Source organism: Pelophylax lessonae (genome assembly GCF_965119305.1).
Source record: "Pelophylax lessonae genome assembly, chromosome: 5".
NCBI classification, from domain to species: Eukaryota; Metazoa; Chordata; class Amphibia; order Anura; family Ranidae; genus Pelophylax; species Pelophylax lessonae.
In genome coordinates, this window is record NC_138772.1 from 90,645,634 (window position 1) to 90,933,991 (window position 288,358).

Genomic DNA, 288,358 nt, shown 5'->3' on the forward strand with positions numbered 1-288,358 from the left:
TTAACCCATCAGTCCCTGGGGGTGAGTGTATCAGCGCTTTTAAGAAGATGGTAGAGGAGGACTTGAGGAAGATAAAGAAACCACATAAAAAATTCAATAAAGTAAAAGCAGCTATCAAACAATTGGAAGACAGAAAGGGAATCATAATCCGACCCGCAGACAAGGGAGGAGGATTAGTAATTCTGAACAAAACTGATTACGAACAGGAAATGAATAATTTATTAAGTGTGGAAGATACCTATAAAAAACTGAAAAGCAACCCAACCACGACATATAGGAAGAAGCTAAAAGATTTCATCAATAAGGGTAAAGAATTGGGGATTTTGAACAAGAAGGAAGCACAATATTTATTACCCAATTCAAGTAAAATTCCAGTACTGTATTATTTACCCAAAATACATAAAGATCCCGTTAAACCCCCAGGAAGGCCCATCGTGAGTGGTGTGGACTCACTATTTTCCAGACTGGGGGAGTATCTGGATGGATACTTACAGCCGGCTGTAAAAATGGGAAAATCATACCTTAAAGACAGCTCAGAGCTGATAAAAGCACTAAAAGAAGTACAATTACCAGAAGGATGTATCCTGGCGACAATAGATGCTAACTCTCTTTATACCAGCATCAACCAGACGGAGGGATTAGAAGCAGTAGATATTGCTTTACATGAACGCACTAAGTTAAAACAAACGCAAATAAAATACATATTGGATGGTCTAAAACTCACTATGAGTAGTAATTTCTTCTGGCATAAAAACAAATATTATTTACAAACAAAAGGGGTCGCAATGGGAGCACGCTACGCACCCAGCGTAGCGAACCTGTTTATGGACCTTTTAGAAGAGAACATCATTTATAGCCAAAATATACCAGAATTGATATTTTACAGACGATATATAGATGATATCATCATTTTATGGGAGGGGACTGAAGAAACTTTGAACAATTTCTTTTTAAAGATGAATGAGAATCCATATGGCATTAAGTTTACAGGAGATTGGAGTTTTAACCAGATAAATTATTTGGATCTTAACATTTTTAAAGAAAATAATATACTTAAAAGTAGGACTTATTTTAAACCTACAGACAGGAACGGATATATACCCAGTACCAGTTGTCACCATCCTAGATGGAAAGAAGGAATCCCAAAAAGCCAATTCGTCAGGATCAGAAGAAATTGTGACAATTTGGAAGACTACATACTACAAACGGATATTTTAATAAACAGATTTGAAGAAAAGGGATATGACAGACAGAAGCTAATTACGGCCAGAAATAAAATATTGAGAACGGATAGAGAAGAATTACTACATAAAACTAACGTGCCGGAACAAAAATCGAATGAGCTAGCTTTTATTACCGGTTTTCATCAAAACTTCAGACAAACAGAGAAAATTGTGAAGAAATACTGGCCTATTCTGAAGTCTGATAAAACTTTGTCCAAAATGCTACCCAGACAACCGAGATTTATATACAGAAAAGCCCCTAACCTACGCAACCAACTGGTTCACAATGCAGTTGATCCCCCCAAACCAGTAAAATTGTTCCCTGATTTAAAAGGGTTTTTTCGATGTAATAGATGTTTACCCTGTAGATCAACCAGCAAACAACCTAGAAAGACACTACATTTCAAATCCAGATGGAGTGGGGAAGAGTTCAAGATTAACAAACTAATAACTTGTCAGACCACCCATGTGACTTATCTAGTAGAGTGCCCTTGTCGGCTCCAATATGTGGGCAGGACCACCAGGCCTTTGTTTGTACGCATCAGAGAGCATGTTAAGAACATAAAAAAGGGGTTTACGAAACATAGTCTCTCCAGACACTTCGCAGAGGTACATAATAAGGACCCAAGGTGCCTTACTTTTGTGGGAATCGATTCCATTACTGGACACTGGAGAGGCGAAAATAAAAGAATCAAAATCTCTAAAAACGAAACTAGCTGGATTTACCGGCTTAATACACTTCAGCCTAGGGGACTCAATTTGGACATAGACCTCAACTGTTTTATTTCCAATTTTTAATTCCCCTTTTTTATCTTAATTTTTTCCATTATCCCAATATTTTTATCTTTTATTTTTTATATTCATATTCCTCATTATCCTATTTTATCACTATAAAATGTATTTTAATTTACATAACCTCCACTCCTATATCTTATCTAATGCCATTAATCTACATCCCATATACATCTATATTTATTAGTCTAATCATATCATCTGAATATATTACACTCAATCCTTTTTTACTTCATCCATTTAGCATCTTATATATATACTCTCGGTGTAGTATATTGACCATCCACTAGATGTCCTCCTCCGTAGTATTCCACCTTACTTTGTCTTTCATAATATACTACATATTTATTTTATATTTTAATCCACATTACTTTTCACCAATTATCACATTTTTATATATTTATTTTTATATATATATATATATTTTTATTTTATATCACATCTTCATGTTATATAAGCACTTAAAATTACTGATATTCAATATTATCAATTGTATAATTTTTATACCTTTATTCACATTGCCTTTCACCAATTACCACATATTAATTTTATAATAATTTTTATAAATCACTATCATGCTTTATAATTATTTTAATTATTTAAATTATATTATATACACACTTTTAGTATATACATCATATAGTTAATACCATATATATGTCCGTCCACCAGATGGCGCATTATATATGATCACATTCCTTGTCTCCTCTATATACTTTCTTCCACCAGACGACATACTATATAAGATTCTATATTTTACACTCATCCTCTGTTTTTATAATATTTGTTAATAAATAAAATGTTTAGTATTTTTTATTATTATATATATATATGTTGTATACCTCCCTGTATGTATATATGGTGGTTCAACCAAGCGGGCGTGGGTTATTGGATTTAATATAGGATATTGATTGAAATATACACACACTTGGTTTGCAATTGCCAAGAAGAAAGCCATGGTCGTATTTTCTTATTAGTTGCACCACACGTTTTCGCAATTGACCTACGGCATCAGTCTATATTGAACACCTGTTATTTCTCGTTGTATTTCACAAACGAGCCCCGTCGCTTAGCAACCACCATATACAAAAGGGCTTATGCTGGAAGTGACTGGACGCTGCAGAAGACGTCACATGACGAAACGCGTACAGCGCCGTCACGTCACTTCCGGTTCCGGTCTCCAGTTGGAACGCATTGCGTTCCGGGACGCCACTACCTCGCTGTTTACTGATTTTATCTATGTGAGTACCCATTTTTATGTTACTGCTGGAAGGAATAAACTTTAAAACGGTATTACACTATCGAGTTCTTTTCCATTTATATGATCCCTCCATCCACATACCTTTGAGTGGCCATATCAGTTCACCCCACGGATCGTTGGATATCCTACTATCGGATAGGATCTCACTTTAGGATATCCCTGCGGACCCTATACTACATCTCCCCCAGGAAGGGAACCACTACCCAGAGCCAGGACCAACAGGATATTACTACAGTACCTGCCCTATACCCCTGTGTGGGGTGGGTACATCTGGTGAGTAGGTTTTTCTACTAGAGGTTTCCCCGCCACTCGCCAGTCACCCACCTTGGGGGTCACCGCTGGATACTTATCCATTCACCACTCCTCGGGGCACAACCATCTATATATGGACTTATCTTAATAGCTGATCTGATCTAATACCATTTCTTATTTCTACCTTGGAGTTCATATTTCTTTGCACATTGAGCTTGCCCATAATATTGTTTGCACCTTTATTATTATACGGACTATTTATCACATGAATTTAGATCACATCACTTCTTGTTGCACTTTGTAAAAATAGTTTCCCGCACTTTATTCATTTTTTCTGGAAAAGTTTCCCGCACACCCAATTTAATTGTTGCACTTTTTGCACACTTTTTATATTATACCATTGCCTATGTATTTTTATTGCAACATGCTGATATTATTATTTTAGGTATATACTAAGAGATATATATATTTTAGTACTTTGCTCTTTATACTACGCACTCTGGTGGTTATTTATATTTTACTTCATTTTATTATTATATTTTTATATTTTTTCATATATTTCATATTAACTCATTCCCAATACCATTTTATGTTGGAATTTCACTATATTGTGGTATTATTTACATATCCACCATTTATATTTATATTTTTATTCCTCAATCACATCTGTGTTTCTACATTATATTTGTTTCATTTTATATATTTATATATACCTGTTTGCACTTTATAAGCAGCGCCACCACTTCATATTTACATACATATACAGCAAAATGTCCAAAGAGATCCAAGAAAAGTGCTTAAGTGCCAAGAGAAAGGTGCCAAATCATGCCATCAATCCAGTGCTGTGGAATGTGCCAATCCTCCCCCTTTGGATATTCAACTTACCAGACTAAAATGACCCCTAAGCTATATAGCTAAAGAGGGTCAAAAAAGCTTGTGTCCCAGTAAGGAACTTGATTAGAAATTCTTGGAGGTCTGGAATCTGTTGCCCTCAATGGACCGATACATGTGTAGGGAAAAGAGGCTCACAATAGTGTAACTCCGTATTAAAAACTTTTATTTGCAATAACCAAGAGTAACACTCACATTTAGTAGATAAAAATCAGGCTAATAATAGGTAATCGGCAGGTCCAATGGTTCTTCCTAGCCGCGGTGTGTGCTCGGGATGTCCCCTTGGTCCCGGCGTGCGTTCCACCGTCCCGGAAGTGACGTACCGTAGACCGGAAATTGCGTCTATGTGTGGCGAAAAAGAGGCACAGCACACCAACATCAAAACCTCATCCCAACTGTGAAGTATGGTGGTGGGGGCATGATGGTTTGGGGCTGCTTTGCTGCGTCAGGGAATGGACGGATTGCTATCATCGAAGAAAAAATGAATTCCTAAGTTTATCAAGACATTTTGCAGGAGAACTTAAGGCCATCTGTCTACCAGCTAAAGCTCAACAGAAGATGGGTGTTGTAACAGGACAATGACCCAAAGCATAGAAGTAAATCAACAACAGAATGGCTTAAACAGAAGAAAATACACCTTCTGAAGTGGCCCAGTCAGAGTCCTGACCTCAGCCCGATTGAGATGCTGTGGCATGACCTCAAGAAAGCGATTCACACCAGACATCCCAAGAATATTGCTGAACTGAAACAGTTCTGTAAAGAGGAATGGTCAGGAATTACTTCTGACCATTGTGCACGTCTGATCTGCAACTACAGGAAACGTTTGGTTGGAGTTATTGCTGCCAAAGGAGGTTCAACCAGTTATTAAATCCAAGGGTTCACATACTTTTTCCACCTTCACTGAGAATGTTCAATAAAAACATGGCAACATTTCATTCTTGTGTGTTATTAGTTTAAGCAGACTGATTGTTTATTGTTGTGACTTAGATGATGATCAGATCACATTTTATGACCAATTTGTGCAGAAATCCATATTATTCCAAAGGGTTCACATACTTTTTCTTGCAGCTGTATAGTATTTCATGCGAGCTGGACCTAGTAATGAAGGATTCACCCAGCTATATCAGAATAGTAGCTGTATATGTGTGTATGTAGCTGTATGTATGTGTGTGCTACTAGACAAAGTTACAGACATTAGTTTGGTCAATTATTTAACTTTAATGGTCCCGCATTCTGTGCAGCAAATATTGCAAACAGCCAATCTAAATATTTATCTAATGAAAGGCTCACAAAATATGAATTTGTATAGTTTTTTATGTACAAATCTAACAATGAAAAATGCATACATTTAAACCCAGTCACCTTATTACTTGTATTGGAGGCTGGAGACAAAGAATACAACAAGTGTTAAATTGATGACATAGGAATCAGTTGCTTTGAGCCCAGTGCAGGACACACTCCTTGAAGACCCAGATATTACATTTTTTTGTAGATTTGATCCCGGTTTATTACAGAGGATGGCAATACCCATACTAAGTGTACAGTTAACACCCAGAAGGACGCTCTGTATTCAGAGTAATTGGATCCATTTTCCCATACTTAAAGTGGTAGTATACTCCACTTTTTACCTTTTACCTACAGGTAAGCCTATAATAAGGCTTACCTGTAGGTATAATTAGTATCTCCTAAACCTGCAAGGTTTAGGAGATATTCGTCCTGCATGCAGCCGCTGAAACCAGTGGTGCAAGCGCTCTGAAAGTCAGGCGGACCTTCAGAGCTCTTTTCCGGATCCTTGCCTGAAAGTTACTCCCGCACTCATGTGCGGGAGTGACGTCATTGTGCCTCCGGCCACACACAGCGCCAGAGCCGCCGAACCAGGAAGAGACGCTGAGGGAACATGACGGCTCCCTCAGCGGTGATCGGGTGACTGTGTCGGGGCTTCGTTCTAAGGTAAGTATTGCATAATGAGCTAGTATGCGATGCATACTAGCTCATTATACCTTTGTCCTGTAGGGTTTTTTTTTTTTAGGTGAGTATACAACCGCTTTAACCGCTTGCCGACCGCTGCAAGTACATTTACTGCGGCAGTCAGCCCCTCCTGGGCAAAGCGACGTAGTACTACATCGCTCGCCCAGGAGCCTGTAGGGGGCGAGCGCGCGCCGCCGGAGGCGCGCTTCCATCCCCGCTCGTTCACGGCCATCCCCGCGCGAGTGACCGGCAGCTCCGATGTCCGCGATCTCCCACTGGAGAGGGAGAAAGGCTGGCGGCTGATGTAAACAAAGCCGCCTGTCATTCTCCCTGGTGTAAAAGCAGAGACTATACGATCCTGCTATGTAGGATCATATGTGTCTGTGGTTACATCAAAAGCCACACCCCTTGACAGTTAGAAGCACACCCCTAGGGACACACTTAACCCCTTGATCACTAATAAAGTTAACCCCTTCCCTGCCAGTGTAATTTTTACAGTAACAGTGCATATGTATAGCACTGATTATTGTAGTAATGTCACTGGTACCCCCAAAAGTGTCAAAAATGTTAGTCAGGGGTCCGATCTGTCAGCCGCAATGTCGCAGTCCCACAAAAAAAAAAAATCACAGATCGCCGCCATTACTAGTTAGAAAAAAACCCCAATAAAAATGACATAAATCTTTCCCTTAGTTAGTAAATGCAATGACTTTTGCGCAAACCATTAAAAATACACTTATTGCATTTTTTTTTACCAAAAATATGTAGCAGAAAACAAATTGGCCTAAAATGTTAAAAAATTTAGATTTTTACATTTTTTATTTTGGAATTTCATATAAAAAAATTTGAAAAATATTGTTATTTTTTCAAAATTGACGCTCTTTTTACGTTTATAGCGCAAAAAATAAAAATTGCACGGGTGATCAAATACCACCAAAAGAAAGCCCTGTTTGTGGGAAAAAAAGGACATCAATTTAATTTGGGTACAGCATCGCACGACCACGCAATTGTCCGTTAAAGTCACGCAGTGCCGAATCGCAAAATAGGCCCTGGTCTTTGAGCAGCCAAATCCTCCGGGGCTTAAGTGGTTAAGAAGCAGAGCTCCATGCTTTAGCAAAGCCTTTGAGTATACATTTATATAGATAGTACAGATTTAGAGAGCGTTTGGGGTGGTGCATGATTTTAGTTCCAATTGAATGGCTAGAAGGTTTTTTACATTGGCAGGTAAACCAATCAAGCATGCTAAATTAATTGATTGGCTTTCTTTAGCCTTCCAGCTTCTTAAAGAGGTAGCCATACTAACAACTAAATGCACACATAGAAGCAGACCAAGGGACTAAGGATGCTGCATTAGTTTCTGGGTCTGTGCAAGTCACAGATTCCACCCTAGTTCTGGCCCAGTAGAGCTGGGAATTATAATTAAACATTGAGGACCCCAGGATGAGCAGAACAAGTGGTTCACAGGAGGCAATTTCTTATGAAACAGGACTTTGGAAAAATGTGATCTTATATGTCTGCCAGTCACTTTTTTCCTTCCAGCTTAGTAAATTAGCATGAGATAGCACCAGGGTTCACCACATTGTTTTTATAATATACTGCTTCTTGTTTTTCTTGTTGCCAAAGGTGTTATCAAAAGCTGAACATCCCTTCCAGAGATTAGAAAAAGATGGATCCAGATGCCAAGTTAGGATCTTACAAGTATGCATTTTGTCTATATGGACACATTTTCTGGATAGCCTGAAGTTTGGCCAGTGGCAAATGCTACTGCAAAGGCCACAGTAATAAGTGTTATCAGAAGTAGTTTGTAAGTACAGAGTCCCAGAAACTAGAGAGAGTGACAGAGGAACTCGGAGAGTTCATACAAGACGTTTTGGAGGTTTTATTTGACATCCCCGCCATCTACAATATAGTGGAAAAAGTAAAGTAACTAAAGGGATGTCAGAAACTAGAAAACTATGGCCTGAATGTCTTCACATATAAGCCCCTAATTGCATATTTCACTCTCTCCCTATGAGATTTTGTTTGGAAGTGTGTTGCTCACTTGCTTATATTTTTCTCAGCAGCTGAAGGCCTCCACTTGGATCTCACAGAGAGTGTTGCTGATCTTTTAAGGTGTTTGACAAACTTTATGTGTTTTCTCCCCAATTCCAGATCCTAACAGTTTTGAAGGATCTCATAAACTAAAGCCAGGTGACTTGTGGGCTGTTAAGAGACATTTATATATAAGGAAATGTTTGGAGACACAATACAGTCATTTTCCCTTATTAGGCCTGAATTTAGACATTTTGACTTAGAGGTGTACTCACTTTTGTTGCCAGCAGTTTAGACATTATTGGCTGTGTGTTGAGTTATTTTGAGGGGACAGCAAATATACACTGTTATACAAGCTGTACTCTCACTACTTTACATTGTAGCAAAGGGTAATTTCTTCTAAGAAAAGATATAATAAAATATTTACAAAAATGTGAGGGGTGTACTCACTTTTGTAAGATAGTGTATATTTCGGCTCGGTTCACACATATGGAAATCCACTGCAGGTTCCCGCATCGCATTCAAATCGCAGGCAGTTCACACTGCCATATGCGAATCACTGGGGGTGTCAATACAAAGTTAACTACACCCCCAGATCAGTTTGGATATCGCAGTGAACCACCATGCGATCCGATTCTGCTGCGGACCCAAAAAAGAGTCCTGTGCGTGTTCAGTCCGAATCAGATGTGAATTCAGCCATACAATCTGTATGGCTGAATTTGCATCGCACAGACATCGCATGTGATTTCAGAGCAGTGCCCTCCAAATCACATGCAATGTCTATCATCGCTATAGTGTGAACCGGGGCTTCATGTGATTTGAAAAGCAGTTCAGCCATGCTGAAGTCATATTGTCTTTTATACATTATCCATTTTATGTAGATTTGTCTGTGTTTAGTTATGCTGATAAGTCAGCATGTCCACAATTAAACTACAAGGCCATTTTGGCCACAGGAGTGTACAGACAATTACTCTGTAAATATTTCTTATCAATAATTTGTTTTTATGTAAGTTTTAGTCACAATAAAAATACATTTTGTAATTATAAAACTGATCGTAGCTAATAAATTCTCCTCTAGAGCAGTGGTCCTCAACCCTGGCCTACAGGGCCCACTAACAGGCCAGATTTTAAGTATTACCTTGGGGAGATGCAGACTAGAGTACTGCAATCACTGAGCAGCAAATGATATCACCTGGGATGTATTTCAGTTATCTTGCAAATCTGGCCTGTTAGTGGGCCCTGTAGGCCAGGGTTGAGGACCACTGCTCTAGAGGAGTTTGCCCCTTGGCCAGGACTACCTCCACCTGTGTGGATGTGGGATGTGTGTGGATGTTCCAGGTTAAGGGTGATAGCAGGAATGGTAAGTGATCAAAATATTGATCAAAAGAGAGGAGATTGTTAAGGAAATTGTAAATTCTGTAAATAACTGTATTATATTTTGTATGCTTTGCCTATGTTTTGCACACTGCACTCACTGTGCACACGGCACTAATAATGTTTTGATTACATGTTGCATTCATTCAAGTCCTGATTAGAATTTAACTTGCCTATGTTACACCCCTTGTTACCTTACAAGTACAATTGTAATATTAATGCGATACCTATGTAATTATGTGTATAAAAGAACTTCAATTGCGTCAAGTGCTGAGTGCATCTTTTGTGTCTATTCCCTACTTCAGTAGTTATTCATTTGGGACCACTAACACATCAATATGAGGATAGAAATTGCCTATCTATAACATTTCCAGAACAGTAGTATAGTCTAATTTCTCATTTTACTAGCAGAAATCAGCTGTCAAATGCTTGAGTAACTATATTCCCAAGAACGTGCATGTCCTAGCATCAGAAAATTATACATTCGTGCTCTGCTTAATCTACACATAGCTACAATCACTCAACAAACCATGCTTCTTGTGGTTGGGGTGTATTATTATAGTTAAGATGGATATACTGCCCCAACTACTGTATGATTTCCAAACTATCCCCATTTTGCCACCCACAGACTTCTCTCTCAAGTCAGCAATCTTTTACGGGTCTAGAATACATACACATACACTCATTCTGCCTAACCAAAGAGAAAGGGCTTCTTTACTAAGGATGATCGAACTTTTGAACATCCAAACTTCCCGAAAGTTCGGCCCGGATTTCAGAACCCCATTGAAATCAATGGGACCCGAACTTCGGTAATCAAAAAACACAATTTAAGCCCTAAAACCCAATAAATGCCCCTAAAAAGTGCCTAGGGTTCTGGGTCATTCCCCATTAACTATTAATCACACAAAAAAAAGTTCTTAAAAATTGTCATTTTTGATAAAAAAGCCAATTATTGAAAAAAAAAGAGAGATTTTTTTATTTTGACTTTGGATTTAGTATCTGGGGGGTCTAAAAAGTGTACATGTGAAGTTTCAGCTCTGTAGCATGTCCAGAACCATGAAAAAAAAAAAGATAATTTTTCAGTAGAACAGGGATGTGGGACCCTCCTTTAACACCTATATGATATTTTTTTCTGGATCTGGACATGCTACAGAGCTGAAACTTCACAGGTACACCTTTTAGACCCCCCAGACACAAAATCACACAAAAAAGTTCTTAAAAATTGTCATTTTTGATAAAAAAGCCAATTATTGAAAAAAAAAAAAGATTTTTTGATTTTACTTTTCACACCTATATATGGCTAGGTGTCTATAAACATATAATTATGTTTGTATATATACCACTATACACAAGTTCAGATGTTTTGCCTACCTCAAAAGAACCCCAAAAAATGCCCAAAAAAACGCTAGCGTCAAAAAAAAAATGCCCAGGTGTGTTTTTGCTGGCATTTTTTGGGGGTTTTTGGAGGCAGGCAAAACATTAGAACTTGTGCACAGTACCACTATACACAAGTTCAGATGTTTTTCCTGACTGCAAAGAACCCAAAAAAATGCCTTCTATTAAACCGGCAAGGTGTGAAAACCGAGAAACCATATTGGTGATCTGAAAGTTTTCTAATACAAACGATCTTTTTTTTTATGGTTCTGGACATGCTACAGAGCTGAAACTTCACATGTACACTTTTTAGACCCCCCCAGATCTGAAATCTAAAAATCAAAAAATCTCTTTTTTTTTTGTAGCATGTCCAGAACCAGAAAAAAAAAAAAAAAAGGATTGTATGTATTAGAAAACTTTCAGCTCAGGGGGTTAGCTTCTCTCCTCGGTTTTCACACCTTGCCGGTTTCAAAGCAGGCATTTTTTTGTGTTCTTTGCAGTCAGGAAAAACATCTGAACTTGTGTATAGTGGTACTGTGCACAAGTTCAGATGTTTTGCCTGCCTCCAAAACCCCCCAAAAAATGCCAGCAAAAACACACCTGGGCATTTTTTTTTGACGCTAGCGTTTTTTTGGCATTTTTTTGGGTTCTTTTTAGGTAGGCAAAACATCTGAACTTGTGTATAGTGGTATATATACACACATACATATATTTATATACACACCTAGACATATATAGGTGTGATAGTAGCAGAAATATATTACTGTAAATGATTTCATTAGTGCAAGCATATATTTCTGCTACTATCACACGTATATATGTCTAGGTGTGTATATAAATATATGGATGTGTGTATATACACCACTATACACAAGTTAAGATGTTTTGCCTGCCTCCAAAACCCCCCAAAAAATGCCAGCAAAAACACACCTGGGCATTTTTTTTTTGACGCTAGCGTTTTTTTGGCATTTTTTTGGGTTCTTTTGAGGCAGGCAAAACATCTGAACATGTGTATAGGGGGTATATATACACATATATGTCTGAATATATACCCCTAGACATATATAGGTGTGATAGTAGCAGAAATATATTACTGTAAATGATTTCATTAGCGCAAGCATTTATTTCTGCTTCTATCACACCTATATATGTCTAGGGGTATATATTCAGACATACATGTGTATATATACCCCCTATACACATGTTCAGATGTCATGTCTGACATCAAACATGTCCTCAAAAAAGCACTGGCAGTGGCAGTCCCTGCAGCATAAAAAATGCTTGGCTGGTGAGAAGCCATATGGGTGTGCCGAAGCAATTCAGAGAAATGATAATTTCTCTATAGCGGTCACCCTGCTATGGAAGGGTTTTGTCACCCTGCCATAGCAGTCACTGCCAGTTAACCCTACACTACACTACGGTCCCCTTACACTTAACACTTTCCCTACAGAAACTAAATTTTTGAAGCTAACTTAAGTGTAAAGGAGCACTCTAACTACACTAGATATCCCTTTCCTCACACTAAACATAGCTAAATGACACTTTTAAAGTAAAATTAACAGAACTGCTTCCACTCTCTTCCATGTCCAGTATAACAATGCTAGGAATATGGTGGGGGCGATCTTATATACTGGGGGGCGTATTCACTAATGATTGGTCTAGGGACCCCCTAGTCACTCCAATCACATTCCTAGCATTCTCCTGCCCCCTCAATTGGCTTTTGCTAATGGTTCTGGTCCAATCACGGGCTCTTAAAGCCGATTTCCTGAAGCATTGCATTTTGGGCGGTTCTGGTTGGCGAATTCCGAACTTTTTGGGCAAAAAGTTCTAAATTCGGTCGAACCTCGAACACCCAATGTTCGGGCCAAACCGATGGTCGACCCGAACCGTTTGATCATCCCTATTCTTTACCAGATCTTTCTTTCTATTCCCACACTGTCTCCCACATCACAATCATAGATTGGCTCTACAAGGGAAATGCTAATTTCTGGGTCAAATCGAAGGACGATCTTACAATTCTAACTCTAGTCTCCATTTTGGTTCACTCTACCTTACACATTTAGGACAGGTATACAGCCAAGGTCCTCCTTTCTTCCTACTCTAACCCTCTGAGTACCTTGTTTGGGAATTCTGCATTTCTGCCAGCTATGCATCAATTCCACTTTCTAACATGGCATAGAATTGACAATACCACAATTGCCCAAATTTTCACCTTTTTGTTCTGTCATGCCACACCGACTGGGTGGTATACTCCCAATCAGGGCTTTTTTTCTCAGAAAAAAGGTGCAGAAACTTAACCATGAACCCCCCCCCCCCAAAAAAACCCTCCCCAAACTGGTCAAAATTTCACTAACAGTGAGAGGGTCTTAACCGGTTGCCGACCGCCGCACGACTATATACTGCGGCGGTCAGCCCCGGCCAGGCAGAGTGACGTATGGATACGTCACTAGCCTGTCACTGACTTGCGAGCCAATTGCTGGCGCGCGCGCGCCCGCCGCGGCTCGTTCACAGTCAGGTCAGTGCGTGTGACCGGCGGACTCGATGTCCGCCGGTCACACTACGATCGCTCCTGTGAAGGGAGAAAGGCGGAGCGGCTTATGTAAACAAGCCGCCCGTCATTCTCCCTGTGTAAAAATGAAGATCAGACGGTTCTACTATGTAGAACCGTTGATCTTTGTTTTTACACCAATAGCAATGTCCCTGCACAGTTAGAAGCACGCCCCTAGGACACACTTAACCCCTCCCTGTCCAATAAAGTTAACCCCTTCCCTGCCAGTGTCATTTTTGCAGTAACAGTGCATATATATAGCACTGATTACTGCAGTAATGTCACTGGTACCCCCAAAAGTGTCAAAAATGTCAGTCAAGGGTCCGATCTGTCCGCCGCAATGTCGCAGTACCGAAAAAAAATCTCAGATCGCCGCCATTACGCGTTAAAAAAAAAAACACAAAAAATGACAAAAATCTTTCCCTTTGTTAGTAAACGCGATAACTTTTGCGCAAACCAATCAAAATACGCTTTTTGCGATTTTTTTTACCAAACATATGTAGCATAAAACAAATTGGCCGAAAATGTTAAAAAATTTTGATTTTTACATTTTTTTTTGGGGAATTTCATATAAAAAAATGTGAAAAATATTGTTATTTTTGCAAAATTGACGCTCTTTTTTTTGTTTATAGCGCATGATCAAAAAATCGCACAGGTGATCAAATACCACCAAAAGAAAGCTCTGTTTGTGGGAAAAATAGGAAGTCAAATTCGTTTAGGTACAGCGTCGCACGACCGCGCAATTGTCCGTTAAAATCACGCAGTAAAAAATCGCAAAAAAAACCCTGGTCTTTTAACAGCCAAATCCTTCGGGGTTTAAGTGGTTAAAGGGGCATCAAATCCCAGGAGTGCACTATGTACAGAGTGCAGAGTTTGGTGGGGTGTGCTACGTATACAGTGCAGAGTTCAGCCTTCTTCCACAGCTGCTTAATTGTGCATCCCCCATCCACATCTCACTTTTACACCTCTTCTTCTCTAGTACCTCCACCCACACTGTAGATGGCTTTGCCTATCTCACTTGCAGGGAGATCATTCAGTGGGGGTGTCAGCATTCACACTGCACCCCAGGCACCAGCATCTCCTTTGTCCCTATACTGCGCTTGGAAAACACAGGGAGCCAGACCTCTGTGTTTACAAGTGATAGTAGTGAGCATGGAGCAGAGGGCCTGAGCCAAAGGTGGTGGAGCTGAGTTCCACCAAGTTCCAGCTGAAAAAAAGCCCTGCTCCCAATTATCCCATTATGTTAACTTGTTAACTCTATGGAACTCACTAGATACAGCTTTTAAAACACTACAGAGCCGATCCCATAAAACTGATCACCCATTCTCCACTGTATACAGTCCACTGTTCACTGAAAACAACCCACACATTGCTCATCTGTGCTTGATAAAAGGGACTCCTCCTGACCCAATACCTGATGGCGCTAGTATTATTCCTAATATTCCCCAGAATACTTTGTTGTCCATGATACCAGGCTTCCATAAACAAACTATAAATTAACCACGTTACTTCTTGCCTGTGGTTTGTACCATTATTGCTTCACACTGGCAAGGCTCCACTGCTCCTAAGCTAGCAGAATGAATTAATCCTATTGCATTCATGTTCAACAGTGATGTGGACCCCCCACTCCTCGTAGATTGCTGCCCTACCCCACATTCAGGTGGCTTAGTTGACCAATATTTAACCAGAATACAGTACATACAATTGTAGGATATCTCATAGGTGTGCTCTGCTGGGCTTATGGTGTGTCTCTGCCCCATTAAGGAGGAATGGGCTCCTTCCAGGCACAACCACTGTTACGTTTTCCATTGCTATATATGAAAACTCTTAAATACTATAACTTGGACCGAACTACACAGTGTGGTGTATACATGTATATAACGGAAAATTGTTATCAAATACTTACCGTAATTTTCCTTTCCTGATAGACTCCATGGCAGCATACGTTCGGGAAATAACTCGCAATACACTCCCGGGCGGGAAGATGCTGAACAAAAATAAACTTTAATTGGTACCATCAACCGATAGTACTTGAATACCAAATTTTACAGAAGATAAGGCAGCTGGTTCAATACAATAGTGAGACATAAACATATTGATGGAGGACCAGGACGCCGCCCTGCAGACTACTTCGGGGGCGACATGCCTGAAAGCTGCCCAAGATGTTGAGACACTCCGGGTTGAGTGTGCGGTCACTTCTGGAGGATCCAAGCCCCTGGATTTGTATGCCCACTGAATGGCTTGAACGATCCATGCAGCAATAGCCCTGGAAGAGGCCCGCATTCCTTTCTTTTTTCCGTGAAGAAGGACAAAAAGGAAGTCTGACAAACTAGCTGTGGCTGTCAGGTATTGTTGTAAAGAATTGCCTACATCAAGCGGATGATGTTGAGAATCTTCATCTGTTCTAAGGATGGGAAGGACAATCTCCTGATTTTCGTGGAATACTGAAGTCACTTTCGGGTTTGATCACAACATGGGTATAAGAACCACTCGGTCAGGGAAAAAGGTTAGGAATGGCTCTTTTACCCACAGACTTTGTAGCTCGGAGACTCGTTTTGCTGACGTAATTGCCACCAGGAACACAGTTTTAAGTGTAAGCTCTCTAACTGAGAGAGGTCTACCTAGAGATGATTCTAGTGAAGAGAAGAAATCCAAGACTAACGAAAGATCCCACTTTGGGAATCTCGGCTTCCTCTGGGGTTTTAGCCTCATAGCACCTCTGAAAAATTGGCAAATTAATGTGTGTCTTGCCCAGGAAACTCCTGTGAAGGCTAAGATTGCCGAAACCTGAACCCGCAATGAACTGACAGATAAGGATAGGTCTAGGCCTGATTGTAGGAACCCCAGCACATCTTGTATGGTAGGAATCACATCAGGATCACTTCTAGGAGACAAAAAACTGGAGAACTTTGCCCAGATCCTTTCGTAAACCCTATTGGTGCTGCTTCGTCTAGCACTCAAAAGGGTAGGGATAGCTTCTGCCAGACATCCTAATGCCTCCAATCTCCCCCTCTCAAGAACCAGACCTTGAGGTGTAGTCGAGCCGGGCATGGATGAAAGGTAGGGCCTTTTGACAGAAGATCCGGCCTGAGAGGTAGAGCTACGGGTGTCTGGTAACTGAGTAGTGTTAACAGGGGAAACCATGGCCTGTTGGGCCAGTATGGGATCACTGCTAAGACTTCCACCGCCTCTGTTCTGAGTCTCCGCAGGAGCTGGAGAATGATCGGAGTTGGAGGGAAGGCGTAGGCTCTGTGAAACTTCCAACGGTCCGTGAGAGTGTCGACCCCGATGGCTCGGGGGTCTTGGAACCTTGTGTAGTATTTTGCAAGTTTCTTGTTGCCTGGAGCTGCAAATAGGTTGACCTCCGGAAGAAAGTCTAGGGACTGAATCCACCTGAAAACTTCCATGTTGAGGGACCACTCATTGTTGTCAAGTGTCACTCGAGAAAGAAAATCTGCCTGTAGGTTCTGTATCCCCGGAACATACACCGCTGACAGGTTGGTTAGATACCTCTGAGCCCAGAGCATAATTGGCTTTACTTCTTGCAGGAGAGACCAACTGCGTGTTCCGCCCTGCCTCTTCACGTAGGCCACCGCTGTAGTGTTGTCTAACCTGAGGATTACAGATGCACCCTGAATCAGATGTTGAAAGGCCTGGAGCGCTTTGAAGGCTGCCCTGAGTTCCAGGATGTTGGAGACAATCCCGTCGGTAGAAAAGCCAAACTTGCCTTGCGCTGTTTCGGATAGGCAATGGGCTCCCCAACCCGTTGAGCTGGCATCCGAAGTCACCGTGATCCAGGAGATGGGGGCTATGGAGTGACAGTTCAGAAGGTTTTCTCTTACCAACCACCATGGAAGACACCTCTTCATGACAGCTGTCAATACAATCCGCTGGGCCAGATCGTCTGACTGCCACTGCTGGAGAAAGCCTCTCTGGAATGGTCTCAATTTCCAGAGGGCCCACTTTACCATGGGAACTGTCGCTACCAGAGTCCCAATCACTTTAAGACATTGATGAGCCGTGAGATGAGAGGAGGAGAGAGCCAGAGAGATCCTCTCCCTGATCACTGGAATTTTCTCCACTGGAAGAGAAATAGTATTCTTCTCTGTGTTGAACAGAGCTCCCAGAAAGATGAGAGACTGGGTGGGAACCAGATGACTTTTTTCGAGGTTCAGGATCCATCCGAACTCTTGAAGGACCTCGATGACACGGTCTCTGTGTCTGAGGAGCTGCGACTTGTCCTGAGATAAGAGGAGCAGATCGTCCAGGTAATGATATAATCTGATGCCTTCCACTCTGATCAATGCCACTACTGCCAGCAAGACTTTTGAGAATGTGCGAGGCGACGTGCAGAGTCCAAAGGGAAGACAAACAAACTGGAAGTGACTTTCTCCTATGGCGAAGCGAAGGAATTGCTGGAGATTTTCTGCGATGGGAACATGAAAGTATGCGTCTTTCAGGTCTATAGATACACAGCCAGTCTTTCGGCTGTACTGAGAGTTGGATTGTTTGGAGAGACTCCATCTTGAACCTTTCTCTGAGAATATACTGATTTAAATGTGTTAAGTCTATAACGGGTCTCCAAGAGTCGTTCTTCTTCCGCACCATAAACAGAGGGGAGTAGATTCCTTGACCCCTTTCGATGTCTGGAACGGGAATCACTGCACCTTGAAGTAGCAGGGACTCTATGTAGGAGAACAGAATCCGTTTCTTTTCTTCTGAGGCAGGGATGGAGGTTGGGACAAACCTGAGCCTCGGGGTGCGATTGAAAGTCCAAGAGTGACCGACCGAAAATGTGTCGACCACCCAAGCGTCTCGAACCGAGGCCGCCCAGACATGCCGAAAGTGGAACAGACAGGCCCCTACCTGGCATGCCTGAGCGGGCCCACCCTCAAAACGACTTAGTGGCCTCCCGGTCACCAAACGAATCACTCTTGAATGACTTCTGAAAGGAGGACTGCCTAGACTTCCAGCCTCTATTATAGCTTTTGCCTGACTTATAGCTGCGTGCGTCCCTGGAACGGCCAGCGCTTTGCTTTCTAGGAGGAGCTCTCTTGAAATTACTTTGGCGCCTTTCCTGAGGGAGGAACCCCGACCTACCGCCAGTGGTCTTAGAGATGGCACTCTCCAACTTATTGCCAAAGAGGGAAGATCCCTCAAATGGTATCCGACACCATATTTGTTTTGAAGCGGCATCAGCTACCCAAGGCCGAAGCCAAAGCGCCCGTTTGGCGGTGACAGAAGATAGCATCACATGGGCCAAAAGACGGATCATGTCAATAGAGGCCTCCCCCAGGAAGGCGGATGCCATCTTTAACTCCTGAATAGGAGAGCTCTTGGCGACATCTTCAGAGACATTCTTGAGAGTCTCCTCAATATCTTCAGACCAGATCTCCATAGCTTTAGATGTAGCAGCTAGAGCCAAGGCTGGCTTGCAGGCCATGCCTGCTATGAGATAGACTCGCTTCAAGTCAGAGTCAATTCTCCTTTCCAATGGATCCTTAAAGGAGGCTGTATCCTCCAGAGGGAGAGTCACGTGTTTTACGAGTCTCATCACTGCTGCATCAACGAGTGGAGGAGATTCAAGATGTTTAACCTCTTCTTGTTTGAAAGGATATAATTTTGCCATCTTGGAAAACATAGAATTTTTCCTTTCCACCTTGCTCCACTCCTCAGTGATTATTTCCCCTAGTTCTCCTAGGAATGGAAAATTGAGACGTTCTTTATTAAATTGTTTAAAAAACTTTTTCTGTTTAGGAGGGGGAACTGTTGACTCCTCCCACTCAAGGGCCTCCCTTACAGGCTTCACCGAAGGGGGAACCAGCCCAAAGTTAAAGCCTACACAGGGATCATCCGAATCAGAACCACTGTCTGATAAAAGAAGGGAAGGACGACTTGGTTGGGAAGAATCCAGGTAGTCCTGGCTTTGCGACTCCAAATCTGGAGAACGTGGCTGTGCACAAGTTGCATTTTGGTGAGAGACTCCTAAACCTTTTAAAGAGTCCTTCAGAACCAGTTTTACCACTGACTCCAGATGCTGGTCTGAGTTCTGTCTTTCCCCTGTGGCTTGAGCATAGCAATGGTCGCAGAGAGACTTTCCATCTGGGACCCGCCGACCACACCCCCAGCATTTATTTCTACGGGTTTGACCCGAGCAACCGTGGCCTTTGGAAGGGGAGGACCTATCTTCATCACGGTGCCTAGAGCTGGAAGGGGATTTGCGCCTCGATCTGGATGAGGAATGCCGGTGCTGGGACTTGCATTGATGATCTTCCTTGCGGGCGATATGCTGCGGATCGCATCTGGAAGAACTAAAAACACAAATGATAAGAAGATAGCAAGGGAAACATAAGATCTGTGATACCTCCCACCAAAATTACCCCACTAAAGTACCTGCCATGAGCGGGCTGATCACTCAGGGGCGGTGATGACTCCATACTGGCTGAAGCGATTCGCTGGAGACAGAAGGAGATAGAAATAGGTATTTGTGCTCAAGCTGCCAAGGAGGGGGGGGGGGGGAAGGAAAATATTCAGTCACTAACCTGTTAGTATAGGAATCCGGACTCCGGGAAAGCCTGCTGCCAACCGAAATGACATTCCCAGTTTGCAGAGGCAATTTCCCGTTTAAATCTAGCGCCAAAATGACGTAATCGCCAAACGCGGCAACTGCAAATGGCCGCTAAGTATGGTACTGCGCATGCGCTAACCAAGCCTCGCTTTCGGACCTGTCAGCGCATGCGCAGAAGACCAAAACACCGACGATCGTGACACAGGAAGCGCCGAAAACGGACAGGAAGGACACCCGACCCCCTCAGCAGCAATATGAGGCACAAGGTACAAAACACACTAGCACCAGGGAAAAACAATACATTTGGAAATAATCTGCAAAGTGTACTTGCGGTTTCAGTTCAGACACGGTCAGGCGCAGTACACCGGGCTTCGGGCAACACAGGACCACCCGCAGCAGCATGGGCTTTTGGTCACCAGATGAATCTTCAGTTTCCCCCTCCATACCCGGCTAATAGCAAGGGCTTATCGGAGGCAGGACCATGTTGAACCAAATCCACAATCTATAACGTCCAGACGAAGGATAGGAAACACACAGGTATGTGCAACCTGAGGAGGACAAAAAAGGAACATGGATGCTGAAAAGGAGCAAAGATTTATGGGAGTGGGGTCCTATAGGGTAGGAGAGGAGGCGGGGCCTACCCGAACGTATGCTGCCATGGAGTCTGTCAGGAAATTCAAATTTGTGCAGCTAAGACCTCTGCTGTTTAAGATTTTTTTTAGACAGTGTTAATTGTTTTTTTTTCTGACTAGCTGGTACGTGTGCAGGGAAATACATATTGTTTTATCTGCTGTGTACAAAGTCCTTCCTTGTGCACCTCGGTTTAAAAGCTGGTTATAAATTGGGGCATTTTTGTTTATCCCATAGGTAAACCCTATTATGTCTCTCCTGTACATCTTGTTATCTCTTGAACCTCCATATTAATACATATATTGTCTTTCTTTCTATGGACGCATTAATGTTTCTTCTTATACAGCCAAGAATGCAAACTGAATGTACGCAATTTGCATTTTCTGTATTGTGTGATATCACTTCGCCTAACCTAATAAAAAGAGATTAAAGAGCAAGTCCACTTGTGTTGCGAAAAAAACATTTTCCTCAGGGTAATCTATGTACATTGCAGCGATTTTACCAAACTTTGTTGATCCTTACCTTTTGTTATTCTGAAGAAATAGCTGTTTTTTTGTGTTCTTGTGCGAAGTGAATGTGAAGGGGAGTGACTTTATCATTATAACTCAGCTGCTGTACTTTATAACGAAAAAAGTGGTAGTGTCTAAATCCCCTAAGACATGTTTTCCCTTTGGGAGTATCTCACCAAAAATGACATTTTTGTTGCAGAGGATGCCCAAAATCTGATTTGTATCTTAGAGTAGACTTCTAGGAAAATCAGTGAGTCAATCACACAAGCAGGAAATGAAATTTCTGGGGGGTATTCTGTTCACAATCTGTGTATAGAATATCTCCAGGTTGCCATATTGCATTGCATTTTACAGAAAATTATAGCAGCTGCAGACTGAAATGTAAAGATAGTTTTTAATAAAATTCAGTTACAATATTACTTGTGTAACTATATTAATATTTTTTGCGATTTTTTTTTCTCCAAGAAAAGTGGAGTTACCCTTGTTAATATAAATTGCTTTGAGTGTAAGTAGAATGTGATATATAAGGAAATTCCAGAAGTGTGATGCCTTTGAATGACTTGAGTAATGGAGATGTCTCACCACCAAAGACTCCTAAAAATATGTCAGCTGGGGGTTAAACTTCATGTCAAGTTAAAAAATTACGGGACTAGGACGCTGGACATTACCGCGTATGCTCGATTCGCTCTCGTGGCTTGGATGGTGACAGCCAGAGGCGAAGAACATATTAAAAAACAAATACACACGCTGGAACCCTTAGTGTTGGGTAGACACTTATCAAATGTGAGTTTTACCTTTATCTTTTAATAAACTGATGAATTGTTTTATGGAATCACGCTATGTGGATTCATCTTTCCTCCCAATATATGATATATCCCTACTTGTTCCTATGAGGGTATCTGTATAATGTAGATCATATAGAGCAGATTGGGGACCTGCATGCTGGACATATTATACCTATAACAAAGGCACATTAGCTGGTTTATAACTTTACCAGCCAATCCATCTGGTGAGTCAGTTTGGGGTTATGGTGTAAGGGTGCTTTTTTGGCACGTACAGTACCTTTCACAGAAGATTTGTTGCACAGAATTTATGCACTTTTCTGCACTTTGTTGGATTTTCTTTTTGGACTTTCAGGAACATTAATGAATGGATATTGTTTATACATTTTTTTTTTGACTTTTTTAACACCTATTTATTTCACTGCATTTTTGCAATAATATGAATTGTTTTTTTTTTTTTTTTTTTTATATATGATATATTTTTTATACTGTATATGAGATTCTTTCACTTTTATATATATTTTTTTAATATTACCTTTATTACCACATTTTTTTAATTGATTTTCAGGAATTTTTGATCGATAATAGTATTTAATAGGATTTGCACTTGCACTTGCACTTTTTGGATGGAAGATCTTAGGATACTATAATACTAAAGGGTAGATTTGCGATGATTTTATAGTTTGTTGATTCACTTCATACTGCGCATCCCTGCAGTTAATTAGCAGCAATTACACATTATAGCATTCCTTTTAAATAGCCTATAGCCATTGATTGTTTTTGGCACCAGATCATTTTTTTATTACACAAAGTTAAAAAATGACCCTTGCAGAGCCCCTTCACACAGCAAGGGGTTAAATGCTCATTTTTTTTTCTAGATATAGAGGAATAAGCCCCTCTTTCCTACAGTCTTACCAAACACGGAAGTACCGGCCCTGAATGACTACTCCCTTTGTCACTCTGCTGGTCACAGGCACTTTGACATTATCACATAGAATGCAGGACCAGCAGTCCTGCATTGTACATGAGGACACAGAGCGTCTGCCCACTACCCAGAGTATTGGAGAGCGGAGGAGTGCAAAGTGTCAGTTACCAGGGGAGAGAGGAATAAGGTAAGTATAGCTGCTTATTCTCCTACCCCTTTACAAATAGAGCATTAAACCCTTGCATTACTGGGATACCCACTGCAATGGTAAGTGTTTCGCTCAGCTTTCAATTGGCAGTGTTCATAGAATAAAAAAATAATTCTGGTTGGATTTCCAAATAACATAGTACAAAATTATAATAAACACCACATACTGATTATATGTATGTCCGATCAGAATAACGATCATCAATAAACTTGCAATCACATCATTTTCATTTGTGTAAGCAGCAGTGATATCTGCAGGGCTTTTTTTCCCAGCGGGAACGTGGGGGAACACAGTTCCAGCACCTCCAGCACTGAATGTATGTAATGTCCAGAGATGCTGGGGTGTGCTGAAGGGTCATTGATGCTGGGGGATCTATTGTTCCTGAATATCTCTTTTTGCATGGTGGTCTAATATTGCTGGGGAGGTCTATTATTGTTGCTGGTGGGGGATATATTGTTGCTGGGGGGGGCTTATGTTGCGGGGGGGGGGGGGGTCAATTGTTGCTGGACTACATCTACTGTTTTGTTGCTAGCTGCTGGGGGAATCTATTGTTGCTGGAGGGCATCTAGTTTTGCGTGGCAGTCTATTGTTGCTAGGGAGTTCTATTGTTGCTTGTGAGAAATCTATTGTTGCTGGTTGGGCTTATGTTGCTGGGGGGTCAATTGTTGCTGTAAGGGATCTACAGTTGAGGGCTGCTGGAGAGTCTTTTGATGCTGGGATGGCTGCTCTGAAATTTGTTGTTGCTGCTGGGATCTATTGTTGTTAGGGTCCATTGTTGCTGGGGGAACCAAGAAATGGTGCTCGGAGGTGGTTAGTGGGCAGAGGGGGGGGGGGGGGGTTCCTGAACCTATTCTCTGAGAAAAAAGCCCTGGATATCTGTAAATGAAATTGTAGAGTCTAAAAGCTGAATATTCATGGGAGTGTTCATTTGTCTACGAGTCTATGAGTGTACAGACTGCTTAAGGATATTCTCTGACACACACACACACTTGCTCCTGACAACAGCACTCCACAAATGTACAATAATGAGATTTGATCACACTAAGGCTGGCCATACACTATATAATTTTCTTATTCAATTTCCTTTAGATTTACCTTTAACTATGTAGTGCAAGTGACTGCCTGATTGCATACAAATTGAAAGTGTTTAGGTTTGACCCTATATTACATGGTTTTGGTAAATCTAAAGGAAAGTTGAACAAGAAAATTGTATAGTGTATGGCCAGCCTTAGAGTTCTTTCCACAATGTTTTAAAATATATCTGTGACTAAGGCTACATTTAGATGTGTGGCAAAATGACAGCGCCACTAAAGAGAGATCTGCATTCAGATCACTTTTCAGAGGAGTTTGACAGGCTTTGAGGAGGTTATACAGTATGTCACCTCCTCACTGCCCATTTTAACCCCATAAATGCTGCACTACGTTGTGCTTGAATGGGTCATGCTTGGCGGGGCATGACAATTTTTGATATGTTTGTGGCATTTGAACACCTCTGTCCACTGCCCTTACAGCTTACTAAACCCACAACAGTAAAATCAGTCTGTATATGCTGTAAAGAATGCTTGTTATACTCACTGATACTTAACATGAGGGGTTAATCCTCTGCATTGTGTAAAAAAAGCTGTTTGATCCTGTCTTCTCTGATCCTCCCCTTCTTTCATAATCCCCAAACCATCTTCTGATAGTACAGAGGCTAAGGTACAGGATGCACATGCCCATTTTGGTGTGTATTGCTATAGAGTTTTTTTTATTTTACTTGCATGTGATCAGCACAGGGCCAATCAGCACTGTCCAGACAGAGGGTCAGGGGTCCTGCATCAATAATAATTATGTAATGCAAGGCTAGGTTCACATCTATCATAACTGTCTTTATTATTGCATTTGCAGATTTGCAGAAACACACAACAATCCATTTAACATTACCTCCTATGGGTCCCATTCACATCTATGCAGTTTCCTGCAGTGCATTTTTTGGAAAAGGTGCAGGGACTTTTTTACACACAGCACGGTGCGATTTTTCGTTCTTAGACTTAAAATAGAAATGCATCAAAAATGCAATAAAAATCGCATGTATGTGTGTTATCGGTAGGGTTTTGTGTTTAACAACTAGTCTCCTCCTCCTACAGAAAAAAGCATAAAGCATGAAAACACATCAAAAACACATAAAAAATGCCTACATTCTTGTCCAATAAGCAACAGTAAAAGCTGGACTCCTGGGAGACATAAAAGATACAAATATATAATTACATGTATGTTTTATGTATCTAGTGTAATTATCGGAATTTGATTTATGCCAACCATAGATGGATCAGAAGATATGGGCAGGCTGGTTGTACTGAGGTCGTTCCATCGACATCTGACAATCACCTATACAGAAACACTCAGACTGGAATAGGTAGGGGCAGGAATGGTAAGGTTTGTAAATGTCTTGACAAGGAATATGCTGATAGGTGTACAAAGCAGAGGGAGCACACCTCATCAGTCAGCTGCTACTCTTATACCGTCCAATCAACTGATTTGGGAACGGAGGGGAGAAGGCGAGAAGACACCACTGCAATCCCTATCTAATAAGTAGTGTCATCCATCTGACCAGTGGCGACTGGTGCATTGGGGGCGCAAGGGCGCCATCCCCTCTTATCCATGCGTCCGACTCCCTATTCAACATGCAGGGGGCCGGATGCATGGATTCCAATGGGTTTTTTTTTTTTTTTTAAGCACGAGATTAGAGCCAGAGGCTCTAATAGGCTTCAAAAAAGGGTGGGCTCGGGGCCCAGAGCACTGCACTCCGAGCCCACCCAGTTGAGTGACAATAGCGAATAATTATTCGCTATTGGCTCACTGATTTTCCTCCTGGCCAATCCGGAAGCGGGTCCTGATACCTGTTTCCCGATTGGCCGAAAGAAAAAGCCATCCTATTGGCCAAGGAGCGGAGGAGGAGGAGGGAGGAGACTGAGGGGAAAGCCGCTGCCCAAGGTGAGCGAGCCAGCGACCGGGGGGAGGGACAGTGCAGGCTGGAGGTGGTGGGGGACCGGGGACCGGGGACAGGGGCGGTGCGGGCTGGAACTGGTGTGGTCGGGGGGTGGGTATGGTGTGGTCCATCTGCCGCCCCCCCCCCCGGCCCATGGAGCACCAGTTGCCACTGCATCTGACTGCTGTGGGGGAGGGCTGTGTAAGTTTAACTGAACTGAAATACAACAGCTCCGACATCTGTATGTCACATGTCTGTTTGTCTGGAGTTCATTTTTAAAGGTTAACTCCACTTTCATGGGGATAAAAGTAGCAAATAAAGAAGAAATATTTTAGCGTATACAATTGGGACACAAGTCATATTGTAATTGAATGTTATGAAAAAATTACCTTTCCTTTTCAATAATCTTTCTGAAAATGCAATGCAATATGAGAACTTGGAGGGGTTCTGTACACAGAATGCCCCCCAGAAACATCATTGTCTGCTTGTGTGATTGGCTCACTGATTTTCCCAGAAGTCTGCACTAAGATACAAGTCAGATTTCAGGCATCCCCTGCGACAATATTTTCATTTTTTGGTGAGATACTCCCAATAGGAAATCACTGCCAAAGGAATGCAAGCCCAGCAGCTTTCCTCATTAGTGCCCTGCCGGTGCACAGCTGATTGATAATTATGAAACCACTCCCATTAGATTTAATTTCCTGCATGGATACAGAGGAACACACAGGGGATTCTTCAGAATAACTAAAGTAGGAATCTGCTACAAAGTTTGTTATAATCCCAGCAATGTACAGAGATCACCCAGAGGGGAATGTTTTTTTCTCAACACAAGTGGAGTTACTCTTTAAGGGATGATTATTTCCATCACCTTACAGTGTGTCTAAAGTGCAGACACAGGTAGGTCAGCCATTCCTATTGGGTTTGTATAGATTAATATAGAGTTTGCTTGATGTTTTCTTTACCATAAAACTCAGTGGATGGAGGCCCTCCTGCCTCTATCCATGTTCCATGTGAGAACATGTTCCTGTTATGCTGTACCGGATGTTAGGATTATAGCAATGCAAAGAAGACTGATAGTCTTAGTGAGAGAAAAGTTCTGCTCCGTCCTTCCACACATAACACAACAAGCAGGCACATGAAAATGAGTGGGACATTGTTTCGGTAACCATTGCGACTGAAAGCACAGGACAGAATTAGGCTTCTTGCACACGGTGCCTGAGCCTGTGTAATGTACATTCCAGTATAGATCTCCTGCCTGGAAAGCCCAGGGACTGCGTACAGCCGCCCACAGACAATACAACTCAGATGGTACTTTTTCATTTTTTTACATACCCCCGTATGGTATACAAGTGTTAAATAAGTGGCGTATACCCAAGTACAGCCGCTCACAGTCATTCATGTCTATGAATGATTGTAGGCAGAACCTGGGTTGGAAAAATACGCCAGAGGGCATGGGCCCAGGAGTGCAGGCGGTCCTATGCAGTGCCAGGACTGGGAAAAAATGTGGCAATATTGTATAAACTTACTATAGCACCAGAGCCTGGCAAAGGGAAGAGCAATGCTGCCAACTTTTATATGGGATGTCAGAGCCTAGTGGGATACAAAGTTTATTATCCACAAGTGTATTGCTGAAATGTGTAGTGCCTAGCTGGTCATTAGTCAGGACTATAAAACGAGACAGTAAGCACAACAAAAGGCAAAGTTTTTTTTTTTTTTTTTCAAAGCAGCCCTACATGAAGTAACCAAGTGGTGAATTTATCTACGCACTAACATACTTGTTAGGGGTTGGGTGTTGCTTCTAGGTATTTTTATAAATTGGATGTGGGACCAGATAGTAATGCCAATGTGACATAGGGGGACTGTGCTGCATTGGAATCACTATCTGGATCCACATCAGGCACAAGAAGAACATGCAAACTCCAGACAGGTAATGCCGTGGTTGGGATTCAAACCGATGGCCTTGCTACTAGGCAGAAGAGCTAACCACTTAGCCACTGTGGAAGTGTTAAAAGAGGGGAAAAACCCACTGTGCCCAGACTCATATCACCTTATATCACTGCCTAACACAGATGTTAAAATATTTGTTAAAGTTCTAGCAAAAAGACTAAAGAAAGTCATAAGGACCCTAGTACATCCAGACCAAACAGAATTTATCCCCACTAGTGTGGTCTACAGTAACTAATTTACATTGACTTTTACCTAAAGTGGTTGAATACCCTCACATATACTGAGTGAAGTGATCAGCCTCAGATGATACACAGAGATTAAACAAATCCTCCTACATACGTTTTACTTGTTTATCTGCAGTCTTCCCCTCTCTACACCAGTGGCGGCTGGTGCTCCATTGGTCGGGGGGGCGTCATAAGGACCTGACCACGTACCCCCCCATCACTTCAGAGTCCAGTCCACACCATATCCCCCCTGGGCGCCAGTTTACTTACCTTGTTCCTCAGGACGGAGACGCTTCCCCCTCAGTCTCCTCCATGTCCCCTCTTAGCGGCCATCTCCTTCTTCCTCCTCCGCCAATAGGATGCCTTCTCCTTTGGCCAATTGGGAAAAAGGTCTCAGGACCTACTTCCTGATTGGCGAGGAGGAGAATCAGTGTGGCAAATATTAATTCGCTATTGTCACACAACTGGGTGGGCTCAGGGTGCAGTGCTCTGCGCCCCGAGCCCACCCTTTTTTGAAGCCTATAAGAGCCTCTGGCTCTAATGACGTGCTTCAAAAAAAAAAAAAAGAAAAAACCCTTTATTGCAATCCATGCATCTGGCGCCCTGCATGTAGATTAGGGGGCTGGACGCATGGATGGGGGGGGGGGGTGCCCCTAATGGACAGGTAGCCACTGCTCTACACCCTTGGAAGTGCAGATCGTGTTAAAAATCTTTCTTCATCTGTCAGCAGCACAGAGAAGAGGGTGGAGAGACTGCAGTTACACTGTGTGAGAGCTCATTGGAGGAAAGGAACACACCCCCCTCCACACAGTAGAAGAAAGGTGTTGTGAATAGACAAGCTCCATTCTGAGCTCTCCCCCCTCCCTTCTCAGAAGTGACTGATGCTGATAATAGAAGAACAAAGCACCAGAGTGAAACAACACTTAGAGCTTTGGAGAGAGATAAGTAAACACTGCAGATACATGTGTTTTGCTCAGATTCCATGACAGATGTTTTCAACCACTTTAATATGCATAATAATATCATGTTAGGCTCTGATAAGGTGTTTGACAGTGTAGAGTGGCCCTACCTTTGGGAGGTTTTATGCTTATTTGTTTTCTGATTAAATTTGCTAAGATGTGGTCAATTGTTATATTCTGCACCTAGGGTTTACATTCAGGTTAAGAGAAGATGTGCAAAGAACAAAGATGTATGAAGCCCTTTATGGGAAGTGATCTAGAAGCTTTTACCACCCCTAGTAGAAAAGGACCTGGGACACTGCTGGAAGAGTCTTGGCAGCATATCCTGGAACAGGTTGAAACTAATGTATATATTTATCTCCCACACAGAGACTATCCCAGTTTTTTTATAATCTCTAGAATATATTATACTGCACTGAAATTATTTAAATGGGTTGGAGGGAAAGCCCTATTTGCTTGAGATGCCATGGAGACTCCGCAGATTTTATACACATGGTTTGGCGGTGCTCAAAATGATTTAGGTACTGGCAGTCTATTCTAGACCCTTGAGTGTGAATCCTAGGGAATGTACATGGGGAATTGTATCCTAATGAGATAAGGGTGCCAAAATCCAGGCTTCTGTTTCATGCTTGAAAAATAATTTGATTGAAGTGAGCATCTCCATATCCACCTATATTAGAGGACTGGTGAGCCCATGTAAATATGACCCTTCTTCAGGAGCGTTTGATATACCAACACAGGGATACTCTAAATAAATGTAAAAAGCTTTGGGAACCCTGGCTCTCTGTCGCTCTTCCAGCGCCTACTTCTTTGACGATGCAAAATATGATGAGGTGTTAACGTCTCCTTGACCACTATTAGCTCTGTGGATGAGCAGTAGCAAGAATTAATGACTTGCAATGAATGTCTTATGGCCTAGCAAGATGAGGTACAGAAAGATAACGAAAGAGGGGTATTTCTTTTTTTTTTATTTAGGGGTTCGTATGTGAATAAAAGTTATACTGTAATACAATAGGGGATCCTTTGAGCAACTATGCCTAAAAGACTGCAGCTTGCACTAATCACTCCCTAATCACTGAGTGTGAAAAACTAAATATAATCTAAAAAGTGCTGCGCAGTGTGCTAAAAGGTGTACATGAAATAGTGAACTTAGAGCCGGTTCACATAGGCGCGACCCGACTTGCCGGGGCGACCTGTGAAGCGGAGCGGCATGCACGGACTTCATATCATTGAAGTCAATGCAGGTCGCCCCAAAGTAGCTCAGGACCCTTTTTCTAAGTCGAAGCGACTTGTGTCGCTCCTATTAGAACGGGTCCTGTGCTAATCTATGGCAGGCGACCCGCGGCGACTTGTCAGGCGACCAGGTCGCCTGACAAGTCGCCCCAGTGTGAACCGGCTCTAAGTGAGATATATAAATATTATATAAAGTTCACAATTTCATGTACACCTTTTAGCTCCCTGCGTAGCACTTTTTAGATTAAGGTCCGGTTCACACTTATGCGATGCGGGAAAGCTGCGAATCCGCAGCCTGTTCCCGCATCGCACACGCACCCCCGGCAGTTCACACTGCCATATGCGATACGCTGGGGGTGTCAATGTAATCTTAACGACACCCCCAGTTTGATCGCATATCGCAGTGCGATCGTGCAGTTCGCACAGGATCGGATCGCACAAGTGTGAACCGCTGTGCTGTCCGATCCTGATGCGGCTGCCAAAAAGGGTCCTGTGCGTGTTTGGTGCGGCTGCGGTGCGAATTTAGCCATACAAACTGTATGGCTAAACTCGCACCGCACAGCCGATCGCATGTAATGTCAGAGCAGTGCGCTCCGACATTACATGCGAACCCCGCACATGCACAAGTGTGAACCGGAGCTAAAAGTTATGCTGTGCCTTACTTTGTGTATTTAGCGTACTTTGATTTTTTGCGTTGATTCATTTATTTGCTGAAATATAACATATAGTTGTGCACGTTTTATTTGTTTAAAAAATAAAAGATATGGAAAAAAATATTACCTAGAAAAAAAAATAATAATGGGAAGCAATAAAACAAAACATAAAAGAGAAAAGCTATAAAAGACCAGGTATAGTCCAAATAAAGGAAGCTTGCGTGGAGAAGAAGTTAAAGTCTTCCATTGATGACCCCCTTTTATAAATGCTCGTTGCCTGTCTGTCTTTGAGTCATGGCAGAATGTGAAGGCAGAATTCCTCATTAACATCCCTGTTAAGGCTCAAAAAGCATTGAAGTCAGAGGATCAATATGACAGCCAGAGAACTTTCTAGATACAGGTCAGCAAATGGTAACCTTGGTAGGTTTTTTTTTTTTTTTTTTTTTAATTTCATGTACTTTGGTTGATTTATTTATTTTTTTTAATGTGAAAATGCATTTAACAATGATAGTGGCAGAAACATTTGGTCAATGAAACAATTAGGAATGACAATGTACACTTTGTTAATACAGTTTGATAATAAACCAGTAGTGCTGGATCTAGAGATGAGTCCAATTAAAACGGAGTTCCAGCCGTTTTGTGTTGCTGCTGACTTTTAACCACTTTACCACCGGAGGATTTTGCTGTCTTACGTCTGGGCCACTTTTTGCGATTTGGCACTGCGCGACTTTAATTGACAATTGCGCTGTTATGCAACGCCATACCCAAACTAAATGTATGTCCTTTTTTTCCCACAAACAGAGCTTTCTTTTGGTGGTATTTGATCACCTGTGCGATTTTTACTTTTTGCGCTATAAACAAAAAAATAGTGACAATTTTGAAAAAATAACAATATTTTTCACATTTTTTTATATGAAATTCCCCCCCAAAAAATGTAAAAATCTAAATTTTTTATCATTTTAGGCCAATTTGTTTTCTGCTGCATATTTTTGGTAAAAAAAAATCGCAATAAGCGTATTTTGATTGGTTTGCGCAAAAGTTATTGTGTTTACTAACTAAGGGAAAGATTTCTGTCATTTTTGGTGTTTTTTTTTTTAACGAGTAATGGCGGCGATCTGCGATTTTCTTTTGCGGGACTGCGACATTGCGGCGGACAGATCGGACCCTTGACTGACATTTTTGACACTTTTGGGGGTACCAGTGACATTACTACAGTAATCAGTGCTATAAATATGCACTGTTACTGTAAAAATGACACTGGCAGGGAAGGGGTTAATTTTTATTGGTGATCAAGGGGTTAATGTATGCCTGGTGCTTACTAACGTGTGTGGGGGGAGGGGACTATGTGACACAGGGACAGATTGCAGGTTCAGCTATGCTGAACCCTGCAATCTGACCCTGCCTGTCACTTAGGAGATTCTCCAGACTCGATTCCCCGACGATCGGGGAAGAGCAGCGGTGATCACCGCCGCTCCTCCCCTGGCCCGACTCCCGCTGCGACTGAACACAGCGGGAGCGAGCCTCCGGTGGCGCGCGCACCGCCGAGAGAGGGGAATGTCTGGCGACGTAGGTCTACGTCGCCAGACGTTATCGAGCCACTTTGCCGCAGTAGAGCTCTAGTGAGCAGCGGTAAAGTAGTTAATAAACACACACTCCCCATCCCACGATCCAGCGATGCGGCCGGTGGGAGCCTCGGTTCCCTCCCTTCCTCTTCTCCACGCAGCGCCGGGATTACAAGTGTGCGCACCCAGCTGTGACAGCTTGCAGCTTCACAGCCAGGTGCGCACTGCATATGCACAAGTCTCGCTGTGCTTCCTTTCCTTAGTGACCGGGCAATCTTCTGGGATCTGTGATGTGTCCCACAAGATTGCAGGGAGGGAGGGGGAGCGGAGAACTTCCGCTCAAGTCGCCCCCCCCCCCCCCAAAAAAAAATAACATGCCAAATGTGGCATGTCAGGGGTCAGCACCCCTCAGCCTTGGTTCACATTTATGCGATGCGGGAAGGCTGCGAATCCGCAGCCTGTTCCCGCATCGCACACGCACCCCCGGCAGTTCACACTGCCATATGCGATACGCTGGGGGTGTCAATGTAATCTTAACGACACCCCCAGTTTGATCGCATATCGCAGTGCGATCGTGCAGTTCGCACAGGATCGGATCGCACAAGTGTGAACCGCTGTGCGATCCGATCCTGATGCGGCTAGAAAAAAGGGTCCCTGAGCGTGTTTGGTGCGGCTGCGGTGCGAATTTAGCCATACAAACTGTATGGCTAAACTCGCACCGCACAGCCGATCGTATGTAATGTCGGAGCAGTGCGCTCCGATATTACATGCGAACCCCGCACACGCACAAGTGTGAACCGGGGCTTAAGCTGAAGTTCCACTTTTGGGTAGAACTCCGCATTAAGTACCAGGATGGATGGCGGCAGGTCAAACAATCAGCAGATAGGGATGGAAGGAGGGGAGGCCTCGATTACTAGGTTTTAAAGCTTATTTAGAGTTAACTGGAGGATAACCTCGTCTTTTTTAGGAGAGCTTTTCTTTATATTGAGCCATATTTCAAAAAATATAATTTCAGCACATACACAACACCCCTGGCACACATAAGGACATCACTCAGCGTGAGCTTCATAGGCATTGTATAATGCAAATTGTTTACCTGTACAGAGATATTTTCGTCTTTGTAAAACCTGTGATGTTGAATTTGATATTAAAGGACATGTAATAACAGGTTCCATCTCTTCTACTTTTTGTGACACATTGCTCAATCAGTTTACATAAAGTCCCAGGGTGAGTTGCAGATTTCATAGGTTAATGCGGGGCATCAGAAGCACTTATGTTACATTTTTTTTTTTTTTTATGTATGGTTTTTTTATGTATGGTGGAGAAACAGAACCTAAAAGATCATAATTCCAGCAGGTAAAAAATGGGGGGAAAAAAGACAGAAAAAAAAGAAAATGAATGCAAACCATCTAAAAGGACTAGATAGCTGCAATATGCTTCAATTTATTATAGGCTAAGTTCACTTTTTGGGAAAAAATAATAAATGCACATATTTCTGCATTTATTATTTTTCCCACAGGAGCCTGGAACGCATTGCACCCATGATCAGTAGATAACAGGTGAAATGCCAGGCTCCTGCAGACTCTCAGTATAACTGTCTGCCCATACCTCCCATCTGGGCAGACACTTACTGAAGAGCAGGAAGATCAATGAACTGTGAGAGCACTAAACGGTGCCCTCGCAGTTTATTGAGAACTAAAAGCCGTCTGCCACAATGGAAGATGGTAGTTGTAGTTCATCCATTCGCTGAACTCTGTGAACGAATGACAGGGCTGTGCGGGAGGTGGGGATCGTTACTGCTGGAACATTTTACACGTTACACCCTAAATATGGGTGTAACATGTAACATGTGCCCAAAGATGAACTTATCCTTTAATACTGCTTTACCTCTAGTACATGTACTGTACAGTATATGAACCCTAACAATGAATTTCTCTCTTTTTCTCCATTTGGGTCTAGCAAATTTAAGATTGAAAGCATTTTGTTATATCTGTTCAGGAAGTGCAACAAATACCTGAATACTTTCAGAAATCTTGTCAGCTGAATTCTTCCTGCTTGTGCTGTACTATTGGGTAAATTTTCCTATGCACAGGCATGCACATAGGGTGTGCCGGATGTGCCTGGGCACACCCTAATCACCCCATGCACATTAGCATTACTGCTCTGTGTGCTGGCAGGAAGATAGGAAAGATCTCCCTCTTACCGGCTCTGCCAGCAGAGAAGCATTTACACACTTCTCTTTAACTGTGCTGGCAGAGAGATCAATGTCCCTGGGTCATATATATGTGGACACACACACACACGTGTTTGAGCTTTAGGGTGCACACTCTAATGCATGGGTGTCCAACCTTTTGGCTTCTCTGGGCCACATTGAGTGTAGAGAAATTTTCTCGGGCCGCATATAAAATATATACTATAGTTAAGGTATATAAGTAATAAAATGCCGCCGTGCCCTTTCCACGCCGCCGTACCCCCCGCACTAATTTAACACAACTAGAGGATGATCAAATGAAATGGAATCAGTATGCAGAGGTTTACTTCTTCTGAGAGATATTAAAGGAACACTCTAACCACCATGACCCCTTCAGTGACTTGAAGTGGTCATGGTGGTAAGAGTCAGAAACACTGCACATGCTTGCCTCCCCCTCCCTCCCCTCCAAAGCAGCCTCTGCCTACCGTTAGTTGGAAGCCGCTGTGGCCATGCCCCCGACCCGACTTCCTTCCTCCCCAGCAAAAAAAATATTGGCAGGGGGCAGTGGGCCACATTGCCTGGGGTTCCGGGCCGCATGTGGCCCCCGGGCCGTAGGTTGGACATGCCTGCTCTAATGCAAAAGGCTGTGCACACCTATGGTCCATTATATGGTCAAACATTAAAACATTCCCGGAGTTCGTTTGTAAGTCCAACTTGTTCATAAGTCAAACAAAGTCAGTGCTTGCAGACAAAGGTTGTGAGCGCTGATCAATGTGTTCTGGGCAAATTGAAGGTTCGTATGAAGGAGACTCACTGTACCTTTCTTTTCTTTTTTATAAGTGATTACATTTTCAATGTTCTCAGCTTTGCATAAGAGCTGGGGGGGGGGGTAGGAGCAGCACACTGATCTTCCCAGTGTAAGGCTGTGTAGGGGAGGGGCTTGTCAGGATAAGTCTGATTATTGGAAGAGAGCAGGCTAAGTACCCAGCAAAGCCAGGAAACTGACCACACTGTGTTTTAATGCCTAGTGTGATCAGTTTTTAGTAGGAAAGCAGAGGAAGCAATACAATGAGAACAGGATACTTTTTCATATAAGTACATAGTACAGCAGGCACATATCTGGAATATGAAATGTTGTGTACATACTCTTTAAGTTGATAAAATCCTTGCATGTATAAATTATTTCCTTTCTGATAACTATGTGACATCTGACTTTCATATCTGAGGTTTGAATTGCACAATACATTCATTCACTCTGCTGACACTCATAAGGACAGCAATTAGCGTTAAGATGCTTTCTCGCATCTAAAATAATATATCTATTGTGTGGAAACCTCGGAACATTTCTCATGTTTAAGTATGTGAAAAAACAACTCCATCAATAGGGAATTTATAGTTCTACTCCATCTTATTATTGTATTATTCAGTGTCAGTTCAGCTCCATCAGACAGGGAAGATGATTAGAGCTGTCACAAGCTGCATGTACGGCCTAAAATACATTAACAGAGTGTCAGGCGCAGGACCCCGGGGATTAGAACACCTTCAGAAGAATCTTTTCTATTCTAACCTGTTACAAGGACCGAACATTTTATACCGAATCATATTCATGTCTTCAGCTGGAGAATACTGAAGAGGAAAACATTTATCCCGCTTCCGCTGTGATTTTATAATGCCATCTTCATAGGGGGAGTTTATAATAAAATAGGGATTATGACAGCACAATGGGGATGCTTGTCATCTATTAATAAGACTTGACTTCCATGCGCCAGTCTGTCTTCCACTCACAGCTAGGATACACTGGGGTCTACACATCAATGTCTTATCTCTTATCACATCGAAATTAGAACCGACGGTGATTTTTCCTATTCCTGATGTGTGGCGGTGTATGAGGCTAATTTATGAATAAGGCCTAATGCACACAGGGCGTTTTCCTCCAACTTTTCAAAGTGAGAGGCTTTTTTTTTTTGCAGCTTCAAAAAGCCTCACCGTGTTATTTAGTCCATGTACGCTATGGCTATTAGAAGGGTTTCCTCTACCAACCAATCAGGGCTCAGCTTTGGTTTTATGTTCTGTGAACAAAGCGAACTGACCAAAACTAAATTTCAACCCCAACATATACAGGGAGTATAGAAAAGAATCACCCCCCTTTAAAATAATCACATTTTGTTACTTTGCAGTCTGAAATAAAGACAGACACCATTTTTGTTTTATCCAGCTGTATTTACTTAGTGCAGCTTATAACATGCAAGTGAAAGATATAGTACCAGGGCTTTTTTTTAGCTGGAACTTGGTGGAACTCCGCTCTACTACCTTTGGCTCAGGCCCTTTGCTCCCTGCTCACCACTATCACTCATAAACACAGAGGTCTGACTTCTTGTGTTTTCCAAGGGCAGTATGGGGACAAAGGAGATGCCCGGGTGCAGTGCGAATGCTGACACCCCCACTGTAAGATATCCCTGCAAGTGAGAGAGGTAAAGCCTTCTACAGTGTGAGGGGAGGTAGTAGAGAAGAAGAGGGGTAAAAGTGAGATGTGGATGGCAGATGCCGAGCTAAGCAGCTGTGGAAGAAGGCTGAACTCTGTGTGTAGTGCACCCCTAAACCTTGCACTGTATACGCAGCACACTCCCAAACTCTGCACGTAGCACAACCCTGCACTCTGTGTGTAGTGCACCCCTAAACCCTGCACTGTATACGCAGCACACTCCCAAACTCTGCACGTAGCACAACCCTGAACTCTGCACTCTGTGTGTAACCCCACAAAACTCTGCACTGTATACGTAGCACACTCCTGAACTCTGCACTGCGCGAACCGACATAGGTATACGTCGGTCGCGCGCCTGCAGCTAGGGGGCGAGCGCGTTCCGCCACTAGCGCACTTCCACTCGTCAGCGGGGAATCCGATCCAGGGGTCAGACGGCACTGATTGCCGCCTGACACCCGCGATCGCTCCCCGCTGAGAGAGAAGAACGGTCGATTGTTGTAAACACAGCTGACCATTCTTCTGTCTGGAATGATCACAGAGCTCATGTGATCCTTCTATATAAGAACACAGGTCTCTATGGTCATTTCACAAGCCACGCCCCCATACAGTTAGAAAAACGCCCCTAAGTATACATTTAACCCCTTGATCACTGTGTTAATCCCTTCCCTGCCAGTGTCTTTATTACAGTAACAGTGCATACTTTTTAGTACCGATTACTGTAGTAATGTCTCTGGTCCCCCCAAAAGTGTCAAAAATGTCAGTTGAGGTCCGATCTGTCCGCCGCAATGTCGCAGTCCCGCAAAAGAAATCGCAGATCACCGCCATTACTAATAAAAAAAAAAACAACAAAAATTACATAAATCTTTTCCGTAGTTTGTAGACGGATTAACTTCTGCGTAAACCAATCAAAATACGCTTATTGCGTTTTTTTTACCAAAAATATGTAGCAGAAAACAAATTGGCCTAAAATGTTAAAAAATTTTGATTTTTAAATTTTTTTTTGGGAATGTTATATAGCAGAATGTGAAAAATATTGTTTTTTTTTGTTTATAGCGCAAAAAATAAAAATCGCAGAGGTGATCAAATACCACCAAAAGAAAGCTCTATTTGTGGGGAAAAAAAGGACATCAATTTTGATTGGGTGCAGCATCGCACGACAAAATAGGGCCTGGTCATTAAGCAGCAAAATCTTCCGGTCTTAAAGTGGTTAGGGAGTTGTTAAATGATATTTAATCCCTAATAAAGGAACGTTTCTTATTTGCTACATTTATTTGCTAAATGTAAAAATCTAAATTTTTTAACATTTTAGGCCAATTTGTTTTCTGCTACATATTTTTGGTAAAAAAAAAAATCGCAATAAGCATATTTTGATTGGTTTGCGCAAAAGTTATTGCGTTTACTAACTACGGGAAAGATTTATTTCATTTTTATTGTTTTTTTTACTAGTAATGGCAGCGATCTGCGATTTTTTGCGGGACTGCGAAATTGCGGCGGACAGATCGGACCCCTAACTGACATTTTTGACACTTTTGGGGGTACCACTGACATTACTACAGCAATCAGTGCTATAAATATGCACTGTTACTGTAATAATGCCATTGGCAGGGAAGGTGTTAATACTATGGGTGATCAAGGGTTTAAATGTAAGCCTAGGGGAGTGATTCTAACTGTGGGAGGGGGCTGGGCTTCTGAGATTACCATAGAGATATGTGATCCTATATAGCAGGATCGCATGGTCTCTGTGATCATCTCAGGGAGAAGGACAGATGGCTGTGTTTACATCAGCCGTCTGTCCTTCTCTGTCAGCGGGGAGAGATAGTGGGTGGCCGTCGGCCATCGGAGCCACCTGACACTCGCGCCAGCTTCCCCGCTGAGGAGCGGAGGGCGGGAGCGCGCCGCCGGCGGAGCATGCTCGCCCCCTAGCTCCTCCCAGGCAAGCGCCGTACATGTACGGGACTTTGCCTGGGAGAGCCAGCCTGCTGCAGTACATCTGCGGTGGCTGGTCGTTATGTGGTTAAAGGAAACCCATGCAGAGCAAAGGATCAGGTTCACTTTAACACCCCCTACCCAGCTGTACATACTTACCTTTCCCTTACCCCATGGTCAGTCTATTCTGCTATCAAGAGCAGAAGGTGGCGCCAGGTGTAAATGACAAGTTGCTAAGATTGTAGCTAAGTGTGACAGCTCTGGTGTGTGATCATTGTCACATTGCCACATGGAGTGAGTCTCATGTTCCTCCATAGTCAGGTTATCTTTTGGCTGACAACACAATGTCTCTGCTGCACTGAAATTCCAAGCAGCATTGTCAGCCCTGCCTGCTGGACTACAAAATTACCCACCCCGCTCTGGAGATACAATGATTTCTTTCCTAGTAAAACAATGCTGCTGCCTTGACTCCAAAGTGCCTGACCACATATTGTGTGTAGAGTAAGGGCTCTTGGGAGATGTAGTTCCAGAGGCCTGCCTACATCAGTAGGAACCTACTTTTCAGCGTCTGCCCCTGTAAGAATTTTAGAATTTTGGTGATAACATCTCAGGGACTTATAAAAGCGGTTTACAGCAGCAAGGTAAAAAAGTAATGCTGTGACATACTGGGGTTGATTTACTTTAGCTGTGCATGGTAGCCAATCAGCTTCTAACTGTAACTTGTTTAATTGAAGCAGAAGTCCACCTTAAAGAGTTTGTTACCCCAAATAAACAAAAATAAAAATCCTGTTCCTTAAAGCATGTTATACAGCACAGTGTTTGTGCTGTGTAATCACCTGAAATACCTGGCTGATCCTGCCAGTTTCTGCCCTCCCCCCTGTAAAGTGACCACAGTGTATCATGGCTGCTGAGCCCTGACACCGTGGTCAGTGTACGTGCCTTCGTGATCCGCAGCCCTCCTGTCCCCCTGTGTCTCCCTCTGTCCTCCTCCCCCTCCCCTCCCTGCTTTATGCTCCTGTGTCAGGTGCCCGCCCCTCCCACTCCCCTTCTGCTGCTGCAAAACCTTTTAATATATCTTATATAATCCTTTTTTTCCCCCCCAATAATAGGTGCTCCTGTCACTGTGTTTTATAAAAAAAAAAGCAGTTTCTACCTGTTTTCAGAGCGTCTACAGATATCCACAATCTAACACTAACCTATCTAGCCCTGTAAAGAAGAAATCAGTATACATACCTTTTTTGATGCCAATCTGATCTGATCCGATCCCACGCTGAGCTGTCAGCCGCGGCTTCGCTGTGGAGGCGGGTGCAGAGGACACAGCCAACAACAGGAGCCCCATAGTAAGTCTATGGGTGGCATCACTCCCCATTCATTTCACAGCCATTGTCGGCTGTGTCCTCTGCAGAACTTCCGCCGCTGGAGATTGCGTCGGATCGGCTTCAAAAAAAGGTATGTACACATGTACACAGATTTCTTCTTTACAGGGCTAGATAGGTTAGTGTTAGATCATGGAGGCCTATAGATGCAGCGATTTTTGTTTTAGGGTGGACTAACACTTTAAGCTTTGACAAAAAAAAAATACTGGAAGCGGATTGGTTTCTTGGTTTCTATGTAGAACAGCACCAGATTTTCACTCTCCACTTTTAGTAAATCAACCCCACTGTAAGTAAGGGGTTTGGGGGTAAAGTTGGGTTTTACAATTTAGAAAATGTATAATTGTTTTAAAAAAATTTAAAAATGTTTACAGTTATTTTATTTTACATTTTTTTAAATTATTTACTACAATGTTTAATTATTTTTTTTTAATTTGTTATTTTTTCCAGTGCAGAAAAGCACTGCGGGGGAGGGGGGGGTGTCTGGCAGGAGGGGGAGAAACTGGTTTTCAGCTGCTGCAGAGAGCCGCACAGGGCTTCCTTCTGTAATTGCCCCTCTGACTGACAGCACTCATTCCCTATGCTGTTGGGGCCCCCTGTGGGCCTGGGCCCCCTACAGGAGGACTGGTGGTCCCACCCTATAAGCAGCCCTAAGAGGGAGATAACACATGTGGCGATGTTACCCAAAGTTACATAAAGGGATGCCGGAGATGTACGGACTTTGTGCTCACCTATGGAGGCCACAACTGAGTAAGCTTGGAACATCTTCCTCTAAAAGCATGTCTGGAAAGCTTTCCTAGGTAAAGGTCTAAGTGCCGGTTCACATTAGTGCGATCACAGAGATCGCATGTAATTCGGAGCGCACTGCTCCTAAAATTACATGCAATCTCTGTGCGGTGCAAATTCAGCCATATAGTTTGTATGGCTGAATTTGCACCGATATCGCACTAAACACGCACATGACCCTTTTTTTTATCCGCAGCATAGTCGGATCGCATGGTGGTTCACACTAGTGCGATCCGATTCTGTGCAAACTTGCAGATAGCACTGCGATATGCGATTTCCACTGGGGGTGTCGATAACTTTTAATTGACACCCCCTGCGTATGGCATATGGCAGTGTGAACTTCCAGGGGTGCAGACGCGATGCGGGAACACACTGCATATTCGCAGCGTTCCCGCATCGCACAAGTGGGAACCGGGACTGAATGCAAATAGATCTGAGAATGAAGATTGAGTTATCAAACACCAAAAAGAAACTTGTGCCAGCGGGACAGCTGATGATCTGGCTTGAAGGACACAAAGAGCAAATAAGAAACTGAAAATTCGAATTGCAAACGTTTAAGTTTTATTGTATTTATGCAGGCACTTTTTGGGTACCCAAGTTCCAGACATGGAACCATCCTCAATATGAAACAATTCATTTTTATACAAAAAAAAAAAAAATCCAGACACCCCTGTAAAAATTCTATAGCAGGGTAGAAGAGTAATAGCTCAAGTCACTCCAAGGCTACTAATAAAAAAATCGATATAAATATGCTGGACACGATTCAAGGTGAATGCTTTGTTCCCGTAGTTATGGTTTTATGCAGGAATATATATAATAAACATTATCCGGCTGGATTGGAATAAAGCCAAAACACTAATAGTGAGAGTAGAGCTGTGCCTGGTGCAGGTGTACAGGTCCCTGGGGACCGACGCGGTTCCTGGACTCGCACCAAAACCTTTTGTTTTTCATTTACTGCTTTCCGTCTATTATTTCAATGAAGATATGGCCAGCTGAAGACATGGTATCATAGGAATAGAGAGCAGACAATGCAGACTATTACATATCCATGTTCTATGTGCTGCAGCTGAGCCAAAGGCCAACACTTCCAATAGAAAGAGTGTGATTACAAATCTCTGGGATTCCGTTTAAGGAATTACCTGCAAACACTGCCTATTGTTCATCTTATAACTATGCTCTGTCTGAAGTCTGTAGGTAAACTTTCATTCCATTGAATACAAATTAAAACACTTGGCCAGCGATATACAACAATCAACATTTTGAACTCTTCCTGCCCAGGCCAGCTCAATGCTGCGATAGTTTGACTAACAATTACTTGCATAAGGTTAGGTTCGCATCTATGCGAATGCAGTTGATGAAGTTTTCCGGGGCTTTTTGCGATGCTTTTTGTGTTTTTGTTACCACACATTTTGATCCATTTTTTTTCTTTTCTGCTTAACAAACTATGAATAGCCAGTTGTTAAAGCGGAGTTCCGGCCACAAAAACATTTTTTAGATAAAAATACCCCCCTAATCCTAAGCGAACGCCAATTACACTAACACTAACCCCATATTGCAGTACAGGACAGTAATTGAATTTAGATAAAATCTTACCTTTAAAATTGATTGCAGAGCGCGGTCATCTCTGGTGTAGGCGTCTGAAGCCGCTGTGTCCCCCGCTGTGTCCCTCTTCCTGGTTCCTGGCTCCCAGAATGCCGATCGCAATCTCGCGCATGCGCTGTATTGGCAATCAGAGTAGCGGCCGGCCATTCCCATTGCATCCTGGGATTGATGACTCACATCTCCCAGGACGCAATGCGAAACCGGAAGTGATGTCCGGGCTGCGGCTGCAGAAAGAGGAAACCAGACAGAGATGCCCCTAAAATAAGGTAAGTGACCCCCCAAAGAAAAAAAATGTCCAATTCTTTTTTAACATGCTTTTCCCCACAGGAATCCGGAAAGAAGAAAAAGAGGGTGGAACTTCGCTTTAAGGAGCGAGCGGCCGCTGCTTGCCCCTCCCTTTCCTCACCTGCCAGGCTGCATGTTTAGATAAGAGTCTGGTATGGATTTTTGGGGGGACGCCACGCCATTTTTAAAAAAAGATTGGCGTGGGGTTCCACTTAGGACCTGGTATGCCTTGGGGGTGGGGGGGGGGGGGGCCCACGCCATTTTTTTCTCCAATTTTTTTTATTGCCAGCAATTTTTTTTTTTTTTTTTACATTCTACGGTCAGCGGGGAACCCTCATCAGTTGTTAAAGACGTGGCAGCCATCTGCTCCTTAACAACCGGCTATTCACAGGTTCGTATGGAGAAAAAAATAAAAAGGGCATGTAAAAACGCATCAAAAACAAAACACAAAATGCAATCTGCTGCGGTGAAAAAAGTCCCTGAACCTTTCCAAAAACACAGGGGCTGAAAAAATGCATAGATGTGAACGTGTAGCATAGGAAACCATGTTAAATGGACTAACCTAACCTAACTGTGATTTCATCCACCAGCCTTAATGTCACCTCCTTGTACTTTTTCTTGATTTATACCTACAGACAAGCCTATTAAAAGTAAATATATAAACACAGTGCTAAACAGTGATATAAAATTAATAGCTTAAATAAACCAGTGATTTATATAAGATTAGATAAATAAATAAAGTGTCAAAAAAAAAAATTATATATATATATATATATATATACACATAAATTCCGTGTTATAAAACACAAATGTCCATTGTGAAACTTCTTTGGCGCAAAAGGTGAAAAATATATATAAATAAAGGTGCTTCCCAAGTGCTTTACGGATAAATTCCACAATGGTTATTTATAACCACTAATTTCCGATTCTCTGTATTTATATTTATAATTTATATATATATATATATTTTTTTTTTGGACACTTTATTTATTTATCTAATCTTGTATAAGTCACTGGTTTATTTAAGCTATTAATTTTGTATCACTGTTTAGCGCTGTGTTTATATATTTACTTATTTTTTCACTTGTTGATGAGCATCAGCTACAGTATTTAAGGATTTTTTTCATATATATTTTTTATATAATTTTTTACTTATTTAAATACACCTATTAATCTATCTCACATATGCGCAGGGTGGACCTTTTTGGTCTATTTATTTTTTCTTTTTTAAGCCTATTAAAAGGCTTACCTGTTGGTACAGTAAATATCTCGTAAACATGCATCGTTTAGAAGATATTTACTTTAGAAGCGCCAGTGATGTCATCAGTGCATGCACACTGCGCTCTTAGTGGATGGCATGCCATTGATTGAGAGATCCATGCCGTGACTCTGACGTCATCATGATGATTTCATTATCATTTTTTTTTTTTTTGGACCAGAGAAGCGAATTGTTCATGAAACCTGTTGAGATCCTTCAAAGTTCTAGTCTTTGTTGAACAATTGCAACCTTAGGATAATGTAAGTAATTCATGCATGTTAAATGATAAATATAAGTGTTGGATTAGGCTTGAGAGGCATTGAACCATTATACGTCTAGATCAGTGGTCTCCAAACTGCGGCGGGGGGCTGGATGAAGCCTTTGCTTGCCTATATCTGGCCCTTGGGGCACTAGTCCTCCCACTGACATTAGCTATAGGGCTGAATTTCTGCCAATGACACCAACAGTGGGGCACTATTCCTCCAACTGTCACCAATGATAAAGGATGATTAGTCCCACTGACACAAATGATGGGACAAAATTCCTCCTACTGACAGCAATAATGGGGTATTATTCTTCTTATGGACACCGATGATAGGTCGGTGAACATTTTCTACTCGCACTGGCCACAGTCCAGCCCCTCTAAAGTCTGAAGGATAGTAAATTGGACCTTTGTTCAGAAGGTTTAGAGACCCCTGATCTAGAATATGTTCATAGAGCATTTAAGGGTGGTTTTAAAGCTGTAGTAAAGTCCACTTTTTCATCTGTACCTACAGCTAAGCCTATAATAAGGCTTACTTGTAGGCAAAGTAAATATCTCCAAAATGTGCAGCATTTTCTACAGCTTTCAAGAGCATCAATACATTTTTTCTTTTTAACAGGGACAAGATTGAATTTATGATTTTTTTGCACCTAAAAAATCTTATAGGGCATTATTTGCATGCAAGAAATTTGTTTTGTGGTTTTTCTAGTCATTTTAGACTGCATAGCTCAGAAGCTAAGATCCACAACAGGACAGGAATTAAATACAGTATACTGTGGGGAAAAAAATTTGATCCCCTGCAGATTTTGTAAGTATGTCAACTTACAAAGAAATGAAGGGTCTATATTTTTATCATAGGTGTATTTTAAATGATATGACAATGATGACAGAATATCAACCAAACATACAGAAAAAACACATAAAACAAATGCTATAAATTGAGTTGCAGTTCAGTGAGTAAAAATAAGTATTTGATCCCCAAGCATTACCAAAGCTCCGTACACACACGTCGAAATTCGGACGGGAATTTTCGTCCAACGACCGATCCGACGATTTTCGGCTTGTTAGTATGATGCTTCCGACAACCGACTCCCAACTTTTCGGCCGAAAAAAATCCTGGTGTGCAGGCTATAAAATTTTTGTCCTCCGTCAAAACACGTCCCATTTTCGAGCAGTCAGTACAGATTTCGACAGGGAAAAATCTTATGAGCAAGACTGGGCATGCTCAGAGAAGAAAGAACACAAAGAAAGCAAACCAACACATGACATCACTTCTGAAGTAGAATTTTGTCGTGCGGGAAAATTCATGTGCAGTCTAGGCACATTCCAACCAACAAAACACCACTCTGGACAAAAGACGGACGGTCGGCGGAAATTCGTTGCGTGTATACGAGGCTTTAGTACCTGGTGGAGAAACTCTTGTTCGCAAGCACAGAGGTAAGACATTTCTTGTAGTTGGTGACCAGGTTTTCACACATCTCAGGTGGGATTTCGGTTCACTCTTCTCTACAGATCTTCCCTAAATCCTTAAGGTTTCTTGGCTGTCTCTTGGAAACTCGAAGTTTCAGTTCCCTCCATAAATTTTCTATAGGATTAAGGTCTGGAGACTGACTAGGCCACTCCATGACCTTAACTACTTGCCTACTGGGCACTTTCACCCGGCCAAATTTCAGCTTTCAGCACGGTCACACTTTGATTGACAATTGTGCGGTCATGCAACACTGTACCCAAACAAAATCTTTATCATTTTTTTTTTGCACACAAATAGAGATTTCTTTTAGTGGTATTTAATCACCGCTGGGATTTTCTGAAAAGTTTTTCTTAGTTTCTGTCAGTAAATTTTGTAAATAAGTAATTTTTATCCTTCACTGATGTGCGCTGATGAGGTGGCACTGATGGACACTGATAGACTGCACTGATGAGGCGGGACTGAAGGGCACTGATTAGGCAGCACTAATATGTGGCACTGATAGGCACTTATAGGTTACATTGGTATGTGGCACTGATGGGCAGCACAGATGAATAGGCACTGACTGGCTTCACTGATGGGCACTGAGAGGAAGAGCTGCTGATTGGCTTTCCTCGCCACACACACTGACAGTGTGGGACGAGGAGCGCCGATAAACGGCACTTCCGCATATACATGTGACCGGCTGTGATTGAACACAGTCGATCACATGGGTAAAGGGGCTCCTTACCAAGATCTGTGTCACACCATATTCGTGTTTGCGTGCGAGAGCGGCCCTTCTGGTGCGCCATTATATGATGTCATCCCAGAATGAGAGCCACACCACTCCGCTGTTATTTGCCACTGGGCGGGCGGCAAGTGGTTAATCTGCTTCTTCTTAAGCCACTCCTTTGTTGCCTTGGTGGTATGTTTTGGGTCATTGTCATGCTGGAAGACCCATCCATGACCCATCTTCAGTGTTCTGGCTAAGGGAAGAAGGTTCTCATCCAAGATTTTACAATACATGGCCCCGTCGATTGGCCCCTCAATGAAGCAAAGTTGGCCTGTACCTTTAGCAGAGAAACTGCCCCAAAGCATCATGTTTCCACCTTCATGCTTTACTGTATGGATGGTGTTCTTAGGGTCAGAGTCAGCATTTTTCTTCCTCCAAACACCACTAGTCCCCCTCCTCAAAAAGGCACATGTATAGTCATGCCAATGAACATCTAAATGATTCAAAGTCAAGTCGAGTTAATGCCAAAGAGCTCAATTTTGGTCTCATCTGACCACAGCACTTTCTTTTAATCCTTCTCTGAATCATTTAGATGTTCATTGGCATGACTGTACATGCGCCTTTTTGAGAAGGGGGACTCGCCCTGTTTGGAGGAACAAAAATGCTGACTTTGACCCTAAGAACACCATCCCACAGTCAGGCACAGAGGTGGAAACATGATGCTTTGGGGCGGTTTCTCTGCTAAAGGTACAGACTGACTTTGCAGCATTGATGGACCAATGGATGAGGCACATATTGTAAAATCTTGGATGAGAACCTTCTTCCCTTAGCCAGAACACTGAAGATGGGTCATGGATGGGCCTTTCAGCATGACAATGACTCAAAATATACTGACAAGGCAACAAAGGAGTGGTCAAGAAGCAGCACATTAAGGTCATGGAGTGGCCTAGCCAGTGTCCAGACCTTAATCCTATAGGACATGGTGGGAGGAGGGAGCTGAAACTTCAAGTTGCCAAGCTACAGCAAAGAAACATTAAGAGCCTTTTCACACTGAGGTGCATTTCAAGCGCTTTGGCGATAAAAAAGGCGCCTAAAAAGCTCACGAAAACCTCCACACCTCTGGACCCTTTAACATTACACAGCCCCCCACACCTCTGGAACCCTTTTGCATTACACAGCCCCCCCACACCTCTGGACCCCTTTTGCATTACACAGCCCCCCTCCCCCCATAGCTCTGCCCCTTCCTACCTGATTCAGGCATGCAGAGGGGGAGACACAGGAGATCGGAGCAGACAAGAGGCAAAACCTGGAGACAGAAACACCAGCACTGAATAGACAGCAGGAGTTGCCAGAGTTAACTTTCCAAGTTACTCAGCAGGTGATTGGTTGCTAGGTGGTCCTAGCAACCAATCACCTGCTGGGTAACTCTGAAAGGTAACTCCGGCAGCTCCCGCTCTCTATTCAGCGCTGGTGTGCAAACTGCATACTATAGCCCCATACCTCCCAACTTTTGAACTTCAGAATAAGGGACACTTGAGAGAGAAAATGACCTGTGGCGTGCGTAGCTTGGAAAAATGGGTGTGGCCATATGCTTAAAAAAAAAAAACACACTTCATTGTACTTACAAAAAATCTTTGATTGCTGTGCCGTAAGCTGGAGACTTTAGGACACAAACCCTAGTACAATAATTTAAAAAAATGCATTGTACAGAGTGCAAGGTTCAGGAGTGCATTGTACAGACTGCAAGGTTCAGGACTGCATGTACAGGGTGCAAGGTTCAGGAATGCGTTATACAGAGTGCAGGGTTCAGGAGTGCGTTGTACAGAGTGCAAGGTTCAGGAGTGCGTTGCACAGACTGCAAGGTTCAGGAGTGCGTTTCCTACAGAGTGCAAGGTTTAGCATTGCGTTGTACGGAGAACAAGGTTCCGGAATTAGTTAAATATAGCACACTAAACCTAAAATCTTGATTAGCAGTATAAAGGAGCCGAGGGAAGAATGGTGGCATCACATGGAACATAAATGAGTGCAGCCTATAGCAGGACATGCAGCATTGTAACATCTATCCAGCAGAGCCAGTGATTGGTGGGAAAGCCGGGGGGGGGGGGGTGGCCACAATGAGCGTGATGGGAGCTGTCAAATTAAAGCTCTGATGTCGGGGATGGACGGGGCCGATATGCGGGGCTCTGCCCCTTTGTCCCATACATAGAGAAACAGCCGCTGGCCAGGGAGGAAGGCGGCAGGGGGCGGGACCAATTGTAACTACTGCATGTGCACCCACAGTGGTGTATAATTCAGGTTTATTACACACTGCTATGGGTGCACATACAGCAGTTACAATTGGTCCCGCCCCCTGCCACCTTCCTCCCCGGCCAGTGGCTGTTTGTCTACACGAGACAAAGGAGCAGAGCCCCGCCCACCCCCGACATCAATTTGACAGCTCCACTCACACTCATTGCGGCCACCCCCAGCTTGCCCACCAATCACTGAATGCGCTGGATAGATGTTACACTGCTGAGGTATGTAGCCCCAAGTTCCCGGCCAACCACAGGCATTGGGGCTAATAATTTTAAATAAGCAAAACGAGAACCGGGGCTTTTTGGGGCCCACTCAGGGCTATAGCCCCAGTGAGCCCCCCCATTCTGATGCCACTGGTGAAGGGGGTGTGTCCTTTAACTCCAATCAGCTCTGGAGTTTAAACGGATGAAGAGAAGAGAAGTTTGCAGATAAACAGGTGCAACTTTTATAGGGATAGTAAGGGTTTACAACCACTTTAATAGGAGTAGGCTAGAAATAATTAAAAAACAGCATAGAAATGAATACATCATTTTACATTATGATCATAGGTATACTTTAAAACACACAAATGTAGCAGATATTTTTCCCTGAAAACCATTTTAAAATGTTGGCAGTAATGCGCCAACAGGGACAATACAAAATCCACCAGAACAGCCAACATGGCTTTTCCAATGATTCATCACCGGGAAGGTTGTCATGTTTAGTTTTATGAATCAGCTCATACATCCATGTAATTCACTATCATACTGGGAATACCATTTACAGCTTGTATCCATGTGTAGTGACATCATCGATTTATGATAAGCACATGCTGGAAACGAATGATGTCACTGGTAAAAGAGCAGAAACATCATGAATGTATTATCTGGCATTAGCTGCTTCTTCGCCTCATCTTGAGCCATGTAGATTTAACAGAACCTGTGCTGACGAAGGCAGAGGCTGTCACTGCTGGCCTATTTCTGAAAATGCTGGTTGCCTGGCTGCTTAAGGCTTCAATGCAGTGACCTGGACAAGCATTCTGCTAGCCAAGTCAAACCTCCTTATCTACTACTTGTGCCAGGTTAGCAACTCAAAGTTTTGAAGTTGCAGGATCAGTCAGGGCCATATTTAACGCAGGGCAAAAGGGACAGCTGCCCCAGGCCCAGTCATTGTTGGGGGGCCCAAAGCAGCTGCCCCTTCAGCTCACCCTGCCTGCAAATAGTTGTTAAGTAAATTTGGGTGAGCCAAAGAAAATGTCTGCCCAGGGTCCAATCACTGTTAAAGACGGCCCTGGGAGCAGTGATCGTCATTCAACCAGCATTTTCAGGAGAGGTCAGCCATTGCAGCTTTTAGGTTTCTCTAGTTTGTTAAATAAATATGTACTTCGGGTGTATGTACCTAGATGTAAAGGTCCAAGGTAAGACCTACTCTTCTGCACTGATGAAGTGCTGCCTGCGGTCATCTGTGGGCCCCTTCTCATCTCTGCATTGAATGGAGGTTATCGTAGAGCACAGGTCTGTATATCAGAGGTTCAGGAATGCAGTCTTTTACCGTTTCGATCAGCGGATTTGCAGTACAGTGGCAACAGACACTGTGCCCTGCAGTAGACTCTATTCATATAGTATAATATATACCAAGGTTATCAGCCCTGCTCCATTATTCTCTGCTGGACTACAGAGCACCTCCCCCTCTCCATAACATAGGCAGAAGAGCTCAGGTGGTATGGAAACATTTTTTTGGAATTTCAGTGCAGGAAAAGTAGCATCCTTAACTCACTACATATGATACATATTTAAAGTGTAACACTAAAATCCCTGCATCTACAGAAATCTACGATCTAACACTAACCTGCCTAGCCCTGTAAAGAAGAAATCAGTACACATACCTTTTTTGAAGCCGATCTGATCCGGTCTCCAGCGGGTGGAAGCTCTGCAGAGGACACAGCTGACAACAGCTGTGAATTGGATGGGCAGTGACGTCACCCACAGACTTACTATGGGGCTTCCATTGTCAGCTGTGTCCTCTGCACCAGTTAATTTAGTCGACTAAAACCGACTAAAACGTTTTCGTCGACTAAATTAACACAATTTTAGTAGACTAAAATACGACTAGAACTAAAACAATTCAGATGACTAAAATACGACTAAAACTAAAATGGCATTTTAGTCAAAAGACTATAACTAAAACTAAATCGAAATTTCCTGCCAAAATTAACACTGGTGCATGCTCAAAGCTTAATACCATAAATAATAACATATTAGATTTTTCATTCCAGGACCAGCAGTAGTATATAATGAGTTTGGAAATTGTAGTGAAATGCTTAAATAATGCATTACAAATTACAATTGAAATACACCCATTCGAATATAGATGACTAAAATTAGTTTTAGTCGACTAAAATGTACTGGAGTTTTAGTCGACTAAAACTAAAACACTTGCAGAAGACTAAAATGGGACTAAAATTAAAATGCCATTTTAGTCCTAAGACTAAGAATAAAACTAAATTGAAATTTGCTGCCAAAATTAACACTGCTCTGCACGCGCCTCCACAGCAAAGCCGCCGCTGACAGCTCAGCATGGGATCGGCTTCAATAAAGGTATGTATACTGATTTTTCTTCTTTACAGGGCTAGATAGGTTAGTGTTAGATCGTGGATGTCTGTAGATGCAGGGGTTTTAGTATTAGGGTGGACTTCTACTTTAATATTTTTTTATAGGTAGTTTTTGGCTAGATGTGCCATCACCAATTCACACATTTTATGGATCCGTCCCTGCTGGAAACTTTGTCTGCCTTCTAGTTGCCCCTGTGGTCTGTGTGGGTCACTTTGCCACAGCCCCCGGGTTAGATGTCCCCTAGCACCCTCTGCTCATAGTTCTGCTGGGCCTACTTTTGAGCTGACCTGTAAGTATTTGGCCTATCTTCCAAAATAACCTTACCCCCCCCCCTTTTTTTTTGGGGAGCCATCTACTCTGTATACAAGATCATTATTCTGGCATCTTCTTGCTCTTTTCGACAATTGTCTTACATCTACTCCTGAGGAAGTGGACGTTGATCCTTGAATCGCATAGATTCATAGGATATTAAGAATCTTTTGATTGCCATATACTTTGTAATTATGCATTTCTATATGCCATATAACATCATGTATACGAATACCAAGTTAATTTATAAATTTATATTATTTTTATGGTAATTTATTGTGGATCAGCTCATTATCCTTTTTATATTTGGAATTTTTTTGTGTTTAACCACACAAGGATCACTTACGTTGCTGCTACTGCAGCAAGGTGGCAGCCCTGGGTCTAGCGATCTAGATCTACGACACTGGACTCCTCCCTATCTCGGCGGCGCACACGCACGCGCCGCCAGGTGCTTTCTCTCGCTGTGTTTAGACACAGCGGGAGTCGGGCCAGAGGAGGAGAGACGGCGATCACCGTCTCTCTTCCCCGATCGTCGAGGAAACAGTGAGAAAATTTGTTTACACAAGCGGGCGGATCTTCTCTGTGACAGATCACAGGATTCAGCATAGCTGAACTTGCGATCTGTGTCACACAACCCCCTCCCCCCACACAGGTCATTAAGCATGAGGCACACATTTAACCCCTCGATCACCAACCCCTTCCCTGCCAGTGTCATTATTACAGTAACAGTGCATATTTTTAGCACTGATTACTGTAGTAATGTCACTGGTCCCCCCAAAAGTGTCAAAAATGTCAGTTAGGGGTCCGATCTGTCCACCGCAATGTCATAATCCCGCAAAAAATCGCAGATCGCCGCCATTACTAGTAAAAAAAAAAAAAAAAAAAAAAAAAAAAAAAAAAATTACATATCTTTCCTGTAATTAGTAACTTTTGCGCAAACCAATCAAAATACGCCTATTGCGATTTCTTTTTTTACCAAAAATATGTAGCAGAAAACAAATTGGCCTAAAATGTTAAAAAATTTTGATTTGTAACATTTTTTTGAGGAATGTTATATATCAGAATGTGAAAAATATTTTTTCTTTCAAAATTGTCGCCATTTTTTTCAAAATCTAAAAATCGCACAGGTGATCAAATACCACCAAAACAAAGCTCTATTTGCGGGGGAAAAAAAAGGACGTAAATTTTAATTTGGGTATAGCTTGTTGGAAAGTCAGGTAAAGCTGGATATACACTACCAGATTTTCAGACAAACATTTGTATGAATATTCGTCCACATTTTCTCATCCTATTCGATGACTCGTTCGAAAGTACTTTAAAAAACGATTGCTTTTAACAAACGATTTTTGGGTGATAGGACTTTCCAAGTGAAAAATTGTTGATTTCCTCTTTAAAATAAAACTATAGGAAATTTTTTTTTCAATTTTGGATAGAGCAGGGGAGGGCTAAAACCCCTGTCAGATTTTTTTTTTCTGCCATATGTGCCCTATTGCAGAGAATTCTCTTTACTTCCTGTCCCATAGCCAAACAGGAAGTTAGATTAAATCCCTGCAAATCAAGGGAATCCCTTGGGGACCCACAGGTCACCAGAACTAGTCTCCCCATTGGAATATTTCCCTTCTATTACTTTTTGTTTACATTCAACGATAATGATAAACAGTAACTATAGAGGATGAATCTCCTTAATGAAGGCACAGACAACAATAAAAACTGACAAATGTTCCAATCCCTCTCCAAAATTAAGTAAAAAAAAAGAAATGTTGCCTTTAGTTATACTTTAAGCAAGCTGCTAGCAAGCTTTTGACATGCTTCAAGATGTGCTGAAACCTGCTAGCAGCTTGTTTAAAGTGACAATATGCTCCCCTATTAGGATTTTTTTCCAACACTTACAAACTGGAGCTGAATGGTAATAAAGCTAATATTAGAACACCTGCACAATGGTAATTACCAACACAGGGCAGCTTTTCTCTTTCAATACAAACACATTGACTAGAAGGTTGAAATGATGGAAGTGCGCTACTACTGGAGCTGAATGATCCTTAAAAGGGATTGTAAAGTCTAATTTTTTTTTTTTTTTCAAATAACAAACATGTTATACTTACCTCCTCTGTGCAGTTGGTTTTGTACAGAGCAGCCCAGATCCTCCCCCTTTAGTCCCTTGCTGCTGCTCCTGGCCCCTCCCTCCCGTCGAGTGCCCCCACAGCAAGCAGATTGCTCTGGGGGGCACCTGAGCTGCAGCTCCCTGTGTCCATTCAGACACAGCTGTGGTTCGGCCCCACCTACTCTCTCTCCTTATTGGTTAACTGACTTTGATTGATAGCCATGGGAGCCAAAAGTGTCTCAGCCAATCAGGAGAGAAAGTCCCAAGTGGCTGTGGGACTTATGGACATCGCTGGACAGAGATGGGCTCAGGTAAGTATTGGGTAGGCTGCTTCTCACAGAAGACTTTTTATCTTAATGCATAGATTGCATTAAGATAAAAAACCTAACTATATAACCACTTTAAGGTTGGGTTCACACTGTGTGTGTGGAGCAGGGGTTTGGTGCGTCCCTGTTCACCGTTTCAGGTCCAAATTTTTGGCTGAATTCGGGCCTGAAACGGATCAGAAGACACAGAACCCTTCTGCAAACCGCTCCGCAGGCGTCTCGGAGCTGTGTGAACCAGCTCCATTGAGAGCCGGTTACAGTCCCCCAACATGCAAATTGGATGCGAGAAACCCCGCATCCAATTCACATAAACTTAAAGCTTCAACAAATCTTGCTAAAAGCTCTGCAAATGCTTTGTCAAAGCTGGCTGTTCACGCAGCCCATGTGCAACAGGAGTTAGAAATCTTATTAAATGTAAAATAGTGTTGCGCAAAAATAAAAAACCTATAAAAAAAAAAAAAAAAAAAAAAAAATTATATATTATATATATATATATATATATATATATATATATATATATATATATATATATATATATATATATATATATATATATATATATATATATATATATATTGGTGATAAAATATGTGCATAAAATATTTAACTGGGTCCTATTTAAAATTGGATAAATCTCTGTGCTCAAATGAATAAAATAAATACCTATAATTCCTCAAATGTGTTCAATAAATATTTCATAAAACCAAAGTCCTTATTTAACCGTGGTAGTGAATAAATAGTGATTCATAAAACAATATAATAATGGTAATAAATGTACAATGTCACCGGTAAGAATGTTTGTGCAACTAGTAAACAATATACCACAAACATTCTTACCGGTGACATTGTACATTTATTACCATTATTATATTGTTTTATGAATCACTATTTATTCACTACCACGGTTAAATAAGGACTTTGGTTTTATGAAATATTTATTGAACACATTTGAGGAATTATAGGTATTTATTTTATTCATTTGAGCACAGAGATTTATCCAATTTTAAATAGGACCCAGTTAAATATTTTATTCACATATTTTATCACCAATATATATATTTTTTTTAATAGGTTTTTTATTTTTGCACAACACTATTTTACATTTAATAGTTCAATTGCACTTGTTTATGAGAAGTGAAGTGTCGTGTCTGCGGCAATTTTAAAAAATCTACCATAAAAAGGTTGCTCGTAGGAACTCTTATAATTTTTAAGGAGTTAGAAATCTGTTTGTTCTAGAAAAAAATTCCATACTGCCATTTCAAATTTTCTCATCAAAAATGAACCTCTATTTGACCCCACCAATGATTAGAAAATCAGACATTAACCGATTGCCGACCGCCGCAAGTAAATTTACTGCGGCGGTCAGCCCCTGCCAGGCAGAGTGACGTTAATTAACGTCACTAGCCTGGGAGGGTCTGGGGAGCGAGCGCGCGCCCGCGGAGGCGCGCTCCCGCTCCCACGCGGTCACGGACCCCCCCACGTGTGTGACCGGCGGACCCGATGTCCGCCGGCCACTCTGCGATCGGCGGGGGAGAGGGAGAAAGTCAGGCAGCTTGTGTAAACGAGCTGCCTGTCATTCTCCTCGGTGTAAAGACACTGATCACACGGATCTACTATGTAGATCCGTTGATCAGTGTCCTTACAGCTCAAGCCACAGCCAATCACAGTAGAAAGCACGCACCTAGGGACACACACAGCCCCTCCCTCCCAAATAAAGTTAACCCCTTCACTACCAGTGTATTTTTACAGTAACAGTGCATATGTATAGCACTGATTACTGTAGAAATGTCACTGGTAACCCCAAAAGGGTCAAAAATGTCAGTCAAGGGTCCGATCTGTCCGCCCCAATGTCGCAGTACCGCAAAAAAAAAAAAAATCACAGATCGCCGCCATTACGCGTTAAAAAAAAAAAACAACAAAAATGACAAAAATCTTTCCCTTTGTTAGTAAACGCGATAACTTTTGCGCAAACCAATCAAAATACGCTTTTTGCAATTTTTTTTTACCAAACATAGGTAGCATAAAACAAATTGGCCGAAAATGTTAAAAAATTTTGATTTTTACATTTTTTTGGGGGGAATTTCATATAAAAAAAATGTGAAAAATATTGCTATTTTTGCAAAATTGACGCTCTTTTTTTGTTTATAGCGCGTGATCAAAAAATCGCACAGGTGATCAAATACCACCAAAAGAAAGCTCTGTTTGTGGGAAAAAAAGGACGTCAAATTCGTTAAGGTACAGCGTTGCACGACCGCGCAATTGTCCGTTAAAGTCACGCAGTGCCGAATCGCAAAATACCCCCTGGTCTTTTAGCAGGAAAATCCTCCGGGGCTTAAGTGGTTAAAACAAACTTTCCATCTAAATTCTACTAGTGTATGGCCAGCTTTAGACTACTTGCATCCCTTCCAGCACATTTCCCACCAAATTCAGGTACAATTTAAAAACAGAATAGTAAATATAATACAGTAGAAACCGCAGCGGATTTCCAAGAATCTTGAGTAGGGATGAGATAAAGTAAGCCGAGTGTTGCCTGGAAGCGGCATCCTTCTCCTCTATGCTCTCAGGTTGATGATACTGAGAATTACATGCCTGCTGAGTGAGTCTGCCAGCGATGACATCAGAGCTGGAAAGCAGCGAAGCCGGGACTCCGCTCTCCTGAGGGAAGGGCGTGTGCTGCCATTGCTATGAAAGAGACCACAGATGAAGCTGAACAAAAACACAGGCATATGCTGTACAGACAGGTTATAGGAATCAATCATCCCTGTTAGATTTTCCTAACTATCAAGTCACATGATAGTTAAAAAAAAACTATTTAACTCTCTATGCCTCCCCAGGGAGTTCTAAAGTTACCGATTATATGAAATTTACTAAATGGTAAAAATAAACAGTGGTGTACATATTAAACAGCAGGTGATTGGAAAGCTGATCATCAGAGGCATTTACAGTCAGGTCCATAAATATTGGGACATTGACACAATTCTAATCTTTTTGGCTCTATACACCACCACAATGGATTTGAAATGAAACAAACAAGATGTGCTTTAACTGCAGACTTTCAGCTTTAATTTGAGGGTATTTACATTCAAATCAGGTGACCGGTGTATGAATTACAACAGTTTGTATATGTGCCTCCCACTTTTTAAGGGACCAAAAGTAATGGGACAGATTAATAATCATAAATCAAACTTTCACTTTTTAATACTTGGTTGCAAATCCTTTGCAGTTAATTACAGCCTGAAGTCTGGAATGCATAGACATCACCAGACGCTGGGTTTCATCCCGGTGATGCTCTGCCAGGCCTCTACTGCAACTGTCTTCAGTTCCTGCTTGTTCTTGGGGCATTTTCCCTTCAGTTTTGTCTTCAGCAAGTGAAATGCATGCTCAATCAGATTCAGGTCAGGAGATTGACTTGGCCATTTCACAACATTCCACTTTTTTCCCTTAAAAAATTATTTGGTTGCTTTCGCAGTATGCTTTGAGTCATTGTCCATCTGCACTGTGAAGCGCCGTCCAATGAGTTCTGAAGCATTTGGCTGAATATGAGCAGATAATATTGCCCGAAACACTTCAGAATTCATCCTGCTGCTTTTGTCAGCAGTCACATCATCAATAAATACAAGAGAACCAGTTCCATTGGCAGCCATACATGCCCATGCCATGACACTACCACCACCATGCTTCACTGATGAGGTGGTATGCTTTGGATCATGAGCAGTTCCTTTCCTTCTCCATACTCTTCTCTTCCCATCACTCTGGTACAAGTTGGTCTTGGTCTCATCTTTCCATAGGATGTTGTTCCAGAACTGTGAAGGCTTTTTTAGATGTTGTTTGGCAAACTCTAATCTAGCCTTCCTGTTTTTGAGGCTCACCAATGGTTTACATCTTGTGGTGAATCATCTGTATTCACTCTGATGAAGTCTTCTCTTGATTGTTGACTTTGACACACATACACCTACCTCCTGGAGAGTGTTCTTGATATGGTCAACTGTTGTGAAGGGAGTTTTCTTCACCAGGGAAAGAATTCTTCGGTCATCCACCACAATTGTTTTCCGTGGTCTTCCGGGTCTTTTGGTGTTGCTGAGCTCACCGTTGCGTTCTCTTTTTAAGGATGTTCCAAATAGTTGATTTGGCCACACCTAATGTTTTTGCCATCTCTCTGATGGGTTTGTTTTGTTTTTTTCAGCCTAATGATGGCTTGCTTCACTGATAGGGACAGCTCTTTGGATCTCATATTGAGGGTTGACAGCAACAGATTCCAAATGCAAATAGCACACTTGAAATGAACTCTGGACCTTTTATCTGCTCCTTGTAAATGGGATAATGAGGGAATAACACACACCTGGCCATGGAACAGCTGAGCAGCCAATTGTCCCATTACTTTTGGTCCCTAAAAAAGAGGGAGGCACATATACAAACTGTTGTAATTCCTATACCTTTCACCTGATTTGGATGTAAATACCCTCAAATTAAAGCTCAAAGTCTGCAGTTAAAGCACTTCTTGTTTGTTTCATTTCAAATACATTGTGGCGGTGTATAGAGGCAAAAAGATTAGAATTGTGTCGATGTCCCAATATATATGGACCTGGCTGTATATAAAGATCAGCCCCCGCCTTCCTCCACGCTTTTGTGTTTCAGATCTTTTTTAACTTTACCAAAAAGCTGGCCACACACATTACACTGGACCATTGATGAGCTCAGGCGTGTTCACACACATTTTATTTAGTTCTTCAATATTGTTCTTACCGATGACTCCCACCTCTTTGAATAATTATTTAGTTTCAGTTGTTTGCTACATACATATAAGATGTTGTAAATTAACAAAATTAGTGGCTGGGCTCTGCCAGGAAGCTGCCAAAGTCAACAGCCGATCATAGGAAGCAGAGACGTACCTTACATCACAGAATGCCCCTCGCATGCAGTGCAGGAGAATGCCTCTACTGCCTGTGATTGGTTGTCGGCTTTGACAGCTACCCACTGAAGAGCTCAGGTGGGTTGCAGACTTGTGTCTAAGCACGGCTTAGCTCATTCCTACACTGGACAACAAATTTTTGCTTCCTGAACATTTTTCTGCATATCTTACAGATTTTTCAGTGTATCTTATAGATTATTGGCTGCTTATCATGGGAACCTGTAATTGAACCTCTTACGTACCGTTTTGTAGAAAACATCTTTTTGGCAGTTCACAAGATCTGATGGCCTGCACACACACACAAAAAAAAAAAAAAAAAAAAAACTGTCATTGAGTACACCAAGTACAACTGGAATATCTGTGGAGATCCTGGAGGCAGTGGAGGCTCTGTTGCTCGGAATGCAGCTAAGATTTTCCAAGTACTGTTACATATGCAAATGAGACAGCCTGGTCGTAGAACATTAAAAAGAAATGGCCACTCCAAAAGTATTTGGTTCCAAGACAAAAACATGGTATGGGAACCACTTCTTGACACAACAAACATTTTGGGAAAGTGATGAGCAAGGAAAGCAAAGACTTTCATTATTAGATGCTTCCAAGAATATCTGATCCCAAGATTAGCAAAGGCATTTTTGTTGGTCCACAGATCAGATACTTCATCAATGACAAGCGGTTCGAAGATCTGTTCGGGAAGCCTGAGAAAATCATCTGGAAAGCATTCAAGGATGTCGATGAGAATTTTCTTAGCAACTACAGAGGACCAAACTACAGTCAGCTGGTTGACAAACTTCTTACAGTATACAAGACCATGAAATGCAACATGTCACTAAGGATTCATTTTCTGTATTCAGTCTTGGACTTCTTTCCTGAAAATCTAGGTGTGGTCAGTGACGAACATGGTGAAGGGTTTCAGCAGGACATTGCCACAATGGAAAAAAAAAAATGGGATCAGGACAACTGGAGTCCATCAATGCTGACTGACTATTGTACACTGCAGTGAGATGCAACAGACACAGAGTACAAATGGAAATTAGGAGAAAAACACTATTAGTCCCGTTGAATTCCTGCAGCATGTGGGAAATATTATAAATATTAATTTCATATTTCCCAAGATTCCTACATGATACAGATTCTGAAATTATATTTGTTTTCAGTTTGAAGGAGTCTACCAAAACCACCAAAAGTTTTTCAGGAAGCAAAACATTTAAAAAAAAAAAAAAAAAAGTGGTTGTACAGGTTTACCAACTGACTTCACAATCTCTGTACTATGTTCTTTAGATTTACCATGTAGTTTGAAAAGCTACCTAAACAAACCATTGCAATTATTATTCAATCTGATTGATTTTTACTCTACAAAGATAGTATACCTAAAGCAGATCATGCAAACAGATTGCAACGTGTAAGGGGACATTTTCTTTAGCTTGTGCCAGAAATACCCTGAAGTCTTGTAGTTTCTACTCTACACCTAACATATCACTTCCCAGTTTCTAATGCCCCGTACACATGCATCGATAGTTGGCCGTGAATTTTCGGCCAACGTCCGATCAGCCGATTTTTGGCTGTTAGTATGCTGCTTTTGACAACCTACTCAGACTTTTCGGCTGAACAAAATCTGGTGTGCAGGCTATAAAATTTTTATTGGCCGTCAACAGAACTGCCGATTTTCCGTCAGTCAGTACAGATTTCGGCCGACAAAAATCTGATGAGCAAGACTGGGCATGCTCAGAGAAGAAAAAACACACGGAAAGTAAACCAGCACATGACATCACTTCTGAAGTTGGTTTTTGTTGGCCGAGAAAATTTGTCTGCAGTCTAGAGCACATTTCAACCAACACAACAACACTGGACAAAAGACGGCCGATCATCGTTGCGTGTGTACGAGGCATTAGTGTTCAGCAACTGCCAGGCGACCTCTGTCTCTCTAACACAAATAACCGGTTTAAACATGGCCAAAGATATTACAATCTGACTGCACAATTTTCCTAAAAGTCCCTTACACACTTGTGCAACTTGGGACTGCAAAGTCGCATTACAGGTCATACCCAATGATTTCCATTGAGTACCATTCATATCTGTGTGACTAAGTCAAAACGACTTCAAAGTAGTCCCTGCATAACTTTGGTCCTACTTTGACGTGACTTCAGCTCAATAGACCTCAAGATTACACTGGCATTGCTACAAGTCGTGTAAAAGTCGCACGCCCTTCAGGTAGCACAAATGTGAAAGAGGCCTTAATGTACGAGAAAGAAACGCTAAATAAGGAAGCGAATAGGTCTTTCATAAGACTATACAAATTTGGGATAGAACATATAAATTCATTAGATTTGCCTTGAGTTTCATAATGCTGCCTCTCTTCCTTTGTATCAGTTATACAAATACACAGAACATTTCTTTATTTTTTAATATGACAAGCAGCAATATCATGTTTGCCATTTTTGTACATTTTAAAGTAGATACAGTTATTAGGTTATTTTTTTGTAATATTACAATATTTAGTTTTGACTTTAAGTCTTTTAAGATACTTTAAAAAAAAATGAACACATCAAATGCAAACGTGGAGAAGGGGAGAAAAAAATATTTTTACCCAACCAAAAAAAAAAAAAAAAAAATCTTTAAAATAAAAAAAAAAAGAAATCCACATTCCAGAAATACTTCACTCATTCCTTTTAGTAGAGCTGTAAGAAATGTTATAATGGCATGAGCTGGAAATATTTATAGGCATCTTCACGGACGCTCATGACACTGGTGGCACTGGTGATGTTGTAAACAGCAGAAAAACGGAGACTGCCAGGTGACCAACTATGGAGGCAAAGGCCTGCTTCTTCCAACTGGAGCACACCAAACTGTGACGGCAATGACGTCCTCTCACACACTCCAATCTGACAGTGGCATCATGCCACGTAGCTGTATTCATCTGCTGAGGCTTGGCTGCGTTCTATATACTGTTTGTCTATGAGGACCTCAATGCACTTTTTAATCATACTGATGCTGGGGTTGAATCGAGCTCTTGATTGGCTGATCACCTGAGAAGTAACAGACAAGCTCATGAAAAAAATGAAGGGTTTAGGAGAACATAAAATGTAAAGATAAGCAACAGGTACATTTATATTCATTTTAGTAATCGTCTTACAGTAGGTCATGATTAATGAAAAATTCTCACAACACTATCCAAGTTCTCTAAAGCCTGGCAACCAAGGACACAAGCTTGCCCACACTTTAAATACCCTCCAAGAGCCCCAGAGCTCTTTAATTCAACATTACAAAAAGTAATACAAATGTAAAAGGTTTATATAGAAACCATATAAAAAAAATGATAGGGGAAGGGAGTTAAGGAGTTAAAAAAATTTTTTTAGGGTGAACTAAAATTTTAAGGTTAAATAAAACTAATTTAATCTGTGATTTATTTTATAAAGACACTAGAATGGGGTTTCTGGTAGATTTTCTTTCTTTTTTTTTTACGTTACAAACCAAAACTACAGTTTCAAGAGTTTGCATAGAAATGGTAAAAGCAAAAACAAAAAAAGAAAAACACTAAGGGAACTAATTAGGGTCCCTTAGAAGTCAATAAAGTTTTGTCTAAATGTTAATAATGTGGGTCCAAATATGAACATTAATAAGTACTGTATACAGATGGATGGTGGCAGACTAACAACTAGCAAGTAAAAAGGTAAAAAGAGGGGGAGGCCTCAATCACTGTAGTATGAAGTATAGTTTTATTTAGACCTTTTCACACAAAGGGTCCGATCAGATCCAAATGCCAGTTTTTCAGGTGGACCCTCCATTTACCCCTATGGACTGGCGGCTGTGAATGGACTTGTGTCCATGTACACCTGCCTACCTCTAATCAGATTCAGTCTGCTAAAAAACAAACAGAAGGGTATCTGTCCCCCTCTATCTAGGCAGAGCAGATTGGAGGGCAGCCATGTGTTAATGGACAGGCGGTGTTTGTTTACACCCGGCCTCCCATAGAGCAGAGCGGTTTCTGTCCATGTGCACTCTGCAGAAACTGAGCAGACATGGACATCCACTCGCTTTGCTCTGATCAGCAGGGGATCGGTGGACAGATTCCTTGCTTATCTAATCAGAGTCCACCTAGTGTATAAGGGCCCTAAAGATGTTTCAACTCAAAAAACAGAGATCCTTTTCCCTTATAGCATCTTAAACAGCACAGTGCTTGTGCTGCCTAACCAAAGAAATTCCAGCGCTGGAGCTGTGGCAGTCTCAATAGATGATTGATAATAACTCCACCTGTGGTGCTGCTAATAAAGGTGCTGAACCAGCACAAAAGTACACAGAATACAAGGAGATCAGCGCTAGCCTCGGTGGATATAGGGGAACCACAGCCAACATGAACCAATATAGTTTATTGAAAATTGATAGTTGAGAATAAAAATCCAAACTGGTATGTGAAGTCCCTGATGGATGGGGGGTGTACACCTAGCATCGCCGCTGGATGGGGTCCGCTCTCTGATGGAGAAAGCTTGAGCTGTTTGATTGTGCAGCGAGGGGAGGGGAGCACACCGAAGCAGCCAGTGTGCACTAACAGTTCCTTCTTCTACCTCCTGTGCTGCAGAGCTCAGCGGAGCGGGATGGATGCGTGCAGCCGGAAACCGGAAGGACGTCACTACCTGATGTGATGAAACAGGAATTCAGAGCCAGCTTGACTCGCAAACCATGCCCAGTTGCCACGACGACATGTTTCGAGTAAGTACCTCTTTGTCAAAGTCACAGCACGGCCATGTTTGGGAAGTTGTTTTTGATGCTAGGTGCTTGAACCTCATACCTGCAGCAGTTTACTTACCTTCAAGGGACAAAGTCTCCTTAAAATGTAATTGGTAATAAACTACACTACTTGGCTGGGAAGAATTTGATGAAAGCAGTCAGTTTATAAATTGCAGCCCAGTAAAGCGGAACCTAATTCACCAACAGTGCAGTCACAGTCTGGAACTAGAAGGTGGTCAGGGGGTAGCTTCCATCTGAGGTGTCTCAGCTGTTTATTTTGTGACCTGAGCAGATTACAGGCAAACTACTCTAATGTATTTCCTAGTAAAAAGTCTCCATAAATAATAGCAGTGTAATGGGAACATATGGTTACTGACAGCACAGTGTCTAGATGGATTGCCTATGAATGCATTTTGTGCTGCCTATGGAAATACAGTTAGTGAATATTTGATGAGGACAATGTTTTGTTTACAGCATATTAAACACAACTGGATGTATATAATAATCACAGAATGACCGTTGATGTACATAGTACTCAGTGCTGGGAACATCAGCAATGACTTCTGGGAGAATAAAAATGCGTTGGGAAAAAAAAAAAAAAAAAGATATTTTAAAGAAAATATTTATGTAATAAATGTCGGGCCCCTTGTGTAAAGTTTTTTTGGCTCATTCACTTCACAAGTGTAGTAACAATCTTTGTGAATGTATCCCACCTACAGTACAATGCAACACACCTGCACTATAGTATACTACAATGCATGAATGCTAAAATCATTTTCTTAGGCTTTCATCGTAAGATATATTTTAGAGTAATTTGGTTACAAATAAAGCACTACAAAATGTATGTGAATGACATTTAGATTTACCCACATACAGCCAAATTCAGATTGTACAAACCCACTTACATCTATGAAGCCCCTTATGCTAACCAAAATACAGCAAAAAAAGCTGGAGCTCAGACTTATCAAAAATACAGATGTGGCCAAATTTGCTAATACCTTTCCATGAAAAGAAAACCCACAAACGACTATGAAATAACTTGAAACTGACCAGAGTAATTGGCATTCATCATTGATTATTGTTATTTTAACCCCTTAAGCCCCGGAAGATTTTACCCCCTTCCTGACCAGGGGGTATTTTGCGATTCGGCACTGCGTGACTTTAACGGACAATTGCGCGGTCATGCGATGCTGTACCTAAACAAATTTGACGTCCTTTTTTTCCCACAAACAGAGCTTTCTTTTGGTGGTATTTGATCACCTGTGCGATTTTTTGATCATGCGCTATAAACAAAAAAAGAGCGTCAATTTTGCAAAAATAGCAATATTTTTCACATTTTTTTATATGAAACTCCCAAAAAAAAAAGTAAAAATCAAAATTTTTTAACATTTTCGGCCAATTCGTTTTATGCTACATATGTTTGGTAAAAAAAAAATAAAAAATCGCAAAAAGCGTATTTTGATTGGTTTGCGCAAAAGTTATCGCGTTTACTAACTAAGGGAAAGATTTCTGTCATTTTTGTTGTTTTTTTTTTTTAACGCGTAATGGCGGCGATCTGCAGTAATCAGTGCTATACATATGCACTGTTACTGCAAAATTACACTGGTAGTGAAGGGGTTAACTTTATTTGAGAGGGAGGGGCTGTGTGTGTCCCTAGGGGCTTACTTTCTACTGTGATTGGCTGTGGCTTGGGCTGCAGAAACAGTGATCAACGGTCCCTCATAGTAGAACCGTGTAATCTCAGTTTCTACACAGGGGAGAATGACAGGCGGCTTGTTTACATTAGCCGCCTGACTTTCTCCCTCTGCAGCGGCGATCGCAGAGTGACCGGCGGACATCTGGTCCGCTGGTCACACGCGTGGGGGGGTTCGTGACCACGCGGGAGCGGGAGCGCGCCTCCGGCGGTGCACGCTCGCTCCCTAGACCCTCACAGGCTAGCGACGTAGACCTACGTCGCTTTGCCTGTGAGGGGCTGACCGCCGACGTAGATAGTCGTGCGGCGGTCGGCAAGTGGTTAATAATAATCAAATTTTGTGTTTGATTTGTGATTTAACAAAATATTTAAAATAACATAACTAATGAAAATGGAATGGACAAAAATGATCTCTTAACCGAATATTTTGTTGATCACCCATAAGAGGCCATCACTGCAAACAAGTGAATTCTGTGGCTCTCATTTAAACATCTGCACCTGCCAACATGTATGCTTGGCCCACTCTAATTCAGCAAACTGCCCCAGCTGGCTCAGGTTTGAAGATTGCCTTCTCCTGACTGCATGTTTCCCCTTTTTCCATTGATGTATGACAGACTTTAGATTGGAGGTCATAGAAGGCCACTTCAGAACAGTCCAATGTTTTGTTCTTGACCATTTTGGGGTGCTTTTAACTTTGTGTTTTGGGTCGTTATCCTGGTGGAAGACCCATGACCTGTGATTGAGATAAAGCTTTCCGACACTGGGCAGTGGGTTTGGCCCCACAATTACTCAACAGTCTTAGGATTATATTGTGCCCTGTACAGAGTCAAGGCACCCTTTGAAAGATGCAGCAAAGGAGCTCCAAAATATAACTGGGCTGCCGCCATGTTTCACAGTACATACGATAGTTAATTATGAAAGCTTTCTTTTTTGATGGTGTGTTCAGAAAACGATGTTCCCTGACCTGAGTTCAGCTTGTTTCTCTCTGAGGTTTTTCTTGGCTTTTTGTCTACCATTTTCACCATCCTTCTGTTTAATTTGGGGTTGATTTTCTACACGAGCTGCCATCCACAGCAGCTACACTCCCATGGTTTTTAAAAACTCTTAGTTATAATTGCAACTGTAGTTATAGGAAAATAAAGCCCCTTGCAGATGGTCTTATAGCCTTAAACTTTGACATGCTGCACTAGTTTTCTGAGCTCATCAATCTAGTCTTTTGTTTGCTTTCTCTGGACCATGTTCAGTGTGGTTCATACAATGATATCAAACAACAAAGTGACTACTTTTCTCTGTTCAAATAGGCTGGCTGACTGATTAGAAGAATGAAGATGTGTGATAATACAGTAAACAGGTAGTTTAAAATTAGGGATCGGCCGATTATTAGCAAAGTCGATATATCGGGTGGGGGGGCGATATGCACTCTCTCCGATATATCGGATTCAGCCACCAAGGTGACCGATATTGTCGATATTTAGAGAAAGTGCATATACCGGAGTGATGCCTTCAGCTAGAGTCATCAACCCAGTACCAGCGTCCATAGCTGACGGTCGGCTGTCTTGTAATGACAACCGTTGCTGCTGAGAAGCCACTTGGCTGTCATTACAAGGAGCGGGAGGGAATGTTCTCCCCCTCCCCTCCCGCCACTTTCCGCGGCTCACCAGAGTCTTCCATCCCACCGGGAGACCCGGACAACCAGCCTGCATGGCCGCCGAAAGCCCGATCAAAGCCGCATTCGGCTCTGATCGGGTCTCCATGCAAAAACCCGGAAGAGATGTCAAGAGTGACATCACTTCCAGGTACTGTCTGGTGCCAGATTCAAAAAAATGAAAGCATTTAAAACAGCCAAATTTGGCGTTTTGAATGCTTTTAAGTGCAGAGGAGGGGTTTGGGGTCTTTAACCACTTAAGCCCCCGAAGATTTTACCCCCTTCCTGACCAGGGCCTATTTTGCGATTCGGCACTGCATGACTTTAACGGACAATTGCGCGGTCGTGCGACGCTGTACCTAAACGAATTTGGCGTCCTTTTTTTCCCCACAAACAGAGCTTTCTTTTGGTGGTATTTGATCACCTGTGCGATTTTTTGATCATGCGCTATAAACAAAAAAAGAGCATCAATTTTGCAAAAATAACAATATTTTTCACATTTTTTTATATGAAATTCCCAAAAAAAATTTAAAAATCAAAATTTAACATTTTAGGCCAATTTTTTTTTTTACCATATGTTTGGTAAAAAAAAAAATAAAAATCGCAAAAAGCGTATTTTGATTGGTTTGTGCAAAAGTTATTGCGTTTACTAACAAAGGGAAAGATTTTTGTAATTTTTGTTGGTTTTATTTTCAACGCGTAATGGCGGCGATCTGCGATTTTTTTTGCTGGACTGCGACATTGGGGCGGACAGATCGGACCCTTGACTGACATTTTTGACACTTTTGGGGTTACCAGTGACATTACTACAGTAATCAGTGCTATACATATGCACTGTTACTGTAAAAATGACACTGGCAGTGAAGGAGTTAACTGCATTGGAGAGGGAGGGGTTGAGTGTGTCCTAGGGGCGTGTTTCTAACGGTGATTGGCTGTAGCTTGATGTGTAAGAACAGTGATCAACGGTCCTACATAGTAGAACCGTTTGATCACCATTCTTACACAGGGGAGACTGACAGGCGGCGATCGCGAGTGTCACGGACGATCGCGAGTGCCCGGCGGACATCGGGTCCGCCAGGCACACGCGCGGGGGGGGGGGGTCCGTGACCGAGTGGGAGCGCGCATCCGGCGGCGCGCGCGCGCTCGCTCCCAAAACCCTTACAGGCTAGCAACATAGCCCTACGTCGCTTTGCCTGTGAGGGGCTCACTGCCGAGGTAAATAGTCGTGCGGCAGTCGGCAAGTGGTTAAAACCCCCAGATCCCTCCACAAAAGTACCTGTCAAAAAAAAAAAATTTGTTTTAAATGTATAAAATTATCGGCCAATACCGATATGCATTGGCCAAAATATCGGTATCGGTAACGAAAAAACCTGATATCGGTCGATCACTATTTAAAATACCAGTATGATCCAATCATTTAGAATCTTTTCTAGGGGTACCAACAAATAAATCCTGGTGATTTTACAATATATTTGTAGCGTAAGCAATGATTTATCCCTGTCCACACTTTCTTTGCTTTACTCTATGACATACCAATGCAGGTATATAAGAGACAATCACTTTTAACTGCACCAATTTTCAGTAAGGCTACCAACAAATCTGTCCACATTTATATTTCATAATCAATTTACAATTGCAAAGGGCAGGGTCACAAGGAGGACAACCGCAGACAAGCAAGTCTCTCCAGGAGCAACAGGTGGGGAGTGTCCTTTTTTTAATGCAGAAACAGTGCTGGTAATTCTCCCCAACTTTGTCAATAGGGTAAATGCCTTACACATGCAGTGGTCACCATGATCGCTTTATTCTCTAGAAATGCAATTGATTGACCCCTGCGTAATCAGTTCCCGCCCAGTAGTCATTTTGCTATAGGAGGTTCATTGATCCAGTTGGATGTCATATGATGTTCTCCTAGATTGTTTCACGCTGCAGCGTGATCTTCCACCGGCTGTGTCCATCGGAAACAGCTGATCAGTGTACAGATTCGCTCCTGGTACCATGCGATGGCTGCGACAAATCACAGCCGATCACATGGCAATTGTAAAGAATGGATGGCTACCTTTCATGCCATCCACAGTGTACAATTTTGTTGCCAGCGATGATTGGTCACACGGAACACGTTACAGACAAGGCCAATCACAGCCCATCCGCACCATGTAATTCAGTAAAAATGGTTGCTTATGCCAGTGAAATTCACTGGTATAAACAAACAATCATAATGCGCATCCCTGATCACTGCCACACCAGTTATATGATAACGCTGTACTGCACTGGTGACAAAAAAAACTGGTGACTGTAAAACAAAAATAAATAAAATTGTGAAAAAAAAAAAAAAATTAATGTAATTTTCCAAAATATTGTGACAATAAATTACAGCTTCAAAAAAACTTGCCATGCCTCTTACTAAAAATCTTGGACTAAAGGGTAATTAAGAGGATATCTGTACTGTCCTGGTGTTTTCAGGCCTCAAAAAAATGATAGTTTGGCAGTACATTAGGACCGATTGATTTTTGGATATACGTATACCATAGTTTGTGGACTCTATAAAAAAAAAAGCTACTCTAGCTACTCCTTCGGAGCAAAGTCTGATACCCCATTGTGACGAATATGAAGAGGCGGCGACTGTCGGAGGACGTAAGAGAAAAAAACTTTCCTACAGACTAAATAATATACACCGATTTGGGCTATTTTTACCAAAAAATGTAGCAGAATATATTTTGATCTAAATTTATGAAGCAAGATTTATTTGCAAAATTTTATAACAGAAATGAAGAAAAATGCATTTTTTCTTTCAAGTTTTTCCGTATTTTTTCTTTTAATTTAGCAAAAAGCAAGATATTTTGCAATATGCTGGTTGGAAGCACCTGTTATAGTGATCTATTGCATTCCCTGGATGGTATATAGGCGCTTTTAGTTTACTATAAACTAAAGATATTTACAGCATATTAGGATCATATTGGCATCCTGCCACTTCATCATTTCAATGGAAACAATGAGGGTAGAAATATGGGAGTTGCCACTTCTGATTTCAGACACTGAAAGTAATGGAGAAGGGATCAGGATCTTGCACAGATTCCATTTTTCTGTCCTCACAGGTTCATTATGTGCAGCCTGATCCTTCCCCCTGATTTTGTGGTACAATGCGAATTATAGTGAATAGGACTACCCTGGGGGAAAGAGGGGAAAAAGGGGGAACCATAAAAGAAGAGGGTAGGGAGGTGTTACCACCTGTGTGAGGCTTCTGGGCTTGAATGTAGTACTAATTACATTGTGACCTGGATAATTGACAACCTTCAAAGACACTTTATATAATCTGTAGAAAATTGTGCACATACAAGTGATTCATTCACCTACAAATTCAAAAAATTGCTGAATATGGCTACCTGCTGTGGTAGCAAGCCCATTTCCAGTGATCAGCCCTGTAGGATTAATGACCATACCAGATTCAGCATTTTACTGCACATCAGATAACACTAGCCACATTTTGTATGGATTAGGTGACAATTTCATGTCTGTGGTGTCAGGCATGCCCCAGCTGCAGTTCTTCGTGGCAAGTGGAAGGGAGCATCAGTTGAACATGTCAGCAAGTCAACCTTGGGGGCCAGCATGTCCACCCCTGTCCAACATCTATGGGCAGCCAAGAAATGATCCTGTGTGATTCCAATGCGGCTACACACACTAGGCCGGACTATGAAAACACCACCTGCTGTCATTGTTCTTGGAGCCAATTTCTTTTAATTGTTCATACCATCCGACACAGTTTACTAGGGCTTTCATGATCAGTGGTATATAAACAATAGGTATGGTTTTACAATAAGAGGAGATAAATTACTGCTAATCAAATATTGAATAGCATCTTGTTGACCAGTTCCTAAACCCTGTCCTTACAGACACTTTCAGCAATATAATATCAATGGCCTTATACCAGTGCAATGATGTGTATTAACCCATGGCACGACATTGCACTAAATTTTAAATTTACAAAAATGTGGCCAGTGTTGTGTGTGCATAAAACTGAAAAGAAAAATATATATACTAAAATAAATACTATACAATATAATTTACACACACACTATATTACCAAAAGTATTGGGGACACCTGCCTTTAAACGCACATAAACTTTATTGGCATCCCAGTCTTATGCCTCGTACACACGCAACGATTATCGGCCGACCGATCGTCCGACTTTTGTCCAGAGTGGTGTTTTGTTGGTTGGAATGTGCCCAGACTGCACACAAATTTTCTTGGCCAACAAAAATCTACTTCAGAAGTGATGTCATGTGTTGGTTTACTTTCCGTGTGTTTTTTCTTCTCTGAGCATGCCCAGACTTGCTCATCAGATTTTTATCTGCCGAAATCTGTACTGACTGACGGAAAATCGGCCGTTGCGTTGACGGCCAACAAAAATTTTATAGCCTGCACACCAGATTTTTTTCCGCCGAAAAGTCGGAAGCATCATACTAACAAGCCGAAAATCGGCCGATCGGACGTTGGCTGAAAATTCCCGGCCAATAATCGATGCGTGTGTACGAGGCATTAGTCTGTAGGGTTTAATATTGAATTGGCCCACCCTTTGCAGTTATAACAGCTTCAACTCTTCTGGGAAGGCTGTCCACAAGGTTTAGGAGTGTGTCTATGGGAATGTTTGACCATTCTTCCAGAAGCGCATTTGTGAGGTCAGGCACTGATGTTGGACAAGAAGGCCTGGCTCACAGTCTGCGCTCTAATTCATCCCAAAGGTGTTCTATCGGGTTGGAAATTTTATAGAAATGCATTAACTTTTAACTAAACACATTCAATTTTAGTTGACTAAACCGATTTTATTGAACTAAAATGTACTGGAGATTTTAGTTGACTAAATCACGACTAAATTGCAGATGACTAAAATGGGACTAAAACTAAAATGGCATTTTAGTTAAAAGACTATAACTAAAACTAAATTTAAAAATTCAATGCCAAAATTAACCCTGGTTACTGCACATAAAAAGTGTGCAATTTATTCTGTAATTTGTCCTGTTTAAAACACTAAAGTTATAATTTTGGTACAAAGCATTGCAGTTATTTACAAATTAAGTAAAGTAGGTTTTTTTCAATTTTGCGCTTTTTTAGCATGATATGTGTAAATATATGTAAAAGGTGTAAAAATATTAATGAACAAAGCAAACAGAAAAAAAAGTTTATATATTAATAAAAAAGAAAAAAAAAAATCACCATGAAAATTATAATTGAATGGAGAAGGAAAATAAGGAGGTAATTAGAGCTGATTAGAGTAAAATAAGGGTTAGTAAGTTAAGTTAATAGCCGTTATACAACTTTAATATGCCGCTTATGGGGTACTGATTGCACAGCAGTAGCACCAAGGAGATATGGAAGCAATTCAAATGTGCTGGAACAGTCTGTGGTGCTCACTGCAACCAATAGGCTTTCCTCTGTCATGCTGTAACATGTATATTAAAAAAGAATAGCGCACACATGCAAAAGAAATTACAACCAAATTTGAAGACAATCCATAAATAAAAATGGGGATTTGGTTCCACCATATGGCCATATAGTGCTCAAGCCCACCACTACGTCAAAGAACCCCATTATCAGTGGGTCCTACACTATCCATGAAAGTAGTGCATTTGCACATCTTTCCCAGCAAGGAGTATTATCTCCAAGGGTTAGAAAGGCTGTAGTCATCTCTTTTTCATGGATAGTGTAGGACCCACTGATAATGGGGTACTTTGACGTAGTGGTGGGCTTGAGCACTATATGGCCATATGGTGGGACCAAATCCCCATTTTTATTTATGGATTGTTTTCAAATCTGGTAGTAATTTCTTTTGCATGTGTGCGCTATTCTTTTTTAATATACATGTCTTTTGGTTCATAGCTGCACCAGCTTTAGAAATACATGGGTATGCTCCCCCAAATTTTTTGCTTGTTTATTATGCTGTAGCATGTGTTTTCACCAGTGGGAGAAGCTGCTTCACAGAGACAAATGGGAGATTTACCAAATCAGGTGTTTAAATGCAGCAATTATAATAAAAGTGAAATGTTTAATCTAGGGATTGACCGATATATCAGGGGCTGATATGCACTTTCCCCGATATATCGGAATCGGCCCCTGAGGTTACTGATATTTAGGGAAAGTGCTTGTACCGGGGTGATGCCTGCAGCTAGAGACATCACACCGGTACCGGTGTCCATAGCTGTGGGTCGGCTGACTTGTAATGACAACCGATGCGGCTGAGAAGCCGCTTGGCTGTTATTACAAGGAGCTGGAGGGGACTCTACCGGATCTCCCGTCCCACCGGGAGATCCGGGCATCCTACCTCCGCCGCTGAAGAGAAGACACGGGTCTCCATGTAAAAAACCTGGAAGTGATGTCATGACATCACTTCCGGGTACTCGACGCCAAATTAAAAAACTGACAGCATTCAAAACAGCCAAACTTGGCAATTTGAATGCTTTTAGGTGCTGAGGAGGGGTTTGGGGTCTTTTAGACCCCCAGATTCGTGCACAAGGAGTACCTTTAGAAAAAAAAAAAAAGTTTTTTTACATGTCTGAAACATATCGGCCGATATTGGCGGATACCGATATCCAATGACCAAAATATTGGTATCGGCATTAAAAAAAACTATATTGGTCGATCACTAGTTTAATCTGGCCCCTACACACTCTGGTTATGTGATTTGCCCAAGCCGGGTTTAGCAAGGTTGCATCTTTCTCTAAGTGGTATCACAGGACAGGATTTTTGCCACTTATACCTAATAAGGAGAATATGTATGACATTAAATTATACTTTGGACTGCAGAAAAGAAAGACTAGAACGCTTGTTTTATTATATCTCTCTTATGTCACTAAGTGGAAAATTAAATTATAAGACTTCCAATATAGATTAGATATCTGGGAAAAAAGAAACATAATCTGCAAGCATGTTCAAGTGAAAAAACAGTTAATGAAATAGCAATTTTTCTATTTCATAGAAACATAGAAAAATGTCAGCAGACTGAGTGGGTCCATCGAGTTTGCCCACTTTTTTTTTATTAACTTTTTTTGTTGGGGGTATAGATCTAGGTTTTTCTCAAGCATGTCTAAAACCACTTACTGGTGGTAAAATAAAATAATACTTTTTTAGTTTTGACCTCCTTGATTTTTGTTTCATATTGAAAATACTGCCCTCTTGAACCCTATATTCACCCCTTTGATGTATTTAAAGGTGTTAATCATTTCCTTCATAAGTCGCGCTAAAAACTGGAGCTTTTGGGGATAGGCTAAAATCAGACATCAGCAACCCATAGTTCTCCAATACAGCTGAACTCCAGGCAAACAACGAAATACACAGATTAAAAACCTATAGGGGAGTGGTTTTACCTTCTAAAGGATTTGTGTTTCTACACTTTCAGTTCTGGGATTTATACAGCTCTGCCACACAGTGCAGGGCAGGATACCAGATTTTTGGCTTCTGAAGTTACGCAATACTTACAGGTCTTGTTCCTCCCCCAGTCTGTGGCTAAACTATGAATGGAAAAGCAGAAGACTGATGAGCTCCTCTCTGTTCTACTATCAGCATGTTTCTTGTTAGTACTACCACTCGGCTGTCTCCTCCCATCCTGAGGTTGGCCATATAGGGACTGCAATAGCCAGATACCAAGTACTCTGCTTGTATTAAAAAAATATATTTACTTATATAATAATAATGAAAATACATGCAGTGATCACATGCAATTGATCAGCCCTGGATGCAGGCAGTCTGTGATTAGCTGTGGGAAACGGCAGCCTTCTATTGCTTTCAGTGGGGCTGCCGCCTACAGCAAGCTAGCTGCAGGGACACCCACTGGGGTTCTCGCATCCAATCAGAATGCAGGTAAATTTGCCAGTGTGAATGCAGTCTTTTCTTTCTTGCTTTCCCTGCAGTAAGGTAAAAAATGTTGCAGTATTTGTATACCCTCTCATCCACCTTGTACTTACCTGAGCCCAATCTTGATTGGTTCCTGCTGCTGTCAGTCAAATCCTGTCTATAGACACAGGCAATGCGGTTTGGGATCAAGCCCACAGGTGTGCCACCATAGGAAGCTGCTTTCTATAGTGGCACATAAAAAAGGGGAGGCGGCAGGAGCACCGGCAACGGGGCCCTAGAAGAGCAGGATTGAGGCTTCTCTGTGTAATAGTATTGCACAGAGCACAGACATTGACTCATATGTAATAAAACCAGTTTGGCATCTTAGCCGTGGGCACTGGATAACCTTGTCCTGGCACTGTGGAAGTCTCAAAGGGTATGCAAGTTGTAACTTAAATGTATGTGTCAATTTACTGTGCGATTCAACTGGATTACGCAATGGTTTGATTCTCCGTATGGATACCTTTAGTTACCAGGAAATTCAGTATTCACCTAGCATGTAACTATTATGGGAACAGAAATATTGGAATCATTCCAGAAATGATTTTGCTACAGGAGTTTAGAAATAAATACATGACTCACTGCTGCATGTAACCACCCTGTTTTTCCTTCACTCCTAATCCTAGAGTAAAGCTGTCTCTAGACGGTTAATATATTTTTTTTCTTAACAGATTCCTCCATCTACACAAACGAGGAGGATAAAAAGAACCCCATCCCCCCACTGTGACAATATGAATGCTTCCACAATGCAATGCTCCAATAAACAACCATCCTTACCTCTTGTATGAGAGCATTATGTCGCAAGATTTTTCGTGCTTTCATGATACGCACTATAGCAGCTTGAAGGTACATTTTTCGGTCTTCATCTACAGCACTTCGGGTCTGTTCCACTTCCTGTAAATGATAAACACGGGTGTTTAATTAGTTCAAGATGGAAACAGCTTTGAAAGTGTTCACATAATATCTATAAAAGACAAGAACCAAATACCTGGGTTAGAACCCTCGAATTTTAAACTCAAACTAAAGCTAAACTCCAAACAGAATAAAAAAAAAGCAATTTTGAATTACGTAAAAAAATGAAACGTATTTTGAAACATTGCAGGTGGACCTGAATCTGCCTTTATATTGGATTCCTGTAATTTCCTACACCGCATGACTGAGCCTGGGTAAAGGAGGGGATCACTTCTCCAATCCAGTTCGGGATATATTGTTTTTGCACAGTTTGCGGCGTGCTCAGTGTTGTAAAGTTAATGCTGAACATGCATAGAGCAGGAGCAAAGGGATATCTTCAATGTACTGCTGCCTCTTCTTTGTCCAATAGCAGCTAAGGAGTAGGTCCTTCACCAAGCTGTATTGCTTACCTGCAGTGGGTGGTTAATGACCTGAAAGTCAAAAGTAGGCGCTAGCCCTTTTATACAGTTGTGAAAAATAATCTGTGATGGAATAAACAAAAACGTCCTTAAAAAAGATATAAAGTCCAACTGTGTTAAATAAAGAGGATTCTCCAATCCCAGTGACCTTGTAAAATCAAATGTGAAGTGACAATTTCCTCTTAATGCAAAGAAAGTGTTTTTCCATATGCCCAGGTAAAATTTACACTCACCAGATGGTTGCGGCCGATAAAACAGCCAACAAGCCTTGTGTGTTAAATCCTGTACACAGGATTTCAAATCTTCTAGGAGTCCCGATTCCAGCCAAGTTGTGGATGTCACTATTGTGAATTCTCATTTACTTAATGTGAGTGAGGAAGAAAATCCAGAGATAATTTATAGTGTAGTACATTTTATTAAAAATGTTAAAGCGACAAACATTAAAATTGCACTCACATTGGCAGGTGCCAGTGGGGCACCAACACAACCAGCTCAAATAGTCTTAATCTTTCGCATGGCTGCTCAGGTTTACCAGAAACAGCGTGCGTGCCAAAGGATCGGACACAACGTTGGGGACAGACTGGATAGGGCGCCAGCAGCAAAGCCTCAAAGCCTCAATTATTTTTGGTGTCCTTTAGGCAGCTTACACACGATACTCCTGTTAGAGCATCTACGTTTTCTGGCGTAATTGTAATGCGCGCATTTTCGCGCTTATGCGCTCGCGCAAATGCGCGTAAATGTGCGTAATTGCGCGTAAATTTATTCTAGCATTCTTGATATTCAATTGCCATTTTGGGTCATTTGAGCGCATTCACGCATATTTGCGCGCATCAGGCGCAAATTACTGACCAAAAATGCAGATTTTTCCATTTTGTTCTTACTGAAGAAAACGCGGCGCTCATTTACGTGGCTGTGTGCATAGGCACATTAAGAATGAATAGGCTCTATTTTAGCTCAGAAAAAAAAAAGCTGCACTGAGCATTTTTAAGCTGCAGTGTGCAAGAGGCCTAAAAAGGAAGTTCTAACACACACAGCTAATTCTAATCACTTTTTGGTAATTTCAAAAATATTTTTCTTCACTCGTGGTTACCTAAATTAAATTCCCACCAATCGGCATAGACTCTGTTATTTAAGCCTCCCCAAAAAAATGGCGACGACCGGGCTTCTTGAGGACGCGCTGTGTGCGAAATGCCACGAGGCTTTGCTGCTGACATCATATCCGGTATGTTCCTTTTACTGTGCGCATATCCGATCCTGTGGAAGGCACACCGGCTCTGAAAACACGAGAAGCGGTGCGGAGGATTAAGACGATCTGGGCTGGTTGTGTCAGTCACCCACTGTTCCCTGCTGAATGTGAGTGCAATTTTAAGGTTTGTAATTTTTTTTTTTTTTAATAAAATGTACTACATTATGAAATTATCTCTGGATTTTCTTGCTCTCTCACATTGAGTGAAACAAGTTAGTAGGCATCTGGACTCCTATGGAGAAGATTTAAAATACCGTGTACAGGATTTAACACACAAGGCTTGTTGGCTGCAAACCATCTGGAGAGTGTCAATTTCACCTGGGCATGTGGAAGAGCACTTTTTATGCATTAAGAAGAAATTGTCACTTTGCATTTGATTTCACAAGAACACCAGGATTGGGGACTTAATATCATATTTAAGGATGTTTTGGTTTATTCAATCAGAGATTTCTGTTCACAAACTGTATAGAAGGGCTAGCACCTAATTTTGGATTTTTTCTATATTGTAAGTGTTTTACAGTTTAAAGAGACAGCTGCTCTGGTTTACATCATTTTCACTTAATAGAGTATTATGTTTAAAATGATGGTGCCCTCTTATTGCTATTAACTGACCTGATAGTGCCTGCATCACAAGACTGGCAAAGGATTGCAAATCTAAAAACAGCTTCATATGTATTTACTGGGTTTGCTTCAAAATTAGAATGTAGTGGACTTTATAGCAAATTGTTTTTAGTCTGAATATTATTTTACATATTATTTTCAGACGTTTCAATGTTGCTCAGAGCTGCTCATTAAACATAAAGTAACTCTAGGGAAAAGCCGGGATGGAGCCACCCTGAAATACTTCCAAACACTCATATTTGAACATTATTTTGACTTTCAGTCACTCTTTGATGTGCAGTCATATGGAATAATTTCACCGTTTGCCAAATGTGTGATCATCAGTAATCCAAAATATGAATCACAAGTTTGTTTGGAAAGATTTCATGAGCAGTTGATGGTACTGGGGAATGTAACAGGTTTGAGGCAGGGGTGTACTCTGTGTCCATGCACTCAAAGTATTAACACTATACAAGATTCCAGGGGGACAGATCATCCAGAAATGGTCAAAGGACAAGGATTTCAAAGAGATGACCTGTTCTGCACTTTAAACAAACTTATTTGCATCAGAATGAGTCAGTGGGATGAAGTTGGAACACAGGATGTTGCCCAATTACTTCCTGGGAGACCTTTTTAAACTAAATGTGTGTGCAATGGGAAATATACTACATCTAGTCAGAGGTTTTGTAAAGTATTTTTTTTAACTTATCTTTGTTATTTCAAATAAAATCCAACAGCAAACACACACAATTACTGACTCAAAGTGTTACTGAACCCAGGACCCTGCATACACTATATCTGGTCTCCCACAGTACACAGAACATGGAAATGCCATTTTTTTTTGTAAATATAAACTGCTAAATACCTTTTCTCATCGGCAGTACATAGCAGTCCTATGACTTCTATCAGTATCTGATTAAAGCTGTAGGAGGAGTCTTCATTCTACTCTGACTGTCCTATGAGGCTGCAGGACCCCTAACTCTCTGTCTGGACAGTGCTGATTGGCCCTGTGCCAATCACATGCACCTCCCAAAAAAAAAAAAACTCTATCAACACCAATCAAACTGAGCATGTACAGAGTGGCTCCAAAGGCTCTGTGCAATTAGCAGATGGATTGGGGACAGCGGAGGAAGGAGAGGATCAGAGAACACAGGATCAAACAGACTTTTTTACATAATGCAGAGGATTTACCCCTTAGGTTCCACAGTAAATATAACAATCATGCTTTACTGCACATACAGACTAATACTGCTGTTGTGGGTTTAGTAACACTTTAAATTCAGCTATCTACAATTTGAGAAGGAGGTAGACTGAAGAACTATGGAAAAAAATATAAAAATTGGTTGTAAACCTCTGAAATTAAAAATGAACAAAGCAAATCCTTCTATAGTATGTACTTGCCTCTAACCAAAGTAACTAGTGTGATTTCTGCCCCCTCAATCAGTTGTCTGATTTCATTTCTGACAGTCTATGTGGATAACAGACAATCCCAGAAGACAGCCCTGGCAAACACCCAACCAGCACAAAGCAGGTGACAGCCTCAGCTGTGCATATTTCTTTATGTGTTGAGTGGTGCGTGTCCATTCCCTGCACTAAGAATTCAGATTACACTCAACTTCTTTGCTCTATGCTGGCTGTTTGTGACAAATACATCCCCTGCCTTCTGAAGCGGAGAAATGCTGTATAAATTCTGCAGAGGAGAGAGGCTGCAGATAAACCGGTACAATTTATGTAGGAGGGTTTGTTTAATCTCTGTGAATCACCCGAGGCTAGCCAATTCAGTGGGTATATGTAAGGGTTTATAACCAGGAAAGTTATTTTGTGAGTGCATATTTTACATTAGTATTGCTGTTTTGTTTTTTTACATGTACTTTTCTTCTGTAACCACTTGCCGACCGCCGCACGACTATGTACTGCGGCGGTCAGCCCCGGCCAGGCAGAGTGACGTATCGATACGTCACTAGCCTTCGCCGCTCTGGTGCGCGCGCGCGCGCACACCCGCGGTCCCGCCGATGACTCGATTGGGTTCAGAACCGATCAGTCATCAGGTCCAGGCCAATCATTTTTGGTCTGGACCAGTTAATCGGTCCTGCCCAATCAAATGTCACTCTAAGCCTGTGAAATGTAAACACAGGCTTAGAGGAGATGTGCCCTCCCCCCACAACGGTCTTTTTGGATCCAGCGTGAGAGGAGAGCACATCTAACTGTGAGTAACTGCACAAGCACACCCACACACAGGTAGATAGGCACATTTCACCCCCGATCGCCCCCCCAATTAACCCCTACAGCACCTGACAACACACAATATATACAGCATATAGCATTTACCTATATACCTGTATAAGTGTGATTTGTGAACAGGTGTAGCACTTGCGACCCCCCCTTTTCCACTCAAATTACCCCCCACCCCCCCTAATAAAGATTTAACCCACTAATCCCCCCTGACCCCCCCCTGATCACCGCCGTTAACCCCCTACACCCTCTGTCACATCAGCACTAATACAAACGCAATATACGGTGTTTTTGTATTTTTGTATTAGTGTCATTGTGATCAGAATTAGCGCAGGCGACTAAGTTTCTGTCCCAAGAAGGTTTAGGGTCCCCGCCACCCGCCCAATAAAGATTTAACCCCCTGATCACCCCTACACCCCCTGCCATAACACACACCGTATACAGTATATAGCATTTTGCTATATACCCGTATAAGTGTGATTTGTGGTCAGGTGTAGCGCTTGCGACCCCCCCTTTTCCACTTGAATTACCCGCCACCCCCCCTAATAAAGATTTAAGCCCCTGATCCCCCCCTGATCACCGCTAGTTAACCCCTACACCCTCTGTCACATCAGCACTAATACAAACGTAATATACAGTGTTTTTGTATTTTTGTATTAGTGTGATTGTGATCAGAATTAGCGCAGGCGACTAAGTTTGTGTCCCAAGGAGGTTTAGGGTCCCCGCCACCCACCCAATAAAGATTTAACCCCCTGATCCCCCCCTGATCACCCCTACACCCCCTGCCACAACGCACACTGTATACAGTGTATAGCATTTTCTATATACCCGTATAAGTGTGACTTGTGACCAGGTTTAGCGCTTGCCACCATTCCTTTTATCCTTAGGATACCCGCCAGCCCCTTCCAATAAAGATTTAACCCCCTGATCCCCCCCTGATCACATCCAGTTAACCCCTACACCCTCTGTCACATTAGCACTAATACACACATAATATACTGTTTTTACTGTATTTTGTATTAGTGTCATTGTGACTTGAGGTTGCGCTAGCGAGCTAGTTTCTTTCCCAAAGGAGGTTTAGGGTCCCCGCCACCCCCCCCAGATCCCCGGCGCATAGTTTAGAAATAACCCCTTGATTGCCACACACACACACACGCACACACACACGCACACACACACGCACGCACATACACTTCCATTTCTAGTATAGTGTTTGAACAGATCAATATCTGATCTGATCAGAGCTATACTAGCGCCCCCATAGTTTAGGGTTCCCAAAACGCGGTGTTTGCACGGTCAGCACTGATTCCTGCCAGCACCTGCGTTTAACCCTTTCACCCAGGTAAGTGTAGTAATCAACAGATTACTGTCACTTACAAAAAAACACAAGACACAAAACCGCTGTGTTAGCAGAGTCAGGCCTGATCCCTGCTAGCATTAGCAGTTTTTTTTGGTAGCGCTTGAAATAGTCTTCGACAACCAGGTGCTTTTATTACCTGTGAGTCGCATCACTGTACGGGTAAATTTAGTTACCAAAATGTCTAAACGTTCGTACAGTGATGAAGCTTTTTACAGTATAATGACCATGCCAGGTGAGAGCGATGGGGAAGCCTCACCGGCAGAATCAGGGTCAGTATACGAACCAGATGACAGCAGCGGCTCCCTGACAGATAGCTCCGACGACAGATGGGTCCCTGTTAGACCCAGGCGTACCCGACCCCATTCTGGAGTTGTTGAGATACAGGAATCGCAGGGTGCTCGTATGGAGCAGAGTGTGGTTACTAGTGCCGCTCATTTTTCTGGCGACCTGGCAAGCGCCAGCGGCCTAGTACACCCTGGACCAAGTACAACCAGCACTGCAGTAACACCTGGTGACGTGGCGAGTCCCCTAAGTGCAGTTGAAGTTGGTGCGGTGGCTAGCACAAGTAGTGGCCCGCAGCCACCGCGTATTCGTAGACAGGCCCGTAGAGCCCATAGTGCCCTCCCTGATGCGCTGGCATTTCCTAATTGGCAACCCACTGATTCTACAGCGCCAGTACTTCCCCCATTCACCGCCCAACCTGGAATCCACGTGGAGACAGCTGGTTTTACGCCCCTGAACTTTTTTGAGGTGTTCTTCACGGAAGATCTTTTCAGATCTATTGTGGATCAATCAAATTTATATGCACAACAATTTATCGCCGCCAACCCAAATTCGCCCCTTGCCAGACCATTCGGCTGGAATCCTATAACGGTTTCCGATTTTAAAATCTTTCTGGGCCTTTCCCTCCACATGGGCATAACTAAACAAAGTGAATTGCGGCTATATTGGTCCACTAGCCCAGCTCACCATATGCGCATGTACTCTGCCTCCATGTCCAGGGGGAGATACGAGCAAATTCTGCGATTTATGCATTTCAGCGACAATGAAATCTGTCGTCCTCTGGGAGACCCTGCATATGAACGGCTCCACAAAATTCGGCCCCTCATAGACCACTTCAATCAGCGGTTTGCAGCCTTGTTTACCCTCGAACAAGTTGCCTGCGTTGACGAGTCCCTGATTAAATTTACTGGCCGTCTTGCTACGAAACAGTACCTCCTCAGCAAGCGTGCCAAGTATGGGGTCAAGCTGTACAAGCTCTGTGACAGGGCCACAGGCTATACAGTTAGTTTCCGGGTCTATGAGGGAAAAGATAGCACTGTGGAGCCCCCCAACTGCCCAGACTACATAGGGAGCAGCGGTAAGATTGTTTGGGACTTGGTGTCACCCTTATCCGGAAAGGGGTACCATTTGTACGTGGACAACTTTTACACAAGCGTGCCACTATTTAGTCACCTGCTTGAATTACAAATTGGCGCATGTGGCACCGTGCGACCTAATCGCCGGGGCTTCCCCCAACGGCTTGTAAATTCCCGTCTTAGTCGGGGGGCGAGAGCCTGCTTGAAAACGGACAAATTGCTTGCGGTGAAGTGGAAGGATACACGGGATGTTTATGTTCTGTCCTCCCTTCACGCAGACACGACAGTCCAAATCCCTACGGCAACTGGCGTTATGGAGAAACCCCTCTGTGTCCACGAATATAACCTTAATATGGGAGGGGTGGACCTTAACGACCAGCTTTTGGCGCCGTATTTAGTTGCCCGTAAAGCCAGACGCTGGTACAAAAAAGTGTCTGTTTACCTTTTCCAATTGGCTATGCTGAACGCCTTTGTCCTATACAGGGCGTCAGGACGAACTGGACCCTTCCGGGAATTCCAGGAAGCGGTCATCCTTGCCTACCTGTACCCAGGAGGCATGCCTGCCCAACTTCCCCTTCCAGATGCAGTGAGCCGGCTGCATGAGAGGCATTTTCCTTATGCCATCCCGCGTACCCCTGCCCAAATACGACCCCAAAGACGATGTCGTGTCTGTAGCAGGCGCGGATTTAGGCGTGACACCCGCTATTATTGTCCCAAATGTCCTGACCAACCTGGTCTCTGCATCAGGGAATGTTTTGAGCGCTACCATACACTAGTGGAGTATTAGTGTAGGGTACAGCACGACATAGTGTAGGGCACACAAACACAGGGTCTCGAAGGATGTTGGATGTCCATCGACATTTTGAGAGACCCAAGCTGGAAGAGAAGATCGCAGAAGATCGCAGTCCCAAATCAAGGAACAACAGTTAGAAAGAAAAATAAAAGGATCCAAAAACTGTTGTTGGGTCAGTAATTTTATATGTCCTTCTACTCCTTCCTACTATACTTTTTTCAATGTCCTTTGTTTGTTTTTTCATTCTTTTGTGACCTGTTTCTCTTGCAGGTACTCGTCGGCTACCACGCATTGATTTTATATATTCTGACACAAACAGTGTTTGCGCTCAGCATATATGGATACCTTTGCTGATAGCAGCTGTGGTGATTTTCTGATTTCAGCACTGCAGTTAAAATCCTATTTTGGTATACGTGGATAGTGCCGTGTACACCCATCATTAAATTCAGTGGGTGGTTGTTTTTTGGGCGGTTAATGATGAGTAATACTACGCATTATTCCTGTGCTGATTTCTGATAGGTTCTCTTTTTTTCCGTTCAGCCCACAGGCTGCATGAAAAAAAACAAAACTATATGCCAAACAAGGACCAGCAATGTACTGGTACGTTGCTGGACTTTGAGTGGTTATACCAGGATGATGCCTGCAGATTTAGGCATCATCTTGGTATCGTTTTTTTACAGCCAGCGGTCGGCTTACATGTAAAAGCAATCCTAGCAGGTAATTGGCCGCTAGACTGCTTTTACATGCAGTGGGAGGAGCCTCCCCCCCCCCACCGCCGCCTTCCGCAGCCTTCCGTGGTTTTTCTCGGGCTCTCCTGTCCCACCGGTTAACCCGAGAGTGCAGACGGTGGTTCAATTATCTAACCATAGAGCTAATTGGAGATGAGAATGGCTCCAATCATCTCTATGGGCTAAGATGCCGAAGGCTACGAGCATTTTATGACTTCTGTTTCGCCAGAAATAAACAGGGCCATTGGGAAATTGGGAAAGTATTTTATCACACCAATTTTGGCGTGGTCAGATGCGTTAAGGTCAGAGGAGAGATCTAGAGTATAAAAGACCCCAATTTTTTTAAAAAAAGAGTACCTGTCACTACAGATTGCTATCATAGGGGATATTTAAATTCACTGTGATAACAATAAAAATGATTAAAAAAAAAAAAATTAAAGGAAAGGTGTCAAAATAACATAAAAAAGCAAAAGAAAAAAAAAAAAAATTGAGCCCCCCCCTTTCCCCCGTGCTTGTGTGCAATGGCGCACGCAAGCGTTGGTCTAGTGTCATATGTAAACCGCAATTGCAGCATGCATGTGAGGTATCGCCGCGATCGCTAGATCGAGTGCAGTAATTCTTGCAGTAGACCTCCTCTGTAAGTCTAAAGTGGTAACCTGTAGAGACTTTTAAAGGTTTTTAAAAATGTACGTATGTTTTTGCCGCTGCGCAGGCATGCGCAATTTTTAAAGCATGTCATGTTAGGTGTCTATGAACTCGGCATAAGATCATCTTTTAAATTTTACCAAAAAAATTGGAATTATATAGTGTATTTGTGCAATAAATTAAAAAAAATGTATTTTTTTTCGCAAAAATTGCGTTTGGAAAATCTGTGTGCAAATACCGTGTGACAAAAAAATTTGCAACATCCACCATTTTATTCTATAGGGCCTCTGCTTTAAAGAAATATATAATGTTTGGGGGTTCAAAGTAATTTTCTAGTAAAAAAAAAAATATTTTTTCATGTAAACAAAAAGGCACAGAAAAGGCTTGGTTTTCAAGTGGTTAGAAGAGTGGGTGATGTGTGGCTAAGATTGAGCATAAAATGCCGGGACAGTTCAAACACCCCCCAAATGACCCCTTTTTGAAAAGTAGACACCCAAAGCTTTTTTCTGAGAGGCATGGTGAGTCCATGGAGTATTTTATATTTTGCCACAAGTTTCGGGAAAATTCTTCTTTTTTTTTTTTTTTTTGTTGTTTTTTTACAGAAAGTTGTCACTAAATGATATATTGCTCATGCATGCCATGGGAATATGTGAAATGACACCCCAAAATACATTCTTTTGCTTCTCCTGAGTACAGGGATACCACATGTGTGAGACTTTTTGGGAGCCTAGCTGTGTACGGGACCCGACAACCAGTCCACATCTTCAGGTTTTCTAATGGCGTAAATTGCTGATTTTACCCCTGACTACCTGTCACAGTTTCAGAGGCCCTGAAATTTCAAGATAGCACAAAACCCCCCCAAATGACCCCATTTTGCAAAGTAGACACTGGCTGAGAAGCATGGTGAGTCCATGGAATAGTTTATATTTTGCCACAAGTTTCGGGAAAAATTTCTTTTTTTATTTTTTTTTATTTTTTTACACAAAGTTGTCAGTAAATGATATATTGCTCACACAGGCCATGGGTATATGTGAAATGACACCCCAAAATACATTCTGCTGCTTCTCCTGAGTACAATGATACCCCATGTGTGAGACTTTTTGCCAGTCTAGCCGCGTACAGGACCCGGAAAACCAATGCGCACCTTTTGGCTTTCTAAGGGCGTAAATTGTTGATCTCACTCCTTACTACCTATCACACTTTTGAAGTCCATAAAAAGCCAAGATGGCACAAAACCCCCCCAAATGACCCCATTTTGCAAAGTAGACACTCCAATCTATTTGCTGAGAGGCATGGTGAGTATTTTGCAGCTCTCATTTTTTTTGGAAAATGAAGTAAAAACAGGAAAATGCATTTTTTTTCCTCTTTTTTCAATTTCCAAAACTTTGTGACAAAAAGTGAGATCTGCAAAACACTCAACATGCCTCTCTGCAAATAGCTTAGGGTGTCTACTTTCCGAAAAGGGGTCATTTGGGGGGGGGGGGGGGGTTGTGCTGTCTTGGCATTTCATGGCCTCCAAAACTGTGATAGGTAGTCAGGAGTGAAATCAACAATTTACGCCCTTGGAAAGCCTGAAAGCGGGGACTGGTTTTCGGGGGACCTGTACTCGGCTAGACTGCAAAAAAGTCTCACACATGGGGTATCCCTGTACTCAGGAGAAGCAGCAGAATGTATTTTGGGGTGTCATTTCACATATACCCATGGCATGTGTGAGCAATATTTCATTTTCTGACAACTTTGTGGAAAAAAAAAAAAAAATTATATATATATATTTCCCGGAACATGTGGCAAAATATAAAATATTCCATGGACTCACCATGCCTCTCAGCAAATAGAAAATGCAGAGGTGACATGCACAATTTACGCCATTAGAAAACCTGAGAGTGTTGATTGGTTTTCGTGGTCCTGTACACAGCTAGGCTCCCAAAAAGTCTCACACATGGGGCATCCCCATACTCAGGAGAAGTGGCAGAATGTATTTTGGGGTGTCATTCCACATATACCCATGTCATGTGTGAGAAATTTATCTTTTAGTGACAACGTTGTGTAAAAAAAATAAATAAAAAAAAAAATAGTAATTTTCCCAAAACTTGTGGTAAAATATAAAATATTCTATGGACTCACCATGCCTCTCAGCAAACAGCTTGGGGTGTCTACTTTCCAAAATGGGGTCATTTGGGGGGGTTTTGTGGTATCTTGACATTTCAGGGCCTCCTAAACCGTTAGAGGTAGTGAGAAAATGCAATGAAAAATGTACGCCCTTTGAAATTCTGATGGTGGTGATTTGTTTTTGGGGACCTGTACACAGCTAGGCTCCCAAAAAGTCCCACATATGTGGTATCCCTGTACTCAGGAGAAGCAGCAGAATATATTTTGGGGTGTAATTACACATATACCCATGGCATGTGTGAGCAATATATCATTTCAATGACAACTTTGTGTAAAAAAAAAAAAAAAAAAATTTTTTTTAGTCATATTTCAAACACCTGTGACAAAAAAATGAAATATTCAATGAGCTCAACATGCCTCTCAGAACATTCCTTAGGATGTCTACTTTCTAAAAAGTGGTAGTTTGGGGGGGGTTTTGTACTGCCCTGCCATTTTGGCACTTCATGAAATGATAGGCAGTCAGAAATTAAAGCTGCGTAAATTTCAGTATTTACACCATAGTTTGTAGACGCTATAACTTTTGCGCAAACCAATAAAAATACGCTCATTTAATTTTTTTTTGTCAAAGACATGTAGCTAAATATATTTTGGCCAAAAGAAAATACATAAATTGAGTATATTGGATATTTTTTAAAAGACAAAGTTGAAAATGTCATTTTTTTGCAAAATTTTCGCTCTTTTTTTATTAATATCGCAAAAAATAAAAAGCGCAGAGGTGATCAAATACCACCAAAAGAAAGCTCTGTTTGTGGGAAAAAAAGGACGTCAATTTTGTTTGGGTACCACATTGCATGACCGCACAATTGTCAGTTAAAGTCACGCAGTGCCGAGTCTTAAAATACCCCCTGGTCAGAAAGGGGGTAAAATCTTCCGGGGCTTAAGTGGGTAATAAGTAGAGGGAGTTCTCAGTTGGTCAGTGCAATTTCTTTGTGTATTTTAGTTTATTACCCTGAAAAGCTTCCTCCGCGACTCTCTAAAATGTAATTTCACTGTCCCTGGGGCCTGACTTCATGGCTAAACCCTTCCAAATGTCATTCCACTCTCCAACAGTGACCAGTAAAAGGACTCACACTGGACAGTGGAATGGTAGAGTTTAGCCATCAAGACAAGGAAATTCTTGCCCCTGCAACAAAATGAAACCAAAGCTGGCAATACGCTTTTTTTTTTTTTTGTTTCGCTAGTAGGCAGATTCCTCCATCCACACAAATGAAGCAGATGAAGAAATTCCAGTATATACCCCATCGTTTGTAGACGCTATAACTTTTGCACAAACCAATGAAAATATACTTATTGTGTTTTTTAAAAAATTGTTTTTTAAATTATGTAGCAGAATACATATTGGCCTAAATTTATCAATAAATTCGATTTTTTACATTTTTTATTGGATATGTTTTATAGCAGAAAGTAGAAAATATTTTTGTTTTCAAAACTGTAGGACTTTTTTTTTGCTTATAGCACAAAAAAAAAAAAATAAAAAAAGCAGTGGTAATCAAATACCACCAAAACGAAAGCTCTATTTGTGGGAAAGAAAGAACATAAATCTTATTTGGGTACAGCATTGCATGACCGTGAATAAAGTAACGCAATGCCGTATCGCAAAAAATAGCCTGGTCATAAAAAGGGGGTAAATCTTCCGGAGATCAAGTGGTTAAAAGGAGACAGTTGCTTTGAGCAAAGCATTTATCTTAAGGAAAGTAAAGGCAGCAAAGAAGAAAAAATGAATAAATAGAAAGCAAAGGAAAAGGAAAGAAACGGGAGGACAGGAAGCACAAAAAAGGAAGAAACCAAGGAAAGGTGAGGGAAACGAAGTGAAAAAAAAAAAAAATAAAAGATGATGGTAAAAGGTGAAATAGGAACAAAAACTTACTTGCGGCGTGTCCTTCTGCATTGGTGTAGTGATTTTAAATTTTGTCCGTTTACTGCTGAAATTCATATTTAATAAAAACGTTGATTCACTATCAACATCTTCCTGCAATGGAGACAAAAATGTCATAAAAAGGTCTGGGTCGTCTACATTCTGCTATTCTCACCCAAATGTGAATTTCTAACCAATGTCACCTACAATAACAAGAAACTGCAAGCTTCACCCTTGCTTTAGAATTCTCCATATATCTCGTACATAGCTGGAAACTAAGGTTTGATTTTACATGGAACACCACCCACAGGTAGAAATAGGTATTGCAGTCTAACTGTTAAGACATAAAGATGCCAAAAAGGGACTGTGGTGTTTTTGTGACCCTGTAAATGCAGGTACACACGGATCAAAATTCAGCCTTCTGGCACAAAGGAAAAAAAAAATAAAAATGATGAGTGTATTACCCACTTTAAAGCGGAGTTCCGGCCTCAAATACCTTTTTTTTTTTCCACAAAAATACCTTTAACTGAAAAATACCCCTATAATAATAATCCATCACCCTTTACAGAACCGCTATTCTCATACTTACAAGGTGTACGGTATTGGATTTTTGTCAAAATCTAACTTTTAAAAACGCTGTCTGGGTGTGGCCATCCAGGGAGTGTTCTGGGAGTTCTTACCGATTCCAGCCTCCTGGGAGTGATGACAAACCGCTCCCAGGATGCATTGCAAATGTGGAAGTGATGTCGGTGGCCGCGGCCACAGAGGGGGGGAGGAGGAGGAAGTACAATCAAAAATGACCTGAAAATAAGGTAAGGGACCCCCGGAAAAAATTGAAAATGCCCAATTGTTGATCAGCATAGCGAGCACTCCAGGAATCACTAAAGTTGCAAAATAGGCCGGAACTCCGCTTTAATTGGCTAGGTAAATTAAAACAATAGAGGAAGGGGTTCTGCTGTCATGGCTACTACAGAGGGTCAGATATAAGGATGACATTTGTATTTGTCCTAGAAATCCTTTTTTAAGAGATGTGCAGTTTATTCACAATAAATCTAGGAAATAGAAGATCAGACCTTTTCAGAATCGTGGTTGATCATCTTGACATCAAGTAGAGACTTGATAGTTTTTGTCAGCTCTTTCTCATTCATCTGAGTGCTGTCTTGGAGTTCCTTATAAGTGACAGTTTCACTGTTGTTGAAGGCTAGTAGGACAGCCATTTGGTATGTCGTGACCATTGCTACATAGGGTTTAGACAGGTAGTTCATTTTCACTTCACCTGTTCAGAAGAACATGTTTTTATGAATGTACAGAACATAGAATTACATTGATCTATTAGGAATCCACATAGTAAAGGGTCAGTGCAACCTAAAATGAAAGAAGTTCACCATGTTTAGGGTGTATCATGTAACCTGCTTCATCAACCACTCCCCCCCCCCCCACCCCCATTCTTCACCTACACAGAAGCTATCGCACTAAAAATTGGCTGCAGGTGTCTGTAAATGAATAAACTACAAGTCCCATCTTCCTCCACGGCAATTGACTTGTAGTTCTGATCAGCGCGCTTGTAGTCCATTCAAACTTGCTCCAGACTTGTAACTGAAAGCCCATAGAGAGGTAAGGGCAGAAAGCTGGATGGAGAGTGTGCAGGAACATGATATTGCACATACAACCCGCTGAATGTGGGTGCAATGCGTTGCAGGCTCCTATGGAAAAAATAAAAATAAAGGCACATTTTTTTTCCTGAAAAAAAATGTGCATTTATAATTTTTTCCTTAAAGTGTACAGACACCTCCAGGAAGCCATACTGTACTGCATTTTTAAGAAACTTACAGAGCTGCAGATTAAAAAGGAAAGGTCATTTTTAACCACTTGCCGTGTATTTACTGCAGCAATGTGGCGCTATCGCGCGAAACGGCGTACGTAGTTTCATTCAATAGCCACTATATGGCGCCAACGTGCCCCTGAAAGCTCAATCGCGCCATGATTGGCTAGCGGGGATGTCAATCAGCAGGTCCAGTGTCCGCCGGCCACCTGCAATCATCCCCAAGAGAGGCAAAACGATGATCTGCCTATGTAAACAAGGCAGACTGCCATTCTGCAAGGAGACAATATGTAGATTTTGTGTTCCTGCTAAGCAGGAAGCCGGATCTATGTCTTCCCCCAATCAGTGCAACCCCCCCACAGTTAATAAGCACCCCCTATGACACACTTAACCCTATAAATGCCCTGATGTAAACCCCTTCCCTGCCAGTGTCATTAGTGCAGTGACCGTGCATTTTTTTTAGCACTAATCACTGTATGTGTCGCTGGTCCCCAAAAAGTGTCACAAGTTTCAGTAATATGTTCGATAAATTTGCCGCAATGTTGTAAAAAAGAAAAAAAAAAATTCTGATTGCCGCCATTACTAGTAAATAAAAAAAAATATTCCTTAAAAATATTGCATCGTTTGTAGATGCTATAACTTTTGCTTAAACCAATCAATATACACTTATTCAGATTTTTCTTACCAAAAATATGGCCTAATTGATGAAAAAATTCGATTTTTTACATTTTTTTATGGTGGTGTTTTATAGCCCAACAAGTCTGATCATTTGGGTTTAAATCTCTCCAGGGACATACAACGATCAAAACATAACTTTATCATCACTGACAGGTTAAGTGAATAACATTGATTATCTATTTACAATGGCACCTGAAACTTAGTTGGATATATTAGGAAGCAACTATACACATTGTTGCTGAAGTTGATGTGGTGAAAGCAGAAAAAATGGGGCATCACAGGTTGTTGTGTATGGGTCTGTGTACCTGCAAACTGGTCAGGGTGCACATGTTGACCTGTGTCCACAGCCAAAAGCACCTACAATAGTTACTTGAGCATCAGAAGCAGGACATGAAGCAATGGAAGAAGGGAAGGAACACAACAATGAGTTTGAGGTGTTGACTTTGCCTCCAAATTCTCCAGATCTCAATTAAAATTGAGAATCTTTTGGAAGTGCTGGGAAAACAAGCCTAATCCAACTGAAAAGACTTAAAGGATCTGCTACTGACAGCTTGGTGCCACATACCACTGCATACTTGCAAGGGTGTAGTGGCATTCATGTCTTGAAGGGTGAGGGCTGTTCTGGTGGCAAAAAGGGGACCTACTCAATATTAGATGGGTGGTAATAAAAATAATGTCAGATCAGTGTATATGAGCTATAAAAAAAACATTACAGTTACCATATAAATACAAGAAAAAAAAATTACCTGTACACAAGTAGTGTAACCACGTCAGCTTCCTGCCACTAAAGTGTTGGTTGTAAAATAATTCAAACTAAAAAACAAAAGTAATATATTTTATTTATCCACATTTTAAAAGGGAATTCTATTCTCATAGCTTTCCTTTATACTACTTTTATTGTACATATAAAACAAATAAAAACTATGTAAATCCTATCAGTGTGTTAATGTTTTAAAAACCTTATTTCCATGTACAGTGCGTAATTATATATGCACAGGGAAGCAGTTATAGGCATACTTTGCTTACCGATTTGCAGTGCTACATAAGGATTGCACTTTACTGCTTCTTACAAAGTCAGCTGACTTATTGAAAACAATGTTATCCCTATGTGGCGGGTTGCATTTCCCCAAGGGGCTCTCCCTAGGCATCTTAAAGCGGAGTTCTGGCCTCTGGGGTGAAATTTAGATAAAAAATACCCCCGGGACAGTCAGGGCTAGTACATTCCACAATGGCTAGCCTCTGAACTGTCCCGGGTCTCACTTACCTTTTAGAAGAAATACTTACCTTGAAAATTTCTTCTCCAGAGCTGCCATCTCAGGTGTGAGCAGCTGAAGCCAGCGCGTCCTCTTCTGCGTCCTCTTCCGTGTCCTCTTCTCCCAGAATGCGCCTTCACCGGCCCCGTTCGTCACTTCCGGTGCGGGCGCGTCATCCCTCTACAGCTTCTGGGCATGCCCAGAAGCTGTTTAGCAGGGAATGATGCGCCCACACCGGAAGTGACGAGCAGGGCCGGTGCAGGCGCATTGATTCCTGGGAGCGATGGCGTTCAGCTCCCAGGAATCAATGCAAGGAGGAAGTGACGGCGCGGCCTCAGAGGGAGGAAGTAGAAGAAAGGTGAGTATATATTTTTTTTCAATATCAAGGTAAGTAAACAAAAAATAAATAAATCGTAATTATCCATTTATTTTTTAGGTGACCCAGAGCAAGCGGATGGCCCAAAATCGATTTTAAGGCCGGAACTTTGCTTTAACAAGAAAACAAAGCACAAAACATCATTACAGTCGGCAGGCTGCGTATGTGCAATTCAGCTCCACTGACATGATGTGGAAGCCGTAGATCCATTTATACATAGATGTATAGATTTATGGGTTTCCCCATTATAATCTCTGAAGTCGAGCTACAAAAGAACAACCAGACAGCGCAGAAATTAAAAAAAAAAAAAAAAGGACATGGCTAGTTCATAGCAGGGCCAAACTATGGTCTGACATCTGACTTATGTTAAGTACACCTTAGACAGGGCAAGGGAGGAAAGAGGTAAGGGAAATATTATAATTTCAATTTTACTTAAAAGCCGACCTTCACTCAATCTTAAATTTCTCGCCACTGATCCCCACCACCTCCTTTATTATTATACAGTGGGGAAAATTATTATTTGATCCCCTGCAGATTTTGTAAGTTTGCCCTCTTACAAAGAAATGTCTATAATTTTTATCATAGGTGTATTTTAAATGATAGAGATAGAATATAATCAAAATTCCAGGAAAAAACACATAAAACAAATGCTATAAATTGAGTTGCCATTCAGTGAGTAAAATAAGTATTTGATCTTCAAGCAAAACATGACTTAGTACTTATAAGAAGAATAATAGTAGCGCTGAAACAATATAAAAAAGTCTCTTAAAATAAACTGTAGAAATCCCCTAAAATACCCTAAATGACAGTGTGATCCTCACAGCATTCAGTGAATAGTCCCACAAGCTTATTAAAAAACGGTATAATGAACATCAGTCCCCTTTAACTCCAGGGGCGTGGCCAGACGACGCACCCAATCGTGGATTACGGCGGCGAAGGACTTCCGGGACTACCCGATCTGGCGTGGAGCCACATCAGAGTAGGAGTGGATGCCCCAAACCTGCCGCTTATATGAGATGAGCTTATTACTATGCTACTACAAGTGAGTGCGATGTATGTTGTTTTTCTTGAATAAAGTTATTATCGAACGTATTGCACTAGTGGAGATATTTCTTATTTTCCACATATTATGGGAGGAATAGTGGAAGAGGGCTACTGAGCTGGACCTTGAACCATCCCTTGCTGGTACCTGCTTATCCTGTGGCTACGTTTAACAACGTGTGGATTTGTTGTTTACATGCGAGGTGTGCTCATTTATGAGAATAAGTGAGCATTGCGATCCGGTGAGTGGCCATTTCTTACTGTCCCCCTGCACTTGGTGGTGGATTAGCGGTGACCCTACCAGACTACACGAAACATTGGCGTTTCTGCAGAGTGTGCCTATATGTCAGTATAAGGAACGCTTAGACCCTCAATGTTACTGATGATCTGGAGTTAAAGGGGACTGATGTTCATTATACCGTTTTTTAATAAGCTTGTCGGACTTTTCACTGAATGCTGTGAGGATCGAGTCACTAACCACACTGTCATTTAGGGGATTTCTACAGTTTATTTTAAGAGACTTTTTTATATTGTTTCAGCGCTACTATTATTCTTCTTATATTGTCATCAAGTATATTCGATATTTGTTCAAGTAGCAGCTTTATTGTTATTTGCCTTTACCAGCTGTGCGCTGGTGCAGCCTGAAGCGCGGAGGTAATTCTACAGTTTAGGCGAAGGCTGAGGATTATTATTCTTATGACTTAGTACTTGTTGGCAAGCACAGAAGTAAGACATTTCTTGTAGTTTGTGACCAGGTTTGCACACATCTCAGGAGGAATTTTGGTCCTTCAAACATAGCGAGTCTAGTTAATTCCAAAGAGCTCAATTTTGGTCTTATCTGACCACAGCGCTTTCACCCAATCCTTCTCTGAATCATTTAGAGGACATCCACTAGCTGTGTTTGGAGGAAGAAAAATGCTGACTATGATCCTAAGAACACCATCCCCACAGTCAAGCATGGAGGTGAAAACATGATGCTTTGGGGCGGTTTCCCTGCTAAAGGTACAAACTAACTTTGCCACTTTGAGGGGCTAATGGACAGGGCCATGTATTGTAAAATCTTCTTCCCTTAGCCGGAACACTGAAGGTGGGTCATAGATGGGTCTTTCAGCATGACAATTACCCAAAACATACCGCTAAGGCAACAAAGGAGTGACTCAGGAAAAAACTGGATTTGTCTTATCGTAAAATCCTTTTCTCTGATGTTCCTTGACGGACACAGCTCCATATCTTCTTTGAACCTTGAGAAAAATGTTTGGGTGGGGGTCCCTGTTAGGGCCCCCTGGCGGGCTACAGGTACCTGAAGGGCTGTAGTGGGTCCTGGGTGCCGTGCGCCGCCGCCATTTTTCTGTGGATGGCTGTAAAGCTTCGGCGGCCATGTTTGTGTAGTCCAGCGGCCATGTTTTCGGAGTTTTCCATTGCAATCAATGTGGCAGCCATTTTCTTGTAGCCGTTCATGGTACCTGTAGCCTGCCATGGGAGCCCTAACAGAGACCCTACCCAAAAATTTTTCACAGGGGTCAAAGAAGATATGGAGCTGTGTCCATTAATGAACGACAGAGAAAAGCAGATTAAGGTCACTGAGTGGCCCGGCCAGTCTCCGGACCTTAATCTAATAGAAAATGTATGGAGGGAGCTGAAACTTCAAGTTGCCAAGCGACAGCCAAGAAACGTTAAGGATTTAGAGAAGATCTGTAAAGAAGAGTGGATCAAAATCCCTTCCGAGATGTGTGCAAACCTGCCCACTCAACTACAAGAAATGTCTTACCTCTGTGCTTGCTAACAAGGGTTTCTCCACCAAGTACGAAGTCATGTTTTGCTTGGGGATCAAATACCCATTTTATTCACTGAACTGCAACCTAATTTATAGCATTTGTTTTAGGTATTTTTTCTGGATTCTTGGTTGAATTTTTGTCTCTATCATTTAAAATACACCTATGATAATAACTATAGACTCTTCATTTCATTGTAAGTGGGCAAACTTACAAAATCTGCAGGGGATCAAATAATTATTTTCCCCACTGTAGTTGGAAATGTTTTATTTTCAGCAAATTTTATTTTTATCTATTTCAGATTCCTGGATGGTGTTTCGCAACCAGAAGTCTCCTGGGATATAAACCTCACACATCCCAGGAGACTGAGGCGCTGAAGTATCCAGAACCTTTCAAGACCTGCAACATATCTGGACATTGGCAGGATCAAGAAAATGTCATCAGGGCTGTGCAAATGAGGAAGAGGCAGCTGGCTCCTAATTATGGAAGATTAAAGATGATGGTATTAGACAGGACATTTGGTGGAAACACTGGGAAAGAAATAGACAATGCAGGATTCGCCGGGCTTGTAAATAGGTTTATCTTTCAATAAGGAGGGTCAAAGGTAAGTGGAATATGGAAAGTAAAATTCACAGGCAAGAGTGAAGTTCTTTAGTAGCCAGGTGGACAGCACTGGAGATCAATTCTTGAAAAACGTCTTCATCAAAAATGCAATACCGTCATGCTCATCCGATCTGTATTAATACATTTAGCATACCCAGACTGTGAATAACTAGCTCAAATATATTGTGTTACAAGAGAACACTTAAATGGTTTTTGTATTATTTCTGTTTAAATATTTTTTAACAAAATCCTCTAAAAAAATACAGGTAATATAGACACTTCTACACATCAGGGTAAACACTCACCATCTGAACACTCTTCTCCAGTTCCTGAGGGATGGCAAATGTAGAGGACGGGGCCTGAGTTAAAGGCCATGCGCCAGCCTGAAAGAAATGCATACATAGGTCCTTATTAACTGTATACAATGTATGCTTTCATTTCCTTTTTTGTTCTATTCACTTTTGTGGTGATTTGACCCTTTTTTTTTTATTTCTTTAGCTGTACAATAGTAAATATTTTGGAAAGTAAAATGATTGTATAGAACTGACTCTTTCTACTGGACCATCGCACACTTTTACCATGAAGAAAGGCGAAAGCAAGATAGGGTGATGAAAACGATTGATGTTAACAGTCGCGCTGTCCTACAGGGATGACACTTCTGAGTAACAGAAAGATCAGGGACCCTAAATCAGTTTTACTGTACTTTAGACCTTAAGGGGGCCAGACTGTGGCCAGTGGAAATAAGAAATGCCTCAAGGATGATGAGCAATTGGAGGTTGTGGTTAGGGAAGGGAGGAATAAATACCCCATTGCGGACGTCAGTGGGAGGAATAGTGGTCCCATTTTGCTACCTGGGGAAGAAATATTGAGAAATTTTATTTCGGGAGTACCTATCACATTTCTGAAGGCCCTGGATAATTTTTTAGCCATGTAGACAGATGTGCGCAGATGGTTTCTCACTGGGATGTGGCAGATGTTCACTGGGACAGATTATTTTACCGGGACAGATGTGTGACAGGTGTTTTCACAGTACTGGGGACACTAGCTGGGCGATCAGTGTGTAAAAAGCAGTAAAAGTGCTGTAAACTCATTGATCCCCGGCTGGCAGCACAAATCCCCTCTCCTTCTCCTCGCTGACAGGCTCTGTCAGTGAGGAGAAGAGCCGATCTCCGTTACAACAGCTGTGTTTACATTACATGATGGCTGTGATCAGACACAACCATAATGTGATCAGGAGAGCCAATCGCAGAGCCCTCCTGCTGAGTGGTGTTGCGTTGGGACTGGGGGACACAGGCACACAGGGATCGCACGGCCGCGTGATCTCCTTCCTTCTGAAGGACGTTCAGGAACGTCCACTCAGAAGGAGGGAGTGCCCACCCGGCCTGATATGTGCAGTGGCTGGGTGAGAGGAGGGTAAAGAACACTGAGATAGATAGATAGATAGATAGATAGATAGATAGATAGATAGATAGATAGATAGATAGATAGATAGATAGATAGATAGATAGATAGATATTCCAAAATTTTAATACATTTTAGCCCAATCTACAAAAACCAAACTATTAAAAAAAAAAAATACTAAGTGGTGGACTCTTTTTCTTAAGTTGTGAACTTTTTCATGAAATGACAGACCAGCAGGACCGGTTTGTGCACAATACGCAACTTCTTGGCATGATACTTCGCAACATCATTATGTCAATACATGGAAGAGATCACTATACTATAATTCTTGAACTACAACCTAAGAAACCTCTCTAAAGCCAGCCATAAACAGTTCAAATTTCGGCCAGTTCAGCAGGGACCGCCCGAGATTCGACCTATGTATAGGCAGGCTTAAGCAAAGTTAATTGATTACCTTGAGTACAACCTGCCTGTCGGCCTTTATATGCAGTTATTGCTAGTGGCTATTATGAACGCTAGCAATAATCACTGTGTTCTCGCGGCAGAGATGCCAGTTGTACCAGCTCCCAATCATGTGACCACTGTGACAGCCAATCACAGTAATCACATGATTGGGCAGACCCTCCCACCCCACTGAGCGCAATAGCCCAGTTAATGGGCAAATCTTTCCCCTAAATTCTCCTATGCTTTCAGTGATCAAATCAATCACAATGGCCTCCCAAACAAAACACAAGACAAATCATTTTTAAGATGTATAAAATAATCCATATTCAATACTCAAAAAGCAGAACATACATTTTTAAAGACAGCAAATACACCTATTTAGGGACCTCTGATAAGCGTACCAGTTTGGGGTTAGTTAGTTAGTAAAAAATATTTTAAAGACTTCAAGTCAACATAACCCAGGCATGTAGTATATTTGAAAGTTCAGTAATGGAAACCCAATAATTTCCTAAGGAAAGGTTAACCCAATTGCAGGGAGAACTTATGAGCAATGGTGCACAGGCCTTGTCAAACACCACCCAAAAACACGTCTATACATCAGAAGAGCCACTTTTAAAAGCAATTCTTATAAATATGATAATGGTGTCCCATATATGTTACTTGATTATGATCAGGGAAAAATCAATAATCTGAGCGGGTCTATCTCTATGTGCTTATCATATACGTTCGATCTTAATTTGAAGCTGTTAGAAGAATTATCCCTCCACATAATGTCAGATAATAAACTGAAGTTGTTAAGAAAAAACTGCTTCCTTTCTTGGATGAAAGGAGTAACAAACAGCAGAAAAAGCCAGGATAAATGTTAGTGCTGATTTCCAATCATCTCAGTTTGGAGGAGGAAAATAAACCGAAGAGTGTGCATGTTGTAGTGCTCTGGTTGTTGTTTTTGGCCTCTTGGTTTAATTCTGGCAGCAGTCTGTGGACTGAAGACAGCATGGATACTGAGGTTACTGCCAGAGCTAGAACAGAAGTATTAAAGATAAGATAAATTGAATGTATGGATTTTATATATTTTTTATATGTTGCTTTGAACTAGTATTTTAAATATAAAATGTGAATACCGTAAGATTCCCTACATGAATGAGTTCCGCTGCGGGAGCTTGTTCGTAAGTCCAGCAAAGATCAGCACTTGCAGACAAAGACCGAGTGCTGATCAGTGTCAGCCCCCCTGCCAGAACACAAAGGCACAGAATGGGAGATCCTTGCACCAACATTGTTTGTGTTGGTACATAGATCTTTCAGCTTTTTTTTTGGGCGTTCAGCCCACTGGGTTGAGCAAAAAAAAAAAAAAAAAAGGAGCGTGTACCCAGCTTTAGAGGATTGGACATGCGAACACATGTTCGCATCTTTGCAAGTTTGCAAGTTGAATGTTAGTAGGTTCGTAGGACTTCCTGTACAATTATTTCAGGTGGTAAGCTCTGTGTAGGTACTATTCCCTCTACACTTTCTTTTTCTCCAGCTGTTCTGCTAAAAAAAAAAGCTGCATGAGTGAAGAAGAGTGAGAAGACTCTGTAGTAATAAGCACCTCTTTATAGGTAGTAATAATTTGCACTGTCCAGTCTAAAAGCAGTTCTGCATATAAAGCAGGTGGTATTATATGAAAAATGGGTAATTTCACGGAGCCTGGATATTCTTTTTCAGATGTTTTTGCAATTACCACACATCTGGAGTCTCTAGAAATTACGAGAATAGGTTGGCTTCCCAAACTCCACAGAACACAACAGGGACGCACAGCAGTGGAACGGAAAATACTAGCGGTGGTACCCCACAACCAATATTGATCTTGTTCAATTAGAGACCACGTCCAATGAGAGTGGGGCTGTTAGCTGTATCTGTAGATCTGTGTGCTCGTATTCAGGATGGAGCATGAATATTCTATTTCAGATGTTGTTTTCGCAAGCAACAAACATCCAGGAACTCTAGAAATGGCGAGAATAGGTTGACTTCACACAAACTCCACAGAACAAGGGGCACAGCACTGGAATAGAAACATACTAGCGGTGGTACCCCACAACTGATAATCCTGTTGTTTAAGCAGTTGCCAATGGATGTCTGCTGGCACCTGATGATCATCGATCAGAGACACAAGACAGAACTCTGTCCTGAGGGGAAGTGATGGATTTTCTTTCCCTGCAAAGCAGAAATTAAAATCCATCACATACCTCAGTGAAAGCACCTAACAGTGTACACACAAACAATGGTTAAAGGAGAAGTATAGCCAAAGCTTGTTTGGCTGTACTTCTCCTATGGATCACAGGAGTGCAATTTGTTTTGCATTCCTGTGACCGGTTTTCAGCAGAGAGTGGACTAAAGTCTGCTCTCTGGTGACGTCACAGAGAGCCTGAGCCCCGCCCCTCCCCACCCCGCCCCTCCACAGCTCCGCGCTCCATTGAGCGAAGAGGGAGCAGAGCAGAGAGCTGCTGACTGACAGTCAGCAGCTCTCTGCTCGGGGAGCTGTCAGTGACTGGCTGTGTTTGAGCGCTCAGTATTCAGTGTAGAGGCGCCTGGGATACACCTAGGTAAGTATTAATCTAAAAAAAGCCCAAACCTATACTTCTCTTTTAAGCACACATTTAACTCTTCTCAGCCAGTGTCATTAGTACAGTGACAGTGCATATTTTTAGCAATGATCACTGTATTAGTTACACTGGTTCCCAAAAAGTGTCAGATTGTCTGCCGCAATATCGCAGTCCTGCTATAAGTCGCTGATCACCGCAAAACTTTGGGCTTTTTTTATAGTGCAAAAAATAAAAAACCCAGTGGTGATCAAATACCACCAAAAGGAAGCTCTATTTGTACATTTTATTTGGGTACAGTGTTGCATGACTGCACAATTGTCAGTTAAAGTAAAGCAGTACACTATCGCAAAAAATGGCCTGGTCATTAAGGGTGCTAAATCTTCTGGAGGTCAAGTGGTTAAATAGAAACCATGTCCAATGAGAATGGGGCCCTTATATGTATCTGTAGATCTGTGTGCTCATTTTTAGGATTCGTTGAACCCTAGGAGAAGTCACAGGTCTTATTTTTAGGCAACACAGCAAGTTGCATGTGTATAGCTAGCTATATGTTCTTAAAGTGTAGGTGCAGTTACATTTAAATTGTAGGTTCCTCTGCCCACAAGCCAGTCTTATTCAAATGTCCCTGCACCAGCGAGTTATCACTAATGAAGTCACTCAAAAGTATTAGAGCTAGGCTCACATATGCACTGTTGAGCCCAAAAGTAGAAAGTGGGAGTGTCATTCTAGTTGCATTTACTGCGGCCAGGGATTGGCATGGGCATGGTATACATCCCTGTGAGCACAATGGGCCTTATGGGAGTGGAAAAAAGCCATGCAACAAGGGCTAAGGACTCCGAACACTAACCTACATGAAGATTATGACAAAATACAAAGCTTAAAGCCACATGCCACATTCATGGCCATACACAAATGGCCAAGAATGCAACAGAACAGGCAAATATGAAAATCCCTGTAGTTCTTTTCTGCAGGTCATCCGGCTGTAGTGGATTACATTGTTTATGAGATTATAGTGGTGATGACAGAGTTACTTTATTTAGCTGCTGGCAGGCCTTCTATGGGTGGACACAAATGACTGTAACTAGCAAAATTCACACCACACTCCTTATTTCCTGCATGTCATCCAAGTTGTTAAACCAGTTCCGTCATCTACTCAAGCCTTGAATCACTAATGACCTCATGACCCGAATTCATGTCTGTAGTCATGTAACCCTAATGCCTCAAAGCTACTACAAGTGCCATGTGAAGCAAAGAAACTACAGGCTGAATACCCTTGGCAGGTAGAGCATTTACAGAAATATGTGACTAAAGGGTCAGACCACTGAAAACGGATATCCCTCTTATGGATGCTGGAAGGCTGAATCACACTCTAATGATTCTAATCTTTCAGTTATTTTGTAGCTTTGAACTGTCCCTCCACAGTGTCAATGCTCATTGTGTATAATGCTGAATGATTACTACAACAGGAAGAACAGGATTCAGGGAACAGATTTTAGAATATTCTTTTGAGAACAAATTTCTCTTGAACCATATTTAAAAAAAAAGGCAAGCATACACTATCCTATATAATAACCATTTCTTGCACTCACCCAAAAACAAAAAATATAATAATAAAAAATACACTATCCTATAAGCATTAACGCTTATGCCTATTTTTAATATCAGCAATTGTTAAGGGAATCATGAGAATGTTAAATGCATTTTTATTTATTTTTTTTTTTTAAGATATTCTAAATATTTGTGCACAGTAAAAACTAATTTAAAGGGTTTCTAAAGGTTTGATTTTTTTTTTTTTCTTATAAACACATACTCACCTGCCCTATGCAAAGGTTTTGCACAGAGCAGCCCCGATCCTCCTCTTCTCAGGTCCCCCGCCCGGCACTTCTAGCCTCTCCCCTTTGCCGGGTGCCCCCAGAGCAAGCGGTTTGCTCTGGGGGCACTCGTGAGTGTTAACTCCTGAGCCGCCTGTGTGTCTATGGGACACACAGAGCATGGCTCTGTCCTGCCCCGCCGCTCCCTCCTCACTGGTTGCGAGTGACAGCAGCTGGAGAAGTGTCTCAGCTAATGAGGGGCGAGAGACTCGGGAGAGAAGCTGCTCTCAGGTACATTGTTGGATCGGGATGGAGCTCAGGTAAGTATTGAGGGGGCTGTGGGGGGAGCTGCACAATGACGGTTTTTTATCTTCATGCATGCATGAAGATAAAAAAAATGTATGCATGAAGATAAGAAATACCTTCACCCTTTACAAACAATTTAAGAGCTTGTAGTGAGTACTTAAAGTTGTGGAAGACCTAAACATTTGTTTTTTGAGAATTTCCTAAGAATACAATTGGTAGGTGAAACCACCTGGAAAATGCTGCATGCCAGATATTTTACTCAGCATCAGAAAGGGGTTCAGCGATGCGGGCAGCAGCAGGAGAGGGAAGTACAGTGCCAATACATACATTTTAGTGGAAGCAAAAGTCACTTTAAAAGTGAACCTGCCAGCTATTCTAAACCTAAACTTATTGTAAAGATTAAATTTTTCTTTTTCTACAATAAACATGTCATACTTACCTGCTCGTACGTTCACATGTAGGCGTAGCGGATCATGGGCAGAATCGCCTCAATTCTGCCCGCGATCCGGAATCATTGCAAATCGCGGGATGCCTGTGCAAATCAAGGGCATCGCACAGGCATCCCGAGATTTGCAATGACTCCAGATCGCGGGCAGAATCGCGGTGATTCTGCCCGTGATCCACTACGCCCACATATGAACGTAGCCTGATCCTTCTCTTCTGGGGTCCTCCTCTTCTCTGAGTGCCCCCATATCAATTTGCTTGCTATGGGGGGCTGAGGGAGCTGACAGCGAAAAGTTTTTCACCTTAATGGAGAGAATGCATTAAGGTAAGAAAAACCTTTTACCTATACAACTCCCTTAAAATAAAAGCACAGGGAGCTTACTTTAGGAATTTATATATAGTTAGGGTTCTCTTCCATTTTACCTTTATTAGCAAGTGTGCAACCCCCAAAGCTGGTTTTAGCTTTTTTTACTAAGAATTTAGCTTATCTCACTAAGCCCACACTTTTCATATGCTCCATCCAATAAGAAGGCCTTAGTGAAGTTACAAATGGTAAGGGCTTAGTCAGAAGTCAGGGAGATCAAGGACTTGGGTAAGAACGTGAAACCAGTTTCAGAACAGAGGAGTGATGCCCGCTCTTGCCCACAGGGTGTTTACTTTTTAAAGTTGCTCGACAGGTTTACTTTAAGTTGAGTCATATGACGTGCAGCAAGATGGAAGTTGAACCACTTTATTTTATGAACAGGGGACATTAAACTGGAGCAAAAATAAAATGTAGCAAATCTGAGAAATAAACATGTGATTAGAAAACTTGATTTATATGTACCCCAAATAATGCGCTAAAATAGCTTCACATTGCTCCTTGTTTTTCTGTTTTGGTTGTAAATTTTTTAAGTGGCAGAATCAATTTTGTCCTTACCATCCTGATACCCACTTCAATAGACACAGCCAGCCACGATACCGCAAAGGAAGAAAAGGACTGATAATGCAGTGGAGACACTGTCAGTGTATAAGAGACACAGGACTGCACAAACTAGCAGTATTTAGTAAATGGCACACTCAGTATGGTTTTACCAATTATTGGATAAAAGACGAATTCTCACCTGTAATACGTATATCTGAAAGCTGATACCCAGGTCAATAACAGTGTCTTGATTCTTGATAAAGTTGTTGAACTTGTTGTTGAGATCAGCGCTGACGCTCATATCTGTGTACATTCGATGCAGTTTGCTGGTAAACTCGTAGCCACAGGCTTGCTGTAACACAGTGATGCATGTTTAATTACAAGACCTGAGCGGGTAAAGTCTGCATCTCATGCCAACTACAGTAAAACCTTGGTTTGAGAGTAACTTGGTTTGAGAGCGCTTTGCAAGACAAGCAAATTTTTTAAATAAATTTTGACTTGATATACAAGCGATGTCTTGATATACAAGTAGCGTCATGTATAAAAAAAGAAGAGAGGAGCCTCTAAAGTGTAGCAATATGGTTACATTTAATGAAGGTTCAATATTTAGCAACTCACATGGTTGATGATTAAAACAGGCACATCTAAGTATGCAGGCATCTGGGGTAAAGCTGTCCACATAGATCATCTTCTGCACAGCCATCTTCATCATCCCTTCCCCGCTGCACTCCACGATTGATTCCAAGCCTCACTTTCAGATCACTCTACTGCAGGCTATTCTTCCCGTTCACGATTGCAGACTGACAGTGGTGAGAGTCGGTGGATCAGAAGATGGTCTATGTGGACAGCTTTACCCCGCATGCCTGCATACTTAGATGTGCCTGCCCTGTTTTAATCATCAACCATGTGAGTTGCTAAATGTTGAACCTTCATTAAATGTAACCATATTGCTACACTTAGAGGCGCCTCTCATCTCGCTTATATTCTGTAGCTCTGCTAGATTTTGCTTCTAATCCCCTTGGGAAGGCTGCATATTGTGGATGGACATTTTATGGTTACACAACCTATCACATTGCTATAATCTTTGTATATAGACTATAAACTGAAGAACTTGTGGAACGAATCATCTGAGTTTCCATTATTTCTTATGGGGAAATTCTCTTTGATATAAGAGTGCTTTGTATTACAAGCATGTTTCCAGAACGAATTATGCTCGCAATCCAAGGTTTTACTGTATATTGAGGCCCTGTTGTCTGACCGTTCATTAAAAAACAATATCTTCCCATAAGAATATTTGTGCCTTTAACCTTTTTTTAAATGGTATTTATCTGTAAAAGCCCCCTTTGTAAAAGACATCTAAAGACCTGGAGAAAGCTGCTGGCTGCCAACCTTTTGGATGTGATGTCAGCAGCTCCAGAGCACAGCACACACAGAGTCTATAGCAGGGGTCCTCAAACTTTGGACCTCCAGCTGTTGCCAAACTACACATCCCATGAGGCATTGTAAAACTCGGAGATTCACAGACATGGACTAGGCATGATGGGAATTGTAGTTCCTGAACAACTGGAGAGCCATAGTTTGAAGCCCCCTGGTCTATGGCATTCCCCTTCTTTCGGCCCCCAACACTAGATAAAAAGTTATGTAAGGAGTCAAAGAGAAGGGTGAAGGAGCTAGGCCAGCACAGAGAGTAATTAGATACGCCCAGGAAAGGGCTAAGACGTACAAGGTAGGAAGGGGGTGTGCTATGGAATGGACTACCATGGAGAACTCACATATTTCAGCAAGTTCAAAAGCATATTGCAAGTGAGAATAAAATGGAAAGAAAAAACACTGCAAGTAAGCAATAAAAAAATTTCTGTGCATTTACATGCAATTTTTAAAGTTGGTGACAGGGTTTTAATGCAAGGAACCGCTTCTCAGCAGATGTTTTTATATGCAGTTTCTAAGAAACAAAGACTGACTTCCATAATCAGATGCACTGATGCTAACTACAGTCTATTATACTGTTTTCTCTGTAATAAGGAGTATGATCAATGTACAGCCTTACATTCACATATAAGTTTTCCTGAAGATGTACAAGCATGTTAAATGAAGATGAAAAGGCTTTTGATCTATTTGATCTCAGAGTTTATATCTTTATTGATGGCTGCGGCACAAGGAGGTCTCACTGATGAATTCTCAGTTTAGTTTACAATACATTATGGAGAATACAGAGTGAAATTTCAGACTCATAATGGACATACTAAGAAGTAAGAAAGAAGATCTTGTTGCTAGAAGCTGAAAATGTTTAGTGGCCAGAGTGCAATTTAATACCCATCCAAACATCTATCATTTAAAAATACCCACAGACATGACAGTCCCATGACATAGCTGTTTTTGGCCAGTTCAGGAGACAATCCAATGTCTGTGAATGCCTGTGGATGGTACTGTATATGGTAGCAGTCAGCTGCTGTGATGGGAAACAGTGAATTGGATAAACTAGAAAACCTTATTGATAACGATTGTTCCTTCCAACATATTCTAGCCTCTCCATTTACAAAAAAAACGCATGGTCAGTTATGCATTTAAGGTCATGCTGCAGTGTACTGCACACAGCTTGCCCTGTTAAGCCCATCAGCAGCTTTAGGCTTTACTGTCATTAAAGTTAATGAGCTGACATATATTCAATTTATAGTATTTTTTGTGTGTCCAGATGTCCTGAGCATGCAGCAGGGGCCATTTACAGCATGACAACCAGACACATGCCTTAAAAACCCCAAATATCTTATGGACAGAACTATATTCTATCAGAAAAACACCAACCCCTTTAAGATTAACTGCACTGTACTTTTGTGGTCTGACATGCGATTCTGAATGGCGCGCTGCGATAAAAGGCTTGCCCTTTCAAGCCATAGGCTTGAATAATTAACTGGCGGATCCAATGAAAAAAAAAAGTCAACTTGGATGCCTCCTGCCCCTCCTGGGCTCTGCTGGCAGCACAAACCCGTATTCCTGACTTGCCCCAACAATCCAAGTAACTCCTGACCCCTTGAACTACCTCCATAGTATGCAGTGATCTTACTCTTGCCAAGAAAGGCAAGACACTGTCCTGATTCAAGTGAAAACTAGAAACCACTCTAAGCAAAAAAGATGGATGAGGACGCAACATCACCTTATGATGATGCAAGACCAAGAACAGCTTCATGTGTGAAAGAGCTGTCAGCGCCGACACTCCACTTGCTGAAGTGATAGCAAGCAAAGAAGTCACCTTCTGAGTCAAAGAAAGAACTGTTTCCTAAATTGGTTAAAAAGGTGGCCCCTGCAAGGACAGTCAAGAACAAACTCAAGACCCAAGGACACAAGGGTGGCCTGACAGGAGGAACTGTCTGCATTAAACCCTGTATGAAGTATGAATCAAGGAGTCAAAAACAACGGCCTCTAGAAAAAAAATGATAGGGACGAATCCGACTCTTAATGGTACCTAAGGCCAATCTCACTTCCCTTCCCGACTGAAGAAAGGAAAAAACTCCCACTCGCATATCTGCGGGTGCCACTTCCTGGCTTCACCCCAGGCAAAAATATTTCCAAGTCCTCTAACTGAAACTCCCTGAAGCAGAATTTCAGGCACTCAACAGAGCGGAGATAACAGGACCCAAGACCATTAGGTCCAGCTGGACTGGAAGTGTCCAAGGCTACGTCAAAGTGCCAAGTCCTCCTGGGTTAACTCAGGCTAACACTATTATCAGTGTTACCACCTCCCGGATTTTCCACAAAAGATCGAAACAGAAGGAAGGTGTCAATTAGGAAGAACTGGTTCCTAAGGTGTTACCAGTGCATTCATGCAAGTTGGTGCCTATGCAAAACGTGCCCATACAAACACGCACCCATGCAGGCATGTGTTAATGCAAACATGTTTACTATCCTGCACCAGCTCAACTGCGCTTGGCCCCACCTGATTTTGTAGGATACGCCAAGCACATAGGCTCCAATGCAGCCTTAATGCTACTTAAAAACAGCCTAAAAATAAGTTCCTGCAGACCAAATGCACGCTATTCTGGAGACACAACTCCTTAAAGTGCACTGATACCCGTACAAGAGTGTAATCGACAGACAGTTGTACAAGCCCCCCCAGATTAAGCAGTAAGTATACAAGTATACCTTTATGCAGTATATAACCATGCCTTGACTGGTCACCTAGCTCTCCCATAGAAATGACCCACATTTCATTATGTATTCATGGGCTTAAGTTATGTCTCAAGAGGCCTGGCTGATCCTTCAGCCCACAAGGGCCACCAAAAATTGCTGCCCTATCTACTTCTTGTTTATACAGGAGTAGGCCATACTGAGTGAACCTGTGCCCTCTAATGGCTGGGGGAGACACTGCAGTCCAATACTCCTGAGAAGTACATAGGGTATGAACAGTATACTGCCCCCAGTGGCCACTGGGAGAACGACTAGATCGACAGATTCACCCTTCCTGCTGCAGGACCCTGAGCTAACAGGAGTCCAATCTTCACCCATCAAGGTGGGCTCAGTCATAAATGACCTTCAGGGACTGGGTACCCTTTAATCTGGGGTCTACTCCCCTGGACCTGTATAGCACCCTGCACGAAAACACCTTGGTCAGAACAAACACTGCACAGGGTTCCATTAAGCAGGGTCCAACACCATAAGGCTGCATTACAGGCAAACCCCGAGGAATCTTCTCTCCGATCCAATGAGGCTCGTACCATCCATTTTGGCTGACCGCTTTTTCAAATGCATCCGACTGAAGTTCCTGATTCTTAACAGAACCCTCCAGACCTCTTAGTATGCGCCAAGAGCACATGTATCATATCAGTGACCACCACCTTACAGACACTGGCAAAAAAAAAAAAAAAAACTGAGGTACTTCCTGTGTAGGAGGGGCTATATAGGGGAGCACGTCCTGTTTGATTGATCTGTCAGTGTACAAATATAGGTGGAGCATAACCCACATAATAAATTATTATGGCTTCTCTGTGTCCCATGATGTACAATAAGGAAATTAATATCTCCTAAACCTTCACCGTTTAGAAGATATTCACCCTGCATGCAGCCGTCAGCGGCGTACGCGCTCTGAAGGTCTGTCATAACGTGTCGGGAACTTCAGGGCTTCTTGCCGAAACCAAGGGCTCCTGCACACATGTGCGGGAGTGACATCATCACGACTCCGGCCACTCACACCTGGAAGAAATGCCGGGGGGAACACATCAGCCCCCTCAGTGGTGACCGGGCCCATTGCGGGGGGGGGGGGGGGCTTCTTTCTAAGGCAAGTATTTGCATACTAGCACATTATGCCATTGTCTTACAGAGTTTTCTTGGGTATACAACCGCTTAAGGTTGCCAAAAAAAAAAAAACGCATTCTTACCCATATATTTACATCTGGCTTGGAGAGGGTTCCCTCAGAAGTCCCAATGATGGCTGTCTTACTTCCTGTTGCTCAGCTGCAATAAAGCACTAGATCTTGTTGTGGCAGGGGATCTAACTATCTGCAACTGCATAATCAGTCAACCAGAGCCTAAAAAAGAGATCTAGTCCTTTGCCATGGCTAGCAGTGGAAACGGAGGAGAAACTAAGAATAGAAATTTAGGGCACCTCATTCCTGGACAGAGGTAAGCACTGTGGGGGAGTCATGGGATCATTTTATGATGGCACCCTCAAGGAGCCTACCAACTTAAAATTTACTTTAGACTTTAGGTCAGTTTTAAAGGTTTTCAGCAGGAAGGAGGTGACTTTTTTTGAGGACTGAAGGAAAACCAATGCAGGGAAAAGAGTTGTAAATCAAATGCAATGCTGAGTCTCCAGCCAAGAATCAGTCAATGATCCAGTCATTTGATGTCTAATTCACTGTCAACAGCATGCAGTCTACCACTCAGATCAGAAGGAAAGCAATTGTAAATACAATAACATGAAATTACCTTTAATTTATTGATCATTGTTTCTTCAGAGTCCATCGACATTGATAAGCCATGAATTAATCGTTTTGCCAGCATTCTAGCGTAGAACTGAAAAAGAAATATAAAGCACTTTCTTAATTAGAATTGAATATTGAGAAAGTAATATTCTCTCCAGAGCTGCAAGTGATATACGAGGCTGCTTTCAATCTAAACACAAGCAGTAATAATAATATGAATACTCCTATTAAGAAATAAAATGTACAAACAAATTAGAACATGGATGACAGAACAATGACATACTATAGAGATTATGTACTTGCGGTTCTGTGCAATGACAGAGAGGTGCAATTGCTCAACAATGACTTAATAACTAAAATTGACGGTTCCTCTGGGGTTATAAACATAATATATAATATAAACATATGATCAATGCCCACGCTGGTAAAACATCTATCTTGGAGAAGCTGGCAATCAGGACTAGAGGGAAGTTGGAAATCCATGCCATCTCCACTGTATTCACTGTGTAGTCAATGTACATTTTTTTTATTTTTTATTACTAGACATCAGGAAGGTACAAAATATACAGGTTCCTTTACATAGCCATGTCCATATAACCAGAATACATAAAATATTTTTGCAACTGGAGATGTGTACTTAATATAAATTACATGAGCAGACAACAGCAAAACCCATAAAATGAACCGATTACAAGTCAATGTACAATTATCTATTACACTATATGGACAAAAGTATGTGGATACCCCTCCGATTCAGGCAATTCCAGTAAAGGGTACTGTTAATGATATAGCATAAAAAGACATTTAGACAATTATGCCCCACCCAACCTACCTGGCAACATTTTTTAAGAAAGCCCTTCTTTGATGAAGAATGACTGTGTCCCTGTGTACAAATGCTATAAAGACATGCTTTGATGAGTTTGTTGTGCAGTGTGGATTGCACAGAACTCTGACCTCAACCCCAATTAGCCCCTTTGGGATGAACTGATTACAAGCTTGGTCTTATACAACATCTGTACCTGACCTCAAAAAAGATTTTTGGCTGAATGGGCACAACTTCCCACAGGACACATTTCAAACTCTTTAGGAAAGCCCAGCAGAACAGTGAAGGTTGTTATAGCTCAATGGCACTTAAAATACTCCTTCAGTCTACTTATTAACCTCCCTGGCGGTATGATTATGTCAGGAATTCTGTACCAAAAGCGGTACAATTTTTTTCATGGAAATTTGGCGTTATGTATTATAGGCCTACAATTCTTAGTAATTACTGACTTAAACCTGACCAAAACAAGAGTCTAGTAGACATCCCAGATGTGATAAATTTGAAAGACAAACACATGAATTATAATCTAATCAATAATATAATTTTATTATATAATATATATAATAAAATTATATTATTGATTAGATTATAATTCATGCGTTATATAACGCATGAATTATAATTGAATCAATAATATAATATATATATACCTATATACACACGTGTGTATATAATATAAAATGTGTTATGTGTTTGTGTTTTGTGCAACGTTTTGAATTTCCCTCCCTAGTTCCGCTCCCATGCAGCATTGCTGCTGCAGGAACGGAACTAGGAAGTCATCACACCGACAGACGAGCGGCGGGACTCTCGGCTGGCGGTCGCAGCAATGAGAGATCATCGCTGGATCGCCAGGAGAAGGTAAGCGAAACCGCTGCGCTCTCTGCACATCTACCCCGAGCGTGACTCAGGGATACTGATCCTGGACTAAAAAATCCACCCCGAGTCACGCTCGGGATTACCGCCAGGGAGGTTAAGGAAGGGCCTTTACTTTGAGGAACACAAGACTGAGCATAGCACAGAGGCACAGCTTTCCAATTGCAAAACATACAAAAAAAGCGCAGACCCTACACGGCACAAAAATAATAGACTGTCTTGGCAGATGAACAAAAGGGATTGGTTGGGTGATGTGAAAGGAGCATGCTAGAAGATTGTTTAATATCTATACATTTACAGGCTACTAGTTAAGATGGAACCCTCTGATACTACTGCTGTGCAGCACTAAAGGACTGCCCAGCAGTGCAGAGAAGGCGAATAGTCACTACGTGTCCTCTGGTGGTGGAAAAATATAAAACTGGTACATAAAAAACAGACAGCAAATGTGTTTGTGAAACATATTGAAATCTGACATACACACTTGCATTGAAGTATGGAAAATAAAGGGAGCATCAGAGCAATTTGTTTGGGTGAGACAGCTATACCATGCCATACTGCTCAGTGTTTCTCAAACCATTCTTACCCGACAGATACCAATGAGCTTTAAAAATTTCATATGGGAATGTAAAGAGTGAACATGCCAATCTAATTGGCAGCTATAGACTAATACAAAGAGTTATTTTATGAAACCTGTTAATAAAAGAGAAGACCAAAAAAGCTTTGGCCATATTTCTCTTTTAATAACTCACCTTTGAGTCATCTGGGTCACAGAAGTGCACTTGTTTCTGCACTCCTGTAACCCCGATTCAGCCAACAGAGAGTTAAAGCCCACTGCCAGCAGACATCGCAGAGCCAGTCCAGGCTCTGCAGGGATCTTGACAATTACATTGGGATCCGCCTAGATGTCTGACCGGTAGCTGGCTCAGCCTCTCAGTGTGCTGCCGACAGCCTGAGCCAGCCAATCCCACCCCCTAAACAGCGGGGCATTGCAGTGAGCGCTGGAGGGGCAAAGCAGCGAGCCAGGGACTGGTAGTCACTGCTCTGTGCTCTGCTCTGTGCTCAATGAAGCAGGAAAATGAGAATTGAACGATTAGTGGTCACGTGATCGCTCGGATCTCAGGCATAAAAGCTGGTGGGGGGCCAGCTGCAGCATCACACCAATGCTGCAGCTACATAGAGGACATCAGGATCCACACAGGTGTCGGACTGCCAGCTGGCTCAGCCTCTTAGCTCTCCGGTGAGAACCTGAGCCAGCTGCTCTCACCCTTTCCACAGCTTGGCACTCCAGTGAGCACTGGAGGGGCAGAAGCAGAGAGCTGGTGACGGACAGTCCCTGCTCTCTTCTCACTGAAGTCTAAGTAATGAGTGATCAGTGGTCATGCGAGCGCACAGTCATTAGGCTTAGAGCCGGTGGGGAACAACGTAAGCATCACGCGGATTCTGCAGCCACATCGATGAGTATGTATGTTTTTTTTTTTGTTTCATATTCCACACTTCTCCTTTAAGCCAATGTCATTGTGTTGCCCAAATAAACATACCTTCTGGAAAACATCTTTATCATCGATGTACTTGAACACAGTAATAAAACTCGTTAACTTGTCCTCCACTTCGTTCTCCGTCATTCCCTTGGCTGATTTTTTTAGCATGTTGTCGCAGTACTTGGCAAGCTGTGTGGATTATGAAAAACATAAAGATGCATGTGAGCAGGTCTTGTGGGACAAAATTCTTACACCATTTCTGAAAGGATTGTGTAACAGCCAATTGTGAAAACTTAATACCAGTAGGTTAACCAGTCAAATTACACCTTCAAGAAGAGCGCACCTTAAACACCCTCTCTAAGGCTCTCCGCATCATGGCAGCCTCCTATCAGGGAGGAATGACTAGATCTTAAAAAGGTACACTCTAGTCAAAATGGGACATTAAAGCCCAACCCTAGCTAAAATGTTTTTCTTTAGTTTTGGATGGGAAAGAGAAGAGTTAAAAATGTCATGTTTTTATTTTTGTCTGGAATACCCTTGGGGAAATTTCCCTTCACTTTCTGTCCCAGTGACACCCGTAAAAAATAAAATAATGGGTGGAATGATTGTCTCCAGGACAGGAAAGCACAGAGAAAAAAAGCAAAAAAAAAAAACATCAGTTCTAATTCTTCTCCAATCTACTAAAAACATGTATTTGTCTGCATCACCACTGGAGAGATTTCCCAAAATTTCTTGACATGACATTAAATAATTGGAAATCTCCCCAATATGGAAAGAGAAAGCAATAAAAAAGAGACTCTCGCCTTCCCTGTTAGGCTTAAAATGCACACAGGGAACAGTCAACCTGCTCAGTGATTCAGTTCTTCATCTAAGCATTGCTGTATTTCTGCAGCACACCAGAGTCTTCTTTGTTGGCAATCTAGGAACCCCTCTTCTTCACTGTTATAAATACTGTTACTGGCTTAATTACTGTTGTAATACCAGCAGGATATTCCAAAACACACCCACTGTGTTGTGCTGCAATGCAGGTATATTGTGGAGGTGCGTTGGGATGCCATTTCAAATAAATGAATGTTACCACAATGCATAATAGTGTTTTCCAAAGTGAATAATCAAAGGTCCATCCACAATTCCAATAGTGGGCTATCTAATTTATGTGTTCCTTAGACCAGTGTTTCTCAACTCCGGTCCTCAGGCCAGATTTTAAGTATTACCTTGGGGAGATGCAGACTAGGAAACTGCAATCACTGAGCAGCAAATTATATCACCTGTGATGTATTTGTTTTCTTGCAAACCTGGCCTGTTAGTGTGCCCTGAGGACCGGAGTTGTGAAACACTGCCTTAAACTAAAGGTTTACAGTATTGGAAAACACTCAAACATATATCTAGAACAATTTATATGGGGTCTACATGGAGGTCATTTGCATACTAAGACCCGGTTCACACTACTCCGACTTGGGAGGCGACTTGTGCGACCTTAAGTCGCTTGTCATTACAAATGTAAATGAATGAGAGCCGTCTTACTATGCGCTACTGAAGTCGCTCCGACTTCAGAAAAGGTTCCTGTACTACTTCAAGGCGACCTCTATCCGACTTGTGCACATAGACTTCAATGGGAGTCGCCTCTAAGTCGGATCGTTATCTATTTTCAAGCGACTGTGATCAGACTTTCCAGGAAGAAGAAAAAGATTACCCAGGCATTCCCCACAGACAATGTCGCCTATCATTTAAGTCTCTTCAAAAGTCTCTTCACAGCCGGTTCACAATACCGCGACCAGAATGTCGCCCCATGAAGAAGCGACTTTTTAGCGCGACTTTGAAGAGACTTAAATGATAGGCGACTTTGTCTGTGGGGAATGCCTGGCTAAGCTTTTTCTTCTTCCTGGAAAGTCTGATCACAGTCGCTTGAAAATAGATAAGGATCCGACTTGGAGGCGACACCCATTGAAGTCTATGAGCACAAGTCGGACAGAGGTCGCCGTGAAGTAGTACAGGAACCTTTTCTGAAGTCGGAGCGACTTCAGTAGTGCATATTAAGACGGCTCTCATTCATTTACATTGCATTTGTAATGACAAGCGACTTGGGGCGACTTGAGGTCACACAAGTCGCGTCCCAAGTCGGAGTAGTGTGAACCGGGTCACAAAGTTACGCTAAAAAGTCGCTCCTTCATGGGGCGACTTTCTGGTCACGGTAGTGTGAACCGGCTCTTAGATGTACAAAACTATTTTTTGTCATAAATTGTGCCATACTTTGAAATAAAATATAACTTTTTTCAAGCTAGCTGACTAATTGTTGATAAGATATACCCAAAAAGTCCCACATTTCTTGTATATATTATCATTAAAATTTTTTAGGAAATTTGTAGCAAGTACAGAAATAAATACCGGATGATCTTGCCAGAAATGTAGTGTCCTCCTCACATCCTGTGAACTGAAATCACAAAGTTATCTTTCCCTCTCCTGTGACACCAGTTACTCCCCACAGTGGGGATCTTCCAGCACTGTGGAAGTTCTGAGCAGCGGCTGTGACTGTGAACGACTCGTGCCATTCACTTTTATGTTCTGTTCTTCTTGCCCATTCACAAAAGTCCATCTTTCTCTAAGCAGACAAGGGGATCCCGACATCCATCTACACCACCTCCACTCAACGCCTTGCACTCTTTTCAGAATCTACCAGGATTCTTGTAAACGGATGAGGGGAGAGTGCAAAAAGCGCAAGTCCTTCACAGTCACAACCCTTACACCCATGGCACTGGAACATCAACAATGTGGGGAGTATCCTGTATCACTGGAGGGAGGATTTCTGCAAGGATTTTTGTGCTATTAGAGGTAAATTATGTGATTGGTCCTGTGTGCCCAATATCATTTTTTTACTAGAGTTCAACTTTAAGATTTGGCAATAACTTTAGTGATCTATATCTTTGGTTTCTACTAAATACTACATAAGATATTTTCTTTATTTGCTTTTTATAGAGTGAACTTTAGTCAGAAAATGAAGCCCTGCTAGCTCACATCAGGTTGGCCCCTTTTGCGGATATAGCTATATGTAAAACATTCAAAATTAATTTCTATACTGTTTAAAATCCAGCAGTACACTGTCCCACACTGCCTTGCACATGCTCACTTGCTCTCCATTTTTAGGCACTGTGCAGAATTTGTAGAGGCCAATCTGCTGACAGCCTAAAGATTTACTGCTGTTCAGGGGCTCTTTGCTTCAGCAAAATGGCGGCCTCCGGCAAGAAGAAAGAGGAACAATGCTGGAGGCAATTCACAGCACACACTCATTTTGGTAGCATAATTATTAATGTGGAATGTAGGCTTCTTGCTTAAAAAAACAAATTTTTTATCAATGCATTATGGGTAAAGTTCAGCTTTAAAGTGTTACTAGACCCAGGAGCCTGCATTCACTATATCTGGTCTCCCACAGTACATAGAACATGGAAATGCAATTATTTTAGTAAATATAAACTGCTAAATACCTTTTCTCATCAGCAGTATATATAGCAGTCTTGTGACTTCTATCAGTGTCTGGTAAAGCTTGTAGGAGATGTTTTCATTCTGCACTGACTGTCCTAACAGGATCCAGGACCCCCTGACTCTCTGTCTGGACAGGGCCGATTGGCCCTGTACTGATCACATGCACTCACCCAAGAAAAAAAAAAAACCTTTCTAGAAATACACACTCTACTGAGCATGTGAAGCCTGACTCCAAAGGCTCTGTCTTATCTGGACCTGTTCTGGAGTCAGTGGAAGAAGAGGAGGATCTGTGCATACAGGATCAAGCAGCATTTTTACACAATGCAGAGGATTAACCCCTTAGGTTCCACAATGAGTACAACAAGCATGCTTAACTGCATATACAGACTGATTTTACTGTTGTGAGTTTGGTAACACTTTAAGCTAAATAATATCTCTTAGATGGAGTTTGGAAGCATGTACATGTTTAAACCTCTGAAATTCCAGTTACTGACAATGCTTGAAGAAATAAAGGTAAAGAAACACACTGACACAGAGTGACCTACCAGCTCGGGTGCTTTGCAGACAGATTTCGGTTCTCTGTAGTTGACAACACACGTAAGAGCCTGTATGAACAAAGCAAGACATTCCACTAACTCACCAGTACAATTATAGTTCTGACCTAACCTAACCAATGAAAAAAGCAAATGGGTCCAAAGGCTCTGCAGAACCAGGAGGTACAGTACATGAGAATTACCATTTGTTCTGGCTGAGCATGCAAGTTTATAAACTGAGCAGACAACCCAAGCATCAATCTGATCTTTTTAGGGGACCCTCAAGTTCAGGCACTGACATTTTTAAAGTGCTGCACATATTATTCAGCAAATAGAAAGCAATAAGAAGCTGTCAGAAACTGCCGACTTAGAACAGATAATCAGAAACTGCAGGAATGCTACTGGAGGTGATCAAAAGATGCTACAGGAGATTGTAAGAAATTGTGAACCTTATTAGGCTCCATGCACACTAGCATTTTTCATAAGCACAAACAAATCTAGAAAAAAAAAACTGGATGAAAAATGCTGATAATAGCATTTTTGTGCAAGCTCCTAGTAGCATTTTAGTATTATTTACTAAATAAATAAGTAAAAAAAAAAAAAAAAATACCTAAACAAAATGAGAAAAGGAATGGGCACAGTACAGAGATACGATAATGTAAAATAAATAAATTGAAGCCATTAAATTACTAGAAGCGAGTCTAAAAAAATAAAATTTTCCTTCATTGGTCTAGGAGCACTGAAAATAAACCCAAAAATGTCAATGTCATCTGCAGCGCCTTGAGGGCCGTATTAGAAGTACCAAAGGGCTGCAGGTTAGGCACCAAAGCTCTAGGCAAATAGCAGTAATTAGACAGGAACCTGGGCAATAAATCCTTCCATTTAGACTGGTTGGCCAGGGGTGTCTGTACAGGTAAAAAGGGAGTCCACCAACACACAATCACCTACAAACACCCATCTGTAATTGACCAGATAAGGCAAGGACCAGTTTCATCTTTTTAAAAAAAAATAAATAAATAAATAATAAAAGCACATCTTTTTGCAGGTAAATAATGTGCATTTATTTTTTTATTGGGAGCCCGGAAAGCATTGCAGTCATGATCAGCATATTGTGGGTGTTCAGCAGGGCTCTTGCAGGCTCTGTGTGTAAGTTGTTTGGCTGCACATCCTACATCAGGGCTCGACACACCCCAGGCGCCAGGTCTCCATGGCGACTAGAAATTGCGTCCTGGCGCCTGGACTTGCCAGCCCATTCACTGCCGGGGTTGCAGGTTGTAGCATTCTGAAAGTGTCCCTCTCCTTTGCAGCCCAGAGCGCCGATAGTCCCCCCCCTCCACACAGACGGTAGAGGAGACAGAGAGCTGGTCAGCTTCTCCTCTTCCCGCCCTCTCCTCCAGTGTTGTGATCCCAGGTGCACATGGAGCCACCAGGGCCGGTCTGATTGTGGCTTCAGCAGAGAGCACAGGCAGAAATACAGTAGCTACATATATCCTGGGAGGGGGTGAGAGTAAGATACCGATCCTTACAATCTGTCTCTCCTTGCAAACCTAATGCCCCTTATCTGTGCTACAGTTTTGTTTCTCCTACAGCACTGTTATCTGCAAGGGACTCTCTAGCAATTAACCCTCTCCTTGGATGCTAGGGGAGGACTGTGCTCATCTACTCTGCTTCATTTAAGTGCTGCTTACCTAAATGGTTAAATGATTAACTCTTTACAGCTTAACATCTGCAGGCTTTTGCTTCCGGTATGAATGGCATTTGTGCCTGCTTGTAATCTGGTTAACCATTCATAGCTACCTGGGATTACATGGGTAACGCTGCCTTCTGACATATGAAGAAAAGTGTAATTTCTGAATATAGATCAGTCTGGATTTTATTGTCCATCCTGCAGACTACATTTAAGACTGAGGATATTTTTTTTTTTTTTTTTGTGTGTGTGTCCATTTAAGTACACGTCTCTATTTGGAGTGAACAGTGCAGTTTGCTGAAGAGGCCAATGATTTTGCCCTGCCTTCTTATGATCTATCCAATCTCTGCTGTGCCTACTCCATCAACCCCCGTCTATACTCCACCCATTGATGCGAACACACAGACACATGCGCTTTCTGTGTGTATGTTAACCACTTGCCAACCGCTCACAGTACTACTACTGCGGCAGGTCGGCTCCCCTGGGTCCAGCGATGTAGACCTACGTCACTGGACTCCTAGTGATCTCGGCGGCACGTGCGCACCGCTGGAGGCTCTCTCCCGCTTTGTTTAGACACAGCGGGAGTCGGGCCAGAGGAGGAGAGGGCAATCGCTGCCTCTCTTCCCCGATCATCGGGGAAAGTGTGAGAAGATCCGTCTGCTTGTGTGAACAAAGCAGGAGGATCTTCTCTGTGACAGACAGGAGGAGATCACTGGATTCAGCATAGCTGAACCTGCGATCTCTGTGTGTGTCACAGAACCCCCCCCCCTCATCAGTATGCATGAGGCATACATTTAACCCCTTGATCACCAACAGTGTTAACCCCTTTCCTGCCAGTGTCATTATTACAATAACAGTGCATATTTTTTTAGCACTGCTAACTGTAGTAATATCACTGGTCCCCCCAAAAGTGTCAAAAATGTCAGTTAGGGGTCCCATCTGTCCGCCGCAATGTCCCAGTCCCGCAAAAAATTGCAGATCGCGGCCATCACTAGTGAAAAAAAAAATAAATAAAAATGACAAATCTTTCCCGTAGTTAGTAAATGCAATAACTTTTGCACAAACCAATCAAAATACCCTGATTCTTTTTAACCAAAAATATGTAGCAGAAAACAAATTGGCCTAAAATGTTCAAAAATTTTGATTTTTAAATTTTTTTTTTGGGAATGTTATATATCAGAATGTGAAAAATATATATTTTTTTTTTCAAAATTGTCACTCTTTTTTTGTTTATAGCGCAAAAATAAAGAAAAATAGCACAGGTGATCAAATACCACCAAAAGAAAGTTCTATTTGTGGGGAAAAAAAGGACGTAAATTTTGTTTGGGTACAGTGTCGCATGACCGCGCAATTGTCCGTTAAAGTAACGCAGTGCCGAATCGCAAAATATGGCCTGGTCAGGAAGGTGGTAAAATCTTCCGGTCTTAAAGTGGTTAAGGTGTGCAGGACAGGTGACAAATTGGGGTACATGCACACTAGAGGCTGGAAAATTGGTGAGTTTAAACACGATCTCTCCCCTTGACAATTGCACTAATGCCCCCTCTGCTGCTCTGAGTCTCTCCTTAAAAAAAGACTGCCTTTCCTCTGAAAAGCAATCCACACACAGATTTATTTTCAGAGACAATTGACAGGCAGTGAGAAGGCGATATGTCACTGTAAATGCTGCAGCACGGACCCTTTTATTTGAATGGGTTGCGTTCAGTAGTAGTGGGTTGTATTTCTTGAGAGTAGGTGCATAAACTATGGCAGGCTTATAGGGACTCCAGTGCATTACTTTGCCCAGGGTCCCATGATGCTATAAGATGGCCCTGGATGTGTGGGCGGGAAGTTTAAAGCCCAACAGCCAGAAAAGGAAGAAAAAAAAAAACTGGCTCCTAACTTTTTTAGCTGGCTCCTAGATTCAAAGCAAATTTGTCAAGCCCTGTCATACATTGTGTGGCCAAGCAGTTACAGATTATCAGGAAACATCAATGAACTACCACAGCGCTCAACAGCACCATGGTAGTTCATTGAGAACTACAAGCCGACAGCCGCAGTCACATTCTTTGGGGATTTTCACAGAGTGCCTGTGACATCGGGGGGCCGGTGGATTTGCAACATGTTACATCCTGATTATTGGTGGAACATGTAACAGGTTACAAAAGCTGCTTATCCTTTAACCCTTTTACTGCCAGGTCCATATGGCCCTACAGCACTGCCTGCAGCTGGCCAGGTCCATACGTGCGGACCTCATTTCTACCTCTCCTATAAGCTCATGGTCACTTCAATGACCAGCCCACTCCCTGCCACCTAAAACTACTTCCCACCACTCTCCTTTCCTATCCCCTTCACCCCCCCAGCACTGATCCCTCCCCCCAGCAAAACCCAATCCTCTGCAGCTACCTTTAGAAGCCGGCATCCCTCCTCTGCCACTCCCGTCAGCTTCAGATGCTGGAGGGGATCACAGTCTGTCCCCCTCGCCTGTCCGATGACCCCCGTACCGACCCCTGCACCCCTGAGCCATCCCTGCTCCGGTGGCATCCCTCCTTCCCCTCCCGCCGCTTGCAGCTGCTGACCGGCACTATGTCCTGCGAGCTGTCAGGCTTAGTGAGGGGAGATAGGGTGGGGGGTTGCAGTGCTGGTGGAGCTGGGGCTTGGTAAAAATGTGTTTACCAGCCCCCTCCCTGTAGTACAGTGGATGAGGCAGCCCTCACTACTGATGGCTTCTGTTTCCACTGACACCTGATAATAGTAAACCGAAATGTCAAACTGCCAGTTTATGAATGGATAAGGAGTCTATACAGACTCCTTATTCATTCATGCAAAGTGCTGCAGAGAAAGGGACTTTAAGTCCCTTTCTCGGTCTCAAAAAAATCAAAAATATATGAGGGTCTGTTTAGACCTCTAATATCTCAAAGACCCCCCCCCCCCCCCGAAAAAAAAAAAAACATGGAGTGGAGTGGACTATCAAGCAGATCTACCTACTCAGTGGGAATCTGTCTGCAGATCCTCGCTGAACAGGCAGATGACAAGTCCGCGTCTGCTCTACTGATGCAGAGGTCTCAAAAGAGATATGGGGGTCTGTTTAGACCTCTGATATCTCAACAAAGACCCCCCCCCCCCCAAAAAAAGTACAAGTAAAAAAATATTCAAAAAATATATAATTGTAGAAAAATGTAAAAAAAAAAAAAAGTGGAGTGGACTCTGTCAAGCAGATCCGTCTACTCAAATACAGAAGGTATGCCCTCCTGTGGCATAACCTTGTAACAACACTGAAACAGATAATTTCTTAACAAATACATTTATTTTATTCTTGTAATGGCTGTGCATTGCTGAGCAGGGGTGTGGCCTTTATTTTACTAAAAGTGAAGATATTCTTAAAAACAATTACTGCAGACATCTATGCTAGTAAATTACTCTAGGCATGTCGGAAAATGGGTCTTAGGCCCCATGTACGCTGTTGCTAATAAAACGGACGTTAAGGAGCAGTTGGGCATTTTTTTTCAGCAGCCCCTGAACTCTCCTCTTTGTTATCTTATCCATCCATGTACACTGAGATGTTTATAGTGGTTTAGAGGCAGTTGAGTTTAATGGCATTTTTTTATAGCAAAAAAATGCGTTCACACAGAGGTTTATAGGCATTTGAAACGGCAAACGCTTGTAACAGCATGCAAACGCGTCTAAGCGCGATAACTAAAGTTTATAAGCGTTTTGTTTATGGGTGTTTTCAATGGGGATACATTTCTGACAATTTTACAATGTAAAAACGCTTCTAATTGCAAACGCCGCTAAACGCGCATAAACGCGGCATGTAAAAGGGGCAAAATGGACGTTTTAAACCGTCGGTTACTAGCTGTCAAGTTCCAGCATTCAGGAGAGGTTCTCAAAAGTCCTGTGTACATGAAGCCTCAAAAGTGATTGTAGAAAAAAATGAGATTTTTGACTTACCGTAAAATCTATTTCTCTGAAGTTCATTGACAAACACAGCTCCTAAATCTTCTTAACCATTGGGTTTTACTGCCCCCTACAGGAGTAGGACACTAGGCAGAAAAAAAGTCTGGCTACGCCTATGGACAGTTCCAGGGGGTATACTCCCTCTCTCTGCTATAGGTACTCAGTTTTGTTACAAGCAGTGTCAGAAGAAACACAACTCCACAGAGGGGTGGGTGCTGTGTCCGTCAATGAACATCAGAGAAATGGATTTTACGGTAAGTCGAAAATCCCATTTTCTCCTTCGTTCATTGACAGACACAGCTCCTGATCTTAACCATTGGGACGTTGTTAAACATGAGGGGTGGGAACAGGTAAAAAACGCCTAAGGCTAACTATAGCCAACCAGGTAAACGGACCTCAACCAAAACAGCTGGAGCCCACCTGAACAAAACAATACAACCTCAAAGAGGATCAGGTCCTCTAAATAACAGCCTGTAAAACCTTGCGGTCAAAGGAAGCATCTCCAGATGCCAACACATCCACTTTATAGAACTTTGCCTTGCAAACCTACATCACTGACGCCTGATGACAGGCCCAGGAGGCACTGAGCGCCCGAGTAGAATGCGCCTTGACAGGAGAAGGAGAAAACCTGAACCCTGATGTAATAGGCCTGAATTACCGTCTGTCTGATCCATCTGGAAAATGGTCGCTGAGGAAACGGACAACCCTTTCCAAGTATAATGTGGGGGGAAGAAATTGGAAACGGCGCAGACCTGTCCCCAATCCGTCCTTACGGACCGATGGATCTCATCTGAGTGCAAAGGAGAAAAACGAACCTCTTAGTGTGGCATCTGCTGCATTCATTACTAAAGCGTGAGTTACTACTAGGCTTTTGAAAATTCCCCATTGTATGCCACACTAAGAGGTTCGTTTTTCTCCTTTGCACTCAGATGGGATCCATCGGTCCGTAAGGACGGATTGGGGACAGGTCTGAGAGAGTTTTGTTCATACCCTATATGGTTTCCATGTACACTATTTGGCTACAGGGTAAGTGCGACCTCTAGTGGTCAGATTGGAGGAATATCATACAAAAAGGTACGCAATAGTATTTTCACTGCTTTTATCACTACTGACCACCATATCAATTATCGATTTCCACTATCTATCTATTGGGAATTATTTTTACTACACTATTTATTTATACCATACCGTGCCACTTATACATTTATATTTACACTTATTTATACCTATTTTTACTCGATTTGTGGCTGAAGTTTGCTATCGTCTATATTCAGCCAGTGATTTGGAATCTCTCACAGGTATAATATCTGCACATTTTTTATATCTGCACTATATATCATGCACTAAGCACTTTTTCCTCTATCCCACTCGCATTTTGCACATACTCCAGGTAGCGCCGTTTCCAACTTCTTCCCCCCCCCCCCCCATTATATCTCAGCCCCTAAGTCTCTTAGGGGTCGGTTGGTGGCTGCAACCTAATTACCTCACAGGCCTGGTAGTTCTCATCCATAGCGCTGGTTCCCCCCCTTCCCTCCACTAACCCTTTCCAAGGTCCATCCATTAGCACAAATAGTGAGTCAGACTTCCTAAAAGACTTCGTAGCTGCCAGGTACACCCCAATTGCCTGGTCTATATCCAAGGCATGCAAAGCAATTTCCTTCGGATGTGTTGGCCTGGGACACAGGGAAGGCAACACAATGTCTTCATTCAAATGAAAATCAGAGACAACCTAAGGAAGGAACGATGGACAGGGGCGAAGAACCACCTTATCCCTGTGAACCACCAATAAGGTGAATGATAGGATAACATTGCCATTCCAACACCCTGCATGCAGAGGTGAATGCCAACAAAAAGGCCACCTTCTGGGACAGCATAAGCAAGGGAATCTCCTGAAGATTCTCAAAAGGAGGCTTCTGGAGGACTGAGCACCAAATCCAGGTCCCAAGGTGGAAACAGAGACCGCACTGAAGCATTTGGCCAAGGGCCGTTGAAAGAAGACTGCTATGGCCAACACCAGCCCTTGATAGTACTCAGGGACAGTTTCTGCTCAACCCCCTTTTATATGAAGGTCAAGATCCGAACCACTGAAAAAGAGCGAGAATGAACCCCAAGAGACTCACACCATGTAATGTACATCTTCCACGTACGATGGTAGATCTTCCCAGAAGTAGGCTTCCTAGCTTTTAACAGCATTGGAAACACAGACTCAGGCAAACTTCTATCCATCAGCACCTGGCCTTCAACAGCCAAGCCGGCAAAGTCAGCAGTAAAGGATGGAAGATTGGTCCTTGGGGCCGCAGATCCTCCCTGAGACGAAGCTTCCTAGGAATGTCGGGGAGCAGCCACACCAGATCGGCGTACCAAGCCAGGCAATGCCAGCCCAGGGCCACTAAGATGACCGGAATCCCTTCTGACACGATCCTGCATAGAAGTCCTGGAAGAAGCTTGAGAGGAGGGAAGGTGTAAATCAGATAATACTGACCCCATGGAGCCACCAGCGGATCTGTGGCATCCGCCAGAGGATCCTGTGACTGAGCCACAAACCTCTGCACCTTTCTGTTGTGCAAGGAAGCCAACAGATCCACCTCAGGAATGCCCCATTGGAGACACAACTGCTGAAACGCCTCCAGATGAAGGGACCACTCCCCTTGGTCCAACGCCTGCCGACTGAGGTAATCTGCCTGCCAGTTTTCCACCCCGGGAATGTGTACGGCGGTGAGTACGTGAACAAACTATTCTGCCGAAACAGGTGCATCCGAGCTACTACCTTCTATGCAATGTCTGGTGAGCCTCAAACACACAGCACCAGCCTGTGAGATCTCTGTAAACCTTGTAATCCATGCAAAAAAGGAGAAAGGTTGGTGCTATGGACATCGGCTAAAACATCATTTATTTTAGCATATGAACAACAGTCAAATAAAAAGCCAACGCGTATCGGCCATCAGGCATTAATCATGGCTCGCCATGGAACCGTTCTGCCCACATTAGAATGCCGGCTACTTCCAGAGCCACCAGGACACTTCTTGTGCTCCCGTGGTGATTGACATAAACCACGGCCGTGGCACTGTCCGATTGAATGCGCACTGGACATCCCTGAAGAGGATCCGTCCAATGTTCCAGGCACAGTCTGATCACTCAGAGTTCCAAGACATTGATCAGTAGTCTGGACTCTTCCTTTGTCCAAAACCCCGGAATTTTTGGCGAAGAAGCCTCCCTAGCCGGACAGGCTGGCATCCATGGTGACCACTGTCCAATACAAGGGGGGAGGATTTGCCCAGCTGAAGCGCCGAAGAACGAAGCCACATATCAGGGACTCTTTCGTGCCCCGGCTGATTGTCCAGAGACTGCAGATTCTTGTCTCATTTGGCCCGACTCTCCCTTGCAGGGACCTCGTATGGAACTGTGCAAACAGAACCGCCTCAAAAGGTAAAAACCATCAAGCCCAGCACCCGCATGCAAGTCCGGAGGGATGACCATCTGCTGGACAGCAGGAGATGAATTGCAGCCTGTAGTCTCTGTAGTGTGTCTAGGGGAAGGAGCACTCTGGCTAAGGCCGCGTCCAGAGACAGACCCAGATAGTCCAGCTTTGGGGACAGAACCAGAGCAGACTTCTAAAAATTTAGCTAAACTCCTGCAAGCTCGTATGGTGATTTCAAGGTTTGCCACCAGAGCAGCAGGAGACTCCGCTTGCAGAAGGAGGACATCCAAGTAGCCTAGTACCGATATCCCCCATTGGCATAACAATGCTAGCACCGGGGCCAACACTTTCGTGAAGACGCGAGGAGCAGAGGCGAGACCAAAGGGTAACGCCACAAACTGATAATGCTCCTGTCCCAGAGCAAAGTGGAGGAAGCGCTAGAGATTGACACATATTAGAATGTGAAGGTCAGCGTCATTGATGTCGATGGAGGCAAGAACATTTCCCTGATGCAGGGAAGCCACCACCGTGTGAACAGACTCCATTCTGAACTTCTGCACCTGCACAAAGCAGTTAAGCGCCTTACTCCTGTAGGGGGCAGTATAACCCAATGGTTAAGAAGAACAGGAGCTGTGTCTGTCAACGAACGAGAGAGAAAAAATTATATACGTAATAAACTTACGTGCTTTGTGCAATGGAATTGCACAGAGCAGCCCTGGTCCCCCTCTTCTTGGATTTCCCTCTGGCGCTCCTGGCTCCTTCGCTTTCTATTGTGGCACACCTGCGGGCTTGATCCTGAGCTATGCTACCTGCATGGCTACAGACAGCGAGGGGGGTCGGTCCCACTCCCTGCTCCCTTGTCACGGGATTTGACCGATAGCCTCAGCAAAGCCTGTGAATGGGGGGGGAGAGCCCGTGTGTGCCAGCCTTAAGTGCATGCTCCAAAGAACATTCGATATAATATACTAATGGTATATTATATGTCACAATATTGATAATAGGGGACATTCTTTCATGGTTGGTACAGCAATATACACACACAACACCCAGTAGATATCCCTTTACATTTAAGAGAAAGATTTCTGGTTTTCAGCTTACCTTGTCTAGTGCACTCATAAAATGTTGATCTCCATTTAAAACAGTGTTTACAAGCTGAACAAATTTACTGTGGACTTCTAAGACGGATTCCACAAATAGGGTTGGCATCTGAAAACAAATAAGAGCACCACAAAATAAGTGACAATACCCTTTTGTTGTTAGAGGTGTTCAAATACAGGGCAGTCTTTAAACCACTTGCCTACTGGTTACTTTTACCCCCTTCCCGCCCAGGCCAATTTTCAGCTTTCAGCGATGTCACACTTTGAATGACAATTGCACAGTCATGCAACGCTGTACCCAAACTCAATTTTTAACGTTTTTTTTTGGACAGATAGAGCTTCCTTATGGTGGTAAAAAAAAAAAAAAAAAAAGGAAAAAAAAAAAACCTTTAAAAAAAAAAAAAGTTACTTAGTTTTGCATATACAATTTTGGTAATAAGTAATTTTTCACCTTCACGGATGTGCACTGATGAGGCTGCACTGATGGGCATCATTGATTGGCATCACTGCTGGGCACTGATAATCAGGGCACTGATGATTAGTCCACTGATTATTTGTGCAGATCTCCCCTGTGAGGAAATGGCGTTGATCGGCTCTCCTCACAAGCTGTCAGCGTGAGGCGAGGAATGCCGATAACCAGCATTTCCTTGTTTGCATGTGATCAGCTGTGATTGGACACAGCTGATCACATGGGTAAAGATCCTCGTCCTCGGTTCTTTACCAGGATCAGTAAAGCATTGTGTCCCAGGGACAAAGCACACCATCGATTGCTGTGCAATCGCGGTGAGAGTGGGAAGAAGTCATATGACGTTGTTCCAGAACGAGAGTACACCCACCCGTCATTTGACAATGCAGCAGGTGAGAAGCAGTTGAAGGCAAGGTTTTATTAAAATGAACACTTCCTATAAACTGACAGGACACAACAGCATTGGCCAATCACCTTATAGTTTTTGCCATGAATTGAAAAAACTTGCTCTCATTCCCACCTAGATCACCTGGTCACAGGCTCCCAAAAACAATGAGACTTTAGACCAGTGGTGGTCTAAATGAGCCTCAAGTACGGCTCCCATCACCAAAGGGCCACACAAAGTAAAATGATTCATTTAGACTTGGAGACAGCAGACACAGAACAGGATAGTCAAAGACAATGGGTATGATATCAGAGATGGTCAGAGACTGTGGGAATGATACAGGAGGTGACCAGAGACTGCAGCATGATGAAAGAGATGGACAGATACTGCGGGCATCATACAAGAGATGGCTAGAGACTGTGATCATGACAAAAGAGATGGTCAGAGACTATGGACATGTTACAACAGTGGTCAGAGACTGCAGCCAATATGCAAGAGATGGTTATAGACTATTGACGTGCTGCAGGAGACCTATAAATGTGATAAAGGATTTGTTGGAGACCTGGAACATGCTTCAAGAGAGTCCGACTGGGAACAAATTACACAAGACTGCTAGAGATCACTGCTATAACAAGCTATTTGCTACAGTAACAGGTGTGCCCACTCGGTGTGCTGTATAAACTGTATGTAGCCGCAGCTACATATAGTATACAGCACTGTGTGGGATATGAACTATCCATTCAACACAAGGAACAAAACTGAGCTGGTTGAGCCCTGTTTAGCCATTCATAAGTAGCTTTGTATTGTTTTAATGAATACAAAGCTTTCTCCAATTGCCTGAGGCAGGGATTGTGATGTCATCCTCTGGCTTCTCTGTCTCAGCCAATCAGAGTAAGTTTTGCATTCAAAGAATACAAAGCTGACTATGAATGGCTGAACAGCGCAGAGCCCAACTCTGTTTTATACAGGAAAACCCAGTGGGCGCACATTAGCGTAGGAAATAGTTTGTTTGGGCAAGCTTGGCACATACAAACTAGTTAAAGTGACACTAAAGCTTTAACTACTTGATTACCAATGATGTACCAGTACGTCGCTGGACTTCAAGAGGTTATACCAGGATGAAGCATGCGGCAACCCGGAACCATTTTTTTTTTTTTTGGTTTTGCTCTCTGGTAAAAGGAATCCTAGTGGCTAACCGGCTGCAAGATTTGACCAGCTGGCACTTCCACCGGCTGATCATAAAGGCGAACAAAGACGGGAACTGCTCTGTTTGCCTCTATGATATAGGGACCCTTTCTGTGGATGTAAATGGTGCCATTTTTAAAAGTGAAAAGCATTTGATCACACCAATCTTGGCGTGATCAAATTCTTTTATAGGCAGAGGAGGGATCTGGGGTCTTATAGACCGCAGATCTTTTTATAAAAATTATCTATTCACAAGGGATGTGAACATCAACAGTAAAAGTGATAAAAAGAAAAAAACGCGTTTAAAGTGACTGTGAAAAAAACAAAAAAACAACATGGATCGTCCCACATATGTAAGGTATCACCGCGAACATCAGATCATGGATAGTATTTCTAACACCAGACCACCTGTGCAAATCTAAACTGATAACCTGCAAAGGCTTTTAAAGCGCTGCCTATGGATAGCAACATTTACGTTGTTGCGCGGGCATGTGCAATTTTAAAGCGTGACATGTTTGGTACCTATTTACTTGGCATAAATCTGTTCTATTTTACCAAAAAAATTGGGTTATGCATTGTGTTTTTTTTGCACTAAAATTCAAAAAAGTGTATTTTTTCCCCAAAAAAATGCATCTGAAAAAACACAGCGCAAATATTGTATGACTTAAAAAATTGCAACACCCAACAATTTATTATCTAGGGCCTCTGCTTTAAAAAAAAATATATAAATGTTTGGGGTTCTATGAAATTTTCTAGCAAAATATACTGATTGTTACATGTAAACAAAAAGTGCCAGAAAAGGCCTTGGGGTCAAGTGGTTAAACAAATCTTACAATATACAAGCGTGTATATTGCCAAAGAACTCTGTACTTGGGTATGAAGACAAAGATCCAGCACAGTAACGCAGTAACACTGCAAGTAGAATTAGGTAAGAAGAAAAAACGAGATGGGAAAATAAAGGTTTTCATTTGTCCAGGTCATTTAGTCACATTTATATAGGCTTGTTCCTGTTTTTTGAAGGTATTTGGCTACTTCAAGGAGTTTCTTTAGCTCAGAACGATCTTCTATGTCAGAGGTCTATAAACTGTGGCCCACAGCCCTTTGCTTGACTTTATCTGGTCCCTGGGACACTATTACTTCCACTGATAGGAGGTACTGTTCCTTCCACTGACACCAACAATGGGGCACTATTCCCTTCTACTGCCACCAATGATAGGGAATTATTGCTCCCACTGACAACAATGATTGGGCACTATTTCTTCCACTGACTCCAATGATGGGGCACTATTTCTTCCACTGACTCCAACGATGGGGCACTAATGCTTCCAATGACACCAACGATGGGGCACTAATGCTTCCAATGACACCAACGATGGGGCACTAATGCTTCCAATGACACCAATGATGGGGCACTAATGCTTCCAATGACACCAAGGATGGGGCACTAATGCTTCCAATGACACCAAGGATGGGGCACTATTTCTTCCAATGACACCAACGATGGGGCACTATTTCTTCCAATGACACCAATGATGGGGCACTATTTCTCCCACTAATACCAATGAAGGGGCACTATTCCCCTTCCTACTGACCACAGGAGTGCTATTTATTTTTTTACTCCCACTGACTACCAAACAGTGGCCTTAGCATTAGCTACTCCCAATGGCCACAGTCAGACCTCCTAAAATCTGAAGGACAATAAACTGGCCCTTTGTTTAGAAAGTTTGGAGACTCCTGTTCTAAGTGAAACATCTACAACATTCCAGAACAAGCCCACTTTTAAAACAACCAACTACTACCGACTAGGAAAATTTTTGGAATACTTACATTTTCCTGAGAAAGATTACTAACAGCTCTAAGGCCCTCATCATGGATATGGTTCTGTAATTCCTGAATCATATGAGGTAAACCACTGGATACTGCACGTAGAAGGGTATACATATTGGCCATATCTGCAATCACCAAAAAGCAAGTTAATGTAATAAAAACACTCACCATTTAGCCATTGGCATTCAAACCAAATCAACTTTACAGTTTATTTGTTACAAAAAAAAAAAAACCCCTGGCTCTAGCTCTCAGAGCTTCTTCCCCTGAACTTCCGCTTTGGGGAGTGTGCCGAGTACATCACATGGAGCAGGTCAAAAAGTACAGTGCAGTCCTGAGCTGATGTCAATCAATCAGTTAGCCAGGAGGTGGGATGGGGAAGCAGGGGAGTGGCTTGCCCTCCTAGGCTCCAGTGCTGTGTGTGTATATGCACAAAATAGGGACATTTGGCTGCACAGTCCTGGCTGGGAGGGGGGAGATGCAAGAGTGACTCTACATGACCATGCAAGGCAACGGAGCCACCCTAAACCTGGAGCCTTGAGACAGCAATCTTGACTAGCTCCATTAAGAAGTCAGGATGTGATAATTACTGAAAATATAGGGTTTAGTAGCACTTTAGATTTGATGTTCGCTATCATAAAAGAGGTAAAAATAAAGCTATGAACATATATTACACATGCTGTAATAAGGCAAGATTTTGGCATATTACATCCATGTTGCATACAAATTTCTCTAGACTAAACCACAAAAACTGCCTACATTTTGCAATGGGATACCTGCAAGTATACATGTTTAAGGTAATGCAGCTCATGATAAATTTGTCAATGCAATCGGTGTAAAAAGCTGGTGCAAGGCTTTATTTCTGGTCACAAGTGGATTTAAAACAAAACTCATATACCGTGTCCCCTTGGGGCTCTTTCACAAGGGCAGACTCCACAAGCAGATTTGTCCATTGATCTCCACTGAGCAGGTGGATGAGAGGTCCGTGTCCCCTCCGCTATGCAGAGCGGACACAGACACAGCCCGCTGTTCTCTATGGGCGGTCAAGTGTAAGCTGACTGCCTGTCTGTTTACGTCCAACTCAGATCCCCCATCCGTTTGTTTATAGCAGATCAAATGTGGGTGTGTGTATACGGGCAGATGTCCGTTTACATTCGCTGCTCAGTAGAGGGCAATGGGTGGTCCGATCAAGTACGCCTAAAAAAACTGACAGGCGAACTAGGATTGCCACTTCATCACTTTAAAACCGAACACATTAATCACACAGGTTCTGTGGACTATTAAGGTGGAAGCACTTAGTGCCTTATCTGCAATAAATTAGCCCCAGAACCTGTGTGATTAATATGTGTTCAGTTTTAAAGGGATGAAGTGTCAACCCTAGTCCACCTGTCAGTATTTTAGGCAGACCCGAACTGACCCAATCAATCCTTCCGTGTGAAAGGGGCATTACAAGAAATCTGTGTTGTGAGGTGTATAGGGGATGCCACTGAAGGATTCATTCAGAAAACAGCAGTTTGGTGCATCTTAAAAAGAATGCAGGTTGAAGCTTTAAATCGTAAATCAACTTTTGCAGCAACTTTGGGATAACATCTACTTTATATTTTCTACTTGTTGTCATTCACATAGCAAAACCTAAAATACAACTGTAGGCAAAAGTTTTTTTTTTTTTCCATTTTGGATAGAGTAAGAGGGGGTTATAACCCCTGTCAGTATTTTTGCCTTCTATGTCCCATTGGGGAGATTTACCTTCACTTCCTTCACATATCCAAAATCGGAAGGGAGAGGAAATTCCTGCAAATTAAAAAGGTAACCCTTGGGGCTCCCAGGTAACCAAAATTAGTGTCCCCACTGGAAGCTTTCCCTTCTATTACTGGGGACACCCCAAAATTTAAGATTTTCTTTTACTTTCAATGATAATGGTAGACAGGACAAATGGAGAGGGTAAAGCTCCCTAAAGGGGGCACAGATGGCAATAAAAATCTAAAAGGGGTTCTTATCCCCCTCGATTCTCTCCAAAACTAGAAAAAACTATGCCTTTAGTTATACTTTAAAAAATAAAAATAAATCGCTGCTTATTTTTTCCTTCCTCTTTTCTGAGAGCTCCAAAATAGATTTTGCTCTGCTATGCAATAGGGGGCTGGGGAGTTGTTGTTGAATATATCGAACCATGTCAGATCTCAACAGTCGTAACCTAGATATGAACACTGTCTGCTCTAAGGTTACAGATCTAGATGATTACCTTCTGCATCTGCATCCAAGAGGAAACTCAATAGGGGGAATTTATCATATCCTGTCCCATAGCCAGAACAGAAAGTGAGAGCAAATTCCTCTAAAGTGAGAGCATCATGATTGTCACCAGAACAATTCTCCCCATTGGAAGATATCCTCACTATTCCGGTCCTGGGGACAACCCAAAATTTAGGATTTTCTTTTACTTTTATTTCGATGATAATGGTAAACAGGACTAATAAAGAGAGTGAATATCCGTAATGGGAGCACAGAGAGCAGCAAAACCTGGCAGTTATTGTGTTCTAATCCCTCACTGCATTAAAACATACATTTTGCTGTTATACATTAAAATATTAACGTCAAATATTTTTGATAAATTAGATGCCAATAAAAAAATTCATATGCATTTGGAGTTTTTTTGGTTCTGCCAGACTCCCATTACGTTGGTGTTCCTTTGCCTATCAAGACCTACGGAGACCACCAAAAGTCTCCTGAAACTACAATGTTACCTGCAGCTGTTCATAGCACCGCACACGTAGGACAAGAGGAGCCAAAGCCATGCCTCCTCCATCTCCACAGTGGTGATTGACAGGAGAAGGATAATTTGAGAAAAAAAAAACCCACAAACACAACAGCAAGTGTACAGTATGTAATGTTCTAATATTGCCCTTTCATTGATCAAAAAATGTACTTAAAAATAAAAGCTGATTTTTGCCACGCACAACTGCTCCAGATTCTTGCTACTTCAGTCGATAAATTCCCCTCAGTGTGTCCTGTCAGTGGTGACAAAAGGAGTTTTTTCTCATTACATATTGTTTAGACTAGTCTGCATGAGGTGAGGCCGGCTTGAACCCACTCCTAGAAAGGGAAGGTTTTTTTTTTTTTCCCACCCCTCATGTTTGCACTGCTTTGGGACGTCCCCATATGTGACGAATATGAAGAGGCGGCGACTGTCGGAGGACGTAAGAGAAAACTGAATTTTTGTAAAATCTTACCTGTAAAATTCCTTTCTCTGAGTCCTCCGACAGTCGCCGCCCCCGCCCCTATTTTGGGGTTTGGTTGTATACTCTACTGCTATTCCACTGAAACTGAGATATGGTTGCAGGAAGTAGGAGGGTATTGACTGAGGGGACCACCCCTTGAGGGTGGGATATGTTAAAAGCTTTAATGTTAACATATTCTGTTGCCTAGCTACTCCTTTGGAGCAAAGTCTAATACCCCATATGTGACGAATATGAAGAGGCGGCGACTGTCGGAGGACGTAAGAGAAATTTCATTCTTGGAGTTTCCCTTTAGGGTGGTCAGATGAGACAAAAATAAATTATTTGGCCTCAAAACTAAACAACATGTCTGGCAGAAATCTAATACAGTTCACCATCCAAATAACACCATTCCTACAGTAAAGCATGGAGGTGGTAATATCGTGTTATGGTGGCACTTGTCAGGATAGAACTGTGATTCTGTTTTTTTATTTTTTCTGACATGTTGGTGTTCTATCTTGCACTTGGATGTTATAAGTTGCACTGGATAAATACAGCTGGATAAAACAAAAACTGCCTGGCTTCATTTCAGGCTGCAAAGCGACAAAATGTAATTATTTAAAAACAAAAAGGGGGGGGGGGTTGATTTTTGTCATTACTCACTGTAAACAGAGAAGGGAGTTTTTTTAAATTTGGCTGCAAAAGTAGAAATACATTTTAAATTGGCATTTAGCAAGGCTTTTACTAATCATCAGCTGCAGCATGATAAAATATTTGTTTAAAGCTAGTCAACACTTTGGTCTATTAAGAGCTGCACTCAAAACTCCCACACTGGATTTGCATGGTATTTCTAGGCTCGGTTAACACTAGTGAGAACCCGCAGCCGAATCGCACTGCTCTTGTGAGATATGTGGGGCACCCCCATGTACTCCAGCATGCGGTGTGATCATGGGTTTAGGGACCACATGGTCAAAAAGACCACGCGGTTTCCCTGTGACCGTGTTCTTAAGGACCCTTTTTGTGCGTTTCACATGGAACGGCAGTCTATTCAAATGAATGTGCTCCCATGTCCAAGCAAACACGGGGGAACACTGCCCGCACTAGTGTGAGCCGAGCCTTAGGCCTGATTCACACTAGTGAGATTTCAAGTGTGACTTCAGTCACACAAACGCTTGACAATGGAAATAACATTTTTTTTCAACAGTGCCTGTTCATATCATTGCAGTGCAGCTCAATTTTGCAAACCACACCAAAGAAGCATCCACGTTTCATCACATAATCACACTGAAAGTCGGCTCCTAATCTGACTGCAGCAGTGTGAACCTTATCTTAGGGATTTAAATTGTTTTGCAGTTTTTGCAGAACATTATGCTTTTTAAATTAGCAGCAAAACCTGAACAATCTTTATAGTGAGGGAAACAAAAACACTTTGGAGGAAGGAAAGATTAGATACTCTAACACTTTTTATTGCAGTGATCCCATTCAGGAAATACTGTTCACTTCCTGTGTTATCAGAGCACTATGTCATGATAAATATCACCAGTGGAGACTACCAGGGCAATAAAAAAGGAAAAAAAATGGTTGGTTGGCGTTCCACCTTACTTTAAATCAATTATTTTGCAAATTAGACCATTTTGGCATACAGTAGCACTGCATCTTTCTGATGACCTCATGCTGTGAGTCAAAGGGCAGCAATGAGGTGCTCATGGATAAGTTACATGAAGCCTATTCAAAGTTTAGCTCTAGTTTAATACGCTTCAATAAACTATGGTATAAGGTTGTCAGCCATTTTTTTCTGGGTTCTATACACTTCTGTTTAACTTTTGCTCTTACATTTGTTCAGTTTGCTTTACTACCAGAAGGCTATTGATGGGTCATTACCCTGTCAAATCCCATTCAAAACCCACTGGTGGTGTCCCTCCTGTAAGCTTCTCGGGATACTTACCATTTCTCCTCTCTTGTCTAATGATATTGTGACATTCTGCATGTAGAAACTGCAAGTGGTCGGCGACCATTCTCTGTTGGCATTCATGAATAACTTTAGTATATGAACTGGGGTTTAAATATTTCCTACATCGCATCTCTTCATCTTTTAATCTACCTAAAATCTGCAGAGAAACAGTGAAGACATTGGTGATCTCAATACTATACAACAGATATATCAAATCAAAACCATCCACCCTCCGAATCTTCAATCATTCATCAAAAATCTAAAGTCTGGCCAGAATGAAAAGCAAAGCTCACCTTTTCCATATACTGTGAGCAGTTTGATTCTTGTAATAAATTTGAAGCCTCTTGTTTGTAATACTCCCCTGTTTCAGCCAGAAAAGGCCACTCAAAAATTTCTTGATAAAACTGAAACAAAGAGAACATGGAAACAATAGAAAGAGTCCCAGTAACAACAAAAATAATTTAGTCTTTTATACAAGGCAGAGATCAGTCTGTGCCCCCAAACAGCTAATACCATGGTCATCCAATATAAAGGAGAAAAACTCAAAATTCATGGACAGTCTGTGGTGCAAACAGGACTCAAGACCTAAAACAGCACATACAGTATGCTGTAAGAGCCCATTGTATTAACTACAAATAATGCCTCATTCACACTTTGTGTAGAAGGAGCACGTGTTTCTGCTCAAGATTTTTTGGGGCGATTTATAGCCATTTCCACGTGTCATGCATACAGCAGCCCATTAATTTGAATGAAATGGATGTAAACTCATGCTATTCCTTTATGACTGTTTGTATGCAAGAAACACACTGTGGGGAAAATAATAATTTGATCCCCACTTAAAAAAAGAAATTAAGGGTCTATAATTTTAAATGGTAGAGACAGAATATCAACCAGAAATCCAGAAAAAAAAAAAAAAAAACACGTAAAACAACGGCTATAAATTGAATTGCAGTTCAGTGAGCAAAATGAGCATTTGATCCCCAAGCAAAACATGAGAAACCCTTGTTGGCAAGCACAGAGATAAGACATTTCTTGCAGTTGGTGACCAGGTTTGCACAAATCTCAGGAGGGATTGTGGTCCTCTCTTTACAGATCTTCTCTAAATCCTTAAGGTTCCTTAGCCTTCTCTTAGCAACTCGAAGTTTCAGCTACCTCCAGAAATGTTCTATAGGTTTAAGGTCTGGAGATTGGCTAGGGCATTCCATGACCTTAATGCACTACTTCTTGAGCCACTCATTCGTTGCCTTGGCGGTATATGTTTAGGGTCATTGTCATGCTGGAAGACCCATCCACGACCCATATTCAGTGTTCTTGCTGAGGGAAGAAGATTCTTTATCCAAGATTTAACAATACTTGGCCCCATCCATTGGCCCCCTCAATGCGACAAAAAGTCGGCCTGTACCCTTTGCAGAGAAACAGCCCCAAAGCATCACATTTCAACCTGCGTGCTTGACTGTAGGGATAATGTTCTTAGGGTCATAGTCAGCATTTTTCTTCCTCCAAACATGGCGAGTCGAGTTAATGCCAAAGAGCTCAATTTTGGTCTCATCTGACCACAGCACTTTCTCCCAGTCCTTCTCCGAATCATTTAGATGTTCACTGGCATGACTGTACATGTGCCTTCTTGAGGAGGGGGATTTGCTGTGTCTGAAGGAAGAAAAATGCTGACATTGACCATAAGAACATCCCTACAGTAAAGCACAGAGGAGGAAACATGATGCTTTGGGGCAGTTTCTCTGCTAAAGGTACAGACTGACTGACTTTGCCGCATTGACTGGGCCAATGGATGGGGCGTGTATTGTAAAATCTCGGATGGGAACCTTCTTCCCTTAGCCAGAACAGTGAAGATGGGTCATGGATGGGTCTTTCAGCGTGACAATGACCCAAAATATACTGCCAAGGCAACAAAGGAGTGGCTCAAGAAGAAGCACATTAAGGTCATGGAGTGGCCTAGCCAGTCTCCAGACCTTAATCCTATAGGACATGGTGGGAGGAGTGAGCTGACACTTCGAGTTGCCAAGCTACAGCAAAGAAACATTAAGAGCCTTTTAACACTGAGGTGCATTTTAAGCGCTTTGGCGATAAAAAAAGCCGCCTAAAAAGCTCACCAAAAACCTATTCCCATTAAAATCAATGAATGCTTTCACACTGGGGCGGTGCGCCGGCTGGGAAAAAAATCCTGCAAGCAGCATCTTTTGAGCGCCATTGAAATGAGGAGGAAGCGCCTCAAATTGGTTCTTGAAGCAGTTGTTGAGTCACGTGTCCATAAGAAAAGCACACCTCTAGCGCCTGAAAAGCGCTCAGTGTTTTATGGGTAGATTTCAAGCTCCTCGGTGTGAAAAGGCTCTAAGGATTTAGAGATGATCTGTAAAGAAGAGTGGACAAAAATCCCTCCTGGGATTTATGCCTGGTAACCAACTACAAGAAAAATCTTACGTCTGTGTTTGCCAACAAGGGTTTCTCCACCCTACTAAGTCATGTTTTGCTTGGGTATCAAATACTTATTTTACTCAATGACCTGCAACTCAATTTATAACATTTGTATCATGTTTTTTTCTGGATTTTTGATTGATATTCTGTCTCTATCATTTAAAATACACCTATGATAAAAATATATACCCTTCATTTCTTTGAAGGCAGGCAAACTTACGAAATCTGCAGGGGATCAAAAAATTATTTTCCCTACTGTATTTTTTTGTTTACATTTTTGTCCACTTATGACTATTTTTTTTTAAACAAAATAAATAAGAAAAAATAAAAAATAATGCACTGTATACTGATGTAAACGGAACTGTATTGAAGATGGATGTATAAGTTGATGTTCAGTGTTTTTTTTCTTTAATTCAGTTTTCGTTGGAACAAACAACGTTCTAAAGACCCTTACACTTTGGTGTTCAGTCTGGAATCATTTATCAGTTTTTCAGATGGATCCAAAACTGAACTACAGGCAGATGTAAAAAGTGATTGCATTAAGTTTTCCGTTTTTTTCCCCTTTATTCAATATGGAACTGATGGCGCTCATGTAAAAGGAGATAAGACCCTAAACCACTGTGTTGCTCCACAAATGATATGAACACTGTCAATCAATAAAAGGAATTACAAACCTTTAAGGGAAATTTTTTCTTATACTGTTCAACATGAACAAAGGAGTTGATAACCCCGTGGATTACTTTTTGATTTGGGTTTTCCCCACATCGATCACTGGAGGGAGGAAAAAACAAATCAATCAAAGCAGCAAATTCAAAACCTGTGGAGTTAAACATAGGAACTTCAATATAAAGAAATATAAGCTATGTAACCATCACAATTTTTGTCTTGTGTTAAAGCCCAACTCCAGGCAAGAAAAAAAAAAGTTTCCCCATGCAGTGGGTCTGGACCTGCACTGCACAGGTCAACTTTTTCTAAGGATGAGGAGAAAGTTTATACTCACCCGATCCGTAGTTCCACTGGAAAACGGCCCCCACGGTCCAGCGGTGTGCTGTTCCTGGTTTATGGAGCCTGCTCTGGGCTTTATGATGTCAGTAACAGTCCACAACTCAAGATCGCTGGAGCAGGGGTGCCGGACCGGTCTTGTGCTGGGAGTAGTTAAAGTCAGTCTCCTTTCTCCTCTCCTCTAGATAAAACAAGAAGTTAACCAGCAAAATAAGCTGGTCATTCGGGGCAGTAGGTGTCTCTCAGTCCCCATTTTGTATGTATACAGAGAAAAAAAGTTTGGCCCAAGGGACTTTGGAGAGAGATACCCTTGGTCATCTCTTATTCCTCCCAGGAGTTGAGGGGGGGGTGGAGTTCAATCGTCAAATCTCCTGTAAAAAGGACTGGACGGACCTGGTCATCTTTTTACAGGGGATTTGACGGTTGACCCCCCCCCCCCGGGACGAATTCGAGATGACCAAGGGTGTGCCCCATTCGGCGTTCAATAGGTCTATTCACTGAGAAGACGTTTTGTTTTTTTTCGTTTCTATGACGATTTAGGGTCCACCATGTGCAATTGAAGACCGCTCACAAACCTTCGTGATATTTTCCTCTGTGCAACTCCTGAAGAAGCGAGCTGTGATCTCACGAAACGCGTAAAGGACTTTCAAGCACAGCACATCTTTGTAGGATGGCAATGCTCTTTTCTCCGGTTTTGAATGCCATTTAATTTTGCGTCATACATGATTTGGGAGATCAATTGATGTTGTTGTCATTAATGCATTATATATGAGTGTATTAGATAATTAAAAACCTTTTTGTAACATATTTATTTTTTACTTGATTTTCTTTTGCATTTGGGTATCTCTCTCCAAAGTCCCTCGGGCCAAACTTTTTTCTCTATATACAATAAGTTCACCAGCACAACCCCACTGAATGGGAAAACTTTTATTGGTGGTCTTTAAATAAAATAAACAATTCACAGGAAGAAGCCATGCTGTACCCTACAATGTGACTGGTAACTCAAAGCAATATTTCACATTCAAATTTTTTAAACAGATTATTACTGCAGGGATGAGCAAATACCTAGAGCAGGGATATGCAAACTGTGGCCCTCCAGATGTTGCAGAACTACAAGTTCCATGAAGCATAGCAAGACTCTGACAGGCAAAAGCAGAGGCAAAACCCAGAGGCAGAGGCATGATGGGACTTGTAGTTTTGCAACATCTGGAGGGCCACAGCTTGCATATCCCTGACCTAGAGACTCATAACCAGTACTATCTAGTTTGATGCTAAAAGAAGTCTCCAAGAACCCTACAATTTCATTGTGGAGTGTTTGGGTAACTCTTGCAACAGTAGGCGTCAAATAGTATGCATCTACAAATCAGAAAATAATTGCACCAATTCAACCTGCATGAGAGGGGTGTTAAAGAAAGCATTTTCAATCCAAAAAAAGAACATTAGAGCAAGATTACAGTTTTGCTACAGTCCATAGTCCATCTTGAGAGTGTGCAAGAGAGGGTGGCTACGTTCCTACTTACAGTGGGACCATGAAGAAGGAACATAGCCACCCTCTAACAGGAAGACAGATCACAAAAAAAAGGATTTGGAGATTTGCATTAGGCTGAAAGCAGCAGTAGAGACTTTAACGTGTTTCTAAACACACAACAGTAAAATCAGTCTGTATGTGCAGTAAAGCATGCTTTTTATATTCACTGTGGCACCTAAGGGTTTAATCCTCTGCATTGTGTAAAAAGGCTGTTTTATCCTGTTTTCTCTGATCCTCCCCCTTCTTCCACTTTGCCCAATCTATCTCCTGATAGAACAAAGGCTAGGGGACAAGATGCACATGCTCGGTTTGGTATGTATTTGCTAGAGTTTTTTTTTCCTTGGGAGAGTGCATGTGATCAGCACATGGCCAATCAGCACTGTCCAGACAGAGGGTCAGGAGTCCTACATCCTCATAAAACAATCACGGGAGAATGAAAACTCCTCCTACAAGCTTTAACGGCACACTAATAGAAGTCACAAACTTGCTCTAACTGCAGATGAGAAAATGTATTTAGCAGTTTATATTTACTAAAATAAATTGCATTTCCATGTTCGGTATACTGTGGGAGAGCGGATTTAGTAAATGCAGTGTCCTGGGATTAGTAACACTTTAAGACTAAGTGAAGATAATTTATAACTGAATAGATTTTTTTATTTTTTTTGTTAAAACCAGACTTTGGTGTCACTTTAATTTTCTCAATAATACCATGCCTCATCTACAGCAGAACATCAGCAAAGGTCATGCTATCAGCAGAAACCACATCATTTTTATTATGACCCTCGTAGCCAGAAAGAACTCTTCTGTGCACCTTTCTGATTTAGCTTCACTTTTCTGGTACTGGGGCTTGACTTCATGGCTAAGCTCTGCCACCTGGCACCTTTCTGGCCAATAGATTGCCCAAACTAGCCACTAAGGCTATTTTTGTATTCATTTGTTATTTGGATTTGGAGTGGAAAATTACTAACCAAATGTACTTACCTTTTAATCTCTCTAAGAAGCATTCTAAGGAGGGTGCCCTGCAGTGGTTCGATCATCAACTTCCTCCATAGATCTAGTGCTAACTGCAAAACATGAGTTAATATTATTCCGGATAGCTCTGACAATTATTCATTTTTAACCAATACCATAAGAACAAGATTGAAGGATTACCAACATTTTGCTAATGATCGCATTAGTTCTGGTACACCTAGTCCGCCTTGCAAGGAAGAAGTTTAATATTACAAATGTAAAAATTGTATTCTCACTATTCTAATAAAGAACAAAAGTGAAAAATTGTGTATTTATGTGTCTGAAGTGTAAATCTTGGTTTACAAACTAAAATCTGTCAACAGCACGGCTAAGGCTTCATATGCACACAGGTGCATAACAGCTGTGACTTGCTGTAGATGGCCGCGCTCGGGTAAATGCTAATGTTGTCTGCATTAGTGTTTACCTGTACAAGCATGTACACCACTTCTCAAATGCACCGGGTTTACCAGGCCTGTACAGTTATTCTTGTTTATTGGCAGCTCTACACAGCATGTGCAGCTCCCCAGGTGCCAGAAAGCACCAGGGATTTTACACCTCAGCACACAGGAGCTGGTAATAGTCCATGTGCATTGGACATATAGCTGACCATAGATGGATCCAATCTCAGCTGGTTCAGCAAGGACCAGCCAAAATTCGACGAAGTTGGTGCCTATAGCGAGCGATTGGCTTGCAGTAACATCACTACAACCACAAGGGTAAACAAGCCCTGTTTTTATTATTTTTTAGGGCACCTAGTGTTTTGGCTCCTGCAGGTGGCACTATAAACCCAATTTTCTAATGACTCCAAATGTGCCTATTGAAACTAAGAGAAAAAATATTTCTACTTAAGCCCCGTACACACGCACAGATTGTTGGCCGTAAATTGTTGGCCAATGTCCGATCTGCCGATTGTAGGCTTGTTAGTATAATGCTTCCGACAACCAACTGCGAATTTTAAGGCGAAAAAAATCTGGTGTGCATGCTATAAAATTTTTGTTGGCCAACAAAGAACGGTCGATTATTCCTCAGTCAGTACAGATTTCGGCAGACAAAAATCAGATGAGCAAGACTGGGCATGCTCAGAGAAGAAAAAACACACTGAAAGTCAACCAGAACATGACATCACTTCTGAAGTTGGTTTTTGTTGGCCAACAAAAGTCAAGTGCAAGTCTAGAGCACATTTCAACCAACAAACAACACTGGACAAAAGTTGGCCGATCAGTTGGCCAACAATCTGTGCGTGTGTACAGGGCTTTACTTATTGGAAAGAATGATCATCACTGCTCATTGGCAGGTGTGCCTGCTGCAGTGTCTCCTTTGCTATTAAGCGCTATTTTACATCCTGCCTCTGGAAATCCTCTGACAAGTAAGGGTGCCCAGGGTAGCCAAAGAAGGCCAAGACACTTGGGGTTAAATGTATGAATTTGAACTACACAGTAAATCTAGATTTTATTTTTTTTGCATCAGAGCTGGAGCCACAGGTACCCAAAAAATGCCCGCACATCTGTATTTTTATGTACCTGATCTTACGATGCACTCACTATGCGCTTACATTAATCCACATATGTTACTGCAACCATACAGGTAGACTACAATACCAGAAAATGTATGTAAGTAACATAATTATATTAAACGTGCAGCGAGAAAACACCGGGGTATTGAAACCACAGTTGAATATTAAAGTACAACTTAAGAGATGTGTGGGAATTCAAAAAAACAAACATAACATACATACTCACCTAGGTGGATGCAGCATCAGTCCAATGCTGCATATGACCCCCAACGCTTCTACACCGAGGTCTTCAGTGAACAGAGAGCCCATGACTGTCAGTCACCAGCTCTCTGCTCTGCCCCTCCAGTGCTCACTGGAGCGCTGGGCTGTGGAGGGGGTGGGAGTGGCTGGCTCAGGCTCTTAATGACATGCTGAAAGGCTGAGCCAGCTGCTGCTAAGGCATCTTGTGCAAACCCCGACAATAAAAATTGAGATCTCTCCAGAGTCTGGACCGTCTGAATCTGGATCACAGGAGCACAAAATTTAGTGCACTCCTGTGAGCTACAGGAGAAGTAGGTCCAAAAGAGCTTAGGCCCTACTTCTCTTTTAAGGAAAAACTTTAAGATTTGGAGAAGTGAGGGGCTTGAACCACTGTCCAATCGTATAGCTTAATCTATGAGATTTAAATCTAACTGCTTTGATGACTAATGTCACCAACAAAAGAAAGTAAAGATAACCTAAAATTTTTAAGTGGTCACCAGAAGAAGAATACTTAACAGTGGATTTCTCTCACACTGGAAAGATAACCTTTCTCTTCCTTTTGCGTCTACAGGACAGAAAATGAAGCAGAATCTCTATAAACACTGATGGTGTTTCCCTAACGCTGAGAAATACAGGCAGATACTTATCTATCATGCCACCATTTTTTCACAACTGCCTAAAATTTTTGCATAGCACTGTACTTTAAAGGCTAGGTTCGCCTTTGGTAAAAAAAAAAAATTATAATAAAAATAAATGCATCTGCATGGGCAGACCGTTACTCAGCTGCAGGAAGTGTGAATGGACTAGCGCTGAGGAGTGTCCTTATTGTTCAGAGAGAACTAAATGACCTGTAGTTCATTTATTCACAGATCTCTGAAGAAATGACGTGTCTGGGTGGGTGCAGCCCCGCCATTTTTAAAAATGTAACGGGAGGATGAGTGGGGGGTGCTGAACATGTTACAGCCTAAATACAGGTGTAGCATGTTCAGAAGGTGAACTTAGCCTTTAGGAGTAAAGTTACAGACTATTTATTTTGTTCATTGGAGGGGCGACATGTAGACAGATAAGGGCCTATACATGGTATACATGGCCAGCATGTTTGTTACAAGGTGATGCCCTACAGTGAAAATAAATCATATAAAGAAAAAATGAAGAAAAGTGTCAGGAGGTGGAGGTGGTGGAGTGATGCCATGCAATCAACTAATGCAGCACTGAAAAATAATGTCACTCCACTATGTCAGCTTTTACCTGTTAACTGCCAAGTGAAGCCCATAGCTAAATGAAATGCTGCATGACACTACATTCACATCCCTCAGAAGTGATGACAATGCAGGCACTTTGATTTATTGGGCTTTTGGTGTTTTTAGCATTTTAAAACCATAGTCAATGAGAATACCCACCTCTCCTATTTCCATCAATGGCTCATTCATATCCACACCTCCGTAACCGTACTGCAGGTCAGCTTCTGTCAGCTTGTTCTTTTTAATGAACTGTGTGTTGAGGTACCTGCAAAAGAGGAGGAATGACTATTAGCAATGAGAATCCGCTTCACTGCAAACCCCAGAGCAGCAGCTGCTGATTATTATCACAGATGGGCACTGTTCTGCACAGAGGCCCCTAATGTATTGCTGGGCAAATGTACAACATGACAGGCACAGGTTAAGACATAGAGATGAAGAGAAGTTTGGCACAGATGTACACAGAACTGCTACAATTCAGACACTCTCCGAACGAGTTTTTAAAGCTCATGCCTGTAAAATTAGGGTACATTCACACTGGCGATTTGGGATGGTGGGAATAGTAGTGGCAGGAATCAGAGATTACAGCTGCGACTCTCAGCAGGTAGGTGCCGTCACTGACAGGTCGCTGGCCACAGCTATTCACATCTCTCTGCACAGCCAGCAACTACCTGCAGTGATCGCTGCTGGACCTACACACAGTGCACCCAGCAGCAAACACTGCAGCTAACCACTCGCAGTGCAGACTGTAGAGAAAAGCTGCGTCTGCTGGCGACCTGTCATAGTAAATAGGACTAGAGGCGCACTTACCTGCTGAGAGACGCAGCAGAAATCTTTGATTCCTGCCGCTACTATTCATATTTAAAATAAAAATAAACCCGAGCCCAACTGCATATGCCAGATTGTTGAAATACATATAAAGTATACATGTATTTCAACTTTATCAGATCATAGATGTACAGTTCAGTCTGCCGTGTATGGCCTCCATTACTGTTTATTATCGTTATAAAAGATTTATATAGCACCTAATCTTTATCAATGCAAATGTACTGCTCAGGCCTGACTGACTGTAACCAATGTACTCTAAACTTGTACTTCAACTAATCAGAGTCATCGAAAGCCACATTATTAAAACTGCTACTAGGAGTAACTCATAAGGTAAAAAAATACATTAAAATATAATAAAATCAAACATTGCAATAATAATTTAAAACGTAACTTCACTGAGATTTCATTATAGCATCCATGTTCATTTCCAAATTGGGACAACTCCTTTATATTTGTTTACTTTTTCTTAATCACATAGAATAAAGTTATATAAATTAAATAAAAATTGCTGCTTACCTTTTTACTTGCTCTTTTCTGAAAACTCCAGGACTTAGCCCCCTCTATGTAATGTTAAGTAGAAGGCTGGGGAGTTGAATTTCTCATAACTAAATCTCTGGGTACTGTGCTGGCAGATTTTATTATCAGTTTTTAAACTATATGTGCAACACTGTCTGTCCTAACAAAGGGTTAAAGATCTCAAGGATTAAAGTGGCAATGAGAACTGAGTGGTCTCCTCTATTTTATGCCAGGAAAGCCATTAAGTTATGCTATAAAAAGAAGACCCCCCCCCCCCCCCCCAATTTACCTTTCTGAAACCAGTTGGTTAACAATGCTCTCCCTTACTACAAAGATATAAATGTTCATAGGGGTTGCCCCAGGAAATATGACCGTCTGGGCCAAATGGCTAGCGGAAACCTGCCATGGCTGTGGATAGTTAACAATGACACTTCTTGTTAGCTTAGCGAATGCACTAAAATCTCCCCAGTCACCCCAGTCTCAGCAATGGACACGGCCAGGGTGGTAAAAATATAAAAGGGTTCTTTAGTTGTTCTGTTTGTTTGTTACTACAGTCCTCAGGTTACTATATCTTGCATCTATTGTCTCCTCTACCTTTGCACCCCTGCGTGGGCTCAGTGCCTGTGACTGGAAGGTTGTTGCTGTGTAGTATGTACCTTTGTATGTTTGTACCACAACAAAATCCAATAAAAAGAGTTAAAAAAAAGATCAAGGTTGATGCATGGTCTCTCAGTCTGTCCCTTGTTTGCCATCTGGTCAGTGCAAAAGAAACTGCCTATAGAGTCCTGCTCCAATGGGAAGAATTATTTTTAAACCTGAACTCTAGCCAAAACCTATTTTTATACATTTGCACTTAAAAAATGACCCCCAAAGACTTTGCAATATGTCTGGCTGCTGCTTCATTGTCTAAAACTTTTACTTTCATTAACCTTGCACAGAGCTGTGGGCATCAAACTTTGAGCTTTTTTTTTTTTTTTAATAATTATTACATTTTTATTACATTTTTTCCAATACAAACTCAAAAACAGAAACAAAACAAAAAATAGAGTATACATATAGATCCTTCATTATCGTATACATACATAAAACAAACTGCACCCTTAATGTCAATAATCACTCTGAGCAGTTGGAATACTCAATTCCTCCTTAGATCCTAACTCATTGCTATTAAGCCCTTTGATTGTCAATCTGGAAGGGCCATAGTTCCCAATTTTTTAAAAACAAAGGCATTGCATTAAGACGCAATGCCAATGTCTTTTCATATTCATACGTTAATCTAACAGATGCAATTCCCTCCGTCAGATTAGGGACATCGGTGGTTTTCCACCATCTTGTTATCAACCTTGCAGCTGTCAAAATATGAGCTATAATCCAGCGTGTCTATCGGCAAACTATCTATCCCCAAATTTAGATGGGCTAATGCCGGCCTTGGTTTAATTAGTGTGTTTATTATCGCTGAGATGTAATTGAAAACTTGATTCCAAAAATGTGTTAGATTTTTACATGCCCATAACATATGATATAGATTACCTACTTGTCCGCACATAATGGTGAATGTGACGGATAAAATTTAGAGAGTCGTTAGGAAGTAAGATACCATCGGGAAATAATTTACTGTGTTAACTCCCAGTGGTTAACACACCGGGATATCTTATAGGAATATTTAATGGCTTGAGACCATTGCATAGTCGTGAACGTTTGACCCAGTTTTTCCTCTCATTTTAACATAGGCCCTGTCTTTTGAAATGTGGATTTAGAATTTAGTATATTTTAAAATATAGAGATACTTCTCTTCTTTTGAGAGGGAGAGGTATAATAATCATATAAACATTGGGACAATAGTAATGTTGATGGTGGATGGTGGTTGAAGAATTTAGTTATTCGTATATAAGAAAAATATTCAGATATCAGAAGTTTATAGAGCCACTAAAGAACTTCAAATGATTTAGGTCTTATACCTTCTAATAGATCTTCAACCCAATATATGTTACAATCTCTCCATTTAGGAGTATATAGATAGGGTATAAGAATTTCCATTGTTTCTATGGGTATCTTTATTTTTTGCTTCTCAGGGTCTGCTTTGTTTTTCTTTAGAAGTGTTCTCCAGGCTAATAATGATGTTTTTACTGTGATAGGGAAATTTTGGATTGGGACCGGTTTCCAATAGTCTGCTAGCATAAGATGTATGAATTGTTTAATTTTAGTTAAAGCTTTTTCCACCTGCACTCACCGAGTGTCTATGTCATTACAAAACCATGCTTTAAGAGATATTAACTGAGATGCCCAATAATAATCTTCCAAATGAACCATACTGATACCTCCCACTGATTTATGTTTAATCAGATGGGACCATGCACATCTTTGATGCTTGCCTTGCCAAATATAATCTTTAAGAAGCGTTGTAAATTTTTTCATTAAGTGAGATGGAATCGGACTTTGAGCTTTGAAACTTACATACAGTCTCTCAGACTAATAAGATCACTACAAGTTGCTTGCAAGGAGTTCTATGATTGGAGGAGGTGTGGATGAACAGCACAATCTTCCCTCCGCCATACAACGAAGCAGTAGCCAAGCATGGGACATTTATAGAGTCATTTATTTAAAAAAAAAAATACAGTTTCCGGAGTTCAGCTTTACAATATTTTTAGGTGAAAAGAACACAAACATGTATTTCCATTCCGGAAAAGTGTATTTTCCGGAGTGGAAAAACACTTCTATAGCCAAAACATTTAAGAGCAGGCATGAGAACAGATCAGATTTATTTTTTATTTTTGTCATGGGTCCCAATAGAGAGATTTCTTTTCACTTCCGCTGTAAGGACACAGTAGGAAGTAAAGGGAGAACTCTCCAAAAAGAAGGTAAAGTTCCTCCTTGTTGTCAGCGAAATGAGTTTCCACTTTGGAAGATTTATCCTTACCTACTATTTCAGTGTTACACATAACAGGGCATTCAAATCTACAGACAGTGGTAACGAGGAAAGAAAGGCAATTCTGTTTTATGCAATTTTTCTGTCATCGCTTCCCCAAGAAGCACACAAAATCAAAAAACCGCCGAGTTCCAAATATATTTACCTATATAAACAGTCCATGTAGTCCGCTCCTCGACTGTATTCCTCCCAGAACTTGTGATATACTACCAGAACTTGTTCTGCCGAATCCAACACTTTCTAAGAAAAACAAATCAATAAATAGATATGGTGAGGAAAAACATTTCTTGTCTATACTTTGAAGAAACCATATGCTTTGTGCAATTTTTTTTACTAGACTTCATAAATAACAATGGTCTCAATTCACAAAGCTTTAACACAAGGAAAAGGATCTTTATTGTCTTTATTTTTAGTGGTGTGACAACTGTAATGTGACTGAAATGTTAAAGTCTCATTGGATCCAGCTGGAAAAGCCAATCCTGGTGTGTTAGCTTTGTGAATTAGCTATTGTCAGAAAGAAAGATTCTGATGGCAAGTTTGGCAAATACAGTCATGTGAAAACTAAGTACACCCCATGGAAACTTATGACTTTATCAATATATTTGAATCGTCAAACATCACATCTTTTTTCAAACAATGCCCACAGATGTTGATATTCTTAAAAGAGTTTTAAAGGCAGAAGGTTTTTTTATCTTAATGCATTCTATGCATTAACAGAAAAAGCCTTCTGTGTGCAGCAGCCCCCCCCCCCCTAATACTTATCTGAGCCCCCTCTCTCTCCAGCAATGTCCACGAGTGTCTCAGCCATCCGAGACTCTCCCTCCTGATTGGCTGAAACACAGCAGCGGCACCATTGGCTACCATTGCTGTCAATCAAACTCAGTCAGCCAATTAAGGAGAGAGAGAGGGGGCGGGGCCAGGCCACAGCTCCGTGTCTGGACACAGGGAGCTGTGACTAAGCTCGGGTGTCCCCATAGCAAGCTGCTTGCTGTGGGGGCACTCAATAGGAGGGAGGAGCAAGGAGCACAGAAGAGGGAAACGAGAAGAGGAGGATTCAGGCTGCTCTATGCAAACCCACTACAACAGAGCAGGTAAGTATAACAGGTCTGTTATTTTTATTGAAAAAAAAAAAAAGAAGAAGAGGAGACTTTACAATCAATCACTTTAACCACTACACACCCTTAGAACATACCCTTATATCCTCGGGTTGAAGTGGCTATACCGGGATCATGGCTAAAGCTCCAGCAATGATGCCAGTATGATTATTATATAGGATTTATATAGCGCCGACAGTTTACGCATCGCTTTACAACTTGAGGGTAGACAGTACAAATTAATTTTAATACAGTAGGAATTAGAGGGCCCTGCTTGTTAGAGCTTACAATCTAAGAGGGAGGGTCAAGAGATACAAGGAAGTAATAACTGTGGGGGATGGACTGATGGAGAATAAAGACTTGCAGCTGGCAATGGGCTTTCCTGTAGAAGTGATCCGTGTGTCTTTACAGCCGCCTGATCATGTCTAAAAGATGCAAAAGAGCGCGCGCTGCTGGGCTCCCTGGTGCAATTAGGGGGTCCGGGACTGCTGCTCCCAGGGGAACCTGCTCAACAGAGGTGTTACATTCATACTCTCTCCTCTGTGATTAATGAAACCAGAAGCAATGAGGATTGTCACTTCTGGTTTTGGTTTGTAGTTTAAGACGTTACCGTCTTGCAAACCATCTCTTTGGTTTGATTAGATGCTTTTGAGGGCAGAGGAGAGATCTGCGGTCTGAGAGACCCCAGATCTCTCAGTAAAGTGTACTTGTCACTGCTCAGGTTATCACGGGGGTGTGATAATAAAATAAAAAGGTGGTGTGGGGGGGGTGTGATAAAATAAATAAAAGCCCTTTTGAATCATTCTGTAAAAAAAAAAAAAAAAAATATCATTAGATGGAACAGGCAAGTATGTCATTGCCAGCAAAAGCAGGTATTGCTCCCTTTTGCAGAAATTACTTCTTTTAGATGTTTTGTATATGCCAACCAGTTTCCGACATTGATTAATTGAAATGTTTAACTACTTCTCCATGCAAAAAGGATGTTTGTGGATTTCCTTACATGAAATGTTTCAAAACCACCTACAAAATTTCAACAGGAATTATATCAGGGTTTTACTAGGGCAGTCCATAACCCTCTATTTCTTCTTTATAATCCATTGCTTGTTGGGTCTGCAATTGTGCTTCGGATCATGATCATGCTGAAAGACTCCTTTCCGGTATAACTTCACTTTTTGGACAGACAGCCTCACATTGTTATCAAGCATACTTTGATATGATGCAGAAAGAACAGTGGATTTGATGACTAAAGCAGCAAAGCAAGCCCATAACATTCCCACCCCTATGTTTCACAGTTGTTATGCAGTTCTTCTCCTGAAATATTTCAGTTTGTGGCAAACACGTCTACTGTTAATGTGTCCAACTCTATCTTTAATCCATCAGTGTTCAGAACATTGTTTGAAAAAATTGTTCCAGAAGGCCTGGTCTTTGCCTAGATGTTCAATGGAAAACTGTATTCTTGATCTAAATGTTCTTTTTGGGCAGCAAATGCCTTTACACCACTCATGCAGGTAAATTGGTGCAATCTATTTCCGATTGTAGATTAATGCACTTTGACTCCAACTGGTGGAAAAGTTACCAAACATCTGGAAATAAAAATTTTGCAGTTAACCACTTGCCGACCAGTCACATTGACTGTACTGCGGCAAAGTGGCTTGTTCCCGTCCAGCGACGTAGACCTATGTCGCTGGACTCCTCCCCTTGTGGGCGCCGGAGGCTCGCTCCCACTGTATTCAGTCACAGCGGGAGTCGGGCCAGGGGAGGAGGAGAGGAGGTGATCACCGCCGCTCTTCCCCGATCGTCGGGGAATCGAGTCTGGAGATCCGCCCGCTTGTGTAAACAAAGCGGGCGGATCTCCTAAGTGACAGACAGGGACAGATTGCAGGGTTCAGCATAGCTGAAACTGCGATCTGTCCCTGTGTCACTCAGTCACCTCCCCCCACACACGTTAGTAAGCACCAGGCATACATTAACCCCTCCCTCTCCAATAAAATTAACCCCTTCCCTGCCAGTGTCATTTTTACAGTAACAGTGCATATGTATAGCACTGATTACTGTAGTAATGTCACTGGTACCCCCAAAAGTGTCAAAAATGTCAGTCAAGGGTCCGATCTGTACGCCAAAATGTCGCAGTCCCGCAAAAAAAAAAAAAAAAAAAAAAAAAAAAAAAAAAATCGCAGATCGCTGCCATTACTCGTTAAAAAAAAAAAAAACACCAAAAATGACAGAAATCTTTCCCTTAGTTAGTAAACGCAATAACTTTTGCACAAACCAATCAAACTACGCTTATTGTGATTTTTTTTTACCAAACATAGGTAGCTGAAAACAAATTGGCCAAAAATGTAAAAAAAAATTTAGATTTTTAAATTTTTTTGGGGGGCATTTCATAAAAAACAATGTACGCTCTTTTTTTGTTTATAGCACAAAAAGTAAAAAAAAAAAAAAAAAAAAACGCACAGGTGATCAAATACCACCAAAAGAAAGCTCGGTTTGTAAGAAAAAAAGGATGTAAATTTCGTTTGGGTACGGCGTTGCATGACCGCGCAATTGTCATGTAACGTCGCACAGTACCGAATCGCAAAAAGTGGCCTGGACGTAAGACAGCAAAATCCTCTGGTGGTAAAGTGGTTAAGGATACACGCCAATTCTAGAATGATTATCTTTCCAAGGAAAGGATTAATTTTAAATCATTTGGTGATATATGTAAAGTCTTGCCAGATGCATCCACAACTTCCTTCTGAGGAACTTCGAGAACTCCATTTATATTGGCATGATGAAACCACACGTCAATAGCAAACACCAAACTACAGATGCCTGATGATTAAATAAGAAAGATCCCACCTGAATAATCCCAGAAGAGGTTCTAGTAAAAAGTTAGAAAAAATCCAATGTGATAGACCAAATGATAAAAATGCGACTCACTTATTTGAAAAAACTTTTGCTAGCGTTTTCATTTTAATAAAAAGAAGGCTCAGGAATTATACTAGGCATACACTGGAAGATTCTTGTATGAACAAAATCAATTTCAGAATGTTCGTAAGATTCATTATTGGGGTCAATAAAACAATGAATAAGGGTTAACGTTCAGGAATTCCATTTATTCTAAGAACGAATGTTAAAAATAAGTACTTTAGAATGACATTTTTCAAAGCTCTGATTGCATTACTGAATGTACTGGCAAGATTTTTTTTGGTAACTGCTATTAAATTAAAAATGTAAAATGGCTAACCTGATTCTTCAGGGAAAACTGTACTCAATGAAATATATAGATTGCCATTACTTAACCATCCTTCAATAAATCCTAGTTGACTGGCTGTTATTTTGAGACAATGGCTATAGCATATTCTACGCTCCATGTCTAAAAAAAATATTTTACACTTCTGGGTGGATGGCAGTAGGCTGAATTTTCCATACATTTCCTACATCTCTTGAGGTTTGCAGCTGCTTGAAGTCGTTATGGAAGTCGTCCTGATGTTGGAGTCTTTATGTTCCTTTTGAATGCTTTATAAAAATCCATACACAAAATTAGAGACTTCTTCCATTGAGCCATGGCATGTGGATGGACCTCATTTTATGCATTGCTATATACTGTATGTCCCATAGATGGTAACTAAGATAATTGAGTTAGAGACTGCGCATCACAGATGTGCCTTGATGGGGCAGTGTGGTTTAACATGTATTTCCAAATGTATGGAACAAATGCTTCTGTATTTACACCGCTTTTCTTGTGCCGACTAGCTGCAAAGTGTTGGGGAACTTCTTTATTGCTCTTTATATTGCTATGCCCGTGTGCATCTTTGCATTTTTTGCTGGTTTTAGGCCTCTTCTTTCACACATAGCCAGGTAGCTGCGGCCGCCGAATTCCTGCGTCCAGGCTTGGACAGATGTCCCTAAGCTTACCTTACTGATCTGTGTGTGGCTACATGCAAACAGCGGTGGTCACGGTCAGCCCTCCATTCGTTTGAATGGGCTGAGCGGCCACTTCTGATCACATAATCTGTTCATTCCAGCAGCAAGAATCAACTGATTCTTGATGCAGAAATCCTCAGGAGGCCTTGAATGGATATTAGCAGCTGCCATTGTTACTTTGCTGCATACAGTGCAGAGACACCCAAGAGCAGCCTTTTTTTTTTACCAGGGTGCCCAGCCTGGAGTGCCTTAAGGTTTTTTTTTTAGGCGTGCCTTGGCAAAATGCCTAAAAATTGCTCAAAAATTGTTTACAAGCTGGCCTGTGGATGAAGCCTGCCTTTTTAGATACCTAAAGATACAGGTTTTCATTATGCACCATTACAACCTTTAAGCTGCCATCCTAACAACCAATGGCATCATCAGTTGATATGGAGGATGTCAGTCGCCTGCATAGCATCCTTGTTTGACCCTCCCCTGCCCCTCTCCATCAGCATTGGGGTCAAATTAGCTGAGTGATGGAGAAAAACAGAGGGAGAAGAGAAACATTGGAATACTAGTCAGTACCAGTTTGCAAAAGTGTATTTGCTTTGTAAGAATAAGCCCCGGTTCACACTTGTGCTTGTGCGGGGTTCGCATGTAATATAGGAGCGCACTGCTCCGACATTACATGCGATCAGCTGTGCGGTGCGAGTTTAGCCATACAGTTTGTATGGCTAAATTCGCATCGCACCCACAGCAAACACGCACAGGAGGCATTTTTGCTGCCGCATCAGGATCGGATCGCACAGCGGTTCACACTTGTGCGATCCGATCCTGTGCGAACTGCACGATCGCACTGCGATATGCGATCAAACTGAGGGTGTCGTTAAGATTACATTGACACCCCCAGCGTATCGCATATGGCAGTGTGAACTGCCGGGGGTGCGTGTGCGATGCGGGAACAGGCTGCGAATTCGCAGCCTTCCCGCATCGCATAAGTGTGAACCGGCACTAAATCACCTCTAACGTTGGGTGTCCTGCTTGTGTGAATGTTGCTACATGATGTAAAATGATTAGAATAGTTTTTACATTTTAGAATGGGGTGTCCATAATTTTTAAAGGGTGCCTTGACTGAAAAAAGGTTGAAAAGCGCTGCCCTTCAGGTGCTTTGAGCTAAGTTGAGCTTCTGCTTTTTTGTTGTAGGAGAGAGAGATGCTTTGCTATATATCTGTTCCATCATTGGGAACTGATATTGTTTAAGTTAAAGTGTAACTAAAGGCAAAAACGTATAATTTTGTTTTTAGTTTTGGATAGCGTGGAGAGGGATTAGAACCCCTGTCGGTTTTTATTGCCATATGAGCCCCCCGTTGGGGAGATTCACCCTCTCTATTTGTCCTGTTAACCATTATCATTGAAAGTGAAAGAAAATCCAAAGTTTTGGGTTTTCAGGTCCCTAGAAAAGTAAGAGGGGAAATCTTCCAAAAGGGATACAAGTTCTGGTGACCTGCGGGTCCCCAAGGAATTTTCATTAATTTGTAGGGATTTCCATTCACTGCTTGTTTGTCTATAGGACAGGAAGTAAAGGGAAAATCTTAGCAATGGCACAAAGATGGTGACAAAAACTCTGACAGAGTTATAACCCTCCATTGCTCTATCCAAAATGAAAAAAACAAAAACTGTTTTTAGCCAGACATGTTCGGACAAGTAAGTAGGATTTTTGTGCCGACTATCTGGAAAGTGTGTTGGGGAATTTTTGTACAGTAATAAGGGTCATGGACTTGATAATTCATAAGCAGACATCATACCGTTAAAGAACCAGAGATGTAAAAAACCAATCAGCTGTCACACAGTGTATGCCAAGACTACAATCCCTCAGCAGAAAACAGGAAGAAAAAAATCTAACACAATGTATACTTTCCAAACAGTATATAGAGCTACAAAACAGCAGATATACAGTATCTCACAAAATTGCGTACACCCTCACATTATTGTAAATATTTTATTATATCCTTTCATGTGACAACACTGAAAAAATGACACTTTACTACAATGTAAAGTAGTGAGTGTACAGCTTGTAGAACAGTGTAAATTTGCTGTCCTCTCAAAATAACTGAACAAGCAGTAATTAATGTCTAAACCGCTGGCAACAAAAGTGAGTACACCCCTAAGTGGAAATGTCCAAATTGGACCCAAAGTGTCAATATTTTGTGTGGCCACCAATATTTTCCAGCACTGCCTTAACCCTCTTGGGCATGGAGTTCACCAGAGCTTCACAGGTTGCCACTGGAGTCCTTGTCCACTCCTCCATGACCACATCACAGAGCTGGTGGTTGATAGAGACCTTGCACTCCTCTACGTTTTGTCTAAAGATGCCCCACAGATGCTCAATGGGCTTTAGGTCTGGAGACATGCTTGGCCAGTCCATCACCTTTACCCTCAGCTTCTTTAGCAAGGCAGTGGCCGTCTTGGAGGTGTGTTTGTGGTCCTTATGTTGGAATACTGCCCTGCGGCCCAGTCTCCGAAGGGAGGGGATCATGCTCTACTTCAATATCACAGTACATGTTGGCATTCATGGTTCCCTCAATGAACTGTAGCTCCCAGGGCCGGCAGCACTTATGCAGCCCCAGACCATGACACTCCCACCACCATGCTTGACTGTAGGCAAGACACACTTGTCTTTGTACTCCTCACCTGGTTTGCAGCCACGCATGCATGACACTATCTGAACCAAATAAGTTTACCTTGGTCTCATCGGACCACAGGACATGGTTCCAGTAAACCATGTCCTTAGTCTGCTTGTCTTCAGCATACTGTTTGTGGGCTTTCTTGTGCATCATCTTTAGAAGAGGCTTCCTTCTGGGACGAGAGTCATGCAGACCAATTTGATGCAGTGTGCGGCGTATGGTCTGAGCACTGACAGACTGCTCCCCACCCCTTGAACCTCTGCAGCAATGCTGGCAGCACTCATACGTCTATTTCCCAAAGAAAACCTCTGGATATGATGCTGAGCACATGCACTCAACTTCTTTGGTCGACCATGGCGAGGCCTGTTCTGAGTAAAACCTGTCCTGTTAAACCACTGTATGGTCTTGGCTGCAGCTCAGTTTCAGGGTCTTGGCAATCTTCGTATAACCTAGGCCATCTTTATGAAGAGCAACAACCCTTTTTTTCAGATCTTTAGAGAGTTCTTTGCCACGAGGTGCCATGCTGAACTTCCAGTGACCAGTATGAGAGAGTGAGTGATAACACCAAATTTAACACACCTGAGACCTTGTAACACTAATGAGTCACATGACAACGGGGAGGGAAATGGCTAATTGGGCCCAATTTGGACATTGTCACTTACGTGGTGTACTCACTTTTGTTGCCAGCGGTTTACATATTAATGGCTGTGTGTGGAGTTATTTTAAGGGGACAGCAAATTTACACTGTTATACAAGCTGTACACTCACTACTTTACATTGTAGCAAAGTGTCATTTCTTCAGTGTTGTCACATGAAAAGCTATAATAAAATATTTACAAAAATTTCAGGAGTGTACTCACTTTTGTGAGATACTGTACATGTAAAACATATGTAGGGAGATTTATTTAATCTCTGTGTATCATCTGAGGCGGTTCACTTCACTGGGTATAGGAGAGGGTTTACATCCACTTTAATGGATTGGTAGGAAGAGTGTTCTGCTGCAAAAGCTGCTTTTATAACTATGGGTGATAGAATAGCTGTAGTTTCTATGCTTGCATAGAAGCGTAAAATAAAAGTAGTGAACAAACATCGTGGAATCATCACATGCTTTTCAGACAAATACTCACATGCTTTTCAGACAAAATACAGTTTTTGCTTCCAATTATGCTGTTGTATATTTACATATGATGATATCAGTGCTATAGATTCACAGTTTTCACATGCAAGACCTTACCGCGTGTTGCTGTAGAACATGATTTTCCAGAAAGGTTTTTGTTTCTGAATATAGTCTCTCCCCAAGTGGTTCTGGATAGGCAACACAGAGTGCATAAATATCTCTAGATATACATGTTAAGGATGCAAACTGAAAAACAGACTGTTAAAACAAAAAAAGTCAGTCCAGAATTGATTAGGATTGGTTGCTATGGGTTACGGTATTCAAGAAAAATGCTTGTCTTCCCATCTCATCATGTTATATAGGGTGCTTATGTCTCTTCTTTCCTATACGCTACTTATATATTTATTATACTAATAGAGACTGATTGGACATTATACTTAGAAGATTTAAATTCTAACACTTTTGACAAGATAACAGATAAAATAACTTTATGTGGTTGATTTACTAAAACTGGAAAGTGCAAAATATGGTGTAGCTGTGCATAGAAACCAATCAACTTCTAACTTCAGCTTGTTCAATTAAGCATTGACAAAAAAAACCTGGAAACTGATTGTTTTTGTGCAGAGCTGCCCCAGATTTTGCACTCTCCAGTTTTAGTAAATGAACCCCTACATGTCAAGAGCTGAGAAATGTGGCTTTACAACTCTATATTTAATAGCAGACAAATTCAGGAAATTCCACCTCTAACATACTCCACTTTGCAAAACAAACTCGGACTAGCAGCAACTAGGAGGGAAGCAGTTCAGTAGCCATATAGCATCTACTTTTTGGAAACATTTTGATAGAGCTATCTGGAGGCTGAGTCTTGCAGCTGAACACAAGAAAGTGAAGAGAGACTGCCAAAAGGAAGCCTGGCATTTTTACGAACATGAATCCAAGCTGTCTGGGCCCAATTAGCCTTCTTTTCTGCCCTATATGACCCTCCTGCCCTTACACATTACCGATTGGCCGAAGCCCACCTACGGACCATTGGATATATTACCGCTCCCAAAGTAGATGACCATAGGATTCTGAACTCCTTCTGGGACGCCTACATACCACGGACCCCCAGGAACGACCCCCGACATCCCCCCCATCACAGAAGGCAGATAGGAGCCTACAGAGTGACCTTCGCTTGCACCTCATACCCGCTCTATACCCCTGTGTGGGGTGGGTATATCTGGTTAGTAGGATATTTACCTTAGGGGTAACCTAGCACCTCACTAGTTACCAACCACGGGGTCACCCTAAGATTTATCCACAAAGTCACCTGTATATCCATTTGGTTATGGACTAATCCGGTTATCTACACACCACCACTGCATTACTGGCTATAAGGATTTTTTTTTGGCCAATCACCCCATTATATGCATTATTCACTTTCGTGCACTTTATTGCACTCTATTTTTCTATTGTCACTTTAATTTCTCTGAGCGCCTAGACCACTTTCTATAATTTTAGTGCACCTCATTGCACTTTCGCTTGTCACTGCCACCATACTTTGTTTTATCTATTTATACCCTTGTATTGTACCAATTTTACAGTGCACTATATATATATTTTATTGCTTGATCATACCTTTAATTCTTATATACACGTGGTCACCTTGATTGCACCTTACCACCGGGATATTGATACACACTAGTCACTGTGTTTTACTATTTATATATCATATGTTGGTTTTATATATTTATTTGTTGCACTGATAACATATTGACCACAATTTTTACATATACACTACGGTGTATTTATACATCAGTTTTATCTATTACTGTTTACACCCTAGTCCATTACCAAAGGCAGCGCCAATTGCCCTAATTTTTTATCTCATATAGTATCTACTTTTTGCCACCACTGGCGGCTTACCAACAAGATGTGTGTAACCACTAACGTTTCAAATGTTGATAATTACAAAGGGCTTGCAATGCTGTGGTCTGATGAAAGGCTAAAGATTTGTCATGTGTTCCCCTGTACCTGGATAAACACCAGAGATTCAGGAGGAGAGAGCTTTCGGAGAATGCTACTACCATACTGTTCCCTTGATTTTGTTAAATGCTTTGAATCGGGAGTCCAACCCATCAATCACAATCTACACACTCATCTCAAGCAGGTGACAGGAGCAGTGGCCGCCGCTGAAAGTAGACTCTTCTCCTCTGCCTTCTACCATCTTTAAGCAGCTGCAGGAGGAAATTACAGGGGATCAGTTGCAGTATATGTCGCCCCCATTGCCTCTCCTGTCCAGGTTACTCTTCCTTCTGCTTCCTGGTTTTCCCTGTGGGCTCCCTTGGTTCCTCCCGCAGGTCCTTTTAGGATGGAGAGCAGGGGAAGGGGCCAGTAAACGTCATTTATCTGTCCCCTTACGTTTCTGAATGAACACAGTGAGTGATCAGTGCTGTTTACTATGCTTCAGTTATGAATGAACTCAGTGAGTGAACGGAGTTTGTGAAGTTGTAAAAAAAATAATTGTAAATATAATTAAAAAAATACTGACAAAGTCCACTGCTCTACTGACGGTCACCGTCCACTCGCCGTCCATTACTCAATGTCTACTTTTTGGGTTACATTCATATTTTTACAGTGAAATTTTATTATTTTTTTTACTTTTTTTAAGTCATTCTTACTACTAAGGCAGGCCATACATTGGACACATTTTTAAAGAATTTGTTTTAAGAATTTTCGTTTAAATTGCGCACCATTATTAGGCTGCTGGAACGACCGATTTTCGTGCAGTCATCGAATTTGAGTGATCGGGCATGTTGGAAATTTTTTTTAAATCTAACGATTTTCTAATCAATGATGGGAAAATCATGTAAAAAAATATAATTAAAAAAAATGCTCATTTGTACAAGAAAATAAAACTCCTGGAAAGAAAAGAAGATTCCTAGCCATGAAAATTATTTTCTGTAGCAGGATGAGGTGAAATTGAAGGCTTAGTTGGTCGAAATTTCTAAATCATTGGTGGCATCATCGGATCACAGAGCGCAAGAAATTTCTGATTTTTGAAAGAAAATTAGTTCCGAATTCGATCAATGTATGGACTGCATTAGTTAGGCTTTGCTAGTTAATTTCTTTAAAATAAAAATAAAAAAATGGTGCAGAACCTCCGTGATCTTTGATTTCCTTCATGTTGTTCACACAGATCTCCACCTCTCAAAAGGTTGCCTAGCTCTGCTTTAAATGTTTTAATACTTTTCAGTGTTCTGGAGTCCATGATGACGAGTAACAACACTAAAAGCAAAAACCGTGTTAAAGCCTAGGTAATGATCAATGATTATCTGAACGTCTAAAGTCTGAGCCCAAAAATACAATTTCTGCAACTAAGGTATTTCATGCCTCTTCCTGTATGTGAACGGGCTTAAAGTGATTGTAAAGTCAAATTTTTTTTTAATAAAAATAACAAACGTTATACTTACCTGCTCTGTGCAGGGGTTTTGTACAGGGCAGCCCACATCCTCCTCTTCTTGGGTCCCCCTTTGGCTCTTCTGGCCCCTCCCTCCTGTCGAGTGCCCCCACAGCAAGCAGCTTGCTCTAAGCCGAGCTGCAGCTCCAAGTGTCCATTCAGCCTTGTCCCTTCTCTCTCCTGATTGACTAACCAACTTTGATTGACAGCAGTGGGAGCCAATGGCACCGCTGCTGTGTCTCAGCCAATCAGAAGGGAGAGTCCTGGATGGCAAAGGCACTTGTGAACATCGCTGGATAGAGATGGGGCTCAGGTAAGTATTAGGGGGTGCTGAGATGGCAGCTGCACACAGAAGGCTTTTTTTCTTAATGCATAGAATGCATTAGGATAAAAACCTTCTGCCTTTACAACCACTTTAATATGAAACTTTTTTATGCACCCAAAAGAGGTCTACAGCTGAAGCCACAATTTCTGGCTTCCATGGGTTCTACTATGTTTCTGTAGTGCTAGGGTAAACTCAAACATAAGATCAATTTCTTTTAACTTCCTAATTTATTTTGAATCTCCAATATTCTCAAATTCCAAGGGTAGGCTGAGAAAAAAAAAAAAGAATGTAAAAATAAATTTACACACACACACACTCTCTCTCTGCTCAAACAAATTAATGGAACACTTAGAAAACACATCAGAAATTTATTTTCAGCACCTCAAATTGGTACTCAGTCGTTTAGCCCCCACGTGCTTGTATGCGTGTGTCCACACCAGGAGATCCTCCTAGATCTGGACCTGGGCATCAATGAGCTCCTGAACAGACTGAGGTGTAATCGTGGTGGCGTCGGATGGTCCGACCTAAATTCTGGTGTTCAATGGCAAATGCCAATCGAGCTCCTGGGCAGTGAGCACAGGGTACACTAGAGGACGTTGGGCCATCAGGCCACCCTCGTGAAATCGGTTTCAACACCAGTGGCCTGTTGCAGGTAATATTGTAGGGCTCTGGCAGTGCTCATCCTGTTCCTCCTTGCACAAAGGAGCAGATGCTGGTCCTGCTACAGCACTGTCCAGCTCTCCTAGAGTAACTGACTCCTGGAATTTCCTCCGTGCCCTTGAGAATGTGCTGGGAGACACAGCAAACCTTCTGGCAATGGCACGTATTGATGTGCCATCCTGGAGGAGTTGGACTACCTGAGCAACCTCTAGAAGGGTCCAGGTATCGCATCATGCTACCAAAAGGAGTAGGGAATAAAAAGGTCGGTGGACCATTCCTGTTTTGGGGGTGTCTAATTGTTGTCTATCTACTGCACCTGTTAATTTCATTAACACCAAAGCAGCTAAAATGAACAACCCTCTGCTAACTGACCAGATCAATATCCCAGGAGTTTAATTGACTTGATGCTATACTCTTGATTAAAAAGTGTTCCTTTAATCTTTTTTGAGCAGTACATATATACATTATATGGAAAAAAATAAAATAAAAATGATGTGTACACACACACGCATTTATATAGGAATAGCAGAAAGTGAGATTGTATGTGTATATATATATATATATATATATATATATATATATATATATATATATATATAATCTCTATATCTATCTATCTAGCTTTCTGCTATACCTGTATGCACTGCTTCTCTCATGGGCTGTTGTGCTGAAAACAGCTGCCATGTACAATCAGGTTAGGTAGATTCCTAAAGCAGATAGGTGCTCCTTTATGGACACATTAACTGCAAACACAAGAAAATTTAGAAAAATAGTTTGAAGTGACCAGAAAGTCAAAGAAGAATAGGGCAGCAAGAAAAGGAAGGTAGAAAAAAAAACTAAAAAAAAGTTACAGAAAATACTTTAGATACAACTAGAAACAGCAGATTCAAGCGACACACTGACTGTTCCCACAGCAAGGCCAAAGTAGCAGTTGTATCATTTGTGATCACTCATAGAAGGGAAGTTATCCAGCATGAGGCACTCAAAGGCCAAGAAGGAACGGAATGATATTCTGATGGGAAGCTAGGATAAGCCTGTTGCTGGAGCCCAGCCAGGGACGTTATTGGGATGTCTATCCACTAACGCATTTGGTTAAGGCCACACATACAGTGCCTTGCGTAAGTATTCAGCCCCCTTAAACTTTGCGACCTTTTGCCACATTTCAGGCTTCAAAACATAGATATAAAACTGTAAATTTTTGTGAAGAACCAACAACAAGTGGGACACAATCATGAAGTGGAATGAAATTTATGGATATATCAAACTTTGTTAACAAATAAAAAAACTGAAAAATTGGGCGTGAAAAATTATTCAGCCCCCTTAAGTGAATACTTTGTAGCGCCACCATTTGCGGCGATTACAGCTGTAAGTCGCTTGGGGTATGTCTATCAGTTTTGCACATCGAGAGACTGAAATTTTTGCACACTCCTCCTTGCAAAACAGCTTGAGCTCAGTGAGGTTGGATGGAGAGCGTTTGTGAACAGCAGTTTTCAGTTCTTTCCACAGATTCTCAATTGGATTCAGGTCTGGACTTTGACTTGGCCATTCTAACACCTGGATATGTTTATCTGTGAACCATTCCATTGTAGATTTTGCTTTACGTTTTGGATCATTGTCTTGTATTGTCTTGTTGGAAGACAAATCTCCGTCCCAGTCTCAGGTCTTTTGCAGACTCCCATCAGGTTTTCTTCCAGAATGGTCCTGTATTTGGCTCCATCCATCTTCCCGTATTTGGCTCCATCCATCTTCCCATCAATTTTAATCATCTTCCCTGTCCATGCTGATGAAAAGCAGGCCCAAACCATGATGCTGCCACCACCATGTTTGACAGTGGGGATGGTGTGTTCAGGGTGATGAGCTGCATTGCTTTTACTCCAAACATAACATTTTGCATTGTTGCCAAAAAGTTTGATTTTGGTTTCATCTGACCAGAGCACCTTCTTCCACATGTTTGGTGTGTCTCCCAGGTGGCTTGTGGCAAACTTTAAACAACACTTTTTATGGATATCTTTAAGAAATGGCTTTCTTCTTGCCACTCTTCCATTAAGGCCAGATTTGTGCAGTATACGACTGATTGTTGTCCTATGGACAGATTCTCCCACCTCAGCTGTAGATCTCTGCAGTTCATCCAGAGTGATAATGGGCCTCTTGGCTGCATCTCTGATCAGTCTTCTCCTTGTATGAACTGAAAGTTTAGAGGGACAGCCGGGTATTCGTAGATTTGCAGTGGTCTGATACTCCTTCCATTTCAATATTAAACTTCTCCACAACAGTATATCGGACCTGCCTGGTGTGTTCCTTGTTCTTCATGATGCTCTCTGCTCTTTAAACGGACCTCTGAGACTATCACAGTGCAGGTGCATTTATACGGAGACTTCATTACACACAGGTGGATGCTATTTACCATCATTAGTCATTTAGGTCAACATTGGATCATTCAGAGATCCTCACTGAACTCCTGGAGAGAGTTTGCTGCACTGAAAGTAAAGGAGCTGAATAATTTTGCACGCCCAATTTTTCAGTTTTTTATTTGTTAACAAAGTTTGAAATATCCAATAAATTTCGTTCCACTTCATGATTGTGTCCCACTTGTTGATTCTTCACAAAAAATTTCAGTTTTATATCTTTATATTTGAAGCCTGAAATGTGGCAAAAGGTCGCAAAGTTCAAGGGGGCCGAATACTTTCGCAAGGCACTGTATGTGCTTGATCATTTAGCATCCATAAAATCCGCTATGACTGCAGAAGGAAAAGGTCTACAAGAATGCCAGGTAATACACAATGAAAATATTTTTCTAAAGCTATACATCAGAAACTTTCCCTCCTGGCTGAACCCTCGCACCCGGAAAGACTGAACTAATGTGCGAGAAACCTTGTCCAAGCACTAGTATTTCTCCACGGATGAAGTGGCACTGGAGGTTCTGATTTCACCCTAATTTTACTTTCTGTATATTTGTAGTGGGTAAAAAACTGAATTATTAGATGGGTATCCATTTCATAGCATTATAACTGCAAGGTTAATGCATAGTTGCGAGCTTTGTGGGAAAGAGGGTGTGAACTGCATGTGTACCGCTACTATCTCCTAGGCGATTAAGAAAATTTTTGTAAGAACTTACCGTAAAAATAATTTTCTCTGAGTCCTCTGACAGACGCAGCTCTTCCAAGTTTCATCACTATTGGGTTAATGGCGCCCTCTGCAGGAGCAGGCTAGGAAGTGAAACTTCATAAAAAAAAAAACTTTCACTAGACACACCTTTAGGGGCTGTCCCTCCAGACATGACCCCTAGACACACTGAGCTTACTAATCAGTTTCGTAGCAAGCAGTACAGAAAGACAACCAACCCCAAAATAGAGGGGCAGGGCTGCGTCTGTCAGAGGACTCAGAAAATAATTTTACAGTAATTTCTTACAAAAATTCTATTTTCTCTTACGTCCTCTGACACACGCAGCCCTTCCAAGTTTCATCACTATTGGGATGTCCCAAAACAGTGCAGGTATGAGGGGTGGGAAGAGACGCAACCAACATAACGGCAACGTGTCAACAAGGCCAGAACCAAACTAGCTAGCAGATATAGGAGTCCCTCATAGTGCAGTCGCACATCTCTCCCAGTAAGGAGTAAGTATCTCCAATGGTTTGCAAAGCTGGATTTCTCCTTTTTATGGCTAGTGTAGGACCCACTGACAATGGGGTACTTTGACGTAGTGGTGGGCTTGAGCACGATATGGCCATATGGTGGGACTAAATCCCCATTTTTATTTATTGATTGCCTTTATATTTGATAGTCATTTCTTTTGCATGTGCGCGCTATTTTTTCTCTTGGTCTATAGCTGCACCAGCTTTAGAAATGCATGTTCAGGGTGTGCCCCCCCAGCTCCTTTTTTGTTTGGAATGTATTCGGTCTGACCAGACTCTGGGGTTGAGCACCCCACCCTCCCACACCTGTATTGAGCCCTGGCAATGAACCTTTCCACCTTTTTGTTGAGATGAGATGCGAATAGATCCACGTCCGGAGTCCCCCACCGGACACACAGGAGCCAAAACACCTCTGGTTCCAGGGACCATTCCCCCTGATCCAAGGACTGAGGACTCAGATAGTCCGCCTGCCAGTTCTCCACTCCAGGAATGTGAATAGCAGAGATAGCTAGAACGTTCGCCTCGGCCCAATACAGAATCTCGGCCACTTCCTTGGCCGCCTGGGCACTCTTGGTGCCCCCTTGGTGATTGATGTAAGCCACAGCATTGTCGGTTTCAACCCGAACCGGGCGACCGTGCAACTGAGTCGCCCAATGGAGCAGGCAAAGTTTAATCGCACTGAGCTCCAGAACATTTAATTGGCAAGGAGGATTCCTCCGATGACCACGTCCCCTGGGCACATAGAGTGTCCAGTACTCCAGCCCATCAGGCTGGCATCCATGGTCATCACAGCTCTTCTGGTGAAGAAACCTTTCCGCATTTGGAGACGAAATCTCAAATTCCTCTAGACGTAAAGAGTGCCCCCTTGTCCTCTGTGTTGACCTTAAAGTTAATAACTCAACACCAAGTTCACTATATGGATCCTTTATGTATTTATACATGTTGATCATATCCCCGTTAATCTCCTCTTCTAAAGAGAGAATAAATTCAGTTCCTCTAAATCTTTCCTCATAGCTGAGCTCCTGCATGCCTCTTATCAGTTTGGTAGCCCTTCTCTGCACTTTCTCCAGTTTCCCGATATCCTTGAGAACTGGTGCCCAAAACTGAACTGCATATTCCAGATGAGGTCTTACAAATGATTTGTACAGGGGCAAAATATCACTCTCTGGAGTCCATGCCTCTTATTACAAGAAACCTCATTTGCCACACAGTTGCCCAATGAAATCAGTGCATTGAGGTTGGCTTGTAAGTTAGAGATATCCTGTAAGGAAGTTATTTCACTGCAAAGCTTGGAGTAATCTACAAAGACTGAGATGGTACTTTTAATCCCAGACCCTAGATCATTTATAAAGATATTAAAAAGTAAGTGTCCCAGCACTGAACCTTTGGGTACACCACTGATAACCTTAGACCATTCAGAGTAAGAATCATTAACCACTACTCTCTGAATTCTATCTTTTAGCAAATGTTCTATCCATTTACAAACTGATCTTTCCAAGCCTGTAGACCTTACCTTACACATTAGCTGTGAGTGGAGAACTGTGTCCAAGGCTTTTGCAAAATCCAAGTATACTACATCCCCAGCCACCCTCTGTCCAAGGTTTTACTTACCTCCTCATAAAAAGAAATCCTGTTTGTTTGACAACTTCTGTCTTTTATGAATCCAAGCTGTCTGTTGCTTAAAATATTTTTTTCTAGCAAGAACTCATCTATGTGGTCTTTAAATAAAGTAACCAGTATCTTCCCCACAATAGAAGTTAAACTAGCAAGTCTATAGTTACTTGACAAAGGCTTTGATCCCTTTTTAAATATAGGCACCATATTGGCCTACGCCAATCCAGTGGTACTATTCCAGTCCTTAACGAGTCCCTAAAAATTAGAAACAAAGGCTTTGAAATTACAGCGCTTAATTCTTTTAGGATGCAAGGGTATATGCCACTGGTCCAGGCGCTTTATCCACCCTTATTCTGTCTAAATATTTCTGGACCATGTCACTTTTGAGCCATTGTGGATCATTTGGGGCTGTGTCAATACCATCCTCATTATGGTCATGAACTCCCCCACGCTCCTTTGTATACACAGGGCTGAAGAAAGAAATTAATTTGCCTCTTTGTCCCCAGTCACCCACTCCTGATTATTTTGGAAAGGGCCTACATGCTCAGACCTGACCTTTTCACTCTTAATGTATTTGAAGACTTTTTTGGGGTTTGTCCAATCTTGTGCAATCTGTGATTTCCTTTTTACATATTCTGTTATATTCTTTATAACAATTAAAAAATTATAGTGTTCATTCATTTTTATATTTTTTAAAAGCTCTTTTCTTATTATTTATAGCTTTAACTTTGGCCGTGAGCCACATCCTTGGAAAATTTGCTCTCTTAAAGTTAAGTGTTTTTATATTTCCTGTCTGCGTTTATTGCTTACAGCTAACATTAAATGAAATCATATTATGGTCACTGCTACCCAGATGTTCTTTTATATGAACATTATTAATAAGCTCTGCATGGTTTGAGATTACCAGGTCCAACAGAGCATCATTTCTAGTGGGGGCCTCAAACTGTACCATAAAATCATCTTGTAATAGGTTTATATATTGTTGCCCTTTAACTGTTAGCAGTGCCATTACTCCAGTCAATATCTGGGTGGTTAAATTCCCCCATTATTAGCACTTTCCCAGACCTTGAAGCCCTTTCTATCTGTGCAAGGAGCCAAGTCTCCACCTCCTCATTAATACCTGGAGATCTATAATAAACTCCACTGATAATCTTTGTATTACGCACACCCATGTACATTTCCACCCATACTGCTTCAGACTCATCATACTCTCCATCAACTAGGTCCTTTTTCAGACTCACTTTGAGAAAACTTCTCACATAGAGACAGACACCACCACCCCTCCGTTTTACCTTGTCCTCCACCTGCCAGGAATATCAATAGCCCAGTCATGTGAAGAATGAAGCCAAGATTCAGCAATATCAATTAAGTCATAGTTCTCATCATGCACCAGAGCTGCCAGCTCGCCTATTTTGCTTGGCAGACTTCTGGCATTGGTGAACAAACACTTTAATTCATTGTCACATTTTGCAGACTTATTTTGCATATTTTTTATTTTGGTACAAATAGTACAATTTCTAATTGTTGTTTGTAACATGGGAACCGTCCTATCCTCTGCCATAACTCTCCCCCTCCCCTCTTTCCCCATTCCACCCACCAATAGGGGCTGACCCATTATAATCAAATTCACCCTCCCCCCTCAATCCTAGTTTAAAATACTCCTCCAGCCTTCCCAAAAACCTCTCCCCAGCACAACAGACCCCCTTCCATTTAGGTGCAAACCATCTTTAGCATATAGATTGCACACCAATGAAACGTGAGCCCAGTGCTCTATAAACACAAATCCCTCCTTACACCAGGTATTTAGCCATGCATTTAGTTCCCTAATCTCCCCCCGTCTTTTCCTGTGTTGTGCATGGCACAGGCAATATTTCAGAGAATATCACCTTGGAGGTCCTTCCCTTCAACTTGCAACACTAAGATTTTTTTTCATTCAGTTCAGCGGGAGGAATAAAAGAAAAAAAAAAAAAAAAGTCAGAGAAGGTCGGAGCTGCTGTACTAATGATGTGATCTTAGTACAGCGGTCTCCCCTGCTGAGCTATTGTGTTCTGAGAGGGGAGCGATCCCCCTACCCTCCAGAAGACTTTGGTCAGTGCTCTCAGCCATTGGCTGGGAGCGTGATCGGGAGCCAGTCAGCTGCGGGTTTACCAGCATGCTCGGCCGGCTTCTGTCGGACCGGCTGCCATACACATGGGCCAAATGTCAGATGGTTTTTATTGAACTGGCCGAAATCGCCTGACATTTTTGTGTGGAATGGAGCAAAACAAAGATAGATTTTTAATTGCAAGCAGTTCCTGTATAGCAGAACTGGAGTGTAAAAAGGAAAAAGCAACATGAAGAGCCAATCAGTTTAGTGTTCTAACAAGAAACATGCTAACATAGGAGAGAACAGAGTAAGAGCTAAACACAGTGATGATGGTGCAATGAATAGCGAGATGTAATGTAAAAAAAAACAAAAAAAACAAATTTAAATTAAAAAATACAAAACATTAACAGCTTCAATACTGGGCACTTTCACCCCCTTCCTGCCCAGGCCAATTTTCAGATTTCTGCGCTGTCACACTTTAAATGACACCTGCGCGGCCATGCAACGCTGGACCCAATTACATTTTTATCATTTTTTGAGTCAAATAGAGCTTTTGGTGGTATTTAATCATCACTGGGTTTTTTTTTTTTTGCTAAAAAAAAAAAAGGTTTTTCTTCGTTTCGGTTAGAAGATTTTGTAAACAGGTAGTTTTTCTCCTTCACTGATGTGCGCTGATGAGGCTGCACTGATGGGAACTGATGAGGAGGTACCGATAGGTGGAACTGAAATTCAACACTGATGGGCACTGACTGGCATTACTGTAGGGGTTGCACTGATTATCAGTACAGGTCTCCACTGTGAGGGAATGCTGCATTGTCAGTGTGAGGTGAGGAAAGCCAATAACTGGCATTTCCTTGTTTACATGTGATCAGCTGTGATTGGAAATAGCTGATCATATGGGGAGAGACACGCATCATCAACTCTTTACCGAGATCGGGAATGCGCCGTGTCGGTCTCGCGCAGCGAGATTTGGACGATGTCATACGACGACGTCCCAGAGCCACCCCACTTGTCTACACGGCAGGTGGTTAAAGTGAACAAAATGTGCACTGGTAACTCAAAGTCTATGTGATGATTTCATTCTTCACTGAAAGGTCAAATGAATCAGTGCATCCACCACCAATACAATGGGCCATCACCAAAAATGTTCCATGACCAGCTCAATTAATAGAAAGGTCATAAATCCCACGAATAAAAAGGCTCACACTGAAGAACACACAACTTGATAGTAGATCAGGTTCAAAATTGCCCAAATATGTCAGATTATTTCACATGAAGAGTAAAGAGGATCCCCAGGGCAATTTCACATGACTTCCTCTGACACCAAACTTCCTTGTACTTGCCACTCCAAAAAAAAAAAAAAAAAGCATAAAAAGGAGACCCATGATCCCCATAGTCACATGACCTGTCAAACTCCTATAACAAATATGCTTCCTCTGCCTTCTACTTTTAATTTTCGATCAGAATAAATAGGTCTTTGCTTCCTTTAGAATTCCATGTTTTCTTTTGGGATGACCTCAGTTAGGCCACGTCACTGCATTATAAACTGATCAGATGACAATCCCATGACTTGTCTCCAAACTATAGCAATTAAGCCACATGCAGCCCACCACAAGATTTTATAAGTCCCTTAGCTGATGTGCACAGTCTCTGCACAATGCAAGTTACCACTGCTGCAATGTATCCTTGGTTGCTAGGACTGCCAGCATCCTAACAACCAATGATGTGCTTGCCCCAACATTTACAGGAGAAAAGAGCTTCCACCCTCCTGACCTGCTTTGCCTCTCTGTTTCCATTCTGTTGCTTCATCGTTCTCTAAACCTAATTAAAAAGGTAGCGGGAATCTGATGGATACACTGATGCACAGAGGGCTCTGATGTAAGGTGGTGTCTGATGAATATAAGGGCTCTGATGGGGACAGTGATGATTGTTGGAGTTCTTCTGGGGACCTTCATGTAAAGGAAACTCTGAAGGTGAAAAGGTGCATCCAATTTACTTACATTCAACATTTATTAACCCACATAAGGTCCGCACTATAACAGTTTTACTGCTACAGAGTGGCACCTCTGCGCCAGCACCCGCCAATCGGGTTCAATCTGCCAATGTAAACAATGCAGATTGCCATTTTGTCAGTAGGGAAGGCATAGATCCTGTGTTGCCACAAAGCAGGGACATGGATCCATGCCTTTCCCCAGTAAAAGCACCTGCCACAAGCTCAAGGGGTTAACTGTGGCTAGGCACACAGTTAACCCCTTGAGCACCCTTGATGTTGAACCCTTCCCAGCCAGTGTCATTAGTACAGTGACAGTGCATTTTTTTTGCACTGAACACTGCATTAGTGTCACTGGTCCCTAAAAAGTGTCTGTCAGTGTCAGAATGTTCGCCGCAATATCGCAGTCCTGCTATAAGTCGCTGATTGCCGCCATTACTAGTAAAAATAAATAAATAAATATATCCCATAGTTTGTAGACGTTCTAACTTTTGCTCAAAACAATCAATACACGCTTAGGCCTCTCACACAAGATACTCTTGTTTAACCACTTGCCGACCGCCGCACGACTATCTACGTGGGCGGTCAGCCCCTCACAGGCAAAGTGACGTAGGTCTACGTCGCTCGCCTGTGAGGGTTTAGGGAGCGAGCGCGCGCCGCCGGAGGCGCGCTCCCGCTCCCGCGTGGTCACGGACCCCCCCGCGCGCGTGACCGGCGGACCCGATCGCCGCCGGCCACTCTGCGATCGGCGGGGGAGAGGGAGATAGTCAGGCAGCTTGTGTAAACAAGCTGCCTGTCATTCTCCTCTCTGTATGAGAGCTGATCACATGGATCTACTATGTAGATCCATTGATCACTCCTCATACAGTTGAAGCCACAGCCAATCACAGTTAGAATCACGCCCCTAGGGACACACACAGCCCCTCCCTCTCAAATAAAGTTAACCCCTTCACTACCAGTGCATTTTTACAGTAACAGTGCATATGTATAGCACTGATTACTGTAGAAATGTCACTGGTAACCCCAAAAGTGTCAAAAATGTCAGTCAAGGGTCCGATCTGTCCGCCGCAATGTCGCAGTACCGCAAAAAAAATCGCAGATCGCCGCCATTACGCGTTAAAAAAAAAAACAACAAAAATGACAAAAATCTTTCCCTTTGTTAGTAAACGCAATAACTTTTGCGCAAACCAATCAAAATACGCTTTTTGCGATTTTTTTTACCAAACATAGGTAGCATAAAACAAATTGGCCGAAAATATTAAAAAATTTTGATTTTTACATTTTTTTTTGGGGGAATTTCATATAAAAAAAAGGGAAAAATATTGCTATTTTTGCAAAATTTACGCTCTTTTTTTGTTTATAGCGCGTGATCAAAAAATCGCACAGGTGATCAAATACCACCAAAAGAAAGCTCTGTTTGTGGGAAAAAAAGGACGCCAAATTCGTTTCGGTACAGCGTCGCACGACCGCGCAATTGTCCGTTAAAGTCACGCAGTGCCGAATCGCAAAATGCCCTCTGGTCGTTTAGCAGCCAAATCCTCCGGGGCTTAAGTGGTTAAGCATCTACCTTTTCACTACTTTTTTTTCAGTTGTGTGTATTTGCTCGCATTCTAGTTCAGCACAATATGTAAAATAGACACGAGGCATAAATGACTGACCAAAAATGCTGATTTTTCCATTTTGTTTTTACTGAAGAATGCACTGCGCTCATTTACGCACCTGTGTGCATAGGCACATTACAATTAATGAGCTGTATTTTAGCTCAGTAAAAAGACAAAAGCTATACTGAGCTTTTTCAAGCTGCAGTGTGAAAGAGGCCTTGAGATTTTTTTTTTTTACGAAAAATATGTAGCAGAATACATATTGGCCTAAATTGATGAAGACATTTGATTTCTTCCATTTTTTTACTGGATAGGTATTATAGCTTAAAGTAAAAAATGTTTTTTTTTTTTTTTGCTTTTGTTTTTTTTGTTGATCAAATAATAGAGGTGATCAAATAATAAAAGGTGATCAAATACCACCAAAAGAAAGCTATTCGTGGGGGAGAAAGGACATACATTTTATTTGTGGGCAGGGTCGCATGACCACACAGTTAAAGTAACGCAGTGACGTATGGCAAAAAATGGGCTGGTCATGAAATGGGGGGGGGGGGCTAAATCTTCCGAAAGTTAAGTCGTTAATGGCTCAAATTTACTTGAAATGTCTTTGCGTTGCTTCACTAAAAGTGGTTGTTAAACCACTTGCAGGACTTCGTATAATCCGGTTTGTCTCCTAAGCCTGTGTGCCTCGGTCTCTGTGTTTTATAAAAAAATAAAATGCTGTATATAACCGATTTCATTGTGCTTCTCGGCAATCACATGACTGGCTGGCTCCCTACTCTCCCCATCTGAAAGCTGCAGGTGGGCGGGGCCAAGATTCCCCTGCAAACTTCACTCGGGAGGAGAGGGAGAGAGAGCCAGCCAGTCACGTGATCGCCGAACATCACACTGAAATCAGGTATATACAGCACTTGTTTTACAAAACACACAGAGACAGGGGCACACAGGCTTAGGAGACAAACATTATTGTAACACATATTAATAGTTATTTGAGCAGCAGAGGGCGGATGGGCAGGCGGGCCGTGACACGGAGCGGACAGGCGGGGGGGGGGGGGGGGTGTTGGACAGAGGAATACACAGGAGAGCAGAGAGTAAAGCTGTGGACGACAGAGGCACGTACACTGACCACCGTGTCAGGGCTCAGCAGCCATGATAAACCATGGTCAGTGTACAGAGGGGAGGGCAGAAACTGGCAGGATCAGCCAGGTTTTTTAGGTGATAGAAGGGGCCAAATGACACAGCACAAGCACCGTGCTGTATAACATGCTTTAAGGGAACATGATCAATATTTTTTATTTTTTTTTTAAGAGTAACAAATGCATGAAGTTCTTTCTTTATTGTTCTGAATCAGATCATGTTGATTACTGAAAAAGCTCCAAAAAAACATATTCATTTAAATTTTATTTATAAAGATTGATTTCTTTTCAGCTTGCAAATGTAAAAAATACAATACCCTCGTACTAAAAAGCTGGGAGACCCCTGACTTACAGCAATGAGCTTTCACATGGCATGCAACTCCTTATAAGGTTACATTTTACAGTGGGGGAGGGCAGGACATAGTATAAGGTAAATACAAATCTAACAAATCTGCAACTATGACATTCACAGAGGGCCAAAGAGCATGACTCCAAGAGCCTAGCACTGAAAATGAATCCAGCTACAAGCGGCAGTAGATGACCTCATACTTGTCATCAGAATGCAACACAAACATTCCAGTGCTGCATAAATGTACAAAGGAACATCCATATCACAAGGCAGCTTTAGGTCATGCCAGCCTCCCTAATAGTAGCAACCTATTTTCACTAATTAGTTTAATTCAAAAGCATCAGAGCTATAAAACGTTGAAAAGTGATCTGTACAGGTTAAAGAGCTCCCTGGAATCGCAACAACAGGATTGTTGCTTGATACTTGAACCTTGTACAACCACCGAACAGTGCTCTTCTTCGGAGACTGTGGATGACCACACCAATTTTAACTAACCTCTTTTTGAAGTATACATATAATTTTAGATCAAATAGGAATCTAGAAAGCCAGGAAAGGTAGGTGCTTCTGCTATTGTTTTTCATCTATGAATATTTCTTGCATGCCTGTATTCGAAAACTGTATGGAAGTTAAAGTGTTACTAAACCCGCAACAGTAAAATCAGGCCATATGGTGGGACCAAATCCCCATTTTTATTTATGGATTGTCTTGAAAATTTGGTAATAATTTCTTTTGCATGTGTGCGCTATTCTTTTTTAATACACATGTCTTTTGGTTCATAGCTGCACCAGCTTTAGAAATACATGGATATGCTCCCCCAAATTTTTTGCTAGTAAAATCAGTCTGTATATGCAGTAAAGCATGCTTGCTATACTCACTGCAGAACCTAAAGGGTTAATCCTCCACATTGTGTAAAAAAGCTGTTTGATCCGGTCTTCTCTGATCCTCTCCTTCCACTGTCCCCAAACCATCTCCTCATAAGACAGAGCCTTTGGAGTCACTCTGCACGTGCTCAGTTTGGTATGTTTTGCTAGAGGGTTTTCCTTTTTTCTTAGGAGGGTGCATGTGATCAGCACAGGGCCAAATCCGCACTATCAAGCAGGAGGATCAGGGGTCCTGCAGCCACAGAGGACAGTCAGAGGAGAATGAAAACTCCTCCTACAAGCTTTAATGAGTGCTCGGCCAGACACTGATAGAAGTCACAAGACTGCTCTATACTGCTGATAAGAAAAGGTATTTAGCAGCTTATATTTACTAAAACATTTCCATGCTCTGTGCACTGTGGGGGACCAGATATAGAGAATGTAGGCTCCTGGGTTTAGTAACACTTTAAAAGGATAAAAAAAAAAAAAAATGAAATATATTGCAGCTTACAGTTGTTAGATGTGATGGGTGTGTTCATTCATTTTTTTTTTTTTTAAACTAAGAACATTCAGTAAATACACACACACACACACACAGTAAAAGGTGCAAGTGATGTTGGGACCGGCGCTACCACATAAATATTGTGTCTGTGCAATTCCATACACTGTATAATTCATATAAAACATATAAAAGTGCATATAGTGCTTAAACCAAAGTGCTGCGTGCTGTAAACCTTTTATATATTCGCATGGGCTGTGCTCAGTGTACCATATAAACACATGTATACATATAAAGTGCTGAGTGCTATTGATAACCACGTGAGTGATTGCGTGCTAAACAAAGTTTGGCGCCAGTGGGTGTACCACCAATTGCACCGTTGCTTACCGCACTCTTAGGATGGTGGCTCAGCACTCCCTGGTCACTGTTGCAGGGTTCACACGATGAGCAAAACACATACGACGGTTGCAGGCGGACAAACTGTAGGGGGCCTCCAATTATAGAGATCCTGCTGTTGCAGGGTTCACACAATGAGCATAACACATATGACGGTTGCTGGCAGACAGACTGTAGGCGGGCCTCCAATACTGGAGATCCTACTTAAGCTGTATACAGCAGGTTTCTGTGTCTGATCACAGACACAGAAACCTGCTGTATACAGCTTAAGTAGGATCTCCAGTATTGGAGGCCCGCCTACAGTCTGTCCGCCAGCAACCGTCATATGTGTTATGCTCATTGTGTGAACCCTGCAACAGCAGGATCTCTATAATTGGAGGCCCCCTACAGTTTGTCCGCCTGCAACCGTCGTATGTGTTTTGCTCATCGTGTGAACCCTGCAACAGTGACCAGGGAGTGCTGAGCCACCATCCTAAGAGTGCGGTAAGCAACGGTGCAATTGGTGGTACACCCACTGGCGCCAAACTTTGTTTAGCACGCAATCACACACGTGGTTATCAATAGCACTCAGCACTTTATATGTATACATGTGTTTATATGGTACACTGAGCACAGCCCATGCGAATATATAAAAGGTTTACAGCACGCAGCACTTTGGTTTAAGCACTATATGCACTTTTATATGTTTTATATGAATTATACAGTGTATGGAATTGCACAGACACAATATTTATGTGGTAGCGCCGGTCCCAACATCACTTGCACCTTTTACCATTCTACTACCTCAGTGGTAGGTTGGGGGCAGCTTACACCACCATTTTTTTAGTCCAAAAAGTACTGAAAACTCCATAGCGCTGGTATTTAAACCTTTTACACACACACAGTACCCATTGATCTTGCCAGAAATGCAGTGTCCTTTCCGGTCGCCCTGGCTATTGGTTCTAACTTACCAACTGCCCTGCCCCCATGTAATAGAAATAAAAAGATATGAACATGTTTGCAGTCCATATTAGGGGAGCAGCCTAGGGTGACAACTATGGTTCCCTCCACAGATACAGTGGAGGAATGACAAAGCGAAGGACATGAAGTGTGTTATTTGCAGCACAAAGAAACAAAAGCTTGAATATAAAAAGCAAAAGCAGTCAACACACTAATAAGATGCAACATATCACATTTTTGATTTTGGGTTTAAATACAATTTAAGCTGGCCATACAGCGATCACATTGCAGCTGGTTTATTGACGAAATGGCTGAAACTCACTTTGCTGCTGGCCCTTTTGACACCATCCTGCCTGACATTCTTTCATCCTTTAAAAAAATTTAAATAAAATAAAGACGCTGGGCACAAAACAGTTGACTAAAAGGCTGCATCCAATCAGATGAGCGATTGTTCGGGTATACTGACACCCGGCTGTCAGAATACAATGGCTGCAGCAGGAGATCTGCTCATCTGAGCCGTTTACCGAACAGAAGAATCGGTTATATCTTTTTTATTCAGCCGTAGGCTGAAAAAAAATAAAAATAAAATCTGTGTTTGTATATAGCCACCCCTAGATCGAACAAGGGTTTGGTGGCATTGACAGTGATTTTCTAGGGTGCTAAATTACAGATGTGATTTAAAAACCTTTTTCTACATTGTGCGACTACAGATAACAGTTAACAACTCAGAAATGTATTTTCCAGGTTCTGCTGCCTATGTTAGCTCTCTGCCTGTAGCCTTGTCATTAGACAGCGATCAACGCCTCTTTCCAGCGAACAAAGACATGATCTAGGAAGCAGCGATGCTTAATCAGGAACTATCACAATGGTTGAACAAAATTAAAAATTCTTTGGCAGGTAAAAGTAAATGTATTTCAACTGTGTATTGTATTTAGTGATTTGTCTACAACAGGGATGCCAGCGGCTCGCATGCAACCCAAGAGTGTTAAGCATGCTGTCCAAGGAACATCTGGAGGGATCCCGTGTAAGTATAGCAGCCGTGGTCCCCAGCAAGGACACTTTTGTCTGTGGCTTTATTCTTCTGTTATCAGCATGAATCACTTCTGACAAGTTTTCCTGACACTAAAGCCCCGTACACACGCACAGATCGTCGTCATACAAATGTTCGTCTTTTCTCCCCGGGATGTCGGTGTCTGTTGAAAAGTGCAAAGACAGCACAAGGACAGCACAAGAATTTTGTCCGCAGACTTCAGCTGACTGCAGAAGTGATGTCATGTAATGGTTAACTTTCCCTGTGTTTTTTTATTTTCTGAGCATGCCCAGTCTTGCAAATCTGCGGTCGGTCGGCTGATTTCTGTACTGACAGGCGAACAATCGTCCGTTCTGGTGTCCGCAGACAAAAATTTTCATGTTTGCAAGAAGGACTCTTGTCCGCGGATTGTGTGCAGACAGCTGTCGGAGGCACCATACTAACACGCGTACAATCGGCAGATCTTTCGTCCGCCGACGTTTGTATGACGACAATCTGTGCGTGTGTACGGGGCTTAAGAGGAAAAAAGGTGACAGGGGAGGGATCTACAGCTGATTAACAGCATCAGTTCTGTTCCTGTGCGAAAGGGGCAAGGGGGCGGGGGGGGGGGGCGCTGGGGTAGTGATCCCCCAACTGAAATTATGTGACCAAACACCTAGGTATTTGGTCAAGTGCCTGGTTACCTTAGAAGACCATAGGAAGTGCCTCAAATCTGTGTATGGCCAGAATTAATATTTAAAGTGAAAAGCAAGGCTTGCTTTCAATTAACTCCATTTAGTCAGTTATACCATACTAGTACATGGATACGAGGAAAATGTGTAAAAGGTTTTCTATGGAGGAATTAGAGGCACTCTTACAGCTCTCCTTCCATTCTCCAAGCCAAAGCAAAGCTAAGCTTAGAGTTGCTGAAGCAAATTCCTGTTGGTCCATATAGCATCACAGATGATGCTGAGCTGGGTTGGACAGAGGCAGAAATGGGCAGGATGGGGGTGGAGCCAGGCAGGACAGGGGCGGGTCAGGGGCTGATTGGCCAGAGCTGTGCTTTGATGCTTACTCAGACACTGACAAGGGTTCAAGAAGGTGCCTGTGAGCAGCCACATTCGCCTGCAAAGGCTCACCTTTGTCAGTAAAGCTCAGGGGGGATTGCTGATTGTCTAGATTAGACTATGGTTTCTAATCAGACAACCAGAAATTTGAAATAATGCATAAAATGAAAAGTTCTAGAATTTATAGATACTAACCAAAGGAAGATTCTTTTTTTTACCTGGAATTTTACCATACTTTTAAAAGATGATATGAACATTCCATTGTTTTCTTCTGTACGGTTAAAATTACCATATACTTCCAATGAATAGTGGGGGCATGTTAGGGTACCAGAAGCCGTAGATTCAGGCCTAAAAATGACCCCTGTATTCCCCACGCTGCTTCCTCTATTCCTACCCAGAACACGATGTTTAAAGAAACCCCAAGTTGGTTGTCATTTATAGAATCCTAAAATGTTGTTATATTTCAGTTCTTCTAGTGGTTGAAAATAGCTGACTACCAGATAAACAACACAACATAGTTCAGTAGCAATCCACATCTTGAAAAAGGATACGAGAATCTGTCATTCCAAGTTGCTCTTTCAACGTAATCCAGCTTGACAACGGCGTTGATTGTCGTTAAAAGTTTGTTCCATGTTTCATCAAAATCCACGACTCGTGGCTTCAATGACATGGTGGGGTTTCAATGTTAAAACCTGTAAAAAATAATTTAGAACAAAATAAAAATTTAGCAAGAGTTAAATTACAGCAAAGTCAAAATAGCACTTTTTCCAATAGCACTTTGTTTTATGCAAACAGAATTTGAAAAATAAAGCAGGGCTTCCTTTCACTGGATGGTAATTCCACACGTGTTTTACCAAATATCAGCTCAACTAAAATCCTTATTAAAAAAACTAAACTGAGGAAATAACGATGCTGCCATAGCCAACACCTTAAAGGGGAACTGAACTGAAATACTTTCAATGTTCTAAGGAACATTTAGAAGTCTAAAGCCTCATACACACGCACCAATTGTTGGCCGACCGATCGGCCGTCTTCTGTCCAGTGTTGTTGTGTTGGTTGAAATGTGCTCTAGACTGCACACAAATTTTGTCGGCCAACAACAACCAACTTCAGAAGTGATGTCATGTGCTGGTTTACTTTCCATGTGTTTTTTCTTCTCTGAGCATGCCCAGTCTTGCTCATCACATTTTTGTCTGCCGAAATCTGTACTGACTGAAGAACAATCGGCCATTCTGGTGACGGCCAACAAAAATTTTATAGCATGCAGAACACATTTTGTTCGGCCGAAAAGTCGCAGTCGGTTGTTGGAAGCATCATACTAACAAGCCGACAATCGGCCGATCGGACGTTGGCCGAAAATTCACGGCCAACAATCGGTGCGTGTGTACAAGGCTTTAACGCCTAAGCAGTACCCTGAAAAATCTACCTTTTGTCTGGAATTCCTCCTGAAAAATAGCAGTGCACTTCCTGGTATGTAGGTGTGCCTAGGCACTCCTGTCCATACAGCCTCACAGCTGTACATTTGCAGGGAGAGATCTCAGGCAATGCTGCCTCCGACTGCTAGTCTCAGCAGATTTGGTGATGTCACCACTGTGCTTCTCACCGTTCTATGTTGGGAGACATGGACACAAGAAACCAAAGCCCTGCCTCTACCAAGATGGCCATTTAACGTAGTTAAAATGTCCCCTGTATTCTTTAGCAGGCACCTTCATTTAGAGCATCCTGGGAGCATCAGGAAGGAATTGCTTTTGGTGCTGAAATTTGAGTGCAGAACAAGAAGGTTTTGGAGATGGATAGAGACTTAACTTTCAGCTCCAAGGAGGCATATGTGGATTTCTAAGGGTTAATATTCGCATTTAACGTACATGACATTTAGGTTGAGAATTGTTAATTTGCTAAGTTTGTTTTTTAGGTTTTAGGACTACTGTAAAAGGGAGGGTTTTGTGTGAAAGTCAGTCTACAGGTTAAGAAAAGCGTACAATGCTCCAAGTCGATGTAATATCTGAAAGGACCCCAGCTCACTTCCGTAGTACCAGAGACAATAAGAAATTTGGCTGCACACCACCGCCGGTCCAACAATATTTATTGAAGACTGTACGAGTGACTGCCACCAGGACAAAGACAATGAATACAGGTTGATGGGTCTGTGTCATTGTCTGTGTCCTGGTGGCAGTCACTTATACAGTCTTCAATAAATATCGTTGAACTGGTGGTGGTGTGCAGCTGCCCTACCTCTCCTGTGGGTCACGGAAGTGCAGTTAGTTCCGCATCCCTGTGACCCAGACTCAGCTGACCGCGAGTTAAAGTCCGCTGACGCCATGCTGGTGATGTTGGCAAGTGGGGGGGGGGGGGGGGACGACACAGCACTGTGATTCTTGCACCAAGAAAAAAGTGTCTGCACACTTTATTACAAAGAGTACAATCATTTTCACTTGGATTGGACTTTTATGCACATGAGCTTTATAGTCATATAGTGTGTCATATACTTAAGGAAGGGCAGCGCTATGAATTTGCATACGGTATTTAAATTTTGCAACAGCAGCCACCCTAGAGAATATTTAATTGATATAAATGGCACAATTTTTAATTTCATTATTTACTATTTCATTGTTTTTAGCACGTTTATTTACTTCACTGGAGTGAGTACACCATGGGCATATAGGAAATGATTTAACTATTACATATCACCTGCTCAATTGACTCCATACGGAGCTACTGGTTCCACCTGTATAGCTATTAATTGCTCCTGGTAGTGCTCAGTTTCTAGTGCTCTTAGTAATGCACCTCAACATGTAGCTCTAGACAGCCAGAAAGAATGTCCGAGTTGACCCAGACAAGTTAGTTTTGATTCAAATTTGTGAAAGGAAAAAAAAAAAAGAAAAAGCTAATAAAAAAAAAAAAAAAAATCACAGCTAAGAAAATGTAAATACATCCCATCTCCAGTAAGGTCAAAATTAAGGTGACTAATTTTGAACTAACCAACACCCAGGATTAAGCGATTAAACTGCTGGTAGTCCTCCTACACATGGGAAGAGATCTGTGAGACAGTTGGGACAGGTCATGTTTATCAGCCATACCTAGGCATAATTAGGACTTAATTCAGCCAATATTGAACAAAAATAGACAACATTAATCCTTGAACACTGGTAATTCTACCATTCTTTTTGTTGGGCCTAATGTTCAATACAGAAATATGTTGAGCCAAATCTTCATGCGGTTTCAGCTTCAAACTACTCCAACATGAAGGTAGGGCGCAACATCCGACTATACTAATGCCCCGTACACACGTGCAGATTATCTGCAGACTTTTGTCTTCAGATTTTCCTTTTCTATGTAGTGCAAGGGCCTGCCGGATTGCATACAAATTGAAAGTGTTTAGGTTTGACCTCATATTATATGGTTTTGGTAAGTCTGCAGATAATCTGCACGTGTGTATGTCGCATAACTCTTCTGCCCTCATTCCCTGCACATGTGGGTGCCAAATCTGCAAGGAGAATTTGTTTTTTTTGTTTTTTTAAAGCAACAATCATCAATTTATTGCAATCACAGACCAACAAATATGCCAGAAACTCTTAAAATTTCCCACCTTTAGTGCCGGTTCACACTCATGCGGCTGCGGCGATTGCATGTAATATCGGAGCGCACTGCTCCTTCATTACATGCGATCGGCTGTGCGGTGCGAATTCAGCCATACAATTTGTATGGCTAAATTCGCACTGCACCCGCAGCAAAGTCGCACATGACCCTTTTTTAGCCGCATCAGAATCGGATCGCACAGTGGTTCACACTTGTGCGATCCATCCTGTGCGAACTGTAAAGATCGCACTGCGATATGCGATCAAACTGGGGGTGTCGTTAACATTTCATTGACACCCCCAGCATATCGCATATGGCAGTGTGAACTGCCAAGGGTGCGATTGCGATGCGGGAACAGGCTGCGAATTCGCAGCCTTCCCGCATCGCATAAGTGTGAACCGGCACTTACTCATTTTTGTGCCTGCCATCAATACTTTTTGTTGAATAATAGCTTACAAACATCAGACAAAGAAAAGGTGCAGTTGCATCAATAAAGCAGAGTTTTTTATTTTCATAATATTAAGTGGAGTTCCTTAACCACTTGCCGACCGCCGCAAGTAGATTTACTGCGGCGGTCAGCCCCTCACAGGCAAAGTGATGTAAATAAACGTCACTAGCCTGTGAGGCTCTGGGGTGATCAAATACCACCAAAAGAAAGCTCTGTTTGTGGGGAAAAAAAGGACGTCAAAGTCGTTTAGGTACAGCATCGCACGACCGCGCAATTGTCCGTTAAAGTCACGCAGTGCCGAATCGCAAAATACCCCCTGGTCGTTTAGCAGCCAAATCCTCCGGGGCTTAAGTGGTTAAAAAAAAAAAAAAAAACACTTTTCTTCACTTATAGGCAACTCCTGCACAGTACGCATCTAACACATGGCAAGGTCAAATCTTGAGAATCTTTATGGGTCCAAATGTTTGGAGAGCACCAAGAACACAGAAAGAACCTTAAGGCTCCATTCACACTTGTACAACTCCAAAGTCATGTGACTTAGAAGAGCAACTTTGGATAGGTACGACTTGGATGTGACTTGTTGTCACTCTGCAGAGTTGGACCCACTATTGCCTATTAACCACTTTACCACCGGAGGATTTTGCCGTCTTCCGTCCAGGCCACTTTTTGCGATTCGGCGCTGTGCGAATTTAACTGACAATTGCGCGGTCGTGCGACGCCGTACCCGAACGAAATTTACGTCCTTTTTTTCCCACAAACAGAGCTTTATTTTGGTGGTATTTGATCACCTGTGCGATTTTTACTTTTTGCGCTATAAACAAAAAAAGAGCGTTTATTTTAAAAAAATAACAATATTTTTAACATTTTTTTTATATGAAATTCCCCCCCAAAAAAATGTAAAAATCTAATTTTTTTTTAATTTTTGGCCAATTTGTTTTCTGCTACCTATGTTTGGTAAAAAAAAAAAAAAAAAAAAAAAAATCGCAATAAGCGTATTTTGATTGGTTTGCGCAAAAGTTATTGCGTTTACTAACTAAAGGAAAGATTTCTGTCATTTTTGGTGTTTTTTTTTTTAACGCGTAATGGCGGCGATCTGCGATTTTTTTTGTGGGACTGCGACATTGCGGCGGACAGATCGGACCCTTGACTGACATTTTTGACACTTTTGGGGGTACCAGTGACATTACTACAGTAATCAGTGCTATATATATGCACTGTTACTGTAAAAATTACACTGGCAGTGAAGGGGTTAATTTTATTGGAGAGGGAGGGGTTAATGTATGCCTGGTGCTTACTGACCTGTGGGGGGGAGGTGACTGTGTGACAGAAGGACAGATCGGATTTCCAGCTATGCTGAACACTCCGATCTGTCAGTCCCTGTCACTATGGAGATCCGCCCGCTCTGTTTACACAGGCGGGCGGATCTCCTCACTCGATTCCCCGATGATCGGGGCAGAGCAGCGGCGATCGCCGCTGCTCCTCCCCTGGCCCGACTCCCGCTGTGACTGAACACAGCGGGAGCGAGCCTCCGGCGGCGCGCGAGCGCCGCCCACAAGGGGCGGAGTCCAGTGACGTAGGTCTACGTAGCTGGACGGGATCGTGCCACATTGCCGCAGTAGCAGCAATGTGAGCGGGGCGCAAGTGGTTAAACATTCAGGTCCGACTTTCATACAACTTTTGAGGGTTAACATTGCAGTCTATGACCCTCGAGTTGCATGAAAGTTGGACCAAAGTCATGCATAAACTACTTTGAGGTCACTACGAATTTAAAATGGAACTTCACTCTCCCAATCAACATTGATTATTTTCAATCCTCATGCTGCTAGCATTAGTAAATAGATAGGAAGGTGTATCCCGATTACTTTTTTTACATTTTTTTTTTTTTTTACATTTTTTCAGTTACTTCCTGGTTTGCTGCCTAGGCAAATTATATCATACATCCTAGGAATCTTCAGGTGGGGAGGAGAGGAGGAGGGGTTTTCTCAGCTAAGCACAATCTCCTGCATGCATACTTGAGCTAAGAGCAGGAAGTAAATGCTACATGAATCATTTGCCCTTACTCAAGATGGCCATGGCCAGAAATGCTAGGGGGTGATTTCAAAGTGATTTCTCACCAAAACAAAAATGATGGAGACATGGATGGATGGGGAAGTTTGCTCTGAAAATTAAAAATGAATGATATAGGGTTTTTGGCTTCTGGTACTCGGATGCAGTAAAGATCCGCTTTAAGTCGCACATGTATGAATGGTCATATGTCGTATGACAAACCCCACAAGAATGAATGGGACAACAATTCCTATTTCCTCCTTTGGTTTTCTACTGGTAGGTCCTTGTGGACAGCCTCACTAACAATAGTGAGCCATGGGAAGCAGCAAAGCAAGCCTGTCTTAACAGGAATGGAAGAAGTAATTTGCAATATTAGAGCTCCCAAGACGTACAATGTATTGGATTACAGGGGCAGTAAGGTGGCTTCGAAAAATTAACTTTAGTTTAGAAAAAAGTTGAAGGGAACACAGGTTCACTCAAGGCAGTGGTTCTCAACTCCGGTCCTCGGGAACCACTAACAGGCCAGGTTTTCAAGATAACTAAATAACATCACAGGTGATTTCATTCACTGCTCAGTGATTACAGTATTCTAGTCTGCATCTCCCCAAGGTAATACTTAAAATCTGGCCTGTTAGTGGGTCCCGGGGACCGGAGTTGAGAACCACTGACTCAAGGAATGGCACTGTTCCTTTTGGTGTCCCATGAACAGGATTACATTCTGCTACTGGCCATCATCCAGACTTCAGCAGAAACTACAAGTAAAAATAGAAGCTCTATCACCAGACAAGCAAGCCATGTATGTAAGAAGTAGGAGTTGTGAATGAAAGAAGGAACGCTTTAGAACTCCTGCCACATCATTTTATTGTTTCATGTGATGGTATTGTAAATATTACCAACATTTTACTAGTTTTATATGATGTCTGCAGGAAAGAAATGCAATACTTCTATATTTCTAAAATGCCAATCTGTAAAATATTAAAACTTTTATAAAGAAAAAATAAATAAATATTAAAAATTAAAATGGTGAAGTCTTCAATGTGCTCAACCCAGTGACTACAATACAGGTTGGTGAGAATCTCCATTGTAGTCACCGGATTGAGCACATTGAAGACTCACTTTTGAATAATATGTTAGTCACGGTTTCATTGCATATTATTCACTCGGTGAAGGATTTTAATTCATTTATCCATCATTCATTTATTTATACATTTTTTTTTCTAATTTGTATATGTATTTTTGATCATTTACTTATTAATAATTTATATACAGTACCAAATGAATATTCACGTTTTTTGTTGCTAAATCGCTTGCTGAAAGATTTTTTAAAACCAACTCATCAATTATTCATCTATTTATAATTATTTTTACGTGATCTCTATTTGTATATGAATTTTTGATCATCTATTCATTATCAATTTCTACTGGTTTTATTAATCACATCATATCACCAAGGTTATTGTTTTCATCATTAAACATTATCTATGCTACATCATTTATCACCATAGCCACATAGCGCAGCACTTTTTCACAATTGTATTTTAAAATAGTTTGGGTATACTATATCGGTGCTGCTCGCCATCACTCTTTTCCTTATTTTGATAGCGCGAGAGCCACACACTCTTTAAAATATTAAAAATTGTATTAATTATTCTGAAGAGAGCAGAAGCCATGTGTTGTACGGTGTTAGCCACAGTCAAAGGTAGAAGTTTGGATTTGGGGTAATACCATTTATCGGCTAACTAAAGAGACTGCAAGCTTTCAAGGCACACTGGCCTCTTCTTCAGACAATACTGCCGGACCAACATGCCTCAAAAGATTGCTATTGAACTGGCCAATAAAATATATCACTCTAAATTGAAACTTCCTTTTTTTTACAAGTTGCTGGTTGACCTCTGTGAAGCTGATCTGTAGGTGGCACAATACGCGAACCCATAAACGGTTATTATTTCTGGTGATATACATTGTAATATATGTCATAGTTACTAGTGCCAGTGGTCTATACACAGAGTTTGCCTTCCCTTTGTAAACTGGATTATCTGTGCTGCAATACTGGATCATCCTCATACTGCATAGTGATAGCTTATTTCTTGGTACCAGACTGCCCTCGCTTTGAAGCGTAAAGCCCCGTACACGCATCGAAAAATTGGCAGGGAATTTTCGGCCAACGTCCGATCTGCCGATTTTCAGCTTGTTAGTATGATGCTTCCGACAACCGACTCCGACTTTTCGGCCGAAAAAAATCTGGTGTGCAGGCTATAAAATTTTTGTTGGCCGTCAAAACACGGCCGATTTTCGTGCAGTCAGTACAGATTTCGACAGGGAAAAATCTGATGACAAGTCTGGGCATGCTCAGTGAAGAAAGAACACAAAGAAATCAAACCAACACATGACATCACTTCTGAAGTAGATTTTTGTTGGGCGAGAAAATTCGTGTGCAGTCTAGGCACATTCCAACCAACAGACACCACTCTGGACAAAAGTCGGACGATCGGTCGGCCAATAATCGTTGCGTGTATACAGGGCTTTAGTCTTTTGCTAGTCATCTCTTTGGTTTTATACAGAATTGGGGGATGTTACAACCTCTATCACTTTCCTATTTCAATCTATACCGATCTCCCTTCACTTCCTGTTGTGCCCCCAAGACAGAAAGTGGGAACTAATATCTCCAACGGGGAGCATATAACCACCTCAATATCCCCCTGAAGAAGACATGCGTCCCTGTGTCGTCACACGTAGGGGAGGGCCCCGGATGGCAGCTGCTGATACTCAGAAGAGGAATAGCACACACACACAGAGGCTTATTACTCCTACTTGCAATCACAGATCATTTACTATTGTCAGAGGCTTTTTATGTCTGGTGCACTCAAGCACCTGGAGAGTGTGAGTACAATTTTATTTAAATAAATCGATATTTTAAAAATATATAGGCACTATTGGAGTTCCTTCTTTTTTATGGTATATCGCTATGAGGGGAGTCCATTCAGAATCGGACCCTCAGCTGAGGGGATTGATCAACTATCTCTGACCCCGAGAAGGGTGATCATAAAAGGGTGCACTGCGCTGTGAGACCGAGCTTGATTGCTGGGTCACTGGAGCTGAGGTGAGGACCTATTCACATAGGGTGTTGAGGTGAAGGCGTGATTCACCACGGAGAACCCGTTTGGACACACTTTTATCACATTTGAAGTGAACTGTTTATTTGATCACATTTTCACTGGGAAGTGTATTATTTAATCAATCACGGAAGGGATTGTTTTAAGCCCTTTTGTCACTTTTTATGAGTGTATACTGTTTACCAGATGGTTTTCGAAATACTTGGGACTTATTACATGAATTTAGTGATCACTGTTTTGCATGTTCTTATCACCATGATACTTTTGGTTATTGTCATATATATTTATTTAATACACTTTTTGAAGTCATATATATTTAAACACTTATTTATCCAGCATTTATTATTTATTTATTTCTGTATTGGGAGCACTTTAATTGTGCGGCATTATTTATTTATTTACATAACCACCTCAATACCAGACACTTTCACTTCCTTTCTGCCCATGCCATTTTTTTCAGCTTTCAGTGCTGTCAAACTTTAAATGACAATTACTCAGTCATGCAACATTGTATGCAAATACAACTTTTATCATTTTTTTTTTTTTTGAGAACGATAGAGCTTTCATTTGGTGGTATTTATTCACAACTGGGTTTTTAATTTTTTGCTAAATAAAATGAAAAAAAAATTAAAATTTTGAAAAAAAAAAAAAAAAAATTCTATGTTTCCATTATAAAATTATGCAAATGAATCATTTTTCTTCATAAATGTAGGCCAAAATGTATTCTGCTACATTACTTGGGAAAAAAAAAAACCCAAATCAGTGTATGTTTTTTGGTCGGTAGGAAAATTATAGAATCTACAAACGATGGAAACTCAATCAATCCTGATGTAATAATGACCCTAAAATGCCAGGTCAGTAAAAATAGCCCCCCAAATTATCCCTTTTTGGAAAGTAGACAACCCAAGGTATTTAGCAGGAGGCATGGTGAGTTTTTTGAAGTTATAATTATTTGTCACAATTTTTTAAAAAAATTTTTAAAATTAAATAAAAATTTGTTTTTACACATCCTTTCATCAGAGCAGTACAGTGTCACCATATGACTGATAAAAGGTGGAACTCCGAGCACATACATTTGTGTAGATTTTAATATGTAAGGAAATGTTACCTCTCCTTAATTGTAATTAATGGACGGATCAATTAACAGTTCTGCAAATATCAAAATGCCTTTATGGGTGAATGTCAGTCAGAAGCAGTGGGCATTCCTAAGCAGGTTGCATTTGCATGTAAACCACTCTAAGCAACCCACATGCAATTATGAGCCTTCAGGACTGAAAGAATCAAAATCCAATGGATGAAAGGGGAATGTCAAAGGCAGCAAGGCTGTAGTGGAAAGAGCAAAAGGATGCTGGATGCCCTCCAGCCAGAAAACGAGATGGACTTTATCTGTCTTGCTGCAGCTTCTAATGCACACCGTGAGAAAAGCCCCGTACACACGTACCGATTGTCGGCCGTAAATATTCGGCCAATGACCATTCGGCCGATTGTAGGCTTGTTAGTATGATGCTTCCGACAGCCGACAGCGCATTTTTGGCCGAACAGAAGCGGGTGTGCAGGCATTAAACCTTTTGTTGGCCGTCACCAGAACGGCCTATTTTTCGCCAGTCAGTACAGATTTCATCCGACAGACCGCAGATTAGCAAGACTGGGCATGCTCAGAAAAGAAAAAAAGACAAGGAAAGTTAACCATCACATGACATAACTTCTGCAGTCGGCTGTTGTTGGCCGACAAAATTCGTGTGCAGTCTTTTGCAGTTTTCAGCAGACACGACAGCCCTGGACAAAAGACAGACGATCAGTACGTGTGTACGGGGCTAAACTCACTGTGTGCAGAGAAATCAGAGTAAGCAATTTCAGTATAGGAAAAGGAGCCTGTACAGCTGTGCAAGGCTGAAGAGAAGGCTGGATTTTAGTTTTAAGATGAACTTTAAAGGCATTCATTTGCATTTAAGTTTTAAAACGGACGTTTTAGATTGCATAAATTACTATAGGTTTTACAAATTAGGACTATGGGCTAGTTAAAAGGCTAAGCAGTAGTCATTTCCTTACAGGTGGTCTGTCTAATAAGCGAAAAAGTGTCACCGCATGTCACTGCTCTGACCTATTCAGTTGTGTTGGTAAATGTCAGTATGAGCTACTGTACTTTGTAAACAGGCTGTTATACAGCAGAAGGTGAAGGTAAAGAAACTTGAAAAGTAGTCTAAAGTCCCACAAGTTGGTTCAAAAGAGGAATTGCAGATATGCAATATTTCATATCAAATCTGACTGAAACGTGACTGGGAAGTTTTAGAGCCAATTTTTTCCTTGCTGTGTCTTTTTCATGGGTGTCGCACGACTCCCACATCTGGACCAGATGTAGAGGGTCTATTGCCAAGTGTCTTGGGTCTAAGGAGACATAGTCAGCATGTTGGCACCAGGGATGGGCTCAGGCATGTTAGGATCCTAGTCCCAACCCAACTGAGCAATCCCGCCAGGAAGCAGTCACTGTACACTACCAATCATGAACAGCCTAGTCAGGGCGTGTGCTTGTGCAGCTATGGGCTTGGAAATGCCTCACTGCCTATGATTGGCAGTGTCCAGTGACAACTTCCTGGCGGGATCGCTCATGTGGGTTGGGACTATGATCCAAACACGCCTGAGCCCATCACTAGTTGGCACCGCTGGGAGGAGTGATCTCTTGCCTGACAGTGCCTGCCTATATACCGTAGTTCTAGAAAAGGTATGAATATCAGCGCGACTATGTATAAAATCGCACACTAGTGACCGATAAGAGAAATGATAATGATCGTGGCAGCTATATCAAAACATGTGAATCACTGCACATACAAAAAGTAATAAATAAGTAAGGGGATACAGCACCACTGATCTCAATAAAGTGCAAATCGCAAAAGGAAGTGTGCAAACGTGCAAATAAGTGCTACATATGCTACTGCAATCCTAATACAAATAATTACTAAATAAATATAAAGGGCTCACATCAATAACTAATGTATATCTTACATAAACGCATCAAATAAAAATGTGCAAATTAGCAGTTATTGAGGTCAGCACTTATACGTGTTGATTTAGTATTTACGGTTCTTTTTTTTTTTTTGCACATTTTATTTGATGCGTTTATGTAAGATATTCATTAGTTATTGATGTGAGCACTTTGTATTTATTTGTATTAGGATTGCAATAGCATATGTAGCACTTATTTGCACACTTCCTTTTGCGATTTGCACTTTTTTTAGATCAGTGCTGCTGTATTCCCTTACTTATTTATATAGTTCTAGGGCTAATATCACTCAGTAGACCTGCCAGCACCTACAATTCATTATCTAGTAAGCAACCACTGAAACCTTTGATTTGGCTCCCACTGACCCCCATTATAGAAGGGCACTGATACTGGTGGACTAATTGTCCCTTTCTTGAAAGTTTCTGAGTGTCTTGCCTGTAACACACTGATAAAGTTAGCTTTAAAAAAAAAAAAAAAAAAGGCAAGGACTGTTGTGGAACAGAAGATATTGGTCAAGCACTGTGTCTAGTGCCAAAACAGGAGAAGATGGAGTTGCATAAGCCAGGTTCAGGTTTACAATACAGAAACCTTCACAATGCTAAGCTGCAGGAGTTTAATTAATATTAAACAGGTTTTGTTACGGATTACAGAATATTAAAAAAAAAAAAAAAAAAAAATCCCATTAAAGCGGTTGTAGCAATTACAAGGTTTTTTTCTAAAACAAACATGGTATACTTACCTGCTTTGTGCAATGGTATTGCTCAGTGTCCCCCAACCTCCTCTTCTGGGGTCCTCGGCTAGCACTCTAGGCTTCTCCTCTCCATAGGAGGCGCACCATTATACTATTCCTCAAATACCTTGCCTTTTGGGGTCATTAAAATAGTACAAATTTGAAGGAAAAATATCCACGTCTTTAGTAAAATTATTTTTTAGAAAACAAAACATCTCAGGAGCACTTTGAAAGTTTGTGGTGTCTCCGTCAGGATTTTTCCTAAAACATCCACAAGGTCAAGGAAAAACACTGAAGACTACTGAACAGATGGAGTAATAAAGTCATCCCAAATGCAGCAGGAGTGTAAGAAAAACATTACATTCCTGTGTCTTTCAAGCCCAGCAATACACAGAGGGAAGCTTGTACATCTAAAAGACCCAACACCCAAACACATGTGAAGTAACTTCTAGTACATGTTATATTACATTATATTATATACATGTTATAGTTACATGCAATGCGGAATGCAAAGATTCTATACATGGCGAAGATGAAGCTAGCTCTAAAAAAACAAAAAAAAAAAAACAAATAGGTGGGCAAGACACAGCAGTCTTCCCACACGGGAAGGCAAAGAGATTAATCACTTTCAAGACCGTGAGGTCCACATTTTGGACAGAGAGGACAACTAGTTTGCAAGAGCCTTTGACACAGTGGGGCTGGAGAGTGCAGAATCGGGCTCACTTCTGCATAGAAATCAATCCGCTTCTTAGGCCGGCCAAGATACAAACCATAAATGGGCATGCTGAATGTACCAAACTGATCAATCAACTTGGGTACAACCAGCCAGCCGGATTCTCTTGCAATCACTAGAGGTTGCAATAGCCACTAGCAATAATCACCGTCTTATCCTGGTGGGGATGGCTTCCCTCCCTGGTGGGAGAAGACAACTGTTCGGCAACACTATCTGTGTTGATGGGGGAATTGTACAAATTTCTTTCCTGCAACCCATGGTCGAAGAAAATAAATTTGTGCTACGTATGGCCAACCTAACTTCAGTTTGTTCAATTAGGCTTTGGCAATAAAACCTGAAAGCTGATTGGTTCCTATGCAGAAGTGAGCCCATTTTTGCACTCTCCAGCTTTAGTAAGTTAACCTCCCATCTGTCTTTAGAATATAATGCCATTAGAACATCTCTAACCCAGTGTTTACACAGCAGATCACACATTCAACCATGTCAATTGAAGGATTAATAGCTGTAAATGCATCCTAACACCAAGAATGGTATTATGTAACAAGAACTGGGTGGTTCCACAACTTTCACACCTTCCATCCTGTTGGACAATAACTTCTGCCTTTCCATAGAGAAATGGTTTAGGGCAGGCATGTCCAACCTGCGGCCCAGAACCACTGGCAATGCGGCCCACTGCCCCCTGACAATTGTCAATTGTTGCTGGGGAGAAAGGAAGTCGGGTCGGGGGCACGGCCACAGCAGCTTCCAACTAACGGTAGGCAAAGGCTGCCTCAGGGGGGGGGGCGAGCATGTGCAGTGTTTCTGACTCCTACCACCATTACCGCTTCGAATCATTGAATTGGTCATGGTGGTTATAGAGTGTTCCTTTATTATCTATCAGAAGAAGTAAACCTCTGTATACTGATTCCATTTCATTTCATCATCCTCTAGTTGTGCTAAATTAGTGCGGGGGGCGCAGCAGCGTGGGAAGGGCGCGGCGGCATTTTATTACTTATATACCTTAACTATAGTATATATTTTGTATGTGGCCCGAGAAAATTTCTCTACACTCAATGTGGCCCGGAGAAGCCAAAAGGTTGGACACCCATGGTTTAGGGTGTCAGTGCTACCTGCATAGCTATATATATATATATCTCTATCAATCAGCTGTAACATTAGGTCTACCCACCAAGCCGTCAGTAGAAGATTTTTTATCCTTTTTATTTTTTACCCTGTATTTAGGGTGTAACATGTTACCAACGCAGCAGCCTCATTCCCCCCAATCCCCAACTTTGACAGCGGGTAGGGGAAGACCCCATCTTCCACCACAGCATAAGGCTAGAAGTTCTCAATGAACTGTGAGGGTGCTAGTGAGGACCCTCATTGTTCATTACTTTTACTGCACTTCATTAACCTTCTGCCTGTATGGGAGGTATGGGCAGACAGCTGTACAGAGTGTCTGCTGATAAGGGGTGCAATGCTCTGCAGACTCCTAAGAAAAAAAAAAAAAAAGAGTGCACATTTTTTTTTACAAGCAAAAAATGTGCATTTATTTTTTTTAAAGTGAACGTATCCTTAAAGTTGAGAGGATGTTCAAATGAACTGAGATGTAGAGGCCAAATCAAAACTTCAAACTCAAATATGTGTTCCTCAAGCCATTCTTGAATTCATCAGACCAGCCACCTTCTTCCATTGCTCCGTGGTCAAGTTCCGATACTCGTATGTCCATTGAAGAAGCACCCAAACCAAAGTCTGCAGCTATGTGTGATCATGTTATTGCTGACCAGTCTAAATGGTTGAATCGTTTCCTGACACTCGTTAGAACTAAAGAAGTAGCTTAGATAAGCTATGAAACATCTTATAGTGGTTGTAAAGGCTGAGGATTTTTACCTTCATGCATAGAGAAAACCAGTGCACAGCCCCCCCTTATACTCAACTGAGCCCAAGCCAGCGATGTTCACGAGAGCAGAAGCTCTCCTGGGTCTCTGCCTCTTCATTGGCAGAGACACAGCAGTGGGAGTCATTGGCGAGGAGGGCGTGGGGAGGCGGGGCTGAGCCAAGCTATGTGTCTCATGGACACACAGAGGCAGCTTGGGAGCGAGAATGTATGCGCACACTCAGCAGGAACGAAGGGCCAGGAGCGCGGTGGGGACCTGAGAAGAGGAACATTGGGGCCGCTCTATGCAAAACCAGTGCACAGAGCAAGTGAGTATAGCATGTTTCTAATTTTACCCTTTACAGACGCTTTAAATATTTCGGAACAAGTCCAGTTGAATATAATATTAGATAATGACAAAGTTAACATTGAATTAACAGGCTCAATTGTTTTCTATGTGTCCCTGTGTTGATTTGTGCAGATGAGCACAGCTTAAAGCGGAGGTCCAGCCATTTCTGTGTTTATTAAAAGTCAGCAGCTACGTAAAGTGTAGCTGCTGACTTTTAATAAACACACACTCGGCTGTCCCATGGTCCAGCGATGCGGCTGCCCGAAGCCTCGGTTCTCTCCCTTTCCACGGCGCCGGCAAAAGTGTGGGCACCCAGCTGTGACAGCTTGGGGCTTTAGGGCACGAGTGTGTCCTGAATGGCTGGGCCATCTTCTGGGACCTCTGACGTGTCCCAGAAGATTGAAGGGAGGGAGGGGGAGAGGAGAACTTTCCACTCTAGCCACCTATGCCTCCCCCACAAAAATTCATGCCAAATATGGCATGTCAGAGGGTCAGGAATCCTTGAAGCAAAAGGTCCACTTTTGGGTGGAACTCTGCTTTAAAGTGGTATTAAAGTTTTTATTTATTTATTTATTTTGTTTAAGTGCCCCCAGAGAAAGCCGCTTGCCCTGAGGGCACTGCTGCATGCTCGCTCCTGAGCCACTGCTCTTTGCGTCCATAAGACACAGTGCCATGGCTCTGCCCTGCTCTCTCCTTGTTGGTTCACTGGCTGTGATTGACAGCAGTGGGAGCCAATGGACTCCCACTGCTGTATCAGCTAATGAAGAGGGAGAGTCTCGGGACACCTGAGGCTATTGTGAACATCGCTGAATCGGAGGGAGCTCAGCTAAGGATTGGGGGGGGGGAGGGGGGGGGAACAAAAAAAACCTTCAGGCATTAGAACCACTTTAACTGACATGGTGTGAACAAGCCACAAAATTGTGAGCCTCATCCCCAATCCGTCGTAGAAGCCACAGACCCAAATGGACCTGTAGTCTCCCAACTGCACTGCTGGCCTGCCGAAATGCTTCCCAGAATGATAGCTTTCATTTTAGCTTCAATCACAGCAGAAACATACACTCCAGCACAGGATTACACTGAATACATTTTGTTGTATTTTTATATGAGTTGTGAAGTGCTCCATTTACATGCCTTCAATAGGAAAACCACAGGTCAGCTCCTTAAAACTGCAGCAAGCAGAATGTTTACCAACGCTGCTCAGTGGAACGCTCAGCGATTTAAAACAATCAAAGGATTTTGACTGCTGGAGATGATTTGAAGAAAACGCTCCGAGTGTAAATGATCTTCTAGCTAGAATGGAAAGTGCTGAAAGTGAGTCAATGTTGCCTCATTGTGTAATCAGAGTCACCCAAGCAGAGAGCCGAAGTGTAAAGCCCGACTGTTACACAAATGTTCTACTGGTGTGCTTCTCCGTATATACTACACAGCTTAAAAGCAGTATATAAATTCAAAACCAAAAATTTTATATTGCAGGTTAATAATAATTACAGTGCCTTGCAAAAGTATTCACCCCCTTGACTTTTTACCTATTTTGTTACATCACAATGTTTTGATAATCTGAATTTTATGTGATGGATCAGAACTCAATAGTCTAAGTTGGTGAAGAGAAATGAGAAAAATATATACATAAAACTATTTTTTAGAAATAGAAAACAGAAAATTGGCATGTGCGTATGTATTCACCCCCTTTGTTATGAAGCCCATAAAAAGCTCTGGTGCAACCAATTACCTTCAGAAGTCACATAATTAGTGAAATGATGTCCACCTGTGTGCAATCTAAGTGTCACATGATTGGTCATTACATATACACACCTTTTTTGAAAGGCCCTAGAGGCTGCAACACCTAAGCAAGAGGTACCACTAACAAAACACTGCCATGAAGACCAAGTAACTCTCCAAACAAGTAAGGGACAATGTTGTTGAGAAGTACAAGTCAGGGTTAGGTTATAAAAAAATATCCAAATCTTTGATATACAGGAGCACCATCAAATCTATCATAACCAAATGGAAAGAACACGGCACAACAGCAAACCTGCCAAGAGACGGCCGCCCACCAAAACTCACAGACCGGGCAAGGAGGGCATTAATCAGAGAGGCAGCACAGAGACCTAAGGTAACCCTGGAGGAGCTGCAGAGTTCCACAGCAGAGACTGGAGTATCTGTACATAGGAGGACAATAAGCCGTACGCTCCATAGAGTTGGGCTTTATGGCAGAGTGGCCAGAAGAAAGCCATTACTTTCAGCAAAAAACAAAATGGCACTTTTTGAGTTTGTGAAAAGGCATGTGGGAGACTCCCAAAATGTATGGAGGAAGGTGCTCTGGTCTGATGAGACTAAAACTGAACTTTTCAGCCATCAAAGAAAACGCTATGTCTGGCGCAATCCCAACACATCACCCAAAGAACACCATCCCCACAGTGAAACATGGTGGTGGCAGCATCATGTTGTGGGGATGTTTTTCAGCAGCCGGGACTGGGAAACTGGTCAGAGTTGAGGGAAAGATGGATGGTGCTAAATACAGGGATATTCTTGAGCAAAACCTCTACCACTCTGTGCGTGATTTGAGGCTAGGACGGAGGTTCACCTTCCAGCAGGACAATGACCCCAAACACACTGCTAAAGCAAGACTTGAGTGGTTTGAGTGAAAACATGTAAATGTGTTGGAATGGCCTAGTCAAAGCCCAGACCTCAATCCAATAGAAAATCTGTGGTCAGACTTAAAGATTGCTGTTCACAAGCGCAAACCATCCAACTTGAAGGAGCTGGAGCAGTTTTGCAAGGAGGAATGGGCACAAATCCCGGTGGTAAGATGTGGCAAGCTCATAGAGACTTATCTAAAGCGACTTGGAGCTGCGATTGCCCCAAATGGTGGCTCTATAAAGTATTGACTTTAGGGGGGTGAATAGTTATGCACATTGACTTTTTCTGTTATTTTGTCCTATTTGTTGTTTGCTTCACAATAAAAAAAAAAAAAAAAAAAAAATCTTCAAAAGTTGTGGACATGTTCTGTAAATTAAATGATGCAAATCCTCAAACTATCCATGTTAATTCCAGGTTGTGAGGCAACAAAACACGAAAAATGCCAAGGGGGGTGAATACTTTTGCAAGGCACTGTACATGTGGTGGCTGCATTAGTGTTTTTAGCGCCCCCTTTGGATGAAGCATTGTTAAAAGAGATTGTAAAGACAAAAGGTTTCTTTATCTTAATGCATTCTATGCATTGAGATAAAAAAAAAAAAAGCCTTCTGTGTACAGCAGCCCCCCTTAGCCCCCCAAATACTTACCCAAGCCCATCTTTATCCAGTGATGTTGCAGGAGTGTCTCAGCTGCCTGGCAGTGCGATTGGCTCCCGCTGCTGTCAACCAGAATTATTTAGCCACTAAGGAGCGAGAGGGTGCGGGGCCGGGTTGCGGCTCCATGCCCCCATAGCAAGCTGTTTGCTGTAGGGACACTCAACAGGAGGGAGGGGCAAGGAGAGCCGAAGAGGGACCCGACAAGAGGAGGATCCGGGCTGCCCTGTGCAAAACCAACTGCAGGAGGCAAGTAGAACATTTCTTTTTTTTAAATAAATGAGACTTTACAATCACTATAAGCTGGTCATACAATATACAATTTTGTTGTTAAATTTCCTTTAGATTTACATTTAACTATGTAGTGCAAGGCCTGGCCTGGCCTGCTTGGTTGCACACAGATTGAAAGTATTTAGGTTTGACCTCATATATGGTTTTGGTAAATCAAAAGGAAAATTGTACAAGAAAATTGTATATTGTATGGCCAGCCTCAATTTGAGAGAAGGTGAGCGTTCGATGTACTGGCAGATTTAGATATACTAAAACTGAAGCTGAACTGGTGTATACACACTGATCAGCCATAACATTATGACCACCCACCTAATATTGAGTATAGCCTTCTTTTGTTAAAACAGCCCTGACCCATTGAGGCACGGACATCAAAGTAACATCCACATCAGTTTTAATAAATGGATTTTTGTAAGAACTTACCGTAAAATCCTTTTCTCTTAAGCTCATTGACAGACGTAGTCTTCTTGATTCTCAAGAGCTGGGTTATGTTGTCTCCGCAGGAGTAGGACTAGGCAGAATGACAAAACGTTCTGGCTCCACCCTAGGGGCAGTCCCTGAGGGTATATCCTCCCTCTCTCTGCTACAGGGAATCAGTTCTGTTTAAAGCAGTACAGAGAATTTAACCCAACCCAACTCAATGATAGAGGGGCGGGTACTACGTCTGTCAATGAGCTTAAGAGAAAAGGATTTTACGGTAAGTTCTTACAAAAATCCATTTTTCTCTATCGCTCATTGACAGACGTAGTCTTCTTGATTCTCAAGAGCTGGGACATCCAGAAGCAGTGCCACAAAATGAGGGGTGGGATTGACAGAATCAAATCCAATCTAGAAGGCCCAACCGGAGCCAACCAGAAGTATCAAAGGACTCATCGAGTAAACAGATGAGACCTACCCCACAAATCCTCGAGGTAGACCAACAGTCTCCTCAGACAGTGGCCTGCAGGAACCTTGCAGCCAGAAGAGGCATCTGACGATGCCATCACATAAACCTTATACAATATTTGTAAAGGTATGAACCGACTACTAAACAGTCGCCTTGAAAACCTGAACCACTGACGCCTGATGGCGGAAGGTCCAGGAAACTCTAAGCGCCCGAGTAGAATGCGCCTTAACAGGGAACGGGGGATCTCGACCCTTAGATAAAATAAGCCTATACCACCGTCTGTCTGATCCATCTAAAGATGGTCGCAGCAGAACAGGCAACCCCTTCTTAGGGCCATCCGTGATCACAAACAGTGAATCCGTCTTACAAATTGAATCCGTAGTATTCAAGTATATCCTGATCGCCCGAACTACATCCAAGGAATGCCATGCAATTCTCGAGGATGATTGGGCTAAGGACATAGGAAGGACAGTACACTGTCCTTAATCAATGAAACTTTTAAACCACCTTAGAAGGAAGGATGGATTCGGATGAAGACAACCTTATCCCTATGAACCACCAGATCTGGGGAACAACAGGATAATGCAGCCAGTTCTGACAGCCTGCGTGCAGAAGTGATAGCCACCAAGAAGACCACCTTCTGGGATAAAGTAGGCAAGGGAATCTCCCTGATATTTTCAAAGGGAGGTGTCTGAAGAACCGACAGCACCAAATTAAGATCCCAGGATGGTAACGGCGCGTGCACTGGCAGAGCCAGGTGTCGCACCCCCTGGATGAAATTCCGCACCAAGGAATGAGTAGACAAAGGCTTCTGAAAGAAGGTAGCAAATGCTGAAACCAGACCCTTGATAACACTCAAGGCCAGCTTCTGCTCAACTCCCTGTTGCAGAAAGCCAATATTCGGACTACCGAATAAAGATGTAGATGGAACCCAAGGGATTCACATCACACAATATAAGACTTCCATGTATGATGATAATCTTTCTGGAAGTCGCTTTCCTTGTTTTAACTAGAGTAGGAATAACTGAAGCTGACAATCCCTTGTCCTTCAGCACCTGGGTCTCAATAACGAGGCCGTTAAAAACCGGCGATCGTAAAGCAGGATGGAAGATCGGTCCCTGAGACAGTAGATCCTCCTTGAGAGGAAGTCTCCACGGGACGGCCGCCATCAGTCTGACCAAGTCGGCGTAACAAGCACGACGAGGCCAATCCAGAGCTGCCAGGATTACTGGAATTCCTTCCTCCTCTATCCTGCGAAGAAGTCTTGGCAGTAACCCAAGAAGGAGGGAAGGCATACATTAGCTGGTATTGCCCCCACGGGGCGATCAGTGCGTCTGCGGTTTCTGCTAGAGGATCGCGGGAGCGAGCCACGAATCTCTGAACTTTCCTGTTGAATCGAGATGCCAACAGATCCATATCCGGGGTGCCCCATCGTAGGCACAACTGGTGGAAAACGTCTGGATGGAGGGACCATTCCCCCTGATCCAGGGTCTGACGGCTGAGATAATCTGCCTGCCAATTCTCCACCCCCGGAATGAACACCGCAGAGATTGCTGGAACAAATCGTTCCGCCCAGCGAAGAATGCAAGCCACTTCTTTGGCCGCTCGGACACTCTTGGTGCCCCCCTGGAGATTGACATAAGCCACGGCCGTGGCGTTGTCCGACTGGATCCGAACCGGGCTGCCCTGAAGCTGCTCGGTCCAGTGAATCAGACAAAGTCTGATCGCTCTCAGTTCCAATACATCTATCGGTAACCTGGATTCTTCCGGGGACCAAAGTCCCTGGACAGATAACTGACCGAGAATTCCTCCCCATCCGGATAGACTGGCATCCGTGGTCACTGTCGTCCAATATATTGGCAGAAATGACTTTCCCTGGCTGAGCATCGGAGACCGAAGCCACCAGACCAGAGACTCTCTGGTCTGTTTGCTCAATCGGATCTGATTGTCCAGGGATTCCGGATTCCGATTCCATCTGAGAGGAATCTCTTGCTGAAGAATTCGGGTATGGGACTGGGCAAATGGGACTGCTTCGAAGGAAGCCACCATCAACCCCAGACCCCTCATGCAAGTCCGAAGGGAAGACCAGCTGTTGGTGGATTGCTGATTGAATCTTTCGGAGTTTCCCTACCGGAAGAAAAACTCTTGTCCTGACTGTGTCTAGAATTAGACCCAGATATTCGAGCCTCTGGGTGGGAACCAGAAATGACTTTTGCTGGTTCACCAGCCACCCGAATTCCTGTAAAGAAATCATAGTAATTTCTATGTTTTGTAGCAAGGTCTGAGGAGACTCTGCATGAAGCAGAAGATCGTCTAGGTAACCTAGAATCGATATACCTCTTTGGCGCAGAAGTGCCAACATTGGGGCCAACACCTTTGTGAAGACCCGCGGAGCCGTGGCGAGACCGAAGGGTAACGCCACAAACTGATAGTGGTTCTCCTCTACGGAAAAGCGTAGAAAACGCTGATGTCCTGCGAAAATGGAAATGTGAAGATAGGCGTCCTTGATGTCTATGGACGCTAGGACATCCCCTGGATGCAGGAAGGCTGCTACCGTGCGAATGGACTCCATTCTGAATCTTCTTATGTTGACGAAAGAATTGAGTGCTCTTAAGTCCAGAATTGGACGCACTTTGCCCTCTTTCCTGGGTATTGTAAACAGGTTTGAATAAAACCCTTGAAACCGTTCTGTCCAAGGAACGTGGACTACCACTCCTTGTTGTAGTAAATCTATGACTGCTCTCCGCAGATCTTCTAAACGATCTGAGGATAGTCGGATATTGGAAGGGAAGAATCGCGCCGGTGGGAGAGATCGAAACTCGATCTTGTACCCTGACCTTATGACTTCGCAGACCCATTTGTCCGGGATTCTGGAAAGCCATGGATCCGGGACCCGGCGAAGACGTCCCCCCACCCCAGTTATAGGTGGGGGCGCACCTTCAGGCTTTGGACGGTTTATCTTCAGGTCTGGAGGGGGCGGGCTTTTGCTTGCCCGACCAACGACTCCTGATGCCTCCTGCAGGAGCTTTGGAGGACTTCGTTTTTTCACCCGCGGGACGAAAAAACCTCTTGTGAGCAGAAAAAGAAGGCCCTCGTCTTTGACGAGTTCCTCTACCTTAAAAATTTTGCGGTAAAAAGGTGCTCTTTCCACCCGTGAGATCCTTATGATCTCATCTAAGTTGGCTCCAAATAGACGCTCTCCTAAAAAGGGGATATTAGCCAATGCTTTCTTGGAACCTTGGTCGGCTAACCAACCTTTTAGCCACAGTGTACGCCTGAGAACCACTGCTGAGACTGATGCTCGCGCCAATAATGGAGTGGCGTCTAACGCCGCATCACACACAAACTGTAACCCCTGTATCATTTGTTCCAACAAATCTGATACCGCCTGAGGGACCTCTTCTAAGTCCCGGCGTAACCACTAGGTCCATACAGTTACAGCCTGCGAAACCAGACCAATAGCAATTATTGGTCTGAAAGCTGATCCAATCAAGGGAAACATGGTGCGAGACATAGCTTCTATCTTGCGATCCACTGGATCTTTAAAAGACGGAGCGTCTTCTAAAGGAATAACCGTGGCTTTATTCAATCTAGCAATTGGTGAATCCACCACAGGTGGTTCTGTCCATTTCTTAATGAGGGTTTCCTCAAACGGATAACGCCTGTTAATGCATTTAGAAATAGTAGAAAATGCGTTTTGGCAGACTCCATTCTTCTTTGATTGGATTTGCCAAAACATTTGGGCAATGGAAAAACCTTCGCCACTAGATGCGTTTTTAGACCCAAAAGGGATCTCAATTTCAGCTATTTCTGACGGAATACCCTGTAATCTTAAGGTCTCTAGAACAGATACCATGAGTGCGTTTACCAACGCTTCCTCTCTGGCTATGGCTGATGCCGAAACATCCTCCTCACTGTCTGAAAAGACAGTACACGAGACACCAATACCAGATGAAGTACCTGCAACTGCAGAAATAGGCTCAGAGTCTGAATCCGAGGTTTCAGATAATAAGGGGTTAGGCGGGGGGTCGCTTACTTGCGCCCTGTGCCTGACAAGCCACTTCCACCCGGGACACAAGCTTCCATAATAGTGGACAAATGATTTAATCATCAGTGGGGTGCTGGAGGATCCTGCAGACCCCTCGAGGGGATCCGGAGGAGATACATGAGTGGCAGGGTCCATGATAATTCAGGACACCTTTGCCAGGAAACACAAAGAAAACTTTTTTTTTTTTTTTTTTTTTTTTTAATTAAAAAATACCTCTTTTTTTTTTTTTTTAAATTTTTAAATTTTTTATGTGTCTCCCCCTAGCGCAATAGCGCCCCTCAGAGTACCTGCTTCTCGATCCCGCAGAGAGAGAGAAAGGGACCCCCAAGGCTCACCAACCGATGCAGTGAAGTTTCCAACCAACTGCAGTCAGCGTCTGTCTTTACAGACTGGAAGGAGCTGTTTGCTTTTTCCCGGGCAGAAGGCGTGGCTCCGCCCCCTGTGTACGCCTTCCGGCGTTCCCAGCCCTCCACGAGGTAGCTGGGCTCACAAAACATGGCCGCCCCCATAGAAGAGACATAAGACTCCAAAAACATGGCGGCCGGCGTGGCCTGAGGACATACATGCATTCGGTCCACGGCAAAATGGCGGCGGACCGCCGATATCGTCTTCCCAGCACATCCACCTGCACTCTGCTAAGAGGTGACATATGGATCTACAGAAATACACTGCACATAAGGTAGGATTATACCTCCTATGTCTGCTGTAATGTTACAGTCTGCTGGGTAGAGTGTTAGCTCTTGAACCAAGTCCACTTCCCACAAACACATGCTGTATTACAAGGGGGACTTGTAAGTATCAGATATATACTGACCATATATGGAGGGGCCCATAATATATACTGCCTCATAATGAGGAAAAAAGGGAACGTTTACTCACCATACCGAACCGACAGGCACCCTCTCTTCACAATACCCTCTCCACCGGGGTGGGGGTTTGTGGACGCCTCGACTCTCTGGTACCTGGCGTCCAAGCGAGCTTTTAACTCGCAAAGTCAGTCCCTTTACCGGGACTCCGTCGCGGCCGACTCAGCGCACTGGTCTGCACGCGCTTTTAGGCAGAAACCGGGGTGACCACTGGATCTCACATCCAGCCCGTCGCCCGGCCCCGCATACTTACTTGAATATGTCGCGGCCGACCAAGCGCAATGCCTGGTCTGCACGCGCTCGTAGGCCGGCTGGGGTGACCACAAGTGTCGCCCAGTCCGGCATTTTTGCTTGAAGATCTCACAGGAAAAAAACACTGGAGAAAACTACCTAAAAAATGTCTTTTTCTTAAAGAAAAAAAGTCTTGCCAGGACCAAAAGATCCCAGCAAGGAACTTAGGTCCTTACTCCTGACTAGACAGAAAAAAACTGATTCCCTGTAGCAGAGAGAGGGAGGATATACCCTCAGGGACTGCCCCTAGGGTGGAGCCAGAACGTTTTGTCATTCTGCCTAGTCCTACTCCTGCGGAGACAACATAACCCAGCTCTTGAGAATCAAGAAGACTACGTCTGTCAATGAGCGATAGAGAAATAGCTTTTAATTAGCGTTCCAGCGTTTTTACAGCTGAAAAACTTCTCTTCATCCCCACTATTTTTTTTTCCCAGCCAGAAAACGCCCCTGCCAAAAAATGCTGATAACAGCCTATGTGTGCATGGACACATAGGATAACATGTTTGGGAGTTTACTGGCTGCAGAAAAAAAAAAAAATGCCTGAAGTCAAAAACAGCAGCTGTAAAAACAAACATGTTCTACTTACCTGCTAATTGCACAGAGTGGTCCCGATCCTGCTCTTCTTTGTCTGCCACCATAGGAAGCCACTTCTTACGGTGGCACACCTGCAGGCTTGAACCCAAGCCGCACTGCCTGCATCAATAGGACACAGACTGAGTGGCTTGGCATTAAAATGCACCAACTGATTGGCTCCTTAAGTGGCCTCCCTCTCAACTGATTGGCTCCTTGAGTGGCCTCCCTCTCAACTGATTGGCTCCTTGAGTGGCCTCCCTCTCAACTGATTGGCTCCTTGAGTGGCCTCCCTCTCCCCCGATTGGCTCCTTGAGTGGCCTCCCTCTCCCCCGATTGGCTCCTTGAGTGGCCTCCCTCTCCCCCGATTGGCTCCTTGAGTGGCCTCCCTCTTAACTGATTGGCTCCTTGAGTGGCCTCCCTCTCCCCCAGTATCAACTCTGCTGTATAGGGACTGCAATAAGCTGAAGCCAATTTAAATTCAGGAACTTTTAATCACTTGTAATAAAAGAAAACACATTTCAGGATGTATTCATGAATACAAGACAGCATTCATTTGTGTCTTATATCTGCCTGCAATTCAGCATTATTTATAGATATATGAATCATAGATCTGTGATTAAAATTATACAAAATGCTTAATAAGGTTGCACTGGATAAAATGCAAGAACATTAACCGCTTGCCGACTGCTCACAGTATATTTACTGCGGCAGTCAGCCCCTCACAGGCAGAGTGACGTAGGTCTACGTCGCTCGCCTGTAAGGCTTTGGGGAGCGAGCGCGCTCCCGCGCGGTCACGGACCCCCCCGCGCGTGTGACCAGCGGACCCGATGTCCGCCGGTCACTCGGCGATCGGCGGGGGAGAGGGAGAATGTCAGGCAGCTTGTGTAAACAAGCCACCTGTCATTCTCCTCGCTGTAAAAACACTGATCACATGGATCTACTATGTAGATCCGTTGATCAGTGTCCTTACAGCTCAAGCCACAGCCAATCACAGTAGAAAGCACACCCCTAGGGACACACACAGCCCCTCCCTCCCAAATAAAGTTAACCCCTTCACTACCAGTGTATTTTTACAGTAACAGTGCATATATATAGCACTGATTACTGTAGAAATGTCACTGGTAACCCCAAAAGTGTCAAAAATGTCAGTCAAGGGTCCGATCTGTCCGCCCCAATGTCGCAGTACCGCAAAATCGCAGATCGCCGCCATTACACGTTAAAAAAAAAAAACACCAAAAATGACAGAAATCTTTCCCTTTGTTAGTAAACGCGATAACTTTTGCGCAAACCAATCAAAATACGCTTTTTGCGATTTTTTTTACCAAACATAGGTAGCATAAAACAAATTGGCCGAAAATTTTAAAAAAATTTAGATTTTTACATTTTTTTGGGGAATTTCATATAAAAAAATGTGAAAAATATTGTTATTTTTGCAAAATGTACGCTCTTTTTTTGTTTATAGCGCAAAAATTAAAAATCGCACGGGTGATCAAATACCACCAAAAGAAAGCTCTGTTTGTGGGAAAAAAAGGACGCCAAATTCGTTTAGATACAGCGTCGCACGACCGCGCAATTGTCTGTTAAAGTCACGCAGTGCTGAATCGCAAAATACCCCCTGGTCGTTTAGCAGGAAAATCCTCCGGGGCTTAAGTGGTTAATAAATAGAACTGTAGTTATAAATAGAAATGTTATATGTTTAAATGTAGTTATAAATATAACTGTATTTGTTTCCTATACATGTGTGAAATTCTAACCCCCCTGGCTACATACTACTAGCAGATTTGAAAGAAATAAAACAAAGATCCTGATGCCTGTCTTGGAGTTTCAGTTTAAGCTCCATTCACATCTGAGCGTATCGATTTACTGGCACTTTTCTAAGCTTTTTTGCATTTTTCTGGAAGCGTTTTACAGCTTCAGGCATTTTTGTTTAGCCATTAGAAAGCACTAGGGGGAGGAAAGAGGAAATTCAGGTGCTATTAGAGCGTTTTATGAGCGTTTTTCTGCTCAAGTCCGGCATTTCTTTTAAAGTCTATGTGGCCAAAAACACTTGTTATCTGTCAAAAAAGAAGCTCATGTACTTTTTTGAATTCAGGCATTTTGCTTCAGGCGACAGAATGCTCATATGTGAACAGGGGCCATTAAAATGAATGGGATTTTGCTTGTTGGGCATTTTGGAGCTTCAGAGCTGAGCGTTACAAGCTGAAAATTGCTCATGTGGGAACTAAACCTTAAAGCAATGTGTTCACCTTAATGCCAGCCAAAAGGGGCAATGTTTTATTTTTTCTCCTTCAACGCTCTGTTAATCCACAGAAAGGGAGAAGAAGAAAAAGCTCTCTGTAAGCCCAGAGTCATTTTAAACACTTAAAGCGGAGTTCCACCCTGGATTTTTTTTTTTTTTTTAATACCCCCGGGACAGTCAGGGCTAGTACATTCCACAATGGCTAGCCTCTGATCTGTCCCGGGTTGCACTTACCTGTTAGGACAAATACTTACCTTGAAAACGTCTTGTCCAGCGCTGCCATCTCAGATGTGGGCAGCTTGAAGCCAGCGAGATCCCCTTCGGCGTCTTCTTCCGCCTTATTTGGTCCCACGATGCTCTGCGCCGGCCCCGACGTCACTTCCGGGTCGCGCGCGTCATCCCTCTACAGCTTCTGGGCATGCCCAGAAGCTGTTTAGAAGGGGATGACGCGCGCGACCCGGAACTGACGTCGGGGCCGGTGCAGACGCAATGATTCCTGGGAGCTATGACGTCCAGCTCCCAGGAATCATTGCAGAGCCAGGAAGTGACGACGGGCCGCGCTACGAGGTAAGTAAAAAAAAAAAAAAATATGCGATTATCCATTTCTTTTTCAGGTGACACGGAGCGAGAAGATGGAGGTAAGTATTAAATTAGGGTGGAACTCCACTTTAAGGACCAAGCCTTTTTCTGACACTTGTGGTTTACAAATTAAAAACAGTATTTTTTTGCTAGAAAATTACTTAGAACACCCAAATATTATATTATATTTATTTTATATTATATATTAGCAAAACCCCTGGAGAATAAAATGGCGGTCGTTGAAATATTTCTTGTCACACGGTATTTGCGCAGTGGTATTTTGAAAGCAATTTAAAAAAAAAAATAAAAATAAAAAAATACACTTCACTGAATTTCCTGGTAGTAGGCTGCGCTGACTTTGGACTTGATAAAGCACAGTGGGCCAACACTAGCAGATGACATGGCTCCCCAAATCATCACGGACTGTGAAAAAGTTTGAATTTCATTTAGAAATCAAGGTCCCAGAGTCTGGAGGAAGAGTGGAGAAGCACAGAATCCAAGTTGCATGAGGCTCAGTGTGAAGTTTCCACAGTCAGTGATGATTTGGGGAGCCATGTCATCAACTTGTGTTGGTCCACTGTATTTTCCAAAGTCAGTACCGCCCTCTACCAGGAAATTCTAGAGCACTTCATGCTTCCCTCCGCTGACCAGCTTTATGGAGATGCTAATTTTATTTTCCAGCAGGACTTGGCACCTGCCCACACTGCCAAAAGTACCAATACCTGGTTTAATGATCATGGTATCACTGTGCTTGATTGGCCAGCAAACTCGCCTGACCTAAACCCCATAGAGAATCTGTGGGGTATTGTTAAGAGGGAGATGAGAGACACCAGACCCAACAATGCAGACGAGCTAAAAGGCCGCTATCAAAGCAACCTGGGCTTCCATAACACCTCAGCAGTGCCACGGGCTGATCACCCCCATGCCACGCCATATTGATGCAGTAATTCATGCAAAAGGAGCCCCGACTAAGTTCTGAGTGCATATTGTACATGGACATATTTTTCACTAAGCCAACATTTGTGTATTAAAAATCTTTTTTTTTTTTTTTTTCATGGTCTTCTGTAATATTTAGATACTGAATTTTGGGTTTTCACTAGCTGTAAACCATAATTATCAAAATTAAAAGAAAGTGATATTTCAAGCAATTCTGTGTGTAACACATCTATATAATATATATATGTGTTTCACTTTTTGAATTGAATTCCTGAAATAAACTTTGATGATATTCAAATTTTATGCGATGCACCTGTAAATGTTGGTGTCTGTGCCAGCAGCGCTGCCACGTAGGAGGAAGGTGAGCGAGTGACAAGCCCCCATATCCGGGGGAGCTGGTGTTCTTTTTGTCCCCTGAAGCTGAACAGAGAAATAATAAAGACTATATACTGCTGCAGAAGGGGGCATATTTTTATAGCAAACCTGTTGCTATAATCTAAAAAGAAGTCAGCAATGACAATTCCATTTCTATCTGGACAATTCTTCTTAAATGCACTGACCCAATGCATGCTAGGGTGAGGGTTCTGGTTCATGGATACCATGAAAGAAGTACATCTCCTAAACCTTTCAATCTTTTACTTAATGGATATTGCTACTATGGGCTTTTGGCAATCAAGCCTTTCTCCTCCTTCGGCAGTCAATCTGCTCCCCTCCTCTGCATCATCATCATCTCTTAAATCTTCTATAAGCTACTTCTCAGAGGTATAGCAAGGGGAGTCAGACTCTGCTGGTGAACCAGAGGGGACAGGATCGTCCACAGAGGAAGTTCCAGAAGATCACACAAGTATATGTTACCTTCAGACAAAACAGAAGGACTCTAATGGCCGGAATACACGATAAGAAAAATCGGCCGAAAATTTCCATTCAGCGAAGGATCGGCCGATATTCTACTCGTTAATGCCCAGCCATCAGTGACCGATATCGATATTGTGACCGAAAAATCCAGTTTGAAAAAACCGAAAAATTCTGTCGTCTCGTTTGCGAACGAACGTTATTCTATACGTTGGTGTTAAGGTCGTTCATTTAAAATCTGTAGAACATCACGCATGCACTGTTTTGATGGTCGGCGGTCAAACGGTCGGGCGATATTCGGCCTGTGTATGTTGACAATGTTTTCGACCAAGGAACACTTTTTCATAAGTCGGTGGTCGAATGATCAGGCGATATTCGGCCCGTGTATTCCAGCCATTAGTCAGTACTGGCTACTCTAAGACTCAAAGAGCAGCCCAAACTGTACATACATTATCAGATGTAGAAAGGTCTGCAGGAAAGGAAGATTTGCACTTTCCCAATGCACGAGCCTTGGGAAACATACAGAAAAACCCTCATCTTTCCCCTCCAGTCATAAAAGGAAATTTCATTTCTCTGGAGGATGATTCCAAGTTATGGGACACGTGTCCACAATTGGATAATTCCTTGTCAGAGGTGTCAAAGAAATTGGATTTATCATTTGAGGATAAGGGGGTCTTTAAGGACCCCACAGATGAAAAAAAGTCTGGGAAATAGAAGCTTTCAATTGTAGACCAGCATTAGCTACAACTTACATCTCTGGCACCTTAAATATTGGGTAAACCAGCTCAACGCACATTTAGAATCCAAGACGCCAAAAGGACCAGATGTTGGAATCCTTACAAATATTATCAAATCAGTAAAGTTCATTGTGGTCTGGTGATTCTGCTTTCAAAACCAAGTTCTATGGGATTCCCTTTAATGGAGAACTCTTGTTTGAGAGCGAAATTAAGACTGTTCTGGACAAGTCTGTCAGGGAAATGGCCGTAGGAGAACTGGCAACATTTCCAGTAATAGCAATGGACGCTCCTGGCTCAATTAACACAGCCCTCTGCTGGCCCGTCAGGGAAATGGCCGTAGGAGAACTGGCAACATTGCCAGTAATAGCAATGGTCGCTCCTGCCTCAATTGACACTGCCCTCTGCTGGCCTATAAAAGGTGGCCATAGGATCAGACTCATTGCTGGATTATCTCTCAGCTTCCCGTTTCCTGTTTGGACTTCCTGTTGTGACCTTGGCTTGTTCCTGATTCCGTTTGATCTCCTGCTCCTGGTTCGACCCCTGGCTTCTTCCACTGACCGTGCTTCTGTTACCTACCATGTATGACCCCGGCTTGCTTCAAGACCTCGGCTATTCTGGTTGTCTCCTGTGCACGACCTCGGCTTGTACCACGGTTCCCGCTGCCTGCTCCAATCCCAGACCTCGGCCAGTTCCTGTCTCTGCTACCAGAGACTATGCCTTGGCACAAGGTAGTCCCGTCTGCTCCAGAGCCCTTGAAGACTCCTACCCTGCTGTGGTTCCAGCCTGTTCCAGGTCTGACCAGACTTCTGAGGTTGAGCACCCCACCCCCCACACACACCTGTACTCTATCAGTGTCCACTATCAAGTAGATATAAGAGGAGTCCCTTGTAGTGCAGTTGCCCATCTCTCCCAGCAAGGAGTGTTATCTCCAAGGGTTAGAGAGGCTGGATTCATCCTTTTTTATGGATAGTGTAGGACCCACTGATAATGGGGTACTTTGACGTAGTGGTGGGCTTGAGCACGATATGGCTATATGGTGGGACTAAACCCCCATTTTTATTTATGGATTGTCTCCATATTTGATAGTCATTTCTTTTGCATGTGTGCGCTATTCTTTTTTAATATACATGTTCCATTTAACCCTCAGATTGATTCTGGTTCTACCTACCTGTCTGCAGCTGGTAACCTGTGCCACTTGGGGCGCCACACCCTCTGTACCATCTCAAGGGGTGTGCCGCACTAAGCCGCAAGGGGAGCCCTCTCAGCACCTCGGCCTCGGATCAGGTAACACTGACAAAGTCAAATAAAAAAAATAAAATAAAAAAAATATGCAGGACAATATTTCAGAACCCCAGGTTTTAAGGCAGAGGCAAATATTAAAAAGAAAAAGCTGTAAAATCTGGCCAACTTGGAAAAGCAATAAGAAGAAAGGGGATTTTTGTTTAAACCTTCTGAGCCACACAGGGCCCAGACTGTGGGAGGAAGATTGAGGAACTTCCTCCCACAATGGGAATCAGTCACAAACAATCCCCTTATCCTAAATAGGATTTGTAGAGGGTACAACTGGAAATATATCAGGTGAGGTCGCTTAGAACGTCTTTCCCAAGATAAAAGACGGAAACAGATGCCATTCCTCCTTTAATTCAGGAATTACATTCACAAAACCCAGCTGTGAAAGTGCCTGTAGGGGAGCTTTATTGGGGAGTTTAGTGTCCTTCAAAAGCCTCGTACACACGTACCGATCGTCGGCCGACCGATCGGCCGTCTTTTGTCCAAGGGATGTCCTGTCCGCTGAAAAGTGCAAAAGACTGCACACGAATTTTGTCGGCCAACAACAGCCGACTGCAGAAGTGACGTCATGTGATGGTTAACTTTCCCTGCGTTTTTTCTTCTATGAGCATGCCCAGTCTTGCAAATCTGCTGATTGTTGGCCGAATTCTGTACTGACTGGCGAACAATCGGCCGTTCTGGTGTCGGCATACAAAAATTTTAACGCCTGCACAACAGATTCTGTTCGGCCGAAAATGCGCTGTCGGCTGTCGGAAGCATCATACTAACAAGCCTACAATCGGCCGATCGGTCGTCGGCCGAATATTTACGGCCGACAATCAGTACGTGTGTACGGGGCATTAAGGGCTCTTTCAGACGGCCGCTCCGCTGTTCTTATCCGCTGCAGGACTTTTTTTTTTTTCACGGAGCGGATGACACTTGTGTCATCCGCTCCGTGTGTCCGCATATCATCCCATCCGTTTGCGGATGATATGCGGACATAATGTAAGTCTATGGGCATTGCGGATGTCAGCGGATGACACCGCTGACATCCGATTTTCCTTCCTTTCCGTTTTTTACATGGAGGAAAAATAGGGTTCTGTTCTGTTCCAAAAAACGGAACAGAACTGAAAGGAAGAAAATCGGATGTCAGCGGATGGTATTCCGCTGACATACGCAATGCCATTGACTTACATTATGTCCGCAAATCATCCGCAAAAAAATAGGATGATTTGCGGACAAGCGGAGCGGCCGTGTGAAAGAGCCCTAAGAGAAATTTCAGGTTATCAGGAGCCTGAATCTCTTGAATCATGTGATCAAGTACAAAAAAAAAAAAAAAAAAAAAAAAAAATTCAGGACGGAATCAATCTTTTCTCTAGGTAACCTGCTGACAAAAGCTGCATTTCACATGGACAATGGATCAAAAGGGCGCATATCTATCTGCACATTCCCATTTGAATTTTGTCACAGAAATACCAAAAGGTGTACTGCAAGAGGAAAACTGAGCACAACACACTTGGGGTTGATTTACTAAAGCTGAAGAGTGCAAAATCAGGCTCACTTCTGCATAGAAACCAATCAGCTTCCAGGTTTTATTGCCAAAGCTTAATTGAACAAGCTTAAGTTAGAAGCCGATTGGTTACTATGCAGAAGTGAACCCGATTTTGCACTCTCCCGCTTTAGTACATAAGCCCCTTTGAAAGTTTGCTACCCTATCTTTGGCCTATCATCTGCACCACACATATTTACCAAAATTCTAGCAGAATTTCCTCAAGAGGGAAAAATTAATTTTCTTAGTACAATATTTGGACATATTCCTACTTTTCCAGAGATCAGAGACTTAACTTCTGCCAGAATTTAAAATGACACTCTGTCATCGAAGAAAATTGGGATGGATAATAACACAATAATAAAAAAAAAAAAAAAAAATCTAAATTTCACTCTACAACAGACAAGGACTTTCCTAGGATATGAAATAGATACCAGAGTTTAAAATATATTTTTACCCACTCAAAAAATCCAGAAGCTTCAGTTGGAAGTAGATGCCTTACTAGCCATCTCAACACCTGGTTAGGAGTCTACTAGGCCTTATGACATGTCCAGTACCAGAAGTGGACAAAGTCTTTCGAGATAGTTGCAAAACTTTCTCTAAAGGCCCGTACACACGTACCGATTGTCGGCCGTAAATATTCGGCCAACATCCGATCGGCCGATTGTCGGCTTGTTAGTATGATGCTTCCGACAACCGACTGCGACTTTTCGGCCAAACAAAATCTGGTGTGCAGGCTATAAAATTTTTGTTGGCCAACAAAGAACGGCCGATTGTTCGTCAGTCAGTACAGATTTTGGCCGACAAAAAGCAGATGAGCAAGACTGGGCATGCTCAGAGAAGTAAAAACACACGGAAAGTTAACCATCACATGACATCACTTCTGAAGTTGGTTGTTGTTGGCCGACAAAATTCGTGTGCAGTCTTGAGCACTTTTCAACCAACACGACAGCACTGGACAAAAGACGGCCGATCGTTCAACTGACAATCTGTGCGTGTGTACGGGGCATTAAACTGGGATGCTCAGACTATGCTGGACAGAACCTCAAGCAATAAAACAAGGACTCCTATGGTGGAAAGATCAGTCAAACCAACACCATCAACTTGACCTAAATTACCATAGATGCAAGCACTTTGGTGTAGAAAACAAGCGGGCAGTCTGTTCTTCAAATTCAAGAAAACCTCTAGCCAAGAAGAAAATCCATAAAAAGGTATTTCCTTCCTCAAATAACCCAAAAACATGTATAGATAATTTCAGACAGAGCCACAGCTGTAGCATATATACATTAGCAAGGTGGCACCAGATCTCCTCTCCTAATGTAAAAACACTTTATCTCTGTCTACTGTACATCTAAAATGGACATTAAATTCCCAAGCAGAATCCTTTAGGAGGATTTGCTTCATCTGTGTGTATAACATAGGCAAGTCATTCCACTGGAGCCAGGAATCAGTCTTGCTCCTTTCCTTGAAAGCGCCAAGGTGTGGTCCTCCGAGTAGAGGTGCACCGAACTTTCAGCCACCGAAAATTGGCAGAAAATAGGGCTATTTGCATTTTGCCGATAGAAAAAAAAAGAAAAAAGGAGGCAATAACGGCCACTGAAAATGTGCACGATTTTGCTGAAATTTAACTACCCTTATGGTGTTTTTCATAGGTCATGTGACTCAAAAAGCACATCAAGAACACAACACAGGTGCAGTTTTGATGCGTTCTTGCTGCAATTTTAATGCATTTCAAGACGGAGGTGCATTTTTTTTTTTTTTTTACTGACCAAATATGCACCAAAAATGCGGGCCAGTGTGAAGACAAAAACGCTTCAACGCAAAGCGCAAAAACGCTTCAAAAACTGCTTAGAGTGAAAGCAGCCTATCATTCGAAAAGGTACCGATAATGTGCGAAAGTAAATTCATATTCATTGTAATAAAAATTTGAATATATTACAAAATATATATATATATATATTTATTTTTTAAACATAAATTTCAGTTTCAGCCAAGTGCATCCTGAATATTCTGTTCTGTTTCGTTACCGGAATTTCCATTTCGGTGCACCATCACCACATAGCGTTGCAACAATCTTCTTTCGAACTGATCTAGTTGTTCGGCCAGAGATATAACTGAAAATGGTTCTGCTGGTAGCCCTAGCATCTGCTAAAAGAGTAAATGAGATTCCAGAACTATTTATTGCACACCCTTTTTTTCCTGTTTCTAGACAGGATTGTGCGCAGAGTAGAACCAGAGTTTCAAACTATTGTAGCTCCTTCTTTTCACTGATCCCAAGATAGACTATGAGCTGAGGGTGGATATAGTGTAATCTGCCAACATCCAAATTAGAACATATATGGAAAGTCTGCACAAAGTGCATCCAAGAACCCCTCATGGACTTTGGAGGCAGAGAAGAAGTTTACAAGTGTATATAAAAAAAAAAAGGTAGGAGTTTTATTAAACAACTTAAAATAAAAAGGGATAATACGGCCTATAAAATAGCATGATATAGAAAAAAAAAACACATACAATTATACATGTCTTATGGCTTTGAATGCAAAGATACCCTTAAAAAGGTAAAATAAAATTCTACTTTTTTATACACTTGTAAACTTTTTCTCTGCCTCCAAAGTCCATGAGGGGTTTTTGGATGCCGACTTTACCATATATGATCCCAAGATATAGTACTACCTTTGGTGAAAATCCAAGAAATGAAAAAAATAGAAGTGAAGTATCATTTTCTTGAGGCCCACCGTGACTTATCTGCAAGTCACCAAATCATGGGGAAGGGGGGGGGGGGGGGGGCGCGGAGTCAAAAGACTTGTTTGTCTTGTAACACAGGCCACAAATGTTGGCACTTCACATTCCAATTATCTATCATCAAATGGACTAGATTAGACAGGTCATTAAATAAACCTACACTTTTTAAAGCCAGGAGGTTGCCAGCCAGAGAAAAAGAACACGGTATGCCTCTAGGGACTCCACTGTGTGGTTGGATCCTAGGGAGTTTGTATTGAGCTATGGTGTTGTATTGTTTTCTAGGACCAAAAAGTTTTCAATAAACAGATTAAGGTAAAAGCCCAAGTCAATTCTACTTAGATTTCTACTTAACAAAAAAAGTACTGTATTTTCTGGCGTATAAGACTACTTTTGAACCTCAAAAAAAGCACCCAAAAATGGGGGGTCGTCTTATACGCCGAGTATAATATCTCCAAGGTAACCTAAGTATAAGTATTACCGGTAGATGAAAATTAGGGGGGTCGTCTTATACACCGGAAAATACGGTAACTAATGGCAACTTCCCAGAGGTAGAGAAGGAGCTCTTCTAAATGTCAAACTCTTAACCACATGTTGTAAGATTTTTACATAAGTGGATAGTTCTTCTCCCTTCTCTAAGGAGAAAAGGGAGCATCGCTTAGAGTGAACCTTAATAAAATGATGGCTGGGCCAATGTTCATATGAACAGGCTGAGATCTCATCAGCCTTTGCTCTTAGTAAGATGTTTGCCCTTCTACTTCCAGACTACGAATGGCACAGACCTCACATGAAAGTCATTGAGACTAAATCTGCTATTATTTATTTTGCGGGCCAGTTTACGATGTAAAACATGCATTATCAGACTAATGTTGCATACTAGGGCTGCACGATATTGGAAAAAAAGTACATTGCGATATTTTTTTTCCCCAAGGATATATATTGCGATATTGAGAGGAAATCATGGAAGTATTGCAGCAGCGCAGCCTTCTTCTGATTGTAATTGCAGATTGCACCATACAGCCAGGGTTAATGTTATTGTAGGGATTGACAGTGACAGTCAGTGTGGATTGCACAGTCGGGACACAGTGATGGCAGGAGGTAGAAGAACACAGCCTGACATGACATCCGTCCAGTCCCACACGTACTGACTCGACTCTTCACTCTGAACTGTTACAATACAAGCTTGTTTCCAGTTCTTCAGTGTGCTGAGAGCCGCTGATTGGTTACAGGGAGGAGCTGAGCTCCTCACTCTAGGATCATATTACCATCAGCTGCAGCCAGACTGAACGTGTGGGACGGATGTCAGGCTCTGTTCTGCTACAAACACTGTGAGTCATGCCAACTTCTCCCTGTCTAACGCCTATGCCTTACATCGTATCTTTGGCGATGTGACTATCGCACACGCCCACAGCACGATAGTCGATATCACATCGACTATCGTTCAGCCCTATTGCATACTTATGCCTTGGTGGCATAACCAATGCCAGCTTATGCAACGTATGGGCCCGTCCAAATTAAAATAGATTGAATTGCTTTTTTTAAACAGGGCCTACCCCTACATTGGCAGTAGCAAAAATAAAGAGGATTGTACAGAGATTGCACATTAAGGGTCTTTGCATACTGGGCATAAAAAAAATGCTGCCAATACAGGCTTTTGGCGTTTTTTCTTCAGCCTGTAAAAGCAGGTCTAGGTTAGTCTACTTGCTCATGCACATTAGGGAGTTTACAGGCATATTAGCTGAGAAGTCAGGAAAAAATAAATCAGAAGCGCATTTTTTAGAGGATATATCGGGCAGAAAAAAAGTCTGGATGCGCATAAATGCGGTGTTTTAGAGCGTTCAGCATTTTTAAGTGTACAATAGATTGAAAAATGAGCAGATAATGTTTTGAGAAAAAAAAATCTTCTAAAAGCAAATGCCTAAAAAACTCTTGTGCAATACGAGTCAATATGAGCATTTTTTTGATGCTTTTTCTGCCAGAGGTTCTGGAATTTTTGCAGCCGCCTAGTGTGCATGGACCAATAGATTGTGAACATGTCATCCTAAAGTGCATAGTCCTTAAAGGGATTGTAAAGTCTTAAGTTTTTTCACATAGTTACATAGTAGGTGAGGTTGAATAAAGACAATAGTCCATCCAGTTCAACCTGTGTAGGTGTGTGTGGCTGTACTCATCTCACATACCCCTGAATGTTCTGATCCTTGAGATGTAAGTCTAAGAGTCTTTTGAAAGCCATCATACTACCCGCAGAAACCACCTCTTGTGGTAGAGAATTCCACAATCTTGTAGCCCTAACAGTAAAGAACCCCCCACGTTGCCTGTGGTTAAAACGCTTCTCCTCTAATCGCATTGTATGCCCTCGAGTCCTCATGCAATCCCTTCGAATGAACAGCTTTTTTTCTAAGCTGGGATCCCCATTAAGATATTTATAAATTGCTATCATGTCCCCCCTCAGACGTCTCTTCTCCAGGGAGAATAAATCGAGCGATTGTAGACGCTCTTCATAGTCAAGGTCCTCCAATCCCCTAATTAGTTTAGTTGCCCTTCTCTGGACTCTCTCCAGCTCCAACACATCCCTCCTGAGGACTGGCGACCAGAACTGGACAGAATACTCCAGATGCGGTCGGACCAGAGTTTTATAAAGTGGAAGGATTATAGTCTTATCTCTGGAATAAATCCCTTTCTTTATGCATGCTAATATTCTGCTGGCTTTGGCAGCTGCCGCTTGACATTGCATGCTGTTGCCTAATCTATCATCAACCAAGACTCCCAGATCCTTCTCCATTTTTGATTCCCCCAAGGGTTCCCCTCCTAACGTGTATTGTGTTTTTAGTCCCCAAGTGCAAAACCTTACACTTCTCCACGTTAAACCTCATTTGCCATGTCGTTGCCCACTCTGTAATTTTGTCCAGGTCATTCTGTAGGATATCTGCTTCATGCTGCGCAGTTATTGCCCTGGCCAATTTTGTGTCATCTGCAAAAACTGATAATGCACTACTGATCCCGTCCTAAATGCGGTTTATGAATAAATTGAACAAGGTTGGTCCCAGGACTGAGCCCTGGGGCACCCCGCTTACAACCTCAGACCAGTCTGAGTAGGCGCTGTTTATTACCACCCTTTGGACACGCCCTTTAAGCCAATTCCGTATCCAAGAGCAAACTCTGCTGTCGATACCTGCAGACCTTATTTTATAAATTAAGCGCTTGTGGGGAACTGTATCAAACGCCTTAGCGAAATCCAAGTACACCACATCCACTGGTCTCCCCCTATCTAGCTCACAGCTTACCTCCTCGTAGAATGCTAAGAGATTGGTTTGACAAGAACGCCCATTTGTAAACCCGTGCTGACTACTGCTGATGATGTTGTTGTCTTTAGCAAACTCTACGATATAGTCCCTTATCATCCCCTCCAGAAGTTTACATACTATTGATGTCAAACTGACAGGCCTATAAATTTCCCAGGATATGCCTCTGGCCCTTTTTGAATATCGGAATCACGTTAGCTTTCTTCCAATCCCCTGGTACATCTCCTGTCCTAATACTGTCAGCAAAGATCAGGAACAGTGGTCTGGATATAACCTTACTGAGTTCCTTGAGTACTCTCGGATGTACGCCATCCGGGCCTGGTGATTTGTTTGTGTTAAGTTTATCCAGCCTTTCCCTGATTTCACCCTCTGTTAGCCATAGTGGCAAGTCCTGTGTATTACTACTAACCATACAGTCATGGTCAGTGTACCCCTCAGTTTCCTGTGTAAAGACTGACGAGAAAAAAGCATTCAGCACGGTTGCTTTTTCAGTGTCCTCTGTAACCAACCCCCCATCATCGCTAATTATGTGTGCAATATGCTCTGCCCTAGTTTTTTTGCTGTTGACATATTTAAAGAATTTCTTTGGGTTTTTTTTACTATCCTCCGCTATTTGTCTCTCAAAGTTGATTTTAGCCATTTTGATTTCGTGTTTACTTTTCTTATTTGCCTCCTTGTATTGCTCGAAAGCCAATACAGTGCCCTCTGATTTATATTTCTTGAAGGCCAATTTTTTTCCCCTAATAAGTTTTTTAACGCTACGGTTTAGCCAGCCAGGTTTGGCTTTGTCTCTTCTAAATTTATTTCCCATAGGAATGCACTGCAAGATGCCTTTGCCTAATATGTTCCTAAAGCATTCCCATTTTTCCTCTGTGGTCAGGGATCCCAGGGTTTGGTCCCAGTTTACCCTTTCCATCAATGAGTACAATTTTGGAAAGTTTGCCCTTCTGAAGTTTAGGGTTCTTATGTTCCCCACTTGCCTTGTTATATTGTTATTTATACTAAATGTGATCATCCTGTGATCGCTAGAGCCCAGGTTGTCCTGGACTCCTACCTCCGAGATTAGGTCTGGGTCATTAGTGATCAATAGATCCAGGACTGCATTTTCTCTAGTCGGAGAATCCACCAACTGTGACATGTAATTATCCAGTAAGGTTTCTGTGAATAGGCGGGCCTTCTGTGAGTGTGCAGTCCCCTCATCCCAGTCAATGTCGGGATAATTGAAGTCCCCCAATATGATGACTGATCCCAATTTTGCCACTTTACTCATTAGTGCTAAGGATTCCAGCTCTACCTCCTCCCCTTGGTTAGGTGGCCTATAGCAAACCCCCACAATTACTTTCCCCTTTTCTCCTTCCCTATGGAGTTCAACCCACACAGATTCTAACTCCATACTCATCCCTTCCGTAATGTCACTCCTTTCTATCACCTTTATATTGTTCTTGACATAGAGACATACCCCTCCCCCTCTTTTTCCTACCCTGTCCTTCCGGTACACCGAATACCCTTGGATATTGGCCAGCCAGTCATGTGAGGGGTCGAACCAAGTCTCTGTTATTCCCACAAGGTCTATGTCCTCCTCATGTACTAATATTTCCAACTCATCCATTTTATTAGCTAGGCTCCTGGCATTAGCATATACCCCTCTTAGTTTTACGGAAGTTGAGCGCAATTGGTGGTTATGTTTATTCCTGTTTGGTCTGAGGTTTTCCCGCACAGACCTACCGATTGACGTTGTGGACCTACTGTCGCTGCTGACCCTACAACTGCCTTCAGTCCTCTGCTCCCTCCTGACTGACTCTACTTCTGAGCCCTCCCCCCCGTCTCCTAGTTTCACCTTAATGCATTCTATGCATTAAGCTGAAAAACGTTCTTTGTTGCAGATGCCCCCAGAGTCCCCCTTTTTCTTACCTGAACTCATCTGTTCCAGCAATGTGCTTGAGCCCAGCAGCTATAGCCGCTGTCTCGGTCCTCATTGGATAGAATGATAGCAGCAAGAGCCAATGTCTCCCACTGCTGTCAATCAAATCCAGTGACATATGGAGTGAGGGGGTGGGGCCGAGTACCGCTGTCTGTGTCAATGGACAGCAGCGGGATTCAGAAGCGTGCCTGCAGGGATGCCCCTATGGAAAGCAGCTCTCCGTGGAGGGCACCTGCAGAAGGGGAGGTGCCAGGAGCGCCGGCGGGGCACCCCAGAAAAGGAGGATCGGGGATGCTCTGTGCAAAACCCTTGCACAGAGCAAGTAAATATAAGACGTTTGTTATTTTTATTTAAAAAAAATAAATAAAAATTGAACCTTTACAACCCCATTTAAATGAATGACATCTCGTTTGTGAAAGCACTATAGGTTGAATTATTAGAGTGTTGTACACCTACATTTTTAGTGCTTGGTCCAGATACATGTACCTGCTCAAAATAAGGTAAATTAATCTGAAAGAGGCCAGCACTAAGGTCAGAGTGTCCATACTGGATACCCCTTCCTCAATGTACTCTTACAGCCCCTGCACCCATCACACAGACAGGCACATGGCCCAGGAGGTTTGTAATAGGATGGTGAAGCCTGATGGGGAACTAAGAGACCATCAGGACCACCTTGCTTCTGACTAACAGAGCATGGCAGTTGCACTCACCCAACAGTTGCGTTGAGACTAGTTCTCCATAAGGCCTTCCTCTGTGTGTCTCGTACATTCCTAAATTTGGCCATTGCTATATTTCGGTAATGACATCACCAGAACCCCCAGCCCCTTGGTTTACATTCAGCCAATAGCTGAATGGAGCCAGGGATAGAGCCAGTGTGGGAAGCTTTCATATTTACAACAGCTTCCCGGCACAAACATGGCCCACTCTGAGCACACTAATGTCCTCATTACCCCCAGTTTTATAATCTATAAATTGGTGGTAAACCATTGAAGTGTAATTTTACTTACAAAAAACAGGATCACACTGGTGTACTGCAGTTTGGGTGCAGCGCAATTTATTTGCATTTCACACGGGAGGTATTAGGTGTGCTCCTATTGCAGTGCCGGGACAAGATCACCCAGCGCAAAGATGCCAAACTGAGTCCCCCCCCTTTCTTTAGGGTGAAGATCAGGGTGCCACCATCCCTGCAATAAACCACTGCATCCAGATAAGCTTCCTCTCCAGCCCACCCCCTGTCCCATTGACTTTTATTAAACTGTGTGTTTTCATGAAAGCACATCAAAGTCCTGCATACTGCATCTATGCGCTTTCAGAAAATGCACAGTTTAATAGAAGTCAATAGGAACTGTGTGTAAAACGCAGGAGCACCGGTGTGAACCTGCCCAAATAAAAATATGCAAGGAGGAAAGATTTTTTTTAATGCAGAAGAGACATTTCACTTCTACATTAAAGTACTCTTACCTGCCTCTTGGCAATGTACACTGAGCAGTGCACTGTGAGATGGATGAAATCCTGTGCACATGCAGGAATGACATCCCCCCAGCAGATCAAAATAGCCAAAGGTCAGAACCTGGAAAAAAAACCTGTTAAACATGTCAGTGGCCAGTGAGAAAACGCATCGCTGGTATGGGCCAGAGTATAATTCCACTTTACCTAGCTGCAGCCTTTGGGCGTGCTACACATGCCCAAAAAAACTTCATCATGGTGTAGTTTGTCTCTCTCTGCCATGGTTTTAGGCGGATCCTCTGCTGGATCACTTTTAGAAGCATCAGGAGGGATCCGCCCCCACTCCCCCACTTTCTGGTGGTTCCCGGGCTTACCTGGGCAATCAGTGGCTCTGGGAACAGATCTGGCACTGACAGAGGCTGATCACAGAGATGAGCGAAGGAAAGATGGCCTCCGCTCATTTCTATGGCTTAGGAGGTCTGTAGCAATGTCATTATGTCACTTCCCGTTTCAGTCCAATGTAAACAAGGACATTTTTTTTTTTTTTTTAAGCAGAAGATCTTTTTTTTCTTTTTTGGAACTTTTGCTTTTAAAAAAGATAGGATGAGAGATTTGGGGGCTTATAGACCCTCATATCTCTCCATAAAGAAGACCTGTCATGCTGTATTATCAGAAGGGATAAAATTAAAAAAAAAAAAAAAGTAATAAATGAATGCGCCCCCATTCTCATGCGCAGTGATGATTGCATATGTAGGTCACTCCCACATATAAAAACTGTTTGCACCACAAATGTGAAGTATTGCCGCAAACGTCAGACAGAGAAATAATTCTAGCACTAGACCTCCCCTGTAACTCTAAACTGGTAACCTATCGAATTTTTTAAAGCGTCGCCAAATGAGATTTTTAACATAGTTTGGCGCTATTCCAAAGCGTTGGAAATTTTAAAGTGTGATATGTTAGATATCCATTTACTTGGCGTAACATCTTTCATATTTTCAAAAAAAAATTGGGGTATATGTGGTGTTTTTTTTTTCTTACTCGTTAAAATAGTGTTGTACATTAGTTGTACACTCGTTAAAATAGTGTTGTACAAATAGTGTTGAACAAAATAAACCCCAATACATAAAACATTGCAACAACTGCCATTTTATTCTCTAGGGCATCTGCTAAAAATGTATAATTGTTTGGGGGTGCTAGTAATTTTATAGCAAAAAATACAGATTTATTACTTGTAAACAAAGTGTTAGAAAAAGGCTCAGGCCTTAAAGAGGAGTCTCGTCCCCCCGCCCCAATAATTAAAAAGTCAGTAGCTACAAATAATGAGGCTCCCCTGACTTTTACTATTATTAGGGAACTTACCTGTCCAGGCATCCAGCGGTGTCAATTTTTGAATCAGCTCTCTGGTGCTGGCGCAGCCATCTTGGCTAAGAGGAAGCAGCAGTGAAGCCTTGAAGCTTCACAGCCAGTTTCCTACTGCGCATGCGCGAATCGCAATGCGGTCTGTGAATGGGCCGGCTGCGGGGGGAAGGAGGGGAGGGGCCCGAGCTCAGAAGTGGGAGCAGTTATCTGCAAGACCAGGCCCACGATCCCTCCTCGCCCCAAAGGGTGTCCACCTGTGTGCAATCTAAGTGTCACATGATCTGTCATTACATATACACACCTTTTTTGAAATGCCCCAGAGGCTGCAACACCTAAGCAAGAGGCACCACTAACCAAACGCTGCCATGAAGACCAAGGAACTCTCCAATCAAGTAAGGGACAATGTTGTAAAGAAGTTCAAGTCAGGGTTAGGTTATAAAAAAATATCCAAATCTTTGATGATCCCCAGGAGCACCATCAAATCTATCATAACCAAATGGATAGAACATGGCACAACAGGCAAACCTGCCAAGAGACGGCCGCCCACCAAAACTCACGGACCGGGCAAGGAGGGCATTAATCAGAAAGGCAGCACAGAGACCCAAGGTAACCCTGGAGGAGCTGCAGAGTTCCACAGCAGAGACTGGAGTATCTGTACATAGGAGGACAACAAGCCGTACGCTCCTTAGAGTTGGGCTTTATGGCAGAGTGGCCAGAAGAAAGCCATTACTTTCAGCAAAAAACAAAATGGCACGTTTTGAGTTTGTGAAAAGGCATGTGGGAGACTCCCAAAATGGTATGGAGGAAGGTTCTCTGGTCTGATGAGACTAAAATTGAACTTTTCGGCCATCAAACAAAACGCTATGTCTGGCGCAAACTCAACACATCACATCACCCAAAGAACACCATCCCCACAGTGAAACTTTTTCAGCAGCCGGGACTGGGAAACTGGTCAGAGTTGAAGGAAAGATGGATGGTGCTAAATACAGGGATATTCTTGAACAAAACCTCTACCACTCTGTGTGTGATTTGAAGCTAGGACAGAGGGTCACCTCCCAGCAGGACAATGACCCCAAACACACTGCTAAAGCAACTCTTGAGTGGTTTAAGGGGAAACATGTAAATGTGTTGGAATGGCCTAGTCAAAGCCCAGACCTCAATCCAATAGAAAATCTGTGATCAGACTTAAAGATGGCTGTTCACAAGCGCAAAGCATCCAACTTGAAGGAGCTGTGGCAGTTTTGCAAGGAGGAATGGGCAAAAATCCCAGTAATAAGATATGGCAAGCTCATAGAGACTTATCCAAAGCGGCTTGAAGCTGTGATTGCAGCAAAAGGTAGCTCTTGTAAGTATTGACTTTAAGGGGTGAATAGTTATGCACACTGACTTTTTCTGTTATGTTGTCCTATTTGTTGTTTGCTTCACAATAAAAAAAAAAAAAAATCTTAAGTTGTGGGCATGGTCTGTAAATTAAACGATGCAAATCTTCAAACAATTCATGTTAATTCCAGGTTGTGAGGCAACAAAACATGAGAAAATGCCAAGGGGGTGAATACTTTTGCAAGGCACTGTATCTCCTGACTACAAGTACCTCAGTAATGGCTGCATATCATTTCTCAGAGTTGATTTCATGATGGTGACAACAATGTAACATGCCTGTACAATGTATCTCTGCATGGCCACTTGTAGTTGACACTGGAATAGCGTTTGGCAGGGTGACGATGCAGGAGCACAACTGGGAGACAGCATAGTAACTCCATAAGACTCTATTCACACCTAGGTGATTTGTATTACCACGATTCTGCCTGCAATTCCAGAGTCATGGCAAAACATGGGACGCGTTTGGGATGCCATTACTCGTTAAAGGTGATTTTGCTGCGCGATACATCACACTGCAATTGCGGCAATCAAAACACGTGAAGTGTAGTAGGGATCAGTCCTGGCTCATGTCTCTGCACTGTGTAGTAGGGATCAGTCCTGGCTCATGTACCTGCTCTGTGTGGTAGGGATCAGTCCTAGATCTTGCACCTGCACTGTGTAGTAGGGATCAGTCCTAGCTCACATACCTGCATTCTGTAGTAAAGATCAGTCCTGGCTCATGAACCTGCACTGTGTAGTAGGGATCAGTTCTGGGTCATGCATACACAGACTCATGGACCTGCAATGTGTAGTAGGGATCAGTCCTGGCTCATGTACCTGTACTGCATAGTAGGGATCAGTCCTGGCTCATGTACCTGTACTGCGTAGTAGGGATCAGTTCTGGCTCGTGTACCTGCACTGTGTAGTAGGGATCAGTCCTGGGCTCATGTACGTGCATTCTGTAGTCGGGGTCAATCCTGGCTCATGTACCTGCACTGTGTTGTAGGGATCAGTCCTGGCTCATGTACCTGCATTCTGTAGTCGGGATCAGTAATGGCTCATGTACCTGTACTGCGTAGTAGGGATCAGTCCTGGCTCATGTACCTGCAATGTGCAGTAGGGATCAGTCCTGGCTCACATACCTGCATTCTGTAGTAAAGATCAGTCCTGGCTCATGAAACTGCACTGTGTAGTAGGGATCAGTCCTGGGCTCATGTACCTGCATTCTGTAGTCGGGATCAATCCTGGCTCATGTACCTGTACTGCATAGTAGGGATCAGTCCTGGCTCATGTACCTGCACTGTGTAGTAGGGATCAGTGCTTGCTTCTTACATACACAGCCATACAGTATCTCACAAAATTTAGTACACCCCTCACATTATTGTAAATATTTTATTCTATCTTTTCATGTGACAACACTGAAGAAATGACACTTTGCTACAATGTAAAGTAGAGAGTGTACAGCTTGTATAACAGTGTAAATTTGCTGTCCCCTCAAAATATCTCAACACACAGCCAATAATGTCTAAACCGCTGGCAACAAAAGTGAGTACACCCCTAAGTGAAAATGTCCAAACCGGGCCAAAGTGTCAATATTTTGTGTGCCCACCATTATTTTCCAGCACTGCCTTAACCCTCTTGGGCATGGAGTTCACCAGAGCTTCACAGGTTGCCACTGGAGTCCTCTTCCACTCCTCCATGATGACATCACGGAGCTGGTGGATGTTAGAGACTTTACACTCCTCCATCTTCTGTTTGAGGATGCCCCACAGATGCTCAATAGGGTTTAGGTCTGGAGACATGCTTGGCAAGTCCATCACCTTCACCCTCAGCTTCTTTAGCAAGGCAGTGGTCGTCTTGGAGATATGTTTCAGGTCATTATGTTGGAAAACTGCCCTGCGGCCCAGTCTCTGAAGGGAGGGGATCATGCTCTGCTTCAGTATGTCACAGTACATGTTGGCGTTCATGGTCCCTCAATGAACTGTACCTCCCCAGTGCTGGCAGCACTCATGCAGCCCCAGACCATGACACTCTAACCACCATGCTTGACTGTAGGGAAGACACACTTGTCTTTGTACTCCTCACCTGGTTGGCGCCACACACGCTTCACACCATCTGAACCAAATAAGTTTATCTTGGTCTTATCAGACCACAGGACATTCCATGTCCTTAGTCTGCTTGTCTTCAGCAAACTGTTTGGGGACTTTCTTGTGCATCATCTTTAGAAGAGGCTTCCTTCTGGGACGACAGCCATGCAGACCAATTTGATGCAGTGTGCGGTGTATGGTCTGAGCACTGACAGACTGCTCCCCACCCCCCCCACCCCTTCAACCTCTGCAGCAATGCTGGCAGCACTCATACGTCTATTTCCCAAAGACAACCTCTAGATATGACACTGAGCACGTGCACTCAACTTATTTGGTCGACCATGGTGAGGCCTGTTCTGAGTGGACACTGTTCTGAGTGGACACTGTTCTGAGTGGACACTGTTCTGAGTGGACACTGTTCTGAGTGGACACTGTTCTGAGTGGACACTGTTCTGAGTGGACACTGTTCTGAGTGGAGCTCAGCAACAGCTGGAGGCTGTAGTTTGAGAATCCCTGATGTAGAGCAACAATTATTTTTTCAGATCTTCAGAGAGTTCTTTGCCATGAGGTGCCATGTTGAACTTCCAGTGACCAGTATGAGAGAGTGAGAGCGATAACACCAAATTTAACACACCTGCTCCCCATTCACACCTGAGACCTTGTAACAATAACGAGTCACATGACACCGGGGAGGGAAAATGGCTGACTGGGCCCAATTTGGACATTTTCACTTAGGGGTGTACTTATTTGTTGCCAGTGGTTTAGACATTTATGGCTGTGTGTTGAGTTATTTTGAGGGGACAGCAGATGTACACTGTTATACAAGCTGTACACTCACTACTTTACATTGTAGCAAAGTGTCATTTCTTCAGTGTTGTCACATGGGAAGATATAATAAAATATTTACAAAAATGTGAGGGGTGTACTCACTTTTGTGAGGTACTGTATGTACCTGCACTGTGTAGTAGGGATCAGTCCTGGATCAAGTATACACAGACTCATGTACCTGTACAGTGTAGTAGGGATCAGTCCCGGATCTATGCATACATAGTCTCATGCACCTCCTCTGAGTAGTAAGGATTAGATGTGGGTAAGGTATACACAGATTCATGTACCTACATTGAGTAGTAGGGATAAGATCTGGCATACACAGGCATACATGCATACACAGACTCAAACCTGCACTGTGTAGTAGGGATCGGTCCTGGCTCTATACATACAAAGACTCCTGTACCTGCACTGTGTAGTAGGGTTTGGTTCGGGCTCTATAAATACACAGACTCATGCACCTGCACTGTGTAGTAGGGATCAGTCTTGGCTCTAAGCATACACAGACACTTGTACATGCACTGTGTAGTAGGGATTAGTCCTGGCTCTATGTATACACAGACTCATGTACCTGCACTGTGCAGTAAGGATCTGTCCTGGATCAAGTATACACAGACTCATGTACAGGAACTGTTTAGTAGGGATCAGTCTTGGCTCTAAGCATACACAGACTCATGTAGCTGCACTTTGTAGTAGGGATTAGTCCTGGGTCATGTATACACAGACTCATGTACCTGCACTGTGTAGTAGTGATCAGTCCTGGCTCTGTATACACAGACTCATGTAGCTGCACTTTGTAGTAGGGATCAGTCCTGGGTCATGTATTATACACAGACTCATGTACCTGCACTGCGTAGTAGGCATCAGTCCTGGCTCTTTGCATACACAGACTCATATACCTACACTGAGAAGTAGGGATAAGATCTAGTTCCATGTATACAGACTCATGTACCTGCACGGTCTAGTAGGGATCAGTCCTGGGTCAAGTATACACAGACTCATGTACCTGCACTGTGTAGTAGGGACCAGTCTTGGGTCATGCACCTGCACTGTGTAGTAGGGACCAGTCCTAGCTCGTGTATATGTCAGTCCTGGCTGCATGTACAGCCGTAGCCAAAAGTTAAGTATTAGACAAATATAACATTTCACAAAGTCGGCTGCCTCTGTTTTATGATGGCGATTTGCATATTCTCCAGAAGGTTATGAAGAGCGATCAGATGAATTGCAGGTAATTACAAAGTCCCTCTCTGCCATGAAAATTAAAGTGGAGTTCCACCCTATTTTTATACTTACCTCCATCTTCTCGCTCCGGGTCACCTGAAAAAGAAATGGATAATCGCATATTTTTTTTTTTTTTTTACTTACCTCGTAGCGAAGAAAATATACTTACCTTACTTCCTTCTTCCTCCTTCCTCGGCCGCGGCCCATCGTCACTTCCTGGTTTTGCAATGATTCCTGGGAGCTGAACGTCATAGCTCCCAGGAATCATTGCTCCTGCACCGGCCCCGACGTCAGTTCCGGGTCGCGCGCGTCATCCCCTTCTAAACAGCTTCTGGTCATGCCCAGAAGCTGTGGAGGGATGACGCGCGCGACCCGGAAGTGACGTTGGGGCCGGCGCAGAGCATCGTGGGACCAAAGAAGGCGGAAGAAGACACCGAAGGGGATCTCGCTGGCTTCAAGCTGCCCACATCTGAGATGGCAGCGCTGGACAAGACGTTTGCAAGGTAAGTATTTGTCCTAACAGGTAAGTGCAAGCCGGGACAGATCAGAGGCTAGCCATTGTGGAATGCACTAGCCCTGACTGTCCCGGGGGTATTAAAAAATCCAGGGTGGAACTCCGCTTTAATCTTAATCCTATCAAAAACATTTCCACTGCATTTGTAAAGAAGGCTTCAGGGAGCCCAAGAAGGTCCAGCAAGCGCCAGGACCGCCTCCTACGGGTGATTCAGCTGCGGGATCCGGGCACCACCAGTGCAGAGCTTGCTCAGGAATGGCAGCACACAGGTGTGAGTTTATCTGTATGCACAGTGAGGAGAAGACTTTTGGAGGATGGCCTGGTGTCAAGAAGGGGAGCAAAGAAGCCACTTCTCTCCAGGACAAACATCAGGGACGACTGATATTCAGCAATAGGTAGAGGGATTGGACTGCTGAGGACTGGGGTAAAGTCATTTTCTCTGATGAATCCCCTTTCCGAATGTTTGGGGAATGCGGACAAATCCTTGTCTGGAGACGTTAGGTGAGCGCTACCATCAGTAAGGCGCCCTGAGACCATTCATGTCTGGGGTTTCTTCTCAGCCAGGGGAGTGATCTCACAATTCTACCTAAGAACACAGCCATGAATAAAGAATGGTATAAAATCATCTTCCAAGAGCAACTTCTCCAACCATCCAAGAAGAGTTAGGTGAGGAACAATGCCTATTCCAGCATGATGGAGCGCCTTGTCATAAGGAAAAGTGATAACTAAGTGGATTGGGGAACAAAACATGGAAATTTTGGGTCCATAACCAGGAAACTCCCCAGACCCGAATACCATGGAGATCTGGTGGTCAATCCTCAAGAGGCGAGAGAATAAAACCCCCCAAATTCTGACACCCTCCCAGCATTGATTATATAAGAAGGGGGTGCCATCAGCCAGGATGTGGCCCAGAAGCGGAGTGACAACATGCCAGGGAGAATTACAGAGGTCTGGAAAAAGAAGGATCAACGCTCCAAATATTGACTCTTCACTAAACTTCATGTAATTGTCCGGGAAAGTCTTGGACACTCATAGAATGCTCAGAATTATACCTCAGTACCCCATTGTGACATCGGATAATAAGATCTGACAACACTGAGACAGCAGACTTTGTGAAAATTTATATTTGTCTCATTCTCAAAACTTTCGGCCACAGCTGTAGTAGGGATCAGTCCCGGCTCTATGTTCCTGCACTGTGTAGTAGGGATCAGTCCTGGCTCTATGTTCCTGCACTGTGTAGTAGGGATCAGTCCTGGCTCATGTACCCACACTGTGTAGTAGGGATCAGTCCTGGCTCATGTACCCACACTGTGTAGTAGGGATCAGTCCTGGCTCATGTACCCACACTGTGTAGTAGGGATCAGTCCTGGCTCATGTCTCTGCACTGTGTAGTAGGGATCAGTCCTGGCTCATGTACCCACACTGTGTGGTAGGGATCAGTCCTGGCTCATGTACCCACACTGTGTAGTAGGGATCAGTCCTGGCTCCATGTCTCTGCACTGTGTAGTAGGGATCAGTCCTGGCTCATGTCTCTGCACTGTGTAGTAGGGATCAGTCCTGGCTCATGTCTCTGCACTGTGTAGTAGGGATCAGTCCTGGCTCCATGTCTCTGCACTGTGTAGTAGGGATCAGTCCTGGCTCCATGTCTCTGCACTGTGTAGTAGGGATCAGTCCTGGCTCATGTCTCTGCACTGTGTAGTAGGGATCAGTCCTGGCTCATGTCTCTGCACTGTGTAGTAGGGATCAGTCCTGGCTCATGTCTCTGCACTGTGTAGTAGGGATCAGTCCTGGCTCATGTCTCTGCACTGTGTAGTAGGGATCAGTCCTGGCTCCATGTCTCTGCACTGTGTAGTAGGGATCAGTCCTGGCTCCATGTCTCTGCACTGTGTAGTAGGGATCAGTCCTGGCTCATGTCTCTGCACTGTGTAGTAGGGATCAGTCCTGGCTCATGTCTCTGCACTGTGTAGTAGGGATCAGTCCTGGCTCATGTCTCTGCACTGTGTAGTAGGGATCAGTCCTGGCTCATGTCTCTGCACTGTGTAGTAGGGATCAGTCCTGGCTCCATGTCTCTGCACTGTGTAGTAGGGTCAGTCCTGGCTCCATGTCTCTGCACTGTGTAGTAGGGATCAGTCCCGGCTCATGTCTCTGCACTGTGTAGTAGGGATCAGTCCTCGCTCATGTCTCTGCACTGTGTGGTAGGGATCAGTCCTGGCTCCATGTCTCTGCACTGTGTGGTAGGGATCAGTCCTGGCTCCATGTACCTGCACTGTGTAGTAGGGATCAGTCCTGGCTCATGTCTCTGCACTGTGTAGTAGGGATCAGTCCTGGCTCATGTCTCTGCACTGTGTAGTAGGGATCAGTCCTGGCTCCATGTACCTGCACTGTGTAGTAGGGATCAGTCCTGGCTCATGTCTCTGCACTGTGTAGTAGGGATCAGTCCTGGCTCATGTCTCTGCACTGTGTAGTAGGGATCAGTCCTGGCTCCATGTACCTGCACTGTGTAGTAGGGATCAGTCCTGGCTCATGTCTCTGCACTGTGTAGTAGGGATCAGTCCTGGCTCATGTCTCTGCACTGTGTAGTAGGGATCAGTCCTGGCTCATGTCCCTGCACTGTGTAGTAGGGATCAGTCCTCGCTCATGTCTCTGCACTCTGGAGTAGGGATCAGTCCTGGCTCCATGTCTCTGCACTCTGGAGTAGGGATCAGTCCCGGCAGGCGGAGGCCTACTACCCATGTGTGTCAGTCATGGGGCAGTGAGGAGTGCCGGCTCCCCGAGGGGGAGGGGGGTTCTCATGGAGACATTCCCAGCTGTAGAGCGCCCCCTGTGGCCGGTGCAGTGTTGGGGCCCGGGGGGTGTGTGAGTGGGGGAGGGGAGTCAGGTACCTGTACACGCGTCACTGGGGATCCTCTGCGGGAGATCATCAGCTGTCACCGACACCGCTCACTCAGCTGCCATTACCTGGGATGCCGGGATCCACCATCTGTCCGCCTGGCCGGGGGGGAAGACACAGGGCTTCTCAAGGCCGGAAGTCCCCTTTCCTTCTCAGACTGTCCCTGTCTCGCACAGCCGACCAATGAGGAGGAGGTGCTCAGGCAGACAGGCGACACAGAGCTGAGTAGAAGGGAGGAGTAGAGGCGGAGTTCCCCCCGGGTGTAGAATGGACTAATCCGAAGTACGGAGAGCCCCGAGGATCATACTTCCTGAGCTCCGTCCCCTGTGACAGCAGGAACCGGAAGTGTGAGCACAGCAGTTACCACCAGACATTCCCATGTGTTATGTCCAATCACCTAGGAGTGACCTCCTGACACACCAATAATCGCATAGACTTCATCCTCACACATACAGATTTATTTTTATTACCAGTATATCTAAAGACAAAACTTTTTGGCACTTATGAATAAAGTGGGAAGGATTAACACAACTTTTGTTTTTTTGTGTGTCATAAGTGTCTCATTAGGGAGATTCGCTCAACTTCCTGTCCTGTAATCCTAACATGAAATGAGAGGAGATTTTTCCCATGAGAGAGATCCCCACTTACCCTACATTCACACCTACAACCTTTTTCGTGTGTTTTACATTTTTTAGAAACTAACTACAGTCCATTTAACGTGATTTCCTGCGGGACACATTCACATCTATGCGTTTTTCACCTTCTACATTTTTGGAAAGGGTCGGGGAATATTTTCAATTCGCTTGTAATAGACTGCAATAAAGTCGCACCAAAAAGTGTTGCATTTTCGATGCGTTTTTTACTGCGTTTTCTGTGGGTTTTTTTCCCCTTTAACCACTCCCCAAATACCAACGTACCTGTATGTTGGTTTGAGGACGTGGTTGTACCTGGATGATGTACCTGGGTGATGTACCTGGGTGATGCCTGCTGCTAGAGGCATTACCTTGGTACCGTTTATTTAGAGCCAGCGGGTCAGCTCTCGTGATAACAACCGATGCGGTTCAGCGGCCATTTTGCCATTATCACAGGGAGTGGAAGGGAAAGCCCCCCTATTTCAGCCACTCCGCCCGGGTCTGCTGTGCCACCTGGAGACCGGAGCGAACCAGCCAGCACATCCGCCGGCTGGAGCCCGGAACAAAGCCAGGTTTGGCTTCAATCGGGTCTCAAACGTCAATTCCAGTTTTCTCGCTGCCAATGGAGCCAATTTAAAAAAAATGACAGTATTCAAAAATGTCTATTTTGATGTTTTGAATACTTTTAAGTGCAGTTACTTTAACTGATAAGTGCAATGCTGTACCCAAATAAAATTGATGTCCTTTTTTTCCCACAATTAGAGCTTTCTTTTGGTGGTATTTGATCACCTCTGCGGTTTTTACATTTTTTTTTTTTAAAAAAGAGCAACAATTAAAAAAATAAAAATAAACAATATTTTTGAGTTTCTGCTATAAAACACATCCAATTAAAAAAAAAATTAAAATCAAATTTCTTTATCAGTTTAGGCCAATATGTATTCTGCTACATATTTTTGGTAAAAAAAAAAAATCCCAGTAAGCGTATATTGATTGGTTTGCCCAAAAGTTAGCATGTCTACAAACTATGGGATATTTTTATAGAATTTTTTTTTTCTCCTAGTAATGGTGGCAATCAGTGACTTATAGCGGAAGTGCGACATTGCGGCAGACAAATCGGACACCTAACTGACACTATTTTGGGGACCAGTGACACTAATACAGTGATCAGTACTAAAAATATGCAATGTTACTGTACTAATGACACTGGCAGGGAAGGGGTTAACATCAGGGGCGCTCAAAGGGTTAAATGTGTCCCTAGGTGGTGTTTAATAACAGTGGGGAGGGGGGTTACTCTGACTGGGGGAGGAAAGAGATCCGTGTTCCTGCTTAGCAGAAACACAAGATCTCCATCTTCTCCCCTGTCAGAATGGCGATCTGTTTTGATTACATAGGCAGACTGCTGTTCTGCCTCTTTTGGAACGCGGGTGGCCGGCAGACATTGTAATGTGGGCACATCATAAAAGTGCCCACAGCATGGGCTTGTGGCTGCAAAGGGGTTAAAAAATAGTTTAGATAGGTTTGCGGGTTTTTATTATAAAGATTTGAGTTAGGCGTTTTAGTCAGCCCAGTCAGGTTTAAATTAGAGCGGGAAGTCTGTCACTGGTTTAGGCGGGAAGTTAGTCAGGTTTCGAGCGGGAAAATCACGTGGCGTTAAGGCGAGGAAAACATGAGGCGCGAGTGAGACGTCACGTGTCTTGGGATATAAAAGAAGATGCGCGGCTCGTCTCTCCTCAGTGTGTCCTGGATCAGCGTGGCGAGCTCCCCTCCCCCCCTCCCTGTCGCGAGCACTTTTATATGGTTTGTTACCCTTGTATCAAGGGGGGACTGGTTGAATAACTTTTCCTGACGTTCTATGACTGAGCGGAATTATTAAGTTTTGAGTTTTTAAAAAAATAATTTATTATATATTTATTGTGTTTATGTTTAATAAATTAATTATATTATTAATGGATTATACCAATAAAAGTGTCGCGGCCATTTCAATACCAAAAGTCGTTTGTTTTGTTATTATTAATATATAAGTTAGGGCTCTTTCACACGGGCGGTCCGATCAGATCCGCCTGTCAGTTTTTTAGGCGGATCTGATCGGATCCTCCATGCAGCTCTATGGGGCAGCGGGTGTCAGCGGAGACACCTCCGCTGACACCCGCTGCCATCCGCATCCGATCCTGTGCTGAAATCTGGACGGATGGAAACCCTATTTTTCCATCCGTTCAGTAATCGGAGCGGAGCGGATCTGATGAGAGCGGACAAGCGGTCCGCTCTCCTCCGATCCCCCATAGAGGGCAGCGGGTGCTGAGACACCTCCCTCTCCGCTCTGCAAGCGGAGACGGAGCTGTCATCCGCCCGGCTCAGCGGGGATCGCGGATCGATCCCCGCTGAGCAACACGGATCCGCCTGCGGAGGCAGACCGTGTGAAAGAGCCCTTATAAGTATAGTTAACTCGTGATGGAGAATGCAGCCTACAATCCCATGGGTCTGCTGGACCCGCTGATTAGTTCCCCCTCTCTTCAGTCAGCGTGCTATCGGGTCACCGGCGGTGCGAGCTCACCACCTAGAGGCTACTGCACGAAATGACGTACAGGGTACATGAGTTCGCATAATAGAGCCGACCTGCCGCAGTAAATGTACGTTACGCGGTTGGAAAGTGGTTAAAGGGCGATTTACGCATGTTTCCAAGAGTCACGCATTCATTTCAATGGGATGTTTGCCACCCAAAAGAAGCTCCTGCTCCTTTTTGGGTGACAAGATTAGCAAAATTTTTAAATGTACATTTTGCTGTAATTTCTGCGTGACAATTGTGGTGGAATCGCACTGCGCTTGGGGTGCCATTAAGGATGATGGAACCAAACGCAAATCCTGCGTTTTGCTGTTAATTTGAATCACGGTGATTCTGCCTGCGATTTCTAATCGCCTAATGTGAACGGGGCCTATATGTTCTTATATGTTCTGGTGGCAACTCAGAAGTGTGTATTAATTCCTCACCTCTATATCCGGTGACATTGGCAATCAGGGCACTTAGAGAGAGGGGATCTCCCTAACAGGACACAAGCTGTACTCATCCCACTTAGATGTGCATACAGCCGCAGCGTCTTTCACAGTGGCGGCCGGCCGATAGGGGGTGCAGGGGCGCCGCCCCCCCCCCCCCAAAACAAAAAAAGAAAGAAGAAAGATTTGAAAAAAAAATGTCAAATTTTCGCCCACTAGGGGTGCCGGACTGTGTCCTGGGTATGTGGGGGGTGGGGTTTTTGACCCCACCCTCGGCCAGCAGGGGCGCCGATTGGCGCTCTTCAGGTGGTCATCGGAGCGCAGAGCAATGCGCCCCGACACCCCCCACTTTTCTGATGTCCGGGCTGTGATTGGTCCAGACTCCAGCCTGGACCAATCACAGTAGGACATCATCTGGTGACGTGACGCGTGGGGCGGTGCACCGCCCCGGCGTCACGATCACCGCTTCCGCCTTCCAACTTCCTTCCCGCCTGAGCACAGTGTGTCACGCAGCAGCAGTGGAGAGAAGAAGACGTCGCATCCGCACTGTCTGTTCAAGCCCGACTCGAGTCTCCAGGAGGACCGGAGCAGGAGGAGACGGACGGAGACCAGGACTCGGCAGGAGTCGGCGAGTCGGATCAGGCGGCGGCGGGCCTTCTTCTAATCTTCGTGGACGGACGGGACGGCGGCACTGCAGAGAGACCGCATCCGGATCCAGACCAGGCCGCAGGTGCAGCATGAGGTGAGGAGGTCATCTGGAACCAGTCGGTCACGGTCGGGTCTCGGAAGAGAGACGAGTGAGTCCAGCCCTGTGCAGCAGCAGCAGCCCGGTAAGTGAGTCCTCCTGTCAGTCCTCCTCCTCCTCATGCCTATTCCATCACCTGTGCCATGCCTATACCATCTGTGCCATGCCTATACCATCTGTGCCATGCCTATACCATCACCTGTGCCATGCCTATACCATCTGTGCCATGCCTATTCCATCACCTGTGCCATGCCTATACCATCTGTGCCATGCCTATTCCATCACCTGTGCCATGCCTATACCATCTGTGCCATGCCTATTCCATCACCTGTGCCATGCTTGTACCATCTGTGCCATGCCTATTCCATCACCTGTGCCATGACCTTACCATCACCTGTGCCATGCCTGTTCCATCACCTGTGACATGCCTATACCATCTGTGCCATGCCTATTCCATCACCTGTGCCATGCCTGTACCATCTGTGCCATGCCTATTCCATCACCTGTGCCATGCCTATACCATCTGTGCCATGCCTATTCCATCACCTGTGCCATGCCTGTACCATCTGTGCCATTCCTATTCCATCACCTGTGCCATGCCTATACCATCATCTGTGCCATGCCTATTCCATCACCTGTGCCATGCCTATACCATCACCTGTGCCATGCCTGTACCATCACCTGTGCCATGCCTATTCCATCACCTGTGCCATGCCTATACCATCATCTGTGCCATGCCTATTCCATCACCTGTGCCATGCCTATACCATCTGTGCCATGCCTATACCATCACCTGTGCCATGCCTGTACCATCTGTGCCATGCCTATACCATCACCTGTGCCATGCCTGTACCATCACCTGTGCCATGCCTGTACCATCTGTGCCATGCCTATACCATCTGTGCCATGCCTATTCCATCACCTGTGCCATGCCTGTACCATCTATGACATGCCTATTCCATCACCTGTGCCATGCCTATTCCATCACCTGTGCCATGCCTGTACCATCACCTGTGCCATGCCTATTCCATCACTTGTGCCATGCCTATTCCATCACCTGTGCCATGCCTATACCATCATCTGTGCCATGCCTGTACCATCACCTGTGCCATGCCTATACCATCTGTGCCATGCCTGTACCATGACCTCAAAGTCACGCTTTTTTCTTTTTGCGCCCCCCCCCCCCAAAAAAATTTTGAGCACCAGCCGCCACTGGTCTTTCAGCCTGTCATTGATTTGTAAGGCTGTTGGCTGCGGTTGTATGCAAACACCTGTGGCTTCCAGGCACAGAAATATGCTGGACCCAATAATTTATGGCACTCTGTGCCTTTGTGAATGAGCCTGTATTCTGCCCATCTCTGATTCAAATATCGCCATTTGGAACCTGACTTTTCTGTGCAATGTTGGTTTTATAGGTTTATATTATATATATAAAGTATTAAAGACAAAACCAAACATTTTCTATATTGCAGCTTACCAATCATTAGATGTTTATGCCTGCATTCGTTTTCTTTTTTTTCTGTTCTCATCTGGTGCTTTAGCCAGTAACACAACTCCTGTATTAGAGTGCCTCCACTCTGAATAAGGGTCCTTTCACACTAGCGGTGGGCTCAGTGGACTCCATTTGGTTCAGCGGGGATCGATACACCAATCCAAAAAAATAAGGTGAATGAACCACCTTTCTCCTGCGCTCAGATAACAAGGCTTCCCGACTGCTCTTTCCACAGGACTTTACAAATGGCGTCTCGGATGGCTACGGTCTTGCTGCCCTAAAGGACTTGGGTAGTCCAACAGTACTGCAAATAAAAAACACAAAAAAGGGCTCACCGACCTAGCGCATTATCCTCAATAATGGCTTTATTGTTAAAACATAAAAATGGCTACTCACAAACACAGGTGAAAATCAATCATATCGAACTCAAGAACTTGAGTATCAGGAGTAGTCCATACGATTGTCCATTGTCCTATTTGCATGACGGCTGACGCATTTTGAGGCATAAGCCTCTTCCTCAGAGCCAGAGAGGATAATGCACTAGGTCGGTGCGCCCTTTTTTGTGTTTTTTATTTATCGATCCACCAATCCCTGCTGAGCAGCTGAATGACAGGTCCGTCTCCGCTGACATCCGCTGCTCCAATAGGGGTGCATGGAGCATCCGATCAGGTCCGCCTGAAAAACTGACAGGCGGGCCTGATCGGAAAGCCCATATGAAAGGGGCCTAAAGGAGCGGAGGGTGGGGGGCACTGCAGGCAGCAGCATCACAAGTCTGGGGGGGGGGGGGGGGAGTGTTAGATGTACTTGCATATTTTAATACACTAACAAATTGAAGCTAAACTCCAGCTCACACTGCAGTTACACAAGCAGTTACAGCAACAGTTTTTTCATGGTAAAGGTTCTACGTGAATAAATGAAGGCTGATCATTGTAAGAAGTCACCCATGACGTAACGTGTAGGGTGTATACGAGAAACCAGAAGTGACGTATCGGAATACGAGCGGAGTGCTCGTCTAGTATCGCAGCTTGATTTCCTGCTTTTAAATGTGAGTGGATACATATTTTTTTTAATAAAAGACGTTTATATACTACACCATGAAAGTCTTTTCTTCACCCAATGTCGGGAGATATTAGATCGCCGTATGCTATAGAGGTGAAAGGTTCCCCATAGACCAACAATAGGAGAAGGGATCATAGACAGGAGGATTAGTAGTCATCGTTTTTCAAATACCCATAAGTGCCTTCGTTTATGAATGGAGGTGTAAGATTCTGGTACCTTCGGTACCCTTATAGGTCATTTCCTTCTTCATATTGCGTCCCACCTTTTCAGCTAGGTGGAACGCATATACCTTTAAGCCGCATGACGTCATCACTAAGCGCCGCTCTGAGCAGCTATTTCAATCGCCGGCTTCTCTCTCAGAAATTGTTCGTTCAAACCGCATGGTATACAGCCTTGTCTTACGCTGCCGGAGCCTCCAGCTATTGCTATACCTGGATAGACCGGAACCTCGCTATTGATCCCGTATCTCGCTACCCGATCATTCACTCATTACCGGACCCTTCAGCTTACTAATCTAACTAGTGATAAGTACCCCACAGGGGATTCCTTCCTATCAAACTTACACTATCTACTTCTGCATACTAAGGACTGTTACTATCTATGCATTACTATTTCTATCATCTGCACTGTTACATAGATTGCTAGCTCTTGAGTCTACTACCATCTATATCCTTGCACTAAGTTAGCCTCTCTTGTACACTCCATCTGCTGTCCCCTACCACCTGTTATTGCACATGATTGCTAACCTATCTACCATCATCTACTACTCTCCTGAACATTACTATTGAGTAATCATCATTGCTATCACAACTCACGCCTGTCCTTTCAGCACATCACCTCTATACTATCATATACAACCTATCACTCCAGGAACATCTTATTGAGAGTTTGTATATTGTATGCTGAAGCAGGCTGGCCACAATGATGAGTCTGGAGAGTTGGACATGGTGATTCAACACCTCTCTACACGACTACTGAGTGGAGATTCTGCAGCTGCAAATCCAACTCTCTAAACAAACGCTAGAGCGTTACAGGAGGTGAGCAGTTAGCACACCACACATAGGTGTCATCAGTAGAAGAGCACCCAGGCTCTTTACTTTCTGGTGGAGGATTTTCTAATATATAAGAAATACACAGATATTGAAAGTCACCAAATTTTTGTATTTTGCTTTTTGGACATTGGCACATACTTTTTTGCACAGTCTATGTATTTAATTTGATTGCATGTTTAGAAGCATTACGCTTCATTAAGTTTTTTTATGATTATAATTTAATATAAGTTTGAAAATGCTACACATTTAGCACTTTATTTTCATTTAAGGTATACAGACTTTGAGCATTTACCCCTGTATTGTAAGGGTAGGGCATGTAGCACTCAATGCGCTTTTGTATTGTAGATATCAGCAACAAGGAGCACTTTATATTTATTTATTTATCTACCTCTATTACATCCTAGGAGTGCAGTACTATTTATAAAATTATGATCATTGTAAGCACCCCTGTCAGTGTTAAATGGCTAGTCCCAACGCTCTAAACTGCTTCATTTGCAGGAGAGCTTGTTCTGTTGAAAAGCATCAGATTTACCCGCTGGGTTGCTAGATGAAAATAAAGGGAAAGAAACCCTAAAAATAAAACTAATACTGCCATCAGACTTACGAAGTGGTAAGACGCAATATAATAAATGTTTGCTTTTGGGTTTATTACCATGTTACTGGCGGGTTCACTTATTTTAACATACAGGTCTGAGTAGCTACACACAACACTCTGGCTTAGTAAATATTTTTACATAGTTTTTCACACGTGCAAAGGTTGTCCGTAGTCCGGATTACACAATCTCATGAGTCAGTTTTTGTGACTTCAAAGTCTAATAATTGTCCAAGTGTCAGGTCAGATTCACCTACAAAACACAGAGGAGCCCCTATCAGAGCACATAGTACTGCCCAGCACAGAAGTAGCTGACTTCTTCCCTGTGTGTGCCCACCGCTGCCAACTGAAACCGTGATTCAAGTCCTTACTTCTCCCCATGTAAGCCTCTTATACTTACACTGATGAAATTATAATATTATAATAGGAAAAGTGAATCAATTCAGTGTGTCTGTACTTTATCATGACCGTGCAATTGTCATTCAAAGTGCGACAGCTCTGAAAGCTGAAAATTGGCCTGGGCAGGAGGGGGGTTTAAGTGCCCAGTAGGCAAGTGGTTAATGTCTAAACCATTGGCAACAAAAGTGAGTACATCCCTAAGTGAAAATGTCCAAATTGGGCCCATTTAGCCATTTTCCCTCCCCAGTGTCATGTGACTCGTTAGCGTTAAAAGGTGTCAGGTCTGCATGGGAAGCAGGTGTGTTAGATTTGATGATATTGCTCTCACTCTCTCATACTGGTCACTGGAAGTTCAACATGGCACCTCATGGCTAGAAACTCATTGAGGATCTGAAAAAAAAAATGTTGTTGCTCTACATAAAGATGGCCTAGGCTATAAGAAGATTGCCAAGACCCTGAAACTGAGCTGCAGCATGGTGGCAAAGACCATATAGTGGTTTAACAGAACAGGCCTCGCAATGGTCGACCAAAGAAGTTGAGTGAGATACTGTGAGATACTGTATGCAAGGCCAATACAATGGTTTCTCAGCGTCATATCCAGAGGTTGTCTTTGGGAAGTTGACGTATGAGTGCTGCCAGCATTGCTGCAGAGGTTGAAAGGGGGGGTCAGCCTGTCAGTGCTCAGACCATACGCCGTACAACTGCCTCTAATTGGTCTGCATGGCTGTCATCCCAGAAGGAAGCCTCTTCTAAAGATGATGCAGAAGAAAGACCCTAAACAGTTTGCTGAAGACGGACAGACTAAGGACATGGATTACTGGAATCATGTCCTGTGGTCTGATGAGACCAAGATAAACTTATTTGGTTCAGATGTGTCAAGTATGTGTAACCAGGTGGGGAGTACATAAAGACAAGTGTGTCTTGCCTACAGTCAAGCATGGTGGTGGGAGTGTCATGGTCTGGGGCTGCATGAGTGCTGCCGACACTGGGGAGCTACAGTTCATTGAGGGAACCATGAATGCCAACATGTACTGTGACATACTGAAACAAAGCATGATCCCCTCCCTTCAGAGACTGGGCCGCAGGGCAGGATTCCAACACAATAATGACCTCAAACACAACTCCAAGATGACCACTGCCTTGCTAAAAAAGCTGAGGATAAAGATGATGGACTGGCCAAGCATGTCTCCAGTCTAAACCCTATCGAGCATCTGTGGGGCATCCTCAAATGGAAGGTGGAGGAACGCAAGGTCTCTAACATCCACCAGCTCTGTGATGTCATCATGGAGGAGTGGAAGAGGACTCCAGTGGCAACCTGTGAATATCTGGTGAACTCCCTGCCCAAGAGGGTTAAAGCGGTATTATTCCCGCACGCATGCGCGGGAGTGACGTCATCGCGGCTCCGGCCACTCACAGCGCCGGAGCCGCGGAACCCGGAAGAGATGCCGTGGGATCATGTCTGCTCCCACAGCAGTGTCCGGGGGTCCATGTCGGGGCTTCGTTCTAAGGTAAGTAGTTCATAATGAGCTAGTATGCGATGCATACTAGCTCATTATGCCTTTGTCTTGCAGGGTTTTTTTTTTGTCATTAGAGTTTACTACCGCTTTAAGGTAGTGCTGGAAACTAATGGTGGCCACACAAAATATTGACACTTTAAGTCCGGTTTGGACATTTCCACCTGGGGGTGTACTCACTTTTGTTGCCAAGTGGTTTAGACATTAATTGCTGTGTGTTGAATTATTTTGAGGGGACAGCAAATTTACACCGTTATACAAGTTGTACACTCACTACTTTACATTGTAGCAAAGTGTAATTTCTTCAGTGTTGTCACATGAAAAGATATAATAAGATGTTTACAAAAATGTGAGGGTGTACTTACTTTTGTGAGATACTGTATGCAAGGCCAATACAATGGTTTCTCTTCCTGGCTGTTAACTGAATCACCAGGGCAAATTCACATCTGGTGCTCTGCACACATTCTGAATTTAGTACTTGCAGATACAACAAAGGTGGTAGTTGAAAGTGCATCACTGTTCAGTTTGTTGAATGACATTGCTGTGTTTATTCGTGATTCTTATCAGCGCATAAATACCTGGGAACAAGTTAGCCAGGACCCTCACCATCAAAGAATTTCAGTAATTGGAGAAACAAGGTGGTGGTCAAAAGATGCTGCTTTAAGAAAAGTGTTTCCAGAATTTTAAAATCCTAATTCTGCTTTGTTTCTTAGTCTACTGTACACTTTTAGCAGAATTGAAGAAAGCGTGTCATCGAAACCTGAGGCGCGTGTTAGAGCAAAATCCTCTGCGGAATCCTTGCTCAAATATGAAACCTTACTCACAGCTCAAATTTTTCTGAGAATATTTGAATTGACAACACCATTGTCCAAATATCTGCAAACAACTCAGATGGATATCTCAAAAGCTATTCAAATGGTACAGGAAACTTATGAAAAACTTAAAACAATTACAAGAGATTTTGATTCCATACAAATGACTGCTGATAAGTTTCTTAAAGAGGTTGTAAACCCATGAAACTTTTTTTTTTTGCTGCAACCTGAAAGAGAAACCCATAATGAGCTAGTATGCATCGTATACTAGCTCATTATGAAATACTTACCTAAGAACGAGCCCCCGCCGCCCTGCCCGCTTACCTGTATGACGGGCGACATGCCCAGTCGCCCGTCTTCCGGGATCACGGCATCCGGCCATCTGATTGGCCAGAGCCACGGTGACGTCACTCCTGCGCACGCGCGCGGGAGCCGGCGGTCACGGCACGGAGCTCTGAAGAAACGGCACCAGCGGCCGTTCCTTCAGAGCACATGCGCCAGTGACGTCACTGGCTGCATGTAAGATAAATATCTCCTAAATGTGCATGTTTAGGAAATATTTAGGAGATATTTACAGTCAGGGCCGCTGTTAGAAATCATGGGGCCCCATACAGCCCACCTGATGGGGCCCCCCTCAACCAAACCCTTGACACCACCCATTGCCCTGCCCCCTGATCACGACTCGAAACAAAATGCAGGTTTGTTACCGTTTATATAAATGCTTGCGGAGCCAACGTGTGCGTTCGCAATTACGCATAAGCATAAAGTAGTGGGGGCAGTTTAAATTTATTTAAAATTGTATTTTTATTAATTTTATTACAAAGAAAAAAATCGTACACTGTATCTTTACATTTTTTTTTCTTTTTTGCTATCACAAGGGATGAACATCCCTTGTGATAGCATGAGCCACGACAGGTACTCTTTATGGAGAGATCTGGGGTCTTTTAGACCCCATATCTGTCCAAAGCATCTGATCAAACCAAGATCAGTTTGATCAGATGCTTGTTCAAACTGGTAATGGCTACGAGACCGAAACTGGAAGTGATAAAATCCTTGTCGCTTCATGCCATACAGTGGGAGGAACGACATCCGCCCCTCTCACTGTGTCTCAGGAACTGGATGCTACTGTTTGCATCCTAAAGGTGGTAAAGGCAGGGATGCCACTGCCTGTAAAAGTAATCCATTGGCTTCTTAGCCACTAGGGTTACTTTTACTGTGTTCAGAATCACTGAGGCAAAAAAAAAAATGATATCTTGTTCATTGCTGTAGTAATGACCAAGATATCACCCTTCCAATCCAGTGACATATTGGTATGTAGGGGATTGGTTTGGGGGGCAGTAAAAATGCAGCTCTGCTGCACATGTTTACTGCTCCCCCAACTGAATTGTAAAGTAGCATCTCACTATGTCCTATGATCATCTCACAGGCAGCACAATAAGCAGGGGCTCTATCATGGCTCAGTGTCACATGGCTGTTGGATGCTAACTTTGTTATGGCTGTGCTGTGTTACAGTCTGTAAAACTCAGTACATCTAACAGCCATGAGTTGACAAAGTCAGCACCCAACAGCCGTGTGACACAGAGACAGGATAGAGCCCCTGCTTTTTGTGCTGCTAATGATAACCTGCTGTGCTGTGGTATAATAGGACACAGTGAGGATTCTATCCTCTATTCTCCACTCACTGTGTCCATTGCTGCTGCACTCTCCTTCTGCTGTTCGCTGACAGCCGCTCAACTGCTTCATATCTCCTCAGGACAGAACCCGGGAGCCGAACGGAGAACAGTAGTATCACTGCGCCGGCCGGGACTATTTGAATAGTGGGGCGGCATGATGTACTTGCGCCCGAAAACAAAGAAATAGTCCCTCCACTGCGCTCACCTCCTGGGCCCCTTTGTAGACCTGATGGGGCCCAGGAAAATTATATAACACCACCCCATAGGCAAGTAGAAGTGGGAGAGTTTAGAAAGCTATTTTTTTTAAATATGCAGTAACGAACTTTAATGTGGCCGGGGCCGGGCCCCCACTGTGTAGCTGATGGCCGGGCCCGGTACAACAGGGCCGGTTGTACTGCCCTATCAGCGGCCCTGTTTACAGTACCTATAGGTAAGCCTTAATATAGGCTTACCTATAGGTACAAGTTGTAGAGGAGGGTTTACTTCCTCTTTAAGTGGGCAAATGACAAGATTCAAGGAGAAGAAAGTTACCACCTAGAAGTACAGACCACTCTGCCTCAAAAAAGGATAAGAAAAAGGAAGCGAATGGCAGATGAGACTGATGACGATGTAGCAGTTTATGATGCTCTTTAAGCTTATAAAATACGTGTGCACAATGTAATCTTGGATACGGTCACAGAGAGCATGAATCACCGCTTTCTCTCTTGTCGGACTCTCTATGCTGACTTAGCTTGCTTAGAGCCAAACAGCTTTTCTGATATAAAAAAAATCTGGACTTCAGGCACCAGCAATGTAAGAACTCAGCAAACGATTAATTAGATTTACAAAAATAGTGAAAAGCTATCAGCGCAATAATGTGAATAAATAAACTATATATCAATTATATAAATACGTGAAAAAATTAATCAAAATTACACTCTAAGAGCGAACTGATAGTGATCAGCCACAAACACTAATTGTGTTCCCACTGCACAAAATATGAATCAAAAATGAGAAAAAGTGTTGCGCTAGATCATATATACGTGCCAAATAAATACACAAATCTTAAAAATATATTTCAAATGACCCCATAAATATAAACCAAATGAAAGTCCATGTGATAAAGGGATGTTGTAATCTCAAACGCAAATCACCTTCGTGAATCTGCTCCACCACCACAAATCCAAGCCTCTCACCTTAGGTTCTGACCCAGGAGTCACCCAGGGTCAGATACATCAGTCCCCTACAGGGGTAAAAAAAGATCAGCTGGATAACACAAAGGAAGTGTCCGGGATCAAGTGGCTCATACACCCATACAAGGAGGACCAGGTGGGGAATGAAATAAAACAAAAGAGATCTAATGCTCTCTGCTGCGTTATAGTAAAACAATTTATTCCATACGAGTCTACTTACAAGAACCAGCACTCAACTGTGCAAGTATAACAGCGGTTGTGAAGACAGAGAGAGGATGCAACGTCGACAGCTAGGCTTCGCCCCTGTACGCGTTACGTCTGCGTGCAGGGCATTGACTTCATGACCCCTTGCTGATGAAGTCAACGCCCTGCGTGCCGGTGTAACGCGTACAGGGGGGCCTGAGCCTAGCTGTCGACGTCGCATCCTCTCTCACAACCGCTGTTATACTTGCACAGTTGAGTGCTGGCTCTTGCAAGTAGACTCGTATGGAATAAATTGTTTTACTATAACGCAGCAGAGAGCATTAGATCTCTTGTGTTTTATTTAATTCCTCACCTGGTCCTCCTTGTATGGGTGTATGAGCCACTGGAGAAAAATCTTGCATGGCATGTAAGAACGGTGCTACTTGCTGCTCTAAGATACTGCAGCTCTATAATTAGTTAACTGATGCCTATAATGTCATTGGTTTAGCCTACAAATTTTTGCCTACACTATCTTTTACTCAAGTCACCTGTGAAAGAAGCTTCTCCACGTTGAAGTTTATTAAGACCCGTCTAAGAAGCTCTGTATCTCAGGAGCATTTGGGCTCTTTGATGCTAATGGCAATCGAAAAGGATATACTAATGAACCTTGATTCTGATGATGTCATTGACAGAGTTGCAGAAACCAGTGAACTTATATGAAACTTGTTGAATCTATAGTGCAGTTATTTTGTTCTGTGATTTTAAATATATAAAAAATATATATGCCAAAAAATCTAAAATATTTTACTATTTGTTTGTTTTTGTATTGAATAGTTCATTAAAGATGTAGCACCTTATATATTGCATTCATTCTATCATTTATTATCATATATTTATATAATTACAAATGATTGATAAATTACAGTGACTGAAGCAGGCTAAATATAACTAAAAGACATTGAGAAACCATGAGCTGTCATTATTTGTAATTTGGTTTAAAAAAAAAAAAAAAATAGGCTGCTCAGCTTAAAATGCCCGAGTCTATTTTTTGCCCCAGTCTGGGCCTGAGTCGGAGCTACTGTTCTAACGATCTGACATTAGGACAGCCATCTCCTCGATTGAGCTGCTCGTTCTGACAGGGGCTGACAGGGGCTCTCCCCGGTCAGCGCTCTGTGCCATTGGCATCGGGAGCCAGTCGGCTGCTGGTTTTCCAGCATGCACTTCCAACAGAAGGCTCCCACCATTCATGCATACATATACTAAGGCCAACTTTAGACAGAAGACCTACCAGAATGTCTTTGGAATGTGGGAGGAAACCAGAGTTTTTTTTAAGAAACCCACACAGGAACAGGGAGAACAAGCAAACTTCTTGCAGGTAGTGTCATGGTTGGGATTCAAATCAACTATCCTAGGGCTGCTAGGAAGAAGTGATAACCACTTAGTTATCATGCTGTGTCTTGGACAGTTGTCAGTAGAACATTGTCTCCATTGGAAGATTTACTATACCTTCACTTCTTGTGACAGAATTTTTTGGACTTTCCCGCACTTTTTGTCTAAGGGAGAAACAGAGAGGGTGAATTGATACACCCTCCTACATTCTGCATTTTATACATTGCACACTACATCACATGTATGGTGTGAAAAGAGCACATACTGTAGTTGAGCCTGCTTCGGTCTATGCAGATCAACAAAGCTCAATGGACATGGTGCGGATAAGTCCTCATTGCTGTGCATGGGGCCATACTCATGGGGGACTCAGCCTTCCCTACAAATTATTGTTGTGTGCGACAAACACACAGCTTGGTTGAGACTTCGCATTTGTCACACCCTCCTAGGTAGGTGCTAGAGAGTACTCTCGGCCTAATAGGGAGCAGTGATCCATTGGTAGGGTCTGCTCAGTGTGATCAGATGCTGCTCATGTCTGCCTGTTTCACACTGGTCCAATAGGATGGGGCATATTGGACGGTGAGAGGAGATCTGACAAATGGGAGCATGGGTGTAGATACAGCCCTGGCCATTGGCAGAGGAAAGTGCCTCAAGGCATGCTGGGTGAGTGTATTTATACCAAGAGAGCACGTGTGCAGGAAGTCTTGGGCTGGAGAACGGAGTTCCCGAAGGGAGGGGGATCCTGCCCCTCCTCTGTACAAGCTGCCATGTGGCCTCAGGTGATCAACCTGAGGGCCGGAGTTACAGAAGCTGTAACCCCGATGTCTCATAGAACTGACTGAGAATGAGATATAGCTAGAAGGATCTGTTTCTGGTAGCTCTGAGTACAAATCTATGTCTAGGGGCCAGTTTGGTGAGGGCCATCCCTTCATGCTAGTATAGTCAGTGGATGGGTGCCAGCTAAAGTGGATACTGAGTAGTGTTCTGAAGAGTTAGTGTTCACTGAGTCTGCTGCCAGAGTGAGCAAATGACTTTTCTTCCATACAAATCCTGTGTGGTTCAGCAGAGGGTCTGCTATCCAGTTCAATTAAGTGAGGCCAAGTGAGAGTTGTCCTCTTATGTGCAAGTCGGAGTATCCCACTAATCCCTTCTCCTATCCAAGTTCTACCAATAAATACAAAAAAAAAAAACAATCCCCTGGACTGATCATTGGATAATGAGTGGATGAGTGTGCACCTGACTGTGTAAAAATACTCAATCATCTGGCTGCAGGAAAATCAGAGGGAGGCCCTGAGATTTTCATACTCAGCAACCCCTATGGGGCAGTGCTACACATTAGTAAAGACTGTGCAGCACTAGACAGGGCCAACAGCTAAGATATCTATACACAAGTCTGAAAGGGGCCTTACAGAAACATTTGAAGGTCTTGTTTAAAGAAGACACTACCAGTATCATACACATTTTCCATGCCTGTGTTATCTCTAATAGCCTAATTAATAGTTTATCTTGACCTACAAAATAATTTTGTAATATAGAGATAGATGTGTGGGAGGGTTCAAATAGTTTAAAAAAACACAACTGGGCAGGGGTGGCACCACTCACTCCACAAAAAAAGCTGTGTGGTGTTAGCCCACAACATCACTTACTAGCTGATTGTATCTTTGGTAGAAAATAACGGGTATTTTTCTGTACTTGCAGGGTCTCTAAAGGGATAAAATATAGGTAAAGGGGCATGTATTGTAGACAGCTGTATGCCATCAATTAATCAGCATCCATACTGGATACTTATCGTCTACGCAGTTTAGGAATGTTACCCTAAATACACAGGGCAGCGTTAATGAGCGGATTACTGCTACGACTAGGATGCTGGTGGTTGGGCCACACAGGTTCAGGCAACTGCACTATAACATGTCAGTTGCTGAGCCAGAATCAGCGCTTTACAACATGAGGACAGACAGTATAGTTACAATAAAATTTAATAGAGGAGGAATCAGAGGGCCCTCCTCATTAGAGCTTACATTCTAGGAGACTGTTTCTTCTCTTCTATTTTAAACTTTATTGAAATGTCAAAAATTACATTCCATTCAATTCTATGCTCCGCAAAGTGATGTAACTTGCTGTGTCAAAAAAAGAAAACAACCTTGTCCTACTTTTTTTTCAGTACTCACCAACTCGTTGAAACAACAGAACATAAGGTAAATTGCCTGGCCTATGCGTTGGGCAACGCTACCCAATGTGGCTGTGTAAACAAGGCTTTAAAGAACACCTCTTCTGAAAAACATGGAGTGCTAAAAATGATGTTTTTCTGGAAACGCACAATAATAGGATTCCCTTTAATCATTAAACAGTATGGTCCACAATGTTGCATGAATAAAAAATAATTAACTCTTATTGGAAATTGAAGACATTGTAGAAATACGTCACATTATTCCATGTCACCCCCCTACTTTTCCATAGGACTCTATAGTCACACCCTAACCCTTCAACTGTCACTATTTTTCACTGGGCAGAGTGGTAGAGGTCATGTGACACACCTCAGCCAGGTTACAGTTCTCACCTCACCCCACTCCAACTGACACCAAAGTCCTAATGGTCATACAGGTCCTACTGATCTCTACAAGTGTAGCCTACTCGGAGCACAAGGTGGAATGGTTCCCTTAATGCAAAAGAAGGTAAAATCCAGACTGTTACCTGCCCCTTGCAAATAAAAACAAAGTTTTGTTTGTTTGTTTGTTTGTTGACCACCCCGGTCGTAGAGGGCAGCAAAGCTTAGCCATAGTGGATGCCAAGTGTGAGTTCCGGGATAGAGGCAGCCTGAGGACCTAGTTCTGAGCGCAGGAGCAGGGTGCTCAGCATCACAATTTTCGTTTCTGTTACCTGCCCCTTGGATGGGTATCAAACAGTTTGTGACCTGCCCTCCGATGATACAGCCATGGCATGTAATTAATGTGCCCTCCATCAAAGACTGCCCCAGAATAGTCAAACATGGCAATGATTGGGGGCAATGCTGTGGCACTCTGCAATGATCATTGGGGGCAATGCTGTGGGCACTCTGCAATGATTGGGGGCAATGCTGTGGCACTCTGCAATGATTGGGGGCAATGCTGTGGTCACTGTGCATGCCTGCAATGGAGTGTGTATGATAGCTGGTACCACTAAACGGGTTGAGCTCATTTCCAGAGTAGATTGCATTTGTATATCATATACAGGGTCACACTGCTGCTTAGTCTGTGAATTGCAGTAAAAATTCACAGTCTTAGGTCAGATGGGTGATTTATTTGCAGGGATCAGAGGCTATAAATAAAAAACATCAAATGTGTACGAATACGGTGAAGTGTTTATGGTGAAGTGATCTGGCATCTAATGCCTGACATTACAAGCACTGCTATGCATTTGTAGTCCCAAAATATTGGATATTACAACTAGATATTGATAGTATTATCAGACATAAAACCTAAATAAAAATGTCTGTTACAGTGATTGGTAGCTATGAGCAAAACCCCCCATTCCTCAGCCTTTTAGGAGGCTACTTCAGCCTTTCATTTGAATTTTACACACTGCAAATGTACTCTTTTATGATGCTGCCCTCAGTACCTAATCTTTCAGATCTGATTTATTTCTATTGGTAACAGCTCTACATTTGCTCCCGTTTTATTAAAGCTGCCCATATTTAAATAAAAAAATTAAAGCAGAACTCCAGCTGCAGCCTACCCCAATTCCTCCCTCCCTTATTTTTTCCCCCAAGCCCCCCTCTTTTTTTCTCAAAAGAAAACATAAACCTTCATCTATACATTTCTTTCTAGCATTGTTCAGGCTTGTCCTATGACCTCATTGGTCCTTCCTCAGTGGTGGATGGTGGATGACTTCCCCTGGACTGAGCAGTGCTTATGTAATGACATATGAGTGTCACTCAGTCCAAGGGTACTGTGAGCTGTGTGATAATGCTACCCCAGGTGGCATGTCCATGGCAGCCTGGGTCCACAGAAAGCAGGTCATTAACCTGGAAGAGAAGTGGTACTAGACCCAAGAGCAGGAAGTTTGTGGGGGGACAGTTCCAAGAAAGGAATTAATTAAAAGCTGCATTATTTTTGTAACACAGCAAAAAAAAAAAAAAAAAAAAACAACCCACAAACATTATAGAAATGGCCAGAACCAGTTTTAGAGGGAGCCTATTCCACATTTTAACAGCTCTTACTGTGGAGAGGCCTTTCTGAAACTATATGTAGCACCCTCCTAGATAGGTGCTAGGTAGTGTAGATAGTTTGCTCCATCTACTTATCAGGGGAGCCTGATCAGTAGTTAGGCCTGTTGCATGTGTCCATGTGTGATTAATCTGGTCTGAGGAAGTGTCCCCACTTTATCCAATAGGGGAGCCTGTTGGACAGTGAAGGAAACCCAGCTAGTGACACACAGGCTTTTATGACTATCCCAGTGGGTTGGCACAACAGTGGTGCATACTGGGATATGTTATAAAAGCCCCGGACACATGTGACAGGGGGTCTTTGGGCGGGAAGCCAGGTCCCAGGAGGAGGGTGACGGCTGTCTCTCCTCCTGCCTGTATGGGAGGTGGTCACAGGTGGTCGGCCTAGTGAGCCAGAAGTGTGGTGCTGAGCCAGGAGATCCAGTGGATGCTGACAGATGGAGTTGAAGGCAGAGCAACCTTGGGAAAAACAGTGTCCGTGAGTACCGGGAAGCTTGCCAGGGGTCTGCCCAGGAAGGGGACCACTCCAGTGGAGAGTCAGTAGACAGGGCCTAGCACGCACAGAAAGTGAGAAAGGGGGTGCCAAGTTAGGACCCTGAAGAGGAACTATTTCAGGATCATATTCATCATCTTCACTTCAGTGGCAAGGTGAAGCAGCGGCCTTGCCGCACACACTACAGTTAGTTGTCCTCAAGATTTGTGCATAGTTCATAGTTGGAGTATCCCACTCATCCCATCTCCCATCCCAGTTCTAAAATAAAACACAATAAACGAAATCCCCTGCACTGTTCATTGTCTGAGCCAAGTGTCTAAAGTGATAAGTTTCTACAGACTGTTGCTACAGGTAACCCAGGGGAGTCCAGAAAGTGCAATTCTTAGCATTCCTCTAGGGGGCAGTGCTACATATATATTAAACTACAGCTTAGCTTTAAAGCGGAGTTCCACCCAAAAAATGAACTTTCCACCATCCGTAAGCTTAAAAAAGCCTGAAATTTATTTTAATTTTTTTTTGTTTCACTTACCTTGTTTTTTAATGAAAATAAAGTTACCTTCCTTCCTCTTCCTTCCTCTGCGGCCGTGGCCCCCGACGTCACTTCCTCCTTTGCATTGTCTCCTGGGAGATGAGCGTCACCAGTGTCACTCGTCACTTCCCGTGCAGGCGCCATTCCCTGCTGAACAGCTTCTGGGCATGCGCAGAACCAGCTGCGGGATGACGCGTCTGCCTCGGAAGTGACCAGCAGGTTATTCTGGGACTCCGACATCACCAAAGAGGACACGAAGAGGGACACTCCGGCTTCAGCTGCCCACATCTGAGATGGCAGCGCTGGACAAGACATTTTCAAGGTAAGTATTTCTTCTTACAGGTAAGTTAAACAGGGGACAGTTCAGAGGCTATAGTTGCTTAAATGCACTAGCCCTGACTGTCCCAGGGGTATTTTTTTCTAAAAAACATTTTTTGCCTGGAACTCCGCTTTAATTTAGAAATACTGTATGTATTTTTTTTACCTTGCAGTTAAAGGTGAATTGCTCTCTGATTCTGCAGATTTCAAAACTAGAACCTGCTATGGATTACAGCCAGGTCCAAAATGGGAATCCTCAGGTACCAATACTAGAACCAGCTATAGATTACTTCCAGATCCAGAATGTGATTCCTCAGGTACCAATACCAGGATCTGCTATGGGTTGCAGCCAGGTCCAGAGTGTGATTCCCCAGATGCCAAAATTAGAATTTGATATGGATTACAGCCAGATACAGAATGTGATTCTTCAGGTAGCGATTCCAGACCCTGCTATGGATTACAGCCAAGTCCAGAATGTGATTCCTCAGGTACCAATGCCAGAACTTTCTATGGGTAACAGCCAGATCCATAATATGTTTCTTCAGGCACCTATATTAGAACCCGCTATGGATTACAAACAGGTCCTGAATGTGATTCCTCAGGTACCAGTACCAGAACCTGCTATGTTTAACAGCCAGGTCCAAAATGTTATTCCACAGGTACCAAAATTAAAACCTGCTATTGGCTGCAGCCAGGTCCAGAATTTGATTTCTCAGGTAGCAATATTGGAACCTGCTATGGATTACAGGCAGGTTCAGAATGTGATTCCTTAGGCATCAATACTAGATTCTGCTATAAATTACAACCAGGTCCAGAATGTGATTCCTCAGATACCAATACTAGAACCTGCTATAGGTTGCAGCAGGGGCGTAACTACAGGGGTTGCAGGGGTTGCGGTCGCAACCGGGCCCCATGCTCCAGGGGGCCCTGTGCGGCTCCCCTGTACACCTGGATAGGAGGGGCAGCAGGGGCCGCATGTAGAGAAATCACTGCCCTCCTTTTTCCTCCTGTAGCTGCAGGGGGAAAATGGAGGAGATTGGTTCCTCTGTATGCTGCCCCCGCCACTCCTCCTATCCATCCAGTTCACTTGTGTTCTGCTGTCTCTGGGCCCCTGTGTGCTCCCCTGGTCCCCCCCCTACTGTGCTTCCCCCCCCTACTGAGCTCCCCCCCCACTGTGCTGCCCCCCCCTACTGTGCTCCCTACCCTCTCCTGCCGGCTGCTGCAGGGAATGTGTCACAATAGAGAACCAGGAAGGGATCGGTAAATAGGTAATTTACCAGCCAGCTCCTTCCTTTTCTCAATGGACAGAGTCATAGTCAGTGACATTGTAAAAAAATAAAATAAAATGATAAAAAATAATACAATTAAAATGCCAAAAAAATAAAAACAACTGACACCAGTGGGTGAACTTCCAGGATCGTAAAGGTCACACTTGCAACCGGGCCCTGGCATTCCGCCACTGTGGGGAGGCCCCAACATCGCAGGAAGGTTGCCCACTGCAGAACTTGTGAAAGGGTCCCCCAACGAGAGTAAAGGGCCCCAGGATCAGTGGGAAGAGTCCCAGGCTTTAAGGGAAGGGCCCCGGCCAGGGGTCCAGGGGGCCCTTCATGGTTTCCTGCACCGGGGCCCTGAAGGTTCTAGTTACGCCTCTGGGTTGCAGCCAGGTCCAGAGTCCAGAATGTGATTTATCAGGTGCCACAATTAGAACTTGATATGGATTACAGCCAGATGCAGAATTTGATTCTTCAGGTATCGATACCAGACCCTGCTATGGATTACAGCCAAGTCCAGAATGTGATTTCTCAGGTACCAATGCTAGAACCTGCTATGGATTATAGCCAGGTCCAGAATGTGATTTCTCAGGTACCAATACCAGAACCTGCTATGAATTACAGCCAAGTCCAGAATGTGAGTCCTCAGGTACCAATACAAGAACCTGCTATGGGTTGCAGCCAGGTCCAGAGTGTGATTCGTCAGATGCCAAAATTTGAACTTGATATGGATTACAGCCAGATACAGAATCGGATTCTTCAGGTACCAATACTAGAGCCTGTTATGGTTAACAGCCAGGTACAGAATGTGATTCCTCAGGTACCAATGCTAGAACCTGCTATGGATTACAGCCAGGTCCAGAATGTGATTTATGCTGGCATTAACTGAGCAAGTAAATATGATTTTTACATTTATGCATCAAAGATCATTTACTAAACAGCATAGATATACCGGTATGTCTCCACCACAGAAATTAGGAATGTCTGTGACCAGTCAATGTTAACGTAGAAATCCATACTAAATGTAACTAATTTACACTTGTCTACTAACCTGTGTAAGAAAGATATACTTACTAATTTTCAGGCCACTCCATTCCAATCACGTGATCTCCATTGTGTCAGCCAGCACTGGCTGCAGGGGAATTGACGGAGTGCTTGAGAAAGGCTGGCAATGCCTTGGAGCAGTGACGTCACCCATAGGCTTCGATGGCCCTTCTGATGTCTGCGCTACCAGCTTTCCCCTGCAGCTGCTGCTAGCTGACACAGGGGAGGCAGATCTTGTGACTAGATTAGAGCTGCCCGAAAAAAGGGAAGTATATACATCTTTCTTACACAGGTCAGTCGGCATAGGTGTTTTTTTTTGGGGGGGGGGGGGTAGCTTTTTTTTAAGATTAGTTAGGGTTTATCATGGAAATGTGCTTTAAGTATTATTGTTGATTTTCTAAAAGATATCATAATAAGTATGGTGTTTAAAATTAAGCACCCCAGCGTAAATCTAAACATTTGTTGCCTGTGTCAATGAATTCATGATTCATGGATCCTGCTCATATCTGGTTTTTCACACAGTAAGCAATTTAACTTTGGGGATAGTGCTACTGCTAAATCCCTAAATTATTTAATTGTACTTAAAGCGGAGCTCCACCCATAATGTGAAGCTCTGCTTTTTTGCTTCCTCCCCCTCTGCTGCCACATTTAGCACCTTTCAGAGGGGAGGGGGGAGCGGATGCTTGTCAAAACCAGGTACCCACTCCCATTTCAAGGTAAGATTGCCGCAATCGTTGTGCAGTGATCTACATAAATTCCTAATTTCCGACCATCCCCAGCCCCCCCCCCCCCTCCGCGCTCGCACATGAGTAGGAAACAGGCTGTAAAGCCACAAGGCGTCGCTTCCTGTCAATGCCGGGTGTTCCGTGAAAAAACCATACCCGTGAGAAAACCATACCCTCGTCACTTCCGGAGGGTATGGATTTCTCACGGTACTTTAACTTGCGGCGCTTACATTATAACAGCTCCCCTGCATCATGCCTCATGTCCGCTCCTTCCCCTGTCACTTCCCTGATCTCCGTTAATAAATATAAAAGCGGATCACGGAGCACAGGTACACCCGCCGCCGCTTTTATATTTATTAGGGGAGATCAGGGTAGTGACAGGGAGAGGAGAGGAGATGATTTATGTTGCAGCAGAACTGTTTTAATGTTACCGCCGCAAGTATTAGTGCCGTTAACATATCATACCCTCCGAGCATGCGCACTTGCTAACTTCTTTCTTGTTCAATCACGTCTGCGGGGCTCTGAGCATGCGCACTGCTGCGCTGCTCTGCTGTTTCAGACCGGAAGTGACGAGGGGTATGGTTTCTTCACGGTGTATGGTTTTTTAACGTTACACCGGGACAAGGTCATCCAGCGCCCAGGGCAAAGATCCCAAACTGCACCCCCTTCCTTCCCTTAGGGTTAGGGTCAGAGCGCCCACATCCCTGCAATAAACCATTGCGCCCAGGGCAGCCGGCCCTCCTGCTTCCCTTAGAACTCCACTTTAAAGTATAACTAAAGGAAAAAATACCTACCTTGGTTCCAGCTGTCTGACGCCGGCGAGGTCCCTCACCAGCGCTGGCATTTTCTCCCTAGCTTTTTACGGGTGCCCGTCTTTGGCCATCTTGTCGGCTGGTGCAGGATGACATTACTTTTATGCATGCGCAGCTCAGAGTAGATTCAGAACCATGGCAGGTGGCACCCTATTGATACTGTAATTATCATTGGGTGACTCTACAGCCGTACGGATCATTTTTATGTGAAAGCCGATTGCTTGTAGAATAAAACAACACCAAACTCACGGTTGCAGCAGTAGTACCTGTAGCTGAGAGCTTGTTTTAATCCTTTGAATAGAAGGATGTTCATAAATGTACCCTGGCACACAAGGGGTTAAACAGTCGCATTTGTTGATTGGTTAAAGGTATTTAGTACACTTTGTATAGTGACGTTTCCTTATTAAATAAAGAGCAGTAAAGTCACACATCAGTATGAGATGTAATTACAATAGCTTTACATCGTTTCACTGCGACTTACTGGAGCAGAGTGATTAGGCTATCATGTAGTTTCAGCAGCAGAAGATGTCATACGTTTTATATGATTTCATGGTGATGTACTGAGTCAGCGTGTTTATGTCCTCACTGAGGTCATCTGAGATATACCGTCAGGCAGAAAATGTCAGCAGCCGCAATCAAATTTAAACTGTTGATTAACAAGTTTTATTTCATGTCACTAATAGCTTTTTATAAGGAAAAAAAAAATGAAAAAAAAAAAAGAAGAACCTGAAAAACAAACCTTATTTCTTGATTCACACATTGTCAGCACATTTGCAACTAGCATACATAGTGAGGTGGCATTATAGCATTCATTTCACTCCCCAGTTTTAGTACATTAACCCCACTAGTAGTGTAGGTACAGTATTTAGATAACAGGCGTGATAATAAGGAGTGCCAACAGAGTCAACAGAACAACAAATCTGTCCAGACCCAAGACGGGTAGAAGCAGTGTGAGGGTCTGTAGGCAAGCTGCCTATAGTATTAGCCAGACTGGCTGCCCAATTTAGGGAGAGAAGGAGTTAACTCTGCTATGCTTCCTGTCCTGTGAGAAATAAAAAGGCAGAGGTTTGGATCTCGAGGGCACATCAGGATAAAGAACGGGAACCTAACAGAACATGCTGAGAAATGAAGTCCCTCTACAGAACACCAACCTTTGCAATACACCCAAGTCATGAACTTCTCCCATTGAGTTGTGCCACCCACAAGGACTTTACCAATGCAGGTACCCTGGGGTAGCCACTGTTTGTATTAGATGGGGGAAGGACATTTTGCCATGTTATGTTCAACCTGCTGTACTGTAGTAAAAGTTGTTAACCACACTGTCTGGTGTGAAGTTACTGAAGGGGTGAACATTGTGTACTGGCACATACACACAGGGATCTGAGTCCACCACAGCATACACAAAGTTCTAGAAACATCACAGCAACAAAAGGCTAACTGCAACCAGTTGTTGACATGGTACCTGGTAGGGTGACAGGTTCTCCGGTAGCGATGGGGTCCGTTGTTACGGTTCCTTCCCTAGCTGTCTGTCTCCGTCGGGTCCCAAGAGTTTATTAGCGTTATGGAGAATTATGTCTGATCACTGGGTACGGAGAAGCAAGAGTTAGCACACATAAGGTCCATGCTATGTGCTCTGCGGGACCCCATTCTTTTACTGGGAGTGAGATAACAGAGGTACGCTGACTGGTGGAGTGGGCATGGCTCTGTGTGTCCCTCCTAATGCAATACAAGCATCTGTTCAATTGTGTAGTATCCTTAAATGAACTTCACATGACACTACACACCAGTGGCTCATCTCTGCATTAGAGGACTGCTTTAATGTTTGACTTTCACATGACTACAGCCCTTGTCTTGTCCCAGTACTGATAAGCATGTCTGTGGTCAAGGTGTAATCTCGGTGCGGGAACTGACCCTTCTTGCGACCGGTGATGCCCAGAAGAACACACCCTGGGGTAGGCCTCCTGTGCAACCCACACTTAGCGCCCAACGAGTTAATGGAAAAACACGTGGAGGAGGTGTCACCTTCCTATCACAACACACACTCTATCCTTACCAGTCATATAAAGGTAGAAAATAACAGAGGCTTTGGTACCCAACCGGATAGGATAGTGTAATTAAGGACAACAATTAATAGGAACTAGGATTAGAGAACCTGGTGTCCACAGGTCTACAGAAAAGAGCAACAAGGGAAGGGGGAGGGGAGAGTTGTTATAACTTGTGATATTTTTCTCCTTTTGGCCCTGCCCCCCCCCCCCCGCTCCCTTGTCACTGGCTTTGATTGACAGCAGTGGGAGCCAATAGGTCCTGGTGCCCCAGCAAAGCCAGTGAGACACAGAAGTGAGGGGAAAGAAGAGCTGTAGACGAAAACAGCACTGAATTGAATGAGGGCTCAGGTAAGTAAAAGGGAGGGGTGAGGGGCCAAAACTGATGCCTAAACGTTTTTTACATTATTGCAAGGAAGGCATTACCACTTTCCGCACGTGATATAGCCTAAAGACAGCTACAGCGTGGGCTTACTTTGCCGGGAGGGCATCAATGGACATCCTCCCATGATCTGTGAATGGGACTCAGCTGATCAGAGAAGGACCAATCACAGCAGCCCTTGACCACATGATCATCTTTGTCCAGTGACAGCTGATTACGATGTAAACACAAGCCAGTTTTCAGCTTTCCTGTCAGCGTGGAGGAGAAGAGACACGATGACTGGCTTGTGATAAAGGAACATCTACACTGATAATCAGGGCACTGATTATCAGTGACTTGATTATCAGTGCAGTCCCACCAGTGCCCACCAGTGCTGCCAATCATTTCCCACCAGTGCTGCCAATCAGTGATCATCAGTGCTGCCAATCAGTGCCCATCAGAGCCGCCTATCAGTGCCCTTCAGTGCCTCTATCAATGCCCATCAGTGCTGCCTATCAGTGCCACCTATCAGAGCCCATCAGTGCAACCTATCAGAGCCCATCAGTGCAACCTATCAGAGCCCATCAGTGCAGTCTATCAGTGCAGCCTCATCAGTGCCTCCTCATCAGTGCCCATCAGTGTCACCTATCAGTGCTTATCAGTGCCACCTCATCAGTCCAGCCTCATTAGTGCCCATCAGTGTCACCTATCAGTGCTTATCAGTGCCACCTCATCAGCGCACATCAGTGAAGGAGAAAAGTTACGTTGTTGCCAATTTTTTTTTTTTTTTGTATACAAACTTTTTTATTAGGGTGAAAAAATTGTGGTACAAAAGCGTATATTAACAGTGAGGTAAACAACAATAAACAATAGTCATTGTTACAGAAAGTATGTATAAGTTCCTATGTCAGATATAATTAAACAACAGGATCAAGAAAAAATAAGACTTTGTATGAATGGTACCGAGTAGCGGACCTATGATTATTTCAATAATACTGCATAAAGCAGTAAATATTCAAGAGTATATAGAGAACATATCATTAAGTACAAATTGACTACAAAATACCAACTACATCTTTCACATTCACGTCGTATAGATAGATTTGTGATTAGGAACCCATCGGTGGAAATAGAATGTTAAAGTAATCAAACCAAGGTTCCCATTTGTTATCATAGAATTTTGTGGAATTATAAATTACATGGAAATTTTTTTCCATTTGGTTAATCAAAGAGAGTCTAGCCTTTAACCACTTCCCGCCCGCCCTATTACAGATTGACGGCGGGAATGTGGTTGAGTTATCCTGACCGGACGTCATATGACGGCGGCAGGATAACTCCGCTCTGGGCGCCCCCCGGGGGCGCGCAGAGCGGCGATCGGTGATGCGAGGTGTCAGTCTGACACCCTGCATCTCCGATCTCGGTAAAGAGCCTCTGACGGAGGCTCTTTACCATGTGATCAGCCGTGTCCAATCACGGCTGGTCACATAGTAAATAGGAACAGCCGTTGATCGGCTTTCCTTAGTTCGTGCCTGACAGGCACGAGTAAAGGAGCGCCGATCGGCGGCTCCCCTGACAGGGGGGGGGGTCGGCACTGGTAATCAGATCATTGATTACCAGTGCAGACCCTCGGGGGGGGGATGCCACTAGATCCACCAGGGATGCCCACTATGACCCCAGGGATGCCCACTATGACCCCAGGGATGCCCACTATGGCCACCAGGGATGGCAATCAGGGCTCAGGGAGCCCCCCATTGCCCTCCCCATCAGTGATGCCCACCAGTGTCCTCCCTATCAGTGCTGCCCACAAGTGCCCATCACTGCCATCCTTTAGTGTCGCCCACCAGTGCCCATTATTGCCCACCAGTGCCGCCTATCAGTGCCCAATAGTGCCCATCAGTGCCGCCTGTCAGTGCCGATCAGTGCCGCCCATCAGTGCCCATCAGTGCCCACCAGTGCCGCCTATCAGTGCCCATTAGTGCCCGTCAGTGCCACCTATCAATGCCCGTCAGTGCCACCTATCAGTGTCCATCAATGCCGCCTATCAGTGCCCAGCAGTGCCGCCTATCAGTGCCCACCAATGCTGCATATCTGTGCTACCTATCAGTGCCACATATCAGTGCCTATCAGTGCCGCATATCAGTGCCGCCTATCAGTGCCACCTATCAGTGCCACCCCATCAGTGCCACCCCATCAGTGCCACCCCATCAGTGCCTCCTCATCAGTGCCTGTCAGTGCAGTCTCATCAGTGCTCATCAGTGCAGGAAAAAAATTATTTATTTACAAAATTGTATAACATAAACAAAATTTTTTTTTTTTTTTTTTAAACTTTTCGGTCTTTTTTTATTTGTTTAGCAAAAAGTAAAAATCGCAGAGGTGATCAAATACCACCAAAAGAAAGCTCTATTTGTGGGGGGAAAATGACATAAATTTGGTGAAGGTACAGTGTTGCATGACCGCGCAATTGTCATTCAAAATGCAACAGCGCTAAAAGGGGAAAATTGGCCTGGGCGGGAAGGGAGGGAAGTGCCCTGTATTAAAGTGGTTAATTGGGCTTGGGGGAACGAAGAGGATTTCCAATTTGCTGCAATCAGCCAATGTATGGCAACACATAGTGTGAATAAGTCTCATCTGAGGAACAGACAAACCAGGTATCGTAGTGAATAAAAGACAATTGGGGAGAGTGATGAAAAATGTTTTTTTTTTTTTTTTTTTTCAAAAGGTTTGGTTTTTCTTTGTTTGTTTAGCAAACAAATAAAAAACCCAATGGTGAATGAATACTACCAAAGAAAGATCTATTTTTGTGAAAATAAATGATAAAAATTTCACATGGATACAGTGCTGCATGACCACGCAACTGTCATGTCAAAATGTGACAGCGCTGAAGCTGAAAATTGGCCTGGGCAGGAAGGGGGTAAAAGTGCCCGGAATGCAAGCGGTTAAGGTAAAAAATGTTTAGACTTTAGAACCACTTTAAATCTGCAGGAAATTAACAGTTTTTTATTCTTTAATTCTAACATTTTTTACCGTGTTCACATACCTCTAGCCAGTGTAGCACCCTCTGAGGTAGGTGCTAGGTAAAAGCATCTTATGCTCCTTCTGCTTCTCAGGGGAGCCTGCTCTATTAGGTTGCAAAAAGAGTTTTTTGGTGCAAAGCACCTGTTCCCTGCGCTCAGAGAGCTGTAGTTACTAGTCCACCTTATTAGGGTCTTTCTACTGTTTCTGGAGCTGTGGACTCGGCAACCCAGGATAATGCTGCGACCTTGCTGCCCTTTAACGACCAGGGAAGTCCGGAAATACTGCAAACAACAAACAAACACAGGGGCGCACGGGCCTAGTGCAGTATCCTTTGGTTTATTTAAAAGAAGAAAGATTAAAAATACTCACAAACGAGTTCTTGGTTAAAAGCATATCACATAAGGAACACAGTCCTCAGTCATGTGATCCGAGGGTGAGTTGTCCCTTGAATTCGTAATGGCTAACGCGTTTCGAGGCTTAGCCTCTTCCTCAGAGCATCAAGATTTGAATTTAAATCATTCCAACTGCAGTATGGCTGGTTTTATTCTTCTTATCTTGGGATTTGAAGCTAATTTTGGCTTTAGTAAATGGTTCAATTATGATGATATTCTTTGTTGTAGATTGACTAAATAGAATTTTACTTTACCAAAAATCTGTGGACTTTTAATAAGTCCCAGTACATGGTATAACCATTTATATCCATGTAACTTTATTTAAAATATTGGAATTATGAATATCTGTTGGATGAGAGAAGTCAAGTGTCAAATTGGTTGCCATCTTTTATGTCTTCCTGGTAGACTATTAATCATCTTCTAGAAGTCTTTGCTTATGGTCATTTTATTATTCTGAGATAATATTCTTTGATTTTATTCTCATATTACCTGTGTGATATATTTTATTGCATTTTATTCTAAACTTTGTGTTCATCACCAATTATATTTTTGACATTTTAATTTGCACTGAAGTATTTAATAAATATATATATATTTGCACAGAATTGTATCCTCCTTATCTTCAGTTTAGCATCACTTAAAACGATCTTGCATTTTTATTGATTTATGGAAATAAGTTGAGAATCTCCTAACTTACAGATCTTTGCTTATTTACATAAATAGACACTGTTATATCAGAGCAGTATAAACATTCTGACAGGACATAGAGACGACGAAAGGGGCAGCTAAAAGCAGGATCAACCAGGTATATTTCACTCTACACAAAACAAATGTTTTAGTGGTTTTGTGAGCATAAACTCTCTGTTATATGGCATGTAATAAGAGGTTTTCATAGTCTGGGTTTAATGTCACTATAGGGAGGTCACAGAGGCATCAAAGATCACAAAGAGCCATCAAAGAGGCCTAGGGATCCCACACCTGTTCAGAAGTAGTGAAGGTGTAATTGATTCTCGCTGTTAATGCTTCCTGAGTTTAACTTCTTGAATGCAAGAGTATAGGTCAGGTGTTGTCGGAATGCGTGTCTGCTTCCAATGAAGGGTGATCAAACATCTAGCAGCAGTGAGTACATGCAAAAGTAGCTTTCTGGCATCTTTAAACACTGCAGTTAGGGGAAGACCTAACAAGTATATGGATAGGATAATAATTTGTAAAAGAGTGTAGACAATCAAATCCACTTCTTGCTAAAATGGCCTAATCTTTGGACAAGTTCAAAATATGTGGTATAGTGTTCCTGGTTGGTTGAAGCCCCTCCAGCAGAAAACTGATATGTTAGGTTTGAGAATGTGTAAGAAGACAGGGGTATAGTACCAATGATAAAAGGATTTTAAATTGGTTTCCTTACAAACCGTGTGGGCAGGTTAAAATAATTAGGTGCTGTCCCAGCCGAGAGGGTAGGAGTTAATGCCTTTCCCCTTTCTTTGGCTTTTGGGGGGTTCTTCTCTGGGACCGGCCAATTAATACTGTGATATATAAATATAGGACAGTGGTCCGGGAGGGACATGTAGAAGGTAGTTGGGGAGGGTTCTGGATTTTCCCTGTAAAGAGTACTAGAAGGAAGGTTGTAAGGAGAAAAAGCTGAGAGGAACAGGGCCTGCATCAGGTCCGAGGCCCATAGGGGATGAGACAGAGAACAGTACTCTAGTAAGTAGCAGAAGGATGTCGCTCATCACTGCCTGGATGTAACATCAATTGAACCTGGGGCTCCCACTGTTCTCCTTACTGGTAGCGCTGGCCCTGCGTGTAGAGCAACCTTTCTCAACCAGGGCTCTGTGGAATCCTAGGATTCCTCCAGAGATTGCTAAGGGTTCCTTAACCACTTGTGCTCCAGAAGATTTTACCCTCTTCATGACCAGGCGATTTTTTGCTATTTGGCACTGCGCTACTTTAACTAGCGATTATGCGGTCATGCAAGACTGTACCCAAAACTAAATTGATATAATTTTTCTTTTTTCACACAAATAGAGCTTTCCTTTGGTGGTATTTCATCACCACTGGGGTTTTTATTTTCTTGCAATACAAACACAAAATGTGAAACATTTTGAAAAAATAACAATATTTTTTACTTTCTGTCTTAAATCATATCCAATAAAAAAAAAATTAAAAAAGGAAAATTTCTTCATAAATCGTGGACAAAATGCATTTTGCTACATGTTTTTGCTATACAAAATGGCAATAGGTGTTTATTGATTAGTTGGATTGAAACTTTTAGCGCCTTCAAACTATGGTAAATATACTGACAGAAAAAATATATCCTTCTGTAATTTGCAGTATGTATACTGATTTTTTTTCTATACTACTAATGGCGACAATCAGAAATTCATAATAGGACTATGATACTGACTAACTGCCACTGATATTATATAGTTATAAGTGATAATACTATACAGTCCAGGGGTCTTCAAACTATGGCCCTCCAGTTGTTCAGAAACTACAATTCCCATTGTGCCTAGTCATGTCTGTGAATGTCAGAGTTTTACAATGCCTCATGGGATGTGTAGTTCCGCAACAGCTGTGGGCTGTAGTTTGAAGATCCCTGCTATACACTGTCCTGCACTAATAACACTGGCTGGGAAGGGGTTAATATCTAGGGCGATCGAGAGGTTAAAAGTGTGCCTACTCAGGGCCAGATTAACGTAGGGGCTATTGGAGCTGCAGCTCCAGGCCCCTACCTTTTATATAGGCCCCGGGTTGGCCATATTCACTGTTACCGCTCTTCTGTCACTTGTAAACACAGAAGTCTGGCTTCTATGCTCGCTTCCCCAGGCAGCTCCCTCAGAACCTCCCCACACAGCACGAAGGCTGGACAAGGAGGGACAGTTGCCGATGCATGGATGTGTTTATGGGCTTCAGAGACAGCATCCCATGTTGAATTAGGCATGCATGGCTGCACCCTTCCTCCTCTGGGTGCATGCCAAGGCATGGCCCTTAAGGCCCTTCAAAATCCTCAGCACCAAGCCCATGATACTCTTAATCCGGCCCTGTGCCTACTTATGTGTAATGTGTGTACAGTGTGCTGCTTTTCACTAATGAATGATCTCTCAGTTTCTCATCTCTGCTTTGCAACCTTTCCTAAACCTGGAAGTAGGCAGTGATGCATGATTTTGTTGCTTTGCCTACAGCTGTCGCTCACTCACAGTATATTCTGGGCAGGCGGGCAGCAAGTGGTTAAGCAATGACCAACTTTTGCCTCTCAGATGAGTAACCACTGACACCAATGATCTTAAAGCTATCTGTAAGGGGGGTTCCTCCTAATGACCACAAATGTAATGAGAATTCTTCCCCCTGATCATCACACCAATGTACAGTCCACTGTAGATATAGTATTTATTAGAAGGGGTTCCCTGATTCCTGACCTTTATTTCAACGGTTCCTCCATGCTGAAAGGGTTGAGAAAGGCTGGTGTAGAGGAAGGATATTATGGGGGAGGCAGGTGAAATCAATGAGAACTTTGTCTAGCACAGTCTCCAGACCCATTAGGTAAATTTCACTGTGGCAAGTGTGTCAATATTTCTGTATTTATTTGCAGGTCCCCACATTAGAGAATTGCAGTGGATTGGAGAAATCAACCATTTTTCAGTTGCAAGCCATTTAATATATGAGTATAATGTTGTCCAGAGCAGTACGGGTCTGAGGTGACATGTGTAGTAATATTTTATAATATCTGAAATCCCTAAACCACCTTGAAATCTAGTAGCTGTTAGGACAGTTTTAGATACTCTGTAATGCTTACAGGCACACATAGTGAATGATAAGATGTCCTACTGGAATTTTTTCAAGGTCAAAAGCAGGATTTATACAGGAAATGTTTGAAAATGGAAAAGCAGTTTAGAAAAGATCGTCATTTTAATAGACGCAGTTGTACCTAACCGTAATATACAGTATTCTGACTCCAACTGTTACAGTCAGGTCCATAAATATTGGGACATCGACACAATTCTAATCTTTTTGGCTCTATACGCCACCACAATGGATTTGAAATGAAACAAACAAGATGTGCTTTAACTGCAGACTTTCAGCTTTAATTTGAGGGTATTTACACCCAAATCAGGTGAAAGGTGTAGGAATTACAACAGTTTGTATATGTGCCTCCTACTTTTTAAGGGACCAAAATTAATGGGACAGATTAACAATCATAAATCAAACGTTCACTTTTTAATACTTGGTTGCAAATCCTTTGCAGTCAATTACAGCCTAAAGTCTGGAAAGCATAGACATCACCAGACACTGGGTTTCATCCCTGGTGATGCTCTGCCAGGCCTCTACTGCAACTGTCTTCAGTTACTGCTTGTTCTTGGGGCATTTTCCCTTCCGTTTTGTCTTCAGCAAGTAAAATGCATGCTCAATTAGATTCAGGTCAGGTGATTGACTTGGCCATTGCATAACATTCCACTTCTTTCCCTTAAAAAACTCTTTGGTTGCTTTCGCAGTATGCTTCGGGTCATTGTCCATCTGCACTGTGAAGCTCTGTCCAATGAGTTCTGAAGCATTTGGCTGAATATGAGCTGATAATATTTCCCGAAACACTTCAGAATTCATCCTGCTGCTTTTGTCAGCAGTCACATCATGAATAAATACAAGAGAACCAGTTCCGTTGGCAGCCATACATGCCCACGCCATAACACTACCACCACCATGCTTCACTGATGAGGTGGTATGCTTTGGATCATGAGCAGTTCCTTTCCTTCTCCATACTCTTCTCTTTTCATCACTCTGGTACAAGTTGATCTTGGTTTCATCTGTCCATAGGATGTTGTTCCAGAACTGTGAAGGCTTTTTTAGATGTTGTTTGGCAAACTCTAATCTGGCCTTGCTGTTTTTGAGGCTCACCAATGGTTTACATCTTGTGGTGAAACCTCTGTATTCACTCTGGTGAAGTCTTCTCTTGATTGTTGACTTTGACACACATACACCTACCTCCTGGAGAGTGCTCTTGATCTGGCCAACTGTTGTGAAGGGTGTTTTCTTCACCAGGAAAATAATTCTTCGGTCATCCACCACAGTTGTTTTCCGTGGTCTCGCTGTGATTTAGTCCCTAAGGCTGTTGCTTGAACTGTGGCTTGTTGCTGTGAGTCACCTTGTTGTAGGCAGGAGGTGATTGGTTTGCTGTGTAGATCCACTTACTTTGTGGACTTGAAGAAGCTCAGGCTTGTGCAGGTTGGAGGTCTCTGTGTTGAGAATCCAAACAGTAATGTTAATAGGCAGTACAGGAAATGATTCTGTATCATTGCAAACACAATGCCTTAGCACATATTCACTTGTGCATTTAATTGGATCTTCCATTTCTGCTGAATTAGTACGATCTCCCATTGCTTGTTCAAGAACCTTTAGCCTTGCTAGGGCAGCTGCTTCCTCCCTTTCCATTTGTAGAATCTTTATTTGGGATTCCATTTCAGCTTACTTTCTTGCAAAAGTGTTTTGCACTTTACTTGCTTCCAGACTTGCATGGGCCTCGATCAGCTTGTCGCTTAATGTTGAGCTTCTAGAGGGAGAGGATCTAGAACATGCTGTGAGCTTAGTAAATGTGGATTTATGAGATCTGGTCTGCTGCAGTTGAGTGATGTGGAGTTCTGCCTTATCCTTAGCATCTTGCACTAAGAGATCTCTTTGTTGGTCTATTTCATCTGTCTTAGTCAGTTCTGCTAAAGAGCCCTCGATATTAGAGTCCTTTAGGAAAGCTGTGTATTTAGGAGACAGCTGCTGGTAGCGTTGGTATGCCAAAGATAGGTGATCTATAGGGTCTCTAAATTCAACCAGTTGATCATTAAAGCGCAGCAAAACTGACATGCGGTATGTAGTTCTGTTCCATAGATTTAACAGATTGCTGGAGAACTCATCTCTAGTGGTTTTGAAGTTTTCTCTAAGTTTCTGTGTTGGTTTTATGGTTCGTTTGGGTCTTACACTTTGTTCTGTGATATCTGCAGAATCTGCTTCCTGTACATCTGTGTGGTCAGAGGCATGATGTATCTGTTTAGATTCAGCAATAAAAGAGTGCTCAGAGGCTTGTCTAGACATTTTTTCAAATTTTGCAAAAAATGGTTACTATCTCTTTAAGAAGACGAACAGCAGCTTAGGCAGATGGGATAATGCAGTCAAATGCAGAAAAACAGTATTCAACATTCACAGATGAAGTGTGACCATGTGCTTTCACAAGATGGCGGATGGCATTAAGCTTGATAGCAGACACACACGTATACACAGCAGGCTGTAGGAATTCTACCACGTTTTGACTACTCTGACTCCAACAGTTGTAATAGTGACTTATCCCTTGCTGAGACCTATACCTGGCCTGTACAAGCAGATATAATCACCGCCGACAATCTTCATCAGATAGCTGAACTCACCAAAAAAACATCTTTTCCATCCACGTAGGTTTTATTGCAAGCAGTAGGTAAAGCAGACAACAAAATGTGGGAGATGATTGAAAGACGATATTTTGCAGGTCAAAATATGGTAATGTGTTCCCGGATGCGAGCAGATTGCATGAGGCCTAGACAGATGTGGCCTCCTCTTATCCCAAGCATAATGAAGGAACAGGAAGAGGAAGTACATCACAAAATGGGAGGGGACAAGACAGAATGCAGAAAGGAAAGACAGAAAGACAGGTGACAACCGAAATAACCACAAGATGGCAGTATAATAACCAATTAAATAGAAGTCAAATAACAATGGCTTAATGGCTTAGGAAAATTACTATATAACTTCTCTCACAATGTATGTAACAGCACTTACAGTATATTATGGGGTTCATTGTTGGGGAAGGTGTCTTATTTCTTTAAAAAGGTAAGGGTAGATAGCATGGCATCCTAAAAAATTTGGGGTGTGGGTTTTAACTTTATGCCCAAATATTGTATGCTTCCACAATTCCAAAAGTACCTAACAGAAGAATGTGGTAAGGCTAATGTTTGGGGATTTAGATATGCTAGTGCTTCCAATTTGAATTGATTAACTTTGTGACCTGATAACATTGTAGATCCTTTAGTATGTGCATTCAGGTTAGGAAGGGTGGACAGCGGATGTGCAATAGCATTATAATGTCCGCAAAGACAGGGAGTTTGAAAGAGCAGGTGCGTATGTTTACTTCCTTGAAACCTTGGGTGTTGCGAATCACAGCTGCAAAAGGTTCATTACAGAGAACAAACATCCCTCCTCTTCTTAATAATAAAAGGAGAGGCGTTAAAGTGTGTCCAACCCTGAGCCCCCCACCCCCCTCCCAAAAAAAAAAAAAAACCCATAAAAACATTATTTATTGCAGCGTACCAGTCTTTATTTTTACCGGTTGAATCCATAAATAACACACTTTCTGTCCCTAGCTGGCCATACTCACTCACTGCACTGTATTGATAAAGAGACTACAAATATGTGTCTGCTGTTGTTCATCTCTGTTACATAGAGGATGTGGAAATATCAAGTTTACATAAGAAAGGGAACAAAGGGGTTGATTTACTAAAGGCAAATAGACTGTGCACTTTGCAAAGTACAGTTGCACTTTGCAAGAGCAGTTGCTCCAGAACTTAGTAAATGAGCAGAAGCTCTGCTGACTTCTATAATCCAATCATGTGCAAGCAAAAATGCAGTTGTTTTTAATTTTCGTTGCACGTGGTTGGGTATGGTTTGCAAAGTGAAGCATTACTTAATTTACTAAGCTCTGGAGCAACTGCACTTTCAGAGTGCAAGTGCACTGTGCAAAGTGCACAGTCTATTTGCCTTTAGTAAATCAACCCCTTTGCTTTCAGTTCAGCTCCAAGGAAGTGGCAAAGATGCTGCATTTCTGTTGAGATCAATATTAAATTTCTGTACTCGCTAAAAAGATTCTTAGCCAAAAAAAGAAATACAAATGCAGCCACCACATCTAAGCACTAGTAAGCTGCCATAGATTTTGTTTTTGTTCTTGGGTTTAGTTATTCCTTAATTATATATTGCACTGCTAAAGTAAGTCTGAAAAATTGCAAAAAAAACAGCAGTGGGTCTCAGTACCACAGAGGATGGGATCATACTTCCTTGTCTCCTACTACTAGCGGCTGGTGCCGGGGGGGCGGCAGACGCACCACACCATACACCCCTGACCACACCAGCTCCAGTCCGCACACTTAACCCCCCCCCCCCGGTCGGCGGCTCACTCACCCTGGGCAGGCTTCCCCTGCATCGCATCTCCTCCCTCCTCCTCTTAGGCCAATAGCGTGGCTTTTCCTTTGGGGCCAATCGGGAAACGGATCTCAGGACCCACTTCCTGATTGGCCAGGAGGAGAATCAGTGTGGCAATAGCAAATATTCATTCGCTATTGTCACACAACTGGGTGGGCTCAGGGCACAGTGCTTTTTTGAAGCCTCCCAATGGATGGGCCGCCACTGACTACTACAGAGCATGGACTGATGCCTCCTTGCCTCTTAGTACTACAGAAGATAGGCTTATGCCTCCTTCCCTCCTAGTAGTACAGAGAACAGGCTCATTTATTCTTTTCTCATTGTACTACAGAGCATGGGCTCTTGCCTCATTGCCTCCTAGTACTACAGAGAACAGGCCTATTTAATCTGGCCTCATTGTACTACAGAGTATGGGCTCATGCCTCCTTGTACTACATAGGGTGGGTTTATGCCTCCTTTCCTCCTAGTACTACAGAGGACAGGCTCATTCCTTCTTGCCTTCTAGTACTACATAGGATGGGCTCATACTTCCTTGTCTCCTACTTCTACAGAGCATGAGCTCATGCCTCCTTGCCTCCTAGAACTACAAAGAATGGGCACATTTTTTTCTTGCCCTCTAGTACTACAGGGGGCGGGCTCATGTCTCCTTGCCTCCTAGTACTACAGAGGATGGGTTCATACTTCCTTTCCTCATACTTCAGAGCATGGGTTCATGCCTCCTAGTACAACAGAGACCGGGCACATTACGTCTTGCCTCCTAGTACCAGAGAGAACCAACACCTGCCCCCTTGTCTCCTAGTACTACAGAGGATGGGGTCATGCCTCTCTGTCTCTCATTGTCAATGATACATCAGCTATGGCTATTCGTATGTATATTCTTTAACTATTCATTTTTGTTTTGCAGCAACCTAAAAGAAGATGGAAATCCACCTATTCTGAATATACTTGAATATACTACATAAACAAATAAAATCCCCACAAGACCAAACGGCATTTATTCTGAACATTTTCCTGGTCGTTTTCTTTCACATTGCATTTCAAAGATTGGTAGATTGGTACAAATATTATCCTTCCCAGGTATAAAGGAATTGAAAGATTTAGCATACCCTCGATACCTGGGAATTAAAATTACAAAGTGGATCTTAATTGTGAAATTTTTGTTTGAAGTAGAACTGAAGGCAAACCTTTTTTATTATTTTAGGTAGAGTAAATTTTGTTACCATCTGTGTCCCATTGTCCCATAGTCACAACAGCAAGTGAGAGGCAATCCCTCCAAAGTGAGAGAATCTCTAGTTGTCATCGAGGTCACCAGAACTGGTGTCCTTAATGGAAGATTTTCCCCCTATTCATGTTCTGGTGACCACTCAAAATTTGGGAATGTTCTTTTACTATCACTTTTGGTGATAATGAGCACCTGAACAAGTAGGTAAAGTGAATTTCACTAACGGGGACACAGACAGCAATACAAACCTGACAGATGTCCCATTCCTTCACCACTCTATTTAAAAAAAAAAAAAGAGTTTAGCCTGCAGTATACTTTAAATCTTATACATCAGTAAAGGTGCCCTTAACCAATTTTTCTTATGAAAGATTTCAAATGCATGTTTATGTCTGAGGAGGATATATGCATGAGCGTATTTAAGGGAAGAGCAATAACAAAGTGACTCTGTTAATCGTTTGCCCTTTGATAATCCATAGCTGAACAATGTCTGCTGGGGTCAGGACCTACAGGGATAACATTGTTGCCCAATCTAACCATAACCAGTTGGAATTGTCAGGTGTTTTCTTACAAATATATTCCATTGTCCTGCTTAATTTTCCTGAAAGCTAGGTTCATGATGTAAAAGGCCCCCGACTTTGCTTTAGGCCCCAACCCTTTTGTGCACCTAGACCTACTTCTTTCACTTAACTCTAAAATGCCTCTTAGTTAGTATCTAATATTTGACATATGAGGGACACATCTTCCATAGGTATTCATTATAGATACTCATTATCTCACAAGGATTTTTTTTTTAAAATTTGATTGAGAAATCTTCCTCCTGGTGCATCAAGATTCTTTGTTGTTCTTTTTAGAACAGTTTAGGAACAGAACCATGCATTTGCTACTTTTGCTATAAGACATGCACTCAGGGCCAGGACAAGGGGTGGGCAGGAGGGGAAGCTGCCCTGGGTACTGTGTCTTATAATGTGAGGTGGGGGGCACTACAAGGAGATTGGGGAGGAGATTTGCGTTGAAAAGGGGAATTTGGAAAGCAGCAGGGTGTAAGAGTTGTTCTAGGAGGGCAAAATTGTGTAGGTGGGCTAGGAGTGGTGATTTGGGGGCACTTTTATTGAGAGGGGGGATGAAAGAAGAGGATTTGTGCTAGGAGGGGGGATTTTGGGGGGATTTGTGCTAATAGGGATGATTGAGGGGGGGGGGTACTTATGCTAGGAATGGGGATGGGGGGGGGATTTGGAGTAGGAGGGGAGAATTTGTGCTTGGAGTGGAAATTTGAGGGGTTAAGGATTTGTGCTAGGAGGGGGAAATGTTTGTGTGTGTGTGTGTATTTGTGCTGGGGGCATATGTTCATAAGTATATAAAATTTAAAACTCCAAGTGAGATGGTGATGAGTCCTCCAATCTGAAATCTCTTATAGTAGAACAAAGTAGGGATAGGAAAAAAGGCTCCCCTGCTCAATGTGCTCAAACAAATGCACCTTACCAGAAGGTGAGACCACCTATGACGGATGTTCAAACACGCTTTACTTGTGTTCCATATGGTATAAGAATCAGCAGACCTCCAGACAAGACTCTCTTTATAAGACTTAAGATATCCATTATAGATAAAAAAAAAGGAAGAGAAAACTCTCACGGTCCAGTATTTCCAAGCATCCAGTGTAATAAAATGACGAAAAGGTACTCGCAAAGCCAATGTAAAAATGAGCATCGTTGTATAATGTCATGTAATAATGCTGACAAAACTTTTCCCCTGTGAAATATCTGCTTCCGGGTCCCGGCTGGCATAATTGCATCACACTCATAGGCCCTTACTGACGCGTTTCATCACCACGGACCTCATCAGAAGGAGTGGCCATGATATGGCGTCAGCCTGAAACCTTTATATACTAGCCAGGATCTGAAAAGAGTACATTACACATGCTCCCAATCTTACAGGAATCACAAAGCCAAAAAATTACCTGCGGAGTAAAGACATCAGATGTTTTAACAACAATGATTAAAGACAGCAAAGTCATTGCTACTGCTTATGCTCCCATATTACGTGAAGCACAGAGTAAAAACATTATACAAAACAGCGCCCGCAACACAGCGCTACCTTGTGTGCATATAGCAAATTGCATATTAAAAAGATGCACATTAAAAATGTGCGACCCAGAAATTAGGGAGAAAGTAACACAAGAGGGGATAAATTGGTGGCACAAAGTATGTATTACATGCACATTACCTTACATAAAATGTATACATTTACAGACTAGAAAAGTAACACATTTTTACAGAATACATAAAAAATACATAAAGAATAATAAATAAAAAATAAAATAAAAATACATAAAATAAATAGAAATAAACTGTTGGTAATGAGACTGTTAATATCCCAGTCTACGTTTAGACTGTACGGTCCATAGGACTTAAAGTGGAGTTCCACCTTCAAAAATAACTTTTTCTCATCCGCTTGCTCTAAGTTACCTGAAAAAGAATTGGATAATTAAATTTTTTTTTTTGATTCACTTACCTTGTTTTTAAAGAAAATATACTTACCTTCCTTAATCTTCCTCCCTCTGCGGACACGGCCGCCGCCTGCTTGCATTGACTCCTGGGAGATGAGCGTCATCGATCCCAGGAGTCAATGCACCTGCACTGGTGTCCCTTGTCACTTCTGGGGCAGTCGCATCATTCCCTGCTAAACAGCTTCTGGGCATGCCCAGAAGCTGTGCATGGATGACGCGCCTGCCCCAGAAGTGACGAGCAGGGCGGTGCAGGGCATTCTGGGACTTCAACTTCACCGAAGAGGACACAGAAGAGGACGCTCTGGCTTCAGCTGCCCACACCTGAGATGGCAGCGCTGGACAATACATTTTCAAGGTAAGTATTTCTTCTAAAAGATAAATAAAACAGAGGACAGTTCAAAGGCTATCATTGCTTAAATGCAATAGCTCTGACTGTCCCGGGGGTATTTTTATCGAAAACATTTTTTTCAGGCTGCAACTCCACTTTGTTTCAAGTTTAGAGATTTCCCTCCTGGTTGAGCCCCCTATCCAATGGGGTAAACACCTATCTATTCCTAGGAAAATAGTACCAGCAGTGCTTTTGTTATGATATTTGGCATAATTATATAACGTCCCAGGAGTCCTTGCTTAGTGTTTCACCTTTTATTTTTACCTGTGATCCTGCCAGTAACACACTTCCTGCCCTAGGGTGACAACACTTACTCACTGAATTTATGAAGATGCAGAATTGTCACCCTAGACTGCATTTGTGATTTGGACCACAAAAACCCTCACCCTCTCCTATTCTAAGTGACATAGAAAGGAATGCTTGTATAGTTCACAGAAGATAGTTAGAAAAGCTAATACCATTGCCTGAATTTGTTGTTCAGTGCACAGAAAGTTGCAAGGATACTGAATTTGTACTGGGATCAACAGGCATTTTTCCATACTTGCAGAAAATGTTTAGCTTGAAAACTGAAAATGAATGCAGTCATCACATCTAAGGACTAGTAAATGCAATTTATTACATTTTATGCTTAGATATACTTTAATCTTAAATGTAATAAAACATAGTTTGTACGCACAACTGACCATATTATAAACAAATTAATTCTTGCAACTCACTAAACTTGCAAGCAGGTGCAGGCATTATTCCTTCCTGTAGGTGGCACTGTGCTGATGCTATAGGAAATTTTCCCCTTATGGGCTCTATTTGTCCTCTCTGGGAAGGTAGGTGTCTGATTTGATGTCAAATTCCCACGAGAGTTCGGACGGCCACCTTAACGAGGGAGCCAATAAATAGGGGTTCCTACGTAAATTCAGATTCCCTTTAAACGAGTGGCAGGTGGTAAGGAATGCACAGGGGAAGGTTACTGGTGAATAGGGACAGTGTAGGGGGCACGGTCCGGTGCCACAAGAGCCTTCCGAGGATTCCTCCCAGTGAGCCAGTACAGGGTGGTTATGCAAGATACCGCCACCCCTACAGCAGAGGTAACATTACAGTGAATTACATACAGAGAGCTGTATTAAAACTGTCTTGTTCACCAGTGTCCCATAACCTTCATCCATTATGACCCCTATAACCAGGGCCATCTTTAATATGGATTGGACACTGGGCAAATTGTTTTTTGGGCCCTCCCAAATCCACTTATCAATTATTTGCAGGCAGTGGGGGCTCAAGGGGCATCTGCTTTGGGCCCCACAACAAGGACTGGGCCCAGGGCAGCTGCCCCTTTTGCCCTGTGTTAAAGACGGCCCTGCCTATAACTCTTAACAACCACTCTAAAAACTTCTACCATACTGAAGGCGCTGTGTGTAGTTCCTCCCAAGCAGGTACCTTGTTTGAGGCTTTGTCTACAGTATAAACTGACTCCTGTGATCTAATATTTACATGTCTGTCTTGATTGATGTTTATTTCCTTTGTGTTTTTCATTTTTTTTACTTTTTTAAGTTAGAGACATGATGGAGTTCCACTCCTTGAATGAGTGAGTTGTCTGAGTAATGTGGTGCATTACAGTTCTTATCCAGGGTAACATATGAAAGGTTTGCCTCTGACTATAGAAATATCTTGTTATTTACTTCAACTAGATTAGGGTGGATGTAAAAGTAAAACATGTATTTTACCCTAATGCCATAGCTCCCAACTGTCCCCGATTTCGAGGGACTGTCCCTGATTTGGAACAAAGTCCCTCTATCCATCTTTCCTCCTATTCGTCCCTCAATTTGTTGTTATCTGTATAGTTTTATAAAAATGCACTTTTTATCTTTCAAAAAGTGCTTCCCTTTGCTAATCCTTTCATCCACTTTCTAAATGTCTGCATTGCTAAATCTCAAAAGCCAGTATAAAGGAATAGTAGTGGTTAAAAAAAACTAATGAAATAATTATTTTTTGTATAATTCTCCTTTAAGAGGGTGTGGCAGGGGGTGTGTCCTATGCCTACATATTTTTGCTAATAGGTGTTATTCGTTTCTATAGAAAAATGTTAGGAGGTATGCTTAATGCATGCTCTGCATTAAGGTAGAAGTCCACCCTAACACTAAAATCCCTGCATCTACAGGCATCCACATTCTAACACTAACATATGAAGCTGATCCAATCCGACCTAATCCTATGCTGAGCTGTAGAAGTGGGTGCAGAGGATACATCCTACAATGGAAGCCCCATGGAAAGTCTATGGGTGACGACGTCACTTTCTGCTCATTTCACAGCCGTTATCAGCTGTGTCCTCTGCAGAGCTTTTGCCACTGGAGAACCGGTCAGATTGACTTCAAGAAAGGTACGGTATGTATACTGATTTCTTCTTTACAGGGTTAGTGTTAGATTGTGGATGTCTGTAGATGCAGGGATTTTGGTGTCAGGGTGGACTTACATTTTAAAGCGGTTGTTTTTTTTTTTTTCCGTACCTGCAAGACAAAGGCATAATGTGCTAGTATGCATCACATACTATTACATTATGTGAAACTTACCTCAAAATGAAGCATTCCAGCAATGGGATCTCATCACTGGAGACGGCGTCCATCTTCACCCGGTCTTCCTTCCGGGTTTGCAGACTCTGGCTCGATGACGTCATGGCACGGCACAGCACAGCACAGGGTTCTGAAGACCCAATTGAATCAAAAAGGCTCACGTTGTATATCATAGGTCACCCCGACATAGGCTGCATCCAGGGATGTTCCAGTATATGGCCATGTAGTAAGGACAAGGAAGGCTGGATCTCCCAATCAACCATTCACATGAAGCCTTATTATAGGGCTTACCTATAGGAAAAACTTAAAGATGGAAGTTTACTTCCTCTTTAAGGTAAAAAAAAAAAAAAATCTTTCTTTGCCAGCCCCTTTAAGCCCACCCAAAATTCTTACCTTAGCCCAATCTCGAATCAACGTTGTACCCGCCTGCAACATCACCGCTCTTTTTTTAAAGGAGACTCAGTGGCCATTTGCTCCTGCTGCTGTCAATCAAATCCTGTGAGAGTGGGGGGCGTGGCTGAGCTGCACTGTGTTTGTCAATGAACGTACATCAGTGCAGCTCGGGATCAAGCCTGCATAAGTGGCCCCATAGCCCCCAAGTGGAATGCTATGGGGTCAATCAGAAAAGAGGAGGAGTGCTGGCGGGGGACCCGAGAACAGGAGGTTCCTGGCTGCTCTGTGCAAAACCAACTGCCCAGAGCAGGTAAGCGTAACCTGTTTGTTATTTTAGAAAAGAAAAAATGAAACCTTTACAATTACTTTAAGGCAAGGATGTCTAACCTTTTCACCTTCCTGTGTCACATTAGAAGAAGAGAATTGTCTTGGGCCGCACATAAAATACACTAACAATAAGGATAGCCGATGAGCAAAAAAAGTTAGTAATCACTGATATACATAATTTACCTATCTGAGAAATAAAACTTCATTTTTTTGGGAATATTTTTTGCTATAAAAGTAAAAGAAGGCAACACAAAACTAGTGTGATATTTGACACTGTTTTTGATAAACTAATGCATCACTTTCTGGTTAGGTGGCTGTAGTAGAAATTCTCAATTCATTCTCAAGGTGCTCATCAGATATTTTGGTTCTAATTTTGCCCCTCATGAGTTTCATCCTTGAAAATAGTTGCTTATAAATATAGGTGTTGCTGAAAACTGTCAACGTGAATAAGGTGCGATTGTGAAGAGTGGGGCATTTTCTTGTTTAAAGATAAAACCTTCAGAAGCCCATTTAAGAGACACTCAAATTTTCCTTTGGCTGCATGTGATTGTTAAGGGTAGATGCATTTTTACAAAGAATCCCGCAAAAAATCAACATTTTTATGTAAGTTTAGAATTTTGTGTTGAACCACATTCATAACTGTGTTGGGCTGCAGGTTTGATGCCCCTGCTTTAAAGGAGTGTAGTTAGTTCTGCGTTCCTGTGACCTTTTTTTTAGCAGACAGCAGGCTGAATCTATGTCTTCTGTTCACATCGCAATGTTGGTGTTGCGTGAATTTTTTTCTGCGCAGAAAACTTGCTACATGTTTCAGATTTCTGCACCGAAAAAATATGCACTTGATGCCAGTGTTGTGGTGTGAACAGGGCACATAGAAAACAATTGTTTCTTTGTACCCCTGCAGAAACAGGTGCAGAAAAACTCACATCTCTACACATGGGTTAAACAAGGCCTAAAAGCGAGATGAATCACTTGCTTTTATTAGACCATTTACAGCTTTTCTCAGATCTCTTAGAGCCGGTTCACACTGGGGCGACTTGTGAGGCGACTTGGTCGCCTGACAAGTCGCCGTGGGTCGCCTGCCATAGATTAGCACAGGACCCGTTTTAATAGGAGCGACACAAGTCGCTCTGACTTAGAAAAAGGGTCCTGTACTACTTTGGGGCGACCTGGGGCGACCTGCATTGACTTCAATGATATGAAGTCCGTGCACGTCGCTCCGAGGTCGCGGTGCGCACTGTGCACCGCGACTTCACAGGTCGCCCCGGCAAGTCGGGTCGCCTGTATGTGAACCGGCTCTAATGGTACATCATTTCACCATGTGAGGATGGTCCTGCAATTCACACATTGGTAGTGTGATGGGGGACACAAATACATCAGCACTTGGATGGTTTAAAAGGGGAAGTCCAATTTTATGACCCTACTTGCAGCTCTCACCTACTATTAAAGGGCGATTCAGACAGCGTTCAGGCCAGTGACAGAGCACTATCTCACTGGGTGTGGCGAAACAGGGATTGATTCCATAGGAACACACATGCAGACTTCTTAGTGATCTTGCCACTCGTGATTTGTGGCTTGTGTCAGAATTGCTCATGCGTAATGAGCCTAAGGTTTGGTTCACACCTATGCAGTTTGCTGTTAAACCCGATAGAACACTTTTGGGATGAATTCGAGCGGAGAATACTTGGATGAGTGAGTTTGGGGTGGAGGAACTTGAGTGAACTGCACAGAGTCCTGACCTCAACCCAATAGAACACCTGTGGGATGAATTAGAGCTGAGACTGCGAGCCAGGCCTTCTTGTCCAACATCAGTGCCTGACCTCTAAAATGCGCTTCTGGATGAATGGCCAAACATTCCCATAGACACACTCCTAAACCTTGTGGACAGCCTTCCCAGAAGAGTTGAAGCTGTTATAGCTGCAAAGGGTGGGCAAACTCATTATTGTACCCTACGGACTAAGACTGGGATGCCATTAAAGTTCACAATATAATGTATATACACACACATGCATATGTGTTTGAGCTTTGGAGTGCACAACCTAATGCAATAGGCGTCTCACACCTATACCTGGCTGGGAGTCACTGTGCTGTCCTATGGTGAAATGGTGAAAATACACTGGTGGGTGGCACAGTGGTTGGGGTCCTTGCCTTGAAGTGCTATGATCCTTTCCCATGTAATCCCCTTGCTTATGAGGGTCACCTTGTGTGGTCTGGTTTTCTGGTTACAATGTAAAAAATAAATAATGTAGCTGAAATTCATGTAAGAAGAACAAACTCTACTAGAGCATATCACCATGATTGCAGCGCAGACAACCTTGCTCAGAAATTGTTATCTAAAGTGAAATGACAAGGACAAGCCTCACAATGATTCAGCAGAATTGCTCGGCTTCTTCTGTTTGTCGCTAGAAATGAGTAATAGGGATGAAAGAATTGTCATGCTTTTAAACAAAACTCTTTTTGTACAATATTTTATACTGATCCAGATGTCCTTTGTTGCTAAGCAGTTCTGTTAATGCATGCAATGCACAGCGCAGGTTTTGTGAACCTTTGTGCTTGTGTCATTTTGGCATAATGAATTTGGTTATAATTTAATTATTTTGTGCTTTTAATCAAACACCAACTTGCAATGCCCAAAGAATAAACAATATGGACAGAAATGCCATAAAAGCCATTACCAGTAAAAACTGAATGCTTCACATTTGGGTGGTTGCTGGAAAGCTGAGTCACAGGCTTGCTTCTTACATCTCTCGGAACGCATCGGTAAAATTTCTCAGATGTGCTTAACTACCACTATCATTACAAAGCCAAAGGTTGAGTCACTTTTATCCAGGGGATTCTTCATCATGTGGTTGGAAAGTCCATAGACTCCAACTGCTGAGTGGAAATTGCATCCCAAAGGAACGTGTATTGGTTTTCTACATAGTTACTTTATTTGTTATGATCTGGACTCAAAAATAAAAATCAAATTTTTTGGTGAGGTGAATACACTATCTAGTTTTGATATTCTCCTTTTGAATCAGCAGAATCATCACATGTTTCTCTATACCTACTGCTTAAAATCTGTTTACAGAGTGCAATAGCTCAAGCTTTGTCCAAACCCCACTGAATGTAGTAGGGCAGTGACTCCTCTCCCTATCTCTTGCTATCTCCAAAATGCTTCCATCTGAGGCTTCATTGAGAGACAGCCTGCCTGAAAGTAGATAGCTACCGCTGTGCTCTCTTTTTTAGCTACCCATGGTGCTCTCAGAATCATTTGGCATTTTTTAAAAATGTGTAAAACAAAGATTGTTTACATCACAAACAAAGAGAGTCCCAATCTCTTTGTGGTGTGCACAAGGAGTGTGAATGGGCTCCTGGGATCGGCAAATGGCACCTGCAGGAAAGGTTAATGCTGAATGGTTGCTTCTTTTGTGATCTTCAAACTCTAAAGATTGTTTATATATTAATATACAGTGGTAGAGAGTAACCATATTTTAAACATTTTAGAAACAAATAAACTTAACATAAAAAAATCTTGACTTTGAATTGCCTTAGGCCTCATTCACATGAATTACTGTTTTTTTCACAGCTCTGAAAAGCGATCCGGTAGACAGACAGCTCAGGGGGGATATGCTGCCTCCTATATGCATGCACTGCAACTGCATGCATTAATTGCGGTTGTGGTACAGTCCCTTTCATTTGAGTGGGATGCGTTTGGCAAGGGTACCACCTGTCAAAAGAGATACGCTGTATAAAATGCAACAATATGAACGTGACAAGGGGTACAAACATGTCCATGAGCAATGCTAACTTGCCAGTGAGTGGTAGGGGGGTCAATAAAAATGCAGATCAACTTCCTATTTTATTGCCCAGAATAATAAAATAGGGTGGTACTGGCACAAAGTCGAAATCACCAACACTGGAATCATCAGTCTATTAGTGAATGCTGGGTGAAGATTAGGCAGAGTGAAAAAAAGTTTTATGATGAATGCAATGGATGGTAATTCTATTGTAGGGAACCACAGTCCAATGCTCAGGGTAAGCCTCAAGGGCGTAACTACAGGGGTTGCAGGGGTTGCAATAGCAACCGGGCCCCATGCACCAGGGGGCCTGTGTGGCTCCCCTGTACACCTGGATAGGAGGGCAGCGGGGACAGCATATAGAGAAATCACGGTCCTTCTTTTTCCTCCTGTAGCCGCAGGAGGAAAATGGAGGAGATTGGTTCGTCTGTATGCTGACCCCGCCACTCCTCCTATCCAGTTCACTTGTATTCTGCTGTCTCTGGGCCCCTATGTGTCCCCCCCCCCCCCCACTGTGCTCCCTTCCCTCTCCTGCCGGCTGCTGCAGGGGATGTGTCACAATGGAGAACCAGGAGGGGGGTCGGTAAATATGTAACTTACCAGCTCCTTCCTTTTCTGAATGGACAGAGTCATAGTCAGTGACATTGTAAAATATTAAAACAAAATAATAAAAAAATAATACAATTAAAATACCAAACAATAAAAACTACTGACACCAGTGGGTGGACTTCCAGGATCTCAAAGGTCACACTTGCAACCGGGCCCTGGCATTCCACCACTGTGGGGAGGCCCCAAGATGGCAGGAAGGGGGCCCACTGCAGAACTTGTGAAAGGGTCCCGCTGTGGGACCATAATAAAGGGCCCCGCCATGAGAGTAAAGGTCCCCAGGATCAGTGGAAAGAGCCCCAGGCTTGAAGGGAAGGGTCCCGGCCAGGGGTCTGGGGGGCCCTTCATGGTTTCTTGCACCGGGCCCCTGAAGGTTCTAGTTACGCCTCTGGTAAGCCTCCTGTATGAAGTAGAAGCAAACTCCAGGGATATATGGAAAAGACAAACCAGAGGGGCCTTCTTAGTAGGTGCCTTCGATTTGTCTTTTCTATTTTATTGCCCATCCTCTGCTTGTGCGAAGAAGGCCTTACCTGCAAATTTGTTCAGACTAACCTAAGATTCAGGAAACCCTGCCAAACACCTTAACCAGGCCAACTTCATTTTTTTCTGCCTTGAATAATACATCTTTGACTGTTGGCTCTGTGACAGTGCATTAGTACCTATTCTGCTTCCCCTTCTCTACAGTTAATTTTATGAAGGGGGCCAAAGTTAGCTAATATAAAGACAGATTCCAGTACTCAGCATCTTAAAATTAAATTTTTTTTTTTTTAGAATACATAGCAAGATGAAATGGTGATTTCTTTTTTGTATATACCTGTAGCTCAGCTTTATGGTGAATAAACTGCAAATAATTTCCTTTTTGAAATCAGGCTCACATCCTCCACATTAAACTTACGAAAGCAAATATTTCATTACTGGCAGCGGTAGATGAGATCACTTCCCTATCTTCAGTGATCAAGCTCCTGTAAAGGCCATAGTTTCTTCATTCAGCTGAAAAATTTGATGCCGAATTGCAATCAATTGAATGTTCTGGCTCTGTTGTGTTTGTGAATAAGCGAAATAGCTGCCAGGTGATAAATCTCTAAAAAATAATTTAGTCCATGGGTAGATTTTGAAATTGTGAAATAATTATTTTATGATAGGATTTTAAAGTGTCATTCCACTTTTTCAGCTAAATTGGGATAACACCTACTTTATATTTGTTACATGTTCTCATTCACATAGTATAAATGATGAGGACAGACCTGGGACAGGCTCACTCTAACATTTGTTTGCTTTCAGCCATGACACCTACTCCTGGGAAACATCTAAAACCATAGAAATACATTTTTTTTAGATATGCTGTTTGAATGGGAACACATAGCAAACATACACTATATTACCAAAAGTATTGGGACACCTGCCTTTACATGCACATGATTGAGAAGGCCTGGCACGCAATCTCCGCTCTAATTCATCCCATAGTTGTTCTTTTGGGTTGAGGTCAGGACTCAGTCAAGTTCCTCCACCCCAAACTCGCTTATCTATGTCTATATGGACCTTGCTTTGTCCACTGGTCCAAATCATTTGTTGGAGGGGGGAGTATGGTGTGGGATTATTTTTCAGGGGTTGGGCTTGGCCCCTTAGTTCCAGTGAAGGGAACTCTTAAGGCGTCAGCATATCAAGATATTTTAATATGAAAAACAAAATGCTCCTTTGCTGCCTCCCCGCACTGCTAGGATTAAATGCTTGCTTAGGTTTAGGGGGCCAATGAAAGCACTTAAAATAAATGTGCCCAGGAACCCCTAAAACAAGAAAGGCATTTTTTTTGCTAAAATAGTCAACTTCTCCCCAGTGTTGCCTCCCACCGACATTCTGCTCTATCCGCTTGGTCTGTATTATTCGACCCAGCTCAGGTTCTCCTATGGCTTCATGTACACCGCCATACATTATCGCATCAGCCTAGGCTCACATTACAGTAGTGCTGCACAGAATGAAGCTCAGGCTACATGTGTGTGGCTCTATACAGCGGTAAGGACTGCCCACTGCTGTAGGAGAGAAGAAGAGGACTCCTGCGGGAGTTTAACCCAGAGTTTGGCTTTAAAGTAGACTTCCACCCTAACCTACTTTTTTTAGTCGGGTCCGGTCACATAATCGCACAGCTACGGCTTCCCTGTGTCAGAGAGCACTTGACAATGGCTGGGATTTGAGGAGTCGTGACTTCACTCATAGGCC

At 42.7% G+C, this 288,358-nt stretch overlaps 1 protein-coding gene across 2 annotated transcripts; it reads right to left on the reverse strand.

Annotated features, from left to right (window-relative positions):
- Positions 1-62,151: 62,151 nt before the first annotated feature.
- Positions 62,152-235,577, reverse strand: CUL2 (cullin 2). Of its 2 annotated transcripts, none has more exons than XM_082257514.1 (21): positions 235,336-235,577; positions 181,902-182,042; positions 159,868-159,970; positions 151,116-151,210; positions 146,863-146,968; positions 143,680-143,762; positions 140,843-140,939; positions 138,032-138,142; positions 137,733-137,895; positions 132,582-132,706; positions 128,720-128,827; positions 118,596-118,655; positions 114,634-114,762; positions 111,404-111,490; positions 105,684-105,836; positions 97,904-97,981; positions 93,300-93,366; positions 91,127-91,329; positions 90,066-90,167; positions 76,475-76,591; positions 62,152-62,778 (listed from the first exon to the last, which is right to left on the reverse strand). In XM_082257514.1, exons 2-21 carry the CDS (start codon positions 182,018-182,020, stop codon positions 62,647-62,649), a joined length of 2,238 nt encoding a protein of 745 aa, XP_082113640.1. In that variant the 5' UTR covers positions 182,021-182,042; positions 235,336-235,577; the 3' UTR covers positions 62,152-62,646. The 2 variants fall into 2 exon arrangements, with proteins under 2 accessions (XP_082113640.1, XP_082113639.1); XM_082257513.1 differs by having other exon boundaries at positions 62,153-62,778; positions 235,260-235,577.
- Positions 235,578-288,358: the final 52,781 nt, after the last annotated feature.

Excerpts from the sequence above, each read along its gene's own strand:
- CUL2 (XM_082257514.1), bottom strand. The coding sequence starts at position 182,020 with ATGTCATTGAAGCCACGAGTCGTGGATTTTGATGAAACATGGAACAAA. Across the intron at positions 159,971-181,901 it reads ACTTGGAATGACAGATTCTC|AGATATTTATGCACTCTGTG; the intron begins GTATCCTTTTTC and ends ATGTATATCTAG. Across the intron at positions 146,969-151,115 it reads TACATGGACTGTTTATATAG|GTACCTCAACACACAGTTCA; the intron begins GTAAATATATTT and ends CCTCTTTTGCAG.